This window comes from Mauremys reevesii, linkage group 25, assembly GCF_016161935.1.
Source record: "Mauremys reevesii isolate NIE-2019 linkage group 25, ASM1616193v1, whole genome shotgun sequence".
In the NCBI taxonomy this organism is placed as follows: Eukaryota; Metazoa; Chordata; order Testudines; family Geoemydidae; genus Mauremys; species Mauremys reevesii.
This window is the reverse complement of record NC_052647.1, coordinates 19,842,193-20,098,438: the sequence shown is the minus strand read 5'-3', so window position 1 is coordinate 20,098,438 and position 256,246 is coordinate 19,842,193. Positions and strand designations below refer to the sequence as shown.

General features: G+C 54.1%; 8 protein-coding genes across 39 annotated transcripts; 3 read left to right on the top strand and 5 right to left on the bottom strand.

Moving 5' to 3' along the window:
* The first annotated feature begins 6,924 nt into the window (after positions 1-6,924).
* On the top strand, positions 6,925-13,067 carry NPFF (neuropeptide FF-amide peptide precursor). The gene is made up of 4 exons (XM_039514743.1): positions 6,925-7,174; positions 8,086-8,216; positions 11,432-11,559; positions 12,894-13,067. The coding sequence occupies exons 1-4, from the start codon at positions 6,925-6,927 to the stop codon at positions 13,018-13,020; spliced, it is 636 nt and encodes a 211-aa protein (XP_039370677.1). The 3' UTR covers positions 13,021-13,067.
* A 436-nt stretch (positions 13,068-13,503) lies between these two features.
* TARBP2 (TARBP2 subunit of RISC loading complex) lies at positions 13,504-23,198 on the bottom strand. 3 transcript variants are annotated; one of them, XM_039513655.1, is made up of 9 exons: positions 23,091-23,198; positions 22,021-22,190; positions 21,171-21,276; positions 20,515-20,598; positions 19,142-19,214; positions 16,815-16,932; positions 16,212-16,339; positions 15,276-15,468; positions 13,504-14,806 (listed from the first exon to the last, which is right to left on the bottom strand). In XM_039513655.1, the coding sequence occupies exons 1-9, from the start codon at positions 23,141-23,143 to the stop codon at positions 14,649-14,651; spliced, it is 1,083 nt and encodes a 360-aa protein (XP_039369589.1). In that variant the 5' UTR covers positions 23,144-23,198; the 3' UTR covers positions 13,504-14,648. The 3 variants fall into 3 exon arrangements, with proteins under 3 accessions (XP_039369589.1, XP_039369591.1, XP_039369590.1); XM_039513657.1 differs by lacking the exon at positions 23,091-23,198 and adding an exon at positions 22,913-23,046; XM_039513656.1 differs by lacking the exon at positions 23,091-23,198 and adding an exon at positions 22,654-22,890 and having other exon boundaries at positions 13,514-14,806.
* A 111-nt stretch (positions 23,199-23,309) lies between these two features.
* LOC120390786 (pleckstrin homology domain-containing family A member 3-like) lies at positions 23,310-31,180 on the top strand. 4 transcript variants are annotated; one of them, XM_039513648.1, is made up of 8 exons: positions 23,310-23,402; positions 26,031-26,147; positions 27,091-27,246; positions 28,210-28,286; positions 28,978-29,145; positions 29,556-29,599; positions 29,954-30,111; positions 31,045-31,180. In XM_039513648.1, the coding sequence occupies exons 1-8, from the start codon at positions 23,363-23,365 to the stop codon at positions 31,104-31,106; spliced, it is 822 nt and encodes a 273-aa protein (XP_039369582.1). In that variant the 5' UTR covers positions 23,310-23,362; the 3' UTR covers positions 31,107-31,180. The 4 variants fall into 4 exon arrangements, with proteins under 4 accessions (XP_039369582.1, XP_039369581.1, XP_039369580.1 ...); XM_039513647.1 differs by having other exon boundaries at positions 28,975-29,145; XM_039513646.1 differs by having other exon boundaries at positions 28,210-28,346; positions 28,975-29,145.
* Positions 31,181-105,820: 74,640 nt separating this feature from the next.
* On the top strand, positions 105,821-129,223 carry MAP3K12 (mitogen-activated protein kinase kinase kinase 12). The gene is made up of 14 exons (XM_039514387.1): positions 105,821-105,938; positions 113,582-114,111; positions 117,544-117,727; positions 118,150-118,341; positions 119,260-119,418; positions 120,072-120,230; positions 121,430-121,538; positions 122,650-122,759; positions 122,997-123,113; positions 124,350-124,487; positions 125,394-126,009; positions 127,001-127,071; positions 127,454-127,730; positions 128,242-129,223. Exons 2-14 carry the CDS (start codon positions 113,667-113,669, stop codon positions 128,338-128,340), a joined length of 2,676 nt encoding a protein of 891 aa, XP_039370321.1. The 5' UTR covers positions 105,821-105,938; positions 113,582-113,666; the 3' UTR covers positions 128,341-129,223.
* Positions 129,224-133,388: 4,165 nt separating this feature from the next.
* On the bottom strand, positions 133,389-158,888 carry PCBP2 (poly(rC) binding protein 2). Of its 22 annotated transcripts, none has more exons than XM_039513819.1 (15): positions 158,729-158,887; positions 155,681-155,816; positions 154,714-154,737; positions 154,587-154,619; positions 154,003-154,119; positions 150,788-150,919; positions 149,825-149,953; positions 148,926-149,000; positions 147,010-147,096; positions 146,079-146,120; positions 144,816-144,888; positions 144,349-144,387; positions 143,225-143,280; positions 142,176-142,345; positions 133,389-133,776 (listed from the first exon to the last, which is right to left on the bottom strand). In XM_039513819.1, the coding sequence occupies exons 2-15, from the start codon at positions 155,747-155,749 to the stop codon at positions 133,740-133,742; spliced, it is 1,083 nt and encodes a 360-aa protein (XP_039369753.1). In that variant the 5' UTR covers positions 155,750-155,816; positions 158,729-158,887; the 3' UTR covers positions 133,389-133,739. The 22 variants fall into 22 exon arrangements, with proteins under 22 accessions (XP_039369753.1, XP_039369754.1, XP_039369756.1 ...); XM_039513820.1 differs by having other exon boundaries at positions 143,225-143,277; XM_039513803.1 differs by lacking the exon at positions 133,389-133,776 and adding an exon at positions 138,629-139,271 and having other exon boundaries at positions 158,729-158,888.
* Positions 158,889-168,230: 9,342 nt separating this feature from the next.
* On the bottom strand, positions 168,231-176,752 carry PRR13 (proline rich 13). 2 transcript variants are annotated; one of them, XM_039515127.1, is made up of 5 exons: positions 175,196-175,288; positions 174,280-174,405; positions 173,190-173,235; positions 170,324-170,727; positions 168,231-169,659 (listed from the first exon to the last, which is right to left on the bottom strand). In XM_039515127.1, exons 1-5 carry the CDS (start codon positions 175,271-175,273, stop codon positions 169,615-169,617), a joined length of 699 nt encoding a protein of 232 aa, XP_039371061.1. In that variant the 5' UTR covers positions 175,274-175,288; the 3' UTR covers positions 168,231-169,614. The 2 variants fall into 2 exon arrangements, with proteins under 2 accessions (XP_039371061.1, XP_039371062.1); XM_039515128.1 differs by lacking the exons at positions 174,280-174,405; positions 175,196-175,288 and adding an exon at positions 176,597-176,752.
* Positions 176,753-181,230: 4,478 nt separating this feature from the next.
* AMHR2 (anti-Mullerian hormone receptor type 2) lies at positions 181,231-195,074 on the bottom strand. Of its 2 annotated transcripts, none has more exons than XM_039513714.1 (11): positions 194,938-195,074; positions 194,272-194,454; positions 193,462-193,614; positions 190,684-190,770; positions 188,884-189,020; positions 187,087-187,314; positions 186,540-186,654; positions 185,916-186,076; positions 185,287-185,434; positions 184,010-184,146; positions 181,231-183,701 (listed from the first exon to the last, which is right to left on the bottom strand). In XM_039513714.1, the coding sequence occupies exons 2-11, from the start codon at positions 194,390-194,392 to the stop codon at positions 183,573-183,575; spliced, it is 1,416 nt and encodes a 471-aa protein (XP_039369648.1). In that variant the 5' UTR covers positions 194,393-194,454; positions 194,938-195,074; the 3' UTR covers positions 181,231-183,572. The 2 variants fall into 2 exon arrangements, with proteins under 2 accessions (XP_039369648.1, XP_039369647.1); XM_039513713.1 differs by lacking the exon at positions 194,938-195,074 and adding an exon at positions 194,623-194,719.
* A 7,559-nt stretch (positions 195,075-202,633) lies between these two features.
* SP1 (Sp1 transcription factor) lies at positions 202,634-236,776 on the bottom strand. 4 transcript variants are annotated; one of them, XM_039514356.1, is made up of 6 exons: positions 236,641-236,776; positions 233,921-234,021; positions 231,332-232,820; positions 211,826-211,991; positions 209,467-209,666; positions 202,634-208,343 (listed from the first exon to the last, which is right to left on the bottom strand). In XM_039514356.1, exons 1-6 carry the CDS (start codon positions 236,645-236,647, stop codon positions 208,027-208,029), a joined length of 2,280 nt encoding a protein of 759 aa, XP_039370290.1. In that variant the 5' UTR covers positions 236,648-236,776; the 3' UTR covers positions 202,634-208,026. The 4 variants fall into 4 exon arrangements, with proteins under 4 accessions (XP_039370290.1, XP_039370288.1, XP_039370289.1 ...); XM_039514354.1 differs by lacking the exon at positions 236,641-236,776 and adding an exon at positions 236,123-236,253; XM_039514355.1 differs by lacking the exon at positions 236,641-236,776 and adding an exon at positions 235,772-235,922.
* Between the last annotated feature and the right edge of the window lie 19,470 nt (positions 236,777-256,246).

Here is a 256,246-nt window from a genome sequence, read left to right as displayed (position 1 = left end):
GAAATATTTTCCCATAGAATGGGATGTAGACTCTGGAACTCCCTGCCACATGACACTGCTGAGCCCAAGAGCTATGCAGCACCCAGAAAGGCCCTGGCCATTTCTCTGGCTAACCGGAGTATGCTGATATTGGAAGGATTGTGAAACCTCAGCCAATCTCTGCCAGGGGGTTTGAAGATACAGCCCTGGGGGTAGATTATCCCCCAACAGCAGCCTATTGCGGCTCTAGCACCTTCCTGGTGGCCACTGTCCAAGACAGGACACTAGCCTCGGGGGACTTCAGTCCGGCAATTCCTCCGTTCCCAAGGAGCTGTGCCCCAGTGGACCTAGCGGGTGAGTCACATACGCATCTCTCACACGCTTCCTCAGCAGCTGGCTTCAGGCCCCGGCTCTCACTGCGCCTGGACCCAGAGCTCTCAAGGGGTGGAGTGTTCTTAGCCCTGCAGCCCTCCCCTGGGGCTATCCTGGATGAAGGAGCGATGTGATAGGGGTGAGGGGAAGAGGTCACAGTGATTACTCAAGCTGCATGGGCACTACCTGGCCCCGGCACGCAAGTTTCCCTTCTCCTTGGGGATGGGGTGCAGAGGAATCGCTGCTGCCCGGACACGTGGGCCAGAGGCTTGTGGGAAGCAGGGTTCTCTCCCCCAGACTCCGCGGGCAAGCCCCAGCTGGGGCAGTGATTGTTTTGCCCCACGCGTGGCGGGTGCTGGACAGACTAACCTGTCTTCCATTTTGACTCAGTCGTACCCCAGGTCTCCTGGCTTCCAGTCCCCTGATATCACCCCTCAACCAGCTCCTGGCTTTGGCCTTGGCGCCCAAAAGGCAGCGACAGGACACTGGCAAGGGCCAGAACAAGCCCCCCCGCCGCCTTCCTCTAGGGGGGCTGTGGGTTCCGATCATGCACTGGTGGGCCTGAGGGGGAGAGACCCAGTTGAAGTCTAAGGGGAGATGGGTTGGTGCAAAGGCAGCAGCCTCTGATGTACTGCTGCAGAGCAGTGACAACTCCCCCGCCATCTCCTCGGTGGGATCCCCGAGGGTCCCGGGCTTGGCCCCTGTCCAATCATTTGAGGGTTTGGAGATGGTTCAAGGTTTCAGTTCCCACCCACCCTCCCATTGGAGCTACACCCCGAGGAAACCTCCCTATGTCCTTTATCCCCCTCCTCTACCCTGTGCCTGTCTTGGCAATTGCTCGGGGGCAAGGAATGGGTGCTAACATAATGGGGCCCTGATCGTGAGTGGGCTCTAGCCTGCCACTGTAATAAACACCATTAACATAAGAACAGCCCTACTGGGTCAGACCAATAGTCCATCCAGCCCAGTGTCCCATCTTCCGACAGTGGCCAGTGCCAGGTGCCCCAGAGGGAATGAACAGAACAGGGAATCATCAAGTGATCCATCCCCTGGTGCCAGTTCCTAGCCTAATAACAACAAACAGGTGGTAAAATTCTTTTCCCCTCCACCCACACCTTAGGGCCGTCTTCCCCAAACTGCCAAAACCCAAGTCCCCGCTTCAGGAAAATGAGACCAAGGTAACCGGCCCATGCGTGTGTTACAGGTTCCCCCGCGGTACCAATCTGCACAGCATAGCAGGTGTTACAGCCCCCAGCTCTGCTCTTCAGCTCCAGCTGAAGCAGCTCATGCTTTTAGTTCTGGAGGGGTCTGGTTTAACCTCCAGGGTGCTGGCCAAGAGGCCACTTCTCAGGTATTCACCTTTCTGCAATCTGGCCATATGCTGATCTTAGCTGAGCCATCTTCCACCCACTTCCCCAGCCTCAGCCTTCATACACCACATACTTTGAAAGGCACCAGCGGAAGTCTCCGACACGATCTTTCCTCTCCTTTGTGCCGTGCTCTGATGAGCGGCGAAATACTTCACAACGTTGCATTTAAAAAACTAACTCAGATGTGAATGACGACACCCACTGAAATGTGACCTACATAGAGCTGTCCTCTGAGACTCTCCGCAAACTCTGGTAGGTGGTGGTGTGTTAGTTACACTGCTCAGGACAATTCCCCCATCTCAGAGCCATTGGCTCAGGCTCTCTGCAAACTCAGACCAACATCGTGGCCTCAGCCACACTGGGATCACATCCTCAAAGATTTCTTTGCAACTCTAACACCTAGAGAATGATTTAAAGAAAAAAAAAAGATAAAAGCTGGGATGCTAGAGGGATGATTGGGAAGTTGATCTGCTCTCAAGGGTTAGTCCTCGGCACACACTCACCCCGTCAGCGCCCATCCCACCTCTGAGAAACACTGCCCTATGGGAATGCATGGGGAAACAGGCTTTGTAGGTTGTCCTAAAAAGTCCCAGGATCCTGGGGTTGAGGAATTAAGTTCTGAAGTCTGTGCCCTAAGCTGTTAAGCATTTGGAAAGCAATTGCACCCAGCATCCACATTTGGGCTTGGACACAACAGCTCCCACCGTGCAAACCCAGTCTGCTCTGAATTTCAAGGCCGACCATGATCATTTTAAGACTGGGGGTTGCGATTGAGCACAGTGTCCACTAGATGGCAGCTGTGCTCCACCACCCCAACCCAGAGTGGCTGCATTTTATTTAACCTGTTTTTTAATTTTTCAAGGGGGCGGGAGGTAGGAGGAGAAGAAACACAACCCACAATGCACCTGGGCAATTCACTTAAGCCCCAACGCCCTGATCCCTGCAAATCATTGCATGCACACGCGTAACTTAACCCAGACGTCACTGAAACCACTCACGGGCTGCGTTAATTGTCCTGCTCTACCGGGCGCTGGAGCCCGGTGTCCAGTTCTGGCGCTTTAGGAAAGACGTGGACAAACTGGAGAGAGCTCAGAGGAGAGCGACAAAAATGACCAGAGATTTAGGAAACCTGATCTAGGAGGAAAGGTTAAAAAAACTGGGCGTGTTTAGTCTTGAGAAAAGATTGGGGGAGGGGAGGGGGGCTGATAAAAACCTTGATAGACTTTAAACCCAGTAGGAACCATCATGATCACCTAGTCTGACCTCCTGCACATCGCAGGCCACAGAACCTCACCCAGCCACCACAGAAGAAACTTCTAAAAGCTGCGATAGAGCTAAGACAGGCCCTTGATTTTTAGGATAGCAAACGGAATTTGGTACGAGTGGCTTATCAGAGGTTTCCTCATACCCAGATTAGAGCCACTTCAGCAGTAAATTCTGTCGGTGGGTATCCCTGCATTGTATGTTACAGGCTGTTATAGAGAGGGCCGTGTTCGATTGTGCTCCGTGGCCACTGGAGGTAGGACAAGCCGTGATGGGCTTAATCTGCAGCAAGGGAGATTGAGGTTAGATATTGGGAAAAGCTCTATCTCCATGGGGAGTTCAGCTCGGGAGCAGGCTTCCGAGGGAGGTTGTGGAATCCCCATCAGGGGAGGGTTTTAAGAACAGGGTGGACCAACCCATCGGGGACGGTCTGGGTTTGCTTGGCCCTGCTGCGGTGCAGGGGTTGGACGGGGTGATGCCTCGAGCTCCTGTCCAGCCCTGCATTGCTAGGATTCGCTTCTCGCACATATGAGCGGAAGAGTTTGCAGGATCCAGGGCCTTGCTGAACTTTGAACAGTAAGAGTCTGCAGGACGGGAGCCTTCGAATCATAGAATATCTCGGCTGGAAGGGACCTCAGGAGATCATCTAGTCCAACCCCCTGCTCAAAGCAGGACCAATTCCCAACTAAATCATCCCAGCCAGGGCTTTGTCAAGCCTGACCTTAAAAACCTCAGCAACCCTGTGCTCCTGCTAACTAACCTCCGCCCCCAGCAAGGCCAGGATTTGCGTCTGCCTCTGTGACGCTTCCAATGATACAATAATCAATGCCCAGCTCTTACCATCATCTGTCCCACACCATCGGCTGCATAAGGCAGGAGTTCAAAGGTGACAGTTGTCCCTAGCCTGGGCTTGTTTTCCCAGGCCTTCTATATTCAGCTGTAATAATGACGCTTTAGCCATTGTTGTGCTAGGGTGCGTAACTCTCCGGCTTCTCTGTCCCATGCCCTGCCTGGGGCCAACAGAGAACTGCTTGCTTAGGCAGCCTGCTGTCAGGCAGTCATAAAAGATTCCCCCAAACAGATCCATCTCTTCCTCCCGATCCTCGTATTATGTCTACTCATGGAATCATAGAAGATTTAGGGTTGGAGAAGACCTCAGGAGGTCACCCAGTCCAACCCTCTGCTCAAAGCAGGACCAACACCAACTAAATCATCCCAGCCAGGGCTTTGTCAAGCCGGGTCTTAAAAACCTCTAAGGAAGGAGATTCCACCACCTCCCTAGGTAACCCATTCCCGTGCTTCACCACCCTCCTAGTGAAATAGTGTTTCCTAAGATCCAACCTAGACCTCCGCAACTGCATTGAGACCATTGCTCCTTGTTCTGTCATCTGCCACCACTGAGAACAGCCAAGCTCCATCCTCTTTGGAACCCCCCTTCAGGTAGCTGAAGGCTGCTATCAAATCCCCCCTCATTCTTCTCTTCTGCAGACTAAATAAGCCCAGTTCCCTCAGCCTCTCCTCGTAATTTATGTGCCACTTAATCATTTTCGTTGCTCTCCGCTGGATTTTCTCCAATTTGTCCACATCCTTTCTATTCTATCCCTTCTATCCATCTATTCTAGCACCTCTTCATTACTCATCCTATCAGTCCAGTTTACGTTGAATATTCCATGCAGACGCCTGCCCTGAAAAATGTTCAGTTGGCGTTGGATGGACTTATTGTTGGTTTTCCAGGAGTCTGCTCCACTTACGGCTTGTTGTCTACGTGTGGAACGCTACAGCAGCACAGCGCCGCACTGTGGTGCCTGAGGGGTTCTCCCATCGACGCAGGCAATCCACCTCCCTGAGAGGCGGCGGCTAGGCCGGCGAAAGAACCCAGCACTGCCTACGTGGCGATTTAGGTCGGCTTGGGTTTTCCACACCCTTGGGCGATGGAGCTGGGTTGACCTAGTGTAGCCCAGCCCTTACACCATCGCTTCTAGAGATCTGAGGTGTGGAGGTTTTACTGATCCAGTGGGACTGCCGTACGGGACTGAATGTTTGGAATAAAGCCCTTGGTTCCCTGTTCTGGGTTTGACGGCCAACGTACCACCGCCAGGATCACGGATGATGCTACCCAGATAAGTACGTTGATGAATGTTTTCTAGATAAAATCAGCAGGAGCTAAGCTAAGTTTCATGACTTCCGCCTTTGATTAATTGGTCATAGGACCTACTTGCGTGGCAGAAGTTGCAAGATCACCTACCTTCCGCTGCACCTCTTCAGGGGATTTATTCATAGGACAGACGTCATGGGCAGCGTCCCAAAGGGTAGAAGGAGCAGCAGATTTTAAAATGAGGTCATTTTGGGGGGAGGGGCTCTCTCTCCTCGCTAGCCCTCCTCCAGGCCCTCGCCTGGCTTGTCCGTTTTCAGGCCAGTCAAGGCAGGTGCACAGATTGGAGTGAACTTTGAAAAATCCACCCTTGTCTGGAAGCTCAGCTCAAGCTTCACGAGGGGGCTGTGGGGCCAGCTGCCTCTTCGGCGTTAGGTGGATGATGGCAGCGCCTGGAGGGCCGTGGATGATGCTGGGGGCCCACTGGGCTGGACTGATGGCGGCGCTGAGACTCCAGAGGGGTAGCCCAGGGGCGGAGGGACAAGGGTGGCTTTCTAATGGGCTGCCCAGGAGCCAAATCCCCCGCTCCCCCCCGCCCTCCCGGATAAATGAGAGCTCCTCTAACTTCCAGCAGGTTCCTGAGGGCTCTGAGTCACCCCAGGCTCCCCTGGCACCATGTGCTACGGAGCCAGTCCTGATCCTCTCCCTTCCTGTCTCAGCTGCACCCTCAGCCTGGGCGTGCCCAGCAGGCTGGGCAGTTCTGGGCCGCTCGGGGTCACTTGTGGCTCGGGTAGGCCACCAGCGTAGGGAACGGACTCTCTGTCCCATGGGTTCCATTTCTGCCTCTGGCTGGGGAGTGGTGGCTAGGGGCTAGCGCAGGGGACACGGAGTCAGGACTCCTGGGTTCTATCTCCGGTCTGGGAAGGGAGTGGGGCCTAGTGGTGAGAGCAGGAGATGGGGAGTCGAGACTCCTGGGTTCTGGTCCCATCTTGGATGCATCTGCTAACTGCAGCTGGCTTAAGAGGAAGCTGCAAAGAGCTTTTCTTAGGCTATTTTGTCAGCTCCATTTCCAGCTCGGACTCTGGGCAATGAACTGCCCAAAGGCTAACACCAAACAAAGGGTTCACAGAGCTGCTCGATGCCCCTTCCAGCCCTCTTGGATCCCAAGGGCCCAAAACTCTACTGAGCCATCCTGGCCAGGAGCTGGCCCGAAGCCGAGGTGGTTTAGCTGCCCAGGCTGCGGTGCTGTGCCTCAGTTTCCCAGTTAGTGTAATGGGGATAGGGATACTCAATGTGGGGGATGATTCTTGTAATGTGCTTTGACATCCTCAGCTGGGCAGTGCTGCTGTTCCCCTCACCCCAGTGACTCCCTTCCTTCCCCATTTTACAGAGGGGGAAACTGAGGCACAGGGAAGGCCCAAACCCTTTGCTTTCAATGGGAGTTAGACACCTCTGAGCAGAAGTGACTTGCCCAAGGTCTCCCAGCATCCCCAGGGCACCGCTGGGACTAGAACCAGGGGGTCCTGTGCACCTGTCCTGTGCTCGTGCCACTAGGCCACGCTCCCTCCCTGCAGGTGCTGCCCCTCGCGCTCCACTGAAACCGCCCTCGACAACCACTCTGAGCTCAGCACCGGTGGCTCCAGCCTCGGCCTGCTGGCTGCCTTCCCCAGCTGGCCACGCTCCTCTCTGGGGTGAGCCTGTCCCCGTCCCAGAAGCCCGGGGCCACCCCGACACAGGGGCTACAGGGGGATCCCGAGGCCCACAGTTAGGGGCCCGTCGAGTCACGGAGCTCCAGGCTAATTCACTGGCAGGCCGTCGAGGGGTGGGCAGGGCGTTGCTCTGGGGCTGATGGATGGCACCTGCCTCCCGCTGGTTGCTGGCGAAAGCAGCCTGGCGCCGCGGCCGGCCGAGCACAGGCCGGTTATTGGGAGCATCCATCAGGTGCTGAACGTGACTGTCCCAGTGGGGCCCTGCCGCCCCCTCAGCCTCTGGCGAGCGCAGCTGAGTGGCAGCGAGATCCATCACGGGGCTGCGCGGCCTCCGCTGCTGGCGTCGGGCGCTCAAGGGGTGGGGGCAGGGGCCGAGCTGCAGGAGGAGGGTAGGGGCTGGAGCTTGGCTCCTCTGGGACATGGGGAGGGCACCCAGCGGACAGCGCTTGGAGGGGTGAGCCCGGCTGGTCCCACCCCAAGGCAGGGTGAGGCCAGGGCCCAGGCGTGAGGAATTGTCCGGGGCTCCCGTTGCCTGAATCCATCCCGGCAGAGGTTGTTGGCGTCATCCCCTGTGACCGTGCAGAGGCTTTTGCCGGCAAGTGAGGTTGGCCTGGGCACGGCCCATGTGTGAGTGCTAGTGAGGTGCCCGGCGGCAGGCGTGCAAGGCTTCTGGCTTCCAGTGCCCGTCGGTGTCGGCGTGTGCAAGCGAACGTGCCCGCGTGTTTGCCTGTGGGCGTGGAGCTGGGTGTCCGTGTCACCGCTTTGGGCCGGCCCCGGCGGGCAGCGCGCCCAGGCTGCCCTGAGATCTTTGCACTGGGGGCCTGTCCCAGATGCTTCCACGCTGCAGCCGGCTCGCCCATCACAGCCATGCCTGGCCCTAGCTGCTGGGTCTAGGCAGGATCAGACCCAGCGGCCCATGTCCCTGGCGCCCCCCTCCCTTCCCCTGGCTCTGACAGGCTCCACCCAGCACGTTGCTCCTCTGGCGAGGGGTGTGAGCTGCAGCTGGGGCAGGGCCCAGGAGCGATGGGGCCCACTGGGATCCTGGCTCCCTGTCGGGGGGCGAGGGGGTGTCAGAGCTGTCCTGGGCCTAAGGGTATCTGGACCCCCCTCCGGCCATGCCCTGTGCCCTCAGCACCACCTTTCACTAGCCCCCGGGGGGAGCTGGTCTGTCCAGAGGGCTGAGCAAGCCCGATGCCCTTGGGCACTTTGAAAATCTCCTCCCCCTGCCCAGTGGGGTCTTGATCCTGCACTGGGGGGGCCCTGACTGCGGTGGCGCTGCCCTCACCCCCGGCCCTGGCAGGGGGAGCGGGAGGTTCTCCAGCGCCCGTGTTCCTGTCTCAGCCCGTCACTGTCACCAGGCCCCAACCGCTTGGTAAATGGGTTTCATTAAGCGGGGAAGTGGCGCCGAGGGAGACAGGCGGAAGCGACAAGGTGGGGACCGTTAACCAGACAGATGACGCCGTGACAAATGGGTGGACTGGAGCCGGGGGGGATGGGGAAACCGAGTCAGTCTGACAAGGCGGCCGCGGGGCAGGGCAGAGGCCGCAGGTGGGGGATCAGTGGCTGAGGGGCCCTGGTGTAAGCCCCCCGTGGGCCGGCACTGGCAAGCTGCTGTGATAAACCAGCATCAATTAGCTGTCGCTTTTAGAGGGGCTTAACGGGCCATTTGAGTGGATTTATCCCTGTAATAACGTACAAACAGCCCGGCCCGCGGGCTCAGGCCGGTGCTGGCGCTGGCTCTCCTGGGGCCGCCGGCTCCTCCCTGGGCCCAGCGTGGCAATCAGTTCTGCAGCTCCGGTCCCCAAGCCCCCGCCTTACAAATGACTGGTGAGGCTCCCCCATCAATCCCGCGCGCAGAGCCCAGCCCGTGCGGTGAGCTGGGCTCCGGGTTCGGGGGGATATAAGAGCCGCAGCCGGGGAAGGCGTTTGCACAGCGCAAGGCGGGAGAGGGAGCGGGGGCGCAGCCATGGACGGGCGCCTGGCGCTGCTGCTGGCTCTGCTCTCGGGCACCGTGACGACGGGCCAGTGCCTGGAAGGAGGGAGCGTGTCCAAGGAGACCCTGGCGGACGAGCCCGACAGCTACCTACAGAGACTCTCCGACTTGCTGGTGAGCGGGCGCCGCCCGGGGAGGTGGCAGCGGGCTGGGTAGGCAGGGGCCACAGCTTTTGGGTGCGCACAGCTGATGGTCGCTCCCCCACTGGGTCCAGGCCAGTGGCCAGAACAGGGACCCAGGACTCCTGGGTTCCCTTTCCAATGCCGGGAGGGAGCGTTGGTCAGTGGTTAGAGCAACGAGCTGGGTTGTCTGGGGTCTATTATTGGCTTGCTGTAACCTGGAGAAGAGCCACACCCCTGGCCCCCTCTGTGCCTCAGTTTCCCCATCTTTCACAAGCCCCACCTGCCTCATGAGGCTGAATTAATGAAAGGGCTCTGAGTTGCTGGTGGGAACGATGCAGCAGATGGGCAGTGGCTCCCTGTTCCCCAACGTGAGTCATGGAGCACCCCCTCCCCCCGGCATTGCAAACCAGGGGAGTGGCTGAGTGCTGGGCTCTCATTCCAGGCCAGCCCTGGTGCTGTCTTGCTCGGTCTCAGCTCTGATCCACTAGTGTCAAGGGGCCACGCGTGTGCGACAGGCAGCTCGCACCAGCCCAGCCCCTCCTGGCCAGCAGCATTGGCGGCAGATCACTGAGCCCAGCACGTTTAACACCAGGGCTTCGCACGGGGACAGTTACGATGCTGTCACACGTACGCCCCCACCGCCCTGCCCCGGTGTCAATCACCCTCTGCCCTCACCTGCACAGAAAAGACCCTGACCCATCCACAGTAACCCCCATCCCCAGCTGCTGGGCTCTGGGGGACCCACCCCCGAGATCATCTCCCCCAGTGGGGCTGGAGCTGCACCCAATGCTGTGGGAACACAATGAAATCCTGTCTGTCCCAAGGCAGATCTGAGACACTGGGGGTGGGGGGATAACCCCATCCTTAGCCAAGCAATGCCCTGGCAGAGCCACGGGGATCCATTAGGCTCTGGACCCCTCCTGGGGTGCCCTATGCTGATGGGGTGGGGCCGACCCTTTCCCCTGGGAAGCAGGAAGGTTGCAGCAGACGGGGAGGAGAGACACAAGCATCTCTCCATCTGCTGGCTCCTTGCGGTTCAGGTGGGGTGCCTAAGGATTTGGGCACTTGGACCCTTCTAGAATGCTATGGGAATTGGGGGACGGGATCCCCTGGGATTTGGCGGCAAAGCCCAGCCTCCAGCCTTGAGGCCATTGATGTCAAAAGAGGCCACCGACCTGGGGGTGGGACGTGAAAGAATCTCAGGCTGTTCCTTCCCCCGAACGGAGCTAGAGGCGCCCACAAGGGGGCACTGCTGAGAATCTGGGGCCCCAAGGAATTAGCCTTCCACCCCGCCCTGGTCAGTATCATCATCCCCTTTGTACAGAAGGGGAAACTGAGGCACATCAAGGGGCTGTAACTTCTAGGGTCACCCAGCAGGCCCTTGGCCGTGCTGGGAATGGAACCCTGGTTTCCTGGCTCCATGTGCTAACCACAACTGAGCTTAGAGAGCGGCTGAGTAGCTGGAGCGTCCCCTGGGAGGCCATGCTGGACCCCGGTTAGCGCTGGGGGGACGGGGCAGGAGGCAGCATCCCTGTGATGCTCATTAAAGCACGTCTGTTGTGCCGCAGGGGTTTGAGGTGCCCATTAAAAGGTACCTGGTGTTGCATCCAGGGGAGCCGGGGCGTGAGCCCTGACGTCCAGGCCCACGTCCACCCAGGCAAGTCCCCGCTGCCTCCCCAACAGGAGATGGGATCCGCCTTCCTGTCTGCCTGGAGCGTGGTGGTTAAACACGGCTGCTGCGCCCTGCGCTCCACCCCAGAGGCAGCTGCCTCCCGGCAGCAGCCTGAGCTGTACACACGAAGGAACAGTTTGGGTTCCTGCTGGTTAAAAGGCTGAGGTGGAATGAACAAAATTCCAACCCCGCTTCGTCCCTGGGGTGTGTGTGTGTGTGTGTGTGTGACTATTGCCCTTCTGGCATGGCCCAGGTTGACAAGGAATGTCCTCGTTTGTGGGTGGGGGCTCGGTGAGCCTTCATCTCCCTCCAGTTAACCCCCCACCCAGATCTCTGGGGTGGTTTGGCTCTGGGGCCGCAGTTTGCAGCGTGGGGCTCTCTGCTGGCAGGCTGGACTCAGAGACCCTCGCAGGGTGAAGAGTTTGGCCTAATGGCTTGAGGGGGCGGGGCTTGATCCCTTGATGGGAGAGTCTCACCAAGGGGAGGGGGGGGGGTACCCTGCCTGGCTGCCTCTTGGAGGGGTTGAGCGCCAGGCCGTGCTGCCCGAGTGCGCAGGGTTGGGGGCTAATGGGCAGGGTCACTTGGCTGTTGGCCCCACTATGCCGCAGCGGGGAGGACTGGATATATGGGGGGGGTAGCCAAGAGCAACCCCCAAGCTCCTGCCTGCCCCCGGTCTGTGCTGGCACAATCACTGCTCACCTGCAGCCGTTGAATAGGGTGGCACTGCCCGCGGGGGGGGGCCTAAGCACCATCCCTGGGCCAAATACCTCCCCCCGCCCCTCCCCACTCCCTTCCTGCACGGGGACCCCTCTGCAGGCAGGGGGCTGTGTAACCACGTCCTGCCCCCCGCCCCTTGCAGCAGGAGCGTGAGGATCGCGCCCTTTGGCCCCTCTCCGACGAGCGCCCGCCGGGCACCCTGCTTCGCTCGCTGCTCGATGCCCTGCAGCGACCCGGCCGCAGCCCCTCCTTCCTGTTCCAGCCCCAAAGGTAAGGAGGGGGGGCACTGGGCCCCGCTCAGCCTCTGCAGCAGCCCGGCATTAGTAGCCCTTGGCTCTCCAACACGAAGCAGCGTCAGCCTTGCTCGCTGCCTGGCTAGGAGTCCCCCCTCCCCGTTTTCAAGGGGGTGAGGGCTCATTTTACCAGTATACCTGCCCCAGCCCCCCCATAGCCCCTCACACACGGGACTGGATCCCGGTTAGCTCAAGCCCCTTCCCCAGGGCCACACATTCTGGAGAAAGCCCTTTGCTACTGGAAGAAGCGTCCACACCAGGGGTTAGACTAGGGGTGGGCAAACTACAGCCCGTGGGCCATATCCGGCCCGCGGGACTGTCCTGCCAGCCCCTGAGCTCTGGGCCTGGGAGGTTCGCCCCCTCCCCGGCAGCCTCAGCTTGCTCGCTCGGCCGCCGGTGCGATGCTCCGGGCAGCAGGGCTGCAAGCTCCTGGGGTGCTCTGAGCTGGGCGGTGGCCTGGCTCCAGCCTGGCGGGGTGACTGCAGCGCCGCCAGCCACCGGTGCTCCAGGCAGCGCAGTAAGGGGGCACGGAGCAGGGGGGGTTGGATAGAGGGCAGGGGAGGTCAGGGGTGTGGACAGGGGTTGGGGCAGGAAGAGAGGGTTTAATGGGTCCAGGGGCGGTCAGGGAGAAGGGAGAAGGTGGGGTTGGATGGGGCAAGCCTTCGGTTAGACCAAAGCAGCCAGGCTCAAGGCGCCGACGCTGCTGTGAGCCCAGGCAGAGAGCAGGAGCTGAGGTGCCAGAGGCCCCGGCCATGGCAGGGGACTGAGTAGCTGAGATGAGCCCACATGATCCCAGCAGGCGACCTGTGCCCCACGCTGCAGGGGAGGCAGACCCCCCCCCCCAAAGGACCCTGCCAATTTGACCTGGGGGAAAATGCCTCCCAGCCCCCAATCTGGCCCCGGTTCACCCCAGAGCAGGTGAGTAAGACCCACCAGCCAGGCCCCAAGAGAGGAGCCTCTGAACTGCCTCAGATCACGGGTTCCACCCCAACGGCTGCTGGCCTAGCTCCAGCCACGCCTGCCTCAGGTGACAAAGCCCAGAATCCAGCTGGCAGGACCAGCTCGGGCGGCGGTGGCACCTGGCAGCCCAGTCTAACCATGGCTGTAGCTCCAGCAGCCTGGGGAAGGAGCTACGTGGGTGGAGACGTGGCTGTCAGGCTGGTCCTGGCACAGGGGGGTGCAGCCCGCTGGCCCTTTGATGGCTCTGGGGGTGAATGAACAGGGGGGACGAAGGGGGCACCAGCCAAGCTTGGGCGATGGGTTGGGTCAAAGGTGCTTCCGCAGCTGAGGGCTTCGTCTGTCTCCCTGCAGGTTTGGCCGAGAGACCCGGGGGAGCTGGGGCGGCGAGGGCCGGCTCAGCCAGCGGGGCTGGGACTCCATGGCCTCCCAGTTCTGGAGCATGGCCGTGCCCCAGCGCTTCGGGAAGAAGAAGAAGTGACTCCGAGGGGCTGCTCGGCCCCAGCACCCCCGGCCCGGATCGCAGCTCCCCCCACCCGTGAGCAGATTGAGCGGTGACGACCGGCGCAGCCCAGCGGCCGGGTCACATGGCTCCAGCAACGATAATAAAATGTGAGCGTCACAGCTGGGGGTGATGTGGTCAATGCTCCCATGGCACACGACTGCTCTGGGGGCAGCACCCCCCAGTGGGGGGGGGAGGGGTAGCACCCTCACCATGACACCATCTGAAGCAGGGGGAGGGAGCAGTTCTGAGCTCTCCTCTGGCTCCAGCCAAATGGGCTGAGCTGGAAAGGGAGAGGCCAGAGGCCACTGGTCTCTGCCTCATGGGCGCTAGATCCCACTGCCTCCACCACAGTCGGGGGGCGAGGGGGGGATCCTGCCAGCCAGGGAGCAAAGGGCCCAGGTTGGCTCATCCCAGTGCCAGGATAGGTCAAGCTGCCCCTGCCTGACGATGGGCAGCCGGGTGCCTTGGCTCCACTCGGCTGCCCACGCTCCACTACTGGCCCTCAGATTGGCCCCCATCGCCCAGTTGCACCCACCCAGCCCAAGACTCAGCTGGCCCCTTCCCGTCACCCCAAAAGGAAACACGCCAACATCGGAGAACCCCTCCATCCAGTTTATTTCCCATCTCCCCCAGCGCGGGTTTCGGGACAGCCCCCCCACAATCCACCCATGGGCTCCAGCGCTGGGGCCCTGCGACTCCCCTGGCACGGCCCAGACGCTGATCAGGACAGGAGATGCAAAGGCAGCTGCCCCTCCCAGAGGGGATCTGATCCTGCAGCAAGGTCCTTGTGCCCGCGGCAGGGGCTGGCTGCACCTGAATTTTGGTCTTAAAAAACGTCGTGTCTCGCCTTTAAATAACAATAAAAATCTGCCCCGCCCTCGCCATGCCCCCGCTCCAGTCCCATGGGGGTGGCTCCAGCACAGACCCCTGGGGCGGGCAGCTCCATGCTCCAAATCTGCTCGGGACTCCGTTCCTAGCATGGTGCTTTGGCTGCTGACAGCGAGGGTGTAGGGGAGCAACTCCCAGAGGGGGCCAGCCCCACCTGGGTCAGGGGGCAGTCAGAGGCTGCTGACCAGTCTGGGGATGTGGGGACAGGGATAGGAGAGAGGGGAGCCCTGACCCTCCCTATGGCCAATAAGAACTTTTGCTCTGTGTGGCTGGAGCTGGGGGGCAGCATTACCCCCACCCCCAACAGTGCAGTGGAGGAGAGCGCTGGACTCAGCTGGGGGAGGGGGACTCAGTGGATGAGCCCACGGCTCCCTGGAGCGATCTCCTGCTAGGGTGGGCTACTGCACTGCCCCCACGTGTGGTGGGGGTGTCGGAGCGAATGGGCCCCACCCCTGAGAGCCCAGTTCGTCCCTGCGCCCAGAGCCCATTCAGGCCCAGCGGAGGCTGCAGGGGCAGGGCTGGCATCTCTCCTGGGGGCTCCAGATCCTGCCCGTCGGGGACAGCAGGACGCCCCGCCCTGGCCATGGGGCTGCGTGTGGGTCCAACCTACGTCTGCCCCAGCCCCGGCCTGGGGAGGCGTGTGCCGGCGTGGCTCCAGGCACCCACCTGGCTGAGTGTCCACGGCCCCAGGGGCTCTGCTGGGCCCAGGCGCCTCCTCATTTGCCTCCCGCCATGATCTTGAGGTACTGCAGGGCGTTGCGGGCGGCGGCGGAGCGGGCGGCGGCGCGGGAGGCGGCGGAGCCGTGGCACACCGTGGTCGGCTGCGTGGACAGCTCCACCAGGCACTGGTACAGGCCGCTCAGGCTCATCTCGTCTGCGGGGAGAGATGGGGCGTCAGGGCTGGGGGCGCTGCAGGCTGAGCTCCGGGGGGACGTGGATCTGAGCACTGCAAGGTGTGCCTGGGGGGCTGCTGAGCCCCGAGGGGTGGGGCGGCAGGGTGCTCAGGCCTGGGGGGAGGGGAAGGGGCACAGGGTGACAGGCAGAGCCCCTGGGGGCGGGGGGGCAGGGTGTTCAGTCCCTGTTGGGGGGGCAGGGCGCTTTTCCCACCAAGGCTGGCGTCAGCAGTAAGACTCTGGAGGTCGCTGCCCCGCTCCCCACGACCAGCCCGAGGAGCCCCCAAGCATGCAGCAGAGCTCTAAGGGGGCTGGCACAGGGCTGGGGGACCCTCGCCCCACAGAAGGGGCAGTGCTGGCCCATGGGTGGAGTGGAGCCCTCGCCCCACGGCGGGACAGTGCCAGCCCTCAACGGCCCGGCAGAGCATTCCTGGGGGCCCGGCCCCTTACCGATGTCCAGGTAGCTGATGTCGAAGCTCTGCTCCTCGGAGAGCTCCTGCAGGAGGCTGCAGAAGCCGGCGTTGAGTGCCCCCAGCGGGTGGCTCTTGAGATGCAGGATCTTCTCGCCGGCCGAGTTGCGCAGCGAGTCCCAGGTGCAGCCCGAGAGCCGGCCCTTCAGGCTGTCCAGCTTGTTCCCCGCGGTCTGGGGTGGGGGAGAGAGCATCAGCTGGGGGCCCAGCTCAGCAGTGGCCGAGGGGCAAGGTGTGGGGAGAGCACGTCTAGGCCTGGCCTACGCTTACAATGCAGATCTGCTGCGCTGCCCGGGGGGGGAAAGGGACGTGCCCTGACGTGGGCACAGCCCTGCCCACCGTGCCCTGACGCAGGCACAGCCCTGCCCACCGTGCCCATGCAGGAACCCCCACTTCTACACTCCAGGGCCCGCCGGCACAGCTATGCCGTAGGGTGGACAAGCCACTACTTTGAGCCCAGCTGCTCAGCACGAAGGGGCATATTGCAGGCCGGGCCTGGTAGCCCCCACAGGTTGCCACCCCACCTCACCAGGCCCCTTTGTCTCTAAGCACCATGGTGCACTGCATGCTGGGAGGTGTAGTCTCCATGGGCTGTCCCCTCCATTAGAGAGGGCAAGGCCCCATTGCCTCCATCTCCCAGCATGCAATCTGTTGCGCAGCTTATAGTCTCCATGGGCCACCCACTCCCCTGCTGGAAGCCCAGACCCCACCCCCCCGGCGCCTCCAAGCAACATGGAGCACTGCATGCTGGGAGTTGTAGTTTCTACGGACACACCTCCCCAATCAAAGGGTGAGACCCCACTGTCTCTTAGTAGCACAGAGCACTGCATGCTGGGAGGTGTAGTCTCTACGGACACACCTCCTCTATCAGAAGGTGAGGCCTTCCTCTCCAAGCAGCCTGCCCTCCCGCACTCACAATGGAGAACTGGTCCTCCTCCACCTCGGCCTCGCTGCCCTCCCGCTGGTCCATGGGCACATTGTGGATCCGCACCAGCATCTTGGCCGCCGCATTGCGCTTGGCCAGCTTCTTGGAGGTGCCGCTCCCTGCAGGGGGAGGCAGAGGGAGCGCTGTCATTGCTGATGCCCACAGCCTGCCCTGGGCACCGCCTGCCCTCTGGGGAACAGGGGGTTAACTCCTGCACAGCACAGGGAAGGGCTAGAAGAGGATCCCTTTGGCTGCACCAAGGAGTCCCCTGGGGCCTTGTCTGGGAAAAACTCACCAATGGGCCTTCAAGAGAGGCCTGGGCTAGCAGGGGGCTGCGGGTCGGGATTGAGGGGCACCAGCAGAGCTAGGGGGAGCCCAGGGCTGGAGTAGCAGGGGACTGTGGGTCAGGACCCTGCCCGGCCCCTCCCTGGCTCCACCTTTGAACACCAGATTCACTCACCCACTTTAGGGGCACCATGTGTCTCTGGAATGAATCTGAACACCCACCCACCCCACCCCAGGACCCTCTTCTCCCCATGGGAGGTAGAGACGCTCCCATCACCCATGTCGCCTCAGTACACGGCCGGCAGTTACCTATTTCGATGAACCTCTCGACCCGGCAGGTCATGGTGAATTCCTTGCGGTGGGCAGGCCCCGACTCCTGGGTGACGGTGTATTCCGGCAGCCTCCAGCCCTTCTGAACCACCAGCTCCTTGGGGAGGGAGACAACGAGGTATCATCAGAGCCTTGGCAGGATCCTCCTCAGGTAGGGGAGTGGGGGACCGCCTCACCCCACTGATCCCAGAGGCAGGCTGGCCCCAGGCACAGCTGGGACACATGGTGTGAGCACCAGCAAGGCCAGTGCCAGGGACCTGGGTGTAGAGGCCCTAAGACTGGCACCGAACACCCAGGACAGGGCAGTCCCCGATACCCCTTGCAGGCAGATTCCTATCCAGACAGCCTGGGCAAGCAACTACCATTAAACACCAGGGACTGGAGGAAGTGGGTAACTGGCTGGGGCAAGTCTGAATCCAGCCATGGTCAGTGCAGACCAACCCCCCTCCGCCCCCCTGCAGCCTGACACTTAGTGGCCCATGTGAAATTTGGGTCCCATTTAGGGCTGTCAAACTATTAAAGTATTAATCACGATTAATTGCAAGATTAAAAAAACAGTGATTAATCATGAGAAAAAATTGAGATTAATTGCAGTTTTAATCGCACTGTTAAACAATAACAGAATACCCATTTAACGTCATTATAAATATTTTTGGGTGTTATTTTTTCCTCTATTTTCAAACATATTGATTTCAATTACAACACAAAATACAAAGTACACAGTGTTCACTTTATATTATTTTTTTATTACAAATACTTGCACTGTAAAAAAAAAAAATTGTGCAAATCTACAAGTCGAAGCATGAAGGAGCATATGAATGTTTAGCGCATCTGGCACACAAATACCTTGCATTGCCAGCTACAACAATGCCATGCAAATGCCAGTTCTCGCTTTCAGATGACACTGTGAACAAGCAGCGGGCAGCATTATCTCCTGCAAATGTAACCAAACTTGTTTGTCTGAGCAATTGGCTGAACAAGAAGTAGGACTGAATGGACTTATAGATGCTAAAGTTTCACATTGTTTTGGTTTTGTGTGCAATGATGTAAAAAAACCAAATAATTCTACATTTGTAACTTGCACTTTCATGATAAAGAGATTGCATTAAAGTACTTGTATGAGGTGAAATGAAAAATATGATTTCTTTTGCCTATCTCTTCGGCAATGCAAATATTTGTAATAAAAAATAGTAATAGAAAGTCAGCACTGGACACTCTGTATTCTGTCTTGTAACTGAAATCAAGATTTTTTAAAATGTAGAAAAATATCTCCAAATAGCTATAATAAATTTAACGGGGGTGATTAATCACAATTAATTGTTTTAATAGAGTTAATTTGTTTTGAGCTAATCACTTGAGCTAACTGCAGTTAATTGACAGCCCTAGTTTCACTGTTTTTATCATGGTCGTGCCTAGAGATCTCAGTTGAGATCAGAGTCTCATTGTGCTGCACAGACACCAGGTGAGACAGCCCCTGCCCCGAACAGAGAAAGGAGGGGAAACTGAGGCATGGAGTGGGGAATCGATTTGGCTGAGATCGGTAGCAGAGCCAGGAAGAGAATCCAGGTCTCCAGAGTCCCAGTCCAGTGCTCTAGCCATCAACATATGCATCCCTAAGTCACCATGGCAACCTACCTGCTTTGCAGACTGGCTCAGCAGAAGCCATGGAAACCGAGAGCCCAACCAAGGTAAACTCAAGGGGAGGGTGGGGAGTTTGCCCAACAGCACCTGGGCTGCCCAGTGTCTGTGGTTGGGGACAGCCCATCTGGGCAGAGGTCCCAAGGGGGTTAGGAACCCAAATGCTATTGGAAGGGGTCCTCTCATGGCACAGCCAGTGCTAAGAGACTCACCCCTCAACACCCCCACACTTGAGGGGCTGAGGGAACCTGACTGCCACAGGTGAGACACATGGGACTGGGCACACCTGCTGTGGTTTGGTTCTTCCAGTAACAATCCCGGGATCTGAGAACTGCTGAAAGGGGCCAGCTAGATAGCACTGGAGTTCTGTAGCCACAGGGTGGGGGGCAGCCCAAGTCCTGCCCCGAACCACCTGCTAGAGGGACCCCTGTCTGCTGAAGCTGTTAACAGAGATGGCAAAGCCTCAGATCCACCCATGAGCCATCAAACCGCTGTCAGGATTTGGGCCCAATCAACCCGTTCCAGCCACTCTGCTCCATCTGGCCACTCGGGGTCTCTGGTACTCGAGGGTGATGAAGCCTTTTGCTTCACTAGCTTCATCCCCTACCCAACCAGCCTTATCTGGGGCACTCCCACCCCACAATGCGAAGTGCCACGACCGCACCTACCTGCAGCGCCCCCACGGGGTTACACTCCGACTGCTGGGGCGAGACGGGCGACTTCACCTCCATCTGTGAGCTTCTGAGTGAGACACAATGGCACTCAGTGACGGGGGCTGAGCTGACCGCCTGGGTTGCTCCCTACAGCCCTTGGCCAAGGAGTCGGCTGGAGTGCCAGGGGTTTGCGGGAGGGGGTGGGGAGCCACTGGCAGGAGACGCCCAGTGGAACTGGGATGGGTGATTTAGTGGAAGGCACAGGCTGCAATGCCCCAGCAGGATGCTAGGGGGGCGCTGTGCTGCAGGGAGTACAATGGGGGGTCAGCAGGGTGCCCTCTCCCCTCTGAGTCAACGCTGACTCCAGGCCCCGAGCCTGGCACTAGCAGGCAGTGCCAGAGGTGGTGCTGTTTAGCTGAGCCGTGACAGCGAGGTCCTAAGCACTGGGGGTCACACGAGTCCCCCTGGCTCTTTTCACAAGAGTTGGGGAACAAATCCCAAATACCCCCTGCACTTTCAATTACCAACAGGCTCCTTCTTCACTCCCTGCCCTAAACTACAGTGGTATCACTGTAAGACACCTGCCATGCTCTGCCCCAGAGACAGCTGCATCGCAGAAATGGGTGACACAACCCAACACTCAAAGACATTTTGGGATGAAAGGTGCGGGCGAGATGTACGTGCCTCTGAGCCCACCAGGCCAGAGAGTTTCCCAAGCATGGTCCCCAGCGTGGATTTGAGTGATTTTTGGGTGCCTAACCTGGGACCCTGAATATACTCTGGCCACCCTGGAGGGCTCAGAAAACAGGAAACTGGCTTAAGAATCGGGTGATTTTTAAACAATAATCACTGTTGGGTTCTTACAGTTGCCTAGTGGTTACTAAACCTTTTGCAGCTTTTCTAGGCAACCTCTAGGGCGAGACACTTATCCAGTTTTTTAATGGAAGCTGAGATTCCCTGTGAAATAACATGACTCCAGGAGCTGGGACTTTAAGAACAAATACCAAATAGCACGCAGATTGGCAGTACTGCTGATAGGGCCCTTATACCCGAGTTCCCATTAGGCACCAGCCTATGGGCCAGGCAGGCAGGGGGACTACATTGCCCACAACCCCTTGCGAAGCACTCTGCTGCCCCAATGAATCCTGTGATACAGAGTCCTCACCAGGCTTCTACCTACAGGCCAGATCAGCCAGAGGACTACATTACCCACAACCCCATCCTGCCCCAATGCATGCTGGGATATGGCATCCCCACCCGCTCCTATAACCAAACCTCTATGAGGTGTCTTTAAGTTGAGCCTCCACACCCTAATAAAAAAGGAGGCGTCCCAAGATCATGCTGGGTAACCTTGGCCCAGAGCCCCTCCCTATGACTTGCCCTTTTACCTGGGAGAGGCGGCAGGCAAGATGGGCGCTGCGGGGGCCGCCGCGGTGCTGAGCTGAGAAAGGGGCTCTAGGGAGAAAGGAGAGCTTTGAAAATAAAAGGTGACAAACATTAAAGCAGGCTTCGCGCCTCCGAGCACAACAAGAACCAGCTCTTCCTACCGCTAAAGGTTTAGGTGTGGCACCACTTGGGGGCAGGAGAGGGATCGCGGGGACTAGGGATGTTTTAGTAACGAATAATACCACCACCCAGCTCTAATGTAGTGCTTTCCACCCACTGATCTCAAGGCACTTTAATGAGATCAGTACCATTATCCTCATTTTACAGCTGGGGAAACTGAGGCACAGAAAAGGGAAGTGACTTGCCTAAGGTCACCCAGCAGGCCAGTGGCAATGCCAGGAGTAGAACGCAAATCTCCTGAATCCCAGTTCAGTGCTCTAGCCCATAAGCTGCACCAGCTGGGGGGACTGTTTCCTCAGCTGAGCTTCTCCATCCTCAACTCTTCCCCCTCCCCCTGCCAAATCCTCTCTACTCTGACGGGATTGGAGTGGGGAGTAGAGGACAGGTTTGGGTCTGGATGCGAGTTTGCAGGTAAGGGATCGAAGAAGTTGAGAAGCAAATTAAGCAAAGCCCCAGGTCCCTGCTCTGCCCCCCTCACCTGGATTCCTCCGATGCTGCTGGCTCCAGCATATTTCCCCCTTTCAGGAGCTTTAGGGCCACCTCTGCTGCCTTGTGCTTGGCTGCCTTCTTGCTTGGGCCTTGACCTGGAAAGCAGGGTGTCTAGCAGTTAGAGCAGTGGGGGGCTGGGAGTCAGGAGTCCTGGGTTCTATTCCCAGCTGTGTCACTCAGTTGCTCTCTGTGCTAGTGATAGGTCAGCAGCTCCCAAAAGCCGACAGCCTCTAGCCCCCAGGCAGGGACAGCAGCAGGGCAAGGAACTCATTCTGCCCTGAAGAGTGGCCCACGGGGGGCTGGCGAGTGCCAAGAATCAGGGAGGTTGTTTCTATGATGGAGGCACGTGTGCCACTAGGAGCTGGGCTGAGACCCAGCCAACTTTCTCCGCTCGGAGGCTACCAAACAAGACCTTAAGTGCTAACAGCTGAATCTAAGACCTTGAGGCCCTGGGATCCTCCAGCCAAGGATGCCCCAGGCACGGTCCAGATCAGGAGGCAAGAAGCTCCGAGTTCCACCTGCAGCCTGAATGGGACCCATGCACCAGGATGACGACTCTCATCCCCCTCAGAAAATCTTAGTCACCACCCCCTCAGCTCACTATAGCACCAGCACCTTACATAGCACGTCCACCCACAGGGCTAAAAGCACTTTATAAAAAGAGCCCAGACTAGAGGCCAAGAGTCCTGATCCACAGCCCCCCTAGTGGTACCTTTAATGCAGAGACACGACCTGTCAGCAGGAGGCAGCTCAGGATCAGGCCCCTCAAGTGGGTGGCAGTGTCAAGGTTGCCCCTGTTTGGGAGCAGTATTTACCCGCCTCCCCCATGGGTAACTGACCAGTGCAGCTGATGTCCCCGACAGTCACTCGGAAGGTGAAGTTGGGCTGATGCGCTTGTCCCTCGGCTTTGAGTAGATCATACACGGGCGTCTTGCCTATTCTTGTGCCATACTCCTGGAGAAGGCTGATCGGGGTCTTTCCGGGATTGGAGGCAAGCATTTGCTCTATACTGGGGCGGGGGACACGACACAGGGACACGGGCTCAGAAACGACCACGGATCAGGGCTGGCCCTGGGACATGAAACACCCAGAGCCCCCCGTGATGCCCCCAGTGAATATCCCCTGGGGTGGTGGGGCTCAGTGTGGGAAGCCATCCTGCCCCTGTCTGAGGATACCCCAGTACCCAGTGGGAGCAGCTGTCTCCACCCCATGATCTCCCACCCCCATACCCAGTGGGGTGGGGGGGCCAATGGGAGCACGTGTCCCCCCCACAGCTCCCATTGGGGTGGTGGGAGGAGCTGCCCCCCAAGACCCGCACCCAGTGGTGCAGTGGGCGGGGCTGACCCCCTAGAAGACTCCCAGTGGTGGGGGGCAGTGGGAGGGGCTGCCCCCCAAGATCCCCCTCCCCCTCCCAGTGGGAGGGGCTGACCCCCCTCGGGTACCCCCAGTGGGGGGAGGGGCCGTCCCGTTACCTGGGGAACCCGCCACTCTTCTTGGTCCCACAGGCCTCCTCCTCCTCACTCATTCCCTCCTCCTGCCCCACCGGAGCCACCTCGCCTGCAGCCCTGGGTGGGAGCCCCGCTCCGGCCAGCGCGCGCCGCCACCGACAATGGCTGGGGAGGCCGCCCGCGCCGCCCAGGGATCCCTGGAAAATGGAGTCCTTCCCGGGGACCCCCGTCCCTGGCCTCGCGGGCAGGGGGACTACATTACCCACAAACCCGTGAGACGCACCCGGGTAGCCCCGCTGCATCCTGGGACATTGAGCTCCAGTCTCTGAGCCTGGCAGGCAGGAGGCCTGTATCACCCACAATCCACCGCCGCGCGCTCCGCTGCCCTAAGGCCCGCTGGGATTTGTATTTTCTGCTTGCCTTGCCGCCGAGGAAAAGAATGGGCTGGAGAACTACATTACCCACAGGCCCTTGCGCGCAATAAGTCGGGGAAATGGCGGCCCTCGTTAGCCATAGGACGGGGTCTGCTGATGTCATTGGTGAGACGCCGGCTGTTTCCGCCCACCCGTGCACTATCTGCCATGGTGATTGGCTGGCGTTTTTCATGTCCCGCCCCAATGTCCATCCCGCCCTTTTTATTGGGCAAAAGCGCTATTGCCCCGCCTTCCTCGGCCCGTGATTGGCTGGTCGCTTCGGTGTTGTCAATGGGTGGCTCACATTTACTACCCTGGCGATGGAGGGAGCGTTATTGAAATGGACCAACTACCTCTCGGGTAACGGCCGGGGGGCGGGTCTGGGATTCCCCTGGCCTGGGGGGGCCGGACCGTCCCCGCTCCGTGTGACCCTCCCCCCCCTTCCTCCGACCCGGGCCAGGTCCGTGCGACCCTCCCCCCCCCCTCCGACCCGGGCCAGGTCCGTGCGACCCTCCCCCCCCTCCTCCGACACGGGCCAGGTTCCTGTGACCCTCCCCTCCTCCGACCCGGGCCAGGTCCGTGCGACCCTCCCCCTCCTCCGACCCGGGCCAGGTCCTGTGACCCTCCCCCTCCTCCGACCCGGGCCAGGTCCCTGTGACCCTCCCCCTCCTCCGACCCGGGCCAGGTCCGTGCGACCCTCCCCCGCTCCTCCGACCGGGCCAGGTCCGTGCGACCCTCCCCGCTCCTCCGACCCGGGCCAGGTCCGTGCGACCCTCCCCGCTCCTCCGACCCGGGCCAGGTCCGTGCGACCCTCCCCGCTCCTCCGACCGGGCCAGGTCCGTGCCACCTCCCGCCAGGTTCCTGTGACCCTCCCCCTCCTCCGACCCAGGCCAGGTCCGTGTGACCCTCCCTCCGCGCTCCCGACCCGGGCCAGGTCCGTGCGACCCTCCCCAGCTCCCGACCCGGCCAGGTCCCTGTGACCCTCCCCACACACTTCCCGAACCAGGCCAGGTCCGTGCGACCCTCCCCCTCCCCGCACTCCCGAACCGGGCCAGGTCCCTGTGACCGTCCCTCGCCCCTCGAACGGGGCCAGGTCCTTGTGACCCTTCCCCTCTTCTGAACTGGGCCAGGTCCATGGGACCCCTCCCGCTCCAACCCCAAACTGGGCCAGGTCTGTGTGACACCCCCGGCCCCCAACTGAACCGGGCCAGGATGGCGGGACCTGCCCCAACTGAACCAGACCAGGTCCTTGTGACCCGCCCCAACTGTACCGGGCGCAGGTCCGTGTGACCCCAGAACCAGGCCAGGTCCGTGTGACACCCCCTCCCCAAACTGGGCCAGGTCTATGTGACACACACACCCCCAGAACTGGGCTAGGTCTATGTAAGCTGCCCCCAACTGAACCAGACCAGGTCTGTGTGACCCTCCTCCCTTGAATTAGGCCTGGTCTGTGTGACCCTCCCTCCACAGAACTGGACTAGGTCTCTGTGACTCTCCCCCCACCCCCCTCCACGAACTGGACCAGGTCTGTGTGACCCTCCCCACGTTCCCAAACCAGGCCTGGTCTCTGTGTCCCTCCCCTCCCCCCGCCAACTGGGCTGAATCTCTGTGCCCTCCTCCCCTGACCTGGGCCTGCTCCCCTCGAACCGGGCAGGTCCATGTCCTTCTCCCCAAACCAGACCAGGTCTGTGACCCCTCCGTCCTGAAGTGGGTTCACTGCCCCTGAACCAGGTTCACAGGACTGTGACCTGGACCCCCCCACCCCCCATGCCAGGCTTATGACTTCCGTCAAAGAGGGGCAGGCTGCCTCCCTCCCTTTGAACGGGGCCAGCTCTATGACCCGCTCCGCACGTTTCCGCATGGGATGGGAGGACCCCACCATCCCTTCCCCCAGCAGGCTCCAGGGTGGCACCCGCCTCTCCCAGTCCCGAGCTCTCAGTTGGCACAAAGGCTAGCAGGCCCATGGGCCGCTCCCTGTTCCGTTCTGAGAGCCAGGTGCCAACTGGGGGCAGGGGCCACCCTGTGCCTGGGGGGTCGTGAGGATGCAGAGTTTGCTTGTAACTCTCCCCCTTACAGGGCAAGCGACACGGGCGGACCCCAAAGGGGGAGGGGTAGCAAATAACCTGCTGTCCTCTCCAGCACCCCTGGGTCCCCTAGAACCCAGCCATGGGGAGACATCCTGGGATCCCACTGCCAGACTCTCCAGCACTGGGCAGCTGTCGTGGGGCCAGCAATGGGAGAGGCCCGGGTGCTGTGTGTCGGCTGGACTAGGTGGCTGATCTGCTCTGGCTAGGCCTGTGTCCCCGTGGGCATTGCTGGGCAGTGGTGGTGGCAGGATAGGACCCGCCGGCTGCTGAGAAACGTCCTCGGTCCTGTCCTGCTGGCCCTCGGATGCTTTGCCTAACCCACACGCCTCCTGGGTGCGGGGTTCTGTCCAATCTAGTGGCACGGAGAGGGAGAGCGAGAGCGAGATAGCCTCTACTGCATGAGCTAAAAGCCAAGTGGCTGTTAGCCAAGGCTGTAGAGCGATATCGGTAGGGATATCTCAGAGGTCTCAGGTTCGATCCTGCGCCCCGATGATCCTGTCAGCGTTACATTTGCACATCGCTAGCCCCTTGCACTGGAGCACGTCGCCCCCGTAATACCCCACATACAGACACCGCTGGGGAAGCGCCGTGTCGGGGGCACAGACAGGGATAGGACCCAGGAGTCCTGACTCTGAACCGTCTCCTCTCCCACAGCCGGGAATAGAATCCAGGAGTCCTGCTTCCCGGCCCATTGCTCGAAGCACGAGACCCCACGCCCTCCCAGGGCTGGAAATAGAACCCAGGAGTCCTGGCTCCATGCTGTAGTCACCAGACTGCCCTGTGCCTTGTGTGGGCAGAGCTCTTGTGCGCCAGGCGGCAGCTGAGGGAGCCGGGCTCCCTGGAGGAGAGAAGCACCGTGGCAGGCGTTGCGGGGGTGACTGGCTTTTCCTTTCCCCTGTAGGTTGGCAGCCACGGTACTTTGTCCTGGACAGCGGCATCCTGTCCTACTACGACTCTCAGGACGACGTGGGCAAAGGCAGCAAGGGCAGCATCAAGATGGCCGTCTGTGAGATCAAAGGTTGGTGCCCTGCTGGGTGAGACGCTCGTGCGGGTAGTGGGAGGCGATTGGACCAGGAGGGGCTGGCACGCTGCGCTGCTGACCGGGATCCTGGCAGGGCAACGGTCCAGAGTTTAACGAACACTTGGGGGCCAGATTCTGCAATGGGCCCTTCCCATCCCTTGCTGCTCTCTCCTGCCCCTCCCTGACAGACAGACACCCACCCACAAATGTAAATCTGGGCTATTTCTGTCCTCCCCAGTCTCTGCCCCCTTAAGATTTACCCGTCGGTCCTACCTCTGAGCGCAGTTGTGGTGCCACTGAAGATGCACCTCACACCCCAAGGGAGCCGATCAGTCGGGTGGGAGGTTTCCCTTGGATTCAGTGGGTCCTGAAACCCCTCAGAGCCCTGGCTTGGTCTGCAGCCAGCTGAGGGTTTTACTGGGGGGGACAGGACAGCTCCCCAGTTTAAGAATCACCACCCTGGAGACTATTCCAGGGCTTTGTCCAATCTAGTACTCAAATTCCACAAAAGAGTGTGCGGCTGTTGGAATCAGGCAGAGAACCCAGGTGTCCTAGTGCGCAGTCCCCTGCTCTAACTGCTAGACCTCACTCTCCTCCCAGAACTGGGCATAGAACCCAGGTGTCCTAGTAGTCAGACCCCTGCTCTAACCACTAGACCTCACTCTCCTCCCAGAGCTCGGAATAGAACCCAGGAGTCCTAGTGGTCAGTCCCCTGCTCTAACCACTAGATCTCACTCTCCTCCCAGAGCTGGCATAGAACCCAGGAGTCCTAGTGGTCAGTCCCCCGCTCTAACCACTGGACCCCACTCCCACTCTCCTCCTGGAGAAACCCTGGGTCCCTAGATTCTGGCTGCAGAGCTGGATCCTGTCATGCAAGGTGAGAACAGACTCTGCTACCGGAGCACCGGGAACTCGCCCAGCGACTGTCTTGTCCCTGCAGTGCACCCCACCGACCCCACGCGCATGGAGCTGGTGATTCCAGGGGAGCAGTATTTCTACCTGAAGGCAGCGGGGGCTGCAGAGAGGCAGAAGTGGCTGGTGGCCCTGGGCAGCTCTAAAGCCTGTTTGGGCGACAGCAGGAGCCAGAAGGACAAAGGTGGGTCCTCCCTGAAGGGAGGGGGTGGGCACCGTGCCAGGGAACCGGTGATCTCCGTTGGGGTGTGGCAGATCTGGGCCTGGAATAGCGGGCGGGGGGGGGGGGGAGCTGTACGTCAGGAGTCAGGGACAGATCGGGGGCTTGGGGGAGCCCAGGGGTTGGGACTGAGGGACATCGGCAGAGCTATGCCTGCGGGCTCATGACTGCAGCCGCAGAGGGGTGTGGAAGGCCTGGCTGCACCCTTCAGTTTTGCAGGGGAGCGGGCGGCAGAGAAGGGCTCAGGTGCGGGCGTTCCCTCCTCCTTAGTAAACAGTTACTCGTCTGTGCCTGCAGAGAACCGGAATTTCATCCTTCTGACCTGCCGGTGATGGGGTGGGGCCCAGTAGTGGACTGCCTGACCCCTAGAGGGGGCTGTGCTGCAGGGAGTGATGTGGTGGGGGCTCAGTGAGGGGGCGCACTCTCCCCCTTGCAATAAGCAAACAGACCCCAGAGTGCAGTGCTAGTAGGCACTAGGCTGCAGAGAGTGAGGCTCAGTAGGAGGCGCTCTCCCCTACGGGGTGTTGTGCTGGAGGGTGGGTGACTCCAGCAGGGGGCGCTGTTCCTCTCTGGGTCAGTGCTGAGCCCAGTGCCACCACACAGGACAGGTCCACTTATTAACAAGCCCAATGCACGCTGTAAGAACTGGGGCATCAACCCCTGTGTCCTGGCTAAATCCCAACGCGGGTCATTCCATTCTGGCTCCCCGGACAGTTTCTGCTGGATCCTCTGTTTTTTCTTCACTTCCTGTCTTAGACTAGTGCAGCGTTACTTCAGGTTGTTAAACAGATGCTATGTTCCACCCCAGAGGTGGCTGCACTTCAGTGGCAGGGGCAAAGCAGTCCCTGCATATACCATACAGGGCCTGGGGCTTCCAGAGGAGCAGGATAGGAATGAGGCAATGTTGATCTTCCCGTCTCTCTCCAGACATGCACCTGAGCAGCGAGTCCCTGGGCCGGAAGCTGTCGGAGCTGCGGCTGTACTGCGACGTGCTGACTCAGCAGGTCTTGGACGTCCAGGAGTCCACGCGGCCCCAGGACAATGGCTCCCCCCTCGATATCGAGGTTCAAAGGGAGTGGGGAGAGGTTAAAGGGGAGCTGTTGGGTTTTAGGAGGATCTGGAGGACACGGGTCCTGGCTACCCTCTCCCTCCTGCCGGGGCACAAAGGCTGCCTGATTCCAGCAGCTCAGAGAGGGCTGCAGTGTGGAGTCAACCAGCGGAACTCCCCGCTGCAGGGCTGTGCTGTGATACCACCACCTCAAGTGGCCGGGATCCTCATGGGGTATGAGGCTTCGCAGCATAAGCGGATGGGGCGGGGTCCAGGAGGGAAGGTGTGCATGGATGTGAGCCCCCGAGCTAACCACTAGACCCCACTCTGCGCCCAGAGGCAGGGAAAGAACCCAAGAATCCTGATTCCCACTCCCCTGCTCTATCCGCTAGGCATGGCTCTCTCCCCAAAGCTGCTTCTCTTCTGAGCAGTGCCTTGGCACGCATGTCTGCGATGCAACTGAGCCAGCTAAAAAGGGGCGAGGAGGCCACTGACTCACTGGGTGGCCAGGCCAAGTCACTGCCCCTCTCTTTGCCTCGGTTTCCCCACCTGTACAGCAGGCTTGGAGAGGCTGGTGCTACAGAAGCGCAAAGGATTGTGGGTGGCCGTTCCTCTCGGTAACCCTCTGTCCTCCCTCTTCCCAGAAGATGAACGAAGCCTCCTCCCTGCTCAGAGCCACCTGCAGCCAGTTCATCTCCACGCTGGAGGAGTGCATGAAATTCGCCAACGCCCGCCTGGCACCCGAGCTCTACCAGCCCTCGCCGTCCCCCCTGCCCCAGGACTTCGTAGGCACCAAACTCCCACACTCCCATAGAGTAAGAGCCTTCCTGGGGCAGGGGGGCAGCATTTGGATGAGCAATGGCATCTGCCTAGGACAGATCAGAAATCCAGCATGCTTTGCCAGCCCCAAGTGCGGGGACGGGGCTGTGTGGGTCGGCTGGGAGCTAGCTGGCCTCTGGGCATGGCCCCAGAGAGGGCAGAGCCCGGGCAGCGCCAGGGCAAGCTTCTGAGCAGAGTGTCTGGGGTCAGTTTATCCTCGGCCTCTTTGCTAAGGACGTTGCTATGATCCCAGCATGGCTCATGGCTGCCCCCCCCCCCCTCCGGCAGTCATCAGATGTGTGCCCGCGCTGCCAGTCTGAGCTGGATCTGAACTAGCTCCAGAGCCGCCCGGCGCCCCCAGCTCGCTCGGTTCCATCTGACCCTCTCCCGCTTTCTGGCCTCGCAGGTGAGACGCTCCCTCAGCCACACGGGCATCGTGTCCCCCGACAGGTGAGCAGGCTGGCCGTGGGGGAAGAGAGGGAGGCTCCCGGGTGGCGTAGCTCTGTGCTGGGTGAGGATCCTGCGGGCCCTGTGCTTGGCTGGGGGCTGAGACCGAACGGGATGCGGGCGCAGGCAGGCAGCTGGCTTCTGGGTGCCCACGACATGGGTCCTGGCTCCCTCCAAGCCAGGCCCTCGCCCTGCATGGTGCCGCCCCGGCTCCCCTAGCTGGATGGGGAAGGTTCCCAGCCCCCTGGGTGGGTAGACTGGTTGGGAGGGGGGAGCGATCAGCCTGGGCTCTCCCTCGGATGCCACGCTAAGTGCCCATCTCCAAGCCAAGGCTCTCACCCTGCCCCCCTCTCGCAGAGGGGCAGAGCCGCCCCGGCCCCCAGTGCCGCCACAGAGGGGCGCCATGACGGTGGTGCGCAACCTGGAGGAGATGGTGATGTTCCGCTCGCAGCACTGGAGCCAGCAGGGCCCCGCGCCCGACAGCCCTGTCGGCACCATCGTGGAGGAGAGGGAAGGTAGGAGCCATGGGGCAGCCTCCCTGCCACCGGGGGGTGGGGCCAGCACAGTGCAGCATGGTCACATGGCCAGCTCTGGCGACTGGCTGCTTGTCCCATTGCAGATGATTACAGGGCTGCTGCGCTTCTGCGCGCGCGCGCAGCGCGCGGCGCGGCAGCGCTAGCCAGAGCGTAGCGCTCAAAACTCAAGAAAACTCTCTCCCTCCACCTCCTCCTCCCACCTCTGGGAGGCAGCGGAGGGCGCTGAGCAGCGCTGGGGCACTGGCGGGCTTTGCACTGGCGCGCGCCCCAGCAGCGCTGCAGAGAGTGTGTGTTGTGTTTTCCCTGCCTGCTGCTGCAAATTTGTAAGTGTAGCCAAGCCCAGGGATTGAAGGACAGCATCAGCCCCTGACCCGCCCCAGCTCCACCCTGGAGAGCCCTGCCCCCCCCCCCCCCTCCGCGGGCAGGCTCTGCCTTTCCTGCTGGCCCTGCCCCACACTAGCCAGGCCCCAGTGGGCCCTTTGGGGCTGAGGTTCATGGCTTCCATGTGTCACACTCCCAAGCTGTGTCTCCTGTGGGCAGGTGTCAGTCTCCATGCTGACGGGCAGCCAGAGCCCCACTGGGGAGAGGGGAGCAGGGGAAGCAGATTCGAGTGGACCGAGCACAGGCCTGTGAGCCAGGACTCCTGGGTTCCATTCCCAGCTCTGCAAGACAAGGGGCGAGTCCCTCCCTGTGCCCCAGGCTGGCGACGCTGCCAGAGCCTCTGGAGGTGGCAGGGGTGGGTTAGGTGAGGCTGTCCTGCGCAGGAAGTAACAGGAGCCGAGTGACTCTCTCTGAGGGTCCCTTGCCCATGTCCCCTGCCTGATCCAGGCCGGGGACTGGAGCTCTGAGCTAGAGCCCCCCAGAGGCCAGAAGCTGCCGCTCTCCCTAATTCCTCCTCCCCTCCCTCGCCAGAGGCACCGCTGCCCACGCAAGAGTCCCCGGCGGAATTGGCTGGCAGTGACAAGCGGAAGTGAGCGGCACCAGGATCCGGGCGCTGCATCCGCCTCACACTGGGGGCTCGGGAAAATCTCCGGCCCAGCCCTGCGGGAGCACGGCACTTCTCTGTGCTTGGGAGCTGCCAAGGACCAGCAGAGAACAATGGGGCCGTGTTCTCCCCACAACTCCTCAGGCTGGCCCCCACCTGCTCCCCCCCTCGCCCTGCGCTGGTCCCAGCTCCGCAGGGGCGGAGCGGTGCCCTTCTGGGAAGGGAGTAGTGTCTAGCAGGTAGAGCAGGGGACTGGGCATCAGGATGCTTGAGTCCTGTGACCCGGGACGGGTCACCTCCATGCTCTGCGTCCATTTCCCCGTCTGCAGGGGGGAGGGTCTGGAAATGGCTTGGATGTGCAGGCGGAAGAGGCCAGAGGGGCACTGCGGGGTGGTATTGATCAGCGGGTGCCATGGGCGGTGGGAACGCAGGCTCTCCGGGACGAGGGGACCGAGCTCCCATCTTGGGGTGGGGCAAAGGGGGCTTCGTCCCAGGAGCAGAAGAGCTACATTCTCCTCGGTGCTGATCTCCCCTGGCGCCTGTGCTGGCCTTATGCCCTGTCCCTGGGTCTGGGGGAGAGGGAGAGAATCTGCTGAGCATGGAACCGGAAAACTGCCCCCTCTTTGCTCCCCAGCCCACGGAGCCCAAACGCCTCCTGCCCCGGCCTCTTGTCCCCTCCCCCTCGCTCTGATGCTGTGCGTGATGCCATCAGTGCAGGAGAGGGGGGATCCGGGGTGTCTGCCATCACCAGCCAACACAGTATTAGAGCCTCAGAGAGCCAGCCAGCATGCGGGGGCTAATGGCCAAACACGATCCAGCAGGATCCCCTTTAATCCGTGGGAGCAGAGCTGGTGTCCCCGCTATGTGGTGTGTCAGGGGAGAGCTCTCCAAAATGGAGCTCTGAGGGGATCTTGCTCTTCTACCCTCGTCCCATCCAGTTGGTGCCCAGTTCGGTGCCATGGTGCATCAAAGCACCTCTTACAGCCAGGCTTCACCCAGCAGGGGGCGCCCTCTTCACTTTCTCGCCACAGCCTCTGGATCCAGCAGGCGGGTGAGAGGCGGCTGGTTCCTTCGATCTGGCAGGGCGCCTCCCTCTGGCCAGTTCCCGTCTGCGCCCCGCTGACGGTTCAAGCCAAGGCCGGAAGCGAGAGCCCCGCTGGCTCTCCTGCCGCAGGGGCTGCTGGGAGCAAAGCCTACGTCTTGGGGACAGTAGAAGCAAAGATGAAAAGAAAGATGGTGCCAAGGGAGGGTTGGCTCCTCCCACCCGGACTTCACCCAAATCAGGTGACTGCACCCAACGCTAAACTCTTCGAACACTACAGCAAGGGCCTGGCCGATTCTAATGGAGCTGCAGAACGGTCCCTGCTCTCGTCCTCTGGCTCTTTGTGCTTTGACACAGGATTTTGTGTCACCAGGTTGGGGCTGTTTTTTTGCCGAGGGAAAGCAGCCGTTTCTGCGGAGAGCTCTGCCAAAGATCAGGCCTTGCAATAAAGACTCTAATTTTGAAACAAGTGGCTCGTCTCCATGTGTCTCTCTCCCCCTTGGGCGCTTTTCCCCAGGGCCTGTGGAAGGAGCAGCTGCACAGTGTGGGAAGGCGGCTCTGGAGTCGCTAAAGCCTGAAATTGCCGCAGAACGAAACTGCTTCATCGGAATCAGCAAGCGAAAGGAAGTGCCCGAATCTTCGTGGCTCTGACCCGAACCGCTGGGTCGTTCGGGGCGGCTACTGTTTGTCCTTCCCGTCTTGATCCAGGCATCGTTCCGAGATCTCCCAGACTTTGGGAGCGGCAGGAGGTTCCTGCAGCTCCCCGGGTGTTTAAGCAAAATACAGAACTAGCCTCAAAGCCGCTGTGAAATTCTCCTGCTGCAGCTCGGTTCTTGGTGTCTTGATCCAACACGGCCTATTTCTCGTTCTTTAGCTCCCGGGTGATCTTGTTTTTGCAGAGACGGTATTTTAAAGAAAGAGCACAATGAGTTTGCTGTGTATTTTACCCAAATGCGCAGAGAGGGTTTATTCCCTGGTGGTTTAGAGAAAGACCAGGACAGAGTGGTAGAGTCATCCCAACTATTCATAATACAGCCGAAAAAATCAAGAGCCGTTTGTGACCGAAGTTCTTCCAATCAATTGATCAGGCCTGAAATGCCCTTAGACCAGTGAATTTCTTGCAAATTATCGGTAACAGACACTAGCTTCTTGCTGATGCTAATGCCCCCTTTGCACTGGCGGGCCAGTGCCGAGGGGTTGTTCCCCTGCTCAGGAGCAGTGCTGCCTTGTGGCCTTTCACGGCAGATTCTCAGTGGGAGGGGAAATTGGGGAAAGGGAGTATGTCCCAGGGCTGCCCAGAGCCAGCGGAAAGTGGGGCAATTTGCCCCGGGCCCCACAGGGGTCCCCATGAGAGTTTTTCGGGGCCCCTGGAGCAGGGTCCTTCACTTGCTCCGGGGGTCCCGGAAAACTCTCATGGGGCCCGGGCCCCTGGAGCTTCTTCCGCTCCGGGTCTTCGGCAGCAATTCCCGCCGCCAAAGACCCCAGGCCCCCTGAATCCTCTGAGCGGCCCTGGTATGTCCACCTGACCTGGGGCAGAGGCCGGGTGCTTTGCTGGTACAGGAATACCTGTGTACTATAGTTTGTCATGTCGAGCTGGCCAAAGAGAGCACCTGCAATCCCCTGGCGGAAATCTCAGCCCAAACCCCAGGGCCTGGCTCTGGGAATCAGCTGGGCCCCAGCCCCAGTTCGAGGGATTCGGGCTCAGAGCGATCTCTCCTGCTCCTTGCACCAGCGAGGCATGACCTCACACAAGGAACGACAACGCAGCATTGCTTCCAAGGCCAAACGCTGCCCACACGCTCCCAAAAAGTCCTCGCGTGGCTGTGCAGCGACACTGCCTGCTGGTGTCGGTAACAGTGGCATGCAGGGCTGTGGGTGCAAAGCGGAATCGTGCCCAACTTGGTTTCCTTCCGTTCCCAATCTCGATTGAGGTGTTAACTAAAATCACTGGTTAAAATTTTATTTGAACCCTTAACAGCAATCGGAGGAAACTGTCTCCTGTTTCCTCCCAAAACCAACATTGAGTATCAGTATTTCCCCTTGCAAAGCATCATTCAGTTGCTCCTAATCTGGTCTTTCCCGCTCCCTATCTAGACAGGTGATTCATAGATCCTAAGGTCAGGAGGGGCTACTGTGGACACCTTTCTAACAGCCCCTGGGACTTGCCTGGGTTACTTCTTGTTCACACTAGAGCAGATTTTTTTAGAAAAACATCCAATCTTGATTGAAAAGTCTCCATTGATGGAGAATGCACGAGGGCCCCTAGTAAATTGTCCCAGTGGTTAATTCCTCCCGGCGGTAAACATTCGCGCCTCTTTTCCAGCCTGAATTTGAGATTTTTTCTTTGGTAAAAAATCCGGGGAGTCGGTTGATGTCCAGAAACAAACTTCTCTTGCTCAGCACTTTTGTAAACCTTTAATTTTCACAACATCCAGCCTGTGATTGACGGGCATCTCCGCCACAGTAAGCAGTCATGGACAGTTCATGGCTCAAAGGGTGGAGGAGTCCCTCTGATGATAGTCTGCGCAGCTGAGCCAGGAAGGCAGATTGAGGGTACAGGGGACCCCCCACACACACACACCGTAGATGGGGGGGTAAATTCTGAGAGCCCTGTTGCTAAGTCAGTTAGAGGCAGCTACAGCCCCCTGCAGCCCAGACCCCAGCCGCCCCTCAAATGACAAGTCCCCGTTCACTTCAGGACTAGTCTGACTGCCGGTCCTCCCAAGGGCACCTGGCTGCACCACACCAGCCCCTCCGGCCCCCTTCAATATCAAGCCTGCGCTCCTCTAGCCAAGGTGGTCTGGGGTGTTAATTGCCAATGGGCACATTTCTGCCCCAGGCAGAGTTCTAGTCCGGGGACCCAGCTCTCTGCGATGGCCATAACAATCTACCCATTTCCTTGGTGTACAGCGGGAGACAGGATGTTTGATACTCCCAGAGCAAGGAAAGATGTGTTACTTGTATTGTGGTAGCACTTAGCCTCAGCTACGATGGGGCCCTGGGGTTCTGGGTGCTGCATGTCCACATTCACTCGTTAAGGACATGCCGCATTGGGGTTAGTTTTGTGATGCAGTTTCTTTGGCAGAGAAGCTGGTTCAGGCAACAGGAGCATTTGTTCCCTGCCTCGCGCTCTCTAATCGGAGTCAGTTCTTAGGGAAGAACTGGGCACTGGTGGTTGGGCTGCAGTTTCTGAAAGGGGATTGGCTGCCTGTGGTTTGTGACCACCTCTGTTCCAGGACAGGTGCGTATAGTGTGACCAAATGAGCTCCGTGTCTGGCTCTGTCTCACTGATTTCTCCTCCTGGGCAGGGAAACCAACCCAGAAGGCCCTGACGTCTGCTCCCACTTGGCAGAAGGGTGCGAGTCATTGGCCAAGTGAAGCATTACCTACACCTCAGGGGCACGTCTCCCTCTGGTTGTCTCTGGAATGTGATACCCTTCGAACGCCATGGCCGAGCGGTTCCGGGCGTGTTCCGGGCAGCAGTGGGCAGAATGCTGGAGATGTTGGTGAAAAACCAAAAGGGGAAAATGGGGGCCGCATGGAGACTCAGACATCTGGTTAACGGAGCTAAGGGCTCCACCCACCTTTGTCATTGTCTAGAGCAGGGGTTCCCACAGGTGGGCCGCCACCATGGGCGGAGTTTGGGGGTGGGAAGTGGTGGTACCAGGCTCTCTGTGCATCCAGGTCAGTTTTCATCGGTAGGCTGGGTAATGGCTACCGCCCTTCAGGCTCAGCTGGGCGCAGTCCTTGGTGCCCGCGAACCACTGGGTGCTGGGGACCACGGTTTCCATGTAGGACAGCGTGTCCCAGCCTGGCCTGGTGTGCACCAGGCCACAAGGAGCGGCGCTGCCCACACTGCCAGCTAGGGACTGGGTGCAGGGCCGGGCCCCGCAGCATCAATCTGCTACCCCCAGCCTGCACCCTGAGCTACCCCCTGCCTGCACCCAGCCCCTAGCTACCCCCAGCCTGCACCCTGAGCTACCCCCTGCCTGCACCCAGCCCCTAGCTACCCCCAGCCTGCACCCTGAGCTACCCCCTGCCTGCACCCAGCCCCTAGCTACCCCCTGCCTGCACCCTGAGCTACCCCCTGCCTGCACCCAGCCCCTAGCTACCCCCTGCCTGCACCCAGCCCCTAGCTACCCCTGCCTGCACCCTGAGCTACCCCCCGCCTGCACCCAGCCCCTAGCTACCCCCTGCCTGCACCCAGCCCCTAGCTACCCCCTGCCTGCACCCTGGGCTGGCTGACAGGCTGAAAATTGAAGATGAGTTCAGGTTGAGCTTCACTAACGTATGGTCCCAGCTGGAGAAACTGTGCGAGGAGGAGCAGGCGCGTCCATCCCAGTCAGAAGACTCCTGGTTTGTAAGTATTTTATATGTTTATTTACAATATTTGATTCTGTTCTAATCCGTAGAGAACAGGGCTGGGTCTTTGCTTACACAGCACAGGCATTCACGTCCCACCTCCACCCCCCCCAAAAAATGGAACACATAAAATAGTGCGCAAAGTTTGGGCAACAATTTTATTTTAAGAGAAAATCCCGCAGCGTTTTTTAAACAATGTTGTGAACGTTGTTGTGTTGCTCCTGGTTCCGGTTTATTCACAATTGTGTTTTCCCTGTCTGAACGCCACATTTTGCTCTCACCCTGCCTATTGCAGCTGCCCAGGTGGCCTCGGGTTGGGAGCCCCTGGGGTTCGGGGCTCGAGATCAAAGAACGGGTTGGTGGCAGCTGTTAACACCTTCCAGCATAGGAATCCCCCCATCTCAGCTCAGCCCCTTGCCCTCATGGAGTTTTCAAGTGCTGGCACCCGGAGTGATTTCTCTCCCAGAAAGAAAAACAATAATGGGTGGGGAAGAGTCTCACCGAGTCCCTGTCAGGGTGCGGAAGGGGGACATGGGGTCACCCCCCCGGCATGCGGGGAATGAGGTGCAAACAGAGGCCCTGCCACGGTGAAGTGGCGAATAGGGGGCACACGGAGCCTTGGCAGTGAGGGGTATGTGTATCCATTGAATCCCTGGCACACCCGGCCCCAACCTGGGTCTTCTTAGGGCTAATTCACGTGCCCAACGGCCTTTGAGATCCCAGGATGGGGACAGCGCCGAGAACGGCAATTTAGTATCGGTACTTACTGGTCCATCCGGTACAATGATGATTCTTCATACGGCGCCCATCCACCATAGCATCTGGTCACCTCAAAATCTTTTATGTCTTTATCCTCGCACGCCCTCTGTGAGGCAGGGCACCACTATGATCCCCAGTGTGGAAATGGGAACAGGGCCCGTGCAAGGATATTTTGCGCCCTAGGCGAAACTTCCACCTTGCACCCCCCACCCCCATAACATCGGTTCATTGAGTGGCAAATCCCAACGAGCCTTTATAGACCCCAGGGGCCAGCCTGCCCAGGGGCCAGTCGTGCCCAGGGGCTGCTCCCCAGACCAGGTTCCCCCTCTCCCCACCCCCTGAATTCCCCTGGAGGGTGCACAACCCCCATGAGCCCTCCCCACCCCACCCCAGTGGCCCCCGCTGGTTTTGCCAGGCTTGGGCCATTGCAGCAGCTCGGCAGGGAGGAGCTGCCTTCTGGGGGCTCCTGCAGCAGATGCATGTGGGCAGAGGCCCCTGTGCACCCCCCGGCTCCCTCCTCACCACGCTCAGGCTCTGAGGCTCCCGGGAGTGTGAGCTGCGCCCCGGCGGCAGCTCACATGCCTGGGAGCTGCAGAACCCAAGCGTGACGAGGGAGGAGCTGCGGGGCGCATAGGGGCTTCTGGCCGCATGCGTCTGCTGCAACCTGCAGGATCCCCCCAGGGGGGCACCAGGCCGCAGCCCGGGCACAAGGGGCAGGGGTGCGGCTGCTCCCCACTAGCGGCGGCACAGCCTTTGCAGGGCTCCTGCCCCCCTGCGCCGCGCCAGCTCCTCCATGGCTGGGGCTCACTGCCCCCGCAAGCCGACACTCTGGCTCTACGGTGCCTCTGGAAGGCGACTCCTCTCTGCCGAGCCAGGACACCTCTTTTTGGGGCCCCCAGGGCCATCCTTAGGATTTATGGGGCCCTATGCAGTATTATTAAACTGGTGCCCCTGTGCCCGACGGCAGCCTGAGCTTGCACCCCGGCTGGGGGCGGAGGGACAAGGCAGAAAGAATAACAAGACACCCAGCCCGCCTCACGGTGGCAGAGTCACAGTTCCCCGCAGAGACCCCTGTACCCTCTCCCTCATGCAGAATGGACATCCAGAAGGTACCTAATTAAAAGCACTAAACTTGCGAATAAAAAGTGTCAGTCCCAGGCTTTTTGATATGCCCTGAAGTTTGTCAGACATTTATTTGCAAAAACTTTGTAGCAAGGGCGAGTCAGCTGGCCTGCTGAATACAACGTTAAATATTATGGAATACGTGATGCAGCTCTTCTCTGTTTTACATTTTCTTAATCAGTATTTCTAAGCTGATTTTATATTTTAAATGGACACTTAAATGTCCTCATTCCAGATTACTACATATTTAACTCACTGAAACAGACAGTATTTTAAATTAATCAGTCACAGAGGTTTAGTGTGTTCATAACAATGTTCGTTGCTTTCAGAAAAAGGGAACACTAATTTACTGTGTGTGATCTCCATAACAATACACATATTTATGAAATTTCACCAACTTTAAAAAATATGTTCCCAAAGATTTTAGGCATAACAAAGGATTTTATATCTTACTGATTTTGCTTAAACCTAGTTCATCAGATAGTCAGACGTAAAGAAAGGGAAACTCTTTGTCCAGCTATCTGGAAGCAAAGGGCTGTTGCTTTCTTCAGTGGGGGGCGGGGAGGGGAGAGGGGGTGAAGGGAGAAATGGATGGACAGAAAGGACAGGAAGACTTTGGAAGTGAGGTTTTTTTTTTACTATAGTAATTAAAATGTGTATTTTAGATAAGGGTGATCTTTTGAAGAATTTATTTTAAAAACCACATGCCTGAAGATCAAAGCTTTTTTTAAGGCTGAAGATGATTGTGCAGCTAAAAATCTATGCAAGGATTTTTTTTGAGATGTGATTTTTATATTCTTCACCAAGGAAATATTTTTAAAGCAAATTTTAAACTAAGGCCCTGTAGACTGACATGTTCTGAGTAAATATTACAGCCATGCACAACTATTTGTCAGTACATTCAGAGCTACCTGGGGGTTGGCAAATGCCTGTTTAAGAGCCATTCAAAGGGTAATGAAGACATTTAACAGTTTCAGTGTTGTGCTAATAGGTCTGGCAGGCTGGAGACGTTTTCTCTTTTAACTACTAGATCCCCTTCCCAGAACAGGGACAAGAAAACCAGGAGGGTTCAGGTGCCCTACGCAGCTGCCTATGCCTGAGGACAGTCCTGGGTGCCCCCAAACACTTGCCGCCCTAGGCGACTGCCTAGTTCGCCTAGTGGTTGCACCGGCCCTGAATGGGAAACTGAGGTACAGAGGCTCGGATCCTCAAAGGATCTCTCCTAAGTGACTTGTCTAAGCTCCCGCAGGAAAGCTGCAGCCCAGCAGGGAATTGAAGGCAGGTCTCTGGTATCCCAAGCTAGTGTGCGAACCCCTGGGCCATCCACCCTCTCCATGGTTTGGTATTAAGGCCTCCTTGCCCCCTGCTATCTCCAAAACCAGCAGGACCAGATTCCCAGTTGGTGTAAGCCAGTGTGACTCCAGTTTTGCACCAGTTGAGGAGCTGGCCTGCTAGTGAACTGCCAGTGCCTTACTGGGATTGGGGAGTGAAGTGGGGGGTGGAGGGGACAATGTACTCTGAGCCTCCCCCAACAATGTTATGGGGTGATAGGATGGGGCTTGCCCCCCCCCCCCAAGCCATGCATTGGGTTTTGGGTTGAAGATGGGGTAGTGTCCAAAGCATAGACCAGAGGGAGGGCTACACCATAGGATTCCTAAGGGCCCTTCATAGGGAGCAAGGCATTGTTCTCCTGGAGGGGGAACGCAAAAAGCCCCATTCGAGGCTGCCGTAGTGGGTAGAGGGTGGGAGTCAGGAGACCTGGGTCTTATTCTCAGCTATGCCACTGACCAGCCGGCTGACCTTGGACAAGTCGCTTCCCCGCTCTGTGCCTCAGTTTCCCCTCCTGCCAGTTGTCGATTCAGGCTGTGAGCTGTTGAGGGCAGGGCCTGTCTCTCACCCTGTTTCTGTGAAGTGCCCAGTATAATAACGTCTAGCTCTTTTCATCAGTAGATCTCAAAGCGCTTTACGAAGGAGGTCATCATCCCTATCCCTGGGGAAACTGAGGCACAGAGACAGGGAAATGACATACCCACAGTCACCCAGCAGGCAGGGGTAGGAATAACCCCGGCACTCCTGAGTCCCAGTCCCGTGATCTATTCACTAGGCCCTACTGCAACCTTGGGGCCTGATCTCAGCTGGAGCCTGTAGGTGCCACTGTGATATACAAATATTTGTCAGTGATCACCAGGAGCCCCATATGCACTTGGGGGGACAGAAAACTGGCCCAGTGCAAGAGCCCCATGGCCCCACCCAGCCATCCCATGCGCCCACTGGAATTGCATCCCCAGATACAGAGTAGGTTTAAGCCCTGCAGGTCTGGCAAAAACTCTTATCTAGATCTGTACAGCACCAAGCCTGATGTGGCCCTGATCCTGAGCGAGGGCTGGGCAGATTCATAGATTTTAAGGCCAGAAGGGACCATTGTGTTAGGAAAATATAGGACTTGCCAGACTGGATCAGATCTGAGGGCTGTTCAATCCAGTGTCCTGTCTATGACAGTGGCCAGTGCCAGATGCTGTGGAGGAAGGTGTGGGACAATCGGCCCCCTGTCAGGGTTCCCTCTCCACTCTGAACTCTGGGGTACAGATGTGGGGACCCGCAATAAAGACCCCCTTAAGTTTATTTCTACCAGCTTAGATTAAAAACTTACCCCAGGCACAAATTCTTCCTTGTCCTTGGACAATATTGCTGCCACCACCAAGTGAGTTAGACAAAGGTTCAGGAAAAGGACCACTTGGAGTTCCTGTTTCCCCAAAATATCCCCCCAAACCCCTTCACTCCCTTTCCTGGGGAGGCTTGAGAATAATCTACCAACCAAATAGGTAAACAAGGTGAGCACAGACCAGACCCTTGGGGTTTTAGGACACTAAAAAACAATCAGAATGATCAGAACAATCTCTTAAAAGCCGAACTTTTGTATAAAGAAAAAAGTAAAAGAAGCGCCTGTGTAAAATCAGGATGGTAAGTAAATTTCCAGGGTAATAAGATTTAAAACACAGAGGATTCCCCTCTAGGCAAAACTTCAAAGTCACAAAAAACAGGAATAAACCTCCCTCTTAGCATAGGGAAAATTCACAAGCTAAAATAAAAGATAAGCTAATGCATTTCCTTGCTATTACTTACCATTTTTGTAATCTTGGATGCTTATTTCAGGTAGGGTTTTAGGAGATGGTTTTTCCTGCCCTGGTCCCTCTCTATCCGAGAGAGAATACAAGGAGAGCACAAACAAAACCTCCCCCCACAGATTTGAAAGGATCTTCTTCCCTTATCAGTCCTTTTGGTCAGGTGCCAAGCAGTTTATTTGAGCTTCTTAACCCCGTACAGGTAAAGGAGGGATTTTATGCTACCCATAGCTGTATGTTTATGACAACCTCCCCCCGGGCTAGGTCCAATCCTGGTCTCTAGAGATGGCTTTAAGCCCTGAATCAGGAGGTTTAATATCCCTGCTCACATCAGCATTCACTCATCTAAGTCTGTCTATTCCTGCTATCTATAAATCTATCCAACCTCTCTGGGAAACTCACGAGCCTCTTGGCCTCAATGATTTCCGATGGCAGCGAGTTTCTCCAGCCAATTGCCTTTGACCTTGATCACCTAGGCTGAGCAAGAGCATAACACAGGCCACCTAACCTCAAACAGAGGGTCCTGCCTCTACCCCATATCTGGAGGGTGAGCTAGAGTGCAGTTTTTAGATCAAGCTGTGCAGTCATGGTGTAAATACCCCAAGTGATGGTGAATCACCATGTTGGTCCACTGGTTAATTGCCCTCTCTATGGGGGGTGGGGTGGCACAAGGGAGGAGTTTACTATTACTACCAACAGATTAGATAGAAAATGATTGATTGCTCATGTGCATGGAGCTGGATGGATGATAGACAGATGTTTGGGGGAATGGATGTGTGTGGGGATGGATGGATGGATGTTTGGGGGGAATGGATGTGTGTGGGGATGGATGGATGGATGTTTGGGGGAATGGATGTGTGTGGGGATGGATGGATGGATGTTTGGGGGAATGGATGTGTGTGGGGATGCATGGATGGATGTTTGGGGAATGGATGTTTGGGGGAATGGATGGATGGATGTTTGGGGGAATGGATGCGTGTGGGGATGGAAGGATGGATGTTTGGGGAATGGATGTGTGTGAGATGGATGGATGGATGTTTGGGGAATGGATGTGTGTGAGATGGATGGATGGATGTTTGGGAATGGATGTGTGTGAGATGGATGATAGACAGATGTTTGGGGGAATGGATGTGTGGGGGGAATGGATGTGTGTGGGGATGGATGGATCTTTGGGGGAATGGATGTGTGTGGGGATGGATGGATGTTTGGGGGGAATGGATGCGGGTGGTGATGGATGGATGGTTGGGGGAATGGATGTGTGTGAGGATGGATGGATGTTTGGGGGAATGGATGTGTGTGAGGATGGATGGATGTTTGGGGGAATGGATGTGTGTGGGGATGGATGGATGGATGTTTGGGGGAAGGGATGTGTGTGGGGATGGATGGATGTGTGGGGGGAATGGATGTGTGTGGGGATGGATGATAGACAGATGTTTGGGGGAATGGATGCGTGTGGGGATGGAAGAATGGATGGATGTTTGGGGGAATGGATGCGTGTGGGGATGGAAGGATGGATGGATGTTTGGGGGAATGGATGTGTGTGGGGATGGAAGGATGGATGGATGTTTGGGGGAATGGATGTGTGTGGGGATGCATGGATGGATGTTTGGGGGAATGGATGCGTGTGGGGATGCATGGATGGATGTTAGGGGGAATGGATGCGTGTGGGGATGCATGTATTGATGTTTGGGGGGAATGGATGCGTGTGGGGATGGATGGAGGGATGTTTGGGGGAATGGATGTGTGTGGGGATGGATGGATGTTTGGGGGAATGGATGTGTGTGGGGATGGATGATAGACAGATGTTTGGGGGAATGGATGTGTGTGGGGATGGATGATAGACAGATGTTTGGGGGAATGGATGTGGGTGGGGATGCATGGATGGATGTTTGGGGGAATGGATGTGTGTGGGGATGGAAGGATGGATGGATGTTTGGGGGAATGGATGCATGGGGGGATGGATGGATGGATGTTTGGGGGAATGGATGTGTGTGGGGATGGATGATAGATGTTTGGGGGAATGGATATGTGTGGGGATGGATGGATGTTTGGGGGAATGGATGTGTGTGAGGATGGATGGATGATTGGGGGAATGGATGTGTGTGGGGATAGATGGATACGGGGATGGATAACTAGCTAGCTGTGTATACGGATGGCTAGCTGTGTCTGCAGATGGATGGAAGGATGGCTAGCCAGCTAGCCGTGTAGGGGGATGACTAGCTGGTGATGGCTAGTCGTGTTGATAAATGGAAAGTAATGCACACTGGGAAACGTCCTCCCAACTACACATTTAAAATGATGGGGTTGAAGCCAGCTGTTCCCACTCAAGAGATCTTGGAGTCCTTGTGGATTGTTCTCTGAAAACATCTGTTCAAGGAGCATCAGCAGTCAAAAAAGCCAACAATGTTAAGAACCAGTAGGAAAGGGATAGATAGAAAATATCATCATGCTTCTATTTAGCCCATAATACGCTCACACCTTGAAGACCGTGTGAAGTCCTGGTCACCCCACCTCACAACATATACATTAGAATTGGGAAACGTACACAAAAGGGCAACCACCAGGATTAGGGGTATGGTACAGCCTCCAAATGAGGCGAGATGAAAAAGACAGAGAATGTTCTGCTTAGAAAAGGGATGAGGGGGTGGACATGGCGGAGGTCTATACAATCATGACTGGTGTGGAAAAAGTGACAAGGGAAGTGTTATTCACTCCTTCACGTGACACAAGAACCGAGGGTCGCCCAGTTAAATGAATAGGCAGCAGGTTTCAAACAAACAAAAAGTCCTGCTCCACACAAGACACAGCCTGTGGAACTCATTGCCAAGGGATGTCGGGAAGGCTAAAAGTATAACTGGGTTCAAAAAGAATTAGATAAGTTGGTGGAGGATAGGTCCATCGATGGCTATTAACCAAGATGGCCAGGGACGCAGCCCCATGCTCTGGGTGACCCTGAACCTCTGACGGCCAGAAGCAGGGGGGGGACGACAGGGGATGGATCATTTGATAATTGCCCTGTTCTGTTCACTCCCTATGAAGCACCTGGAATCAGTCACTGTTTGAAGGCCAGATACTGGGCTAGATGGACCATTGGTTTGACCCAGTCTGGCCGTTCTTATGTTCGGGGATGGATGGAAGGATGGATAAATGAATGCACATGGGGATGGCTAACTGTTCATGGAGATGGCTAGCTAGTTGTATACAGGGATGGATGGATGGACGGATAGCTATCTGGCTGTGTATAGGGATGGATGGAGAGACAGATGTGCATGGGGATAGCTAGCTAGCTTTGTATGGGAATGGCTAGCTGGCTGGGTGCAGGATGGATGGATGGAAGGCTGGCTGGCTAGCTAGCTGTGTAGGTGGATGGCTAGATAGATGTACATGGGGCTGGCTGGCTGGCTGGCTTTTCAGGGGTGGCTGGCTCTGCATAGGGGTGGCTGGCTAGCTGGTGGGGTGGCTGGCTAGGTGGCAGGGTGGCTAGCTGTCGGGGGGGGGTGTGACTGGCTGTCTGGCAGGGCAGGACAGGCTGGCTAGCTGGCGGGGTGGCTGGCTGGTGTGGGAGGGAGGGGGTGGCTGGCTAGTCAGCAGGGTGGGATGGCTAGCTGGCTGGCTGGGGTAGTGGTGGCTGTCTAGCTTTGCATGGGGGTGGCTAGCACAGTACCCATGGTACAACAGGTGGGTGGAGGGTGGCTAGCTGGTGGGGGTGGTTAGCGGGCTGGCTGGGAGGGTGGCTAGCTGGGGGTGTGGTTGGCTGGCTGGAGGGCGGCTAGCTGGCTGGATGGGAGGGTGGCTAGCTGGGGGTGGTGGTTGGCTAGTTGGCTGCAGGGTGCCTGGGAGTGGCTAGCTCTGCATGGGGGTGGCTAGTTGGGGGAGGTGATTGGCTGGCTGGAGGGTGGTTGGCTGGCTAGCTGGGGGTGGCTAGCTGGCTAGTGGTCTGCGGGGTGCCCGGGAGTGACTAGCTCTGCATGGGGGTGACTAGTTGAGGGGGTGGCTGGCTGGCCAGGGGCAGTGGCTAGCTGGTGGGGCAGCTGGCTGGGAGTGGGGTGGCTAGCTGGGGAGGGTGGCTGTCTGAGGAGGGTGGCTGGCTAGCTGGCCGGAGGGGGGTGGCTAGCTGGGAGGTGGCTGGTTGGCCGCGGGGGGGTGGCTAGCTGGCTGGGGGGGGGTGGCTAGCTGGGGGGCTGGCTGGCCGGGTGGGGGGGCAGGCTAGACGGGGGGCGCGGTGACTAGCTGGGGAGGTGGCTGGTTGGCTGGGGATTTGGCTGGCTGGCCGGCCGGGGGTGGGTGGCTGGTCGGGGGGCGGGGTGGCTGGTCGGGGGGCGGAGAGGCTGGCCGGGGGGGTGGGGTGGCTCGCTAGCCGGGGGGCGCGGTGACTAGCTGGGGAGGTGGCTAGCTGGCCGGGGGAGCGGCGGCAGACTGCACAATAAGCGGGGAGGGCAGAGCCAGCCCGTCCCTTGGCGAGAGGCTCCGTTCGCCTTTAAGAGGCCGGCGCTCGCTCGCTCTCGCTGCCCCGCGGCTCCCCGGCCCCCGCTCAGGGCGTGTCTGTCCCCGGGGTGCCGGCGGGGCGGGGCCGGGCCGGAGGCAGAGCCCAGCCGGGGCTGGCACGGAGCGCGCTGGGGATGCTGCTGCCGCTGGCCGCGGCGCGCTGCAATTAGCCAGCTGGGCACCGGCCTGGCCAGGAGCCGGCTCGGGGGGCCCGGCCCAGCCCGGCCGCTTTGTTGCTGCTGCTGCTGCCGGATTTTCGGGGTGGAAGGAAAAATCCAGGAGGGACCCTCCCCGCATCAGGACTGAGAGAGGTGAGGAGGCTGGGCCGGCAGCGGGGGCAGGGGATGGAGGGGGGGACCCAGTGCTGGGGAGGGAGGAGGATGGGGGGCAGGGATGGAATAGGGGACCCGGTGCTGGGGATGGAGGAGGATGGGGGGCAGGGATGGAATAGGGGACCCGGTGCTGGGGATGGAGGAGGGGAGGAGGGGACCCAGTGCTGGAGATGGAGGAGGGGACCCTTTGCTGGGGATGGAGGAGGAGGGGAGCAGGGATGGAAGAGGGGACCCAGTGCTGGAGGATGGAGGAGGAGGAGGGGGCAGGGATGGATTGGGGGATCCAGTGCTGGGGATGGAGGAGGAGGCGGGGCAGGGATGGATTGGGGATCCAGTGCTGGGGATGGAGGAGGAGGCGGGGTAGGGATGGAGGAGGACCCAGTGCTGGGGATGGAGGAGGGGAGGCAGGGATGGAGGAGGACCCAGTGCTGGAGATGGAGTGGGGGCAGGGATGGAGGAGGGGACCCAGTGCTGGAGATGGAGGAGGAGGGGGCAGGGATGGAGGAGGGACCCAGTGCTGGGGATGGAGGAGGGATGGAGGAGGACCCAGTGCTGGAGATGGAGGAGGAGGAGGTGGGTAGGGATGGAGGTGGGGACCCTTTGCTGGGGATGGAGGAGGAGGGGAGCAGGGATGGAATAGGGGACCCAATGCTGGGGATGGAGGGGGCAGGGACCCAGTGCTGGGGATGGAGGAGGAGGAGGGGACCCAGTGCTGGGGATGGAGGAGGGGGTAGGGATGGAGTAGAGGATCCAGTGCTGGGTATGGAGGAGGTGGGGGCAGGGATGGAGGAGGGGACCCAGTGCTGGGGATGGAGGGGGCGACCCAGTGCTGGAGGTGGAGGAGGAGGAGGAGGGGGCAGGAATGGAGGGCGGGATCCAGTGCTGGGGATGGAGGGGACCCAGTGCTGGAGGTGGAGGAGGAGGAGGAGGGGCAGGAATGGAGGGCGGGATCCAGTGCTGGGGATGGAGGGGGGGGTAGGGATGGAGTACAGGATCCAGTGCTGGGGAGGGAGGAGGAGGGGGGGGTAGGGATGGTGTAGGGGATCCAGTGCTGGGAATGGAGGAGGGGGTAGGAGGAGGAGGAGGGGGGACCCAATGCTGGGGATGGAGGAGGGGGGAGTAGGGATGCAGGAGGGGACCCAGTGCGGGGGATGGAGGGGGGGACCCAGTGCGGGGGATGGAGGAGGTGGGGGCGGGGATGGAGGGGGGGACCCAGGGCTGGGGATGGAGGGGGCTGGGATGGAGGCGGGGACCCTGTGCTGGGGATGGAGGGGGCAGGGATGGAGGAGGGACCCAGTGCTGGGGAGGGAGGAGGTGGGGGCAGGGATGGAGGAGGGGACCCAGTGCTGTCCCAGAGGGACCCAGTCCCTCGGGGGCCCAGAGCAGGATGCCAGCATCCACAGCGATATTGGCCTTTCAATGTCTCTCCCCCACATCCTGGAGTCTCCATGTTGCTAACAGAGTATTGGCACCTGGGGGAAGGGGAACATCTCAGTGCTGGAGGGGGGGACCCAGTGCTGGAGGTGGAGGAGGAGGAGGAGGGGGGCAGGGATGGAGGGCGGGATCCAGTGCTGGGGATGTGTGTGTGGGGGGGGAGGTGTCCTGTGCATGCTCCAGTTGCTGCTGGGCTGAGCTACCGCCTGAGGTTCCCCCTCCCCCCCCCCCCAGGGAAGGGATGCAGGGAGCAGAGCTGACTCCCCCCAGTCCCAGGCCTGGCCCCTGGTACCAGGGCTGGTTTGTGTGTGCGAGCAGCAGAGCCGTTGCATTTCCCCCTCTGTGTGCTCCGATCACTGCTGGGGGAGGGTTCACCCCCACCACCCTGGGCAGGTTGTTTTGGGGGGGTGGGAGAGGACTCTGGACATGGCAGCTGGTGGGAGGGGATGGGGATGCAGTCTGAGTGATTTCCCCTGATTTCCCGGGGGGGGGGAGGCAGAGATGAGTTGTGTTGCAAGCTGCTGGTGCAGATCCTTGGGGGGGGGTTCTCCATTCCCCCCTCCCCGGCTGGATCCTTTGGTGAGATGTTCCCCTTCCCCCAGGTGCCAATACTCTGTTAGCAACATGGAGACTCCAGGATGTGGGGGAGAGAGATTGAAAGGCCAATATGGCTGTGGATGCTGGCATCCTGCTCTGGTCCCCGCCGCAGGCCCATCTGTGCTGGGTACCCAGTCCCTGTAGGAGCTGCTGCGCTGGCCGCCTCTGCGGACCCAGGTCTCCCTCCTTGCCCTGGGGCAGTGCTGGTCGGGTGGATGTCCTAGAGGATGCCGCATGCAGAGAGCCAGGTGGCACCAGGGGTGGGAGCTGGGAGCTGAAAGAGAGGGAAGCCTGGTGCGGGAGTGGGCAGGAGTCTGCTCCGTCCATCTGACCCCCGTGGGGCGAAGCAGCCATGTCCAGAAATGACTCTATCCAGCATGAGACAGCAGGGGGCACTCTCAGTGCAGCTGCCGAGGAGAAGGGGGAGCTGCCCCCCCAAGCTGGGGAGGAAGAGCTGTGGACTCCCCCTTATTTTAATCCCGGCCCCTCTCTATCCATCCCTCTCTGGATCTGCCCGTCGCTCATCCATCTGAGCCCCTCCCCTGAGATTCCCCCCCACCTTCTCTGCTGCTGCCTGGCATCTAGGGGTGAAGAAATGATGTCAGGGTGGCAGTATCCCCACTGGGGGGATACCTACCTTCCCTACCTGTAGCTGTCACCTGGGGGGATGGTCCTTCAGACAGAACCACTGCTGCCCTTGGCTCCCTCCTCCAGCCTCTGGGGATGCTGGGAACCAGAGCTGGGGGGAGAGAAGGGGAGGTGATGTGTCCTAGTCCCCTCCTTCCCCCGGCTTCTGTCCCCTTTTGCTGGAGAGGACTCCCCGACCTGCTGAGAACATCCTCCTCATTACATGGGTGGCTGCGGCAGCTCCCCGTCGCTTTCTGTGTTGGCTTGACAGGCCCAGGTAGGAGGGTGGGGAGCAGTAGGGAGGGACAAGTGACCCCCCACATACACCTCAGCCCTGAGCTGAAGGCAAGGGGGGTGGTCTCTGAAGCCTCTGTGAAGCTTGGCTTGTTGGATGAGGCTGCCAACAGGAGGGGTTCGGTCCATGCCAGGAGGGCTGCGTGCTTTGGGATGGGACGGTGCCGGGAGCTGGTCTGAGAACCCACCAGCTCACTTCATGAAGGGAGCTGCCAGCCCTCCAAGCAGAGCTAGATTTGAACCGGCGGGCTGGAGGTGAAGCCTGTCGGGTCCAGCTGGGAGGGCGTGGGGAAGGCTCCGGATCCCTTTCCCAGAGCCTTTGCCAGCATTCGGGTTTGCTGCTCGGTTCTGACATGTGGAGTCCAGTTCACTCCAGGCGAAAGCCGCTGTAGCTGCACCAGGAGGGGTCCAGGCCAGGGGTTGTCCCTGAGAACATTCTCCAGGAGTGGAGTGGGGCAGAGCTGTCTCTTGGGAAGGGGGGAATGAGCCATCCCAGTGGGATCATTAACCTTGGTGTCCCTTTGCAAGCTGGGGGAAAAAGGCTGCAGCCCCTGACAGAGCCCAGCAGGGGGCACTGCACGCCACCATTCCAGCCTCCTGCTCTGGAGGGGGGGGGCAGCGGACACCAGGACCTGGCCACGTCCCAGCTGACGTAGAAGGCGGTGCTGGAGGTGGCGATCTGACGCCTCAGCTCCAGGACTGTGTCCCAGACGGGTGGGTCGTGAGCAGGGAGAACAGGCCCCCTGGCTCAGGCGCATCCCTGCTTGGAGAGACAAGGAATCCCTGTGAGCAATGACAGGTGGGAGCCCGTCCCGTCTTGGCCCAGGTGGAGGAGATAGTGGAACCAAGGCCGTACCACCATGGATCAGCCCCCCGGGCCCAACTAGGCCAGGATCCCTGCCTCCCCGGATCAGCCCAGTGACCATCCAACTTCATATCCCAGGTCCTGCCACGCTGGGCCAGTTCAGTTCCCTCTCGGTTCTGGTTTCCTGCCTCTGGCAGTTGCCAATCGCAGCGCTTTAGAGGGTGGAGAAAAACCTTCGTAAAAGGCTGTGGCCCGTCGGAGAGGAGAGTGGGGGAGGTCCCTTTCTGAGCCCCAGGGGACCGTTTCCACACGGTTGGATCCATTTCTTCCCCTCCCATCCATTCAGTGTCCAGGGCTACCACTGGCACGGGGTGGGGTCCATGGCAGCTGAGGGGGTCACGGTGCCATGTGCCATATTGCCTGGATGTTGCAGGCTCCCAAACCTGATTGCACTTCTGGAGGGAATTTCTCCCCAAGAGGTCCCCCTAGCACTGGGGGAGTCCAGGGTGCGCGTTGCACTGATGGGCAGACAAGTGACCTTTTTTTTGGGAGCGGGTGTGCAGGTCTGTCTCCCTGACTTGCCAGGAGGTGGATGCTAATCTGCCTCAGAAAGTATCAGTGTCCCCATTTCATGGGGGAAGGGGCAGTGGGGGCCAGGAAGGGGGAAGAGGCGTGTTGAGGTCACGTGCTGAACGGGAGCAGAGATGGCAATGGAACCCAGGAGTCCTGATTGCAAGTCCCCTGCTCCAAGCACTAGGAGAGGTTTGGGGGTAAGATGTCATTAAAATAGATCTGCCACCCAGACCTTTGCTGTGATTTCCCTGCACCCACCATGGGGCAGGGGGATTAACTATGTCGCTTGGTCTTTTCCCAGATTGCAAGGACTCCAGCACAGGCCCAGGGCTGCAGCTTGCAGCAGATCTTTGCTCTGGGGTTCTTGCCTTCAGGAGGGAAGTCCAGGTTCCCTGTGCCATCAGGCTTTATATTGCATTCTCTGAAGCCAGACATGCTCACTCCATCCTGGTAGGAATTCTGGGTAGCGTAGTCCCAAAGGCACTTCCTGTTGCACTAAGAGCTGCTATAATTAGAACTGCCACTAGAGGGCAACAGAAACAGGGCAGGCACATCGATCTTCCCCCATTCAGTGGATTGCGGGCTGCATGGGTAAGGGTTAGGGTTGCAGGGCATTGGCATTGCTTTGTGTGTGCGTGGATGGGAATGGTAGGACTGGAATAGCTGAGGATCGGGGTGAAATGTGTTGGCTGAGCTGTGGGGGTCCCAGGGCTGGGGTAGCAGAGGGGGCTGGAGGCCAGGGACGAGGTGCATTGGCAGAGTGGGGTGGAGGTGACGGGGCTGGACAAACCTGGGCTGCTGTAATTCTTGCCTTCCAAGGGGGTTGCTCTGCTGGATGGAAGTTTGTTTGCAAAACGCTTTGAGATCCTGGATGGCGCTGGAGTGGGGCAGCGTATCTCAGTCCCCAGCTTCTCGACACGGGGGGCAGAGTGTGTGCTGACGTCTCTCTGTCCCTGCTGTGCTCTCGGGGGCCCTGCAGCTGTAGGCTGGCGCATGGGCCTGGGAGCTGGAGTCCATCCCCTTGTGTATTTCAAACATCACCCCATGGAATGAGCAGGGCCGGTGCGGCTCCGTGGTAGTTACAGTCGTGCGAGGTCAGGAGGGGATTAGTTTCTACGGGCATCGGAGGGACGTGAGCCCGAAGGCAGGAGAGGGCTCGCTGGGGATGCTTCGTGGTGTTGGCACTGAGTGAAGTAGTATCACAGTTGCGCCTAGTGGCCCTCGCTCAGATGGGGGCCCCATCGTGCCTGGCATTGCACAGACACAGTCCCTGCCCCAGAGAGGGCTGTCTAAATAGGCAGAGTAGGCCTCAGTTTCCCCTCCCAGAGAGGGGCAGTGCCTTGTCTAAGAGCCAGGAATAGAGCCCAGGAGTCCTGAATCCCAGGCCAGTGCTCTATCCATTAGGCCACGCTGCCCATGGGGATTACACAGCAAGCTCTAGGCAGCTGTGGGATTGTCTCTCTGTCGCAGGACATGGGCTTGCGCCATTTACAACCCCTACCTGTGGAGGGTGGGTAAGTTTTATTATCCCCATTTTACAGAAGGGGAAACTGAGGCACAGAGCAGGACGTGACTTGCCCAAAGCTGAACAGTGAGTCAGTGGCAGAGCAGGGAACAGAACCCAGGTGTCCTGACTTCCTTTGCCCTTCTGTATCCCCTGGGCCGCACTGCCTTCGTAGAGCCAGGAATCCTGGCTTCCCAGACCCCTGATCTAACCACTAGATGACTCTCCCTCCCCAAAGCCAGGAATAGAATCCAGGAGTCCTGGCTTCCCAACTTCTGAGCTAACCCCTAGACCACACTCCCTTCCCTCGGGAAAGCTTTTGAAAACATTGACCATGCCTGTGCCTGTAAAGTGCCCACACAAATTGCCTTTCAATCTGGGCCGGTTTGATGCTGTTCTGATACACTATGATTGGGACACCCCCCTCAGGCTGGGGGTGGGTGGGGAGGTGCTGTGCCGGGGGAGGGGGCAGACTAGTGAGGGAGCAAGCTCTGGGAGAGGAAGGATGACCCAGTGGCAGGGCCGCCCAGAGGATTCTTGGGGGGGCCTGGGGCAAAGCAATTTCAGGGGCCCCTGCAGGGCCCGGGGCAAATTGCCCCACTTCCCCCCCCCCCCCCGGGTGGCCCTGCTCAGTGGTTAGGGCTCTGGCCTGGGATGTGGGAAAGCTCGGTTCTTCTGTAGACCTTCCTGTGTGATCCTGGGCAGATAGGTGGCTGTCGGTTCTGCAGCCTGGGGCGTGGGCTGACCACATTTTGGCCTGCCACAGCCCAGCCTGGGACAGGCAATCCGGGAGCACCGGGGCCAGGGAGGGGGCGGAGCGTCACTGGGCATCAGGAAGGGAGGGAGTGGCCCGCCTGCATGCTGTGGTGAGAGCCAGTGGGGCCGGAGCATGGAGCCAGGCCAGCCGCAGGGGACAGGCGGGTTCATTCTACAACCCCCCCCCCACCCCGGCTCTATCACCTGCTGGGGACAGAAGCCGATAGCCCCCTTCTCTCCTCTCCCCTCCCCCCGGGGCCTCCCACTGTAAATGGCATCCCACATCCCCTGTTTGTGCAAGTCACCTGAACGGCATTAAGAAGACCATGGCAGTTAGGTGCCAAAATGCCCTTGAGGACCTGAGCCGCTCCGTGCCTCAGTTTCCCCTCTTTACAGTGGGGATAACAGCCCTGCCTCTCAGGGGTTGTGGGAATAAATACGTTAAAGGGTGTAAGATGCTCAAACACTGTGCTAACGGGGGCAGAGAAGTACCTCAGATAGGTTAAGCGGGAGTGAAAGGTGTTACAGGAGGGCAGACTAGATGTTTGTACCGGTCTCTTCTTGTCTTAAAAATCGATTGAGTCCCAATCGTGTTCCCCTCACGCCCCGCTGGATGGAGCCAGTGGTTGGGGCACTCATCTGGGATGCAAAAGGCCTGGGTTCAAATCCCCGTATTGCCTGATCTGGAGCTCGGGGCCTTGACCCCATGTCTTCCGTATCCTGTGGTAGTGCCCGACTAGCAGGCTGTGGGATATAGTCCAGCCATGTGCATTCCCTGGGCCTGAGGAACCTTCCCAAGGCAAGTCGAAACCCCCCACATTGCTGCAAAAAGTTGCACTTTGGATGAATTGGTGTTTTCTGACCGGGCGGGGTCTGCCCAGTTCTCATCTTTGTCCCCCTCTAGTGGCCGCTCTGCATAAGAGGCCGAGGAAGCTGTAACAGCAGTTGCTCTTTAGCTCAAGCGGCAGCTGCTTTCGCGGCTAAGATGCCTGGGTTCAAACCTCGCTGGGGGCCTGAGCAGACAGACCCTTTCCTTCCAGAGATCGCACTGTTCCAACCGAAGGGGTAAATCTGGGGTGAGGAGAGGACCCCCCCCTGCCATCCCACCCCACTGCAGATCTAACCCCGCCTCTGAGCTCAGGAGAGAGCAGTTGAGGCCAGGAACTGGTGCATGCAAGGACTGGTTCTTGGCATGGACATGGGAGCAGATCTCTGCAGGGAGGCTGGCAGCAGAGGGGGGGTGGGGGGGGTGTTGGCGGGGAATCTTGTGATGCTCACAGGACGCGGGGAGGTACAGTTGAGGGAGGGGAGGAGCGGGAGCAGGGTTTGTTGTGGGGACACTGAGGCTCAGCACCCTGGGGGCTTGGGGTCAGCATTGCCCCTGGTTTGTGGAAGCTGGGGTGGGTGGGGGCTCTGCTGCAGCCTGCTCATCCCAGCCTGCCCCCCCCCCAAGAATCTGCATGGCCAGGGTCCCTTTAAGGGTGCTCTCAGGACAAAGGCGGGAGTGGTTGGGATGCTGCTCCACCCTCCCCCTAGCTGAGAGGCAGGCCTGGCAGCTGCCAGCTGGTGGGGGTCCCTGCTGCCCATCTGTGCAATCTGGGCCCAGCTAACGAGGCCTGAGGCAGAGGTGGGGGAGGGGGAACAGGCTGCATCTCAACCTGCTTTCTCTGTCCCCCTCCCTCCGTTGACTGATGGCTGGGTGGGGGGCAGAGGAATGGCCGGGCTGGGTCGGGGGCAGAGCTGCACGCGCCGCCAGAGACTCGACAGGGCTGCGCAGTCTAATGCGAATCCATTAGCGTCCATTACGGCGGGGGAGGGGAGCTCCCAGGGGCCTGTGGGGGGAGGGGGGATGCTTATGAAACCCTGGCTTCTCTGCACGGCTGGTCCCTTCTGCTGCTCTTCGCTCTCCCCGCTGGCGGGCTCCGCCGTGCTTAGGGTGACCAGCCAGCAAGTGTGAAAAATCGGGACAGCGGGTGGGGGACGGTTAGAGGAGCCTATATAAGAAAAAGACCCAAAAATCGGGACTGTCCCTATAAAATCGGGACATCTGGTCACCCTAGCAGTGCTGCAGGAGGAGTGACTTTGAGGCTGTCGGGAGCCAGGACACCTGGGTTCTCATCCCAGCTGTGGGAGATGGGGGGAGGGGTGGGGGTCTAGCAGTTACAGCAAGGACTTGGGGGTTCTAATCTTGGCACGGTGAGGGGGAGGGTTGGAGCATGAGGGCCCGAAGTCAGGACTCCCGGATTCTCTCCCTGGTTCTGGGATGGCAGTGGGGTGGAGTGGTTAGAGCAAGGCCTGCGAGTCAGGACTCCTGGGTTCTAGCCCAGCTCTGCAACAGACTCACTGTGTGACAGTGGCTCAGTCGCTGTCCCTTGGTTTCTACGATCTGCAGCGCCTCGGAGCGCCAGTCACAGACGGTGACCACATTGTGCTAGGTGCTGCACAAACCCAGCACAAAAGATAGGCTCTGCCCCAAGGAGCTGTTAAATAGGCCGGGACTTTGCCTGGAGTAAATTCTGACACACCCTCGCCGGGCTGCTGAAAACCTTCCCTGATTGCCTCAGAGTCACCATTTCCTACCCCCAGCTCTTCTGCTATCAAAGCTGCTCCCTGACCCATTGGACCTGCATTGTCCATTTAAACCACCTCCCTTTGCCAGGATCCCTGCTTGAGTCCCCCCAACGCACTCTCCTCCTCGCTGCTAGGATTATGGCAACAATCTCTAGCTCTGATTTAGCCCTTTCCATCAGCAGATCTCAAAGCGCTTCACAATTGGTATCATGATCCCCATTTTACAGATGGGGAAACTGAGGTACAGAGGGGGGCAGTGACTTGCCCACGGTCACCCAGAGGCAGAGCCGGGAATACCGCCTAGGTCTCAGTCCCACTCCAGTGCTGTACCCACTAGCTGATACTGCCTAGAAGAGCCCCCCTGCTCATGTGTGCTTCCTGTACGCTCCCGCTTCAATCGCCAACCTATGCTACTCGCCTTCCTGCTGTTGTTTCCAGCTGATCTGTTTCCAGCTGCTTTGTGGCGGGGGTTGCCCAGCTGGGGGCGGGAGGCACTTGCTGGTCCCTGGAGGGCTGCTTTTTGGGTCTGTTCATTCCCAGCTGCTCAATCCCAGTTTTCAGCAATAGCTGAAAACACAGCGAGACTTCCCTGGTGTTAGTTTGCCGGGGAAGAAATTGGCTGTAGGTGCCACGGGGATGTCATGTGATCATGATCAGGGAGGGGAGCTTTCGATAGGGTCAGCCCCCCCCCACCATCCTGACACTCTCACGGCAGGGTCAGTTCCCAGAGAGCTGTAAAACAGGACCTTAGTTTTACAAGCCCTGAGATGGAAAAATATGCATGAGACCATCCTCCCCTATTGAAATGTTTTTGAGCCTAGGGGGAAGGTGCCCCTTTCTGGGAGTCGGGAATTCAAATCTCAGCTCGTTAAGGCGGCCATGGGTGGTCTCAGCCACGTTGCCTTTCAGAGTGGACGTGCCAGAATTACGGCCCTGGCTGTGCTATCTGTCACCACCACCATAATGGTCCTGACCTCCCTTGTAAAGTGCTTGGAGATCTGTGGATGGAAAGTGCTACAGAAGAGCAAGTTGGGGGTATTATGACTCTAATCCCTAGACCATGTGCCCCAAGCCAGGAGCAGAACCCCAAGTCCCAGCAGCCTATGCTTGAGGGGGAGGGATAGCTCAGTGATTTGAGTATTGGCCTGTTAAATCCAGGGTTGTGAGTTCAAATCCTTGAGGGGGCCATTTAGGGAACTGGGGTAAAAATTTGTCTGGGGATTGGTCCTGCTTTGAGCAGAGGGTTGGACTAGATGACCTCCTGAGGTCCCTTCCAACAATTCTATGAAATAGTTGGATGCACACTAGCAAGTAACAGGATGTCCATGCTAGCAGTTGTTCCCATGGGGTAGCTTCCAAGGTCACAGGGCCTGACCTGGCCAATGACCTACATGGATGGGTCTCATGGGTGCACACAGTAAAGTTTCCATTTTGTTTTTTCACCCATTTTCTTGTTCTTTGTTTTAACGCGACATCAGTGGTCATATGTGCAAATATTGGCCTGACGCTCTGCTTCCACCTCCCATCTCTAAAACGAAGGGTAACGGGCCCACTTCTCAAAAATCACCCGGATTGATGCCCCCAAGTCACTTGCGTGCTTCGCGCAGTCCCTCGCTAGTTCACAGGGCTGTTGGGAGGACAAAGCCAGGGATGAACCCCGGTGAGAGCCCCATAGGGCCGCCCCATAACTGGAGCTCCTAACCGCTACAGCTAATAATAAAAACCAAGGGACAGAGAGGGGAAGTGACTGAGTTACTGTCTCACAGGGGGTCGGTGGCCAAGCTGAGGTAGAACCCCAGAGTCCTGACTCCCAGTCCTTGCTCTAACCCAGTGGTTCCCAAACTGGGGTTCACAATGTTACAGGGGGGTTTTGGGGAAAAAATTCCCTAATGGCAGACAGAGCTGTCCCTAGAGACCCTGGGCAGCATGGGGCCAACGGCCCAGAGGCCCTGGACTTCCAAGAGCTAAGCAGATCAAAGCAAGCCTCTCTATCACACTGAGGAGATATAAAGGAGTCTTGACGTTTCTAACAAATGGAAAGGGAGGTGGATATTTTTTTTGCTGTTTTTAAAATTAAATAGGCCGCTAGTATTTTTAAAATTATGAAGAACAAGTTTAAGCTTTGTTGTAACGTGCGTTGTTTGCCTGGGCTGCTCGAGACCTGAATGCTTGTGTAGGAGGAACTCTTCGAGTTGGCTTCTTAAATACCTTCCTGCTGTTTCACATCTGATCCTCCTTGATGAAACATAGGAGCCTTGTCTTATAAACAGGGTTATTCAAAGTGATACAAGCTACAACACTGAGATCTTGGAAGAGTGTTGCCATTTTCATAATGTAATAAAAATACTGTAATGATAAATAATAATTAATAGTGTGTGATAAGCATGACATAAAAACAAATTTGAGATTCCCAAGATCACTGCTTTTATAATTGATACTCAGGTAATGGAGAAAATCCCTGGAAATATTCATTTTTAGGAGGGGGTTCACGAGACTTGACATTTTAGCAAAAGGGGTTCACAGGTTGTTAAAGCTTGGGAGCCACTGCTCTAACCACTTGGCCTTACTGCCATTCCAGAGCCAGGGATCGAACCCAGGAGTCCTGACTTGCAGGGCTTGGATGGTGTGTGTGAGGTCACATGCTGAATGAACGGGATGAAAAGAAATATCGCAGAGCTGCTCAGTCAGGGCACAGGACGGCTGGCGCTCACATAATGAGGCACAGAGTCCTGTGGGAAAAATAGCAGGTGATCATGCGATTGAGTGCACAGGGCAGAGGCAGAGGGGAGCTGAATTAAGGTGGCGTTTGCACCCTTAGGATCTTACCCAGTGGTGCTTGCGGGTTGCATCAAGCACTCAAATAAGCGTTGTGGCCACCAACCAGGGATCGAATCAGGGACTTGCAGAGCCAAGAACTGTAAGATGCCCTGGTTTGAGCTGAAGAGGGGGTGTGTGTGTGTGTGTGTGTGTGTGTGTGTAGTAAGGCAATTTGCCCTGCTGACCCTGGCCCGGCGGCGGTCCGGGTCTTCGGCAGCATGTCGGCAGTGGGGGGCCCTTCAGTGCTGCCGAAGACACAGAGTGACTGAAGGGCCCCCTGCCGCCGAAGACCCGGACCACCGCCGGGTGAGTACAAGCGCTGCAGCTCCCACGCTTTGCCCCAGGCCCCCTGAATCCTCTGGGCAGCCCTGCCGTGAGCAGGGCTGTACCACCTCATGACCACTGTGGGGCGGGCACAGAGGGGGCTTGCTAACACTCACCGGGGGGGTTATGTCCACACTTACTAGGAAACTGAATCTGGCGTGAGCTCCAGGCTGTCACTGGTGGGTCACTTAGCTTGAGTCCCGCTGAGGTCGGCAGCCCTGGAGGACCTTCCCTTCTAAGGTGGCTCCATCCGTGAGACGAGTTCGGTGGATCTCAGTTTCCGCTGGCTGGCAGACGAAGCGGAGGGCCCTAGACGCTGGTCTGTCCCTAGAGGGAGTCTTTGCTGCTGCCCTGAAATGCCAAGCAGCATCTTAGCCGAGTTGGACCCTGGAACAAGATGCGCCGCACCAGGCTACAGTGTACGTATGCCAGTGCCTAGGCGACCGGTTTGCTCTTCGGGCTAACAGCCCGGTGCAGATAAGGTGTGTGAGAGGCTAGGTCCTCCACAGAGCTCAGCACCTGGGTGCTGTCACTGAGAATCACCCCCCCGAAACACACACACACTCTCTTTCTCTCTCTCTCTGTTTCTGGAATTGTCCGTCCACCGCAGGAGTGCAGCATTGGCAGGCACAAGGGCTCAGAAATCGTGGCTCAGGTCTCTCCGAAACCACAGGCTTGGCTTAAAAATCCTGAGATCAAAATAATAACGATCAACGTTGGGTTCTTTTTATTGGGCTTCTGAGCCCCAAGGAGTTACGTCTGCAGGAAACCTCAGATTCTTTTCCTCTGAAGCAGCTGGCACTGGCGGAAGACAGGATACTGGGCTAGACGGACCTTTGGTCTGACCCACTATGGCCGTTCCTATGTTCTGCCACCATGCCATGACTCCAGGGGCTGGGACTTGAGGGACAAGGACTGAATATCGTGAGACTCATGATAAAATCGTGAGAGCGGGCGATGGTGCCACCATCTCAGCTTGGCACCTTTAAGCACAGTGCCCTCCTGACAGTGGTGTTTCTGAATTACACATTTAATTATCCCTCACAGGGCTGGTAGACATTAGAGAGGAAGTGGTCAGGGTGCTAATTTGGGACTTGAAAGACAGGAGTTCAATTCCCCGCCTCTGTCACTGATCTCCGATGTGACCTTCATCGATTCAAAGGCCAGATGGGACCCACTGATCATCTGGTCTGACCTCCTGTGTAACACAGGCCGTGGGACTTCCCTGAATGAACTCCAGTTTGTACCAGAGCAGATATTCCAGAAAAAAACAGCCAATCTTGATTTAAAAATTGCCTGTGATGGCGACTCCACCACAACCCTGGGGAAGTTGTTCCAATAATTAATTACCCTCACTGTTAAAAACATGCACCTTATTTCTAGTCTGAGTTTGTCTAGCTTCAACCTCCAGCCATTAGGTCCTGTTAGACCTTTCTCTGCTAGACTGAGGAGTCCTCTAGTATCAGATTTCTGTGCCTCATGTATGTTATCAACTGGGATCACTTAACTTTCTCTTTGTTAAGTTAAATAGGTTGAGCTCCTTGGGTCTATCACTATAAAGCAGGTTTTCTAAAGGAGTGCTCAAGGAAGACAAGGCCATTATGGAGAAGCTAAATGAATTCTTTGTGTTGGTCTTCACTGCAGAGGATGTGAGGGAGATTCCCACACCTGAGCCATTCTTTTTAGGTGACAGGCCTGAGGAACTGTCCCAGACTGAGGTGTCAGTAGAGGTGGTTTTGGAACAAATTGCTAAATTAAACAGTAATAAGTCACCAGGACCAGATGCGATTCACCCAAGAGTTCTGAAGGAACTCAAATGTGAAATTGCAGAACTGCTAACTGTGGTATGTAACATATCACCTAAAACAGCCCCTGTACCAGCCAGCTGATGGACAGAGGATGTGATGCCCATTTTAAAAAAAGGCTCCAGAGGCAATCCTGGTAATTACAGGCCAGTAAGCGTGGGCGGCAGGTATCATAGGCTGGGGGAGGCTGAGCCTCCCTAGACAGCCAAGTGTAGCCCTGCTCACACTCTGCCCCCAGTCCCCCTCCTGCTTGGCAGGCGGCTCTTCTCCTGTGCCATTATGGCCCCAGCTGGTGCTCGGGGGCTGAGGAGACTGGAGCCGCACTGCCCAGACACCTGGCACTCTGGGGATGGGGAGGCGGGAGACTGGGGCAGGGGCCAGCAGCCACAGAGTGTGTGTGTGTGTGTGTGGAGGAGAAGATCTGGGCACGGAAGGGGCAGGGCCTTGGGCAAAAGGGGTGGTGGGGGGCTAGCCTCCCTGAGCCAGCGGTTCACCCACTGCCATGCTGGTAAGCTTAACTTCAGTAGCAGGCAGATTGGTAAACAAAGGCCAGAATTATCGGAGGCCTCGATGAACATGATTTGCTGGAGAAAAGTCAACACAGCTTTTGTGAAGGGAAAAATCATGCCTCACCAATATACTAGACTTCTTTGAGGGGGGTCAACAAACATGTGGACAAGGGTGATCTAGTGGCTATAGTGTCCTTGGACTTTCCGAAAGCTTTTGACAAGGTCAGGGATGCAACCTGACTCTGATTGCCACATTCTGGAACTGGACAATGGGATGGATCACTTGATGATTGCCCTGTTCTGTTCATTCCCTTTGAAGCACCGGGTATTTGCCACTGTCAGAAGACAGGATACTGCGCTAGATGGATCATTGATCCGACCGAGTATGGCCGTTCTTATGTAATGTTCATCATTCTCTTGGCTCTTCTCTGAACCCTCTCCAATTTATCAACATCCTTCTCTGAACCCTCTCCCATTTATCAACATCTTGGACACCAGAACTGGATGCAGGAATCCAGCAGCGACCACACCAGTGCCAAATACAGATGTAAAATAACCTCTCTGCTCCCACTTGAAATTCCCCAGTCACCCCCAGATTGCATTAGCTCTTTTGGCCACAGCATTGCTCTGGGAGCTCATGTTCAGCCGATTATCCATCGTGACCTTCAAGAATTTTTCAGTTGCTGCTTCCCAGGCTAACGTCTCCCCTTATGTAAGTAATAGGGCCGACATTCTTTGTTCCTAGATGTATAAATGAACATTTCACCATATTTCAATGCATATTGTTTGCTTGCACCCCGTTTACCGAGTGATCCAGCTTGCTCTGTATTATTTTCCAGCCTCCCAATCTTTGTATTATCTGCAAACTTTATCAGTGATGACTTTGTTTTCTTCCCGGACTTCCTTGGGCAAATCACTTATGTTCCTAAATACCTTTGAGTATCTGGACCTAACTCTCATTGGCCTAAATACCTTTGGGGATCTGGGGCTTAGCTTCTCTGTGATCCTCATGTTGATGAGAGAGACTCCACATGTCTCATTCACATTCTGTGCTCCACTCACTTGGTCAATTTCATAATCCGTCTCGGAGTCAGTTTCCTGGTTCTGATCTCCAGCCCTTGTTAGCCACCCTACAACTCAGCCCTCCAGCTGCTCACCAATCTCCCTCCCTTTGAACTTCCCGCAGTCGCCTCGTGTTTTCCCGTTGCTGCTGAAATCACCAGCTTTTATTGTCCAAGAGCTTTTTATTGTGATGATTCCAGTAGGTAGTTACCAGGGACGCTTGTGTTCAATAAATCCTGACTGCGTGCGTGAGCCTGGATCATTGCCGGAGGGTGAGAGCAGTGCACCTTCTCCTGGCTTTGATGCTACTTCAGCCGCTAGGGGGAGGCCAAGTTGTAGTGCTCAAGGGAGCCAGCATTCCCATAATGCGGCCCTGGCTTCCCAGAAGTGTCTGAGTTTCACTCTGCAGCATTTGCATGAGCATAAAGGGACCCTATCAACATAATAAGAAAGCAATTAATTTCACGGGCCAACCCTTCTTCAAAGGCGTTTAAAAACGCTCTGCGGATTTAATCACACGGTGGGAGAATTATATAGCAGAACAGGTGATAAATAATAGATTGTAACAATGGGGGTGAGACATACCGGGGCCGGTTCTGCTCTCGGTTTCACCTGAGTGGCTCCACCGAGGGCAGGATCTGGCCCCACAGATGTGCAGAAGGGTCTAGGGAGGATGTGCCCTTCTGCAGCAACTTTCTAATGCACTGCCAGGAGTTAAGCAGGGGCAGGGCTCCCCGGGGCAGTGTCTTTTGTAGGACAGTCTACAGCAGCAGTTCTCAACCAGGGGTCCGAGGCCCCCTGGGGGGCCGTGAGGAGGTTTCAGGGGGTCCACCAAGCAGGATCGGCATTAGACTCCCTGGGGCCCAGGGCAGAAAACCAAAGCCCCACTGCCCAGAGCCCCACCACCCAGGCCTCAAGCTGAAGCCTGAGCAGCTTAGCTTTGCGGGGGCCCCCTGTGGCATGGGGCCCCAGGCAATTGCCCTGGCTTTTATATGCACAAAGACAGTTGTGGTGTGGTTGGGCCGTGGCGTTTTTAAAGCGTGTTAGGGGGCCTCAAAAAGAAAAAGGTTGAGAATCCCTGGTCCACAGGCCAGCTGAAGCAGGTCTGCTGCTCGGCTGTGCCACCAACTCAGGTGCCATTTCCCCAGAAGCCATCTAAATACCCTCTGACCTAAGGGGTGAGGAGCCTGTGAATTCAAGCCGTACCTCTCCTGTGGACTGCGGTTGGTGTCTCTGAGCACCCTGCAGCCCTCATTGCAGTGCAAAGCGCCAGACTCCTCCTCCAGGGGGCAGGCAGCTCCCCTTCTCCGCCCCCCCACCCCAAAATCAGCTGAGGGGCTGCAGAGGGTCACTTCTAGTAGAGAGACAATAGAGGCCTGGTCAAGAGCCTGCTGTTTACCGGCACTGCCTTTCAGCGGCCGTGTGAAATCCATGCACACCTGGGTCATTAATTAGGGTTGTTGTTTTTTTTTAATTAGGCAACCCCTAGAGAGGAAAGATTATGCCAGATCAGCTTGCAGGAGAGCTGGCTTCAATTCTTGGCTCTCCCCGGCCTTTGGGCAAGTCACAGCTCTGTGCCTCAGTTTCCTTCATCTGTAGAAAGCATTCTCTCTGCTGTCTAGAGGGTATGTTCATTGGGACCAGGACTGTTTTCAGCACATGTACGTACAGCGCCTAGCACAGCGGCAGAGGCAATGCGCAGGGGGACAGGTGGGGTCAGGTGTCATCCCCTGCAGATTTGCTGCTTGGCTTGTACTGAGCATGCTCACATGATTGAGCATGCTCAGTAACACTGCTGAAGCCAGGAGCCCTCACTCTGCCCCCTCGCCCCTCACTATCTGCAGGGGTTCTGATCTTGGTTGCTTACTGTGAATAATAACATAACTGACTTTAAGCCCAGAAGGGACCACAGTGACCATCATTTGTATCTGCTTTGTAAAACCCTTGCTAGTGTTTCATACTACTTTAAGTACCATCATTGGCATCGGAGGAAGCCAGGACACCTGGGTTCTGTTCCCAGCTACAAGGTCGAGTGATTATAGCAGAGGAATGTGAGCCCAGGTTCCTGGATCTGGGAGGGGAGCATGGGCCAGTGGCCACAGCACGGACTCAGGAGTCCCGGGGATGTGCTGTGCAACCATAGGCAAGAGATCAGAGTCCTTGGCTGCTTGGAGCTGGGGAGGGTCTGTGGGTGAACCCTCCAGAGGGGTTCTGTGAGTTCTGAAGGGAAGGGTTGTGGCTTTCTCCTGAAAATTGGTACCACTGCGCTCGGCGCTGTATGCAACAGCACTAGGGACCTGGCCATCTCATCTGCCTGCTTCTTTTCTGGGCTACAGAGAACCTGCAATGCACTAGGTGTTGCAGAAAGCTGTGTCTCCTCCCCGTGGAGTTCCTGAGCTAATCTTAATCTGCCTCTGTCCCGGCATTTATGCCACACTTGTCACTGGGCTCCTGGAGCCCCAACCTGGCTGGAAACCCTCCGCGGCAGAGAGGGGACGAAGTTTATTTGCTTTAAAGAAAAAGAGAGACCACTTCCCATTGGAATTTCTCTCTCTCTTTCATTTCACACCCACGGTTCCTGCTGCTCTGAGGTTTGCAGGAGCCCCATCCACCCTCCCCACCCAGGGTATAGGTTGGAGACCGCATTTGCTCTGCCGGGGTTTCTTTCAATCCCCTGATGTCGAGCGGAACAGATTGAGAGGTTGGTGGGGGAGGAGGCAGCATGGGAGACCCAGTTTCACACCAGCCCCAGTGTGGGGTGGGGAGGGGTGTTCCAGTAACCCCGTTAACCCCGAGGGCCCCACTGATTGGCGAGTGGGCGGGGCTGAGACTGGCACAGCTGTTTAGACATCAGGGGTTGGGGATGGGGTGCAATTCCTCTGAAAGCTTTAAATTACCCCCCCATTTCCTATCCGACTGCAGCTCATTTGAGCTCCAGCCCTGCCCTAGATCTTGGGCACAGACACCAATGTGAACTCCTGCAGCATCTGGGACACTTTTCTCATGATCCCCCAGTCCCACCCCCCATCTTCAGCTCTTCTCTGACTCCGTCCCTATCCCAGCCACCCACCCTCCTCCCTGACAGCTTTGCATCTTACCCTCCATTATCTTCCTTCCCTCCCCGGGCCAGCAGGGGTCGCTGTGGCGGCCACAAGAGGTTCCCCCATCCCACTCACCTGAGCGTGAAGCACTGCTTCAGCAGTGGCAGAGGGGTGCCTGGAGCCGCCCCTGACCATGGTGTGTGTGGGGGGTGTCTCCTCAGGATCACGTGTAACTCTGGGTGTTTTCAGGAAGCCAGAACAATATGCTGCCCCCATGGGTGGTTTGGTGGCAGCAGGCATTGAACCTGGGACCTGTGGCTCTAAGAGCCTGAGCTATAAAACCCACAGCTGTAGCAGGCTCCTCTGCCTAGCCACCACTAGAGGGGGACAGAGCGCCACCGGCTTACGGGGGTGCTCGCAAGGGCTGGGAAAGCCTGATGCTGGCATGGAAGAGTCTTCGCAAAGCCCCCCTCAAGGATCCTCGTGAGGGACGGGCCAACCCTGGCTCTTGGCTTGCACCCATCACAGCAGCGTCGCCAACTAATTGTTCGTAGAGCCCAGCACCTGGAGGCCAGTGATTGATGAGATGGGCTCAAGAGGTGACTCGATCCTGGTGTAGGAGTACCTCCCCAGAGAGGAAATACCGGGTACTAACAGGTCTGTGATGGAGCATCAGGCACCAGGGCCAGGGCAGTCAGGTTCAGTGGTTAGAGTCCTAGGTGGTCAGGCCTGGAAGGGTCAAGCCAGAGGCAGTAGCTGGGGTGCGGAGCCCAGGGTCGGAGTCAAGAGGCAGGAACTGGGAGCGAACACGAGCGGCTAACCGGGGAGTTCTCCAGGTGAAGGAAGAGTGATTACATGCCCCTGGGGGTAAATTTGTTGCCTGTAGTGCAGGTAGGCAACCTATGGCACGCTTGCCGAAGGCGGCACGTGAGCTGATTTTCAGTGGCACTCACACTGCCCGGATCCTGGCCTGGGTCCGGGGGGGCTCTGCATTTTAATTTAATTTTAAACGAAGCTTCTTAAACATTTTAAAAACCTTATTTACTTTACGTACAACAATAGTTTAGTTTATATATTATAGACTTCTAGAAAGAGCCCTTCTAAAAATGTTAACATGTATGACCGGCACGCGAAACCTTAAATTAGAGTGAATAAATGAAGACTCGGCACACCGCTTCTGAAAGGTTGGTGACCTCTGCTGTAGTGTGTGTGTTTGTGGTGTGCTTGCTGCTTGACTGAACTATACCATGTGCTCTGTTTGTTTGGGGGACCGTGTGCCGAGCCTAGCGGCCTGCTCGGCAAGGCTGACAGCTTCCTAATGAGGCTTTGACCCTCGCTGCCCTTAGCACCCATCAATCCTTAACCAGGGGATGGGGCTACTCGGGAAGATCAGGGCTTTAAAAAGCTAGCTCCTAAGCAACCAGAGGAGTGGCTAACAGGGGAGTTTTCTGAGGGAGTTCACAGGGGGAGTGTCGGGGGGGATGGCTAGATACATTGAAGCAAGTCGGTAGTCGCCGGGACTGGGGAGGGCGCTATAGAGCGGGATGGAAGCAAGGATGGAAGCCAGAGTTCACAACAAAAGGGCTCTGTCCTGTGGAGGCATGGTTGGCGTTGTTGTATACAGATTTGACAGAGGGTTGGAGGATGGCCCAGTTACCTTGGTGGTAATTAAGAAAACACCGTAAGTGTTGCTCCAGTGCTTTATTCATCCTCTGCGTCTGTGGTATGCGAGGAGGCACGGGCGTGGACCTGTAGGAGCTGGAGGGTTTCGTGCCAGAAATGCGAGATGAACTGGGGCCCTCGGTCTGAGGTGATGCAGCCGGGACGACATTTATTACTAGGAGCTGAGCTGTCGTCTCAGCGGAAGGCACATGGGCAGAGGGGATGAAGTGTGCCATCTTGGTCAGTTGATCTGTGACAGTCTGCAGTAGCATGTGGCCATTTGAGTCAGCAAGTTCTACAATGAAATCCACAGCAATGACTGCCCATAGCCACGGCAGGACCTCCCGAGGCAGGAAGGTGCTGAGGGGTTTGGTGCGCAAGCACCTTGGTGGGAGTGCATAAATCGACATGAACCTGAATTTCAGCCCACATCTGGGGCCACCAAAAGAAGCAGGAAGCTAAGGCGGTAGCTTTTGAGGTGCCCGAAGTGCCCTTCTGGGGGTTGTCATGGATCAGACGTAGAACCCACCAACCAGGGACGTCCTGGAGGAGCAGATATGTGGCCATTAAAATATTGCATCCTGTGTGGACCGTTGTTTCTCATTCTTGGCTCTCGATTGCTCTGGGGGGGGTGTTCCCCCATCCCCTGGGTCAGGGGGGTCATCCTGAGAGGCCGATCAGATTAGTATAGTGTGGTGGTAAAGACGTTGTTGGGCTTGGGGAGATAGGGTTGGTCCCAGTAGCTTTCTCCCCTTTCTTGTAATATTCTCCCCTCTAGAACATGGCGTCGGCCTTGCCGTTCTTGGTCCCCAGTCGGTAAGTCATCTCAAAATGGAAGCAGGAGAAGAATAAGGCCCACCTGAGTTGTCTTGTGAGTCAGTGACGTGGCACAGACAGTGGAGGACTTTGTGATCAGTAGACACTTGTACTGGGTGTTGAGTGCCCTCCCAGGTAGGGACGCCGCTCTTCAAATGGAGATGTCATCATAAGATCTCGTCATCTTGTTCTGCAGGGGTGAGCTTCCACAAGTAGCGGGTGTGGGGGCCTGTATCTCAGAGAGCACTGCCCCCATGGCCAGATTAGCTGCGCCTGCTTTCACGATGAACGCTTGCGTTGGTTTGGGGTGGGAGTGAAGGCAATCGTGAGCTGTTCAAAGGCTTGTTGGCCTTAGGCAATCAAATGACTTTGGGGGTCGTGCTGAGGAAGGCTGTAATGGGGGCTGTTCGCGCTGAGAACCCCAAGAAGAAGTGACGATTAATCGGCGAAGCCTAGGAGGGCGCTCCACTTCCTGAGTGTGCCAAGGTACTTCCCCGTTGCAAATAGCTTCCACCTTGTTTGGATCCATTTTAACGCCATCTGGATGTACCCCAAAAACTCTGCAGCGGGTTGGTGGAAAGAACACATTTCCAGTTTTGCTCACAGAATGTGCTGCTCCCATCTCTCCAGGATGGTCCCGATGTGGTGTTTGCTCTGGTTCAGGTTCTCCAAAAAGGCAAGTACGTCATCTAACTAGGCGAGAAGGTATTGATCCAGAATGTCCCCAAATACATCACCGGCGACGTGTTGGAGGGCCGCAGGGGTGCTAGTCAGTCCGAGTGATGAGTGCAACGAGTTCGGAAAGCGGTCTTCCATTTGTCCCCTGCCTGGCTGCAGACTGGATTATAAGCCCCCCTCAGACGGCTACTTTGGTGAATATCCATGTGGATCTCATGTGATGCAACAGTACTGGGAGTACCGGTTCCGAATTGTCACTTGGCTAAGTGCCTGCTCATCTACACAGAGGAGCAGAGTCCTCTCTTTCGTTTTTATGACCAGGGCAGGGGCCCATGTGGGAGACGTTGAGCGGCGAATAAACCCTTTGGCCAGGTTTTCGTGAATGGAGAGCCGTCAGTTCTGGTTCAAACATTTATATGATAAATATGGCCATAGGGAACTTTTCCCTTAGGTTGTAGGTCAATAGGCCACTCATAGTCTCGGTGCAGAGGCAATGCGGTCCTTTGCATGTTTCTTTTTTCGGAGACATCTGCATAATCCTGGCAATTTCGCCATCCCCGGCTCACGCAGGGGTGGACTCACCACTGCCCAGGAATGGGTCCCTGGGCCCAGTGACTCGCTCCTGTTGCTACAGAGGCTGGCCTGCCAACGTTGCTCAGAGGAGAAGCTGGTTTTCTGCGCTCACCAGATAATGGTGGGGTCAAGCCGTGCCAGCCAGGTGACCCCAAGGATCAGGGGGAAAAGCAGGGAATGGATCACACTGAACTGCAGCACATTCTGGGGTTCATGGATTACCTCTTCCAGGGGCACCATCTCCTGCATCACCTGCCCCAAGGACAAGAGGGTCGCACTATGGCTTCCACAGTCTTCAGTGTAGACATCTGTTGAACGGGGATTTGCAGAGCTCGGGCTGTCTCAGCCTTTGTGTATCTGTCAGTGGCCCTGGCGTCATTGAGTACCCACTGCAATGCCAGCTGTTGCGTTTCACTGGGGATGCGCAACTGAATTGGAGCCTGAAGCTGCGTCAAGGCCTATCAAGACCTAGGAGGTTGGAACCGGGTGTAGTCTAGTGGCTGCACCCAGGCCGGCCCCCTTACAAGACCTGGGCTTGCTCATTTCCCCATCCTTTCCTGGCCAGGGTCCGTGATGGGCATGAAGGGAGCATGTGTCCTGGCTTGCCAGAGTAGACGCATGGGTTATTGAACCGACATCTTTCCTTCTCCTCCGTGGTCATGTTGACCTGCATGGCTTCGGGGGATGAGCTCGGAGGTATTATCACAGGGCTGTGTGACACCCTCTTTTCCTCCCTCCACTCATGTAGCTGGTTGTCAAAGAGGACAGCTAGATCAGTGCAAGCATCCAGACCTGAGGGGGCTTCCAACCGGACTAACTCATCCTGGACCTCCACCAGAACTCGTACCCCGGACCACCTCGTTCCACTGGGTGTCTGCCACAAGCCGTCGGAAGTGCGGGGTGTAGGACATGGCTGGCCCCTGTCCCTGCCGGGCAGCTTCAGCCGATCACATGTGATGAGGATGACGAAAGATCACGGGAAAGGCTCGGAGGAAGGTGCTCCAGTCTGTCAGTGCTGGACTATTCTGCTCGAGCAGGATGGGCCTCACCCATCAGTACACTAATTACCTATCCCACCTAGGCCTGCTGGGTGGGGTAGGTCCAAGGGTGGCTCAGAAACAGTAGTTGGGACTGGGCGAGGAACCCCCTGTATTTTCGGTGGTCTCCATCAAACCGCTCCAGGAAGGGCACCACGAGGCCCAGCTCAGGTGGCAAGTCCATCGCTCACTTGTGGGTGGGACACTTGCTCGCGGAGAGACTAGTTTTCTGCAAAAAGTTGCACCACCAGGGCCCACAGAGCTGAACCCTGGGCTTGTCGGCAGGCAACCTGTTCCTGCAGATCCAGTGCCCCTTGCGGCTGGCTGGGCTCCCTCCATGTCCTCGCTGGGCCGCTGGCCACAGAAGGTCAGGCTGGTCTGTGCACACTGTCAAGAACAGGGGCACGGGTGGTCAGGTTTAGTGGTTAGAGCCATAGGTGGTTAGGCCTGAGGGGGGGTCAAGTTGGAATCATCAGCCAGGAACCGTATCCAAGGGACAAGCCAGGAACTGGAGGGCAGGTTGGGGAGGCAGGAACCAGGCAAAGTCCATCTCAGCAGCAGCCTTGTTGCACAAGCAACTTCCTTGTTTTCACTCCGGGCATAAATAGTAGGTCTGGGCCAATCAGAGGTCATGGGAGGGCTGCCAGTCATCAGGGCCGGTGCAAGGATGTTTTGCGCCCTAGGCAAAACTTCCATCTTGCGCCCTCCCCCATCCTCGAGCCCTGCGGCTGCTCCCTGCCCCCCACTCCACCCTGAGGCGCCCCCCCCCGTGGCAGCTCCCCCCCTCCGCCCTGATGGTAGTGCTGCTGGGTGGAAGCGCTGACTGCCCGTGGACCCGGGTTCGAGTCCCAAGAATCCTCCCATCTAGCAAAGAAAGGCAGGCCCAGGACCAAGGGCTGGAAATTAAAGCCAGCCAAGCTCAAATTAGAAATAAGACACGTGTCTTTTCAAAGTGGGAGCGATTAGCCATTGGAACCGTCTGTCACAGGAAGTGGTGGGTTCTCCATCCCTTAATGCCTTCAGACAAAGGCTGGCTGCCTTTCCATAAGATGCTTTAGCCAAACACAAGTTTTGGGTTCAACACGAGGGTAACTGGGAAAAATCCTCTGTCCTGTGATTATACAGCAGGTCAGACTGGTGGATCTAATGGTCTCTTCTGGTCTTAAAAAACATGAATCTCAGCTTTCATGAACAAAAATAAGTTTCTAGCCTCATGGTGGTAAAGAAAAGATGACAAACATAACCCTTAAAGGCTCAGAAGGCAAGTACAAAGAACCCACATTTGTCATGTTTTTAATCTCATGAGTTCTAAGATGATCTCATGATTTTTTGGGGCCTCATTCATGACTCGGGGATTGGCAGAATGGTCAAAGGCACTTCCCACTGAAGCTTGGTGAAGGGGCGGGGCAGAGCTATCAACAGCTGGTGGGAAAACGGCAACGATTATCTGTCGGAACTGTAGGAAAAGTTGTAATAGTTTTTGTCCCAGTTCTGGGGCGTTGCCGGGGGGACACTAAACATTAAGAAGGTTGTAGAGCAGTTTTTAAACTAGGAGATGGGGGAAAGCCGACTGCTGCAGAGGAGCGTGTGGATCGGACACAGACTTCTCTTAGGGGAGAGTCTGATGATAGAGAATCTCCAGGTTATAGTCAGGAGCAGAGGAATGAGAAGTATAATGTAAGGGCCGGATCAGATGATAAAGAGTCACATAAAAAAGAATCTGGCACATCAGAAAAAGGCAGGCTAATAAACAGGGACAAGTTTTTAAAGTGCTTGTACACAAATGCCAGAAGTCTAAATAATAAGATGGGTGAACTAGAGTGCCTTGTGATAAAGGAGGATATAGATATAATAGGCATCACAGAAACCTGGTGGACTGAGACCAATCAATGGGACACAATCATTCCGGGGTACAAAATATATCGGAAGGACAGAACAGGCCGTGCAGGGGGAGGAGTGGCACTATATGTTAAAGAAAGTGTAGATTCAAATGAAGTAAAAATCTTAAGCGAATCCACAGGTTCCATAGAGTCTCTATGGATAGAAATTTCATGCTCTAGTAAAAATATAACAGTAGGGATCTATTATCGACCACCTGACCAGGACAGTAATAGTGATGATGAAATGCTAAGGGAAATTAGAGAGGCTATCAAAATTAAGAACCCAATAATAGTGGGGGATTTCAATTATCCCCATATTGACTGGGAACATTTCACTTCAGGACGAAATGCAGAGATAAAATTTCTCGATACTTTAAATGACTGCTTCATGGAGCAGCTGGTACGGGAACCCACAAGGGGAGAGGCGTGGGCCCTTTTTAAAGACACCATAATAGAGGCCCAACTTCAATGTATACCCCAAATTAAGAAAAACAGTAAAAGAACTAAAAAAGAGCCACCATGGCTTAACAACCATGTAAAAGAAGCAGTGAGAGTTAAAAAGACTTGCTTTAAAAAGTGGAAGTCAAATCCCAGTGAGGCAAATAGAAAGGAGCACAAACACTGCCAACTTAAGTGCAAGAGTGTAATAAGAAAAGCCAAAGAGGAGTTTGAAGAACGGCTAGCCAAAAACTCCAAAGGTAATAACAAAATGTTTTTTAAGTACATCAGAAGCAGGAAGCCTGCTAAACAACCAGTGGGGCCCCTTGACGATGAAAATACAAAAGGAGCGCTTAAAGATGATAAAGTCATTGCGGAGAAACTAAATGGATTCTTTGCTTCAGTCTTCACGGCTGAGGATGTTAGGGAGATTCCCAAACCTGAGCTGGCTTTTGTAGGTGACAAATCTGAGGAACTGTCACAGATTGAAGTGTCACTAGAAGAGGTTTTGGAATTAATTGATAAACTCAACATTAACAAGTCACCGGGACCAGATGGCATTCACCCAAGAGTTCTGAAAGAACTCAAATGTGAAGTTGCGGAACTATTAACCAAGGTTTGTAACCTGTCCTTTAAATTGGCTTCGGTACCCAATGACTGGAAGTTAGCTAATGTAACGCCAATATTTAAAAAGGGCTCTAGGGGTGATCCTGGCAATTACAGACCGGTAAGTCTAATGTCGGTACCGAGCAAATTAGTTGAAACAATAGTAAAGAATAAAATTGTCAGACACATTGAAAAACATAAACTCTTGAGCAATAGTCAACATGGTTTCTGTAAAGGGAAATCGTGTCTTACTAATCTATTAGAGTTCTTTGAAGGGGTCAACAAACATGTGGACAAGGGGGATCCAGTGGACATAGTGTACTTAGATTTCCAGAAAGCCTTTGACAAGGTCCCTCACCAAAGGCTCTTATGTAAATTAAACTGTCATGGGATAAAAGGAAAGGTCCTTTCATGGATTGAGAACTGGTTAAAGGACAGGGAACAAAGGGTAGGAATTAATGGTAAATTCTCAGAATGGAGAGGGGTAACTAGTGGTGTTCCCCAAGGGTCAGTCCTAGGACCAATCCTATTCAATTTATTCATAAACGATCTGGAGAAAGGGGTAAACAGTGAGGTGGCAAAGTTTGCAGATGATACTAAACTACTCAAGATAGTTAAGACCAAAGCAGATTGTGAAAAACTTCAAAAAGATCTCACAAAACTAAGTGATTGGGCAACAAAATGGCAAATGAAATTTAATGTGGATAAATGTAAAGTAATGCACGTTGGAAAAAATAACCCCAACTATACATACAACATGATGGGGGCTAATTTAGCTACAACGAGTCAGGAAAAAGATCTTGGCGTCATCGTGGATAGTTCTCTGAAGATGTCCACGCAGTGTGCAGAGGCGGCCATATTTGCAATCAGGATTTTAGGATTCATTAAAATGGGGATAGAGAATAAGACTGAGAATATATTATTGCCCTTATATAAATCCATGGTACGCCCACATCTCAAATACTGTGCACAGATGTGGTCTCCTCACCTCAAAAAAGATATTCTAGCACTAGAAAAGGTTCAGAAAAGGGCAACTAAAATGATTAGGGGTTTAGAGAGGGTCCCATACGAGGAAAGATTAAAGAGGCTAGGACTCTTCAGTTTGGAAAAGAGAAGACTAAGGGGGGATATGATAGAGGTATATAAAATCATGAGTGATGTTGAGAAAGTGGATAAGGAAAAGTTATTTACTTATTCCCATAATACAAGAACTAGGGGTCACCAAATGAAATTAATAGGCAGCAGGTTTAAAACAAATAAAAGGAAGTTCTTCTTCACACAGCGCACAGTCAACTTGTGGAACTCCTTACCTGAGGAGGTTGTGAAGGCCAGGACTATAACAATGTTTAAAAGGGGACTGGATAAATTCATGGTGGCTAAGTCCATAAATGGCTATTAGCCAGGATGGGTAAGAATGGTGTCCCTAGCCTCTGTTCGTCAGAGGATGGAGATGGATGGCAGGAGAGAGATCACTTGATCATTGCCTGTTAGGTTCACTCCCTCTGGGGCACCTGGCATTGGCCACTGTCGGTAGACAGATACTGGGCTAGATGGACCTTTGGTCTGACCCGGTACGGCCTTTCTTATGTTCTTATGTTATGTTCTTATGATTCAGAAAGGGCTTCAGGTGTGGGGGCAGATGGGTGCCCTTTCCCAAGCTGGTGCTGCTGGGAGTTCGGGGAGAGGATGCCAGGCTCTGGAGAAGCAAGATTGTCTGTTAAGGGACCCTTTTCCAAAGGTTTCCGTGAGGCCCTTTTTGGAGGAACCATTTTGGTTTCCCATCTGGCTGGGCAGCATCCTCTGGCGGCCTTGTTTTCTGTCCCTGCCCCCTGTAGGGGTAACAGAAGGGGCAGCGCTACACCCCTTTGCACTTCCTGGATTCTGGGCCCCCTGCAGGAGCCTTCAGGGTCAGTTGGAGCAGCCTCAGGGCTGCTCTAAATTACACTCTGCCGGCCCATGGAAGCAGAGAATAGACCTAGTGCAATGTGCTCTGGCCACACCCCCAATCCGCCTCCCAAGCCAGGGACTGAGAGCAGGGCAGGTCCAGAGCCCTCATGCCAGGTTCACATGGCTGGAGCACTCCCCTCTGCTGGGGGAGGGGGGATTGTCAAGGGGTGTGTGCCGATCACCTAAAGTAACCGTGTGCGTGAGTGTCTCCCCCAGCTCCGCCATTGACAGATAGCTCCACTGGGTTGTTTAAAGCAGTCTGATTGCAATGCTGCACTTTCCACTTTAAACAGCTGATGAATAAATAATGCCTGGCACTTACCTTAATAAAATACTGGCCATCCTTTGAGGGCAGCTCTCCTGCTGCGGGCATCATGCCAGGGTTGCCACAGCACGTTGGGGGCTGAGCTCGAGTGGAAAATCTGGGCCCAGAGCTCTTTTGTCAACCTGGCTGCGGGGCCAAGATTCTGGATTACGCCGACAGCGATGAACATTCCTGCTGCGTGTTTCACCCCAAAGCTTTTGAACCAGTCTAGGTCTTGCTCCTGCAACGGGCTGAGCGCCTTGAACATTCAGTGAGAATTGGGAAGCGCTCAGCATTCTGCCGGATTGCGCCTCTTCCGAGTTCGGACACGTGCTGCAGAATCTCAGCGTTCATTAAAAAAGGCTTCTAGCCTTTCTGGTTGGGAAGAAAACATCGAGACCAGAACCTGACTGTAACTGACCCAGCGACGGCTGCCTGAATTTGCAGAAAGCCTGAGACAATGGCTCTGAGATGGGGCGAACAGCCCTGAGCGTCAGTGATGCGTAGAAGTGATGCGTAGCACAATGGTTTTCAGCCTGTGGTCCGCGGACCCCTGGGGGCCTGCAGACTATGGTTAAGATTTCCAAAGGGGTCCACACCTCCATTCGAAATTTTATAGGAGTCTGCAAATGAGAAAAGGTCGAACATCCCTGCCCCGGCAGACAAAAATCTAACGAGAACGAATGGCTGGAAGTTGAAGTTAGACAAATTGAGACTGGAAATAAGGCGTCAGTTGTTACCGGTGAGGGTAATTAACAATGTAGCTGGGGTCGTGACGGATTCTCCATGAATGACAATGACGTGATGGGCAGGTGTTGTCATGACAACCTTGCCCCAGTGGCGGGGGGCCGTGGTACTGAGCGATGCCAGCTGGCACTGGGTGCGACATGTTGGCATGGCGTTGCGGCGCGTCCGGGATGACCTGGCCACGGTGCCGTGTGGGGATGCTGTGCATTGCTGCGGCGGGATGTTGCGTCGGCTGCCTGGTGGTGCCGCGGGGAGGCTTGCTGGAGTGCGGAGGCCATGTGGGGCCATGTTGGCCCAGTGCCTAGACACTCAGCTGTCCCATCGGCCTGCACGCAGCAGAGGGATCAGGCCTTGGGGTTTTCCCTTTTACAAACCTCCCATTGGCGTCTAGCGCAGGCGAAAGGTGACGGCCTGGACGTGAACCCTTTAGGTCGCCGCTAAGGATGACAGGCTGGACATCCCTGACACCTGCCTGCTTCGATGCCCTGGGGAGGGGCAAGAGGGGACCCCATTCCTCTGCTGAGCCTGCCACTTGTGGGAGTGGTTTGGGAGATACATGTCTTCCTGTGCCCCTGGGGAGTCGAGACCCCCCCAGTTTGTCACCTGGGGCCATGAAGCAGCAAGGACTCTCTAGCCCCTGGGTAACGCCCACTGAGTCACTGTGGCTGCATATCTCTTTAGGGAACTCCTGTGCAAAGTGGGTCTGGGCCGTGGTGTGTCTGGGGCAGGTGCGGCTTGTAAGACGAAGGTTCGCTCCTGAGGCCCTGCAGCTGCCAGACACTCGGGCTGACGCCGGAGCCTCTCGGCCGTGAGTCAAAGCTCTGATCCACCGGTGAGAGAGCCGGGCATCTGGAGAAGGGAGGCTTCCGCCTGAGAGAGGGAAGTGCAGGTAACCAATGCAGAGCAACACAGGCAGCTCCCGGTGCCCTGGCAAAGGGGGAAGACATTGGCTGTGGGGCGATCAGACCAGCCATATCATCCGGCTCCCAGCTGGGCATGGGGAGAAATTCTACCCGTGGGGTGCGGTGCTGCCCAGGGAGGTGACTTAGAGCATCCCCCAAAGCATCCAGTGCTAGCTGGTGCCCTAGAGAGGACACCAGACTCAGGGAGAGATTGTTCTGCTGCTGGCAATTCCCACATGCCACATTTTCAGGGCTGGAGTTTGGGCTAGTGTCTAAAACACAGGCACGGGTGTCAGGACAGCAGGGCTCAGTTCCCAGCCGGTCACTTCCCTGCTCTGTGCCTCAGTTTCCAGGAATTGCCAGAGGTTGGCTCAGACCCCCGATCCATCTAGCCTATTAACCTGGCTGTGGCGGCGGCCAGCACCAGATGCGGCAGAGGAAGGCGTAAGAACAGTGCAGTAGCGGATGTGGAATGACCTTGCCCCCAGGTTAGATCGGGTTCTGCTCTGGAATTGTTAAATCGACTTAAGCCCAGAAGCAGAAAGTTTAACATCCCGGGCCCATGTCCGTGTTCACTCTAACTCGGCTATTCCTGTTCCCTACAGAAATGTCCAGCCCCTTTGGGAATCTTGCTAAGAGCTTGATCTCCATGACTTCATGTGGCGGGGAGTTCCACAGTCCAATTATGCATTGTGTGCAAAAGCATAGACTTTGAGCCACTTTGAATTTCCCACCTATTTAATTTCATCGAAGGCCCCCTTTTTTCTTGTGCTCCGGGAGCAAATTCTTGAGGCAGGGGGGATAATTCTTCCATGTGGGTCACCGAGGGCATCATTTGTAAAGCACTCAGATCCTCGAAGGGGAGGGTGAGATATCATTGACGTTTCACCAGCACTCTGTCCATGTCCTGAACCGTGTTAGTGATTTGATTACACTGTGTCTCTCCAAACATAGATCCTTTGCTTTCCTCTCCTGAATTTTATGTGGCCTTTCTGAGTCTGGCTGCTGATCTGAAGTTTCTTGGGCTGCGTCTCTTGCAAGGGTTCACGTCCCAGTTCCCTGCCTCAGCGTCCCCATCTATAAAGTGGGGATAATGATGCCATCCTTCTTTGCACAGAGCTTTTGGGATCTGCTGATGGAATGTGCTTTGTAGGAGCTGGGCGTTTGTTCTGAGCAGCCCCGTGCCGGGAATACCCCACAAACTGCCCTTTGCCCATCCCAAAGCAAATCCTGAAAGGTGCTGAACACCCCCAGCTCCCACTGGCTTCAGAGAGAGTTGCAGGTGGTCAGTGCTACTTCAGATTTGGCCATTATTTAGTGGGGCTCTTCAAACCCTCCCCGTTTCCAAAACAGGGGGATTTGGGAGGCAGCGTGGTGTAGGGGATAGGCCATGAGCTCAGGACTTGAGAAACTCTGTATTCATTTTCATGGCCCCAGACCCTGTCCAACATTAAACAGCATCAAACACAGGCCACAGAGGCCTCCGCCTGCTTAGTCCCATGGCAAACTTAACCTTTGATTAAAGCAGGGCCTCCTGGGGGGGGCAAGTGGGGCAATTTGCCCCAGGTCTCACAGGGGCCCTGCGAGCCCTGGCTCGGCGGCAGTTGGGTCTTCGGTGGCGGGGGGCCCTTCAGTTCTGCTGAAGACGCGGAGCGACTGAAGGGCCCCTCGCCACTGAAATGCCACCGAAGACCCGGACCGCCGCCGGGTGAGTACAAGCACTGCAGCTCCCCCGGCTTTGCCCCAGGCCCCCTGAATCCTCTGGGTGGCCCTGGATTAAAGACAGAAGAGAAGGAGAAACAGGTAAAGCCCTTGACACGTAAAGGATTAAATAGGTTTTTTGTCTTAAAAACATCCTTTGTTTCCTTGCCCTTTAGCTGGAGAGAGACCATAGGAGGAAAACCCCCTCTCTTAGATGGTCTTAGCGCAGGCAGTAACTGGCCTTTTGCGGGACAGGGAAGGAGTTTGTTGAAATAGGAGCCGTCCCGATCCTGTTTCCTAAGACGACAAGACAAACCCACGGAAAGGGGGGTGTGGGGAAGGGGAGTAAAGCCAAGATACAAAACACAGCTTCTGCTCTGGTGTGGGCTTTCCAGCTGCCGGCAAAAACACAGCCCCAGCGGGCGGGTTTCCCAGCCCCGCTGAGCCCCGGCAAACTCGTCCCAGCTTTTGAAGGCCTTGCTTTTCAGTTCCTGACAGGCATTGAGCAGCGTTGCAAAGCGCTTGGCTGGCGCAGCCGGACGCTTATGAGACAGAAGGGGAAAGGGAGAGAGACGGGAAAGAGAAGAAAGGAGGTAGGGAAGAAATGATACAATTTGCGGGTGGGGGAGACACAGCGTTCAGGATTCAGCGGGTGGAGGTTACAACGGCAGCCGGCTCAGGCCAGCTTTCAGGATTAGGGTGAAGAAGGTTCAGGGTCCCAGGGGGACGGTGGGCATGGCAACCACGGTGATGGTGCTCTCTCAGTTCCCTTCTTTCAGTCAGCCAGTGTCGCGGTCGCCGCCGACTGTCCATCTGCCACCCCACACCCCTAAACGTCTTGTTTGTAGAGCCCCAGACGGAGGGATGGGTGGAAGAGCCCATCCCCTCTCATTGTTTTGTCCACTAATGAGGCCTAATTTCTGACACACCGATTTTGGCCCATTGATTTTCCGTCTCACGCTGTGCTTGTTTATCGGGCATGACCCTTACACAGCCCTTGAGTTATGGCCGGAGGCCTTTTGAACTCCCTCCGCCTGTGTCTCGCGTTTGCAGCTTTTCCCCATCGACACTCGTTATCGGTTATTGTGACACCTTATGGACGGGCCCTGGCTTTTCACGGTCGAGCTCACAATTAGGGTAAATGTGCAGGCCCAATTAAAGTTCCCTGCTGTGCCCCAGCCCCACTGGGTGACCGCAGGCCTCGCTCTGTGACTCAGTTTCCCCATCTGGACAATGGGGATAAGAGCACTGGCCTGTCTCAGAGGGGCACTGTGAGGATAAACACATTAAAGTCTGTGTGGTGCTCAGATGGGGGCCAGATAAGTACCTTAAACAGGTAGAGATTTGACTTTTATAGATAGATTCGCTAGCCTGTGTCCTAGTGCTGAATCGAAGACCTTGTTTCTAGAGATAATGTTCTCAGCTCTTCTCATCAGCAGCTCTCACAGTGCTTTACAAAGCAGGTTGGTGTTATGACACACAGGGAAACTGAGGCACAGAGCAGGGAAGTATCTTGCCCAAGATCACCCAGCAGGCCAATGGCAGAGATGGGACTAGAGCTCTCCTGACTCCCTCACTCGGGATCTGTCCACTGGCCCCACCTTAAACTGCAACCATATTTGGATCCACCCGTCTTAGCCAGGTCTTTTTAAAAAAAAACAAAATCCCACTTTTTTTCCTGGCTGTCTCTCTGTTGCGGGCTCATGGCATACAGTGGAAGGACTGGAGCACCTGGCATCAGAACACTGCCAGCCCGACTGGGAGCCAGGAGCCTTGGGTGGAGGACCTGCTTTTGGTGAGAGCTCTGGGTGCTTCCTCTGACCCAAAGCAGCTTCAAGAGGCAGCATTGTGTAGTGGCTGGGGCACTGGATTGGGATTCAGGAGACCTATTCCCAGCTCTGTTGGTGACCTTGGGCAAGTCTCTGTTCCTCAGTTTCCCCCTCTGTAAAATGGAGATAATGATATTGATCTCCTTGGTAACGTGCTTTGAGACCAACAGATGAAAACCACTCGATAGGAACTTGGGATTTATCAGTCTGACCAGTCACAAAATTCAGTTCCTGATCTGTCTCCTCCCAAATTTGCAAATGTGGTATTTGGATAGCACCACTGTACAGATAGTGGGGAAGTTCAGACCCCCTTATCCAGATCCAAAGCTTGGATCTCATTGATCCCGGCTGCTGCTGTGGAAATTAACCAATGTAAGTCAGGTGCCGATGGGGGTGGGGAGAGAACAAATTAGCCCGGCTCTTTCACACACCTACTGTGTGTTGGATGGATCAAGAGAGGGGCATTCCCCCTCTCAATCACGATCTGCTTCTGGGGTTTGGTGCCTCTCTCATTTGTAATTTTAGAGCAATGATTCTCAACCAGGGGTACACATACCCCTGGGGGTATGCAGAGGTCTTCTGGGGGTACATCAACTCCTCTAGATATTTGCCTAGTTTTACAACAGGCTACATCAAAAGCACTAGCAACGTCAGTACGAACTAAAATTCCGTACAGACAACGACTTCTTTATATTGCTCTGTATACAATACACTGGCATGTAAGTGCAATATTTATGTTCTAATTGGTTTATTTTATAATTATATGGTAAAAACGAGAAAGGAAGCAATTTGTCAGTACTAGTGTGGCTGGGACACTTGTGTATTTTTATGTCCGATTTTGTAACCAAGTCGTTTTTAAGGGAGGTGAAACTTGGGGTATGCAAGACAAATCAGCCTCCTGAAAGGGGTACAGTAATCTGGAAACGTTGAGCGCCACTGCTTTAGAGCAAGTCTCGCGCCTCCGTTGCAAACAAAGAAAAATCCAGAGGCAGCAGAAAGTTTGAAGGAGAGAAAAGAAAAAAAGAGCGAGAGAGAGAAAGGTGTAGCACCAAAACAACCCATTTAGGAAGCTAATTTCAGACCCTCCAGTCCCCTCTCCCCATCAATCTCTCTGCTCTCCAGGGACAGGTGATGAATTTTTCATATCAACAACACGTTTGTGAAAGCTGGGGGGATGTTTGGGCGGTTGGTGGGTTGTTGTTTTGGTTTTTTTCCCCCTCCTTTCTCTCAACCACCGAATCCAATGCCCTCCGAGGAGACCCCCGTCCGCTTTGCTGATTGGCGATGCGGAGAAGTTGTTGGGGAAGGTTTGCAAGGGGGACGCGGCTTGTTGCGAGGGAAATCAGCAGAGGGAAGGAGACACGGCTGGATGATGCCCCTGTTGTGAGGCAAGAAAGGGAAAGATCCGTGGACTGAGGCTGCAGGGAAAGCGGACCAGACTTTCTATAACTGCCAAGTTGAAGAGAAGTTTTGTCGTACCCAGGAGATGCCCTGATGAGGTTTCATATGGGGCTGAGATTGGAGTGGGGGACTCAGATCTCACTGGGAACTTTCCTTGGTGCGGGGACATAAAGCAGCAATAAAACTAGCTTGAAATGTTTCCCCAAGAGTGAGGGCAGCCCAGCAAAGGGGGATTTTGTCAACGTTCGAAATCTTCGTCAGTTTCCCTCGGGGTGACACTGGCGGGGAAGCTCACAGGTGCATGTGATTTCCTGGCAGGTGCGGCTTCTTCCCGTTAGTTTCTTTGTTTGCTTGGGTTTTTTTTTTCTTCTCCCTCTTGCTCTCTCCTGATCCCCGTATCCTTTGCGCCCACCCTGCCCTCCCCAGTTGTCTTGGCCAACTCATGAGCCCACCACCTGTGTATGGTTTTTGGCATCATTCCTGTGAAATTCGCCTAGTCCCACAGGCTCTTTGGTTTCCACCCAAGATGGGCTGGTTGTGAGGTTGGGAAGTGAGTTCCGGCTACACGGTTACGTTTTAGCCCCATAGCACGAGCCCCGCAAGCTCATCTCGGTTGACCTGGGTTCTGAGACTTGCTTCCCCAGGTTTTGTTTGCCATGTAGACGTACCCACGGAGACGTTATTCAACACAGAAGCCTAGAAACCTAGAGCCAGATGGGATCTCGAGAGGTCGTCAAATCCAGAGCCCTGTGCTGAGGCAGGACCAAGCAAACCTACATCCATCCTTGTCTAACTGGTTCTTTAAAACCCTCCAGAGCCGGGGATTCCACAGCCTCCCTTGATCACCTGTTCCAGAGCTTAACTCCCCTTAGAGTTAGAAAGTTTTTCCTACTGTCTAATCCAAATGTCCCTATACATGAATGTAGAGCCAGCCGGCTCCTCCGGAGAGATGGGGCTAATTCCCTCCCAGCCTGTTCTATTCCCGGGAAGTGAGTCCTGAAGGGGAGCGGCAAACCTAGACAGACAGCGGCCCCCCAAGACCCTCCCAATATCTGCCAGACAGGGACACTTGGCTCTGGAGCTAACCCTCCGCTTCCAGTGTTGCAGTCGTTCTGGTCGGGTCTGTAAAATCCAGATTTGGATCAGAACTTCCCTAAGGTGCAGGGTGTTGGGCTCAGGCCTGCCTCTGAAGAAGGGTCTTGATTTCTGGTGCCGGTCACCATTAGCAATAAACATGATCTTCAGCAAAGACACTCAGGCGTGGAAGGAAGTGGATCTGGGCTGTCTTCTTGGAAATACCCAGCTGGCTGGATGTTGGTTGCCCAGCTGCCCGTGTCCATGCTGGTACATGGGCATGGGCCAGGATCTGCCAGGTTCCTGCATCATCTGCCCAGACTCCAGCTGAGAGTCTAGGTTCCTAGTAGGGTCCCTAGTGGTGGTGTGCTGGCTGTCGGGAGGCTCCCTCTCCAGCTGAGATGGGAGCCTGCGCCTTGCGTACTTCGCGCCCTCCCACTAGCTGCTCAAGCTCCCTGTCCCAGTGAGTCAGTGCCCGTGTTCCAGTTGTGTCTCACGGGGGGCGGCCCCTCTGGCTCCCTGCCTCCTGCTGCAACTGAGAGGGGTCTGAAGACACAAGGGGGGGCAGCTCACAGGCATGGGCGGGGCTCTGGCCTCCAGCCCTGCACAGCCCCCCCTTGTGGCAGCAGCACTCAGGGCAGGATTTCAGGAGGCAGCCGGTTTCATTAACACCGTAGTCGCTGTGATGGGCTCAGCCTGGAGGCCTGCTGGCCCCTCCCTGTCAGTGATGGGTGCAGTTTGGGGGCCCTACTGGCCCCTTCCCGTTGGCAGGGGTTCGGCCTGGCGGCCTGCTGGCCCCTTGCTGTCCATGATGGGTGTAACCTGCCACCCCAACCTCTCTGAGGCATTCACTGTCCTGCTGTCCCTGCCCACACATGCAGGAAGTTCCAGCATGGAAGGAAGTGGGTGCACGGAGCTCTCCGGCTGTGGCATGGGCCAGCTGCCCCATTGTATGTTCCAGAGCTCAGGTGCTCCAGCAGCCAGGACTTTGACCCCATGTTTCTGGCTGTTTCCTGCCCCTGACAGGTTTGGTTGTCCTCCTCCAGCTGCCCAAGCGTGCCAAGGCATTGCCTGGACGGTCGTGATTCAATCCTCCCACCCCGTGCTGAGGCACAGAGATGGGAACTGACTTGCCCAACTTCATACTGGCAGGGATGGGAAGAGAACCCAGGTGTCCCAGATACCCCCAGCTCTAACCACTAGACTCCACTCCCTCACAGGGCTGGGAACAGAACCCAGGTGTCCCAGATCCCCCAGCTCTAACCACTAGACTCCACTCCCTCACAGGGCTGGGAACAGAACCCAGGTGTCCCAGATCCCCCAGCTCTAACCACTAGACTCCACTAGTCACGGGGCTGGGAACAGAACCCAGGTGTCCCAGATCCCCCCAGCTCTAACCACTAGACTCCACTCCCTCACAGGGCTGGGAACAGAACCCAGGTGTCCCAGATCCCCCAGCTCTAACCACTAGACTCCACTCCCAGCCCAGGAGTCTGGACTCCCAGCCCCCCCTTCTCTAACCAGTGGATCCCACTCCCTATTGCTGAGCCAGGATTAGAACCCAGGAGTCCTGGCTCGCAGCCACAGCTATCCCCTGGAACAACAGTGCCACAAAAGAGCAGCCTCCGGCTGAGTTGGGCATTGCATGGATCCGGCTTCTTGGCAGCTAAGGAAGGTTCCCGAGGCCTCGGGTGGGGCCCACTGGTGTCTTGGCTGCAGGAAGGTGGGGGAGACACAGCGCCGTCAGGAGTGAAGTAGGGGGAAAGGCCTGAGCGGGAACCTGCCCAGGACATCGGGGCAAACCCCCCAGCTCTTGCAGGACCTTGAGTCGGCATTCGGGGCCAGGACCTTGGTTTCATGGGACACCCCAAGAAACAGCAACCACCTGGTGCCATGCCTGGGTATTACACGTTCATAGGGTCAGAGCCTCAGCAGGGGTGTAAATTGACAATGCTCTGTTGACTTCAGCTGGAGCTGAGGCCCCGGCCCATTGACTCCAGCAGAACTGTGGCTGATTTACACCAGCTGGGGATCTGGCCCATAGCTCTTCAGGCCAGACTCCTCACGCAGGCCAGAGACCCTTCCCCAGCCCCCCGGCAGCAGAAGGAATCCTTCCCTTCTACATCAGTGACACTAGTACCAAGGGCAGAAACGTGATCTCGAGCATACTGGTTAGGGAGACGCCTGGTCTCGGGCAGAGTCTCCCCTGGAGGCTGGGTTTACTGTTCCCATGGCGAGCCGCTGCGGGGGGCGAGTCCGCACCCTCTTTCTCCGTTAAGTTGTGCTGGTTTATTTCCGGTTCACACCTTTCTAGACGCAGCTCCCAGCTTTAGCAAGGAGCGTCCCCCGCCCCAGAGACTGTGACTTGGGGAGGTTGAACTCCTTAAGTCTGTCACTCAGGGTTTTCCCAGAGATCAAATCGTCCGGTGAGCTCTTCTCGCCAACGTCCCGTATAAAACACCAGCCCTGCTGGTTCTGAGAGCTCGTCTGAGTTGCCAACAGCCCCCCTGATACCGATTGGGCCAGAAGCCGCATAGTTTCAGCAGGTGTCTTGTTCCTCAGGAACAAGGTGTGTGGTTTCATAGAATCTCAGGGTTGGAAGGGACCTCAGGAGGTCATCTAGTCCAACCCCCCTGCTCAAAGTAGGACCAATCCCCAGACAGATTTTTACCCCAGTTCCCTAAATGGCCCCCTCAAGGATGGAACTCACAACCCTGGGTTTAGCAGGCTAATGCTCAAACCACTGAGCTATCCCTCCTCAGGTGGAGCGTGGCAGAAAGCTGTAAAATCCTGGAGGCAGGGAACAGGGTAGCGCCACCTTCACGCAGCAGGTGGGCCCCAGCTCTTGCCCCGGCCACCTCCAGGGAGGTAGAGCTGCCACCCCACTGAGCTTGCCCCGTCTGCACTAGGATTTGCTAAGACTCATTTTGCTAGGGAAGATGAGCCCCGTGCCCAGCGGCATGGAGCTGAGCTGTCCCAGTATTCGATCCCTTGTGGGCTAGTGGATGTGCAGCTTGACTCTAACGATGGAGCTGGCGGGGTGGGGGGGGGTCCAATCAAAACTCGGGGCTCCGTAGCCTCTGGAGCACGTGCAAAGTAACCTGGTGCCGAGGCCGAGTCTCAGCTGGGGGCGTTGGGTGAGTGACTTGCGCTGAGCAGGAACAGGACGAGGCTGTAACTTGCATCCACACGGCAGACGGGGTGAGTTACCAACCTGGGGAAAAGCAGAACCCAGGCTCAAGCCCCTGCCCCCAGCTAGCCTGCTTTGAGGCACCACCGAACCGGGGTCGGAGGGTTTTGTGTGTGGATGGTAGCTGGGTTAGGGGTGAGCCTGGGCTGCTTCTGCAGCGGACACAGCCAAAGAGGACGTGTTTGGCTGTGCTGGAGAGGTCGGGGCTGGCTGCGGGCCATATCCGTGAGTTCCCCCCTGCCCTGGTGAAATGGTGTCTTGTCGAGGGGCTGGTCTGTGCCGAGGGGGGGTACTGAGAGACCAGGCCGTGGAGTAAACACCCCCCAGCACACAGGGGTGTTGTGGGGCCAAGGGAGGAGGCAGGAATGAATTGCCCCTTTCACTAGCCCGGCATTGGGAGGCCTTCGGGGGGTGGCTCCATCCAAGCTAAGGCAGCTCTGCTCCCGGCTGCATGCGGCCAAGGTGCGGCACCCCCCGCCCAGGTGCAGGGAGTGGCTACGTTGGCTTGGAGACAGCTGGGAGCTCCCCCAGATGGGCCGGCAGCTGGCTGCTCCCTCTGTTTCCCCCCCATGATGTCCTGGCTCCCTCCACCCCCACTTCTAGGCCTGCTGCCCCATCATGTCAGTTACCGTCTCCCTAGGATCCTGCCCCCAATCCCACGACGACCCCCCGGGGTGTGCAGTGGATGTGAGGCGGGGACAGCCACTGCTGTAGACTTTGGCTCAAGCTGGTGCAGCGTGAACCGGGGAGAGCCCTGGTTCAATCCCTGTTGTCAGACATCACCCCAGCTTCCCCGGAGATGACCTGCCCTCCTTCCCTGGTTTGTTTCGCACCACAGCTCAGCTCCCGTTAATATTTTATAACGTTACTGATGAAAAATTCAGATTGACTCCAGGATCCTTTTGCTCCATTTAACAAGGTGACGGCATGTCTGGCTCCCCGCCCGCAGCCCGCGGAGAGGGGCCCGTGCCGTCGCAGCCGCTCCCCCTCCCCCTGCACGTGAGGCCCCCGCCCGGCGCTGATTGGCACGGCGGCTGGGTTGTCGGGGCAGATTTGCGGGGAGTTGTTGCGAGGCAAAGCGGCGCTGCCACGAGCCGGGACGCAGGTGGCTCGTCGTTGGGGCGAAGCCGGGCGCTGAGGCTGAAGGCGGAACAATGGAGGGGATGGGAGCGGAGCAGAGGCTGCTCGGCAACAGGGGTCCCCGGGGGTGCAGACGACCACGCGGCTACGTCGGGGAGGCGGCTCTCGGAGCGGCAGCGCTGGCTTCTTGGGGAGCGGAGCGGCCACTCGAGGCAAGAGGGGTTAGAGCCGGGCTGGCAGTCAGCTGACCGGGGATCCCAGCCATGGATGGGCCGGTGCCCCTCAATCCTGACCCACAGCCCCTCTGCCATCCCAGCCCTGGGCTCCCCCCATGCCCATCTCTGTCCCTGCCCCTCCATCCCAACTCGCATCCTCCTGCTGGTCCAGCTGTGAGCTCTCCCCCACAGCTCTGCCAGTGCCCCTCAATCCCAACCCCTGACCCCCCTGCTATTCCAGGCCCCTGGACTCCCCTCATGCCCAGCTCTGTCCCTGCCTCTCCATCCCAACTTGCACCCCACCTGCTGGTCCAGCCGTGAGCTCCCCCCATCCCACCCAGCTCTGCCAGTGCCCCTCAATCCCAACCCCCAACCCCCCTGCTATTCCAGCCCCCTGGGCTCCCCCTAACACACACACACACAAAGCCCACTCCTAACCCAGCCCTGGACCAGTCCTATAGCCAGGTGGCCATTGCGATGCAGCTCTGAGTCTCTTGGGGACGAAGCTGAGAGCACCTAACTCATCCCCTTGTGAATCCAGGGCTGCAGCAGCGTCCGGCCGGCCCCCTGACCCAGGCCATGCTCACACCCTCTAGCGCAGCTTCTGCTCCCGTGGGAAGGGGGCAAACTCCTGCCCTCCCCAGTTGGCCTGGACTCTATAAACCCAGAAGGCAGCTGGAGCTGCTGCAGGATGGGGATTCCTTAGTGGGGGTGAAGTTTCCATGCGGTGGCCAGGGAGCAAACGGGATCTGGGATCACCAACTCTCTGTGCTACTGCTGGGATGAGCCTCCGCTGCTTTGGTACCTGGGTTGGCTTTTTCGTGTCTGGCCCATTGGTGCATAATAACCCCTTCCCCATTTACCGTCTCTCTATCTAGGCATGTTTCTTCTGTTTTGAGTTTATTTGTACACCTGTTGCCCCCAGGAGCCCCAGTCAGGCCTCAGGACCCCGTCGTGCTAGGTGCTGCACAAACACCGAAGAAAAAATTGCTGCCCCAATGAGTTTACAATCGAATGCAGCCACCTCTGGGGTGGGACGTGGCAGCTGTGTATACAGAGCTGGCTTCACCAACTGTTGCACTGCCGCCACCTCTGGGGTGGGATGCAGCTGCTGTTTGGTAGCCGCACACCAACACTTTCTGTCGTGTTCGGGACCGTGATACCAGGGTGACGGGCACAGGATAAGAACATAGACATGGATGGGTGTGGTGATCTGGCAGCCTCTCCAGTCATTCAACGTGCCGTTCTCCTTGTTTCTGTTCCGCTCCCGGGGCTGTGCCGGTCGGGTGCAGCGGGTGACTCCCTGCGCCGTGGTGCGTCCCTGGGACGGTTCTGCCTCTGGGATTTGAAGCCCTTTGCTTTGCAATCTCCAATGCCCTTGACATAAGCGTCCTGGAGCCTGCACGGTTTCCCACAGGGGAGGCTGGCTCAAGTAACCATAGGTTTGCTGTTAACGCGTCATCGCCGTTGGGTTTTTCCTTTGGTGCCAGCGGCGTGAGAGGCCTCATGCAGCTCACAGGTGTCACCACTGGCCAGTTCTCAACACTGGGCATCATTGCCTGCTTCTTGGGCCCAGATCTTGATTGCTGGCACCTAGAGCCATATCCGAAGCGATTCAGAGACACACCCTCCCCCTCCCTCTCCCCAGTTCCAGTCCAGGATCCAGCTCCGAATCAAACCTTCAGGCCGGTTTTGGTTGGGGGGAGTAGAACCCGCCGCTTCCCAGTCTCCAAAATGAATAAGCTAATTAACTCATTTAAAGACATAAACGAGGCCCCAGTAGCCCAGCAACAAGCCCGCCCCCCTTGCCATCTCCCCCACCCCGGGCGCTGCTGAAGGGGGCAGCTGGAGGTTTCCAAACAGGGCTGGCTTGGATCCGGGTTCCAGGTCTCGGAGCCTTCCAGGGATGTAGGTGGTGAGAGCAGGGTGGGGCGGGTTCTGGTTCTGAGCCGTCTCTCGAAAGGGGCCAAGGTTCAGGATGGCTGGGAGGGTTTGATTTTACCAGGGGCTCGCGCTCCTTCTGTTGCAGTCAGCGCAGGAAATGGACTCAGCCCCACTGGCCCACCCCCAGGGTCCTCTCCCCAACCCTGCCCCCCGGTCCCCTCACATGGACTCTTCCACACAGTCCCCACTGCCGCAAGATGCACCTTTCCCCCTCCCCCATACTGCTGTGCTTCTTCCCAAAGACTTCTCATGCTGCATCTGGTCCTGGTTGCAGGAAGGGGTTGTCCTGTAGTTCAGAGCATGGGGGCCTGGACTCCTGGGTTCTGTTTTTAGCTCTGGGAGGGAAACATAGTGCAGGAGGAGACTGAAAGCCAGGACTCCTGGGTTCTGTCCCCAGCTCTGGGAGGGAAGTGGGGTCTAGTGGTTAGAACAGGTGGGTCTGGGAGTCAGGACTCCTGGCTTCTGTCCCCAGCTCTGGGAATAGGCGTGTTGGGGTATTTATCAGACAGAGCAGGGGTTAGGGGGCCAGGACTCCTGGGCTTTACCCCAGCACTGGGAGAGGAGTGTAGTGAAGTGATTGTGGTGGGGTGGGGCCACAGCGAGTCCAGACTCCTGACCTGGGTTCTTATCCAATTGAATCACCTGGAGCAAGTCCCTTTAATTTCTCCATGCCTCGGTTTCCCCATGTGAGGTGCCCCTAAAGTGCTCTGAGATTGGGGGAGGTGAGGAAGGAGGGTAAGTGCTCATCGTCTCTCTCCCTCACTCTCGCTCTGAATTTGCCCCTTGCAGCAACCTTGAACCTATCGAATAATAAAAACCCAGAGGCTCCGGCAGGACAGACTCTCCGGGGGCAAAGCCAACTCCAGACGGGAGAGGCGGGTCCTGCCGCCGCCTACCAGCCCCCAGCTGTTACCACGAGGCTGGGCGAGTGTGAGCCTCGGTGGTGCTGATCCACTTAGATCGATCTCCCGCCCTACATCCTGCCTAAGAAACTTACAACAAGCCGGGCCTCATTCCATTGGTCCGTCTGGGCCCTAGATACAGTGAGTCAGCCTGTGTGTGGACATGTGTGCGTGCACGCAGACACACAACACACACACACAGCCTCCCATTGGCTCAAAGTCGTCCTGCTGCTGGCAAGCACAACAGAACCTGACCCAGCCCAACCCCTTTCCCCTCCCCTGTGATCCCGTATATTATAGGGTCAGGGATTAGTGTCCTTGATCCTCCCTCTTTGGGCTAATTGGACTATCCCGGTGCTGCCCCTGCTCTGGGGTTTGGATGCTCCCCCAGACCACCCCACAGCAGCGAGATAGTTGGTTAGTTTACTGCAGTCTCAGTAGGAGGCGGGGCAGGAGCGTTGGCTCTGGGAGGAGCTCCTGGCTGCCCAGTCCTGGCTTCTCCCAGCAGGGGGCGCTGTAGGGAGTGGGGCAGGAGCACTGGCAGAGGGGGCAGCTCCTGGCTATTCCAGCCCCAGCCATTCCCTCCAGGGGGTGCTGTAAGGAGCGGGGCGGGAGTGATGGTTGTGAGAGGAGCTCCCGGCCTCTCCCACTAGGGGGTGCTGTGGGGAGTGGGGCAGCAGCACTGGCAGTGGGGGGAGCTCCCGGCTACTCCAGTTCTGGCCTCTCCCAACAAGGGGTGCTGTAGGAAGAGCCCCTTGCTACCCTGCTATGTCGGGGGAAGGGGAGGGAGCAGGGAGGCTCCTCAGGTGCCCCCCTCCCAACCCCTAATCTGTTTAGCCGCCACTTTTCTGCTCCCTCTCCTAATGCGCCCTAAGGAATTAATGTGGAGCCACTAATCGGCTCGGAGGTGATGACCTCCCTTCATGCCAGGCCATGGGATGCGGGGAGGCTGTCAGTGTGGGTGTGGGGAGCATTTGAGAGCCCCACTGAGCAGGGGTTGAGCCCCTTTGATCATTGAAATCTTTCGGTCTTGAATGAAAGCCTCCCCCAGCTCCCACTCCCCCACAGGGAAAGATCACCCCTCATTCACACATGGGGAAACTGAGGCACTGAGGGAGGGGAGTGACTTCTTGGGATGAGAACCCAGGAATCCTGGCACTCTGCTGCCGCTTTAATCTCCCGCCCAGTCCTGGTGTTGGTGTGCAGCATGGAAAAGTGTGGCGTCAGAAAGGGCACCCCAATCCCACCCTGCCCCACCGAGCCTGGCTGGTGTCGCTAGTGGAAGCCCCAGATGCGGGGGCGGGGAATTCCCTACCTCCCTTTGTGATGGGGTTGGGTGGAGGGGGAGTCTCCCATCTCTAGCTGCTGACCAGCTGGGACCCTGCTTAACTTGGGCCCTGCTGTAAGGAGTTCTGGGGCACCCCCTTATTATGCCTCTGCTGCCCACCTCCACCGTGCCCTACAGCACCCCCTGCTGGGAGAGACCAGTGCTGGAATAGTGGGGGGGGGCTCCCGCCACAACCAGTGCCCCTGCCTGGGTAAGGAGTTGGGAGGGCGAGTGGCAGCAGAGGGAGTATGGGAGGGCAGCGTGGGGGACAATTTGGGGAGGGGGGAGCTTGTGAGGCAGTTTGGGGGAGCATGGGGGTATTTGGGGGGGAGCGCAGGATGCAGTTTGGAGGGGCGTGAGGGCAATTTGGGGGATCGTAGGGGCAGTTTGGTGGCAGGAAGTGCAGGGAATAGCTTGCGGGAAGCGCAGGGGAGCAGTTTGGGGGGAGGGACAGTGCATGGGCAGTTGGGGTAGTTTGAGAGGGAGTTCAGGGGGCATTTTTGTGGGGGGAGCGCATAGGGGGTAGTTTGGGGGAAGCCTGGAAACAGTTTTGGGGGGTGCATGGGGGCAGTTTGGTGGGGGAGGGAGCCCAAGGAGCACTTTGGAGGTGGGGAGTGTGTGGGGCAGTTGGGCATTGGAGGGAGCCTGGGGGCAGTTTGCGGGGGAGGGTGCGCAGGGGGCAGTTTGCTAGGGAGCAGTTTCAGAGGATCATGGGGGCAGTTTGGGGAATGTGTGGGGGCAGTTTGGTGGGATCATTGGGGGCAGTTGGGTGGTGGAGGGAGCCCAGGGGGCAATATGGGAGAGCCCAGGGGAAGTATGGGAGAGCCTGAGGGGCAGTTGGGGATCATGGGGCAGTTGGGTGGCAGAGGAGCCCGGGGGCAGTATAGGGGACAGTTGGGGATCATGGGGCAGTTGGGTGGCAGAGGAGCCTAGGGGGCAGTTGGGGTCATGGGGCAGTTGGGTGGCGGAGGAGCCCAGGGGCAGTTGGGGATCATAGGGCAGTTAGGTGGTGGAGGAAGCTCAGAGGCCAGTATGGGGAGCAGTTGGGGATCATGGGGCAGTTGGGTGGTGGAGGAGCCCAGGGGAAGTTGTGGGGATCATGGGGCAGTTGGGTGGTGGAGGGAGCCCAGGGGGGTAGTTGGGGGGTTCATGGGACAGTTGGGTGGCAGAGGGAGCCCAGGGGACAGTTGGGGGGCTCATGGGGCAGTTGGGTGGCGGAGGGAGCCCAGGGGCGTAGTTGGGGATCATGGGGCAGTTGGGTGGCAGAGGGAGCCCAGGGGGGTAGTTGGGGGGGTCATGGGGCAGTTGGGTGGCGGAGGGAGCCCAGGGGGGCAGTTGGGGGGTTCATGGGGCAGTTGGGTGGCGGAGGGAGCCCAGGGGGGTAGTTGGGGGGTCATGGGGCAGTTGGGTGGCGGAGGGAGCCCAGGGCGGTAGTTGGGGGGATCATATGGGGGGGCAATTGGGGGGGGACATGGGAAAGGCCTTGAGGTCAGTATCAAGATGCTCCTGGGCCCCACGTGGTTCTCCTCACTCTGCGAGCCCCCCCCCTCGTCTGTCCAGTTCCCCTCCCTCCACTGCGCCACGTGACCCCCGCCCCTCCATGGTGTCAGCGATAATATTAGTGCTGACTTCATGCTCCGAGCGCTGGGATCTGTTGCCATGGCAATGCCGCAGCGCCCCCCCCCCCGCCCCCCCGTAGTCGGTATTCACGTGATGTTCAGGAAGCAATGACATGGGGATCGGCCCGGCCTGGGATTTCGGGCTGCAGATTCTGCCTCCGTCCCCCTCGCGCTGGGCTGTAGCAAACCCTGGGGGATTGGGCCGGGCCTCAGAGCTGGGGGCAGTCGGGGGCAAGAGCAGGGTGGACATTCGGGCTCCCCCCCAAAAAACGCTGCAGCGATTGGGGCTGTGTTAAGAGGGGGTGATGGAGACCCTGTGGCTGCCAGGGGTGGGGCAATGGGGCGAGGCGACACGGGCTAGTGGACCAAGCGCTGTACTGGGAGCCTGGGTGCTGTATGCTGCGTGACCTGGGGCAAGTCACTGCCCTGCTCTGTGCCTCAGTTTCCCCTCCTGCCCTCTATACAGACGGAGCGCTTTCAGGCAAGGGCTGTCTCTCACTCTGTGTCCATGCAGAGCCTGGCACCGGTGTGCATGTGTGTGTGGGGGGGGGTGGTCCTGAGCGCAGCACTGCTCTCATAGAGATAATTATGAGGGAGCAAAATGATTATAATGGGGAGCCGGTGCCGATGGCAGAACCCCACTGAAGTCTATCCACTAGGCCACACTGCCTGCCCCCTGAGGAAGACAGACACATATGCACATACTTGTCTTAACCCGTGCGTACACCTGTGTGCCGATACATGTGCACACATGTTGATGTATGTTGCTGTGCACACACATTATCACCTACATGTTCATGCCCATATATGTAATGTATGTTGACATGTTGACACATGTTCGCACTTCTGTGTTGATATGTGCGCCCATATATGTCTGTGCATGTTGACACATGTTCACACCTACATGGGTGCACAAGCACATGGCCACATGCACACGTGTTCACACCAATCTGTTGAAATGCGAGCACACATAGATATCAGTGCGTGTACACACACTTTACTGCATGCGTGCTGAGACCAGCACCTTTGTATGTTGAGCCAGGTGTACACATGTTCACACCTCTATGGTGACACCTGCACCAGGTGCACAGTGATGTGCAGGCAGGCATGTGTGTAGATGCATGGGGGGGGTGCACATGTATGTTACCACACACATTGGGGAGAAAGGGCATTATGCCAGGTGGCTTCGTTCAGTGAACGCAGGGTAGCGTCAGTGTCACCGGGACACTGCTGGGTCCCCAGGGATAATGCAGGCTGTGGCCATGCCGAGTTTGACCCTCCCACTGGCTAGCTGGGTGGGTGGGTGGACAGACAATGGATGGATGGACAGACAGACAGAGAGAGATTTCAGGGACTGGCTAGGAAGGATGTGCTCAATGGTGAGGGCACTCACTGATTTCTTGGGACACCTGAGTTCAAAACCCTGTTCTGCCACAGGCTGCCTCTGTGACCTTGGTAAGTCACTTAGCCTCACTCTGCCTCAGTTTCCCCCTTTGTCCAGTGATACTTGTACTACTGTCCTCCCTCCCAGGGGGACTGGGAGTGCTTTGAACTCCCTGACAAAAACCAGGAGGTCATTTGTTGCCAACTGTGGAGTCAGTAACCCCTGGAGGAAATGGAGTTGAGGCTGGAGTGATGTTTATCTTGCTGGTGGCCTTTGGCATCTGGTCCCCTGCTCTTCATGGGCGGGGGGTCCCACTCAGCCTTTCTCTAGGGTTTCCTCCTGGGGCAGCAGCATGAGGTTAGAGAGGGACGGGGACTCTGATCAGGGCTAGCTGCTTACATGGATGGGAGTTTTCTCTGCAGCACATACTTGGCATGAGGAGCCCGACTCACTGCTGCCCTGCACCCTGTGCAGCCATTTACACCAGTGCAGAGCAGGCGTGAAATGCTACCTGAGCAGAATGGGGAAGGTTTTTCACTCACGTTGCACTGGTGTAAATAACTTAACCTGGCAGAGAGCAGCCATGAAACAGTCTCAGTGTGAATGGTCCTAGGGTCCTGGTGGCACTGCCAGCCAGAAGCTCACAGCTCCAGAGTCCCAGCTGGCAGTGGCAGGGCACTGCTGTAACAGAAGCTGGCATTACTGTGCTTCAAGCATCTTCTGATGCTAAGTCCTTCGATGCCGACTGAGGTCACCGATCCCCGGATGTATGTGTATACCAGGGGGGTGGGGGGAGCAGCACAGGGGAAATGACCACATTGGCTCATTAAGGAAACGGTTTGGGCAGGAAAGGCCGACAGTCTGATGATTGCATCACTGAGCGACTCTGCTGAGAGCCAGATTCCACCCTCCCACCCCCCACTATGTCCTGGGGGCGCACAGGCCTCAATGTATGATTGAGAAAATCATATCCGGTAGTTTAAGAGACAAACCCCCCAACAGCCCCCTCCCCCACTGCTCCTTCCCCCTGATCCACCCCACCAGTGGGAAAATAAAGCTCCTTCACTAAGGGATGAAGTCATCTCCCAGGCTGGCTCTCAGAAATGCCCTTTGAACTCAGGGCTCCGGTTGGGCAGGTTGGGCAGGGAGGATCGTGTTTCCTGATGCTCCCTCCCCTGGGGAGGCAGGTTGCCAGGGAACAAACCTCCCCCTCCTCCTCCCCATTTTGTCCCATCCTCAGCTAGGGGATGGATTCTGGAGCTGGCTCCCGCTCTCTGAACCAGATTCTGGTTCTAGCCCAGCGATGGAAGCCCGTTGGCAAGTCTGGATACAGATCGGATCCAAACTGCACCCCACCCCCCAACAAAAAAAACGGGTTCTGGATCCATCTGTGAAGTTCTGGTTCAGCCCACACTGAGAGATGCCTGAATTGCCAAGGCATCCTTGGGTCCGGCTTTGCCCCCTGTTCTGGGGGGGTTCAGCCCCATGGTCCCGCTGTAATGATACAAGTTGGAGGGTTGGCTCGAGAAATGCAGCAGGAGTTCGGCCCAGGATCCAAATTATTGTGAACGGGGGCAGGGAGGGGGGGCATTTAGGTTTGAGTTGTCAGTGTCACGTCCTGTGTGTGTGATGGGAGGCGTAGGCCTGCTGGCAAGCATATATATATATATAAGCTTGGTGTGCCTGTGTGTGAATCGCCTGGTGGTTGTTTTTTTACCTTGCTGACCATGTGATGACATTGGCGGCTGGGCACTATGGTTGAGGGCACCCTAGCAACACCTGAAAATCATTGTGCCCACAGCCGAAATGCAGCCAGCTCTGGGGTGGGGCTTCCTTATTGAGGGGGAGGAGCCACTGAGCCTTGTGGGCAAATGATCATGTGGGACAGGAAATGAAAAACAGGGATGGGAGTGAGGGCTGTGGGGCCAAAACTAGGGAATCCAGAGGGGGGCGCCAAGCAGAGAACCCCAGACAGCGCCTTAAGGGAGTTCAAGAAGTCAGTGGTTGCAGCCCAGAGGAACTCTGCCTAGAGATGTGGTGCAACAAGGAAATGGAAATAGGCCCTGAAGTCAAAGAGCGCCCTCCTGTAGCGCTTGCTCCACCTCGTCTGGCGGAGGCCATCTTCGCTGGTGTCAGGAGGAGGCTGACAAGCAGGTCTTGCGGCCCCATGGGGCCATGGATAAGGTGTATGAGAAGATGCAAGTGAGAGGGAAAGTGCAGCCAGAACCTCAGCTGGAGGTCCTGGAGGAGGCGAAGAGGAGCTGCCGCCTGGCACGCTCTACACAGATGTGCACCAGGGTCTCATTCTTGCCGCAGAAGGACCAGGTGTCAGGAGAGTCTGTAACGACAGCCAGACCCTCAGGTGCTGAGGACAGGGAGCAAAGAGCCACAGGTCCCCCTGCAGGGGGAGTGCTGGGCATAGACACACAATGGTGGAAGCTGTTGCAGATGCACCAGGGGATCGTTAATAACCGCAGAGCGTTGGCCATCTTGGGTTGACCTCTTCCAAAATTCGACACTTCCAGCAGCCAAGCACCACACAAGGCGCAGCGCTCACCGCACAGGAAGAACATCCTCTTCTGAATCACCCTCACCACAGCCGACAGCCCTCTGGGGTTTCACTGGGGATGTCCCAGCCAAACAGTACCCAAGCAGAATGTTGCATAGCTCCTAGAGTCAGACCAGGTGAGGCAAGGGAAGGAGACACAGCAAGTATGGCTGTGGAAAATTTTGAGATTTTGGCAAAAAAATCAAAATTGGCAATATTTTGATTCAGAAAAGCACCACAGGACCTCATGAGAATTGTAATCCAGGTGCCTTGTGCCCCTGTTCTCCTCTATTGGCTAGACTTCCTATTTGGACTACATCTCCCATGATGCACCATGCTCACTCACCAAGAGGGAAGGAGGCTGTGTATTATGGTAGACACAAGGCTGCAGAGCCTCACGGATGTTGTAGTTTGGAAGTGCCATGCCTCCATTCTCCTCTGTATGCCAGTTCCCCTGGTTGGACTACATCTCCCATGATGCACCATGGTCTCCCCTCTTGCTGAGGGAAGGCTGTGCATCATGGGAGATGAAGCCCAGCTGGGGAATGTGGCCCATGGAGGAGAATGGGAGCGCCCACACTACGACTCCCATGAGGCACTGCGGTGGCATGGCAGAATGGGAATATTTCCAGTGTGAGGTATTACATTTAAAAAAGAGTTGGAATTTTTTAGTGGGAAGAAAAATGCTTTTTGTAAAAACCTGCAATTACTCAAAAACCTGTGCCACAGCCAGCTTAGGCCCAGAATTTAGGTGGTAAAAACACCCGAGGCACCAGATTCTGATCTCAACCGCACGGTTACAGTAGACGGGATCAAAATATGTATGAGAAGGGCTATAAATCCTCATTCTTCAGAGCATGAACCAGCTTCTGAGAGGGCTTGAGAAGGAAGCCGTTCTATTACTGGCCATATTAAGTTTCTTTCATCCTGTGACACGTGTAGTATTGTCTACTGTAGAAGACCAGAGACTGGATTAGGCGGATTGGACAGTGCCTATGTTCCTCATGAAACAAGAGCATCATCCGGCCCCCGTAATTTGTTACTTTTCAGAGAAAACGGGTGAGAGAAGAAGAAAAGGAGACTGAAACTGTCTCCCCTGTTGCACTGGTGACCATGTGGCAATACACTCTGGTAGAACCCACGTGCAACATGTGCTTGTGTAACCCATTTGGCACCAAGGACCTGCAAAATGAGGAGCCTGAGCATGTACCTAGAAACAGAAAGGGAAGATGACCAAGCATCATATCATGACCATGTCCCTTTTAATATTAATGCTTCAGATCAGAAGATTTGCCATCAGACCATTTGTCTATCAAATCCACTGTCTGGCTTCCAACAGTGGCCAGTGCTAGATATTTAAGATGCAAAGTAAGATGGAAAAGAAAACCCTTCTTAAGCCAAATAAACCTAGTCTCTCATATGGCAGCATATGGCCTTTGGATTCCTTCCTGACCCCGCCGTGATCAGTTCATTCCCTGGAGCATGGTGGTTGCTAACCCTTGTATCATCATCATCTTTCTTTGTACAGCTTCAGCTGTCATCTTTGGTCATTAAATTATGTATCCCTTTATAAACCCAGCCCCTGTGGGTCACTCTTTGTTATCCCTCTGACACTGCCTTATTTCTGTACGGGCGACCCCATTTAAAAATCCCACGTCAGGCCCTGGAAATCATGAGATTTTAAAAAATGATACATTTCAGCTGTTTTTTTCTGTGCCTTCTGGGCTTTGAGCCATTAGGGATCATAGTTCCCAGCTTCCACAAGGGCCAGAAACTTACTTTTTCTTTTAAATGAAAGCTGAGACGCTCTTGTCATAGACTAATAGAAATATAGGGCTAGAGGGGACCTCAAGAAGCCACCTAGTCCATCCCCCAATGCTGAGGCAGTGTTAAGTGTATCATCAGTCATCACGTCACTCCAGCAGCTGGGACTTTAAAGAAAAAAACCGGTATCACAAGACTTGCAATCAAGTCACAAGAGGTGGCAACGCTGCATTTGCATTACAATGGCATGGAGGGCCCCCACATGAGATCCGGGCACTGCTGTGTGCTGTGTAGGACAATTCCTGCCACTGAGAGCTCACGGTCCAAATAAAGCAGAACAAGGGGGGAAACTGAGGCACCGCACGATTAAGTGACTTGCCCCCAGTGGGATTCTGTGGCAGAACAGGGATTGAAACCAGCTCTCCTGAGTGTCCCTTAAACGCCGGGCCAGCCCTCTGCGCAGGGCTGGTGCAACCACTAGGCGAACTAGGCAGTGGCCTAGGGCAGCAAGTGTTGGGGGAGCCCAGGGCCGTCCTTAGGAATAGGCAGCTGGGTAGGGCACCTGAAAATTTGGGGCACCACTGGGTCTTAGTGTCCACCCGACTGGTTCTCCTATCCTTGTTCTGACCCTTCCTGCAGGCTGGGAAGGGGATCTAGTAGTTAAAAGAGAAAAAGTCTCCAGTCTGCCAGACCTATTAGCACAACACTGAAACTGTTAAAGAGCCATTGAAGGGGTAATGAAGACATTTAACAGGCATTTGCCAACCCCCAGGTATCGAATCAGTTTCTGAATGTACTGACAAAAGCAGTTGTGCATGACTGTAGGGCTGGATGAGGGGTGAAAACATTATCTAAAGTTTACTCAGAACCTGTCAGTCTACAGGGCCTTAGTTTAAAATTTGCTTTAAACATATTTCGTTGGTGAAGATTATAAAATCACATCTCTAAAAAATCCTTGCATAGATTTTTAGCTGCACAATCATCTTTAACCTTGAAAGCTTCGATCTTCAGACATATGGTTTTTTTAAATAAATTCTTCAAAAGACCACCCTTATCTAAAATACACATTTTAATTACTATAGTAAAAAAACTTACTTCCGAAGTCTTCCTGTCCTTTCTGTCCATCCATTTCTCCCTTCACCCCCTCTCCTCCCCCCTCCCCGCCCCCCACTGAAGGAAGCAACAGCCTTTTGCTTCCAGATAGCTGGACAAAGAGCTTCCCTTTCTTTACTTCTGACTATCTGATGAACTAGTTTTAAGCAAAATCAGTAAGATATAAAATCCTTTGTTATGCCTAAAATCTTTGGAAACATCTTTTTTAAAGTTGCTGAAATTTCATAAACATGTGCATTGTTATGGAGATCACACACAGTAAATTAGTGTTCCCTTTTTCTGAAAGCAACGAACATTGTTATGGCCACACTAAACCTCTGTGACTGATTAATTTAAAATAATGTCGGCTGCAGGAGCCCCCGGCAAAGCCAGTGAGGACTCAGGGCGGAGGCCGCCGGGGTGGGGTGGGGAGGGCTCACGGGGGAGCTGTGCACCCTCCAGGGGAGTTCAGGGGGCAGGGAAAACCTGGTCTGGGGAGCAGCCCCTGGGGCTTATAAAGGCTCGTTGGGATTTTCCCCTCAATGAACTGATGTTACGGGCGGGGGGGCGCAAGGTGGAAGGTTCGCCTAGGGCACAAAATATCCTTGCACCGGCCCTGGCTCTGCGTCAGGAAGAATTTCACCACCCTCAGTGTGAAAGTGCATTTTCCCTCCTAGGAGCTCAGCCTCCAGTTTCATCAGGAGAGGCTCTCTCCCCATGTCGGGGGGACAGCGTTAGAGGAAAGGCCAGAGCTAGTCTCACTCTGACCTTCCTGCTTTGAAATCCCTTCACAGCCCTCCCCACTTTGCGGGCTCCATAATCCTAGTCTCTGCGGGCTCCATAATCCTAGTCTCTGCTCGCCATCTGCCAGCGTCTGTAGATAGCTGTGTGTGTGTCGGAGAAGCTACGGACACTCAGGGCTTGCACGGGTGCCATGTGCCCATAGGACAGTGGGAGTGTGTTTTCCAGGGCAGGAGGGAAGCAGGGTGAAGATTGCCCCAGCAATGGGGTTAAACAGAGGGTGACAGTCTCCAGGGCTGTTGTCCCCACCCCTTTCCCTAGGGTTAAAGTTCATTTGCCACCAGTTTGTCTCAGGCAGCAGGTGGAGCTGGCATTGATCCTGGCTTGGAATGAAGGATGCATCCTCCAGTGAGGCTGTGGGTGGGATCTGGCCATGGAACAAGCCTCCAGGGGAGATTAGACCAGAGGTTTAATTGTAATGGGGTCGCCAGGTCTGGTTTAGACTTGCTGGGGCGGTGGGGCTCGGGCAGGCTCGGGCTTCGTTCCCCACTCCGGGGGTCATGTAGTAATTTTTGTTGTCAGAAGGGGGTGGCGGTGCAATGACGTTTGAGAAGTCCAGGACCCAAAAAGGGAGCAGAGACAGAGATGACATGAAGCCCACTAGGGACGTTGCTATTGCTGATCTGTTTCATGGAAGAGGTTCCCGATGTCATGGTGACAGGCAGCAGCACAGACCACTAAGAATCCCTCGCTCCTGTCTAGCACATTTGATCTGAAGATCTCACAGCACTTTACAAAGGAAGTCAGTATCATTCTCCCCATTGAACAGCTGGGCAAACTGAGATGCAGAGAGACGTGACTTGCTCCAGGCCAGTAGTAGAGCTGAGAACAGAACCCAGGTCCCCTGAGTCCCACTCCAGCACTCTATCCCCTGGGACACACCAGAGATAGAGCTCTGTGTGGGGGTGGTCAGATAGCTCTGTATAGCTTTGTATTGTGTATACTTCAATATCGGGATAGATCTGCATGGCGATAGCTAGATACAGCTCTGTATCGGGATAGATCGGTGTGGAGATGGGTAGCTAGATACAGCTCTGTATAGGGACAGATCTGTGTGGAGATGGGTAGATAATACAGCTCTGTATCGGGATGCATCTGTGTGGAGATGGGTAGTTAGATACAGCTCTGTATCAGGATAGATCGGTGTGGAGATGGGTAGATAATACAGCTCTGTATCGGGATAGATCTGTGTGGAGATGGATAGCTAGATACAGCTCTGTATCGGGATAGATCGGTGTGGAGATGGGTAGATAATACAGCTCTGTATTGGGATAGATCTGTGTGGAGATGGGTAGTTAGATACAGCTCTGTATCGGGATGCAGCTGTGTGGAGATGGGTAGCTAGATACAGCTCTGTATCGGGACAGATCTGTGTGGAGATGGGTAGATAATACAGCTCTGTATCGGGATAGATCTGTGTGGAGATGGGTAGATAATATAGCTCTGTATTGGGACGGATAGATCTGTATGGAGATGGATAGCCAGATACAGCTCAGTATCGGGATAGATCGGTGTGGAGATGGGTAGATAATATAGCTCTGTATTGGGTCGGATAGATCTGTATGGAGATGCGTAACTAGATACAGCTCTGTATCGGGATAGATCGGTGTGGAGATGGGTAGATAATATAGCTCTGTCTTGGGATAGATCGGTTTGGAGATGGGTAGATAATATAGCTCTGTCTTGGGATGGATAGATCTGCGAGGAGATGGATAGCCAGATACAGCTCTGTTCTGAGAATAAGAGACAGAGAGCACCTCACTTTTCATTCCTAGATCTCAAAGTACATTGTAGCAGCCCCTGCTAGAACCCGTCCTTCAGACACCTGTTTTGCTCCTTGAGCAGGTGTTTTCCCAGGGGCATCCCCCTATCCTTCATTCTTTCCCACTGGGCATGTTTGCAAGAAATTGACACATTCGTTTCTTTCTCCCTTTTATTTTTCTTCGGTGACCTTGTTACCAGCCCTGGAGGCTGGCACGCTCTAAATGCACCAAGCGGGCACCGTGCCACAATACGCTTCCCTGCCGCCTCCAGCCCTATGCTTCTATTGGTGTTGGCACCACACAGTGGCTCCCCAGTTGGCATTGGAAACGGCTGGAGGTGGGTGGGATGGGATGGAATGAGGCCGGAGCTGCTAAGAATCCAGGATGGGATTTTCTAAGGGAGCCAGGCACCTAACTCCTGTCGAATTTCAATAGCATTTAAACCCCTAATTTCCTTAGGCTTTTTTCACCATCCCAAGTTAGTGACATTATGGTAGCTCCTAAAAGGCTGTAACCAAGACCGAGACCTTGTTGTGCTGGATGCTGTGTAAACAACAAGGGAAGAGCAGCCCCTGCCCCATGGATCTCACAGTCTAAAGAGCGAGAGGGGAAACTGAGGCACAGAGTGGTGAAGTGGGCATAGAATCCAGGACTCTTGAGACCCTAGTCCAGTGCCCTAGCCACTGGGCTATGCTGCCTCCCACAAAGTAATTTAAACCTCACAACCCCCTGTAATGTAGATAAGGATTATTATCCCCATGTTCCAGATGGGGAAACTGAGGCACCGAGCTGGGATGTGACTCCCCCAAAATCACTCAGCAGGTCAGTGGCAGAGCTGGTGTCTCAAGCACACTGTGTCCCCTCCCCAGACTCACAGCACATCATCTGCGGGCACCGGCTGAATTTGGGGAAGATTTTCAACAAAATCAGTTATTAGTTTGAGTTAAACCCATCATGACAACCTCAGGCTTCCCCCACAAGGCCACAGCAGGCTGCAGATCAAACTGTGCCAATGCATCAATCCAGACCGGTTGCTGAGGTTGCTTTTATTATATATATCAATAGCACCTTGAGGCCCCAATGGAGATCAGAACCATATTGTGCTAGGGACTGATGGTGAGAAAGTCTCTGCCCCAAACAGCTGACAATCAAAAGAGACAAATGGTGTCAGAGGAAACTAAGGAACACAGTGGGGCATTTGCCCAAGATCACCCAGCAGAGCCAGGAAGAGAACCCAGCTGTCCTGTGTCCCAGTCCAGCATGCAGTGGCAAGAGCACTGAACTTGGGGTGAAGGTATTGCATTCTGCATGTGTTTCTCACCTTGGAGGCAGAAGGAGGTTCTTAGCGATGTTGTCGTTCGCATCAAGCATGTCTGGGCTTCGCTAAGAGGTGTCCCGTAACTTAGCATTCCCTTCCTATTTAAGGCTTGACTGGGGGAATGTCGTGCTTACCTAACCGACAGCCCTTTTACAGGCTGGTTTTGTTTGTGGAATAAGAAGGAAATGAGGAAGAGGGGGCAGGGATAGCTCAGTGGTTTGAGCATTGGCCTGCTAAACCCAGGGTTATAAATTCAATCCTTTAGGGGTTCATTTAGGGATCTGGGGCAAAAATCTGGGGATGGGTCCTGCTTTGAGCAGGGGGTTGGACTAGATACCTCCTGAGGTCCCTTCCAACCCTGACATTCTATGAAGAAACAGCCCAGAAGAGGTACTGATAGGTTATAATGTGGTCTAGGGGTTAGGGCAGCAGTCTGGGGCTCAGGACACCCAGCTCCTATTCCTGGCTCTGTCACCAACCTGGGGCAAGTCACTTTTCCTCTCTGGGCCTCTGTTTTCCCTGCCATCCTTTGTCCCTTTTGATGGTCAGCACAGCAGGGCCACCATCTCAGCTGGACATAGCTGGAATAGAAACAAGAATTTATACCAAGGTAAAGATGGGTAAACTGAGGCACAGAGGGGGATATGACTTGTCCAAGAAGATGCAGCAAGTTAGTGTCGCAGCCAGGAACAGAGTCCAAGAGTTCTGACTCCTAATGCCCTACTCTAAGCACCATAGCCCCTGGAAGAGCTGCTAACAGAACCCAGGAGTCCTGCTGCCCAGTCCCCTGCTCTAACCACTGAAAAACACTGCCACCCTTATCATAAAGAGGTGGGCTATCATAAGAGAGAGATGGGCTACTACCCTGCAGGTCCCTCGGGTTAGCCCTCACCAGGGCTGGCTCCAGGCCCCAGCATGCCAAGCGCGTGCTTGGGGCGGCATGCCACGGGGGGCGCGTCGCCGGGAGGGTGACAGGCGGCTCTGGTGGACTTCCCGCAGGCGTGCCTGCGGAGCGTCCGCTGGTCCCGCAGCTCTGGTGGACCTCCCGCAGGCGTGCCTGCGGATGCTCCACCGGAGCCGCGGGACCAGTGGACCCTCCGCAGGCACGTCTGCAGGAGGTCCACCGGAGCCGCGGGACCGGGGACCGCCAGAGCGCCCCCCGTGGCGTGCCGCCGTGCTTGGGGCGGCGAAATTGCTAGAGCCGCCCCTGGCCCTCACCCCACAACCACTCCCTCAGAGTGGCCCCCCAAGTCCATTCCACTTTCCTGGGATAATTATCTCTTTATTAGAAACACAGATCTTCCAGCCTCAGTTGCCAAGTTTTGTTCTATGCCTGAGGGACTTGTAATGCCACTAGCCAGGTGGGCTGCAGACATAACCATGAGACCCTGGGTGAATCTAGATACGCACAAAACTCATAGCTGGCTGGTTCTCCTGCTCCTCCGGCTCAAGAGGGGTCTGATGATCTCCTAAGGATTGGCATGGGCATGGGGTGAAGTGGGCACTGGGAGAGGGGTAAAGGGAGGGTGTCTGGGTACTGAGTCTATGGGTCACCAGGGTGTTGAATCTCAGGGCTCCTTATGTGTGTCACTGCCATGTGCCCGGCGCCACTCTTGTTGCCATGTGCTCGGTGTACTAGCCCCTGTGCCACATTGGTGCAGGATGGGCAAACAGGGCCCTTCCCCCCTCGCGATCCTCCCTTCTCCCTGCATGCCTGTGCCATCCTGTTTGGCCAGCCTCAGCCCACCTCCCAGAGGGCAGGGGCTATGGAGAGGAGGGGGTCCCTGCGATTCCGGGGGGAGGCGCAGGGCAGAGTGCGCGTGCTGCCCAGTGCCCTGTGGATGCAGAGGGGGCTCGTCTCCAGGGGCACCAAGCGAGATGCCATGGCCGGGGGTGGGGGGGTGCTGGTAATTCCCCATCTCACAGCACCCAACGGGTTAAACTCACCTAAGAGCGGAGTCTCCCCTCCCCCCGTCCGGACGGGAGGGGCGGATGCCCCGGCCCAGGGATGAGCTCAGCGCCCCACTCTACTCACCTTGGCTCCCGCCTTCCCAGGGATGACATCAGCACCGGGGGCTACCTGCGGCAGAGGCGGGCGCCGGCGCAGCCCATTGGCTGCATCCCCGGCGGGGGCGGGGCTGGGCAGAGGTTGCTTCATTGGCAAAAAAGAAAAGTGTGGGGGGGGGGGGGGGTTGTGGAGGCGGTGCCGGGCCGGCGCAGAATCAGCGCGAGGGATCAGCCAGTAGCACATGGAGGGGAGGGAGAGCAAGGGGCAGCGTGCCAGAGAGAGGAGAGAGGTGCATGGGGACGGCCGGATAGACAGACACACAGACAAGGTGGGTGAGGTAATAGCTTCTATTGGACCAACTTCTGCTGGGGAGAGAGACCAGCTGGGAGCTGCCCGGAGCTGCGGGTCCTCAGAGTCCACAGCTCCATACAGGGGAGATCGGGAGATGTGCCTGGGGAGAGAGAGATGGGGGGGGGCGGTGTATGGAGATAGATAGGCAGGCATGGGGATAGATAAACAGATTAGATAGATAGAGGGGGGTGTATGGAAATAGACAGGCATGAGAATAGATAGATAGAGGGGGTATATGGGGATAGATAGATAGAGGTGGCATATGGGGATAGACAGGCAGGGGGATGGGTAGATAGATAGAGGGGGTATATGGGGGTGGATAGATAGATCGAGGGGGTATATGGGGATAGACAGACAGACAGGCAAGGGGGATGGGCAGGCAGGCAGGGAGATGGGGTGATAGATTATGGGGATAGATAGAGGGGATGTATGGAGATAGATAGATAGGCAGGCAGGCAAGGGGGATGGACAGGCAGGCAGGGGGGTGGGTTGATAGATAGAGGGGTATATGGGGATAGGAAGGCAGGCAGGGGGGATGGGCAGGCAGGCAGGGGATGGGTAGGAGGGGTGGGGGGGGGATATCCATCCATCCCCATATACCCCCTCTATCCCACCCACCCCGTGCCTGACTGTCAGGCAGGGGGGGGGTAGATAGATAGAGGGGGTATATGGGGATGGATGGATAGATAGATAGGCAGGAAGGCAGGCAGGGGATGGGCAGGCAGGCAGGGGATGGGTAGATAGAGGGGTATATGGGGATAGATAGATAGGCCGGCAGGCAGGCAGGGGGGATGGGTAGATAGAGGGGGTATATGGGGATAGATAGATAGATAGATAGGCAGGAAGACAGGCAGGGGATGGGCGGGCAGGCAGGGGATGGGTAGATAGAGGGGTCTATGGGGATAGATAGATAGGCAGGAAGGCAGGCAGGGGATGGGTAGATAGAGGGGTATATGGGGATAGATAGATGGGCAGGAGGGGATAGGAAGATAGAGGGGGTATATGGGGATAGATAGATAGGCAGGCAGGGGATGGGCAGGCAGGCAGGGGGATGGGTAGATAGAGGGGGTATATGGGGATAGATAGATAGATAGGCAGGAAGGCAGGCAGGGGGGATGGGCGGGCAGGCAGGGGGATGGGTAGATAGAGGGGGTATATGGGGAGAGATAGATAGGCAGGAAGGGAGGCAGGGGGGATGGGCGGGCAGGCAGGGGATAGGTAGATAGAGGGGTATATGGGGATGGATGGATAGATGGGCAGGAGGGGATGGGTAGATAGAGGGTATATGGGGATAGATAGGCAGGAAGGCAGGCAGGGGATGGGCAGGCAGGCAGGGGATGGGTAGATAGAGGGGTATATGGGGATAGATAGATAGATAGGCAGGAGGGGGATGGGTAGATAGAGGGGGTATATGGGGATAGATAGATAGGCAGGAAGGCAGGCAGGGGGGGATGGGCGGGCAGGCAGGGGGATAGATAGATAGGCAGGAAGGCAGGCAGGGAGGATGGGCGGGCAGGCAGGGGGATAGGTAGATAGAGGGGGTATATGGGGATGGATGGATAGATAGATAGGCAGGAGGGGGATGGGTAGATAGAGGGGGTATATGGGGATGGATGGATAGATAGATAGGCAGGAGGGGATGGGTAGATAGAGGGGGGATAGATAGATAGGCAGGAAGGCAGGCAGGGGATGGGCGGGCAGGCAGGGGATAGGTAGATAGGGGGTATGGGGATGGATGGATAGATAGATAGGCAGGAGGGGATGGGTAGATAGAGGGGGTATATGGGGATAGATAGGCAGGCAGGCAGGCAGGGGGGATGGGCAGACAGCGTACGGAGAGAGAGAGGAGCAGAGCTTTAGAGTAGCCCCAAGGAGAAATCCCAGCGCTGGGGACACGCGGGGAAGGAAATAAACAAAGCCAAGGCAAAGGTGCCACGTGAGGGCGCCGGGACGGCAGCGCAGCACCCAGCTGGCGAGGGCGGGATCGGGCGGGGAGAAGAGAATTGGGCCGGTCGGTGGGGAGGGACCGGGCGCCCCGGGGCTGGCTCGCTGTTCCCTCCGCGGCTGGTGACAGGTGAGTGGAGCGAGTCGTTTCCATCCAGCCTGGGCTCCTGGCTGGGGGGAGGAGGCAGCAGGCGGGGCCGGGGGGCGATGCTTGGGGGGGGCAGCCCCCCAGTTTGGAGTAGCTCCCCGGGAGAGGAGCGGGAACCCCAGGATGGTTGATCTGTTTGCCCGCGCACGGGGGCTCAGTGGCTGGGAAGTGCCAGGGGGGGCACAGGGCATTCGCACCTGTTGGTTTGATGTGTGCGGTGCTGGGAGGGCACCAGTCCCACCTGGCCTGGCACAGGGCTCTGCCAGCCCGAGGTCATCGCTCATAAAGGGGCTGCGTTGCGGGGAGAGTGTAGTGGGAGCAGGCAGGAGTCTGGGCACTGGGGTGAGGGTATGAAGGGATCTGGCACTGGGGTGAGGGGTGCAGGAGGGGCAGTGTGGTGAGGGGTTTGAAGGGGTCTGGATATCGGGATGAGGAGTGTGGGGGTATCAGGGTGAGGGATGCAGGGGGTATTGGGGTGAGGGGTGCAGGAGGAGTCTTGCATTGGGTGAGGGGTTTGGGGGGTGTTCAGCACTGGGGTGAGGGGTATGAAGGGGTCTGGGTATTATGTTGGGTATCAAAGAGATCTGATATTGGGGTGAGGAGTAAGAAGGGGTCTGGGTATTGTGTTGAGAGGTACCAGAGGGTCTGGCATTGGGGTGAGGGTACAAGGGATATTGGGATGAGAGGTACCAGAGGGTCTGGCATTGGGGTGAGGGTACAAGGGATATTGGGGTGAGGGGTACCAGAGGGTCTGGCATTGGGGTAAGGAGTACAGGGGGTGTTGGAGTGGGGGTGCAGGAGGGGGATTGGGTGAGGGGTGCAGAAGTTCTGCAATCCCCTCACTGAATCATCTCTCACCCAGTATTGCAGTGACCCAAACAGGTGCAGACAGACAGACTGACCATGGGCTCAGATGGGTCCATGTCCCTCTCTGCACATCCCCAGCAGAACTCCCATATCCTGCCCCCACCCCAACCCCCCCAGACCCATGTTAGCCAGGCGCCAGTGCTGGACGTTTCATGCCGGGCTGGTTCCCATGCGTGACTGAGCCCAGGACCTACTGACCCACTGAGGGGGGCTGCTCTGCTCCCTGCTGGCACGGCCTGCCGTGCTGGCGTGGGGCCCTGCTCAGCTGTCACTCCAGAATGGCGAGGGCAGACAGACATGGGGCCAGAGTTACCCCGAGGGGGGGGGGGGTGCTTCAGCCAGCGCTCGTGCACTGGGGCAGAGTGGGGGAATGGATCAGCCCATCGCAATCCGCACTGGACACCTGCTTACTAGATAGAGATGGACACATTGGACGGGGTTAGAATCACAGAAAGGGGAGAAGGAATGGGGGAGGGGGGCTGTTTCGGGATGTGCAGGAGACAGAGCAAAATAGTGTCACCTGGACAGCCCAGCCAAATGATGGTTAAGGGGGACGAGAGTGAGATTATCTATCTATCTATCTCCAGCTCTCCTCTCTAAACTTCCTCAGTATATCTATATCCCCATGCCCCCAGTGGTCATTATTTGCAGGCTGTGAGCATCCCGAGAGAGAGAGAGAGGAGACCTGCCACTCAGTATAAGGGGGTGATAAGGAGCGGGGTGTGGGGGAGTAATGTTTACAAAGGGGGAAATGAAGCATTGGTTGTGGAGAAGTGGGATCGGCCTGGCTGGGGAAGTTCCTTCGCTTGGGGCATTTGAAGCCAGGCTGGGAGGGAAGTTAATACAAGTTCAGTAGGAAAGGGCCCTGCTTGGCTGGGGGTGAGGAGCCTGTCAGGATTTCTGGCCTCCGGGTTCCCTCCCAGGCTCTAGTTGTGACCCCCTTCCAGGCCCCGATGCGCCGCTCACACTAAGCCGCACGTGCTGCCCCAAATGTCAGTCAGCAGCCTCAGGGAGAGACAGACCCACATGGAGTCTTGCCTGGGTGGCCCAAAGCCTAGCCGAATTTGCATACACAGGGCTTGCCAGCCAATCACAAGCCTGGCTGGCAGCCATTGGCTCACCCGATGTGGAAAGGGCGTGGCAGGCGCATTGCCTGGGAGCTGGGGCATGGAGGGGGAGACTGGGAGGATCTGGCCCAGAGGTGCCTGAAGGCTCTGATCTCCTTGGGCTCTGAGTCCCATGTGCTGCTCCGAGCCAACGTCCCCTCCTGTCAGCCCCAAGGGAGCCCAGGGGCAAGCGAGCCAGCTTCCAAACTGATTCGCGCATCGTCCGTAGAGTCATGGCTGGATCGTCCCCGCAGGTGACGGGTATCACAGACAGGATGATCCCGAGCTGGGCCTAGGAGCTGCTGGGAGGGGCACGAATGGGGCAGGATCCCACTGCATCCACTCTGCTGTCTTGTAGCCCTGGGGAGTCAGGAAGCTGCCGCTGCTCCGCTGGGAGATCGAGTGCCTTGATGTGTCATTGCTGGAGGATTTTGCAGCCAGGCTGTAGTGGCAGATCAGGGTATGGGCAGCATGTGCCGTGCGACTCCACCACCTGTGGCGCAAGCTGGTGTAAGACCTCTCCCCTGCCCCCGTTTCACCCCGTCATTACTCATCGTCTGATGGGTCTATTTTTAGACCCTAAGCACCTGATAGCAGGGAACCATGTCTATAAAGTGCCCTGTGCCTTTTGAGACCTCTTTAAATTATAGCAATCCCCCCCCACCCACACCAGCTGTGGTGTGGGTGGGATGAGTCCAGGAAGCACCGCACTCAGCCAGCACCTTCCATCTGAGGATCTCAGCACTTTGCAAAGAGTAATTAATTTAGCCCCACCAGCTCAGAGCATTATCCCCACATAACAGATGGGGAAACTGAGGCACAAAGAGTTCCCCCCCGAGAGACTAGGACTCAGGAATCCTGATGCCTAGCCCTGTGCTTTAGGCTCATGCTCTATCCTTCCAGGACTGAGACTAGAAACCAGATATCCTGAGTCCCAGAATCTGGGTCTAACCACTGCTCTGTCACCCCCTCCCAGAAGCAGGAATTGAACCCAGGAGGGCTGATTCCTGGGCCTATGCTTTAAACCCAAGACTGGCTTCCCTGTCCTCCAGCAGGCTGGGGGAGTTAGCAAGCCCCTAAGTTACCCCTGGAGCCCAGCATGGAGAATTAACCCTGTGCGGGCCAAGCAGCTTTCGGTTTTGATGTCATTTGCAGAGAGAAGCTTGTCAGCAGGCTCAGCGAGGGAGAGCAAACGCGGGAAACAATCCCCTTTGACCCGGCCTTTTGGTGACCCGTTGGCTAACGCGCCGCCCGCCTTCCCTGAATGAGCCGGACCCGCCTGAGACAGGGTCAAGGCTTGCAATGTGCTTGTAAGGGTCTGTAATGATGGCAGGGTGAGACGGGTGTCTTGAGGTGTAAAGAAAGAAATAAACCATCCATCCATCCATCCCCATGTCTGTCTATCTAGCTATCTAGCTATCTATCAATCATCTATCTATCCTCATAACCCCCCCCCCTTGTTCCCCCACTCCCTCTGCCTCCACTGGATCTATCTAGGGATCGATATGGGATTTCAGTGCACAGCTGCCATTGAAATTCACTGGGATTTGTGTACCTAACTCCCCTAGCCTCTGTGGACAACCCCAGCCTCCCTGTGGATTGTCTCAGCAACAGGATCCCTGATATTGCTCATCGGATTTATACTGAGAGTTACCATCGTGGGTCCCTCCTCCCGGCTCTTGGTGGTCCTGAGCAGCTGCCCCCGCCTGCGCCGGCCCTTGTGGGGCAGGGGGGGCAGTGGTGGCCTTACTGTTCTGGTCAATGGCTGGGTTGGGAGGGTGTGTGGGGGTGTCAGCTCCAGCCTGGGCGATGCTGGTCCCACCCGGTGACGTGGCATGGCCTGTGGTGAGGGCTTCCCCTGCTACCTCAGGGAGGGGAGCAGCCAGACGGGGCCGGCTCTTGGTTCCCGCACAGCCGCCTGATTTCCCGGGAAGCCTGCTGCGCTGCATGCTCAATGAGCTGAACTCCAGCACCTGTGTGGGAGAGAGCCTGGCACAGCGCTGCCATCTCCCACTGCAACCTCGGCCGTCCACAGGGCACGGGGGTGCGCACACACACTGAGACACAGCTACACACACACAGAGCTATGCCCCGACACACAGCCACACAGAGAGCTATGTACACACAGCTGTACACATAGCTACACACTAATACACAGCTACACACACATAGCTACACCCTGACAGAGCTACACACACAGAGCTACACCCTGACACACAGCCACATACACCCTGACACACAGCCACACAGAGAGCTATGTACACACTGCTGTACACATAGCTACACACTAATACACAGCTACACACACATAGCTACACCCTGACAGAGCTACACACACTCTGACACACAGCCACACACGCAGAGAGCTATGTACACACAGCTGCACACATAGCTATACATTAATACACAGCTATGCATACACATAGCTACACCCTGAGATACAGCTATGCACACATGGACACAGACAGCTACTCACACACAGCTATGCTGACACACAGCTACAGACACATAGCTACACACAGACACACAGCTACATACACACAGACACAGTTACACACAGAGCCACAACACACACAGCCACACCCTGACACACAGCTACACACACACACACAATTACACACAGAGCCACACCCTGACACACAGCTACACAGATACACTGCTACACACAGAGACACACATTTACACACAGCCACACACACACACTGACACACAGCTACACAACACACAGAGGTACACACACAGCTAGGCACATACACAGTTACACACTGGCACACAACTACACACACAGAGCTCCACAGCTACTAACACACACAGCTACACCCACCTCAGCACACCCACAGCTACAGGAACACAGCTACCCGCACACACGTACTCCCACGAACACATGCTCGGGGGCGCTGCGCCGGAGGGCCCGCTGCAGGGAAAGATCCCGAGATGCACAGGCTCCAGTCGCTTGGGCTAAGGACACACGTTCCCTCCTCCCCCCCGCAGTTCTGGTGCCAGCACGATGGTGCTCCAAGGGTGCATCTCACACCTGGGCCCTAGTGCCCGGAATCACTGCCAGCCCTGAGCCAAGCCCCTGACGCCCCAACCACTAGGCCACACTGCCAGGACTCTTCCAACATGGCCTCCCCCCCCCCAATGCAATGGGTCTGTAGTATTAACTGTCGGTGGGACCTGCCCACCTGCCCAGCTAGAGGCAGGGACACCCGAGGGACCAGCCAAGGGGCAGGTCGGGGACTTCAGCACCTTGGAGAGAGACCGGCAGGGACTCAGGCAGGAGCAGAGGCGCTCCTGGGCTGTCTCCCCCCGCCACTGCCACCGCCTCTCCCATGGGTACAGTCAGTGGGAGGCGAGGTGCCTTCTCCCTGGGCACGCCTGGCACGTTCAGTAGCATGGTGGGTGCCGTCCACTTGGGGATGCTGGCAAATCCAGTCCTATGGCAGGTGCCCAGAAGCGGAGCGGGCAGGCGGGCGTTGAATACACCTGGTTGCCCCCAAGGGGGCTACGATTTCCAGTGGGATCCTATTCACAAGGATTTTTCTTCCCCGCCAGGCCCTGTCTCCCCCAGGCCCTGCCGGGGACGCCCATCGACCGCCAGCCCAACGGGTGCGGGGGCGGCTGATGCCCAGAGCCCGCCATGGCCTGCCTCCATGATACCCGGACCCCCTCCCCGTCCTTCGCCAGCTTCAACACCATCCTGACGGAGAGCTCCCTCCGTAAGCTGGACCCCGATGCCTCGGACTGCACCCCCGAGAAGGACCTGACGCCCACGCAGTGCGTGCTGCGGGACGTGGTGCCCATCGACGGGGGCGGCCGCAGCCCCACGCCCAGCGAGGAGACGCGCGAGCAGTTTGCCAACAGCGTCCTGCAGCTGCACGAGAATGAGGCCGGCGGCGGGGGCGGGGGAGCCGGGGCAGGGGCCGGGAACCCCGAGATGCGGCACACTCGTTACCACGCCGACCAGGTCCGGATCCACTGCCAGACGGGCAGCGGCTTCCTGGAAGGGCTCTTCGGCTGCCTCAGGCCCGTCTGGAGCATGATTGGCAAAGCCTACTCCACCGAGCACAAGCACCCGCAGGAAGGTGCATGGCCCTGGGTGTGGCGGGGAGGGGCCTTAATGGGACCCGGGGCAACGGGCTGTAGGAGCCAGCCTGGCCTGGCCTGGTGACCAGCTGGGGGCGCTGATGGGCTGCTCCAGCTCTAGGCTGGATTCTGATCTGACCTGCACCGGGGCTCAATCAGGAGCAGCTCCATGAAGTCACTGGGCCCGATCCCCAGTTGGTGTAAATCAGCAGAGCTCCATGGGAGTCAATGGGCCTGATCCCTAGCTGGTGTAAATCAGGAGCAGCTCCATGGGAGTCACTGGGCCCAATCACCAGCTGGTGTAAATCAGGAGCAGCTCCATGGAGTCATTGGGCCCGATCCTCCAGTTGGTGTAAATCAGCAGAGCCCCGTGGGAGTCACTGGGCCCGATCCCGAGTTGGTGTAAATCAGCAGAGCTCCATGGGAGTCACTGGGCCCAGTCCCCAGCTGGTGTAAATCAGGAGCAGCTCCATGGAGTCACTGGGCCCGATCCTCCAGCTGGTGTAAAGCAGCAGAGCTCCATGGGAGTCACTGGGCCCGATCCCCAGTTGGTGTAAATCAGCAGAGCTCCATGGGAGTCACTGGGCCCGATCCTCCAGCTGGTGTAAATCAGCAGAGCCCCGTGGGAGTCACTGGGCCCGATCCTCCAGCTGGTGTAAATCAGCAGAGCCCCATGGGAGTCCCTGGGCCCGCCGGTGTAAGTTGTCTGTCCTGTAGTGCCATTAGAGTCACAGCATGGCTCTGTCTCCCTCTAGTGGCTGGATCATGTAAGGCGGTTTCTGAGGCTGCTCTTGCAGCCAGCTGAGCCACGCTGGCTCCTGCCCGTGGAATCCAGGGGGGTCCGTGTTTGATCCCAGCTGCCCCCTGGGACATCGCTGCAGGCCGTGCTAGGACAGTGCTGCTCTCAGTGTCGATTCAGAGTGTCCTACGGAGCCCCCCAGGGAACACAGGGAAGAATCTTGCCCCATTGGAATAGTTACAGGCTGGGCCCTGGCCCCTACCATCCCCATGTGCTCGGCTTTGTCTCTGGCTGAAATGCAGCCACCTCTGGGGGGGAGACACAGCAGCTGTTTAACCTGCCAATGACCTGCAGCAGTCCAGGGTGGGAAGAGAAGATGCAGGACGTCCTGTTCCCGCGAATCTGCCAGGGAGAGGGGATGAGATGTAGGGGGCACAGAATGGAATTCTCCAAGCCAGGGCTCTGGGGTGAATTCCCCAGCTCTCGAGGCGAGTACCGAGGTCTGTGGTCAGCGTCTCCCCGGCAGGTGGAGGAGGAGGAAAGATTAGATGGGGAAATATCAGCTCCCATGAAGTCTCTCTTCCAGAGTCTAGCCCTACCCAGTCCATGTCCCCCCACAGCTCTGGCCTTCCCTGCCCAACCGGCCCTGCTCCCATCCCTCGCTCCAGTTCTGCCCGGCTGGGCTCCTCGCCAGGCCTCTTGCGTCTGTGGCTGGGGTCAGACGAGGGGGTAGGAGGACAGGGATGGAGGCCGGGCTGGCCCCGAGCCCAGGCTGGAGCGGGAGCTGCTGGCAGCATTCTCCCAGCATGGCCCTGCCAGTGGCTTCCCTGCAGCAGTGAGCACGTTGGCAAGCGTGAGTGGGTGTGAGTGAGCATGACGAGTGTGTGAGCCTGGGAGTGTGTGTGTGTGTGTCTGGGAGCATATGCATGTGAGCCTGGGAGAGTGTGTGTGTGTGTGTGTGTGTGAGCGGGGGAGTGTGTGCGTGCAAGCCTGGGAGTGTGTGTGTATCTGTGAGTGTGTGCCTGGGAGTGTGTGTAAGTGTGATTGTGTGTGCTTGTGAGCCTTGGAGTGTGTGTGTGTGTACGTGTGTGTGTGTGCCTGAGTGTGTGTGTGTGTGAATATGTGAGCATGTGCATGGGAGCATGTGTGTGTGAGTGTGTGTGTGTGTGCATGTGTCTGGGAGCGCGTGCATGGGAGCCTTGGAGAGTGTGTGTGAATGTGTGCGTGTGCCTGGGAATGTGTGTGTGAGTGTGCATGAGTGTGTACATGTGAACGTGTGCGTGTGCCTGGGAGTGGCTGGGTGCCTTTCTGAAGGTGGCAGGGTGTGTTAGTGTGCATGGAGGATGTGATCATTTTAGTGTGCGTGCACCTGTGTATCTGTGTGTGCAGCTGTGAGTGCCTGCATGTGTGTTAGTGAGTGAGCGTGCAAGGGGCATGCACCTGGCACACCGTGGGCAGCTCCCCCGGCCAGGCAGCCAGCTGCCCCTGTTTGGTGGCAGAACCAGCTCCGACGCTGTCACGTCTGATCCATGACAGTGAACCCCCACTCCCACGAATGCACCTGAAGGCCCCGATCCTGCGCAGACAGGGAGATCCTGGGGCGGGGGGCGCTCTGTGTTTCAGTGGGGGAGGGTGTCACGGCTTGTGTCTCCAGGTGGGGCTGTGCCCATGGCTGTGTGCAGCTCCCTGGCCCACTGGGCCTTGCGCTGAGCCCCATGTGGGGAGCAGCCTGGGCCCCACAGCACGAGGGATTCCGCTGGGACACGTGTTTGCAGCAGGCCACTCTAGCGGGGTCTGGGGCCTGCGAGATACCAAAGCCCTGGCTGGAGCCTGCCCCACACCCTCCCAGGTTCTGGCCTGTCAGGGGCCGCAGCTCAGAATGGGGAGGGGCTGGGTCACGCTGGCCCTGTCAGCTCTGCTGGGGGAGGGGTCACAGCTGCCACAGGGAGGGAAGCAGGAGAGAGCAAAAGTGCACTGCCGGAGTTGACAGGTGTGCAGGAATTGTGCATGCACACTCACATGTGCACACACACATGCACACATGTGTACACATGCACACGTGTGTACACATGCACCCCCACACGCATGAACTCACACGTGCTTGCACACACACACTAACCACAACCCAGGGACTTGCCTGCAGGTTTTAATCACCCAGATGTTCCTCTTTCTCTTTCTGGCGGCTGGCGGTCTCACCCGAACTGGAACGCGTGGACGCGAGGCTGTGCCCAGAGTAGTGATGGGGACATGCCCACGGGGAGAGAATCTGGATTCTCCTGCTCCACAAGCACCTGCCATTGGAGCAGGAGACTCTCCATGAGCTCTTAGCAGGGTAGGGCCTATGGCACACAGCAGGACAGTGCTGATTCCATCCAGCAGAGGGCGGCAGTGCCCCCTCCCCCGACACAGAGTTGCAGGTTCACTGCGGTCACACTTTATGACCCAAGAAGGCTGGGAGCCGCTCTGCCTCAGCTTGGCAGGTGCCTGGGTGGGGGTGGGGAGGGGCTCCGGGTCCTGCGATCCCCTCACCCGTGGCTGTTTGGTCCTGATTCCTGGGAACTGATTCCGCAGAGAGTCACTAGGGAGTGGTGCCCAGGGCAGGTGGCGCTGGCTCTGGGACTCCCCCAGCCCATCTCTGTGCCCAGGGCAGGTGGCACCGGCTCTGGGACTCACCCCTGCCCCATCCCTCCAGACACGTGGGAGGTGCCGTTCGAGGAGATCCTGGACCTGCAGTGGGTGGGCAGCGGGGCGCAGGGCGCTGTCTTCCTGGGGCGCTTTCACGGGGAGGAGGTGGCGGTGAAGAAGGTGCGAGACCTCAAGGAGACGGACATCAAACACCTGCGCAAGCTCAAACACCCCAACATCATCACCTTCAAGTGAGTATGGGGGAGGGGGCTCCTCAAACAGGGGGAGAGACCCCTCAGCGCCCCCCATGGTGCAGCACTCACCTGGGGTGCACAAAACCCAGGGCACGCCTCCCGGGTAACCACAGTAATGCACACGCATGGGATGCAGGGTCCGTGGCCCTGCCAGGCTGTGCCCACCCCCACCCCCCATTTGCATCCCATTGTATCTGGGCATGCAGTGGTGCCCGCTCTCTAGGAGGGGCACTCACCTTACAGCTGAGGCCAGGATGGGTGAGGGGCGCAGGGTCCCCTGGGAGGGGCAAGGCCAGGATGTCCCCACTGGGCCCAACTAGACAGGCATCTCTGCCCAGCTGGCACCATCTCTTCCTGGCCTTGAGGTGCCACCTCCTGCCCGGCTGGTTCCTACCCAGCCCTGCTCTCCTTCCCCTCAGGGGCGTCTGCACCCAGGCTCCTTGCTACTGCATCATCATGGAGTTCTGCGCCCAGGGGCAGCTGTATGAGGTGCTGCGAGCCGGGCGCAAGGTCACCCCCTCCCTGCTGGTCGACTGGTCCATGGGCATCGCGGGCGGCATGAACTACCTGCACCTGCACAAGATCATCCACCGCGACCTCAAGTCACCCAAGTAAGTGGCAGCAACGGGAGCTGGCGGGGGGTGGGGATGGGCATGGGGCCTGCAGAGGAACGAGGGGCACAGATGGACATGGGGCCTGCAGGGGAGGGGGCACAGATGGGCATGGGGTCTGCAGAGGAATGGGGGGCAGGGTGGGGCATGGGGCCTAGAGGGAAGCTGGGATGCACATGGGATCCGCAGGGGAGGCGGCACCCCCTAGGCAAGGGCAGAGGCCCATCACCCCCAGCCTGCGCGAACCCGCCCATCTCTTCCCCCTGCTGGTGAGTGCAGGGGATGCAGCCTGATCTATCTCCAGCATGAGCCATTCCCAGCCCTGCCACCCCCACTTTGCTCCCTGGGGGGCCTCCAAGGACCCAGCACCTGGGGTAACAAGAGGCCTCAGGGACTGCCCCCTGCTGGTGGAGGGGATAGCACCCACCACCCTGCAATGCCTCCTGCTGGTGGAGGGGATAGCACCCAGCACTGCCCCCTGCTGGTGGAGGGGATAGCACCCACCACTGCCCCCTGCTGGTGTGGGGGGGATAGCACCCACCACTGCCCCCTGCTGGTGGAGGGGATAGCACCCACCACCCTGCAATGCCCCCTGCTGGTGGAGGGGATAGCACCCACCACCCTGCAATGCCCCCTGCTGGTGGAGGGGATAGCACCCAGCACTGCCCCCTGCTGGTGGAGGGGATAGCACCCACCACCCTGCAATGCCCCCTGCTGGTGGAGGGGATAGCACCCAACACTGCCCCCTGCTGGTGGAGGGGATAGCACCCAGCACTGCCCCCTGCTGGTGGAGGGGATAGCACCCCGCACTGCCCCCTGCTGGTGGAGGAGATTGAATCCCTCACCCAGCACTGCCCCCTGCTGGTGGAGGGGATAGCACCCCCCTACCCATGCTGACCCCCTCTGCCCCCCACCCAGCATGCTGATCACCTACGATGACGTGGTGAAGATCTCGGACTTCGGCACCTCCAAGGAGCTGAGTGATAAGAGCACCAAGATGTCCTTCGCCGGCACCGTGGCCTGGATGGCTCCTGAGGTCATTCGCAATGAGCCCGTCTCTGAGAAGGTTGACATCTGGTGAGCATGGGAGGCTGGGTGGGGAGGGATGGGGGGGAAGGTGTGTGGGGGTCTCCGAGCCCATGGCAGGGACTGGGGAGGGTCGGAGTTGAGAGGGCTCCTGGCCTAGGGCAGGAACAGGGGGCAGGGGTGGGGGTGGAGGAAGAGATGGGGGTAGGACTTGGGTTGGGGGTTCCATCCCCTGCAATGGGGGGAGGGGGCAGGTGGATCCTGGGAAGAAGATGGGTCAGGAGAGGGAGCTGGACTCCAAAGGGTTACAATACCTCAGTTTCCCTCCCCGCAGCCTCTCCTCCTGCCCTGCAGCACCTTGAGGTGGGATTTGAAGGGGGATTTGGGGAGGGCCCACAGAAGTACTAGATCTGGGGCAGCTGGAGGGGTCAGTGCGGGGCAGGAGTGTTTGGAGCTGGGGGAAGCTTGTCCATGGATTGTAGAGTTCTCCCTGGCCTGGCCTGGCCAACAGTGGGTGTGCGGGGACGGGGGACACCCTGCTGGGTCCAGATGATCTTCCCAGGCTGGCAGCAGCTGCCTCCTCTGCCCATTCACCTGGTGCCTTGGGGGCCATGAGGGAAGACGGAGGGGCTGGGAGGGAGAAGCTGATTCTGGTGCCCCCACTACTGGAGAGCTCCCCACATCTGCTGACACTTCCCCCCCAGGTCCTTCGGGGTGGTGCTGTGGGAGCTGCTGACAGGCGAGATCCCCTACAAGGACGTGGATTCCTCGGCCATCATCTGGGGCGTGGGCAGCAACAGCCTGCACCTGCCCGTGCCCTCCGGCTGCCCCGACGGCTTCAAGATCCTACTGCGCCAATGCTGGTGAGTGCCCCCAGTGACCCCCCAATGACCTTCCAGTGCTGGTGAGTGCCCCCAGTGACCTCCCAATGACCTTCCAATGCTGGTGAGTGACCCCCAATGACCTTCCAGTGCTGGTGAGTGCCCCCAGTGACCCCCCAATGACCTTCCAGTGCTGGTGAGTGCCCCCAGTGACCCCCCAATGACCTTCCAGTGCTGGTGAGTGCCCCCAGTGACCCCCCAATGACCTTCCAGTGCTGGTGAGTGTCCCCAGTTACCCCCAAAGACCTTCCAGTGCTGGTGAGTGCCCCCAGTGACCCCCCAATGACCTTCCAATGCTGGTGAGTGCCCCCAGTGACCCCCCAATGACCTTCCAATGCTGGTGAGTGTCCCCAGTGACCCCCCAATGACCTTCCAATGCTGGTGAGTGCTCCCAGTCACCCCCCAATGACCTCCCAGTGCTGGTGAGTGACCCCCCCCAGTGCTCCTCCAGTGTTGGTGAGTGCCCCCAATCCCCAGTGCCGTGAGTGCCCCCAGTGACCCCCCAATGACCTCCCAGTGCTGGTAAGTGCCCCCAGTGACCCCTCAATGACCTTCCAGTGCTGCTGAGTGTCCCCAGTGACCCCACTAATGACCTTCCAGTGCTGGTGAGTGACCCCCCAGTGCCCCTCCAGTGTTGGTGAGTGCTCCCAATCCCCCAGTGACCCCACCATTGCTAGTGAGTGCCACAGTGCCCCCCCAGTACTGGTGAGTGCCCCCCAGTGACTCCCCAGTGCTGGTGATTCCCCATGACCCCGTGTACTGGTGATTACCCCCCAGTGGACCCCCCCAATGCTGGTGAATGCCCCCCAGTACTGGTAAGTCTCCCCCCAGCATCCTTCACAACAGCCCCCCTGGTGCTGGTGAGCCTGGCCCCAGTCCCCAAGCTGGCAGGAGGCAGGACCCCCGTGGTTCACCCTCCCAGGCTGAGCCCCCCATGCTGCCCCCACCCCATTACCATGTGGGCCAGGTGCAGATTCAGCCCAGAGTGGAGCAGTTGATGCCCCCCCTCCACTCCTTCATTCAGCTGTCCACTCCTCCCCCAGCCAGCGCCACATGCTGGGACTCGACCCCATCGCCTGTAAGCCAGGTGCCCTATCACCCCATACAAGCCAGAGGGGCCCAGGCTCCCTGCTGGGGGTCCCGCGCCTGCCCCAGGACCCAACCCTGCCTCTGCCCCCCAGGAACAGCAAACCCCGCAACCGGCCGTCCTTCCGCCAGATCCTGCTGCACCTGGACATCGCCTCGGCGGACGTGCTCTCCACGCCCCAGGAGACCTACTTCAAATCCCAGGTGGGTCCCCCACTGCAGCCCCCATGCATCACCCAGCCCCCCACCGCTCTCCCTTCCAGCCCCCTGCTCCTCCTTCCAGCCCCCATGCACCCGCCCAGTCTCCCACCGCTCCTCCTTCCATCCCCCATGCACCCGCCCAGCCCCCCCACTGCTCCTCCTTCCATCCCCCATGCACCCGCCCAGCCCCCCACTGCTCCTCCTTCCAGTCCCCATGCACCCACCCAGCCCCCCACTGCTCCTCCTTCCAGCCCCCATGCACCCGCCCAGCCCCCCCACCGCTCCTCCTTCCAGTCCCCATGCACCCGCCCAGTCCCCCACCGCTCCCCATTCCAGCTCCCTGCTCCTCCTTCCAGCCCCCCATGCACCACCCAGTCCTCCACTCCTCCCCCTTCCATCCCCTGGCTCCCTCTTCCAGCCCCCATGCACCCGCCCAGCCCCCACTGCTCCTCCTTCCAGCCCCCATGCACCCGCCCAGCCCCCTCCGCTCCTCCTTCCAGCCCCATGCACCCGCCCAGTCCCCACTGCTCCTCCTTCCAGTCCCCATGCACCCACCCAGCCCCCACCGCTCTCCCTTCCAGCTCCCTGCTCCTCCTTCCAGCCCCGTGCACCTGCCCAGTCCCCACCACTCCCCTTCCAGCCCCTGGCTCCCTCTTCCAGCCCCCATTGCACCTGCCCAGTCCCCGCTCCTCCTTCCAGCCCTCATGCAACCGCCCAGCCCCACACTGCTCCTCCTTCCAGCTCCCATGCACCCACCCAGTCCCCACCGCTCCCCATTCCAGCCCCCATGCACCGCCCAGTCCTCCATTCTCCCCTTCCATCCCCTGGCTCCTCTTCCAGCCCCCATGCACCCACCCAGCCCCCTCCCAGCCTCCCTACTCTGCATTCCAGCCCCCCATGCACCTGCCCAGCCCCCCACCGCTAATCCTTCCAGCCGTCGTCCTTCCAGCCGCACTCTCCCCTCGCAGTCAGTGCTGTCCCCAGTACCCCAGCAGGGGGTGCTGTTTGGAGGTTTAGCCGTAGACTCACACTCCCCTCCTCCCCCCTGGTGCTTATTGAAGCCCCCAGGGTCCTGTCCTGGGGCCGGTGCTGAGGCCCGTGTCGCCCCCTGCAGGCCGAGTGGCGCGAGGAGGTGAAGCTGCACTTTGAGAAGATCAAGTCGGAGGGGACGTGTCTGCACCGGCTGGAGGAGGAGCTGATTAACCGGCGCCGTGATGAGCTCCGGTCAGGGGGGGCCCGGAGCAGGGGGGCATCCCACTGGGATGGTGGGTGGGGATGGGGCAGGGATCTCCATGGCAGGGGGATGTCCCGTTCAGATCAGGGGGCAGGGCAGGGCTTGGGAAGGCACAGGGCAGGGGTCCTCGGAGGGGAGGGGGTGACGTCCCATTCTGACGGGGGAGGGGGACCTTTGGCCCCACCTCCAGCTGTGTGATTGACAGCTCCCCTGCCGCCCCCCGCCAGGCACGCGCTGGACATCCGGGAGCACTACGAGCGCAAGCTGGAGCGGGCCAACAACCTGTACATGGAGCTCAACTCCCTCATGCTGCAGCTGGAGCTGAAGGAGAAGGAGCTGCTCAGGTGAGGGCAGCCCCCAGCCTGGGGGGTCCAGCCCCCTATTACTGCCCCCCAGGAGAGGCCAACCTGCCCATCACCACCTCCTGCAAGGATCCAGCCCCCCACAATCACTGCCCCCTCAGGGATCCAGCTCTGCATTACTGCCAATCTAGGGGGCCCAGCCTGCCCATCACTGACCCCTGGGAGATCCAGCCCACCCACCCCCATCACTACCCCCTGCAGGAATCCAGGCCCCTATCACTGCCCACCTGGGAGATCCAGCTTCCCCCCATCATTGCTTCCTGGGGGCCCAGCCCCCCATCACCACCTCCTGTGGGAATTGACCCTCTTATCACTGTCCCTCTGGGGAAATCCAGCCCCCCATCACCACCCACTCTGGGATCCAGTCCGCCATCAGCACCCCCTGCGGGGATCCAGCCCCTCCTATCGCTGCCTCCCCGTGGAGCCCAGCTTGCCAATAACTGTCCCCCAGGGGCTCCAAGCCCCCCATATCCAACCACCAGGGGGATCCAGAGCCCGATTCCCATCCCAAACGGGGGGTTCAGCTGTCCGATCTCTGCCCCCCAGGGGATAGCCTAATCCCCCAACACACACGCATGGTCCCCGAAGGGCTGGCTCTTGGGGATTCCCCTGCCATGATCTCCCACCTGCTGAGTCCAATGAACTCAGTGGAGCTCCCACTGATTTACACCAGCTGAGGGTCTGGCCCCTGCCCCTGCAGGTGTCGGAGGAAGGAGTAAATGTTCTCCTCCCACCCCCACCTCCACAACCATCCTCGGGCCAATTCCTTCCTGACCTTGGAGAGGGACAACTTTATGCCTTGGAGCATGAGGGTGAAAGAGCATTAGTCTGATCTGGGCAATGGTGGGGAGGGTGCAGTGCCTGGACTGGGGCTGAGTATGACGGGGACAGTGCCCAGGCCAGGGCTGAGTCTGACAGTGGCAGTGCCCGGGCCAGGGCTGAATCTGACGGGGGCCAGGCCTGGGCCAGGGCTGAGGTGTCATGCCTGGGCAGAGCTGAGTTTGGCGGGGGCAGTGCCCGGGCAGGGCTGACTCTGACGGGGGCAGTACCCGGGCAGGGCTGACTCTGATGGGGCCAGGGCTGAGTCTGACGGGGGCAGTGCCCGGGCAGGGCTGACTCTGACGGGGCCAGGGCTGAGTCTGACGGGGGCAGTGCCCGGGCAGGCCTGACTCCGATGGGGGCAGTGCCCGGGCAGGGCTGACTCTCTCTCCCTGGCAGGCGGGAGCAGGCGCTGGAGAAGAAGTACCCGGGGCTGTTCAAGCCGCATGCATCGCGCAGTCTCCTGCACGGCAACACGGTGGAGAAGCTCATCAAGAAGAGGAACGTGCCCCAGAAGCTGTCGCCACACAGCAAGCGGTGAGGGGCCCGGCCTGGGGCCGCAGCCACACCCCTCACCTTGGGGTGGAGGCGGGGTCAGGACTCCTGGGTTCTGGCCCTTGCTCACTGTGTTATGAGGAAGGACAAGCCCCTTTCCCTCTATAATGACCTGGGGGGTGGGGGCTGTGAGGTGGAATCACCACTAGGCACCTGGGGGGAGACTGAGGCTCAGGGAGGTGTGGGAGGGAGATGGGGCAGGGCTGAGGCACAGGGAGGTGGGGGAGGGAGGGGCTGAGGTAGAGGGAGGTGGGGGAGGGTAGATGGGGGCTGAGGCTCAGGGAAGTGGGGGGAAGGAGCTGAGGCTCAGGGAGGTGGGGAGGGAGATGGGGGCTGAAGGTAGAGGGAGGTGGGGAGGAGCTGAGGCACAGGAAGGTAGGGGAGGGAGCTGAGGTAGAGGGAGGTGGGGGAGGGAGATGGGGGCTGAGGCTCAGGGAAGTGGGGAAGGAGCTGAGGCTCAGGGAGGTGGGGTAGGGAGATGGGGGCTGAGGTAGAGGGAGGTGGGGGAAGGATATGGGGGGGCTGAAGTACAGGGAGGTGGGGGGAGACAGCTGGAGGGGGGGAGCTGAAGCACTGGAGGTTGGGGGGGTCTGCGGCTCAGGAGGGTCGGGGGATGGGAAGTGAGGCACAGGAACATGGGGGAGGGAAGCTGAGGGGGGAAAGGCGTGGGGGGGGAGCTGAGTTGGGGGAAGCTGGGGGGGGGGCTGAGGGATTGGATGGGGGAGGGGCACTTGGCTTGGGGAGAGTGAGGAGATGCAGGAATGGGGACAGGGAAGGCACCTGGGATCAAAGAGGGGGGGCACAGGAAGTGGGGCGGGGAAGGGTGCAGGGCTTGGGGAGGGGGAGGGGCGCAGGGACTGGCCCCCCCTGACCCACGCCGTCCCCCAGGCCGGACATCCTGAAGACGGAGGTGATCCTGCCCAAACTGGACTCGGCCATTGCCCAGGTGTCGATACCCGCGTGCCAGAAGGTCCCCACCTCCCCAGGCCGGAGCCGCCGGGCCAAGCCGCGCTACCGCAAAGCCAGCGCCAAGGGCAGCTGTGGGGAGCTGGCAGGGCCCCGGGCCCCGGAGCCGGCGGAGGTGGGGCAGCAGCCGGAGACCCCTGCCTTCCTGCGCGGGCTGCAGCACGACCTGCTGCGCCGGATGTCCTCGTCCAGCCCGGACCTCATCAACACCACCCTGGAGGCTGAGGCCAAGAAAGAGGGGGCCCCTGCCGGGCCCGAGTCGCCCCCAGCCGAGCAGCCCCGCAGCGAGACCCCCAGCGAGGACACGGCCTCGGTGCCCTTCTCCAGCAGCCCCGACTCGCCCTCCTCCAAGCAGGGGGCCGTGGGGCCAGCGGACAAGAGCCACCGGCTGCTGGGCCTAGCCCAGAGGCTGCAGCCGGGCGAGGAGCCCGACAAGGAGGCAGGCGTGGCGGGCAAGGTGGGCAAGGCCTGTGGGGTGCCGCCGCAGCACCTGACGCCCGCAGAGCTGCTGTACCGAGCGGCCGTGACCCGGAGCCAGGTGAGCGCGGCTCAGCGGGGGCGGGGCGCCTGTGTTGATTTCAATGGGTTGACTGTAGGGGGCAGTAGGGGACGGTTGGTTGTGAAGCTGCTCGCCTGTCGGGGGTGCATGCAGCATTGGTGGGACCGGACCACTGCACCCAGCTCTGGGGTGTGCGTTGGGTGGGGGAGATCGGAGGAGCCGCAAAACTGGCCGCAGGCTGGCGAAGATGCTGGCAGCGAGGGGCTCAGCGAAATGTGGCTGGAGACATGCCTCCACCAGGGCTCCTGGGCCCTTCGCAGGGGGGACCAGGCACTGAGGGGCTCCTCAGACGAGTGGGGACCAGGCAGGACGGGAACCAACAGCTGGAGTTTAAAGCCACCAGCGTCAAAGGAAGTATTCAGCCCCAGTTTGTCCCGGGGCGGGGCGGGGCGATGAACCATGGGGACACGCTCCCGGGGTAAGGAGGGGGGACGGTGTTCTCCAGCGTTCGGAGGCTGCAGGCCCAGCCGGACTGCCTGTGGGGAAAGTGAGTCAGAGCCAAGTTACTGGGCTCCTGAGGGGGCTGACGAGGGGGAATTCGCTGGCCTGGGCTACCTGGTTTGGCTTGTTCCCCCCCATCCCTCAGCATCCCCACCCCTGTGCCCTGCCCCAATCCATCAGCTCCCCATTGCTGTGGATCCCCAGTCCCTCAGCCCCTCCTTTCCACAAGCCCCATGCCCCTCCCCAGTCCCTGTGCTATCCCAGGCCTGGGCTGGCCCCACAGCTCTGCCGGTGTGCCACAACCCTGACACGCCGCCTCCTGCTAGCCCAGCCCTGGGAGTCGCTTTCGTTACCGTCCGAGGTCTGGGCAGAGTCAGTAGGTTGCTGGCTCTCACGTGGCCGTTCTGGCTGGAGACAGGCCCTGGGCGGGTGGCGCTGGCTCAGCCTCCTGTGCCCACGGGGTTCACAGCAGCCCGGGCGGGGGGGCGGGTCCGGCTAATGTGGCTCTTCTCTGCCGTCTGCTCGCCAGAAGCGAGGGGTCTCGTCCGAGGAGGAGGAGGGAGAAGTGGACAGCGAGGTGGAGCTGCCGCTGAGGCAGAGGTGAGTACGGGCCTGGGCTCCTGAGCCTTCAGCACCATTGCTCGGCCATGTGGCCTTTCTCCCCTGCCACTGGCCTGCCGTGCCTGGTGGGCCCCGGTGCAGGGCAGGGGTCGTTGTGGCACGTGGGTGTTTGTCACCCTCTGTGGGGCACTGTAATAGTGCCGGCACCTGCTCGTTGTGCTTAAGACCATGGCTAATGGTCCTAGTCGTTAGAGCAGGGCGGGGTTGGAAGCCAGGATGCCTGGGTTCTTTTCTCAGTTCCGGGTGGCTAGAATGGAGGGAGCGGGGGCTACACACCCCGAACGCCTGGGTTCTATCCCTGGCTCTGTCACTGACAACGCCCCCCCCGCTGGTGGGTGATGGGGGGCTGCTCTGCTGACAGGTGGCCCCAGGGGCTGAGCCAGCGCCAGTCGCTCTCCACCTTCAGCTCAGAGAACTTCTCGGACGGGGACGGCGAGGAGGGGAACACGAGCGACGCGTCGCCCAGCGGCACGCCCGACGTGGCCAGCACCCACACGGGCGAGCGCTCCGACGACATGCTCTCGCAGAGCTGCGAGATCCCGCTCGACGCCCTGGCCCACTCCGACGGCCTGTCCGAGAAGGAGGCTGCTGTGCGGCAAGTCAAGAGACAGCTCAGCGCTGAGCAGAATGCCGCGGAGGTGAGTGAGTGCCCCCCCGGCTGGGGGCTGCGGGGTGCAAGGGCTCAAGGAGGGTGGGGGTCCCTATACCCCTCAGCTGGGGGCTGCGGGGTGCAGGGGCTCGAGGGGCGGTGGGGTCCCATGTGCCCCCCCTGCTGGGGGATGTGCGGAATGCCAGGGGGCTGAAGCGGGTGGGGGTCATAAGAGCGCCCCTCTTGGGGACTGTAGGGGGATACAGTGTGTTCAGGGGAGGGGAGTCCCAAGTGCCCCCCCTGCTGGGGGATGTGGGGACTGCCAGGGGTTCCAGGGGACAGATTCCCGGGGGCTCCAAGAACCACTGGGTTGGTGATGCCCATAAGGGTGAGCCCCGGGTTCATCAGGACTTGCAGTGGGGCCCGTCTGCGCAGGAGATCACATTGGGTGGAGGTGGAGCAGCGGTTTGGTTTGGTTTGGCATTGGAGGTGGGGGTGCCAGCTCCCCCCCTTCCCCCCATCTGTGCTCTGATCTCGCCTCTCCCCCGGCTCCGGACCAGACCCCCTCCGTGTACGAGGACTCGGACTGCGACAGCGCCGAACTGGACCACTCGGGCAGCGGAGACACGCACAGACTGCCGGCCGCCCCCAGCTCGTGATGCCCCCTCCCCGCCCCAACGAGGTTGTACAGACCCCCAGATATTTATATAAATAATCTATAAATCTCTATATAAAGCTATATAATGTATAATCTACCCAGAGGCAGCGCTGGAGCCAGCCGGAGCGGCCCATGCACTGAACTCACCTCGGTCCTGATGGACAGACTGAGAGGGCCGGGGGCCTGGGGGTTCGCCTTGTACAGCTGGAGACCAAGAAATGCCCCATGGCGTCGGACTCCTGGCCAGAAGGGCCCAGTGGCACTGGCGCCAGCTCAGCGCAGGACCGGCCCGTGATGGGCAGTGTCTGGGAACAGGCCCAGGATGCACCGGGGCAGCGGCTGGGATGCGGAGGAGCATAATCCCCCCTATCTGCAAAGGTGAACCCAAGAGAGGCGAGACGTGGTGTTTTCCCGGCGCTTCGCCCGAGCGGCCCCGTTGGCAGGCTGGGTGCGGCCGTGAGCTCGGCAGGAGCCGGAGAGGGCGGGCAGGCAGCGTGGGACCCTGTGGGCAGAGGTGTGCAGGTTGCTACGTCGCGGAGATCGTGTGGAAGCTCCTGCGAGACCAAAGCCCAGCAGAGCAACCACCCACCCCCAAAATCTGCCCAGCGCAGCAACGCACCCTCGAGCCGACCTGCCCCCAGGGGCAGAACTGCGATCCCAGGCTCCTGCTCCCAGGCAGACCCTAGATCCAAACCTCCTGCTCCGCAGCAGCCGCCCCCGCAGCTCAGCACCAAGCAATGCTGCCCCCGCCCCAGGCCGCTGCAGCGCTGCCGGCTTTCGGGCCAAGGGAGGGCGGGGGTGGCCGCGCTGCCTCCTGCTGGTACCCACATGCACTGCACTTTTTGTTGGTGTTAGTTTATTTTAAACGAATGTTTACATTTGCACTTGTGTCCTGGTTGGAACAGGGAGGGGTGGCGCTTGGGGGGGGTGGGACTTAAAGGGTGGACTCTGGGGCTGCTGACTCCTCGGAGCCCCTGTTGTGTGGGGGGAGGCAGTCCCCCCTTCCCCTGTTTATGTAGCTGGGTCCCTCCCGCAGGGCTGTTTCTCAGGTGAAAGTCCCGTCCCCCCCAGCCCCCCTTTCCTTCCGGAATGGTTTGTCCTCGCTGCTGCGTGTTTGGCTCCGTGGACACGCCCCCCCCCCCCCCATAGTGCAGGTGTGGGGAGCAATGAACCCGGCATGGGATCAGTGTGGGCTGCCCCCCACACCCCAAACCCCAGGTGACCAGACAGCAAATGTGAAAAATCAGGCTGGGGGGTGGGGGTTAATAGGATCCTATATAAGAAAAAGACCCCAAAATCGGGACATCTGGTCACCCTATTGGGCTGGCTGCTGTCATGCTGGCAGAGCCCCATGGGCCGGTTGGCCCCCGTCAGAACCCCCCTGCAGAGCCAAAGGCCCTGTGCCGCCCCTGCCCTGAAGGGGGGGTGGCTCAGGCCCTAGGGGGAGGGGCAGAGCGCTGGCTAGCTGGGGGTGGGGTTTGGCGTAGCTCCTGCCTGGTTTTTAGCCTTGCTTGATGGGGCATGTTTCAGCTGGCACCTCCTGGGGTTTCTGTAGGTCCTACATAATCGCATTACAGAGGGAAATGCAGTGGGCATTGGCGGGAAACCCCTCAAGGCCACCGGGGCTAGCCCCACACCCCATCAGTCAAAGCTCCTAGTTTCCCTGGGTAGCTCCTGGCTGGCCTAGGGTCCCGGCAAGGGGGCAGGCAGTGGGGTGCGGGGCTGACAGCTAAATGCCCCCAATCCCATGTAGCACATTCACCAGCACTGGACTAACCTGCCCCACCCATGCCTGCTGCCTGGCCAGCACAGCTGTGGGTTGGGCTCCCCTGATGCCCAGGCTCTGGGGAGGGGAGGGGGGGTTTCTGGCAGGGTGCTGCAGGGCCAAGTTTAGGGTCACCGGATGTCCTGATTTTATAGGGACAGTCCTGATTTTTGGTTCTTTTTCTTGTATAGGCTCCTATTACCCCCCCAGCCCGATTTTTCACACTTGCTGTCTGGTCACCCTAGCCACGTTTCCCACCCTGTCAGGTTTGTGGCTAAGGCGGTGGCGGCCTGTGGGCCAGCAGCCGTGGCGTCTCCCCACAGGCAGGCCCAGCCGGCTGGCGCATGGAGCTTTGCAGCTGCATGTTGCTTTCTGGCCACAGAGACGCTCCCCCCCCCCAAAAAAAAATCCACACTGGGCCCCGCCCAGCCCCCAAAACAGGGGAGGCCACTTGCCTCTCGCCTGCCCCTTGTGGGGGAAAGGAGCACGTTTTGTCCGCTCAGAGAGAGTCCCTGTGGCTAGATCCCTTGCCTGGGGCCCTGCTCTAGCTCTGCCATTGGCCTGCTGGGAGACCTCAAGCAAATTGTTTCCCCTTCCCCTTGCCTCAGTTTCCCCATCTGTACAGTGAGGCTCATGCTAGGACCCTGCTGTACAAAGACAATAGCTGGGTATTAAATCAACAAAGGGGCAGGAAGGGAAACAGAGGCCCAGCGAGGAGCCTTGTCCGGAAAGGGTCACCCAACACGGCAGGAGCAGGCCCCACAGCCCAGGCCAGTGCTCTAGCCACTAGCCTATGCTGCCTCCCATTTGTTTGTAGCAATTCCTTCGGGGACCGGCAGAGCCAGCTGCAGCCCTTGTGCGCCAGCAACCAAGGCCCCCAGCCGCCTGAGGGACCAGGGGAGAAAGAGACCGTGGCCAAGGGGTAGCACTGAGTGACATGTTTTGACCCAAACTTTTTGGGGGGCACAGGGCTGAAAAATGCAACTTTGGGGTCATCCAAGCGGTTTGCCAAGTTCTGTTGGAGTCACCAAATTTGCGCCCCCACCCCAAGAAAAAAATCCAGGAAAAAGGGACATGAAACATTGACTTTTTGGTCCCACATCCCACCCCCCTCTGGCCCAGCCCTAGGGTGGCACTTGACCCTTTGGTTCTCCTCAGTGGCCTGCTCCCGCCCCCCCCGCAAACATCTGCTTCTGTCTCCTGGCCATGCACTGTGCTTCAGGGCAGCAGCTAGGGGGCAGGGCTGAGAGCACCCCTTGGACCCAGCCTAAAGGTGGTCACTTGTGCAATGGCTCTGCCCTGCCAGCAGAGGGAGTTGGGAAGGAAAAGGCTGGAGACAGATTTGCTGATCTGCCATCCTCACCTGCCTCCACCCCAGCAGGCACCTGCCTGTTCACCATGTGCAGAGGATGGAGCACTACATGGCCCAGGGGGTGGGTGGGAGAGAGGAAGCCCCCTTCCTTCCAGCAGTGGGAAAGGATTGAACAGCAGGTGCACAGCCCTGCCCTAGGCTCTCCAGGTAGGCTGGCTGCTAAGAAAGCTCCATCAGGGTAGAGCTAAGCTGTGCCAGGTGACAGCAGCAGCTGACTGTGCTCTTGGACAGGGCAGGTGGCAAGAACTGCACCCAGGCTGTTCCGGTCATGGCTGCAACAGTTGCAGGCAGGAGGAATTGCTGTCGGCCCCTGGGGGACAGGCAGCCAGACCTGTAAGCCAGTTGCCATGTAGGCTGCTAGCTGTGCACTAAGCTCTCTGTACAAGGGCAGTTTTCTAGCACTTTGGGGTGGGGTTTCAGAGCAGCTCCAGCAGAGACAGCACTTGGTGGATTTTGAGAGAACTCCGCTCCATTTGAGGTGGTGTTTAAAGCCACACCCAGCTAGTCCTGCTGCATTACAACACTGAGCACTGCATGGGGAAGATCTGATGAGCAGGAAGCCACCTGGACCTTTTAGTCTTTAGCCTGCAGCTTGCAGCTGCAGCCCTCACCCAGACTTGCTCCACAAATCCCCATTCACAGGTGCTTTCCAGAGAGCTAAGTTCTTCCCTCCAGCCCACTGTCCTTAACACAAATCTCCCCACCCCCCACCCCTTTCCTGGAGGATGGGAGAGAAGATAGAGTCAGGGGGAGCTCCCATCCTACCCCACTGCTGTCATTCTTCCTGTGGAAGGCACGTTCTCACTCCCAGGCGAAGCCATACCTCGATACCTGTTCTCTACACCTCTGACATACATCAGTGTAAGATAGCTGCTGGATGTAGTCTGTCTGTACCGTTCTACCACTGCTAGATGAGTAATGACACCGCCGATTTCAATTAAAGACCATTTTGTATGGAAAGTGCGGGCAGGTGTGTTATTGATGCAGCAGGGCTGGGAAGGATGGTACCCCACTGGCCATGAATCTCCTTGTGCCACAGTCTGCAGCTCAAGTCGGGGCTAAGCCTGGGCATCAGGCTCCCACGCTATTTTCAGTAAGGCTGAAGACAGAAGGCCCAGAGCTTTGGCATTTTAGCCCTGTGCTTTGCTGGGGCAGGCAAGTCTAGCACTGTTCTTGGGGTGACGGTGAGTGTAGTAAGGCCTGTGCCCTTGGCCCCAAAAGGACAGATGAGGGGAGGGGGAAGGAAGATAGCTCAGTGGTTTGAGCCCTGGCCTGCTAAACCCAGGGTTGTGAGTTCAATCCTTGAGGGGGCCACTTAGGGATCTGTGGCAAAATCAGACTCGATCCTGCTAGTGAAGGCAGGGGGGCTGGACTATGACCCTTTGAAGTCCCTTCCAGTTCTATGGAATAAGGAATATATATATGGAGAGATACCTCCCAGAAACTGCCAGCACAAGGCTGTTTGAGCTGGGCCCAGGCCACACCCCACCCTTTAAAACCAATGTTGTCTGGGAGAGGAAGCCTTGCCCTCACCCCCCCGCAAGGGGAAGGGAGTGAGTCTGCAGTGTGTAGTCTAGCCCTGATTCTTTAGCAATTGCCAAGCTGGGACTTGCCTTTGGGTCTCACCCCCAGCCATCTAGCTCTGGAGTAAATGAGCTGAATGTGGAGTTCACTCCTACCTCTGAGACTGGTGCTATCAGATCCAATCCTCCTACCCCTTGAGGCAGAGATCTGCCAGGTAAGCTGAAAGGAGCTAGTGTCAGTGGGAGTGCACTTCCCTTCTGGCTTCTGACATGACAGCACAGGACTCCGCTGTGGGAATGAATCATTTACAGTCAAGTGGCCCCACAAAAGACAGTCAGACAAGGAAGATCAATTAACAAAAAACATCCAGTTTCTATTCACAAGGAAAAAAGCTCCAGTCCATCTTTTTATTTTTTTTGAAAAATTTCCTGACATTACAGAACTAAACTGAAATGTATTAATATTCCACTCTTACATTTCATGACAAACAGAAAACTTCATGAGCCAAAAAAGGGAAAGCTTATAAAACTAAGATATGAATCTCAGCATTTTAACAGCTGAACAGAGAAAGGAATTAAAATGCTGTAATTAAAAAAAAATCATGAGTGGATGGGTAAAGCGTGTAGAAACTGAAATTTACAAACTAGTTAAAACCTGGAATCTGACTGCTTAGAAACTACACAGATGGATCATGGGGATGAACAGCAGAAGGGGTAATGAGTGAGGCATTTGCATTGTCCTAGCTGCTTCCCATTCCACCAGTCTCCGAAGAAAGCCTGGAAAAAAGCAGAGGCGGGACATTTAATACACAGACGTTGCCCAGGATACTGCATGAGCTTCAAGGAGGATGCGACAACAGCCCCAACCTACCCCAGGTCAACTCTAGAGGTTTCAAGCTGGGCTCTACTCGGGCACCTTCAAGAGAACACGTTGGGACCTGCTAGCGCTGTTGGGAGTCTAGCCCAAGCTGTGGGCGCTGGGTGTTGGTGTCAGGCTCCCAAAAGAGCCTGTTACTTGAGCACTCTCAGCCCCCAGAAGCTGAAGGTCCTGTTGTGCTAGGTGCTGCAGGACCAGGCACGTTGAGGTTCGTTTTGCAGCACTGCCTGGAGATGCACGGAGACCTGGTGGTTGAGGCAGTTTTGGTGCTTTGTCAAGCTGTCACAAGAATAACTGTATCGAGTGGCCAGATACAGAATGACAAGAGACTGGGCCATGCTCCAGCAGCAGCTCCTGCCTCTGAAAGAGCAGAGATGGCACTGGATTCCAGACTCCCTGGTGACAGCAGGGTCCCTGACAGCCTGCTCTTGGGGAAGGCTATCTTGCAGGATTGAACCCTGGGCACCTGCTAGGGTCACCAGGGAGTCAAAGTAGCCCCTGGTCCCCATCAGACTTGAACCTGCATGTGGATTTGATTTGCATTAGAGGATCAAGAACACCACATCTGGAGGGTGATTAACACTGCTGGATTAAGCCCCTCCCCTCATAGACGTGCTTGAGGGGGGAAGCATTAGCCAACTGCATCCCTGGGCCACTGGTGAGCACTTTCCAGCTAGGCTGATTAGCAGGAACAGGGTGACTGTGGGCTCCCTAGAAGTGGGTCCTTGAAGTCTAACAAGGAATTAACAGCACAGGAGAGTAGTCTTCCAGGACCCAACATGGGACAAGAGTGGGGAAACTCTTCCACCAGCCAGAAGTCCAATCTAGAGGTGATCTTGGATGTAGGTCTCTGCTAGACACCACCTCTGTACCTAGAGCATCTGCCTGCCTCTATCCCTACAGCAAGTCTACAATGACACCTCTATTCCCCACCCTGCAAAGACAGATCCACCATCCCCCACTGCAGATTCTAGCACCAGGTCTGAGAAGGGAGATGCACATTTTCCAGCCTGGCAGCTGGAGGAGCTGAGCAGTTGGCATTTAGACACTAGCTAGAAAGGGCTGTTTACAGAGGCCTTTGATGTCAGTAGGCATTTGTCAAAGTGACAGGGGCTCAGCATCTCTGAACCATCAGGATACTTTAATTTAGGTGCCAGCCTTGAGGCACCAGGGCTTAATATTTTGGCCTTGGTCTATCACAGTCATTGCAGCAGCAGCTTATTCCTACCAAGTCTGAGCCAAGCTCCACGGGGAAAAGGGGCAGACCCTCAGTTTGTCACAAGCCAGCAAAACTCCCTGCCAGGTACAAGTTCCTCCCCCAGTGTGCAGGGCAAAGCTCTCCTACCACCTTTGGTCAGGGCAGGGCTTTAGTCACTGGTTTGCCATCTTTCAAGTCAAGTCCATGGCGGCACAAGATGTGGCCATGGAGTAAAAACCGCCACCAGGAATTACCACTTGGAGCTAGGCTGGAGTGGAACCGGTTAACACCTCACATCTCCACCCCATCCTGTGAGGGGCTGGGTTGTGAAGGGCCAGAGAGGGAGGCAGTATTGCAGCATAGTTTTAGCCAGTCAAGTTATAACCCAAGTCAGGCAACTTACCTTGGTCTGACATGTGCCAGTCTCCAATGCTAGTATTAGTTAGTGGAGTGGCCTGGCCAAAGGATGCAGATGGCTCCATGCAAAGAGAAGATTGGACAGCCACTGCTTAGTCCCACCTCAGGGGGGTAGGATTAGCTTCCCTTTCAATCAAGGGGCAGCCAGGATATTCTGTGCTTCAGCCCAGGCCTTGCATGCTACCGTGACAGACCTTTGTACTTCACGGGCTGTGCAAGAGAGGTGGTATTTTCCACATCTGCCGAAGAGAAATCTAACTCTGAAGCAGGCAAAGCGGAGCTGCCCTGTCCAGTCACATCGGCATTGGGTCTTGAGGGAAGGGAAGTTCCCAGGTGTTGTTCCAAATGCTCAATACAAGGATTTCATGGACAGGCCCTTAATGTAGGGGGAGAGGACCCAGACCCTGAACAGTGGCAGGGCCTTGCTAGGCTGCTGGCGGAGACCCACCCAGGTTTTGGCAGGCAATTGGCACCTACAGGCCAAGGCATTTCCTTGGGGCCCTTTGGACAAGCTACTCTTCTCCCTATGCTACATGACACCTGGAATGGAAACAAAGGGATCCCCCATGAGATTCTGGCCTCCAACTCTGATCCGATCAGCAGGGTCTCCACAAACATGTGAAGGAGCCTTGTAGTCTGACTGCTAGAAACATAACTGGAGGCTGCCTCCAAGCCAGCAGGACAGGGGAACCTGGTCTCTGCTGACAGGAGAATTCAAGGCAGTTCATGTACCTGGAAAGGGCAGCTGGGGCTTGCCAGCTTCCTGGGAAAGCTGTGTTAAGAGGAAGCAGCTCCCTGCACCACCACAGCAGGCTCAGACAGAAGCCAAGACTGAAGGCTCCAACTCCGGCCCTCTTTCACCCCAGGTGTATGACACCCCCTGCCCAGAAGGGACCCCTTAAGGGCCAAATTTCAGAGCCCAGCACATCTGGCTGACAACCCCTCAGTCAGACCCCAAGCTCTTGCTCATGTGGGACAGAACCTCCCAGAGTTCAGTCTGATCAGAGCAGGTCTGCTCGTCACCAGCCCTCCCACCGCCCACACGGCTGCTGAGCCTCTCGCACTTACTCAGAGCTTCTCACCTGCAACTCAAAGGCAGCATTAGCAGCTTTACAGAGGGGGGAGGTGAGGGCAAGGAGAATAAGTAACTTGCCCAAGGTCAGAGCAATTCAACAGCAGACAACAGAAGTCACCTCCACACCCCTAGTCTGCTCCCCTGCCTCGGTTTTGGTGCCTAACCTGCATTGCAGAAGCTGGACACCCAGCCTGGGACAGGGCAGCAGAAGGGAGGCAGGAGCAGCCAGATTCACAACTAAGATTCTTTCCAGCACACCATATAAAACAGACTCTACAGGCCTGAAGCTGGGTAAAGAGTGGATAATCTTTACTTAACGTGGTTACACTACATCACAGAACAGTGTCAATTACAGCTCAGAGTTAAACTACTGCAGAAATGAAAACCGCCAGAGGATCTGCGCTAGTCAAGAATGAAGGGCTCAGCAGGCCAGCTTGGAGATCCAGGGAGCCCATTAACTGTTCCCACCAATGGGATCAAGCCAATCCCACCTGTCTCATAGGCAGATGCACCCTGGACTCCAGACTGTGCCCTAATCCTTCCCCCACCCACCCCAGTCCTATGCTAACAGTTCCCTTTTTAGTCACATGACAATCTAGCAAGTTCCAAGCAGCACTGGTCAGAGTCACATGGCTGCCTCAGGTTTTAGTTTCAAAGGTGCCAGAGAACCCACCGAAAGCCCAGCCTCTGAAGGGTTAAGTGTGGCAGCCCCAGGCTAACGAGCAGGTGTCCTGAGCCCAGCAGAGGGGGGGAGGAATTCTGCACTTTTCACTTGACAGGAGCAAGACTCACTGAACTACTGTAACAGAAGGCCAGGGGCCACTGGCTAGTAGCCCCCCAAGAAGGAGCATAAAAAGAGCCCCTTTAGTCCCTCCCTGCCCGGGATAACCAATAACCTACAGAGCGGGAGGAATGCTAATGGGTCATTTCCAATGCCAGGGAAGGCAGGTGGTGTGCACCTGCGGGGAAGGAGTGTCCCAAGTCAGATCTCTATTTCAAAGACACCAGAAGTGTGCAACAGCTGTTTCCAGACTGGATTGCCCAGTGCGCACAGGTATGAAATGACTCTGGGACAGCTGGTGCCTTTAGGGGCTCAAGGCCTTTAACCCACAGCTGGTTGTGGTACTGTAGTATCTGGTATTTGACTAGAAAGGCAGGTAACCGGCCCTGAGAAGTGACTACTTGCTTTAGGCCATCGTAGTCCCTCTACAGCGTGAGGAATGAAGCAGCCATGTTTTGCTTAACTTCTAGAACCCAGTACTGGTGGTGGCCCTGCCCGAGCAGCAGTTCGAATGGCTCCAGCTGTACATTTCTTTTTAGCACTTGTTTGGTTTCTGTTCTGTCTGGGGTGGGGGGGAATCCTGTGGCTTGAACCTCCAGGACCCCCAGAGCCATTCTCTGCTCTATGGGGGGGTGTGTGAGCAGAGCTGCTGGAATTTAGGGTAGGATTCCTCTAGAACAGTGGTTTTCAATCTCAATCTGGGGTCTGCAGACAGGGTCTACTATTCCCAAAGATGTCTGCCCTGCCATGCCATTCAAAATTTTAGGGGTCTGAAAATGAAATGGTTCAAGATCACTGCTCTAGAACAAATTGTTTCAATGACCAATGGCAATTCAAACTATGCTGGGGTGCTTAACTGCTGACCTCACAAAGAGGTGCAGAGGATTTGGGCGTTTTAGCTCCATGCCCTTGAATATGAGCATATCTTCCTCATGATTAGGAGAAGTGTGGGCTCCCAACACCCATCTCTAAAGGCAGTCTAGGAATCCCTCTGTGGCCATGTTAATCCAGCACAGGGGCAGGGATTCACATTTGATCTCATTGCTCAACTCTGAACATTGTTAGAGTCTGGCCAGAGGTCAAGGGGCACGCTGACAATTGTCAGGTGCACAGCTGATTTGTCCCTATCACATGGGGAGGTGTAATTCCTGGTCCCCCTCTCCATTCCAGCACACATCAGCTAGCCAAGCAGATACTCTGTGGCAACTTTATTACAAGTACAGACATCAAAAGAGACAGGTTTGGCTGATCAGCCTCTTTAGCAACTTAACCAAAATGCAGTTAATTGAGAATCTTTTATTCATTAAACAGACCCTCCTATCACATGTTCATGTAGCAATGCAAACAAGCTACTAAAAGCAACAGCTACAACTACATAAAAATCAAGGAATTAAACAGATCACTAGACTCCAGGACTTGTTAGGATACTTGTTAAATTGTCTCTCGACCTACTGAAGGTCACCAACAAAAAAAACTCCATTCTAAGAAATCACAAGCTCACTTTTTTTGAAGTAAAAAATTCTTCCAAGGCTCCTCTACGGGATCCCCAGGCTGACACCAATCTGCTGTTCCTTTACGGTCACAAGCAGACACTCAATAAGGAGAGAATCTCTGTTTTTCCGTTTTCAGTTTGTTAGTAACACATGGCATAGCTGAGGTGGTGGAGGCACCCTTAGCAGCAGACACAACATTTAGAGCCAGGAGAGGGACGGGTTTCATGCCAAGCAGACTGGAGACACAAGGGGCGGTCGGAAGAGGGTTGGGGAGGCTGGAGGGTGCGTCGGAGACCCCTGCTGTCGCAAGCGAGGGGGTGGTGGTGGAGGAGGAAGAAGAAGAAGGGGTGGAGGGTTGAGAGAGGTTGATGCTGAGGTGATCGGGGATCGTGACGGAGGCTGTCTGGGAGGAGGGTTTAGCGCTTTCTAAACTGTAACAGAGGAAAAAGGAACAAAAAAAGGGTGGGTGGATGGGAACACCACAAAAAAAAGCACAGGAGACAAACAGCTTAAATAGCATGAGCCTAGCCTGGAAACGCGAGACACCCACTCAGGGTTCTAGCTAAAGCAGCTCAGTCTCCTCTACAGCCTTGGAGCATCCAGCACAGCTAGTGCCCGGCTAAAAGTTAAATCTAAAACGCAAGTGCAAGTCTAAGTGACTTGTACTGTACTCAAAGGCAGGAGAAAAGTCAACTGGTTTAAAACTGAAAGATGCAGAGCAAGCCACTTCCCATGATAACTGGAAATATTCTCCGGTTCAGCCAGTTATTGGCTTGATGCAGGTATCATTGGGCAAAACCCTATGGCCCAGTCTATGCAGGCAATTAGATTAGCTGATCCCAGTGGTCTCTTTTGGCCTTAAGAGCTAGTAAGATTCTAGTATTTCAATTGCTTTAACATCTGGACAGATGTAGCTTCTAGGAGCTGGGATCATGTTGAATCCTTTTCTAGTAAGGCCTCCTCAAAAGTATTTTGAAAACCTCAATTAAGTCTAGAATCAAGGATTTACAGCTTAGGTTCAAAATACAATGCACTCTTCAGAAGGCACCATCGTTTTAAGAAAATTGGGAATCTCAACAGAAGCAGCCTAAAGGCATTTTTTGATTGACTGAGCAACAGAAAAAGCTAGCAAGAAAATCAAGTCAGGTTTTTTCCTTTCACAGAAAACCAGTGGAAATCAATCCCACCTCTAAATGGTCTGGCATCAACATTAAGCACAGCACTCTGTACTGACCACCTTTAAAACCCAATGGTCAATTTAAAACTGACCTACAGAAACGGCTGTGGGAAGGGAATTATGTCTGCATTTGCCAGTATGCTCCAGTAAAGGCCAGTTTTGCTGTATTGGATTCATGTTTGGTTTTGGATCTGGCGAGTTCTCATCTGAGGCAGCTGACACCCTGCAAGGTTTTCTGAAGCACTGCAACAGAGCAGGCTTCCCAACCACTTTCTTTCCTAGATAACCAGAGTATGCCTGAAAAGGAAAGACCTTATAGGCCACTCATTAGCTACACACTAACTAGCTAAAGATTCGAGTCCTGACAACCGAAGTCTAACCACCATTAAAGACTCAGCCTTAGAACCGCTTGCTTTAATAAGCTTTAAGATCTGTAATCCTGTTTTGTCAATTGACTAACTTGAGCCCTCCATTACCAAAGAGTGGGTTTTACTGATGCCCAGACCTTAGGTCAAATCCACCCCTGGCCCAACCCGAGTGGCATCAATTAAACACATTACTGTTCACTGGGGCATCTGCAACTGTTTCACAGCTCACGGCAACAAGTGCTGCTTCCCTAAGGAACCTGAATGTCCCTAGCGCTTGTGCAGCCTGGCAATCTAAGTCAGCCTGGACACAGAGCAAAATATTGTCCCTGCTGAAGTCAGTGGCAAGACTCCCACTGACTTCAATAGAGCTGCGAGGTCACACTATAGGTAGGGGTTGGTACTGGGGTATTTAAGTCCCGGACCTTTGTTCTCAAGCAAAAAAGCCACACAAGCCACCAATCAATGTAAAGAAGCAGCTGCTAAATCTCCTCCAAAAGGAAAGGTTTGGTGGGGCAGGGAACCATTTCAAACAAGCAGGGTCTGAACGCCTAGTTCCTATAGGAGGGGATCCTATTCCATGCCAGAGTTCTAGCAAGTACAAGCTGGGGCCAGAGATAAAGCTGTGCCATGTGTTACTGTGGTTGACTCAAAGAAGAGTGCCCAAAAGACAGTCTATGGAAGCCTGGCAGGGGCTAGTGGCTGAATTTAGCCTTGCCAGAGCTCACCGTTTCACCCTGTAAATCAGAGCTAGGCCCTAGACCTATGTAGCTACAGATCCTAGGCTTGAGGTTGGCTCTTAGTTTGCAGCATAATACAGCTGTAGGAGGCTGCATGGGAGGGAATCTAGGACATGTGCCCAGCTGCTCTGCCCTAGGTTTTTAATTAGGGAAGACTGAGTTCTCCATTAAGCTAATGCTTTAGAGAACTGCAGAGGGCCAACTGCCAGCTCAGCTCTTTGACGAAGCCTGTGGAAACCTGCAGCAGTCGTATGCTGCAGTGAGTGCTGCCACCTGACAACCGCAGACCTCAGCAGCAGCTTGCAGCTAGTGTGGTTACAGATGGCAGCTCAGGGAGGGAAGCGCTGACAGGAAAGTTCCTAATGCACAGGCCTCTCCCAGTAGCCATCAGCACAATAAGGAGCTGCGCAGTGATCTCAAACTGAAGCAAAAACCACAGCAGCAGCACTGGTTCCTTCGTTCTTCCTTTTTAAAGCCGCTAGCCAAGAACTGCGGCTAACAAGTGTACACAGCTCCCCATAACAGATTTCCTTGACCAGCTCATTACCAAGCTGACTCAGTACATTGGCACAATAAAATGTATGATCAGACTAATCAGTTCTATGCTTGCCACAAGACACAGGAGGAATCTTCCTGTATCTCCAGCTACCTGATCCTCCCCTAAGTATATCCCAGCCTGGCTTATGGGAAGGAATAACTGGGCCTGTTAGGGTTCCAACAGCTTCAGGAAAATATCAGATTAACCCAGCTTGGCTAATGTTGTCCTAAGCCTTCCACATTCTAGAAGGCAATTTCATCATGGGAAGCAGGAGAGCTGGATTCTCCAGCAGTTACGGGGGAGGAAGGAATGGTGCACCAGAAAAGTCAGTGATGTAAGTGCTTGCATCACTTACACCCTCGGCAATACAAGGAGGGGTACTGCTCCCGAGAGCTACAATCCAGGCAGGTCAGTATCTCGTCTGCTCACATCGCCCTAGTTCAGAATGCAGAATACTTTAGTCATGCTGCTCCACCCCCACATGCACTTAGACAACCTGCCATTCAGAGACTTACCTGACATTAATTAGATACTGGGCCAGGCTAATGCTGGCTGCAGATCCAGTTATGGTAACCTGCCTGTCAGTAGATCCTTCCACTGGATTGGCAATTTTGATCTGCGCCCCAGACATCTGGCGGATCTCATTGATTTTGGCGCCTTGACGCCCGATGATGCAGCCAATCAACTAAGAGAGAAAGTGTTTCTAGTTACAAATTAGGTCAGCTGAGAATAAGGTTTAACATCCTTATATCTTCAGTACTAAGCCTGAGGACACCCTCCTTCCCCCTCCTCCACTCTCCAGGGGGCATAACTCTCACCATCTTACAGGTGAGAAAACAGGCAGTGAGGTGAAGTCCCCACAAACCACAAGTCCCAATTCCCAGGCTCTCATGATGTGAGAGTTTGACATTTCTGTTTTGCCAACTGCTCCTGTCCTTGGTGTGTTAATTGTGAAGCTGTCCAAAGTGCTATTTTTTAGTCTTGCAGCCACAAAAGCCATTTAATAGCACCCCTGCTTTGGGGCTAGAATAAGGAATAAACACTCTGGAGAGAAGATTATACTCTGCAAGAGCAGGGTGTAATGGATTCCAATTAGTAGCAGTCTCAACTAGCTTGTTCCCTGCATACACAGCAGTTACACTGTATGCATCCCCCTGCAGAGATCACCCAGTCTTGTGTTACCTTAGCGAATGGGTGCTAGACACCTCAAGGGAATAGGTTAGACACCAGGGGACCCCTGGGATGCAGGGGCAGCTGGAGCAGAAGCATCATCTGTGTCTTTAGACATGATACCTCCCTCCTACTAACCTGAGGGCTGTGGAACCTGTATCAAAAGAATGTTAGAAGCACTGATGTCAGAGGCCTGTTCATTTTGTTTGTGGTTTTGTACAGCTGGCCAGGATAACTGCTAGGAAATGCACAGCCATGCACACTCCACTTCTAAAGGAAGATTCTGCAAGACAGCTCTGGGGGAATGGAAGCCATTTGCTTTCAGAACCCAGCATGGATCCCGACCTGCTCTGCCAACTGGAGATCCCCAAGATGCTGCCTGTGGGATACTTACATCATTTGGAATGGTGAGTTCGTGAGAAGTAGTTTGAGCAGATGCATCCAAACCTGCTAAAAGACAGGAAGAGACCAGGACGCGGTTAAGACAAGGCAGTGAGGTGTCCTGGTGCAGAACAGACACCCGACCAGTCAAGCCAGCATTTGCTGCTGGTATCATTGCTACCTTGAAGCCGGTTTAACAGGAAGGGAAGAGCAAGCTGTAAGAAGTTACTCCAACCCTACCCCCCCACACCCCAAACACAGTCTCCAAGATGTCCCACCACAGATCTTCCTTCCGATCAGGACAGTCACAGAGCAGCACGGGCTCCAGTCAGTCATGTGGCTCCCATGCCTGCTGGAACCAGAGCCCCCGGAAGTGCAATGCAACCCCTCCCCAGGACAGCACAGCAGGGTGACGCTACTCCAGCTAGCTGGGTGCCGGATGTGGAGTCAGTCTGGTGACAGATGGGGCAAAGCACACTCTTGCCAAATCTCACCCTCAGGCCCCTCCCTACATGCCCCCATTTCCAATAAGGCTAAAGGAAGAGTCCGTCCAAACCAGTTGGCTGCCAGCTGTGGCCATCACTAACCCCCTTCAAGCTCTTCATTAGGGTCTTGCTTTTATATCCTGTCTTGAAGTAAGGGCTTGAGGCCTCCAGACATAAGGGATCACGGTGACTGCCAGAAAAGCAAACCCTGCCCCCCCAAGGCCACTACAGCATGAAGTGGAGGTGCACCACCAGGAGCGGTTTGAAGCATCAGGATCTGCCACCAGAGATAGGGGGTGAAAACTAGTGACCTGATCCAGGCTAGCAACAAATTACAGAAATTCTCCTCCCCAGGAGGAGGAAAAGGTTAGGAGGTGTCACAAGCCCACAGCTTTCTAGGGGGTGGGTTAGCCAGGCACTGATCATTCCAGGAAGTTCTGCTCTCTGTTGGAGAGATTCCAGCTGGCCTTCTGCTGGGTGGGGAGGGGAAGAACAAAGTGCTATCAGGCCAGTCAGTACCCACATCCCTTCCCAAACTCCTTTAGCCCCCTGTGTACGTTGCTGGCAACATTTTTTTCCCCCCAAAGGTAAACGAGACTGACCAGTATTAATACACAATAGAATACTACAGATTTTGTTTTTTAATCATTACCCCAATAGCCTTTCACCTCTGGAGAGCTGGATTCAATGCCTGTTAAGATACAAGTGACAATGAGTTTGGTGGTCTCAGCCTAAAGCCTTAATGGACATCTTAGCCATATTACAAACGACACGTTCGGTACAATCAGCAGTTGACTGCTCCAGACTGGAATAGCCAGAGGGGAGAGGGTGTTGCAGCAGGTCAGAAGTGAGGTGCACTGGCAGAGCTGCAGAGGATGGGGTGAAGGAAGCAGCATGAAGGCCCTGCCTGTTTTACGCCCATCTAGCACTCAAGCTGCCCCACTCAATCATAGGGTCAACCTGAGACGTTTGGCAGAATGGTTACCTGGTTTGGACCCACACTAAGACACACTAGTGAAGATTAAACCATGAGGTTGCATTGCAGCGAGGCCAAGCGGTGACTCGTGGGCTGTGCTTAGGCCTGTGCTAGCGTACGGAAGAAATAGGGAATTTCCATACCACTGAATCCAGTGTTGCCATGAGACATTGGAAAGTGAGACTGTTGCATTGCCAACTGGTGCAGCTTGGTCAGCTAGAGGGAGAGAAAGAAAAGGCAGGTGTCAGGCATTTCACAGGTTCAACCTGTCCAGGAGTCAGTACACATGAAACAGAAAACAGCCATGGAGTCGCCCAGGAGGCCCACCCCCTTGGGGGCAGAGGAGAGAGCTGGGTAAGCAATGCTTGCCCTGTGCAGAGATGGGTGCGGAAGGGAGGAGGAAAGCACTGCAGGTGCAAAAGCCAACACCCAGTCCCAAGTGCCCTGGTTAATTGAGGACAGCTGCAGTAATTACAACAGGAACGCTCCAGAGACAAGCACAAACAGGTGAGATAAACAGACAGGATTGCAGTGGTGCTTAACACACCATGCAGGGGTCTGTCAAGCATTTGGAAGGTAGAGGTATGTTATGAAGGGAGACCAGGATAGAGTCAGTGTTTAGCCTCCATATCCTCCCCATCCCCTGATCACTAATTCCAAGTAGTCCAGCTGTTTCTAGCCACCTCTTCCCTACCCTAGCCCCTCCCTGCTCTAAAATATGCCATGAGCAGAGATCAGCCTCTCATTAACCCTGCCTCTAGAAAGTCAGGAGCACATCCACCTAACTCTGCACCTAAGCAATAAGGAAGGGTGACAGGTAGAAGGGAGATGCGCACACAGCAAGCCAGGACAGCTAGAGTATAACAGCTTCATTGCTCTGCTAAAAAGGGGTGCGTTGTACTTCAGGCCCAGCATTAGCCAGTCTTCCACCTGGAGAGTCATCGGCCCTGCCCTGCAGCCACCCCAGCAGAAAGGATCGATAACTTGATGCATTTAGCATCATGTGGAGGCAGAGTTGCCACTCCCCCTCACCAGCTTGCTACGCCAGGTGTCCCATGCCCTGCCCTGAGAACCACAATGACAGTATACCATGCTGTTTGTTTTGTTTCGCTTTCTCTTTACGGGCTTTGCTCTGTGCCAAATTGGAGAAGGGGAGAGCTGGAGCTTGTGTGACGCGCCAAGCTCAGGGTGTCTGTGTGTATGTGTCACACGCCGGGAGGAAAGGGGGACAGATCTTAGATTAGTTTGAAACGGACTGAAGGACGTGCAAATAATTTGAGGGTCTTTTGGTTTAAAGATCAGATTTGATTTCAGACCGAGCTGACTGCTAGCATTGAGAAAGCACGGAAAAATTTTGGAAGGGAGAAGGGGTGGATTTGAAGACAAGAAGTGTAAACAAAACTTACATCTGGCTGTGGAATGGCATACTGTCCTTGAATGGTATAGGCCTACAAAAGGAGGAAAACAGTCCTATTAAAAACCATCGGACAGCCACCCAGTGACAGACAGATTTCAACTAGCCAGGAAGCCAGAGAGCCAAAGTGGAGAATTCTTGAAGGGGGGGGGAGGACGACAAAGGGGACATAATGCTGCAACAGGCAGGGGCTGTTACTTGAATTGGCCATATGTGGAATAAGGAGGGGGAGATGATCTGGTGTGTTGCCCCCCCCTCCCCAAGAAGAGACACGAGAATAAGGTTTGGTTTCTTGGTGAAGATGTAGCGTGTGTAGTGGAGAGACAGACAGTGCTTCTAATCCTCCTGCCCTGCACATACACCCCCACCCACCCCCAAAAGACGGGAAAGAGCTTTATTCCCATCAATAGCCATGACTTTGAAGGGATTTTTTTTGGAAAAAACTCCATTCACCCCGCTTTAAATTCTCACTACTCCACACACCTAAAAACAGCACTGGATACACTACAGCTGAAGGTAATGCTAATGCTAACTGATGCAAAAGGCATTCAGGAGAATGAGGCAAGAGGCTGACCTGCTGGTTCCATGTATTTTTAGATTAGGGGGAAGAAAACCAGAGTTCAGATTCCTACTGAAGCTACCCACAGAGGGTCAGTCACTGAGCAGGGACCAGTTGGCTAAAGGGAGGACTTCTCGCTTCCATGTCACTGCAAAAAATGCAGCCCAGGCTGGAACTGACCAAGCTGTTACCATGCACTGGCTGCTGGGTGGCCTGTGTGGAGAGGCCGGTGGCCTTAATCCAGGTCCCAGTGGACAGGAGTCCACAGCACAAAAAAGAGCCACTGCAATTTTTGCCACCCTTGTTGGCAGTCTCAGAGAGGCCAAGGATTGCATGGGCCATGGAGACTGAACTCCCCTCTCACCTCTTGAGGTGGTCCCTCCAGGTCAGAGTTGAGGCACATTGATGGGGCGGTGTGGGGGTAGCTTGCACTGCCGCTGCTGTACCTGTCCTGTGGATAAATTAGAGGACTTCAGTCTCCAGGGCTGTCAATCCAAAACCTTCCGCTAATACGAAATTCACACAGAAATTACTCTGGTTTAGAGGGCTGACCTTGTGCTAGACAAACTCACAGTTCACTCTGAGCTGCAAGTGAAGCATCACTGCCACCGAAAAGCACGACCACCACCACGAGCTTGCCAGGGAGCCAGTCCGAATGATAGTCTGGCGCTGGGTGCGCATGGTGGAGCCAGGGGAAGAATGCAGCCACAAACAAGCCTGCTCCTCCCTGCTCTGGTGGCAGGGCACTCGCATGCCGCAAGGCTAACCGCAAGTACAGTCTTCTGTTTGCAAGAGCCAAAGAACTGGGCCACAATACCTTCCAATCACCTCCCATGGGCTATTCCACTGGCAGATAGCTGCCTAACCAGCTGCGAAAGCCTTGGAGAGTAGGGAACTGAATGGGGGATGGAGAGGAAAGGGAAGGGACCAAGAACATGACAGAACTGCTCCCAAACTCAGCCTGTTGGGGGAACAGCAGGCTATCCCAACACATGGCATATTCTCATGTAGCTCTGGTTCTAGGGAAGAGCTCCTGTCTTACTATGCAGCTGCTACCTGTTACTTCGCTGTATTTACCTACAGGCACCACTACTCCTATCTGTATAAGCCTCATGCAAGAAAGCCCCAGGCATTATGGAAGGTTTTTTTTATTTAAACTATGTAACTGCTACAGGCTCTGGTATTGTATTTGCTTTATGCAACCCTTTCCAGGGTGGAGGTGCTGACTGTATTGAAGTGCAATCCTCCAAGTATTACAGTCCCAGAAACCTCAGGTGTATTCTCAGAAAGTGGGATTCTGGGGCTTCCCAAAGCCACATCCACCCTGACCACTCACACAATTGTCTGCCTGAACTGGTGGCCAAGTACTCATGTCTAATTATCTGCAGGACAAGTTTGAAACAGCAAAATGACTGAAATCACAGAATCTGCCTGAACGGGATTCTTCCAAGCATGGTTTTGAAATGTCTGATGTTAGAGATAAGAGGCTTCACACCGTCCTGTCTTGTTAGAAGGCCTGTGCTACTGGTACAGCCACAACGATGCCTTGCTTCATAGCCACAGTGAGCACTCAACTAGACGGTCACATGCCATGGCACAGTATGCCCAATATGTGCCATGTTTTAACTACCATCCACATGAGTCCCTGGAGGCATGGTGCTAAAGTTGGTGATGTGCCCTCCTGAGTCAACTTGTTACAGAAATGGCTAAGACCCCAGTGGTCTTGCTTGTTTCAGAATTGGACACCTGCATAATCTGGTGGAGCTGGGAAGATCCTTCCTGGTTCTATTACGGAGTCTGACTTATCCCTCATTCCCCAATGGGCGGTCAGAAATATTAATGCTTCATTCTGCTGGATATCAAGGCTTGCCACCCAGCTAACACCAAATTTCAAACAGTGCCCCAACAGAATTGGTAAATCTTGTATTTACAGGTTCAAGCTGTGGCTGTTTGTCTGAATGCCACATACAGGATTTGGACTGGCTACTCAGACACTAAGCTTAAAAACTGTTTCCCCTGAACCTCGTTGCCCCTTCTACAATAACCCCCTTCTGCTCCTCAGTGTCCAACTCCTATTGGAAGCTAAGAGGCTGCTGAATGTTCAGAGCAGCCTCCAGAAGAATCCAACCAAAGCAGCAGAAGTAGCTCTATACTGGCCAGGTAGGCAGCGTGGCTGACAAGCATGCACAGAGTGGGCTGATGTGTGCTGGCAATGTTGCAACTTGGTAGGTCACCTTCTCTCCCGCACCCTATGCCCAGCAAGTAGAGGAAGGGCCTTACCTGACCGCCTGCAAAGATGACCGGAGAGCTGGATGGCTTGGGTCGGTATGGGATGGTAACACCCTTCGGGGGAGACTGGGTTACAGGAGAGTCGAAGAGGAAATAGATTAGACCCCAGAGAGATTCTCACAGTGAAGGACTTTCCCAAATGCTTAAACATGAAGCCTCTACTTTATACTTCTACACTTAAAGAAAGCAAATGCTGCAATCAGGAGTTTTAGAGACCAGCCTGCTAGGAGATGGAAGAGTCTAAAAGTCCTGTCAGTGGCTCACGGTGGTTCAGTTTGAGTAAGAGCTACTAGTTACAAACGGCAATTCACTTCTCCCTCCTTACTGCCCTGGTGCCTATGTCACGACACCCGGCCAGCGTAGAGGAGAAGCTGCAATAGGAATATCCCAGTGTCAGAACCAGCCATGGTATTAGGCACTAGCCTGGTGAGTAAAAAGTTCTGGTTGATGCGGTGAAGCCATGATGATTGCTACGTGGTGCCACCTGTCTGACTGGCAGAGTCAGGCAAAGCCAAGGACTCCTGAACCACCAGCTTCTTGACAAGCTCATCTTAACCTTGGTATGGGCAAGTCTGTCCTAACCGAATGCTTCTGTGTTTCACTTTGAAAGCCACAGACCAACCCTAAACCAATATGCGATTCCTCTCCTGCCCCTACAAGGCCCCAGATGCCATTTCAAGTGGGACCAGTTTCTCTGCAGTCACAGGGGAGAGTCCAAGTCAGTTTCCATTTAATAAGGTTGTCGGCCACAGAGGCTAATGGCATCTAGCTTGCCCTTTGCCCCTCATGCTTCTAGGGAGAGACATGGAATAGGCATTTCAGGTTCCCCTTTGCCAACGTGTCTGCCTCCGCCCCCCCAAGGAAGCTAGCAGCTCATCCCTGCAGCTCACCTCCAGCATGACCACACAGATCTGTTTGACGCACTCGATGATGGACTGTGGTATCCCAGCAATGGTGATAGCTCTCTCAGTCGAGTTGGGCAGCATGTCTCCTGCCACCTGGACCTGCGCCCCTGTGCTCTTAAAGTTTAAGATTAAAAATAGAAAGTCAGGCACGCCACTCTGAGCTCATGGTATCCAGTAGCAGCAATGAACCCCGTGCTTTCAGTTCTACCCTCCCCGTGCACAGCCTCAATAAAGTGGTTTAGTCCTGGCTGGAATTATTCTGCCATCAGAACCCCAGGGCCAAGAGAAACTAAAGCTAAACTTTGCCTTGATGTGCAAGTTGACGCTGTGTCTATGAGCAGTGAAGCTGAACTGAATTAACTCTTTGGTGTCTGTGACCTGGCAGGTCACAGCGTTAGGTGGCACATGAATGCTTGACAACCTTAATCCTCACATTCCCTTGGTCCGTTTTGCAGGTGGGGAAGTGGAAGTGGAAGCACAGAGAGGTTAAATTAGTTAGAGTCATTCATCAAGCAAGTGGCAGATCTCAGAACTGAAACCCAGGAGTTCTGCATCCCATTCTCCTGCACCACCTAGGCCAACTCCCCCTCCCACTGCTTTAGAAAGGAGGGTTCAAGTAATCAGGCTGGGACTGGGGTGCACAAGCAGAGCTGGGGGTGGAGGGGGATCTTCAACAGCACCTGACTCCACTATGCCTGGCTCCAGCCACTGTATTGGTCTCAGTTTCACAAGCACTAAAAATAAGGTGCTTTTTCAAGGCAGGATGATGCCAAGTCTCTACTATGTAGTATTCAACCCGGCACTTATGGCATGGGGAGGGTGGAGCGAAAAGATGCCTCTACAGAGAACACTCCTGCTGTTGAACTGCAGCTACTACTGGAGCTGAAAACTCCTCTTCAAAGCAACATCCAACACACAAAAGACTAGTCAGAGTCAGAAGGTGCAAACCTCTCTTATCTCCTTGATCTTGCAGCCTCCTTTTCCAATGAGGGAGCCACACTGGCTGGCAGGTACCACAAGCCTCAGGGTGACAGGAGGCCTGCTGGCAGCTGTGCTGTTGGTCATCGAGCTGCTGATGTCCTGGAAGGATAAGGAGTTACTCAGCGGGATGCTTTGGGACAGCAGCGTTTAGCAAGTTTGCTAGTCTACCCAGTCTCAGTCCACCATCAGATTACACAGTACAGTGCCCTGTACTCGGAGGAGCAGGATCCCTGTACTAAAAACTGGGATCACCCACACCTGAGGGGCAGCAGGGGAGCCATTTCACAGCAATGGTACAGTTCAAGAAACCGACACCCTATTGAAACCGCTGGGAGATGTGCAGGGAGACAGTGTAATTTAGGCTAAACTCCAGTTAGGATGGACACCTGCCCTTGCAAGGAGCACCATGGGATCTTTCAGTTACCCATGTGAGGCCCCAGCAATCTCCAAACACTCCAGACAACATCCCAGGCTTTCCTTGGAGGTCTCCCATCCAATACTGACCAGAGTAGACCTGGAGACTAAGGAACTTGAATTGTTTAGCCTAACAAAACACAGGCTGAGGGAGACTGGATCATTCTATTAACATATCAGAGGGATAAACACCAGGGAGGGAGAGCCAATGTTGGCACAAGAACAAATAGGTATAAACTGGCCATCAGTAAATTTAGGCTTGAAATTAAACAAAGGTTTTTAGCCATCGGAGGAGTGAAGTTCTGGAAAGAGTAGTTGGGGCAAAAGAAAACTAACTTGCTTTTAAGACAGAAGCTGATGTGTTCATGGAGAGGATGGTATGATGAGATGCCTACAGCAGCTGGAGATGGGACATTAGGTGAGGAGGCTTCTGAGCTACTAGAGAATTCTTGACCAGGTGTCCAGCTAGTGAGGCTGGCCCACATGCTCAGGGCATAACTGATTGCCACATTTGGGGAATTCCCCCCCACCTCAGATTGGCAGAGATCTGGGGGTTTCCCCTCTGCAGCATGGGTCACTTGCTGGTTTCAACTACAGTAAATGGTGGTCTCTAACTTGAAGTTTTTACATCAAAAGATGAGGACTTCAGTAACTCAGCAAGAAGTTACGGGCCTACTACACGACTGGGTGGGTGACCTAGGTCAGACTAGTGAGCATGATGGTCGCTTCTGGCCTTGAAGTCCATGACACCCTGCCTAGTCTAACAGTATAGCCACCAAGTAGTGGCTAAAACCCATTACGTCACATACTCCACCTAACTGGGAATCCCATTCTCCTGCTCATGTGCCTTCATATCAGCTGCCAGGAAGGTTCCAAGTCAGCCCTAAAGCACTCTCCTATATCAGCTGCTCCCACAGACCCCAATGTTCCTTAGAGGAACATCAAGAGGACTCCATACATGTATACAGAGGCACCTAGTTATTCAGATGGTTACAATCAAGAAGTTTACAGCTTAAAAGCTACAGGGGATAGAAGAGCTTGGCTGCTATTGTGTTGTGAACCCTGCAGATAAGGATTCTAGTTCAGGATGAAGCTACACGAGTATGATAGGGGGATCTGATCACTGGCTTGTCCCAAAACAGCCTCTGAATAGCTAACCCACCAGCTATTATATACAATAGCTGCTGCTTGTGGATAGGAGGCAAAGAGGAGCCAGCAAGGAAAGCACAGTAAGGAGGCAACAGCTTTACCCAGAGCTCACCAATCTCAGGGGTCTGAAATTAAAAAGCTATGAAGCTCCCTTCTCAGTTTGCATTACCAGAAACTCAGCAGTGGAGTTCTAGCCCTGCAATCCAGTCATCTGCTCCCTTCTCTATTAATCTGATCACTGCAGCTGCACACAACTGGCTCCTAGGATTGTCAAATTATGCTTAATAGCAGCCACCATGTTAGAGCTGCATGTTCCCATCCTGGTGACAGTGGGACATTTCCACTGCTCAAGGGCAGCAGCTCAGGCTTTGCAAAGCGAGCCTTATCCCAGGCATGGGGCCAGTGTTCTCAGGTTACTGACACGCAGCTACTGGCTGCAGGCTCATGGTTTGGCTTGGGCACTAGATCTCAAAAGTGAAAGTCACATCAATTGCAGAGCCCAGGCAAGGACACTACTCCACAAGCAGAGAAGGGCCTATCTGGCTGTGGAGAAACCGCTAAGCATTGACATTTGGCTTTTTTAAAAAGCAGCCTCCAAGCTGGCAGCCTCCCATCCTGCTGAAGGACATTTGTTCCACCGACTAGGCTAAAGTCACATGAGCCATCAAAGCCTTTTGCTTCAGGGCATAGCTGTCACTAGGTGTCAGGAAGAGACCTTGCCGCCTTGTGGGACAGTACTTCAGTCTACAGGAAGGGAGAAAAGTGTTACACCCTCTGAAATAGCTGATTGACCAGGCAGCCCACCAGACTTGGTCATCACAATACCAAATTCCAAACGTGCTCAGCGTTCCCAGGACAAAGCTGGATACTTGGATGTAAAACTGTTGGCTTAACAGCCGTTCATCTCCCCCACAATGAATGTTAGCTAGCCAGATTCTGATATAGTTCTTGGGCTCAGCCCTGGTACAGAAGGGGAGTGACAGAGGTTCAGGCCAGCATGGCAAGTTATACACAGGGCTGAAGATAGCACTGCTGAAGTCTATAACCCACACCTAAACCTGTGGGCTCAATTCATGTTGCTCATGGCTAGTGTTTCAGACACACTGGGGCTCACCATTTCCTCCCCGGTACAACACAGACCCATACTAGGTGCAGTGGAAACGGTGCCTCACCACCACAGCAAGCTTCTGCAACTGCATCAGCTCACATATACAGGTGATTCTGAAGCAGATGGGGCTTTTTTTTTTTTTACCCCCCCCTTGTAATTCTGCACACCCATAAAAGTGACCCAATACATCAAGGCTGCCGGTTAGGGTAGCCTGTGCCAGGGGCCGAACAGGTATCACAGCAGGGATACATCATTCCCTGTGTTGACAGTCCCTTCACCCAAACCTTAGCTACACTGCATTTGATTCAAGCAGAGTTTGCTCAAGTGTTCTAGATTCGAAATATGTTGAGCGACTGCAGCAATTTTAGCTGGCTACAACAGTGCATCTGTACCTAAAAAGGGTTTAGTCAAAGTCTTGACTCTAGCTGGCATAAAAGCAATTAGGTATTTTTCTGATCATTCTCAGGACCCACTCTAGGGCTAGAGACCAGTAAGTAGAAGAAACACACACCTCTTCCAGTTTGTCAATGATCATAGCAAATGCTTTGAAGATGGCATTGGTCGGTCCAGCAAGAGTGATGATCCGTTCTGGGCAGTTCCCTTCCGAGATGTTAATGCGGGCACCACTCTGGAGGAACAAAGTGAATGTAAAGAGCAGAGATGCTACGCTAATGGGACTGACACCATGCAGCAGTCCAACTTGGACTGGCAAGGCAGTGGATAATGTTACAATAGTGAATAACTCCATTACCTGTGTGCAGTGCCTAGCACAATGAGATCCCTAAGTGCTACTACAACACAAATAATTTCTATTTCATACCATGAAATCCACCCCTCACTTTGCTCTGCTCTTTTGGGCAGCCATCTTAGTTTCTGTCTGCTAGATCAGTGCTGAGATTGGTCAGAAGAACTACATTTCCCAGAAGCCTTTCAGCCCACAATGAGTTTATTTGCTGCCAATACAACTGCAACTGTTGAATCCCTGCATAAGACTTTGTACAAGGGCCCCCCCCCCAAGATCTGGTACTATTCCACCCAAGTTTCTCTCAACTGATTTAAAGACCAGTTTGCGGCCACCTGCTCCCCAGAACCTACCTCTTCGCGCATCTTCTTTACAGATTCTCCTTTCTGTACGAGAAGAGAAAAGGAAGAGACACTGTTAGTGTTACTGAACTGCATGGCTAAGAATAAAGTAAAATAAGGACTAAATTTAGTAATTTACCTTCCCAATGATGCTCCCAACCTCCTGCAGAGGGGACAAAGGCACTAGTTAGTTCTTAAGATTACAGGACATGGGTTCAGAGACAACATGGGTGCAAGCTAATGGCATAAGTTTTCCCTTACTGATCAAGACCAGTGTGAAGCGTAGCAATTTCTTTCAACAGGAGATTTACCAGGCTTACTAAAACAGTCTCACTGTTCTCCTAGCCAACTCACTTGTGTGTCTATAGCGACTTGTGTCTCTGCAGTGATTAAAAATGCTCCCTGGTTGAAAACAGAAGCTAAATTCAAACTGGACATAAAAAAATTATGCCTTAACAGTTAGGGTAATAGTCATTAGAACAGTTTGCCAAGGGTCATGAGAGATTCTCATCACCAGCAAGTTTTAAGTGGAGATTGATCTGTTCTGGGAATTATTTTGGGGAAGCTCTATGGGCTATGTTATACAAGAGGTCAGACTAAATGAACACAATGGTCCCTTATATGGTTTTGGAATCTATGAATCTCAGTATAAAGTGGAAATAAAATTGACAAACATTCTATAGAGTGCTCGAAGTTCATCCCTCCCCAATACAAAGTGTTAATATCTTGTACCTTGTGAGTTTAATAGAACAGATACCCCCCCACCCCCGCACTCTGAAGTTCTGCTAGTTTCTTTACTGATATATTGAGATTTAAAAAAAAAAAAACTGCTCCAACTGTCACAAAATATCCTTTTACCAGGAACAGACCACATGCCAAGAAGTTCCCAGCATCAAGAAGCTAATGGCTCTAATGATGAGCCATTTCAAAGAAACATTAGGCTGGGTTTATTTAGCATTATTTAAATTACTAGACTCCCATTGGGTTACAACAAAAAGACCCATTCCTATACAGAACTGATCTTCTGATCAGACAAAAAGGTTTTCCAAGATATTTGCTTACGACTCAGTTTCACCAGAGGTATAAAGAGATGATATGGCAGGTACCTTTCCATGCATAAGTAGTCGAATGGTAAGTGTGACATTTAAACCACCTTCAATAACACCGGTGTCCATCTTGAGCTGTGTTCTGACGAGTCAGGCTGTGTCAGTGGTCAAATCTTTGGTCACTGGGGGATAGAAACTATAACAGAAGAGAGGATGTCTCATGATATGCTTTGAGAACACCCAGTTCATCTTTGTTTTTTATTATTTACAAGGAACACAAACATTTTAAGGACACACCCTTTTCTACATGGCTCACAATCCCTCAAGTATAGTGAGGCCACTCTGCACAATTATTCCTCTAGAGGGTTAGCTCAATCTGACAAGAGGAGTGGATAGTCTCTTAACTGAGCAGCATTGACAAGCTGTCAGAACAGATTTGAGTGTATTTACAATTGTTAATCATTTGGCACTCCACTTGCACGCATTTATTTGCATGCTAGAGACTAGTGTGTAGTAAGCTTAGCTGTTTCCCAGTGTGTTAATTCTTACAGGAGACATTTGCTTGAGCAGATCTGCTGAATCAAGTGTATTGAGCAACTAACCTAAACTCCCCACCCCCTGGATGCCAGAACCAAAGGTTGTAAAGAGATCAGTTGTCACTTTCCATTCTCCATCTCCCTCCCACAGTGCAGGCAGCAGCGTCAGTGGATGAGGTCTGTGTCCATTCTCCTCCCTGCTTCCCCGCCCTTCAGCCTGCAGGAGTCTTTGTATACGGTTTGACCCAGTTTAAGGGCTTCTCTACACTTTGAAAAGAATTTGGATGAGGGTAGGGTATGAATTTAAAAGTGCAACAGCTACTCTTGTCCATGTGTGGACATTTAAGTTCCAGAATAAGAACATTTTATTCTGGTTTAGTTTAATGGATTAAGCTAGGCAGGAGCAAAACCAAACACTCCAATTCTTATAAATAGCTATTCCAGAATAATTTCATGGGCAAACAAGCCCTGAGGTTAACATTGATAAGCTAGTTTACATACTAGTGAGATATAACCCAGTTGAAAGCCAATTTAAGCAGGCCCACACAGGGCTTCGCACCAGTTAATTTAGTTGTTGGCTTAACTTTAGAACTAATTTTAGTTAACTGATGCAAGCTGCATGCAGATGAGCCTTTAGTGTGGCAAAGCAGTGAGGTGCTAAAGTTTAACTTCCACCGTGAGAAGAGCTAACCCGAGCTCAACTGGCAGAGTTGTGACCTACAGTCCCAAATGAGGACTTGCCAACTGGGCTCTACAGCAGCACAGCCTTGTTTCCAGGCTAAAGCTATATGAAGAAAACCGACAACTATGAAAAGGAGGTTGTGTTCTCTCTCTCTTATGACCCCAATAGAAGTGTTTCTTGGCCCATATTTTCAAGTCACCATCTATATATATATAAATCCCCATTACATCCTTCTAAAGTTAGGAATGTTTCCCATGTTCTACTTTGGGGAAAAATTCCAAAGAACAGGATGGTCTTCAAGTCCATGGCAGAGACAAGAACAGAACCCATGAGTTCCTATTCTCAATTCCTTGCTGAGTGCAGATGATTACACTTCCTCCCAGTTTATTGGGGGTAGTACAAGACTCATCTGGCCTTATTACTACCATTAGGAATTTGAGTCATTTTTCTACCAACTAAATTAGTACATTTCTACCAAATTCACACAAATTAACATTAACATGCTTTTCACCAAGTGGTTTTTGCAATTTGTTAACCTTTTCTCCCCACCACAGTGGTTTCTAAACAAAAAAGTTATTTTTTTTGTTCATGAAATTTAGATTATCCAGCACTAAACAGCTGATCAAAACAGATTTTTTTTTAAAAAGACACTTCTGAGTTCTCATGTTATGACTCTAGGTTTGCTAGCTACTAGGAGCTGCGATTGAGACTGCAGTCAGTCAGTAGTGATATCTCCAACCATTACTAGGTGCACAGAGGAGCAAGATTCAGTGTGTAAAACTGGATTTTAGTCATTGGGGGGGGGGGGCGGCATTTCCTCAGACCCAGAAGCCTTGAGACTTCCCCCAAAAGATTTCATTACCATTAGCCCCACCACCCCCACACAAACTATAATGTAAACATCCCCCCCCCCAGAGAAGTTATCTAAAACGGTATTTTAGGCCTGCTCCTTGGGGGAGGGCATTACAAGTTGGCTTATCTTTCCCCGCACAATATATCTGAGATATGCAAGGGATCCTTTTAATTAGTAAACACTCGAAATAAATCCTTAGCCTGAACAGCCAGCTGAGCTCGTCCGATTTCAGGCGCTTTTAAGCTCTTTATTGCTTCGTCTGAGTCTCCCTAGTTTAGGATTGGGCGGGGGGCAGTAAAGGGGCAAAAAGCTACTTTCGACTCCCTCTCGATATTGCGCCTCAATCTTTCTACGCCGCCCTATGGAGGATTCCCCCTTCCCCGCACGGCAATATTGGCCCCAAATGGCGATCGGCGGGTATTTACTCGATTGCTGCTCACACACCCGCCAGTTCCATTACTCGCCCCCCCGCCAGAGACGGGGGTGTTTACGCCGCTCCCTCTCCCGACTCCCGCCCCCCCCCCATAACACGCCATACCCACATCGGCTCATAGCGCAGCAGGGGGTTCAGATCCGGAGCCGCCGCCGCCTCGAGGACGCGGGGCCCCGTGGCCTGCGGCGCGAACACAGGGCGAGGGGGAGGCCGCCCGCCCTGTCCGCCAACCAGGCAGACTCGATCCCCCCCCAAAGCCCTGCCCCCTCCGGGCGCCTCCCGCCCCCCCCGCCCCGCGGCCCAGCTCTCAGGCGTCCGCCATGTGACGCAGAGTCCCCGCCGCCTCCCTTCCTCCCCGTGGCCGCGGCCTCCTCCCCTGTCCCCCGCCCCGCGGCCTGCTCCTCTCGCCGCCGCCTTCGTGCGCAACAGCAGCGCCGCCCCTCCCCCCCGCCGCACGCACACACACACTCGGAGTAGGCCGCACTAGGCCGCGGGCGCCTCCCCGGCCTCACGTGACAGCGGAGCCCGGCTAGGCGAGGGGGTGGGCGGGGAGCGGGGCTACGCGAGGCCGGGGATCCGGGCGGAGAAGCGCCGGCTGCCTTACCTGGCGGCGGGGGGGCCGAGCGCCCGGCCGATCGGCCGCTCCGTAGGCGGAGGGACGGGGAAGGGGGGAGCGGGAGGAGGGAGGGCGGGTGACGGGGTCTCCGGGGCGGGCGGAGGGAGGAGGGGCCCCCTCGGAGGGGGAGGGAGGAGGCGGGGGAAGGGAGAGAGCCGGGACGGGCGGGCGGGATGGCGGCGGCGGGAGGAGGGCGGAGGGGCTGCGGCTGCTGCTCCTGCTGCGGCGGCCTCGGCGGGTCTGGGAGGGGGAGGCGAAGAGCGGGGCGATTTCAACCCCGCCCTGACCCGGAAACGGACCCCGCCACGCCATAGAGACGCGTAGGGCAGAGCGTCCGCCGCCAGCGGACCATAGAGCGGGCATAGGCAGCGAACGGGTCCCGGGGAGATAGAGCGTCCCTCGTGCCACAGGGAAGGCGGCGGGCTGCGGCGCCACCTGCAGGCTGAGCGCTCACAGACCTCCCAGCTGCTGCTGCGTGGGGATGTGGGGACAATGGGCGAAAGTGGGAAGGGGGTGGGGACAGAGCGAGCTAATGGAGGGACAGGAGGGAATGGGCGGAGGGGGCAGGGGCAGAAGGAAGGGGAGAGGGCTGGGGGCAGAAGACAGGAGCGGGTCGGTGGAGAGGGCAGAAGAAAGGGGCAGAAAACAGAGGGGAGGGGCAGTGGAGGGAGGATGAATGAAGAGGCTCAGCTGGTGCTGACATCTTTGCCAGGCCCGTGCCACGGCAGCCCCCTCCAGGGGCCCTGTTCAGAAGCAAATCCAACTTGATGCACTGGGCTAGGCCCAGATCCTCCGAAGTATTTAGGCTCCTAAATTCCTAGAGGATACAGCTGCTAGCACGATCACTCTGTGCTGCTGGAGTGTTATTTTGCACCACGGCTGCTCTCAAGCTAGACTAAAGCCATGTGTACAGTCAAAAGTTAAGTAGACCCAGCTATGTCGCTGTGGGGTGTGAAAAATCTACTCCCCTGAGCGATGCAGCTAAGCCAACTTAACCCTTAGTGTAGACAGCACTAGGTCGACAAAAGAACTGGTCCCCCAACCTAGCTACTGCCTCTCGAGAAAGTGGATTAACTATGGTGATGAGAGAACCCTTCCTGTGTCTGTAGTGAGTGTCTACACTGAAGCACTACACACCGCTGTAGCGTTTCAAGTGTAGACAAGCTAACTCAAGTTAACTGTGGAGGAAAGACACAACCGAAGGAAGTATTGTGCCCCATCTGGTGCCCTGTCCCCTAGAGTACAGTGTCTCTGTAAGGATATGTTTACACTGCAATTGGGGTGTGACTACAGTATGTGTAGACATAACCGAGGTAGCTGTGGTGTAGGTAGTGCAGGTATCAAAAGCCGTGAAGTCACCATAGATATGCCTGCAAAAACCCCGTAGTGTAGATGCAGCCTACAGTGACGGAAGGCTTTTTTCTGTAGGCGTCGGAACGCCATGTCCCTGAACAACAGTGGCTTCATTGACGGAAACATTCTTCTGTTGACTTAGCCTCCTCCATGCTGGGAGTTAGGTCTGCATATCTACGGTGCTAGGGGTGTTGATTTTTCACACCCCTAACCAATGTAGTTATGTCAGTCCAACTTTTAAGTGTAGACCAGGCCTACATGTGGAATTTGCTGCTTTAACTGAATCAGTCTAGTTGAAACACAGTTTTTCCTGGTGGGAGAAGTGGAGTCGGACTCATTTATGGAGGGTTAGAGTTTGTCAGTGAAAGCAGCCAATGTGATGTGTGGGAATTAAGCTTTGTTAAAAACTACCTGAACTGTTCTCACTGCTGATTATTTGATTAGGCCGCAGATCCCAATTGAGACTAGGGCCCTATTACGCTAGGCACTGCACAGACACATAAGCCTTGTCCACAAAGATTCTAAACTGGGACGTTAATACATTTTAAATAACCCCTGGTTTGGGCACAAGTTTTGTACCAGTATGACTATGTTGGTTCAGGGTGTGATTTTGTTACCGATATAGTTATACCAGTACAACCCTTAGTGGGGCCACATTTATACCACTATAAAGGGGCCTTATACTGGGGTAGCTTATTTTGCTTCCCACACTGGAATGAGCTACACCGGTATGTGCATCTTATACCAATATAGTTAAAGCGGCTAACTTTCTAGTGTCAATGAGCCCTTTGAAATCACCTGTCTCTTAACTGGATCTTTCCCTGATTTTAGGGAGTGTGTGGGCAGGTGATGCCTTTAAGCAAGCTGAACTGGTTTTTAACTGGTTTTCTGCAGGGGGAATTTCCTTGGGTTTTGAAGCTGTATGTAGGCGTTAGGTGGAAAACAAGACACCTAACCCCTTCCTTGCCTTCCACTGTTATAGAATCCAGAAATGTAGGTCTGCTCTTAAAAGCCTCCAATGTTGGGGATTCCACAACCTCCCTTGGACGTCTATTCCAGAGCTTAATTAGCCTCATAGATAGAAAGTGTTTCCTAGTATCTAACCTAAATCTCCCTCAATGCAGATTAAGCTGATTCCTTGGAGAACATGGACATGGAGAACGATTGAGCGCCATCCTACAACAGCCCTAACGCATGTGAAAACTGTTCTCAGGTCCCCCTGTCAGTCTTCTCCTCTCAAGACAAAACACCTCCACTGGTTTTAATCTGTCCCAATACATTTTCTAAACCTTTGAGCATTTTTGTTGCTTTCCTCTGTCCAGATCTTTTTTTTAAGGTGTGTCACTCACAATTGGACACAGTTCTCCAGCTGAGGCCTCACCAGTGCTAAGCAGATTGGCACAATTACCTCCCAGGTCTTAGGCATGACACTCCTGTTAATACACCCCAGAATATTAGCCTTGCTCGCAACTGCATCATAATGTTGACTCATATTCAATTTGTGATCCCCTATAACTCCTAGATCCTTTTCAGCAGTACAGCCAGTCATTCCCCATTTTGTACCTATGCATTTGATTTTTCTTTTCTAAGTGTTGTACTTCGCCCTTGTCTTAAATAAATTTCATTTTGTTGATTTCAGACCAATTCTCCAATTTATTAAAGCCATTTTGAATTCTAATCTTGCCCTCCGAAGTGTTGGTAACCTCTCCTGCTTGGTGTCATCTGCAAATTTTGTAAGCATACTCTCCACTCCATTAGCCAAGGCATTAATGAAAATATTGAATAGTGCTGGATCCAGGACAGACCCCTACATGATGACCCCATTAAATATGTCCCCCAATTTGACAGTGAACCATTGATAACAATTCTCTGAGGACAGTCTTTCAACCAGTTTTGCACCTACCCTATAGTAATTTAATCTAGACCACACTTCTCTAGTTTGCTTATGAGACTATAATGTGAGACTGTGTCAAAAGCCTTCCTAAAATCAAGCTATATCATATCTACAGCTTCCCCCCTACCCATTAGCCAGTAGCTATGTCAAGAAAGGAAATTAGGTTGGTTTCACGTGATTTTTTCTTGCCAAATCCATGTTGGTTATTATATCACTATAATCTCCTCTAAATGTTTAAAATAGATTTTTAATAATTTGTCCTAGTATCTTTCCAGATATCAAAGTTAGGCTGACTGGCCTGTAATTCCCCAGGTTCTCTTCGTTCTAATTTTTAAAGATAGGTACTATGTTTACTTTTCTCCAGTTCTCTGGGACATCACCTGTTCTCCATGGGTTCTCAAAGACAATGGCTAAGGGTTCTGAGGTTGTTTCAGCTGGTACTTTAAGTGTTCTAGGATGAATTTCATCAGGCCCTACTCAATTAAATAAATTTAATTTATCTAAATATTCTTAGCTAACGTACACGTTCCTGCAGGTGCATTACCTTTGAAGACACAGAGATGTGGATAGAAGGTCGGATCAACAGTATTTTGTAATCTAAAGAGTAGAAAGTATCAGAGGGGTAGCCGCGTTAGTCTGGATCTGTAAAAGCGGCAAAGAGTCCTGTGGCACCTTATAGACTAACAAACATATTGGAGCATGAGCTTTCGTGGGTGAATACCCACTTCGTTGGATGCATGTCAGAGTAGAAACTGTTTCATTATATTATCTTGGGAGAATGGAAAAATGCCGTGCAAAAGAAGAAAAAAAAACAGCCTCAGAAAAATTAAAAGTGTAGCAGGAGACTTCTAAAATGTGGTAAGAAAGAACAGAAAGGCCGTTCTGTGTCATCATGCATTATTACAGCATAATTGTCAACATGCTAATTATTGTGTATGTTGTTTTATTTTTCTACTTATTTATTTCAGTTTAAGATTTGTTTGTAACATTCTAATCATTGTAAAATAATGCTGTGCAGGAAGGTATTCACACTAACTCCTCACCATTAGACCATCAGTGGGGAGCCCTGGAATGTGTTCACAGCTGCCATCACGGGCATCTTTGATCCACAGACAATCATAGATCTCATTAAAACAACAAGGAGTCCGGTGGCACCTTAAAGACTAACAGATTTATTTGGGCATAAGCTTTTGTGGGTAAAAAAACCTCACTTCTTCAGATACATGGAGTGAAAGTTCTGTATTTATGCCCAAATAAATCTGCCACCGGACTCCTTGTTATTTTTGTGGATACAGACTAACACGGCTACCCCCTGATACCTATAGATCTCATTAAAGCTAATGGGTGCTCTGACCGCCCTTCTTTCTGGATAAATCAAAGGAGCACTTAAGCCCCTTTATGGAGCAAGGTAGCTGGAGATGATTGAAGCTACTGCCCAAGGCAATCAGTCTCAAGGCAAAGTCTGAGCAGGACTAAGCTGTGATTCCATCAGTTGCCCAACTGGCAGTAAATAAGCAATTTTGAGTGTGTGCTTTTTAAGATGGGTGGCAGTTTACATACAGCTGGAGCCTGTGATTCTCTTCCTCTTGCCTCTGACCACTTATTTTTTCTTGGACTATAACCTGTGGCCAATGCAATGCCAATGCTCAAACTCTGTCCAGCGCAATGACATTCTGGTTCAAACCCCACCCAGCATCATGACGCACAGATGCAAATTCTCACCCCTCCACTATTTTGAGGTGGTCCAGGTAGGTTTTTTGACCAATCACGCTGCTTTGGGGCAGTTTCCTGGCAACAAACTGTGCCACTCAGAATTGCAAAGCCTAAGGGACATATTTTTAAAACTATTTAGGCACCTAGTGGGATTTTTAAAGGCACCCATAGGGTGTTGGGGGCCTGGGTGCTTTTGAAAATCCCAGTACACACCTGAATACCTTTAAAAATCTGGCCTTACGTGACTTAGATGGCCAAGTCCCATTTTCAGAAGTGTCTGAGAAGACTAAATCTCACTGAAAGATGAGGTATTTAGGTACCTAATTCCCCTGCCTTAACACCTTTAAGAACCTGGGCCAAAGTTCCTGTGGCACTTTGAAAAATGGGATTTAGCCACCCACGCCACGTAGGCCTTGGAACACTGAGCGAAGCAATTCCTAAATCCAGAGCCCCTTGGGGCACAGGCCTAGCTGGAGCAGCAGGCTTGGAAGGAACTGTGAGCAAGTAAACTGCCTGCTGCTGTTTGTTTCTATGGAGTCCAGGGAAAGAGAACTCCGGGCGCATTCTTTGTAAACAAGCAGGATTGCATTACAGAACGGATCTGACTCGGACCATTTTGCCTCAAAATAGAAAGAACCCAGCAAGAGCCCCACCTAGTAGCTAACTGCTCAGGCCAAAGGGACATATCAACTCACCCATTCCCTACTGTGGGTCCATCACGGTTTCCCAGGGCAGCTGGATTTATACCAAGCATCCAACTCCCCCACCATTACAGCTCGCTCTAGTTTTTACAGGCCCGGCCTTGGGCTGTCCCCCAAGCTGTTAGCTGTTTTGTACTGTATTAACTCCTAGAAGCTGCAGCAGCAATCAGAGCCCCATCATGCTAAGTACTGCCCAGACACGGGGGCTTGATACCATGGGGCAATCGACCAGCGTAGCTATAGCAGAATAATAATCGGGCTGATATAACTTCCCCCTGGTTGACACCACTCCAGAATATGAGAGAAGGTCCATGGAAGCTGACGCACAGTCCCTGCCTCAAAAGGCTTCCAATCTAAATAGACAAGGGCAACCCAGAAGGGAACAAGACGTATTATCTCTAGTTTATACATAGGGATGCTGAGACATCCAGCAATTTGCACAGAGGAAGAACTGGGAACTGAAGCCAGATGTCCTCTGTTGCAGGCCAGTGTCGCAGCCACACGACCATCTCTCTTCTCTTCCCCCACCCGCTCCCCTCCGTGGTTACTGGGCTCCTGCAAGCAGCCCTCGTCCATCATGTTCCATTAGTCAGCACTACATTTTTAATTGCAGTGCACTACAGGCAGTGAGAAAGCCTGGCCCTTGCTTCTGCAGCTGGGCGGAAGGGCTGGCACCACCCCAACTCCCAGAATAGCCAGATGTACCTGCTAAAATAAATTAGCGGGGAAAGAGCAACTGTTGAGGGTGAAACTGGCACAGTTGTTCATCAGTGTTAGCAGCCCAGTAAAATTACAGGGGGCTGTTCACACCTGGCTTGGAGCTCTGGTTTGACGCCAGAATCACTCCCTTGACTTCAATGCAATCACTCCCAATTTACACCAGTGGGAACTGAGCTCAGAAACAAGCCTGATGTCATAGCACTCGAGGCTTGTCTCCCACTCTAGGTTTCTCCCCTCTGGCCAAGCCCACTGTGGCTAGCTGCCCAGGTTTCACAGGAGAAGCCAGGTTACTCAGCCGCTCAGAGAAGAGCCCAGCCGTCGCAAAAATCTGTATCAGCAGCACAATAACAGTGTCTGTAACCTTAAACAAATCCTGCATCAACTGGTCCTCAGGCCTGGTCTACACTTAGAAGTTAGATCTGAACCCCGCTTTAGACAGGGGTAGGTGGGCAGAGGAATGTTTTTGTTGACCTAGCAACCGCCCCATAGGGAGGTGAGTTACCTGCATCAATGGGAAACCCCCTTCCATCCACGTAGGAAGCATCTACACTATGGCGCTGCAGCAGTGTAGTGTTGATATGGCCTCAGGAGGGCCCATTCGCCACATGCGCAGGCATCTACCCCGCTGGAGTTTGCACCGCTCAAGTGACTGCGTGACGTGCCAGGATAAAACCCAGGTCTGCCGGGATCCAGTCCGGGGCCGAGCCGGAGAGGTGATGAGATGGACACAGGCGGTAAGATAGAGAAAATGTCTATACTGGGGTGCCACAGGGGCACTGTGATGTGCTGTAGCGTAGATGCTTCTTAGATCCACCGAAAGGGTTTTCCAGGCAATCCACTTCCCGGAGCAGCAGTAGCTTGCTTGACAGAAGAATTCTTCTGTCACCCTAGCTGCATCTAGCCTGGGGGTTAGGTTGGCTTGACTACGGTGCTTGGGGTGTGATTTTCCCCATGGCCTGGAGCGACACAGCTAGGCTGATCTATCAGAGGGGTAGCCCTGTTAGTCTGGATCTGTAAAAGCAGCAAAAGAGTCCTGTGGCACTTTATAGACTAACAGATGTATTGGAGCAGGAGCTTTCGTGGGTGAAAAGGATTCACCCACGAAAGCTCATGCTCCAATACGTCTGTTAGTCTATAGGGTGCCACAGGACTCTTTACTAGGCTGATCTAAATCTTAAGCATAGACCAGAGCACAGACAGAGGCAGCCAGAGACCAGTTTTGTTGTTTGTTTTTTATCTGGAGCAGGATTTAATATTTAGAGCCCTGCGCAGATACAAATTTATATCCAAGGATACAGCTATCCATGGATAGAAATTGGTATCCGCTAAACCGCAGGGCTGTCACGGGAACTGTGGGGCTGCTGCTCCCAGGAGCCAGCACCCCACGCCGGCAGCTCCTCCCTGTGTATTGCCCCCAGACCTGGGGTCTGTCCGGCGTGGCTGTACAGACCCCACACAGGAGACACAGTCATGCAGACAGCTGCGTGGAAGGGACAGGGGTGGTACAGTTACATCGGAGGAGCTGCTGGCGTGGGGTGCTGGCTCCTGGGAGCAGCAGCCCCACAGTTTGCTCCTTTTGCCGCCGCGGTTCCCGGCAGGGCCCTGCGGTTCAGCGGATAACAATTTCTATCCACCGATATAAATTTGTATCTGTGCAGGGATCATAGAATATCAGGGTTGGAAGGGACCTCAGGAGGTCATCTAGTCCAACCCCCTGCTCAAAGCAGGACCAATCCCCAGACAGATTTTTGCCCCAGATCCCTAAATAGCCCCTTCAAGGACTGAGCTCACAACCCTGGGTTTAGCAGGCCAATGCTCAAACCACTGAGCTATCCCTCCCCCCATTAATCTATTAATACTCAGCAACATGTTGGGATCAATGATGAGCATTCACTGTAGCAGGACTTGAAGTACAGCATAGCTAATCACTGCTAAAAGTCATGAGATTTGCTTAACCCATGAGACTGCCAAAAGATTTTATTTTTGGTGTGTGTCTGGGGGGGGAGGGTTATCTGCCATCTAAATTTCTAAGTCTAAGCCAGTGGCTCTCAACCTTTCCAGACTACTGTACCCCTTTCAGGAGTTGGATTTGTCTTGCATACCCCTAACTTTCACCTCACTTAAGAACAACTTGCTTACAAAACCCAGGCCTAAAAATAAAAGTGCCCCAGTAGACTAGCACTGAAAAATTGCTTCCTTTCTCATTTTTCCCATATCATTATAAAATAAATCAATTGGAATATAAATATTGCACTTACATTTCAGTAGAAAAGCCATTGTCTGTATGAAATGTGAATTTGTACTGACTTCGCTCGTGTTTGTGATGTAGCCTGTTGTAAAACTAGGCAACTATCTAGATGAGTTGATGCACCCTCTGGAAGACCTCTGAGTACCCCCAGAGGTATGTGGACCCCTGGGTTGAGAACCATTAGTCTAAGCCACTAGGACAGGGACCATCTTTTTGTTCACAACACAAAGAAAAGGAGCAACAAGGAGTCATATTTTTAAACTTTTAGTTTTCTCTGAAGGCTAGAAACTTTTTTAAAATGGAAGTTGAAATTCTCAGGCAATCATGACTTCAGGAGATGGGGCTTTAAGAAAAAAACCACACCAAACATTGGGAGATTTACCGACACAGGGAGGAGGCAGCACATCCCAAATCAGAAGCTGCAGCCCATGGGCACATAGCACAAGCCTGTAGAAGGGTGCGCAAGCCCTGAGGGCAGGCTGGGGTCTCATTCACTTACAGCTCAGCCCAGAATAGCAGCTTCAGCCTGGCACACTGACCGAGACTCGGGAAGCAACCAGAGACGTGGTGGGAGGTGGCAGGAAGTTTAATCTGAGGCTCAGGCGACGGTTGCCATTTTGGCTGATGGTGGGGATTGAACTGGGACTCTCCAGAGCTGAAAGCACAAGCAGCTTCGGGTTGAACTAAAGAGTCAAGGCTCTTTAGGTAGGGCTGCAATGGTCCTCTGCAAATGGGGAACCCGGGAATGCCAGCTGCCCAGCCGGTTAAATCTGCAATTAAAAGCAGATGCCCCCCTGTGGGGGAGGGTGCAGCAGATTCTGGGAAGCCACCAGCACCTTTGATACACTGACTGCAGTTCGGTATGAAAACCAAAAAACTTTATTGGAGAAGCGATGAACAGATACAAGTAGAGCAGGTGGAGGACAAAACTTCCACAGCCAGAGGGATTAAAATAAAGTCTGCACAGGAGCACCATGCAACAAGCAGTCATGGCTAGTCCAGATCCATCCCGCTCCCCTCTGTGCCCATGTGCAGAGCTCGGGCTCCAAAACCATCCCAAAGATAGCCCTGAGCCATGTCACACAGCTCCACGTTGCAGCGCTGAGTCACCTCCTTCAGCACGAAGAGACAGCCGGCAGATACTACAGATCCCAGCAGGCCATGCTCCAGCCCAGCAATTGGGAACACAGGGGAGCATAGCATGCTGGGACTTGTAGTCTTCTAAGGCCATACATTCAGGTTAGTGATGAGCTATGGCTGCATTCTGTTGTTTTATACAGTGTCAGCCAGACTGTATCTGGGTAGCCCCTACACCTCCCACCAAAGGGACCTCTTGGAATACCGGCCCCTGCCTCCAACCCTTTCCCTCCAAGATCCTTGTTGGGGGGGGGGGGGAGGGGAGGTGGGAAAAACAAACTTGATTGTAGTGTTAAGATTTAAAACTCTTAAAGTTATCCCTGATCATGTACATTCATTTACGACATGAGACATTCAGAATTTTAATTCAGAGCTATTATTCCAGCACTTCTGTGATTAGTTTATAATACATGCTATATAGACTTTTTGTGATTAGTTTCTATCTAGACTACCTCCTCCCTCAGCCCCAAAAGGAACATCCCACCAGAAAATGGACAAGTGGGGGCAGATTTATCCAAAGTCATTTAGATACCCAACTTCCTTATGCCTTTGAAAACAAACCTGCCTCTCAGCCCGTCAGCAACATCCCCAGATTCCTGCAGGCCAGCCAGAACGAGCCACAATATCAAGGAATGAAGGGAGCTGCTGGTGCAGATGCCTTGATTTGCAAGGACTTATTCTGCAATTGCATCATGAACGGGGCATAGGCTTTGAGTTGGGAGGCTCCAATTTTTAAGTCCAGAAGGGACTTGTCATGAAAGGTAAAAAAGCTCAGAGTCCCAACTGCAATATTGCTACAGGGCTCCTGCATTTTAACACCCGACCCCTAGTGCACCTGCTTTTAATGATAAGGTTGCACGTCTGATCGCACCAGTGCCCTTCATCACTCGGTCAGTGACATCCAGATTAGCATATGGCTCACCAGGGCTCCCTGTTCTGTGCCACGGTCTTTCCTGGGGATTTTAACCTCTGTCCCTAGCCCTGTTATAGGCTGTTAGGGAGGTGGCTGGCATCAGTCCAGTCAGCCAGTGGCTTGGTTGGAGCAGGGGAAGATCACGGTCTGGTCTGCGGGAAGCATGCGTGGCTGCAAGGCGGAGGGAAGCCTCAGTCAGTCGCTGCTGCTGGAGGAGGAGGAGGAGGAGGAAGACGAATGCTGCAGGGAGGGGGAGAGAAACCATGAGGCTTGGACCTCAGCCCAGGGAGTTGATATGCTGTTGGCAGGTGGATGGATGGGAATGGAAAGGAAGGGGGCACCCTGCTAACAGGGCCCTGAGCTGCTGCCCATGGAAGCAGGGCTAGCTCCCACAGGGGACCCCCTCCCCATCCCACCCTCCCCAATGTTACAGGGTTTGTGTAGTTGGCAAGGGGGTCTTGGGTCTACTGCTAACCCCCATGCACCAATCCCCACCCCGGCCACACATCCACGTACAGGGGCTCCCCTGCCATGCCCACAGGAGTCCCCCCACTTGCATTGCCCCCACCCCACCCTGTAAAGGGGGGGTGCCTTAACCACGGAGACTAGGACCCCTCCAGACTCATGTAATGAGGAGCCAGAAGCACTGGCTGGACTCAAACCAGCATCCAGGATGTGGAAGGGTCCCCACCCCAAGCCCTGAGCGAACCAGCCGCCCTCCCTGTCAAGGTTCAGTGATGGCACTAAATTGCTGAACAGACTGGGAGGGGGGGGGGGGACACAACCCACACACAGGTGCTGAGAAAAAACCCAACACACAAGCTTTCTCCTTCCCCTCCCCCAACCCAGCACGTAGCTCTGACCACTATGCCAGAATGCACCCCCATTCCCCACCCCCACTGACCTTTCCATGCTTGTGCAGCTTGTGTGGCTTGTGCACCTTGTGAGCCTTCTTCATCTTCTTCTTCATCTTCTTCGCCGCCTTCTTGTCCAGCACTTGGGCCCCGACCACGACGGTCCCAGGCATCAGGGGATTAATACCCATCCCCCCGGGCATGCCAGGAGCAGGTGGCGGGTAGGGACCCAGAGGGTAGCAAGGCTGCTGGCCGGGGAAAGGGGGTTGAATGGGGTGGCCGGGGGGGTAGGCAGGCTGCCCTGGAACCCCCGCTGGAGGGGGGGGATAGGAGCCAGGGGGCACTGTGCCCGGGGGGAAGGCAGGGTTCCCAGGGGGAGGGAAGGCAGGATTGGAGCCAGGTGGGTACATGGGGTTGGGAGGGTAGGCCGCTCCGGGGTAGGCACAAGGCTGTCCTGAAAGGAGAATAAACCAGTGTCACAGCCAGCAGGAGAAGAGACACACCCCTGGAGCAATATCTCCCCCATAGCCCTGCCCTGCTCTCAGCCCCACCCTGCAGCATCACTGGGGCTTCCCCACCTCACTGCCCCCTCTCCCCCGGGCAGTGACACCAAGTGTTCCAGGCTTGGCTGCTGCTCCCTAGCTTTGCCTCCCGCCTTCGCTGCTTGGGGAGTGGGGGGGTCCCCTGGTTCCTGCAGGGGCAGTGCCCCCTTTGGACGGCAATGATGCCCCCAGTGGGTTGCCAGAAGGGGTAACTGACCGGGTGCTGGGGTTCGAAGAGCATCAGCTGCAATTGCCTGAGCTAGAGGAACAGCTCCACTGGCGTAGCTGACGCCACCCTCCGTACATATTTCTGCTACTGGTGGGGCACGGCCATGCTGGCTCAGACCACTGGTCCAGCTAGCCCAGTATCCTGTCTTCCAACAGCAGCAATCCCAGGTGCTCCAGAGGAAACGAACAGAACAGGGCAATTTATCTAGTGATCCATCCCGTCATCCAGTCCTAGCATCTGGCAGTCAGAGGCCTCTAGGGACACGCACAGCATGGAGTGCGGCCCTGACCATCTTGGCTAATAGCCATTGATGGACCTATCCTCCTGGAACATTTCATTCTTTTTTGAACCCACTTATACTTTTGGCCTTCACCACATCCCCCGGCAACCAATTCCACAGGCTGACTGTGCGTTGTGAAATACTTTCTTGTGTTTGTTTTAAACCTGCTGCCCATTAATTTCACTGGGTGACCCCTGGTCTGGGTGTTATGGGAAGGGATAAATAACACTTCCGTATTCACTTTCTCCACACCAGTCATGACTCTACAGTCCTCTATCATATCCCTCCTTAGTCATCTCTTTTCTAAGACGAACCGTCCCAGTTTTTTAAATCTCTTCTCATATGGAAGCTGGTCCATCCCCGTAAACATTTTTGTTGCCCTTCTCTGCACTTTACCAACTTCTCTGTATCGGGTTTGAGATGGGGCAACCAGAATTGCACACAGTATTCAAGGGGTGGGTGTATCATGGGTTTATCATAATGCCACTATGATATTTTCGGTCTCATTATTAGGAACCATTAGGAAAGGGATAGATATTCAATTGGCCTTTTTTTGGCTGCCGCTGCACATTGAGCAGAGGTTTGCAGAGAACTATCCGCAATGACGTCCAGATCTCTTTCTTGAGTGGTAGCAGCTACTTTAAACCCCATCATTTTGCACGTACTGTATCGTTGGGATTTTTTGTTTTCCAACGTACATTGCTTTGCCTTTACCACCACTGAATTTCCTCTGCCCAGTCACCCAGTTTAGGGAGATCCCTTTGTAACTCTTTGGAGTCAGTTTTGACCTTACCTATCTTGAGTAATTTTGGATCATCTGCAAACTTTCCCACTTCACTATTTACTCCTTTTTTCGGATCATTTATGAATATGTTGAACAGCACTGATCCCAGTACAGATCTTTGGGGACCCTGCTATTTACCTCTCCCCACAGTAAACACTGACCATTTATTCCTACCATTTCTTTCCTATCTTTTAACCAGTTACTGATCTAGGAGAGGATCTGTCCCTTTATCCCATGACTGCCTACTTTGCTTAAGAGCCTTTGGTGAAGGACCTTGTCAAAGGCGTTCTGAAAGTCCAAGTACACTACAGCCACTGGCTCACCCTTGGCCACGTATTTGTTGACTCCCCTCAAAGAATTCTAATAGATTGGTGAGGCATGATTTTTCTTGACAAAAGCCACGTTGACTCTTCCCCGACATATCATGTTTATCTATGTGTCTGACAATTCTGTTCTTTTCTATAGTTCCAACCAATCTGCCTACTATGAAGTTGGGCTTACCAGCCTGTAATTGCCAGGATTGCTTCTGGAGCCTTTTAAAAAAGGATAGTTACATTGGTTACCCTCTAGTCATCTGGTACGGAGGCTGATTTAAGCAATAAGTTACATAGTACAACTAATAGTTCTGCAATTTCATATTTGAGTTCCTTCAGAACTCTTGGGTGAATCCCATCTGGTCCTGTTGATTTATTACTGTTTAATTCCACAACTTCCTCTGTTGACACCTCAATCTGGGACAGTTCCTCAGATTTGTCACAAAAAACAAAAACAAAAAAAACCAAAACACTAGCTCAGGCATGGGAATCTCCCTCTCGTGTGCTGCAGTGGAAGACCGATGCAGAGTTAGCATGAGGCACATGCTGCATCTGCGTCCCACAGAACCTGCCACCAAAACCTCCAGCTCATTTCACGTGGACCACCCAAGCTGGGCTAGATTTGAACCTGCCGCTTTAGAGGCAAGAGGGAGCCCCGTATCCCTTCTTTCCCCTGCTGAGGCAAAGAACGGGGGAGCATCAGAGGGGAAGCCAGAGGAGCAGTTGAGAAACCTGCCAGACTTGCCATCAGTCCTGTTGCCACTCACCTGCGTAGGGATCCGACATGGTTAGAGAGGAGAAGTGTCCTGTCACCTGGAGGGAAAGACACACTGTCAGGCAAATAGCACAGGGCACGCATGGGTCACCCAGGACCAAGTCTCTGGTGCAGCAGCGGATTAGCCCAGCCAACCCTAGAGCTCGGAGAAGAGAACACCAGATGGGGACAGCCTGCTGTTTGCATCCCTAACAGAGATCAGGCCCTGCCCTAGAGAGCCTACCATCTAACTAGACAAAGGACGGAAGAGGAGACCGGAGAGGGGCAGTGCTTTGCCCTAGGTCACCTTGGCAGAGCCAGGAGCAAAACCCAGCCCTCCTGGCTGCCAGCCCAATGCACCACCCGGCCCCGTGTCCTCAGGCTGATGACTGATTTTCCATCCCTCCGGGGAGGAGAAGTCCACAGCCCCCACTCTCACCGTCTCCTCCCCTGCTGGCCCTGCAGTGTGTGTACCCAAGCAAATGAGCAGAGGAACAAACAGGATCACAGGATAAAGCAGCTGCTGTACCTATCTAGCCAAGCAGGTGTGGCTTGGGGCATGAATGCAGCCCAAGCTTGGCCGACTCTGGTTCCGGGGACTCGGAGCTGGCGTAACCGTCCCCCCCCAGACAGAGACACTGAGACACCTACACGGGAGAGGCTGCTGGGTTATTTCAGAGCACCCCCACACCTTCCCGCTTCCACTGCTCCAGCCCCATCACCTCCCTGGTTTCCTCTGCAATCCCCCAACGCTGCACCCCACATGCCCCCCAAGCTCCTCCACAGCCCTCTTCAAACTCCACTTAATCTCTGCTTCAAGCCATCAGCTCCCCTCCCCACCCCAGGGCGCTAGGTCCTGTCCACCCCCAGACAGCCCCCTGCCCCAAAGACCTTATAATCAAGGCCACGGCTCCATTAGTGTTAAACCAGCTCTAGGTAAGGACCCCACCCGCAGTATCTGAAACCCAAACCTCTCGTGTTCTTTTCCTCTCTCCCCAGATGCTGCTCGATAACAGTCACCAGTGAAACAAGAATTTACAGCTGGATTGGGATGGGGGAAGGGGTCCCTATGCAGGCTCCCCCAACCTCAGGGTCAGACTAACCCCAGACGTCCTTTGGCACCACCGCCATTCCCTGGAGGAGCATGGGCAAGCAGGCACTCCAGCCACCCTTAGCCCTCCTACAGGAGAGGGGCAATGACAGGTCAGCCCCCAGCTCTGTATCTGCAGCTGTGGGAGGAAGTGGGGGGGTTAGGATAGAAGGTACATTCAGGGGACAACGCTTTGCTACAAGAAATGAGCCTAATCCGGCCCCAACTCTCATTCCAACACCATCCCTCCCGCCCCCGCAACACACAAACACACACAGAGATCTGCACAGAAAGAACAACAACTCAGCTAGTCAAATCGATTCAGAGCAAAGTGAAACCGACCCAACCCGTCCCAGTCCACCCTCCTAAGCAGAGCTGGGTCCAAGGCCAGCCAGCACAAAGTGACTCAGCTACATTGCCCCACCCTTGAGATCTCATCAGCTTTTAAAGTTCAGGAGCAGGGAGCAGCTCAGGGATACCCCACCCCATGCCCTGCAGCCCAGGACAGCCAGCCAGGGCTTAAATTTGTGCTGGAAGAGGTGCCGGGGCTCAAGGAATTAGGTGCTGGGCTCAAAGCAATTTTTTTTTACATTCATAACTGATGCAGCAAATTCAGAGGTGCCCAGGCGATGAACTGCCAAGCCTAGAGGTGCCACGGCTCAGCCCTGGCACAAGTTAAGCACTGGACACCACTGCGTTGCCGCACAGAGGTGACCAGCTCTCTCTCTCAGGAAGGTTGGCAGCTCAGCAAAAGAACTAATGGGGGAGGCAGAGGGTTGGTGACCACTGCAGACTGCAATTCACTGAGGACCCACAGAGTTACAATGCCCCACGCCAAGTCTCACATGCCCACCCCTCTGAAAATTCAGGGGGGAGTGGGAAAGCAGCCCCCAAGAGGTCTATAGTGAAAGCAGAACTAGTTTAGCTACCGACAACAGAGGAGAATCAGATTTGGGACGTGCAAATGAAGAGGGGTGTGCATGGGGGTCAGACAGAGGAGCATGCATAGGGGTTGTGCAGGGGAGCCTGCACCAGAGGTGGATAGACAGACAGATGGGTGTGCAGGGTGGATGCAGAGAGGGACGGACAGACAGCTGTGTGTGGGGAGGATACGCAAACAGAGGGACAGCTAGACGGAGGGGTGTGCAGGAGGATGCACAGAGGGACGGATGTGCAGGGGGGATATACAGAGGGGAACGCATGGGGGAGGGACAGACTGGGGGTGTCCAGGGGGATGCACAGAGGGACTGAGAGACTAACAGCTGTGCGGGGGAGGACACACGGAGGGGAACACATGGGGCAGGGACAGACAGAGGGACGTGTGGTGGGATACACAGAGGGGTATTCATGGGGGAGGGAGGGACAGACAGACAGACAAAGAGGTGCGCAGGGGGATGCGCAGAGGAACAGACAGACTGACAGCTGTAGGGGGGATGCACAGGAAGAGGGACAGACAGAGGGATGTTCAAGGTGGGGGGGACAGACAGGTGGGGGGGACAGACAGACACAGCTGTGAGGGGGATCCATGGGGGGAGGGAGGGACAGACAGAGGAGTGTACAGGGGGAAGGACGGACAGACAGATGGATGTGCAGGGGAGATGCATGGGGTGGGGGAGGAGGGACAGACTGATGGGTGTGCAGGGGGATACATGGGGGGAAGGTAGGGACAGACAGAGGGGTGTATGGGGAGGGACAGACATACAGACTGACTGATGGGTGTGCAGGGCAATACATGGGGGGTGGACAGACGGAGGGATGTATGGGGGGAATACACCGGGGGACAGACAGACAGACTGACGGGTGTGCAGGGGGATACACAGGAGGGAGGATGGACAGAGGGACGTAGGAGGGAAGGCGGGAGGGAGGGACGGACAGACGGCTGTGCAGGGGATACACGGGGAGATGGACAGACAGAGGGACGGGGGAGCGGGGCAGGGACAGACTGACGGGTGTGCAGGGGATACACGGGGATGGACAGACGGAGGGACGTATGGGGAATACACAGGGGACAGACAGACAGACTGACGGCTGGGCAGGGGATACACGGGGGCGGGGAATAGACAGACAGGGACGGGGGCAGGGGACAGACGGGAGTGGGGGAGGACAGAGGGACGGGGAGAGGGAGGGACGCAGGGGACACACGGGGGAGACGGACAGACAGAGGGACGGTGGGGGAGAGGGAGGGACTGACAGGTGTGCAGGGGATACACGGCGGGGAGAGGGACGGGGAGAGGGACAGACAGACTGACGGCTGGGCAGGGGATACACGGGGGGGAGACGGACAGACAGAGGGAGGGACGCAGGGGGACACACAGACAGGCCCCCGTCACCTTGGCACCAGGCGGCTCCGCTCCCGAGCTCCCCGCTGTGCCCCGCCGGCTTCCTGGAAGCGCTGGTGTCCCCGGCCCGCCCGGCCCCCATTGGCTGGCGCCGGCCCGGGGCGGCCCGCACTGGCTGGCCCCGCTGTCCGTCACCCCCGGGCCGCGCCTGCGGGAAGTAGCCGCTGGCCCCGCTTACGGCCTCCCGCTGCACCTGGAGAGGGGGAGGGGACTCCGGACTCCTGGTTCTCTCCCCTGCTCTGGGGGGGCGGGTCTAGTGGGTTAAAGCCGGGGGAGCTGGGACTCCGGACTCCTGGGTTCTCTCCCCTGCTCGGGGGGGGTGTCTAGTGGGTTAAAGCAGGGGGACTCCGGACTCCTGGGTTCTCTCCCCTGCTCTGGGAGGGGGTAGGGTCTAGTGGGTTAAAGCAGGGGGACTCCGGACTCCCGGGTTCTCCGGACTCCTGCTCTGGGGGCAGCGGGAGGGCTGGGACTCCGGACTCTTGGGTTCTCTCCCCTGCTCTGGGAGGGGGGACTCTGACTCCGGGGTTCTCTCCCCTGCTCTGGCGGGGGGGAGTCTAGTGGGTTAAAGCGGGGGGACTCCGGACTCCTGGGTTCTCTCCCCTGCTCTGGGAGGGGGGTGGGGTCTAGTGGGTTAAAGCAGGGGGACTCCGGACTCCTGGGTTCTCCGGACTCCTGCTCTGGGGGCAGCGGGAGGGCTGGGACTCCGGACTCTTGGGTTCTCTCCCCTGCTCTGGGAGGGGGGTAGGACTCCGGACTCCTGGGTTCTCTCCCCTGCTCTGGGGGGGGTCTAGTGGGTTAAAGCGGGGGGAGCTGGGACTCCGGACTCCTGGGTTCTCTCCCCTGCTCTGGGAGGGGTGGGGTCTAGTGGGTTAAAGTGGGGGGACTCCGGACTCCTGGGTTCTCTCCCCTGCTCTGGGAGGGGGGTGGGGTCTAGTGGGTTAAAGCGGGGGGGCTGGGACTCTGGACTCCTGGGTTCTCTCCTCTGCTCTGGGAGGGGAGTGGGGTCTAGTGGATTAAAGCGGGGGGGCTGGGAATCTGGACTCCGAGGGAAGTGTGGTGTAGTGGTTAGGGAGGGGGATTGGGCATCAGGACTGCTGGGTTTTCTTCCTGGCTCTAGGAGGAGCATGGTCTGGTATTTGGAGGAGAGTGGGGAGTGCTAGACTCCTCTGTTCGATTCTGAGCTTTGTACAGGAGTATGGTTCACTGGTCAGACTCAGGGAGCAACATCCAGAACTGATTGGCTGTGTCTCGTACGCTATCTGTGTCTCAGTTTCCCCACCTGGAAAACAGGTATAACAACTCCAACCCATATTGGGGGGGGGGGGAAGGAGGTGGCTTGTGAGGCTTAATTCACTAATGCTTGGGAAATGCATCCTCAGATGAGAGGTGGCAAAGAAACATTCTGGCTGTTCAGTCTCTCACCATTGAAATCCATGGCACTGAGGGCTCTTTTGAGAGGCCGAGAAAGCACTAGGAAGGATGGTCCAGTGGGTAGGGCACCAGCCTGGAGACCTGGTATAGATTATTGTATCATCCACATTTGTCCTGAGTGACCTGGGGCAAGTCATATAGTTGACCCTGTGCCTCAGTTTCCCCACCTGTAAATGGGGCTCATACCCCATGGGTATGTGAGGATTAAAATCTGCTAATAAGTGTAAAGCACCCAGGTATTATGGTGATGGCTATATAACCACTGGATAGAGAAACAGCAAGGCAGTGACCTTTCCTAGGTAGATCCTCAACTTTGTGTTCATCAGATCTGAAGTGCCCAAAGGCTGCCTGGTGGCTCTCTAAGATGCAGGAGCGAATTCAGAGGGGATCAAGCAGAGCTTCAAGTGCTCTGAAAAAAGTGGGAGTCTATCATCATCTGGGAGCAAGAGCTTTTGTAAGACAGACCTTAGGGTGCACCCCTCAGAGATGACAGCCCCTCGCCCCCAAACACACATGCTTTAAGATGTGGGGATCAGGGCCTGTTCCCGAGAGATTAGTCAGTGCCAAGCTGGCGAGTGGGGTGTGGGTGTCTCAAGGGCACAGGCCCTGTCCTGGAGCCCGGCCAAGTTAGAGCACTGCGTGTTTACACACAGCTCTGATGACACTGCATGAAAGCAAAGCTCACCTGACAGCAGCGCCAAGGTCACTCAAAGGATAGTGCCCCTAGGGAGCGCTGCCCAGTGTTTTAGGCAATGGAACTACATGTGGGGGAAAGGGATTTGGGGCTGGGGAATCTCTTGGGAAAACTGGCAACGTTTTATTGGGTTGTTTTCTAGTCGGTCTAGTGGTTACAGCAGAAGATTGGAGCCAGGACTCCTGGGTTCTAGCCCTGGCTCCGGGAAGGGAGTGGGATATAATGGTTAGAGCTGGTGGGGCTAGGAGCCAGGCCTCCTGGGTTCTGTTCCCTCTTCTGGGAGGGGAGTGGGCTCGAGCAGGAAGGGATGGAAGGCAGGACACAGCTGTAATGAATAGAATGGATCTTTTATTGAGGCTGCCGGACATAGACTGACCCTGCGTTCCCACTGCTTAGTGCCATGATATGGGGCCATCCTAAATCCTGGCCTGGGTTGGGCTGCCGTGAAGGGAATGCTGCGCACACGACAGGCTCTGTTTGTAGCTCCGGCACGACTGGTGACACTTGGGCATATACCTCGCTTACCCTGTGACTTCCCTGCGAAAATCGGGACAACACCCCTGACCGGGGACGCCTGAGATGTGCAAATATTAGTGACAGTAAAAAGTCCTGCCCCAGAGTCCTCCCAAGTGAGGAGCATGTTCAGAAACCCAAGGCCTGGAGAAATCACTGGCTGGATTCCTCCTGGGATGAGATCTAGGAAGCTGCTTCAGCCCCAGGGTTAATGAATCCCTCTGCAGGTTAGAATGAGTCTGGGGCAGCCTCGCCCAGCAATAAGAACTATGCCCCCCACCACCACCCCGACATTTTAGATGCAAATCTCTGGAGTCCTTTGTGCTGAAGGGACGTGTTGTTAAGTGTTGTTATTCTGGGCTGCTCCTAAGGGCAAGAATCTGAGGCCCTACTGCACCAGATCACAGACCAATGGTTAGAGGAGGAGACTGGGCACCAGGACTCTGGGGGTCTCTTCCCTGCTCTGGGAGGCACTAGGGTCTCCCGGATAAAGCACCAGACTGGGCCTCGGGAGACCTGAGTGCTAGTCCTGGCTCTGCTGAGCAACAAACTTCGCCACTCTGTGCCTCGGTTTCCCTGTATGTGAAATGGGGCTAATGAGCCCGACCTTTGTAAAACGCTTGGTGATCTCTGGGAGAAAAGCATGAGTTGGTGTGATTAGCAAGTGCCGGATCCTCTCCACCCTGTTTAACCCCGATTCCCAGGGTCCCATCCAGCGCAGAGTCCTCCATCAGACCATTGGCTCATCATCTCGCCCAGAATCCTCAGCTCCCTGCAGGCTCTGCCCCGGGGACCCACTGACTATAAACCCAGTGTACATTTAAACCAAGACCCTACCAAAACAAAACCCTCCGTTGCCCATCCAGTTCTCCCCCTGGGGGATGGGGGGAATGTGACAGGTGGGAGTTGGACTGGAAGGCACTCAGATGCTCCTGGGAGGAAAGCAGGATAAGAATCTGAGTGTTGCACAGGGAGAGGTGCCCGGGTGTTTTTCTCCAGCCACACTGGGTCTGTCCAGCCCCACGCCTCTTGCTGTAGCGGCACCTTGGTCTCGGAGAGGGTGCAGAGAAGAGCCACAAGAACGCCGACAGGGTTGGGAGATCTGCCTTATAGTGAGAGACTCCAGGAGCTGGGTCTATTTAGCTCAGCAAAGAGAAGGCTAAGGGGTGACTTGATTGCAGTCTCTAAGTACCTGCACGTGCTCGCGGGCTGTTCGGGCAAGCAGACAAAGGTCTACCAAGGTCCAAGGGTCATGTGGGATTCTCCACCACGGCAAGTTTTAAATCGAGAGCGGAGGTTTTTCTAACATCTTCAAACAGGATGTAATTCAGGGCCGTTCTCTGGCCTTGTTATGCAGGTCAGATGAGACAATCACAGGCATCCTTCTGGGCCTTATAATCTACGCAAGAGGTCCCCAAACTGTGGGGCATGCCCCACCAGGGGGCACGGAGGAACCTACGGGTGGAGGAGCTTGGGAGGGCCCGGGTCAGCCCCCATGGGGGCTGGGGAGGGAGTGCCACCCAGCCCCTCTCCGCCCCCAGCTCTGCTCCAGTCCTGCCCAAAGCCGCGTCCCCAGCTCCTGGCCCCCCCGTCTGGCCCTGGCAGCTTCTGGCCCTGCCCTCCTAGCAGCTCCGTTCTCGGCCCCGTGGCTCTGTCCCCGGCCCCGCTCCTGGCCCCAGACCCACCCTCAGCTGTGGCCCCAGCATCAGCCCCCTTTGCCCTGTCCACGTCGTCCCCCACTGCAGCTGCAGCCCTGCTCCTGGACCCAGCTCTGGGGAGGCGGGGAGGAGGGGGCAGACAAGAGTAAGGGGGGGTGACCCTCAAAAGTTTGGGGACCACGGATCTTTGCACATCCTGCTGCAACAAATCAAACTAGCTCTGTACCCCTCCTCCTTCGACACTCGGTGAGCTCACTGGCCCATCCTTAGCTCCCTCGCCAATGGCCCATCTACCCCCCTCCGGATGGATCACTCAGACCAGTCTGTGCTGATGTATTACTCAGGCTTTATTTCCAGCCAGCCCCCGCGTACAAACATTCAATGTCAAACTACCCCAGCAAGCAGCTCGTCTGCCCCGTCTGGGGCTCAGAGACGGCCTGGGCAGGGCTGCGTGGTTCTTACTGCAGGCCGAGCGCCCGACGGGATTCCCGCTTCCCCTCGCACCGCGGAGCAGAACAAATTAAGACTCTTTCACCCACCTTGTGTGCGTGTCAATATTGTTATCCCAGATGGGGGAGCTGGGGAACAGGGAAGCGACGGGAGATTCTCACGGGGAGTCAGGGGCAGCTCTGGGAATGGGACCCAGGTGTCCTGGGCACGAGCCACAAGACCATTGTTTCCCCCTTTGTCCCAACCTTTCTCTCATCCCCTGATTCCCCCTTCCCCAAGAGCCAGACTCCCCCTCTCTCCTGCCTCTGGACCCGTCACCTCCAGCGGCCCTCTCCTGTCACATCATGGGCGCCCCCTGGGGGTGGAATGGGCTGGCCCCCTCTACACTACGTCCTCACTAGTAGCCAGGAGGAGGAGCTCAGTGGGCCTGCAGCCCAGCTCCCAGAGTCACTGCAGCTGGCGCAGGGGCTAACATGGGACTGTCACTCCATCTGAGCGACACCTGGCAGGTGCCTGTGTCCCCCGGCCCCTCCCTGCCGAGAGGCGGCTGGCACAGAGCCCCGAGGATCAGCAAAACCTGGCATTGCACCATGGGCCTGCAGACAGAGGCAGCGCTGCCCTGTGCTTAGCACAGAGGCCTGGGAGCTGGGTTTTAGTCCTGGGTGAGTCCCTTCCCCCGCCCCCTCCATGCCTCAGTTTCCCCTGCGGTGAAATGAGGGAGATGGGGGATTTGTGAGTGCAGAGTATTATCGTAAACTCCAGGCTCCTGCTGAGCAAGATCGTTCCATAGCCCACTCCCAGATGTAAGGAGAAAAGGCCAACCCTTCAGTGCCTGGGGCCAGCTGGGCAGGGGGTGCACATGGTGCCCCACGGGTTCCTAGAGGAGTCACCTGACAGGTGGTACCATCGCAAGCCAGCTGGTGTTCCCAGGCCGTAGCCCGGTCTTGACCCACTCTAAGGTCTGCGGGGAATAGAAGAGTCTGAACCTGATCCCCAATGCCACTATTTGTTCCCCCGTCCAGCTCCCCATGGCCCAGATCTGCACCCCCCATTAAAAGCTTGGAGGGACAGTGTAGGCTAGTGGATAGTGCACCGGACTGGGACTCAGGAGACCCAGGTTCTATTCCTGGCTCTGCTGGGCAACCTTTGGCAAGTCACGTTGCTGCTCAGTGCCTCAGTTTCCACTCCCAAATATTGACTGTTACTGTGAGCTCTTTGGGGCAGGGGACATTTGGTCCTGCTATCCAGCATGTAAACAACATAGCCCAGGGCCAGGACCGTGTGCATGGAAGGTGTATACCTGTGTATGCCCATCAGTGGGTGAGGGCATATGCCCTGTGTGTGTATGTGTCTTGGGGGAGGGTGTGTGTCTAGTCTGTATGCCTATGGGGGGGAGAATAGAGGTGCATGACTATCCGTGGGGGGGGGGGGGGTTAAAGGGATGCATGTCCATGAAGGGGATGGGGGTAAATTAAGGGCTGCACACCCACCCATCCGTGTGGGGCTGGCATATCTGTGTGGGACTGGCATGACCACATGAGGGCTGTACTCCCAACCTGGGGGCAGATGGGGGGGGAGGGGCATGGCCAAAGCACAGTGCATTATGGGTATTCCCTGCCTCCCAGAGCCCTTGGGAGCAGAGTGTAAGTTAGAGCAGCCCTGAGGCTGCTCCGACATGAAGGGGTTGGGACTGATCCCAGAATACAGGGCAAACAATTTATTGATCACAAGCTGCCAACCAAACAGAAATGGGGCTCGATTCCTTGATCTGGGGAACAAACCCATGGCCGCAACCATGCAGATATGGCTTCTGGCCAAGCCGCCTGCACCCCACTCACCCGCCGGATGCCGCGTGGCGTACATCCCTCCTACCTGCTGGGGGTATGGACAAGACCTGTGTCAACTCCATAAGGGGACAATTGGCTGACGCGTGCACTCCGGCACCTCTCATCCCATCCAGCAGGGGCCAGCGGCAGGTTCGAATCGGGCCCAGGTGGGGGGGTTCGGCTGGGCAGCTTGAGGCCATGCAGCAGCAGGGCACAGGCCAGCCAGCCGTGTTTATATACAGCGCCGGCAAAAGCTGGGGTGACACGGGCGTGGCACCATCCCTGCCCCCAGAGTTCCTCTCTCTCCGTCAGCGCCAACCAGAGGCCCAAGGAGCATTCCCAGGCACCATGGGCCAGTGGCGGGTGAGGACAGGGGGGCAGCACCCCTTGCCAGCTCAGCACACCCCTGCCGGCAACTCAGCTCCCAGGGACTGGAGCCGCTGGCGGGCGCACTCGGCTGTCAGCCGGGCCTCGGGGTCGGGGTCCCAGCAGTCCTCCAGCAGCTCCCGCAGGCAGATGGAGACCTAGGGGAGAGGGGTCTCTCAGGGTGCAGGTGGTGCCGGACCCTAGGCTGGCTGAGGGGTCGCCCTGAGAGAGAACCTGCTGCAGCAGAGATAAGACTCTCACCCCGACCCTGCTCACCTGTGGGGCTCAGGCCAGGGCTGTAAAGCCACCAGGGAATACAATAAAATCTGGGGGGTCGCCAAAGGGTCTCACTACATAGGTGTATTTACTGCTGGCCCTTTAAACCAACAGCTGAGCCAGCTGCGTCCTTCCTCCCCTCCACTGCTCCTTTATCCCTTCCCCCTAGTGTCCCCCCCAACCCCTTTACCTGGCCTGTCCCCCTCCAGGAGTCGGGGATGGCTGGCCTCCTCCTCTCCTCCACGGCCAGTCTCCTCAGCTCCCCATACGTGGGACTGCTGCCCAGCTCCGCCTCGTAGGCCAGCTGGAAGGGAGGGACCCCGCAGTCTAGGGGAGGAGAGAGTGGGACAGGTGGGGGGGGTCAAACAGCCGTGGCTTCCATCCAGCCCAGCCCCTAAGATGACCTGGGTACCAGCGACTGGCTCAGTGCATGGGCATGTGTCGCCCTCAAGTGGCCAGCAGTGTGGATAAAAGCCCAACTACTGCTGCTGGCTGATGGGGATTCCCCTTGGATCCAAGAGACCTGATTCTCGGCACACTCAGGCTGCACTGGCAGCACAGAGGGGCCTTCCAGTGCGGATATGTGGCCCCCTGGGGAGTCTCCCCCCCATGCAGCAGGCTCCCCAGTTGGTGTGGGGCTGGTGTGACCATGTGAGGGCCCCAGTGCAGGGGGCAGAGCAGGGCATCACCAAAGCACACTGCATTATGGGTATTCCCTGCCTCCTGGGGCCCACAGGAGCAGAGGGTAAGTTAGAACAGCCCTGAGGCTGTGAGACTGGGCCCAGAATACGGGGAGCACAAACTTGTCCCTGCCCCCCCCCAGCCCAGGAAGGGGGTAAATGGGACTCAGCCCCCCTGGATCTGGAGTGTATGGAGCTGCAACTCTGGCCCCAGGGCCCCCTCCCTCCTGGGCAGCTTGGCTCACTGCTCCCAGCAATCAACCCATCCCCTTTCCACGCCAGCCGGGGGCAGGCATCCTCCCCAGGGGCTGAGCTCCCAGACACCTCCCCAGGGCAGGGACCACTGTGCAGTGCAAAAGGCCCAGTGCCATGCGGGGTGTGTGTGTGTGTGTGAGAATTTCTCCAAACCTCCACCAGGTGGCAGCGTTTCCAGCACTTTATTTCTCTGTGCCGCCACCGGGGGGAGGGAGGGAGGCTCTTGATTTGATAGTGCATTGGGTGGGGGGGGGGGGGGTGTACAGAAGGGGGGAGAGAAATTATTAGGGGGGGTGTTGAGGCTTTCTAGGGACGGGGGCTGCATGCAGCAGCACGGCCACGGTTGGGGGAGGTGGGCTGAGCAATGGTTAAGCTGGGGGGCACACGGGGTGGCATGAGGAGCCATGGGGTGCAGGAAGGGATGTTTAAAGCCAGGCAGGTCAGAGGCCTGGGGGATGGGCTCCAGGCCTGGATCCTGCCTGGCACGGGGCCCAGGGGGTCACGCCCAGCGCCGAGCCCGACAGCCGCTCACCTGGGGAGAGCCCCGAGCATCTCGACAGGATCTCCCAGAGCACCAGGGCCAGGGAGTAGACGTCGGCCTGCTTCAGCGCGCGGCCCCAGACCTGCAGGTCCAGGCTGTCGTCCAGGATCTCCGGGGCCATGTACCGCTGGGTCCCTGCCTGGGATCAGGCAGGCAGGTCAGCACCGGCTGCCGACCACCAGCCGTTCACATGCCACGCGGGGGTGAGCTCGCTGGTGCCAGTGCAACCGTCTGCACATGCCAGGGCTGAGGTTCCCATGCGTGTCCCCGTGAACAGGGCTGATTCATACCAAATGGGGCTCCCAGCCTCCCCCCCAACAGCCTCCTTTCCAGGGGCTCCCCTTCCTTGCCCCCCCCCGATGCTCAATCACGTTCTGACACGCTCACGTGTGGTCACACACATCCCCCCGTGCGCTCATATCCGGGGAGCTCAGACTCCCCCAGCCTCCACCCTCACCCCCCCCCATTAAAACTTCCCCTCTCTGCCCTAGATGTGTGGGGGGGGGATCACAGACACACACACACACACCCAGTTCTCCAGCTGGACCCACCGCTCAGTTCTCTGAGCCTTGAGCACAAGTGCTGCCACACTCACTCACTCACTCACTCACTCTTCCTACCTTCCTGACAGCAGCTTCCATGCGGCCGCCGCCCCATTGCTCCATGCGCGCGGGCAGCGCCGTGGCCAGGCCGAAGTCCCCGATGGCGCAGCTCCGGTCCTCCCGCACCAGCACGTTCTGGCTGCTCAGGTCCCGGTGAGCCACGCTGGGTTTGTGCAGGCCTGGCGCCAAGGAGACACGGGTTAGGAAGGGTCCAGCTGTATGTGTGTGTGTGGGGGGGGGGGATGTGCCTCTCAATGCCACCAGAGAGCAAGAAGGGCCGAATCCTGCCCCCCCCCCGACCCCGCAGATAGGCACAGAGAACGGGACATTGCAGAGACACCACCAGCTCGGCTCATGGGCCTGATGAACTGGACAAGGTGGTGGGGGCACGGTGGACCCTTGGCTGTGATTGGCTAGTGGAGAGGATGGCTGCTGGGCCATGTGTCCTATCCCCACCTCCCAGCTCCTGGGCTCCCCCTTGAGGACAGGCGAACTCGCCGCGCCGAGGCGGTGGGCGGTGCTAACTTGGCACATTGAGGCCGGAGTGGGGGAAAGGGGGCTCGCAGCTGTGTCCGCAGCCATGGGGCTCGGACAGGGCCAGGCGTTGCCCTGCAGGGCTCCGGGAGCCAGGGAGGCTCTCACCGTTGTGCCAGAGCTCCTCGTGCAGAAAGGCCAGTCCCCGGGCCAGCGACAGGGCCAGTCTGACGGTGCCGTCCCAGGGGCTGACGTGCTGGCTCAGGAAGTGTCTCAGGGAACCCTGCGGGCAGACAGAGCCTGGCTCAGTTGGACCCCAGGCCAGAATCACAGTTGCAGCCCTGACCCTGTGCAGTCTGCTCACCAGGACCTCGTTCAGTCTGGCTGTGCAACCCCAAGTGGGGAGGGGGCCCCCCCCCGGTCCTTCCCCTGGCTGGATCCATTCCCCTGATGGGGAGCGATGGGGTCCCCAGCCCTTTCCCCGGGGATGATTCCCCGGCTGGACGCATCCCCCATCAGGAAGAGTTTTCTGAATACACTAAATTCTCTCTCTCCATATCTGAGAACAAGCAGAATCCCCGAGCAAAATCCCCTCCCTGCCCGTGCACAGGCACTCAATCCCCATGCAGTTCTGCACATGCCCAGCAGAGGGCAGTGCCACCCCCTACCCCCCACCTCCCCCATGCCCAGGGCTGGCTGCAGGGTGAGCTCTCACCGCCGGGTAAAGCTGCAGCACCAACAGGCTCCCTTGTTCCCCGTGCACCCCTCCTCGCCCAGCCGCCAGGAGCCGGGCCACATTGTCGTGGTTCATCAGGGGCAGGCTGTGCACGGACCACTCGGCTGCAAAGTGTTGGGAGCAGGTGTCGGGGAAGGCCTTGATCGCGACGGGCGTCTGGTGCAGGGTGCCCTGCCACACCACGGAGAAGCGCCCATCCTGGAGCACCTGCAGGGGACAAAGACATTGAGGGTGACACGCTGACCTGCCTCTGGGCTGCCCTGGCACCGGGGGTGGGCAAGGGCACCCTCTCAGCTCCCTGGGATGGAGAGGGGAGCACAGAACCTAGCCTTATCCTAGGTAGGGCACTGCTGCAGGGAAGCTCGCAGCTCTGTGGAGTCTATGGCTGGGTACTGCTGCGGGGAAGCTTGCAGCGCTGGTGTCCCAGCTGGGCACTGCTGCGGGGAAGCTCGCAGCTCTGTGGAGTCTATGGCTGGGCACTGCTGCGGGGAAGCTCGCAGCGCTGGTGTCCCAGCTGGGCACTGCTGCAGGGAAGCTCACAGCGCTGGTGTCCCAGCTGGGCACTGCTGCGGGGAAGCTCGCAGTGCTGGTGTCCCAGCTGGGCACTGCTGCGGGGAAGTTCGCAGCGCTGGTGTCCCAGCTGGGCACTGCTGCGGGGAAGCTTGCAGCGCTGGTGTCCCAGCTGGGCACTGCTGCGGGGAAGCTTGCAGCGCTGGTGTCCCAGCTGGGCACTGCTGCGGGGAAGCTCGCAGCGCTGTGGAGTCCATGGCTGGGCACTGGTGCAGGGATGCTTAGCAGAGCGGATAAAATTTATTTTATTTCGTTTAACTCTCATGGGAGTTAGGTTCCTAATCTTTGAAAATACCTGTAGGCACCTATTAGCATCTTTAGGTGCCTAAATAGCTTTGAAAGTCTCCAGAGTGACCAGAAACAATCCCTCAATTCACTAATGACAGATCATTCTCCCACTGTTGAATAATAATTAGTTTTGAAACAAAATGTGTCTGGATAAACTTACGGTTTGGGCCCCTTACGTAGCCAGGGCATTTAAAGAGTTTTATTTCACTAATCAAAACGTTTTAAAATGCTAGTTTTGTGCATTTTTACTGGCATCCCAATTTCCATCCAGATGCAGCTTGAGACAAATCACAAGTAAACAATCATCTGTTAGCAAATACGAAACGTGTCCTTGGCCGTTTCCGAACATAATCAAAAATGTCAAAATTAAGATTCTCACTAAATAAATGCTAAGCTACATAACTGCTTCAATAAATGTGTATCGATATAATGCGTCCTCCGGTTAGCAAAGAGAAGGACCAAATTTAGAGAACAGGCTATATTTAGTAGTGAATCAACACGTTTGAATGGTTACCCACCACCGAGAACGAACCGTTAGGAAAAGAACTAAAAAACACAAATGCAAAACGCAATTAAAGTCAGTGATTTAAGTCAAGGTTTCCTGCTTGTTGGTTTAAATCAAGATTAAAATCAGTGCTTTAAATCAGTCCACTCTGAAGCTTGCAGCAGTGGAGACCCTGCCTGTTACTGCTGCGAGGAAGTTTGCAGTGCTGGAGCCCCCGCCTGGCACTGCCAGCACAAACACCTGCTTGCATGGGCCAAGACTGATCTGCCTCCTCCAGCAGCTCAACGGCGCCATGCCAGGTGACGCTTGCTGTCCCCCCTGCAGAACCAGGCTGCGAGCCACACCGACAGAGGCGAGACTGAGGCAAAGGCCAGTCCGCGCTGTCAGCCCCCAACACAGCCACCAAGCGAGACCTGGAGGAACTGGAGCGCTGGCAGCTCCTGGCTGGGGGGTTCCCTCTCACGGCTGGAATGGGGGTCCATGGTGACTTTGGTCAGCTCCCCGCTCCCGTCCTGGCGCAGCAGCACTGCACAGACCTTCATCCTTCGCACTGCGGAGAGAAAGCGAGAGAGATTCCCCCTGCAGTAACACAGGGGACTGGGCCAAACTGAGAGAGAATGTGTGTGGGTTTGTCACCAATCAACCCACGGCATGTGTGTGTGTGTATAGTCAGACAGACAGACAGGGTGAGTCAGACACTAACCCAGTATGTGTGTGTGCAGAGAGAGAGAGAGACTGTGTGTGTACAGACAGAGTATACACAGATAGTGTGGGTGTGTGTGGAGAGAGAGAGAGACAGATGGTTTGTGCATAGACAGACAGTGTGGGTGTGTATGTTTGTGTGTCATACACCAACTCGGTTTGTATGTGTGTTTAGAGAGAGACAAACAAACTGTGTGTTTAGAGAGAGACAGACTGTGTATACAGACATCCAGACTCTGAATGTGTGTGCATGTGTGTGTGTATAGAGAGAGAGCTGGACAGACGATGTGGTGTGTAGAGACAGACTGTGTAAACGGATAGACAGACGAACTGTGTGGGTGTGTGCATGGGTGTGTGAATCGTACACCAACCCAGTTTGTGTGCATATAGAGAGACAAACAGACCGTGTGTGTGTAGGGAGAGACAGACTGTGTGTGTCGACAGACCCTCTGTGTGTATGTGTGTGTGTGTGTGTAGGGAGACAGCCTGTGTATATGGACAGACCACGTGTGTGTGTGTGTAGAGAGAGACAGACTGTGTGTGTCGACAGAGTCTCTGTGTGTGTGTGTGTGTGTGTGTGGAGACAGACTGTGTGTGTCGACATACCGTGTGTGTGTGTGTGTGTGTGTGTGTAGGGAGACAGCCTGTGTATATGGACAGACCACGTGTGTGTGTGTAGAGAGACAGACTGTGTGTGTCGACAGAGCCTCTGTGTGTGTGTGTGTGTGTGTGTGTGGAGACAGCCTGTGTATATGGACAGACCACGTGTGTGTGTGTAGAGAGACAGACTGTGTGTGTCGACAGAGCCTCTGTGTGTGTGTGTGTGTGTGTGTGTGTGTGTGTGTGTGTGTGTGTGGAGAGACAGCCTGTGTATATGGACAGACCACGTGTGTGTGTGTAGAGAGACAGACTGTGTGTGTCGACAGACCCTGTGTGTGTGTGTGTGTAGAGACAGACTGTGTGTGTCGACAGACCCTGTGTGTGTATGTATGTGTGAATCGTACACCAACCCAGTGCGTGTGTGTCAGGCTGTGCGTGTACCTACGTGTGAGGCAGAGGCAGGGACTGAGGGGAGAGGGACAGGGAGTCTAATAAATACCAAGAACCCCCCCAGCACCCCAAACCCTGTGATCTTAACAGGCCACTTGAGCTGAAGGGGGCTCCCCGCTGGGGCTATCGGCGTTGGGCCTTGGACAGAATTCCGGCTGCGCCCACTAGAGGGCAACCTGGGTCCAGACTGGCAGAGCAGCCCTGATGCTGCCTCCAGCAGAGGGCAGCGGTGTCCGTGGGCAATTAACTGGCCAGGGCGCCCCCTGCTGGCTGGGACCAGGGACCACGGCCGCATTACAGAGCCACTCCTTCCCTCACACAACTGGGGCTTGTGCTAATGCGGTCCAGCTTCCACGGCTGGGACGACCAGGAGACCCGTGACGGGGGGCAGGGGGTGACATCTCAAACCCCATATTCCCCGCTGGGCCGAGGGCCTGCAGGAGCTGGGGGGGAGGCCATACCTAGGAAGGCCAGAAAGCCGAGGAGGAGCAGCAGCAGGCAGGCCACGGCGATCCAGATGGTGTCCGTCAGAGCAGACCCAGCTGAGGCTGCGGAAAAGGCAGAGAGAGGGGGAGGCCAAACTGAGGACTCAGCCCCAGACACGGCCCAGGGTCATATGAGCCGGGATACGGCTCCCGCGGGGGCATTGGGATCCAGCCATCGCCTGGCTGCCCCCTCAGGTGCGCCCCCCTGCACCAGCCCCAGCCCTGCACTAAACGTCCTGAGCAACAGCGATCCTAGCCATTCCCTGGGGGCACCGTTCCCAGCCGGATCTGTCCCCCCTGTCAGGGAATGGGGTCCCCCCCAGCCTGTCCCTGGGGGGCGATTCCTCGCCCAAATGCGGCATGTCGGGGTGCCCAACACCCCTAAAGTTCAGCCTAAGTGACCTTTTTCTTAATCAGCTCCTATGACACCCCCCCCCCCGTCTCCTTGGGGCCCAGTGGCCACCTCTCCCAACTAGCCACTAGCCAGCCCGCTCCTGGAGCAGAGAGGCTGAGGAGTGCACATGGCACAGACCGGACGGGGGCTGCCGGAGCCCCTCACATCTGGCCCTCGCTCCCCGTCCCGCCCACGGGATGCTCCTCTGCTCGAGTTTTAATTAAACTCCAGGAGAAAGAACGGTCCCCCCCCCACCTCCCCACTTCTCTCAGCTGCCAACATTCCTGTATCCTCCCTCTGCTGCAGCCCATCAAAGCCGGTGGGGTGGGGAGTTGGGTCGCAGAACTACAAAGCTAGGTGGGGGGACCCGATCTAGCCCCAGGCATGCTGTTAAAGGAGCAGGGCAGTCAGATCCTGGCCTGGCCAATTCCAGCTAGGCATCCTTACTGGCAGATGCCAGGATAGTCCCCTTGCAGGGAGTGGGGTCTAGTGGTCAGAGCAGGGGGCTGGGAGTCAGGATTCCTGGGTTCTAGTCTTAGCTTGGGGAAGGGAGTTGGGTCTAGTGGTTAGTGCCAGGGAGCTGCATCTCGGGGCAAGGCACAGGGGCCTCGTCCCATCCCTTTCTCTCCTGCCCACAGAGCAGGTCTGCGGCCAAGTGCTTCCTCCTGCTGCAGGAATGAATGAACCGGAGATGAGAGGGAAGCAGCGGGATGGAGGGGTGCAGGGAGAGCAGAGGGAATTACCCCTCCTCTGCTGCACTGTGCCCCCACCCCACTGCCCCTTTGCCCCCACCCCGCCCTGCTGCCCTGTGTAGGGGGATGGGGCTCCCTCCCAGCCCCGCTGAGATCTAACATACTGGAATCAGACTGGCCCTGGCTACAGCATCAAAGGCCTCAGGGGCCAGAGCTCGCTCCCTGGTCTCTCCCCTGCACCGGGCGCTGTCACTGGGCAGACAGGCAGAGGGTCGGCCAGGGGCCCTCGTGCCTGATCAGGGCAAACCCAGGCCAGGGGCCCACACCAGGGGGTCAGGGTTCGGCGCCGTAGGAGCAGCCCATCGGGTGCCACTCAGGGCACAGCTCCCCTCCCTGTGCTGAGTCCTCTGGGTCAGCCCCCCCATCCACAGCCCCCCCATCCCGCAGCCCTGGCCCTGAGATAGAGTAAGAATCAGGATGTGAACCCCCCACTCCCCGGCTTTAACTACTATACACGACTCCCGCCCCCCGAGCTGGACATAGAACCCAGGAGTCCTGGCTCCCCATCCCCCAGCTCTAACCCACTAAACCACGCTCCTCCCCCAAGCTGGGTACAGAACCCAGGCATCCTGGTTCCCCCCACAAGACCCCACTCCCCACAGAAAGTCCAGCAGCCCCACGTGGCAGCTGCTCGGCGGCGGGATGTGTCGTGGGCAGCATCGCTGGGTCAGACCCGGTCCCACCGGACCAGCCCGGTCCCGTGTGAGCGCCGGGCTGCCCTGCCTCCCAGCTGCTTATCAGGGTGACTCAGAGCTCTGGCGCTCGCACTCCCCTGCCTGGCTGGCCTCCCCAAGGTCTGTGGGGCAGCGTCCAGGCCAGAGCATCCAGATAGCCGGGGTCTCCCCCCCGGGCTGCACCTGCTGGGGGGCGGGGAGAGAGGAGAGCCTGGCCTTCATGGGTCTGGGGGGGTGGTTACACAGTGACTGCCCCATGCTAAGCAGGGTCCTTCTCCCAGCCTGGGGTGGGGTGGGGGAAACACTGTGGGGAGGGGAGCAGAGCCAGACATGGGGGGGGGGCAAGAGGGGATGCATGGGACAGACATGACAGGAAGGGCCAGGGCAATTATTTATGCTTTATCTTGTGTCTGGCTCCATTTATTTTCGACACGTTCCCCCCCCCCCGACATCTCCCTCCCCCAGCTCTGCCAGTGCCCCACAATCCTGACCCATAGACCCCTGCTAACCCCACCTTGGCCCCTCCCAGCTCTGCCGAAGCCCCTCAATCCCGACACCCCCCCCCGCTCCCTCAGACATCTCCCTCCCCCAGCTCTGCCAGTGCCCCTCAGTCCTGACTCGCAGCCCCCTGCTAACCGCACCCTGCCCCCCCCCCAGCTTTGCTTGGCCCTCAATCTGAAAAACCCCCCCTTTTCAGACATCTCTCCCCCAGCTCTACCAGTGCTCCGCAATCATGACCCATAGCCCCTGCTAATCCCCTGGCCCTCCCCCCCAGCTCTGCCAGAGCCCCTCAATCTTGACAACCCCCCCAGTCCCTCAGACATCTTCCTCCCCCAGCTCTGCCAGTGCCCCTCAGTCCTGACTCGCAGCCCCCTGCTAACCGCACCCTGCCCCCCCCCCAGCTCTGGGGGCATGTTCCCCGGCGATACCTCACCTTGCGGCGCTGCAGGGGCCCCAAGCTGGCTGACGTTGGCATTGCAGAAGTCGGAGCGGCACAGGCAGCGCTGGAGGATGGCCCCGGTGGTGTGGACGGGGCTGGTTTTGCAGGCTGGGGAGTCGCAGCCATCTCGGTCGCTGCCCCAGCAACCTGGCCTCCCGTAGAGAGACAGACAGACAGAGCCGTCAGGGAACTGAGCCCCCCCCCAGCCTAATCTCTTCTACCCCACCCCAGCACAGCTCCCTCCCTCTGCAGTGCCCTCGGGCACAGTGTCCGCCATGTGGGTGCCCACGCCCCGACCCTGCAGCCACCTGGGGATGGGAAAGACCCTTCCCCCCCTCGCTGGCCTGAGCCAGCCACAGCCCAGTTGGACACGTGGGGGGGGGGCACCACACAGGCCTTCCCCTTCATGGGGAGTTGCAGGGGCAATAAACCCACCCGCTGCTTTTAGACTCACTTTTCACAGACCCCTGGGAAGTGACTCGCCCGAGGTTGGTGCCAGAGCCAGGGAGAGAACCCAGAAGCCCTGGCTCCCAGCCCACCCACCCCCCCCCCCGGCTCAAACCACTAGACCCTTCTCCCCTGAGGAAGCTGACATTGAACCCAGGAGTCCTGACTCCCAGCCCTGGGAGACAGAGCCAGACCCCACTCCCTTCCCAGAGCAGAAATAGAACCCAGGCATCCTGCTTCCTTGGGGTAACCAGATGTCCTAATATTAGGGGCTTTGTCTTACACAGGCAACTACCCCCCCCACCAAAATAAAAGTGTCACCCTATGCCCCACCCCATCCCTTCAGCAGCCCCTCACCTTGCATCACCGCTTGGAGCTGGCCGTGGCTTTGGTTCCAGATCCCAAAGCAGCAGTGGCTGGAGTGGCAGAGGATGGTGCCGCGCTCGGCGCCCCCCAGAAGACGCCCCTGGTGCCGCATGGAGCCCTGCAGGTTGTGGGGTGGCTCGAAGAAGACGCAGCTCCGGTTCCCGCTCAGGGCGCCTGGAGAGACACAGGAGGCTCAGCTGGGTGGGTGCAGGACTTACACCCGCTCTCTCCCTCCGTCCCCCCCCCGACCCCGGGGGCAGCAGCCTGGCCCTCCGCCCATCTCCCCCTGCCTGTGCATGGGGCACTAGGAGAGCACGGGGGGCCCCCCACCCTGCCCCATACCCGGCAGCCCCAGGCTCAGCCAGAGGCACAGCCCCCGAAGCAGGCGGAGGGCCCAGGGAGGCATGATCACCCTATCCCAGCCAGTGGTCCTTTTCCCAGCACCTGGAGCGCGCGTGTGAGCCCAGCTGGCCCTCCCCCACGGCCCAGCACAGGTGGGAAGGACTTGGCCGGCTCCATGCGTGGGATGGGGCCGAGACACTGTCAGCGGCCGGAGGATGCCAAAGGAGCGCGGGGAAGGAGGGTGGCGCTCCCCCGCGCCCCGCTCTGATCCTGCTCCCACCCTGAGACTCAGCCCCCGTGGGCCCTGCTCCCCACCTTAGCCCCTGGCCTGCGGGCTGGCGCTCAGCCCAGAGCACCGTGTATCCTGCTGGGTTCTGTCTCAGCGACTCTCGCCTGCTCAGAGCCTGCTGGGAGCCGGGCAGCAATTTCAGTGCCCGGGGCCCTCATCTGGAAGCAAAAAGCGCCAAGGCCCGTTCCCCGCCCAGAGCCTTCCTCATAAAGCCCAGTCTCCATTTATAATCAGAGTCCAGGGGTCAGGAACGTACCCTGGGCCCCACGCCCCGTGCCCCTAGCCCCAGCAGAAAGCCCTCAGATGCAGCACTAATGCCAACTGGCATAATTATCCTGCCTCCCTAAACACGCCCCTACCTCACTGAGCTGCAGCTGGATTGGGCTAAATACCTCTGTGGATCAGGGCCTGGACTTCCGTGTGGCTGTTAACAGCTGCCGTGCCCCACCCCAGAGGCAGCTGCAATTCAGCAAGTGTTGGCAAAAGCATTTCCCGGGGGGAAAGGGCTGCATCAAAGCTGCTCGAAAGAGCAATCCCCGGTTTTTGCCGGTGCCACCACCACTAGCCTCTGAGCTGCAGGGTAGCAGGGGCTCCTATGCCCCCTTACGGACAAGGAGGTGACGGTCTCGCTCTCCCCAAAGGTGTAAAACTCATGAGCCAGATCCTGTCACAGGCTGGCTGGCCCTGTAGGGGGCATCAAGGTCAGGTGACAGGTCAGCTACCCTCCCAGCTGATCACATGGCCCTGTTCAATTATTACACCCAGCTGGAAAGGGTCTAAAAACTAAAAGAACGGCCAGACTGGGTCAGACCAAAGGTCCATCCAGCCCAGTATCCTGTCTTCCAACAGTGGCCAATGCCAGGTGCCCCAGAGGGAATGAACAGAACAGGGAATCATCAAGTGATCCATCCCCTGTCGTCCATTCCCAGCTTCTGGCAAACAGAGGCCAGGGACACCATCCCTGCCCATCCGGACTAAGAGCCACTGATGGACCTGTCCTCCATGAACGTATCTAGTTCTTTTTTGAACCCTGTTATGGTCTTGGCCTTCAGAGCACCTTTTGGCAAGGAGTTCCACAGGTTGACTGTGTGTTGTGTGAAAAAATATTTCCTTTAGTTATGTTGTAAACCTGCTGCCTATTAATCTCATTTGGTGACCCCTAGTTCTTGTGTTGAGGAGTAACTAACACGTCCTTATTTACTCTCTCCACACCCATCATCATTTTATAGACCTCGATCATATCCCCGCTTAGTCGTCTCTTTTCCAAGCTGAAAAGTCCCAGTCTTATTAATCTCGCCTCATGTGGAAGCTGTTCCAAACTCCTAATCATTTGTGTTGCCCTTTTCTGAACCTTTTCCAATTCCAATAGATCTTTTTTGAGATGGGGCGACCGCACTTGCAGACAGTATTCAAGATGTGGGCGCCCCATGGATTCATATAGCGGCAACATGATATTTTCTGTCTCATTATCTATCCCTTTCTTAATGATTCCCAACATTCTGTTGGCTTTTTTGACGGCTGCTGCATGTTGAGCGGATGTTCTCAGAGAATTCTCCACAACGCCAAGATCTTTCTTGAGTGGCAACAGCTAATTTAGGGCCCATCATTTTAGATGTATAGTTGGGATGATGTTTTCCAATGTGCATCACGTTGCCGTTGATCAACATTGAATTTCATCCGTCATTTTGTTACCCTGTCACCCAGTTTTGGGAGATCCTTTTGTAGCTCTTCACAGTCTGCCTGGGACTTAACGATCCTGAGTAGTTTTGTGTCATCTGCAAAGGTTGCCACTTCACTGTTTACCCATTTAGAAATATGTTAAATTGGACTGGTCCCAGTACAGACCCCACTATTTGCCACTATCCATTCTGAAAACGGACCATTTATTCCTTCCCTGTCTTTTAACCAGCTACCGATCCATGAGACGACCTTCTCCCTTTATCCCATGGCAGCTTACTTTGCTTAAGAGCCTTTGGTGAAGGAACTTGTCAAAGGCTTTCCGAAAAATCGAAGCACACTGTATCCATTGGATCTCCCTTGTCCACATGCTTGTTGACCCCTCAAAGAATTCTAGTAGATTGGTGAGGCATGATTTCCCTTTACAAAAACCATGTTGGGTTTTCCCCAACAAATTATGTTCATCTATGTGTCCGACAATTCTGTTCTTTACTATTGTTTCAACCAATTTGCCCAGTATTGAAGTCAGGTTTGTAATTGCCGGGATCACCTCTGGAGCCCTTTTTAAAAATTGGCATCACATTAGCTATCCTCCCGTCATCTGGGGCAGAGGCTGATTTAAAGGATAGGTTACAGATCACAGTTAGTAGTTCTGCAATTTCATGGGATTCTTAGAAAGGGGGGATAGCTTAGCTGCCAGGGGAAGCTGGAGAAGGGTGGCTGGCTGGCTTCTCTGGGGGTATCTCTACACTGCAGCTGGTAGCGTGCCTCTCAATCCAGATGGACAGACATGTGCCAGCGCACTAAAAGTACCAGAGCGAACATGGCAGCTAGTCTGGTAGCTTTTCTGAGCTGCTGCAATGGCCGCACTGCTACTTTCAGTGCACCAGCTGGAGCGGAGCTAGCACCTGGCTGTCTACCTGGGCTGGGCGGCTCGCTTGCACCTGCAGTGTAGACGTACCCTGGTGGGCCCTGGAGCAGGGGGAGTCCCAGGCCAGCGGTCTGTGGAGTGGCAGGTGGGAGCTGGGCTCCAGCCCACGGCTCTGAAGCAGGAGCGGGGCAGGGGAAGTAGCCCAGGGTGGGCTAAGGAGCTGTTCTGTGGTTGAGGTTTTGCCAGAGTTTTCTGTCTGGGGACAAATTGTGCTGGATGCGACGGTCAGTCAGGGAGTCAGGCCAGGAGCCTACAGCCACCCTCCCTCCTTGTCCCTCACCCCCCAAATCATTACACTGGCTTTTGAGTTCTCAATCTCCTCCCCCGTGCGTCGTGGCAGCACCCCGGTGAGAATGTCTGCTCCTTGGCGGGGGACTCGGCCACCGTTCTGCAGTGTCCTGATCGGCTGCTCTTCCTAAGAGGCAGGCAAGTGTCCCATCCCACCCCCCTACACCCCACCAGGGCTGAAATTCACAAGGGTAGCAGTGACTTGTGGAACTGTCGTGAGATTTGGCAACCCTGCAGGAGAGCTGTGTTGTGGGGCTGGTATGTACAACCTGGCACCCATCACCATGGTGTTTGGGCACCTCCCAGTCTTTAATGTATTTAGCCGCAGCGTGCCCCGGGGAGGCAGGGCAGTGCTGTTATCCCCATTGTACAGGGGGGGAAACTGAGGCACAAAGAGGCTAAGTGACTGCACCAAGGTCACACTGGAAGTCTGTGGCAGAGCAGGGAATTGAATCTGGATCTCTCGGTACCTCAGAAGGGTTTTTACCTTCCTTCCTCTGCAGCAGGCAGTGTGGATCACCTGTGGGGATCATCTGGGCACCTGTCAGCTAATCAATTCCCTGCACTGCTCTGAGGGCCAGGCCCCCGATCAGGTCAAGTACATTTCCCCCACCCCACCCCAGAGGCAGGAGAGCCTGCCAGTAACCACTAGGCAGCCTTCCCTCGCTGTAGCCCTCCTCATCTACACTGGGGCCAACATCATTAACCCAGGGCCAGGCCTGTGCTGACCAGAGCTAGAGGCTGGAAACACCCAGGAGCCCTCAACACTGGGAACCGCAGTGGGGCAGCAGAACTAGGGGTTAGCTATTCATGGGGGCCAGGCCGTTAGTGCTCTCTAGTGGCCAGCACAAGCCCCATGAGAGAGTCCTACACGTGCCCGTGGGAAGGGGGTGAGGCTGGCTTGAGCAGGGAATACAGAGATCAGGACTCCTGGGTTCTGTTCCCAACTCTGCCCTTTCCTTGCTGGGTAAGCTCAAGGCAACCGCCTCTGGCTCCATTGCCACAGCTAGACAAACAAGGATATTAACTCAGCTCTCGTTCAGAGGTGTCCGGAGGGATAATCAACCTAAGCCCCCTGCTTTTCTGAGGGGGGAAAAAAACCCAAACTTGCTCTCGCTCGGAGTAGCAGCTAAGGAAGGTTGCAGGAAGGGGCGGTTTTTGTTTTCCCCGCGTTGTTTACTTCGCCCATCTCACGTTACTCGGTTCACCGTCCCTTTCCTCGGTGTGATTCCTTGGTAACAACACCAGGACGAGGTTTTTTCGGAAAGGAGCGACTTACGTGGTTGGCGCCCCTTTAAATAGTAGCAATGCCTTGTGCTTCCAGCTTGTAAATCGGTAGATCTCATGGAAGGAAGTTAATGAACGAATGTTTGTAAATGAGATCACGATCAATGAGCTTGGCGATCACGGCATGAAATTTTCCAAAGAACCCAAGGGTACACGTACCTAGGGATAAAGGCCCCACGGCACGGCCACGCTGGCCTGGGTCAGCTGACTCAGGCTCATGGGGGCTGTGGCCGCAAGGCTAAAAATTGCTGTGTAGGCGTCCGGGCTCAGGCTGGAGCCTGAGCTCTGGGATTCTCCCCCCTCAAGGGGTCCAAAAGCTGGGGCTCGAGGCTGGACGTCTTACACTGTAATTTTTCAACCCGAGTCCAAGCCCTGTGAGCCGGAGCCAGCTGACCTGGGCCAGTCCCAGCTTCTTCATCCCTGGGTAGACATAGCCTAAGTGACTTAGGTGCTTTTGGACACTGTATCCCATGACCCAGAGACATTGCAGAGGGTCAAACCATTGGGACATTGGAGGGAGAGGGGGTGGGCTAGTGGGTGGAGTCCTGGCCCGGGACTCAGGAGACCAGGCACAGGCCACCTGTGTGCCGCAGGCAGAGTGCGAGCTGGTTTTCGCTGGGGGGCTCTGCATTTTAATTTGAAATGAAGCTTCTTAAACATTTTAAAAAACCGTATCTACTTTAGGTACAACAGTTTCGTTATATATTATAGACTTCTAGAAAGAGACCTTCTAAAAATATGAATATTTCTGGCACACAAAACCTTAAATTAGAGTGAATAAATGAAGACTCGACCCACCACTTCTGAAAGGTTGCCGACCCCTGTGTTCCCAGCTCTGCCACTGGCCTGATGGGCAAGTCACTCTCTGTGTAGACTCCCCTTTGTCTAGTGACTTTTTTTTTTTTTTTGGACATTTTAAACACTTCACTTTAATTTGTTGAAGGGATCTGGGAAAGAATCAGTTAAATTTCACTGGTTGTTTCAACACAATTTTGCGACTATAATCTAAGGCAATTTTAAGCCACCACCAACTGCTTCCTTTGGAAACAAATAGAAACTTTGTTCAAAACAGCATCAGAAACAGGACACAGCAGTATCACTTTTCTGGTGTTTGGTTATGGCACGTAATCTGCCTTTAACAGGCTTTTCATTTAACTGGCAGCATGAAGATCTCTCAACAAGGAACATTCTGAAGTTCATAGTTGTAAGGCTTAAAACAGATACATTTTGTGTGGTGTTATATGGACATTTGGATAGGAGGCTTTATCCCAGAGACTGCAGAGAGTGGGCCACCAGTAGGCATGAATACTGTGTCCGGTTCTGGTCGCTCATCTCACCAAAGGAGATAGTGGAACTGGCAAAGGTTCAGAGAAGGGGAACGAAGGCCATCAAGGGTATGGAATGGCTTCTGTAGGAGGAGTCAAAAGATCAGGGCTATTCAGCTTAGACAAGAAATGAATAAGGGGCGATGTGATGGAGGTCTATAAAATCATGAATGGAGGGTTATTCACCCTTCCCCACAATACAAACATCAGGGGTCACCCAATGAAATTAATAGGCAGCGGGTTTTATCCAAAACCCGAGGACGTACTTTTTCACGCCACACACAATTAACTTGTGGAACTCATTGCCATGGGATGTTGTGATGGCCAAAAGTATAACAGGGTTCAGAAAAGAACTAGATAAGTTCATGGAAGACAGCCATTGGTGGACCTATTAGCCAAGATGGTCAGGGACTGGAACTTCATGCTCAGGGTGATGCTAAACTTCTTGACCGCCAGAAAACAGCAGTGGAAGAGGGGGGTGGATCACTCAAAAGTGTCCTGTTCTGTACTCGCTCCCTGAAGCTCTGGTATGGGCCAGTATCAGAAGACCGGATACAGGGCTAGACGGCCCACTGGCCTGACCCAGCATGGCTGTTCTTATGAACAATAAAGTTCAAGACAGATGGACACACGAGCTGGGTTCGTCTCTTCATCTGTGATGAAGATTCTCTCTGCCAGATCCCAACATCCGCAGCCCGATGAAGTCAATGGCAAGACAGCCCACTGCCCTCCAGCGACACTTGCTTTCTACCGTGCTGTAGGAACAAAAATACATTTACAACCCGCAGTCACCAAGAAGCCAGGCAACAGGTGTTGGGCAAAGGCGCTTGAGCTCAAGGTGAATGCCAAAGGGCACTGAAATATTCTTTATTCAAGCACAAACTTCACCATGCCATCCGGAGACGCTTGTTTATTTACCTTAAAAAAAAAAAGTTGTAATCGGTTTACAAAGGAGCCAAACTACATTTTAATCTAAATCTTTGTACAAAAAAAAAAAATAGCACTTTTAAAATGTGTTTCAGACATCGTTACATCGGCAATTGGATTAAAAAAAAAGCACAGAGACATTATTACAGGATAAAACAGTCTTTACACAGCGAGAGAATTATTGCCAGTGTTACAAGTTGCGCAAAGCGTGTGCTCTCAGCACCCAAAAAGGTGAATCGAATCGAGGCGCCTGTTTGGAATGATGGGGGAGGCGGTCGGAGGAGGGACCAGGGAACTACAGGAAGTGCTGGTGAAATGGTTTCACTAACCCTCAGGGGGGCATTGACGCAGGTTAACTCACAAAAGCAACAGGCATTGGCCTAAACTAGCCTCGCCCCATGCACACAACCCCACTGTAATGCATAGAATAGTGGACACGTTATTTCCCCGGCAGGCGGGGTGGGGGAAGTGAATTGCTAATCAAGTTTAAGGAAAAAACAGGGCTGGGTAGATTAAAGCTGGAAGAGACCATTTTGAGCCATCGTGGGGTAAAAAAAAATAACTGGTAAAAACAGCCCAGTGCAATCCTGCCTGCAAATGGTTTGGCCACTTGGAACCCCTGTATAGAAAGGCACAGTTAATTCCACAGGGAACTGCAGATCTAAAATGTATACAGGCGCTCCCTGTGCACCTGAGAGCCTGACACAGACGCAGCCAGTCATGTGCTTGGGTGAACAGTGCAATTAATTTAATGGAAGCAACAGACACGCCGACGTCAATGGGAGCTTGGCCTCGGTTGTAAACGAGGTCAAGATTTCCCCCACTGAGTCTGCAACATCAGCCCTCAGCATTGCTGCCCGAACAACCACGAAACAACCCAAACTTACCACCCTAGGATACAAAGCCCAGTATGGCACATGGAACTTGGCAACTTTGTGCAGCATGAGAAAGCCTGCTGTGAGGCAGACCCTCGAGAGCAGATGGGTGAACAGGGCAAGCCGGATTAGCAGAGGAGGGTGATGGATATTAACGAGCGACTGTCTAATGAGAACGGAGAGGTTAACACATGCCAAAGCGAGCAGAGCAATGGCAGTGAGGCTCCCGCGTGAGCTGTGGCTGGTCAGCAGCGATGGAGAAATCTCATTTCTAAGCCCCCGGGTGAAATTTTCTTTTGCAAATGGAGAGTAGCTTCAGATCCCCAGGAGCTGCAGCAGCCCGCGAGTACATTCTCCCTCTGCCCCCAAAGAGCTGGACTCATCTAAGACACAAAGGCCCAGATCCACAAAGGTATTTTGGGTTCTAACTTCCACTGAAATCAATGAAAGTTAGGAGCCAAAAACATTTGTGGATCTGGGCCAGAGAGGCTATGGGGTTGTACCGAGGTTCTCAGATACTTTACATTCTTTGTATTCGCTGGTCCATCGTGTATGTTAACAGGACCGGGGTGGAGTGGGGACACTGGGAATTAGCCTTTAGCAAACCTCTCTCCTACAGTTTGCCTGGATTTGAGCAAGAACTGCATCGCTCTTGCAGCTAGGACCAGCCACTTCACATAGGTTCAAGGAACGGTCCATACCCGCATTCTTCTGCTTGTTTTCCATCTCCAGTCTATAAACAGTTGCCCTGACGCCTACGTTGGTGCTGCTGCTGCTCTTGGATTTGACACGCGGTATAGCCACGTCTATACTACACCTGCAACGCTGCGGCTGTGCCGAAGCGTCCATACTTCCTACGTAGACAGAAAAACTCCTTCTGTCAATGGAGCTAATTCGCCTCTCAGAGGCGGTAGCTAGGTCAACAGAAGATCCCATTGACCTCGCCCCATCTACACCAGGAGTTAGGATGACCTATCTACAGCACTCAGGGCCCACCGTATTTCACAGCCCTGAGCGATGTCACTAGGTGTAATGGGTCTGATTTTTAAGTGCAGACCAGGCCTAAACCGCTGAGGAGCGGAGACACGTGCAGGGCAATTTGTTTCCACAGGAAACTACAGATTAATTCTGGTTCCCTAATGGGGGGAGGGGGGGAAGCACCATTCCTCTGTGGTGAATTTTCCATTGCTGGGACCTGTTCAGCGCCGTCACAATGACACCGGTAGAAACCTCAGTCCAAAGAATATTCCTCAAAGACAGCGCTTAGAAACAAGCCAATACCATCCAGGGTGACCACCACTTTCCCTTCTACTTAGGATACACAGCTCCACAAGGACAAGGAGATTACCATTAGGGATCCTTTCGAACCCTTCTCAGGTTACACTAGGCTTCTTAAGTGACAATCTGGATTAGTGGACAGCTATGTGGAGGGAAGATGAAAGTACATTATGTTCTCAATGGAGACAAGGACTCCCCGCAGCACTCTGCTGCATCTGACATACTGGATAACTACTTGACAATGTCGTCACCGAGTGATGTAACGGGCGTAGTTTCCAGAACTTCTCTAAATCTACCTTGGACCTCAGTACATTAAGTGACAAGGAGGAATTGGCAATGTTCTCCAGCAACCAAATAGCCCAACGAGGCAGAGTTACTGAAACGTGTTTTTTTTTTCCAAACACTGCTTTCTACTAACCATCCGTAGCTTCCAGTATTCACAAGCTGTGGAAGATATTGACATTTGACACAACTGGAATTCATAGTGCTTCACAGATTGTTAAAAAAATACAAATGTTTAAAGTTTCCTATATAAAAATATACAAATCCAAAAATAGAGCTAGAGAGATGAAAGAAATCAGCCTGAAGAATTTACAGTGATAGCTAAGATTCCTCCCTCCCTGTATTTATTTTTTTAAAAAGGTAAAAATGTGTTCACACTTCACAGTTTGGCAGGACGTTGCCTCCTGCCGGCATGCACCAATTCCTGCTTTGAAGACAAGGAGGCCTTTTGCAGGTGCAAAGGGGAGGTACTGCTGTTTGAAACTGACAAGGCATGCTGATGCTCCGACAACACAGACACAGAGTCTGGTGAGGAAAGGTCACCAACCAGTCTTGAACTGGTAAAGGTACAAAACTCTCACATCCCGCTGTGGAAGAAATCTCTCTCCAAACCCAAGTGGGCAAGCCACACCCAGAAGGAAGACAAGGGAGCTGGCTGACAGACAGACCTTGCCAAAAATTTAACTCAGATCTGAAAAAAAGAACCTGTAATATCCCGCAGCTGCAGGGAATTTGCATATATAGAGTTAAAAAAAACAACAGGATTTTCAAGCAAACAAGACAATTGCGGATCGGTGCCGAGGTCTGCATTACACTAAAAAAAAGTTACTTCTGAGTGATCGGCGCTTCAGAGCCCAGCTACCTTGGCAACCATGGTCAGCCTGTGTGTCTTATAGTGGCAGCTTGATTACAAATACCTGCTCCCGGTGTTCTGGGTTGCATCACATCCCATGAAGAGGGGAAAGATGTAAGAGAAAAGGGAATTCACAGAGAACTTGCCCGTCTGTGGGATTGTAAACTAGCAGCATAGAAGCCCCTGGTTATTTTAGACTGATCTTTTATGGCGATCCCCATGATATTAGTCTGACTAACACATCTGTTTCCCCGCCTAGCCCAGAATTCCGTTCTCTAGGACTCAGCTGGGTTGACACAGGGCAGATGCTTAGATCCCAGAACTGCAGTGTCCGAGCAATAATCTTCCGAGAGGCGCACAGTTCAAATTCTATTTGATTGGAACACCGTGGTCTCATTTGCTACTCCTGACCCAAAAGCCTTGATGCATTGTCTCCCTCACTTTCCAAGCAACACTGGAATAGGGAAGAAACCTGCTGTACTAGACTCAGCAAAAACCACCTCTCAGTGTTGGTGCCAATGAATGGCTCTCTTATCAAAATTGGCTCTGTGCTCTCAGCAACTGGTCTAGGAGAGTTTTTGAAATAATTAATGATGGATGTTCTTCCTGAACCTTCCTATAAAGCCCCGAAGCACGCAGCATTTGCCTCATTTCAAGTGTATTCTCCTTAGGCAGAACAGGTTAAAAGAAGTGTTTCTATGCAAGGTGTTAATAAAATATACAGCAGAATCACACTTGGTTTTAGTTAGAGAGAAAGTAAGCACCATTTACAGGTGTGATTCAGGTTCATATAAAGTTTTATTTCACTCCAACATAGTTTGGGGTTTCTCCCTACCAAACAGGTGGTCTTCCTGCAATTCCATGCACATGCATAAAAAACTCCCTAGAAGCCTCCCAGCAAAAAGCATGAAATGGGAATTGAAACGAGTCCAACACCCCCGGGTGTGCTGAAAATTAGCACGAACCATGGGACCAAAATGTGAAGAGAGACACTGATTCCACTGTAATATCTGCCCTCCCACCTGCTACTTACCTCTTTCCTTCCTCTTTTTGAGAGGAACAATTAACACTGGCCTAACACTATCCTCTGCACGCAACACCAGATTTTTGTTTTAAATGCTTTGATAGGAATTATATACAGTTACATAATCAACAGCAACCCATACGGAGGGGTTTTAATTTTTAACTTCCAAAGCTGCTGCACTTTCCAACAGAGTTCCAAATATAAAAACCTTTCCACACATTAGACACAGACCTTTCCCTCCCACTCTTCCAGACAAGGACTCTGTTGCAGTTTAGCCTTGATGCTGGTTAATGCAAACCCCAATGTTTCTACCTTCCCTAGCAAAGGGATCCAACAGAAGATCCAGTTTACAAATTAAAACCACCACCACCTGCCTGCACGAATAAGCTATCGAACACCAGGGTGTTGGAGTATATGGCAGTTTCCCGCATTTATTTTTCTATGAAAACACACCAGAACACTGCTTATTGTCATAATTAAATAAAATTCACCCTATTACTAGAGGATTCTTCAAGCCCTTGTCTTTCCATCAGGTGTCTCTGAACCAAAGATTTACTAAAGAAGTCACCAAGGGCTGAAATGCGCAAGTGCATGAACAACACGCAGCTTCGTTATCAAGGATGATTTGTGGGCCGAGGAAGGGTGGGTGACATACACGAAGGTGACTGAATTCTCAACTGGAGGGATTCTAAATCCTGAAGCCCCTCCACAGTCTACAGAGCACGATGTCCTCTTCCTGCAATTTTATGCTGTTGTAAGGACAGCTCGCTCCGTTTCAACTGGGCTTCACAGAAGGGCTAGGGGAAATGGAGGGGACATCAGGAACACCCACTTTGTTGTGGCTGCAGCAGGAAGAGAAGGGCGGGGGACGAAGAATGCGTTGGACAGAGGAGTCTAGCAGGGTTCAGTACTACCAGCCCACCATGGGCTTGAAAAAGAAAGAGGAAAAGATGGCCAGGAAATTCCTTTGTTTCCAATTACTGGTTTGGAAATCTCTGAAAGAACAGGGACGCCTTGGAGCCAGAAAAGCGATGTAGTGTTGGAAGAAAAAAAAATCCTGCAAGATGATGTGATGATTTAATCTGAATAAGAGACACGCCTCCCATTAACAAACAGCCCCAGCACGGGGCCATGTGACATGTCCACTAAGCACCCTATGCCTGAAGTCCCCGTCTGGCAGACAAACGCCCTGCCACTTACAAATGTACCAGCAGCCTGCCAGTCTGACCAACAGTCAATTTCAACTCACCCTCTGCATTAGCATCAGCTGCTCTGCAGGAACCCTCAGATTAGGGATGCCAACAGGCATCCCCTCACGCTACATTTTAACCAGACTAGGCAAATTACTCTGGATAGACACAGTGTTATCGGTGGTCTCTTCTCCACTGCATTTTCAGCAAGTTCCTTATTTTTTTGCCACTCGACACTCAAGGTGTCTTCATCTCACCAGCCCTGGTCGCACCGACGTTGGCATTTTGTTTTTAAGACCGACTGCAGAAAAATAAATTTGCCCAAGACTCCCCTTCCCTCTCCCCCCCCCCCCGCGCAAAAAATCTCAGAACGCATTATGGGGTCCCGGCCCCTCTTCTGGTAAATAGCTCGAGTGAACCCGCACAAAAACCTTTACAATCAATTTGACATGTACACTTATGCTCAGAATGAAAGAGCAAGGTTAAAATACGTTGGATAGGAGAATCTCTGCAGCAAATACAATTTAAAATAAAGCAACGAAGGGGTGACGGGAAGGAAGAGGGTGACTGTTTTATATGAAGAAAACCTCACCCAAATAATTAAAAAAATTAAGGAAAAAAAGAAACCTAAAAGCAGAGAATACAAAAGGCTAATTTTTTGTAAGGTTACAATGTAAAATATAATATAGCATCTGAACAACAGCTTGGGTGGTGTCTTATTAACTACCCACGGGGTCATCTGTTCAAAGATAAGGCATCCAAAATAGACCAAAACCACTTTGGTCGCAGCAATTTTCTTCCTTGCTCAAATGAACACATTTTATATTTTTATATATATAATAATATAGAATCTTTTTTTTTTTTTTTTGCACTAAAAAGTATTTCAATGATCATATACATTTACCAAGGCATGTTGGCATCAGGGGTAGCTACTGAGGGAAAGGGAGAAGTTATGAGGGAGGAGGGAAAGTCGAGTCAAAAAAAAAAGCTCTGGCATCCCCATGTAGTCACTGGGCCTCAGAGGTCTGAGCCGATCGCCGGGCCTTGTTTTCAGGTAGCATTCCTGGCAGAGAGGAACTGGGCTCTCGTGCTAGAAGGTGAAACTGACTCTACCCTCTCAGCACACTACCTTGAACCCCAGATTTGTACATCGTCCATGTCTTGTGGGTCTCTCAGTCTCAAAATCCATTGCCACTGATGTTGATGGACTGAAGATCTGCCACCTGCATGACGTTGATGCCGCTGCTGGCAAGGCGTGCGATGCCCTCGGGACAAATGGCTTCCATGGCCACCATGTTGGTTGCGATGAGGGCCGATGGGGTTGGCCCACTGTTTCCCTCCGAAGTCCCGGTGTCCATGGAGACCGCAGAGACGTTCATGGCCACATTGTTGGCTGTGCCTCCCTTCTTGTTTTGGTGGGTCTTGATGTGCTTGGACAGGTGGTCGCTCCTCATGAAGCGTTTTGGGCACTCCGGGCAGGCAAATTTCTTCTCGCCTGTGAAGAGCAATGGGAGAGGAGAACCGCTCAGCCATTTCAACAACGCGCTTGCTTTACGTCCTTATGGGAAGCCAAACCTTTCCACCACATTGTAACAAACAAACAAACAAACAAACAAACAAACAAGGGTTCAACATACAAACCAAACTCTGAATAAGAAGCAATTTTCAGCTATTGCCTGGATGAAGCTCACAGAGTAACCTTGACAGGTATTAAGGGAGAGGGCGGTGCAGCACTTTTCAACTGCCCTTCAGTGAGAGATAGAGGGTGCTGCCCCTCAGAAATAACTCTCACAAGACTTGTGGTCAGTGCCTTTTGCCATGCTAACATCCAAGGATCTTCATACTCTCCTCTCACCGGCTTTCTCTTTCACTTTATACAACTTCTGACCAAAGCAGATTTACTGGTGATGAAAACATACCAGGGGTCAGAAGCCATATTTAGTTACTGCACTAGAACCAAAGTCTCAGAACTACGTGGGAGGTAGCGAGGAAGAATTCATCCACCCACTTGCCAAACTGAATCTACTATGTGGAGTAAAACACACCCTCTCCCCCAAAATGTTGTGGGCCCTAACCCTGAGCTGTGAATCATGCACTCACACAGAGCCCCCCGGATTTCAACAGGGCTCTGCTCAGTGTGGACACTCTCTCTCAAGAGTGAGATCAGGCTCTGACGGGTTATTTCTTTGGCTCTGTCTCCATGATGGCCTCTCAGACCCTCTCACATTGATCTCCCCCGACTCTGAAAGTTACTTCCCCCTGTGGGTGGCTTTCTGAGAAGTTCTAGCTGCTCCTAAGGCGAGGAAAACATCTCAGCTGAAAGTACTGCAGAGGATTTGCTTGATGCAGCTGCCAACGAACAGAAGAGTCATGGTTTTGTACAGCTGGTGACAAAACCTGTAAATATACTTGTACTGCAGAAACTCAAAGCAATAGATGATGAACACTGGGCGAACACCAGGCCCATAGTGGAGAGTGCTGGCAATCACAAGGATCTTGGAAACCCTTGCAGCATACCTACAAGGCTAGAGAAAGAGCGGAAGCTCCCCCATGCCCCTGCTCTAAGTGCACCTGGCAGGTGCTCCCTTCGCAGAGCCAGGGCAGGTTCCCGGGCTTACCTGTGTGTGTGCGCTTGTGCCGCTGCAGCTCGTCACTGCGCGTGAAGCGCTTCCCACAGAACATCCAGCTGCAGACGAAAGGTCTCTCCCCAGTATGCCACCGGAGGTGAGCCCGCAGGTGGGATGTCTTGCCATACACCTTCCCGCAGCCCGGGATGTGGCAGATGTGCTGTTTCTTCTTACCGGGATCCCCAGAACCCCTGGAAGAACCCAAAGAAATCAAGGCATTAATTTACAGAGCCTCTCCACTCTCACTAACAAGGAGGTGAAACATCAGCTTCCTAAACGTGGCACCCGGCGTGGCTGCTGAACTCGCACAATGGAAACCCCAGGTTACCAGCTGCTGATCAGGGCACTGACTAGACCTGCCTACTCACTGCTCTGATGCTGGGCTGACATTAGAAACACAGAAGGGTGGGCAGGACGGTCTCCTGTCTAGAGGAATCAGGGCTCTCTAGTCTTGGCTCTGCTCAATGACCAAAAGCAAGTCAGCCCCCACTCAACGCTTCAGTCTAACCCTCTGTCAAACGAAGGTGACGTCTGTGTCCTTGGGGATTGGTGACTACAAGGTGCTGCAGAGATAAAAGGTGCTGAGGTTGGTAACTGTAGCCACACCTTTGGATGACAGGCTCTCATCAAGAGTGAAGTGTTATTGGGAGAGTCAAAACTGTACCATGTGCGCACGAAAACACTCCCCAATTAAAGTCAGATTGGGAACTGTTACGAGCAGGTAAATCACTAGTTTTAAGAAGTCTACGTCAGAGGAAAAGGGCGGGGGGAGAAGAGAGGGGATGTGAGGGCTTCAGAGGGGTCACAGAGGAGTCACTTAAATCCTCAGTGAAAAAACAGAAGAGGTTGCAACCAGGAGCCTCTTCAGGAGTAGTCAGAAGAAATGGCCTGACAGGCGGCTCCTCAGCAACTCTGTCCCTAATTTCCCTGTGTGCGGAAGAAACCTTTTTGTTCCATTGGGTCTCTCCTCAGAGTCCCCATTCCCTTTTCCGGTACGTTTTTAACTAAACATTCTCCAGCGTAACAAAGAGAGGGAGAGTGCGTGGGACAGGCCCAGCAATGACCAATATGGGGTATGAGATGAAGAGCAAGTCAACGGAAAAAGGAAGGAGAGGGAACCAGTGACTGAAGTGGGAAGAGGTGGTAGGAGGGAGGGGACAGAGGGAAGGGGAATGGCTGCGTTCACAGGTTTTAAATGGGAGCTCAAGCAGCTGTTCATTCTGAGTGACCCTGCTGGCCCGTCACATAGCTGATGACTGAAATTCTGTCCTTAATGTACACCAATGGCCCTGCCACTATTTGGAGATACCCCATAAAGCCCTAGCCATGATGAGCTGCCAAAAGGGAGGGAAATTACAGCCTCTGATTAACATTTCTGGCCTTGTGGGGTTTACGCTGACTCCTTCATGCTGCTCAGTGCAGCGTGTTTTGTTACCGCCCTGCGACAGCGCCTTCCGCGATACAGCTCTCGAAGCTTTAACGCGGGCCAAGGTCTCATCACCAGCGAGGCCGGGAGCTAGCTGCATTTCTCCAATGCAGGAACCGAAGCACAGAGTAGACACTAGGAGCCTAGACTCCACTCTCCCCCTTTTCAAACAAACCCTGCCACTCTGGAGCACTGTTCTCTGGCAGGAGAACCCAGGCCACAGGAACAGACAGGGCTCAGCCATCAGTTTCTCACAACAGGAGCGTGCTCATGTCAGCCATAAGGTTTAGCCCTTTTTCTGCACCCGATAATACTTTAGCGATGGAAGAGGAAGCCACTGAAGCAACCAGTTTATAACCTAATGCCCATAAACACAGAGACAGTAAAAATCTTTCCGTTACTCAGGGCAAAGTTTTAAGGGGGAAACCAAAACAAAAGACTCCCGACAGCTTTCACGGGTAAGTTTAGTTTCAGGAGGACCCAGGGACTATAACACTGACTGTAACCAAAACAGAGCGTTGGTGGATTTAGTGCAAGTTTCCTTCCTCCTCTCATGCAACTGAGCTGCTGCCCACCCATTCTGCCATCATCAGCCCCTGCTCTGCTATTCCCGTCTGACACGAACGGGGACTGGAAAGACTAAGCTTGCTCAGTTCTGACAACGGCAGTTGGAAATGAGGCACCCAGCATGCTGTGACCCACCCTTCACCAGCCCCGGCCTAGGGCTCCTGGGAGAGAGCACTACTGCAATCATCCGACCTGTCAGCCTATTTTATTAACAGTGCAACCTGGATTGACTTTAGTTCTCGAAGGCCAAGGCTGCTAAGTGACCTTCAGCCTCCATCTCTCTGGGTTTCTGAAACGCCCTGACATCATAGTGATGATTCCGACTACAGTTTGAGGTACCCAGTTAGCAAATCCTACCTTCCTTCGCTGTCTTTGCAGTATGGGCAGGTGCAGGCTTCCCGCCGCATCCTTCGGCCTTGGGGCTGTGGGTCGGGACTAGTCTCCCCTTCTTCCACAGTAGCGTTTTCGTCTCCCATTCCGTCACCCCCTCCACCATGCAGGCCCAGCTGAGCACCATGATCACCTAGAGGGAAATCTCTGCATTACTTTTGGATCAGCATCTTAACCAGCAAACCCTAAGCAACGAGGAAATTAAAAAGAAGGAAAAACAACTACAAATTGCTAGGCATTTTATACATGTGATGGAGGGTCACGCTGCACATCTGAAGGAGCACCTTGGAAGGGGGCGTCCCAGATGAAGAGTGGAAGTCCACAGCGATCTCTGTAAAGCAGCTCCACCCTGCCAAGGCACTTTAAATACAAGTAAATGGAGCAAAGAGCATCAATGCTCTGCTAAGTGTAGATGTAAAATCCTGACCAAATACTCTGTAATTACCTCGGGATGGGGTTCTTGATGGCATCAGTTGGATTCTATTATGGACTAATCTTGGCAAATTCTCCCGCTGTATTTGCTAGACAGCCGTGGAGCCAGGAATTAGCTGCCCCTCTACAGATCCTTTTGCGGTCTCAATTTAGATTTGGGAAGTAATTAATTTTGGGGCCCCCACTCTGTTTCCTGTAAAAAGCTTCCTTACTCAAACCACTGTCAGGGTCAAAACGAAACAACCTGGTCCAATCCTCCCCCGCCCCCCTCAGGGAACACTGAACAAGTTACTTTTTGCCTTTATCCTCCCCCAGAGAATCACTGGCATCCTTATCAAAAATGGACCCAGGAGTGGAGATCAAAACAAAACTCGCTTTCTTTTCTCCACAGATTTGCCGGAGTTATCGAGGTTTAAGCAGTTGTAGAGCATGTGTCTTTTTCAGGAAGACAGAATCAAGTCAGTCAATATTGTTATCTGCCAACTATTTAAACCATTTCGGTTAACCCACTCTGGAAAACAGAGACAAAACAAGCGTGCAAAACTCCCCCACTGAAGTCAGTAGCAAAACTGCAATTGACTCCACTGGGGCCAGGATTTCATTTCCAAAGACTGTGAGTCTCTTCTCTTACTTGTTTGTAAGTCTGAGACTTTATTATCTGGCCTGCATAATGACAGCCATGGAAATATGTACTTGGATAAAATGCACTCTGGATTACTGAGAGTGACTTTACTCTTCTCTCACCCCCAACTTCCAAAGAGTGTCTGCAGCCAAGTTATATTACCCAGCATTTCCCTAGGCCAAGCATGTACCACTTCCGGCAATAACTGAGCATAAAATCCAACCAGAACTTTAGTGCTCTAAATGCACAGACCCCAGAGACAATCTACACAATTCTCACGCTATGCAGACTTCAAGGCAACAAAACAGACCTTGGATTAATGGAAAGCTCAGTCTCAGAAGTTCTGACAAGTTCTACTTACAACAGAAGTGCTTGCAGTACGTTTGCGAATGTAAAAAGTTCAGACTATGTTAAATACATGTTACCAGAGCCGGCGTCAGAATAAACTAAAGAACTCCTTTATTGTTACTGAATGGAAAATGTAGTTTCCTCTGGCACAGCTCTGAAACGGCCAGATTCCTGAGTAATACACAGGGTATAACAGCAAAAACTATTACAGCCAACAGCCTAACATGCTGGTTACTTGTGTCTCATGGGCAGGAGAGAAAGTTAGGGCATAAGACAGCCTGTATTTTCGTCAAGGTCACTCATACTTAGCTAACATTATTCCCAACTCAAAGCAACAGTTGGAGGTTGTGTGTTTGATGTGCTTACGGGCAAAGATGAAGCAGGAGCCTAAGGGCAGTTCTCACCTTGCCTAGACAGAAATGGAGCAGTCTTTCCATTGCAAGCTGACATTTCTGAGCCCAGCGCTAGCCACACACCAAAAATGACATTATTTCAGACACTGCCAGCAAGCAGGAACCAGTCAGTTTTCACTTGCAACACAAAGCCCAGATGTGTGCAAATTTTAGAGGTTTTAATAACGTCTCACGGTTTATTCAAGGCAAAAAAGTTTCTCTCTTTGGTACTTTTAGACTGCGAGGCTGAACAGACCGAGGACCGTTTTCCTTTAAGTATCTGTTTAGTTTAAAATGATTAAAGCAACAATCCAGGAGCTAATCCACAAAACAGATGCAAAGCCTCCCAACAATAAAATGAGAAACAGCAATAAATAAAGCAGCCTGGGAGAGACTGTCGTTTTAGTAGCATCTATCAGGGAAGATATTGTTGGAGCACGCTAGCTGGCTAATGACTGCGAGCACCGAAAGAGATGTATAACGTTGAAAAATCATCTGGCGCGGTTCACGCGAGGCATTCTCCATCTCAAGGAGCGATACCTAATTACAAAAACCATGGGAACTAAAGCGTGTCACCAACAAGATTCCAAATACAGACGAACATATGAAACATTTGTAAAAGGGGGGGGGCGGTGAGAGGGATGGCAAGCGTTTAAGCCTATCAATTTTCATTTCCATTTTATTGCTCCACGCTTATGCTGTCATCTAATTGCTTCTTCAATAACCCTAGCTACACTTCTCAAGTGTTTTATTTCTCTTCAAGCGCCACTGCGTGATTATTTTAATGCTGAGAAAAAAAAAACCAGTAAGTGGTGCAAAAACAGCAGGCTGCGTAATCTGTTTTCGGCTGCAATTAACATATGCCAATAGGTCCAACAACAGATTTAAACTCATATGTTTTCATTGGACTGATGCATGAAGTGATTACGGCATTGTAATAGCTGGAGCATTGTTAAGGCTGCAATATAGTTGCTGTTTAAAGCCAAATCTTTGATCCTTTCCTGAAATCCATACTGTGATCAGCTTGAAATTTGGAATGTCGCTTCAGGGTCCTGGGTGTAGTTTGAGGTAGGTGTGTGTGAGAGTGAGAGTGAGTCATTTGGTTGATAAGATACAGGCCCTCCCCCAAAGAGTGACCTGACTTTAAAAACACAACCATCATCAGCCGCTGTTTGCACAGGTGCAGCTTACACTGCAGGAAACTGGAATAGGCCGAGCCTGTGCAAACTGTTTTATAGCTGCTTGGGGTTTGCACTGGTGCAGTACACCAACAGCTATCACAGATGGCTTGTATCAGAGCAAATAAATGAAGACAGTAAGGCTCCCGTCGGCTTGCAATTGGTGCCACTCCATTACAGTCTCTCTGTAGGCAAGTCTGAAGGAGATTAATGTGTTGCGAGTTTCCTTATCAGTTAGAGGCAGAAGGAAGCGTCTCGTGGCAATGTGAATTTGGACACTATGGTATGGTTAGGAAGCGTCTCGTAACCTGGCATTCATTTTCCTGTTAGAGTTTTCATGGAGCAAAGAATTACACTTTTTTTTTTTTCACATTCTTCCCACGCAAACGTTGGCGCACAGAGCAGAAACCCGTCTCGTCCACTCCTCTCTGCTATTTGCTCTGTAGTGTTGAGACTGACCCTTCTATTCTCCCTGATAAGAGTTCTTCCGAAGGTTTCTCTTGGGCACCCTCACATCAGCTGGTTTCCAGCTGACAGCTTCAAGCTGGAGTCCATGTATTGGCATCCAGCGATACATGCCTCAAATATGTCCAGCACTTTCTTCTGATGCTGTTGGAAACAAACTGCTGGTTGGTGATTTCTCAGCTCTCATAGTTGGTGTTTAAGTCTTTCCAACCAATGCCCAGAATTTTATTTTCAAAGGTGTCTAGATTTCTGTCTAACGTTTTAGTAGATCGCTCCTTCAGCCATATGTCACACTTACCCAACCCTAATCCCTTTTAAATAAAATTGTTATTCATGAAATTCTAATTTAAAAATAAGTTGTTCCAGGCACAATGCACCACATTGGCAGCCCAAATTTCCAACAATGCTCTCATATTCCTCTCTAACAGACAACACAGGTGTTCAGCACCTCAAGAACTGGCCCTAAATCTGGAATTCAAATATCAATTTGATAAAGGCCCATCTACACTTGAAAGTGGTTTCTGATTAAGGGAGGAGTGTGAATTTAAAGTGCAATAGCTATTCCTGAATAACTCCATGTATGGACATTCTTATTCTGGAGGAAGAGTCCACAGATGGAAGCAATCTGGAAAAAGTGCCCACATGCAATTCATTAGCAACAGCTCCATGTGTAGCTGAGCCCCAGTAAGGTGCATCTGAATGAAGCAGACACTGCAAGACAGTGGGAAAAGCATCTTCAAGGAATTCAGTGGAGTTGCCACAGTCTGCATTGATTCGAATTTAAATGACTGTTAATGCCCACGTACAAAAGTGAATCGATCCTCTGTTGTGCAGTGCTAATGAGCAAAAAGAGAGGCTAACCCTCTCATTAATAGCCATTTAAGCTACTACTCAGCTTGCTGATGAAGTATGGAATTATTTTAATGATCTGGAGAAGGGTTATGAAGAGAAGGACCTGGGGTACCACAAGTATAGCGCTTTCTGATTAATACAGATTGTAACCAAGTGAGATGAATAATTTGTCTTTATTAGAGTCCTAAGAGATTATCTATATCCTTGTAAATCAATAAACAATACCACGAGGTTAAGGAACTATGCATTAAAAACTATTCATCGACAGACAGGTCTACCAACTGGACACAGACAATTCACATTAATTAATTCTGCACAATACAGACCAGTCTAGAAAGCTTAGCAGATCCAAAGCTAGGCTCTCTCAGTTTAGCCAACGCAATTCAAGTGTATAAACAGACCTGTACAGGGCTCACAAACAACCCTTCCAGTATGGACTAGTTTAAACCCATTAGAGTATGTGGGATCATTTAAAATTCCTGATTTCAAGTCTTCTTCAAGACAGAGAAAGCCAAGGAAGAGAGGTGCAGCATGGTCCAGTGGAGAACGTACTAGTCCAGGTCTCAGAAGACCAGAATTCTGTTCCCAGTTCTAGTACTCATCTGCTGCGTGACATGGGGCAGTTCCACCTCTTGATGCCTCTGTTTCCCCTCCCATCCTTTGCTGGACTCCTCCACTTTGACTGAAAGCTTGCTGGACAGGGATCCTGTCACTTCCTGTTTGCGGCTCCCTCATGCTAAGCTGCTGTTTTAGCTGGAGCATCAAGGTACTAGTGTAATAAATGGTGTGTGAGCGAGCGAGCGAGGTGAGAGAGAGAGAGAGAGAGATGGAAAAAGGGATGTACTTGCAAAGGCTAGAGTTTGGAGAAACCTACCCGGAAGGGGTAACAGCCCAGCTATCCTGGAATTCCTGATCCCCATTTTCAAAAGCTGCTTCAAAACATGACCTTGCATGTGTCATTTAGATCCTTTGAAAATGCAATTCTTCCTCTGGGCTTACGAGGGGATTACGGAGAGAAGCAGAGCTACAGATTACAAGCCCTCTGCAAAGGCAGCACCCACGCAGATTCTTTGCCAAAGCGCTCTGCAGCCTCAACCCATCTGGTATTTCCCATAACTCTACACACAATGACGAGAAGCTTCACTCTCCATAGTTAGATCATGCTTGTTAAAGAACACCACACACACAAAAACAACAAGGACTAACAGATTTATTTGGGCGTAAGCTTTCGTGGGTAAAAAACCTCACTTCTTTAGATGCATGGAGTGAAAGTTACAGATGCAGGTATTATATAATAACTTTCACTCCATGCATCTGAAGAAGTGAGGTTTTTTTAACCCATGAAAGCTTATGCCCAAATACATGTGTTAGTCTTTAAGCCACCGGACTCCTTGTTGTTTTTGTGGATACAGACTAACATGGCTACCCACTGATATCACCCACCCACACGCAGTGCAAAGACTTTAAAAGAAAGAATGAGACTGTTAGAGGGATTAGGTGTGATGTGAAAAGGTCACATCTATCTTTGCAGAACAGGAAAGATTATTAGATTTAAACCCAGACCACTGTGAAATTTTCACTCTAAGATACTTCAAACATGAAAACATCTCCATTGAGATATGAGATGTTACAGTCACACAGAGTTTAAATACTGAGACTCTCCAGTCAGTGCACAGTACTTATCGATCAGTATCATACTCTATTAAACCCAGGGTTGTGAGTTCACTCCGTGAGGGGGCCATTTAGGGATCTGTCTGGGGATTGGTCCTGCTTTGAGCAGGGGGTTGGACTAGATGACCTCCTGAGGTCCCGTCCAACCCTGAGATTCTATTCTACTCTAGTCCTGCAGCTGAAGAACAGCGTCAGGTTTTGAGTAATACTGATTGGGTAAAAAGTTAACAAAAAGTTGCCTAACCAACTATTTCTAATTGATTAATAATTCTGCTTTCACCAGCAGGTGTCACTATAGTCCTAAACGTGTCAGAATAATGACATGTCAGGAGGCCCAATATATATCTATATGAATGAATGGCTAATTTCAGATGTTAGTGACCATCTAACATATTTTAAGGGCTACAGAGACCTGTGAAGTGCATGAAAAACTACATATCTGACTGTGGGCAAGAGAATACATATAATATTACTATATATACACTTTTAAACATGACAAGTTTCCTCCCCCACCTCCAAAATTAGGCCTCGTCCAAGCAAGGGATTTGCCCTGCTTACTGCCATCAGCATCAATACAACCCCTACCGTCTGCAGGCAAAGCCACTATTTGCACCAAGGCAGCTGACCACTGTTTGAAAGTAGGGAAAGTGCCACTAGTGCAACTGGTGGTTTTGCCTGCCGGCACTAAGCGCTTCCACTCATGGCTGTAATCAGAGTGAACCCCCCAGATGAGGCCTTAGGCTGTGAGAACCAGTATATGGCCAGGAGCACCAGTCAAAACAAATGGAGGGGTGGGGGGAAGAATCAGACTCTCTTGCAGGGAGAGTTAATGGACACTTTTCTTTGGATGTGGGAGCTCAGTGTGCACCTCAAAAGTGGGAACTTAAAATAAAAGAAGGGCAGCAGCTCAGCATGTCTGTCGGGAGTAAGATACAGAGGGGCGTATGAAGCAGGAAGGCAGGAGGCAGAAAGTGAATGCATGATGGGGCTGCCACTTTTAGGGGCCCAGGGGAAAACCATGGAGCCACCACAACCCCTCAGAAGGTTGGTCATCATCAGTGAATACTCTGAGAATACAGGTTAGAGGAGAGATTACGAGTTGCCCAGTCCCTGCCTGCTGGAATCAGCCCTTATGTCAGGGAATAAGTGAAAGCACAGAATAACAAGCTAGAAAGAACAGTGAAAGTCAAATCAACACTTCAGCCCAAATGTGGACGTAAGGTACAACTCCATGCAGCTATGTAAAGGTAACTGTACTCTTACAAGTTGGGAAAGCAAATTATCTTTCTGTTGTCCCACTGCCACAAGAGGAAATCCAGATGGTCCACAAGTCATGAATCCATGCAAGACCCTCTGCCTTCTTCAGCCAGTTGCTTGCATTCAAGTGGCCCCTACCGCTTTTGTTAACAGTTACACAAGCTAGCAGCAACTAACCCAACACAATCTCAGTCCTAGAACAAGAATCCCTCATGGGAGCTCTCCGAAGCAACCATACATTGCGCAACACTTCCCTCTGATATTTTTGAAGCGCAGTACAATTCGTTATCTGATCTGGTCACTTGGTATCCGAACACACACAATCGACTCCAAGTTCTTCAATGCTGCATACTTCCTTCTACGAACATACGTAAACAAACATGACACAAACGCCATTGAGAAGGATGAAGGGAAAGGAAACGACAAACACTGCTTAGGCTGACTGACAAGGTTAGAAGCAATTGAAAAAAAACTGCAAATAAAATCCATGTGACTTGCCCATTCACACAATTAAATTCAAGTTCCTAGGACAGTGAGGTCATCCTTTTCAGGCCATACTGGCATTGGCTTCTGTGGTTAAACACAATGTAACAATTTTTAGACACAAATGCAGTCTCTTGCCCCAGAAAACACTTGCTAGATTATTTAAAACAGCTATCGCCATGAACTGAGGTATGATTTTTTTAAGTGGCTAGTGATTCAGGACAGGTTTACACTAGAAATTTTTTGCTGGTACAGTAATGTCACTTAGAGAGTGTCATTTTTAATGGTATTTCTATACTGGCAAAAGCTCTGTGCCGTTATACCACTGTAAAAATGCTTTTGCTGCTACAGCTTGTTTCGTTTGGGAACCAGGTATAAGAGATATCAGCAAAAGCACATACACTAATTTGCCACTATAGGCAGCATAGCACTTTCTGTAACCCTTTAAAAAGGGCTGATGTCTCAAGATAAGCTCCACCCCCCCAAAAAAGAGCCCCAAAGAAACAAAAAAAACCCACACAAGCTTTCCAGTCACTTTTGAAAGTCTTGGCTTGGAGCTCCTGCACCTAGTCAGCAGCAGCATTCCAGGCTCCCGACAAAGTTTAGCAATTTTAGGACAGAACATTTTCATTACTCAAGTTCTTGCAACATGTTTACACTCTGACAACAGAGCGGAGGGAAACAAGGATTTTTTTTTTTTTAACTTCATAAATTAACAACAGGCTGTATAGCACTGCGTATGCACTCTAGCGTTTACGTGCTGTCTTTGAGGAACTGCTGTTACATGAGTAAAAATGTGCACAAAAGATATGTACAAACAACAATGGGCCTGAAAAAAAACAACACCCTACTTCCCGTCATTACTGGACTCCTAGCCTCATTCCAATCTTCAAACATGCAAAAAACTACATTCTACTCCATCTTCTGTTGGCATTTTATAAATGGGGGGATGTTTCATCCTGGCAAGCAATTATATGATTCTAACCAAGGTATAAACAAATTCTTGCAAGAGGGGAAAAAAAAAAGACCACTAAAAAAAGGGAAGACATGCATTCATCATTGCTCACATATCAGAATGTTGTGAAGTCACCAGAATACAGCAGTATTGTATGGAGAAGGAATAAAGCCAACAATTTACTTTTATTATCTTCATTAATACAGATCGCTTGTCAAATCATTCTGCCCAAAGCTGTCATGGTTACTGTCCAGATCACAGATCATTCCCAGGTTACAGAAGCATTGAATGTATATCAGTGGTTCTCAACCCACAGCGGGATCAGCATACAGCTGCGGCCCATGTGACATCCTCAGGGTCATACAAGTAGTATATAGATTGTGGGAATGCGGCCTACATAACACAGAGAGCTGCACATGTGGCCTACAACGATAAATATGTTATTAATATACATCAGTAGTTCTCAACTATGCAAGTATATGTTTCAATGCTCTGGGTTCCAAACAATAAGGAATATTTTTTCAGATAAGACTGATGAGAATTTCCATGGATGTACAGCTCCAGCATCTTCAAAATGAAGCTGACCCAATTCTAATACAGCCCCTTTAATTTTGCAGCAGTTTCACCCCTGTTTTGGCCATATGGATCTGTTGCTCCTTCACCTGACATGGCAAAAGCCGGGGTGAAACAGGATTGCCCATCATGGACATAATCCTGCGGTGTGGACCCAGTTTGAACATGCTTAGCAGTCTTCCTCCCTTCTGCATAGACATACCTGCAGACAAAGTCCACCCACCCCTTTCTGGTGCTGAAATACCAAGCAGGTGTCAGTACACCGACAGGCCTGGTCAAGAGGCACTGGAGCACCTTAACTCAGGCATTGTAAATGTCAAACGGGAATCCCGGTGCTTAAAAATAAATGGTGAAGCGGTAGCAAAGCAGGCATTAAAGTGTAACCAAACGTGCCACAGCACTGAGATAAAGGTCTCACAATGTAGGTGGCCATTACTAATCCAACTGGATGAAGTACAAATGAAAGATACAAGCAAGGAAGAAGAGCGAGGATGACACAAAATGATCAGAGTCAGGAAGAAACAGACAAACTACATCCCGTAGGTAACGGTGCGTGAAGATGGATGTGGAGCCTACCACCGCCTTTGGAGTGGAGTTCAAAATGCTGTAAGCATGATACTAATTCTGCATCCGTCTCATGTTAAAGACTGAAGACCCAAAAACGAGAGCGTCTTGGCAGAGAGTTTTATAGACAAAGTGGTTTCTTGTTTTTCAAGCCACTGGTCTGAGCAAAATGATAGGTTGGGATTTTTTTTTTTTTTAAATGTTCTAAAACTGAGTGAGGAATGCCCTCTGGATTCTAGACAGAATATTTTTAGATCCACCTCTGTTGAGCTTGAAAAAAATGCCCACAATATTCACCTTTATGTAGGATCCGAACACAACTGTGTCTTATGCAAACTCTGCAATGTTTGCGACAACAGTTAAACCCATCCTGGATAAAGAGGAAAGCAAAATAAATAAATAAATAAATAAATAATCACCAAATGAGAAAAAATTTAACTCTGAAATTTAAGGGATATTACAAAGAGACCAAAAAAGCCACAAGATTTTTTTTTTAATTAAAGGAACACTGCCAAGTACAAAGAAAGCAAAGAGGGACTAATGTGACCCATCCAAACGCACCCAAAATATTTCTTATACATGCAATAGTTCTGTGTATGAAAGTTTATTTTTGGTCTGTGGTAGTTGGTAGCTTCAGAAAAAAAACATTAAAAGAAGCTTTCTAGCTCACAAACTCAATCATTCTCCCAAGACCCCATTCCTTCCCGTTTCTCTGAAAATTTTATAGCCCAGAACGACAGCAAGATCCTACACTATCCAGTATTTGTAATTTCTCTAAAATATATTGCACTACAGATACCATAGAGGACCAAATAAAATTAAACTACACTAGCCACATAAAGAAGTACACTTTGCAATGCAATACCCTTGATTTTTATCTTGTTTGCTTAACTTGCTAATTTGCAAAATTCATTAATCTGCAATCGTAGTCATTTGTGTAAAGTGGCGAGGCTTTATGTTAATTCTTTTGAGTTATGGACAGCTGAGTGGGGAACACATGGTACTCCTTGGAGACGAGCATGCTGCTTCGAAGCTATACTAAAGCATATTGAGTAATTGTATTTTAGTTTGGTGTTTAATGACTTGAAGCTACTCAGCAAGTTCTATGATATCCTTTAATTGTTAGAGGTTTTTATGCTGCAAGTTAAATTAAATTGAATTCCTTCGGGGGGGGGGGGAGAAATGAAGTTATTTGGTCTAACACAAAACTTTAACCACTTTTTCCTACTGTAAGAGAACAAGTTTGGTTTCACAGTGGCAACTGAGTAATACATAAGAACGGCCATAATGGGTCAGAACAAAGGTCCATCTAGCCCAGCATCCTGTCTTCTGACAGTGGCCAATGCCAGGTGCCCCAGAGGGAATGAACAGAACAGGTAATCATCAAGTGATCCATCTCCTGTCCCCCATTCTAACCCTTGTTAATAGATGTTACTTACAGTCAGAACTGACGTAAACAATGCAGGACACTGACACAGAATACCAAACCTGTCAAACCAGTATAGCTGCCAATACTTTCCTGAATCATAAGCTGTACAAGGCAAAGTTCTAAAGCAAGGTGCAAGTTAAGGAACAGGTCTCGGAGCAGACTAGTTTGCAGCAGCCCTGTGGTATCTGTCTGCTAAATCAATTCAGTTACAGTTCTCAGAAACTTCACTCTGGCTCCAGAAGGGAGAGTGACTTTAAAATTGGCAAAACCTGAACAATGCAATGGATGGAATTAAACCGAATGAACATTTCCAGAACACTGTTATATGAAAGACATGAGCATTTTCACTAATTAATGGCTTTACTTTATACTTGCTTCTGACTTAAAGACAGTATAAAAGCCAGTGCAAATACCATGCTGTAATATGAGGCAAGATGTTCTGAGTATTTCCAGTATACACTTCCTATTATCAAGGGTTTGAAGCTGAACAGAGTTCAAACTTGGCTGAAGCCAGTAGCCCAGTACCAAGTTTTTGTTTCGACAGAGTTTCAGGGGAAAAACTCCCAAACAAACCAGTTTCCTCTTATTGAATCATACAAGGTGGTGACTTGACTTCTCAGACCACCAGTATTATGGATATTTCTTCAATTAAAATGAAACTATCTTTTGTGGGGAGAAGGGGAGAGAAAAGAACCATCTACAAGAAGCTGAGATACTGAACGTTAAGTCCTGCCCGAGCTGAGGTATGTGGAATAAAATTACACAACTGAATTATTTTCTCAAGTTGTGTAATTCGATGTGATCAATTAAACAATTACAGTAAGTTAAAAAGGGATCTTGTCAAGGCTTCTTGCCCTAAAGTGGAACCTAATCTACCCCTCTTCCCACCCCCAGGAGTATGTACCATGTGGAGGTCTCAGCTCCCCCAGATACAAGATCTCTTTAAAAAAAAAAAATTAAAAATCATGTATTTGTGCCCTCAGCCCACCAGCTATGGGAAACCTCACAAGAACAGAGTTATGACACAAAGTTGGGATGCATTTGGTAACCACAAGGAAACAGGTTTCAAAGGGTTATTTCTTTGACATGGGCCTTTAAAAAAAAAAATTTTTTTTGCTGTGTTCCCCTCTTACATTCAATAGCTTAACATGCAGCTGTTCAAATACTTTACTGAACCCTGAAGCCAAGTACCTTCTGCCAGCGTGCTTTCGCAGGTAGTGGGAGAAGGAAAGAGGAGAAGAAACTGGTTCAAATTCTCAAATGTGGCTGAAACATGAATGATGCACCATATTTTGATGAAGGCTACAGAGACAGTGTGACAGCACTATAGCTGCTAACTGCTTCACAGGAAGCCAAAACACTCACTATTTGAAGCCAGAGGAAACAAACTGCTGCAGAACTAATCACGAGGGATTGAGGTACAAATAGTTAGAGAATGGCAGAGAAAAATAGAAGTGGTGAAAATTTTACAGCATCCTTAGCAGAAACTCCCACTATAACTGATCTCATAGGCTCAATGCTAGTATCTACAAAATGCCTCAAGACTGCGATTGAGGGGAACATGAAAAGGAGAATATCCAGTGCAATTCATAATGCAATGGGACAGTGTGAGAGCGTAAGGGTCTGCCTGCACAGATCCCTCTACAGGATCGGGGCCCCAAGTTGCCCCTGTGGTCGAATGACAGCCAAACTGAGTGCAGAAGGAGAAATTGGTGATACAGAGTCAGGGTATTTCCTTGGTGCGGATTTTGTAAACAAACCCATGACAATAATTCTGTTTTCCTGCTCCCTTTTGCAGGACTCCCTGATTAGGAAACAAGTGCCCTGACCCAAGTAGTAGCCATTCTGAGCTTGTGCTCTCCAGATGTTCCCGCAGAAATCTTCCTTCCAGATCACAGAGGTAAACGATGCTTTGCAAATTTAAAAATGCAGCCTTGTTCCAGCCACGAGCCCGCTGTGTTTGGAAGGTGGAAAACCCTGTAAGCTCCACTCTCTACCCCCTGCCTGCATGGGCGTGCAGGTGGCATCCTCCTCTTTTGTACTCAGCTGTTTTGCACTACAAAAAAGAGCCTCGGTTGAGTACTTTAATCAGTTAAAGTCCTGAATGCCTTGCATCAACGACACCTAATGGGAACACATTACAGTTGTCTGTTTACCTAGCACATACTTTAACCAGGCAGTCGATGATCCCTATCTTGAAGGCAACCTGCACTTACAATACTATATAAAAGTACTTTACTATTAATTGGGGTGTCCAACATGCAAACTTGGTCCATTTCACCACATGTGCCATAGATTTTGCAGTTAATGGCCTAAAGCTAAAAGGTTGGTTTCTTAAAGTGAAGCAGAAAGGTGAAAAGAAACTACAGTGGAACAGGTTTCAGAGCGGTAGCCGTGTTAGTCTGTAAGTTGTCACATGTCCCAGAATTTCCACAAAGTCTTTGCTACATCACAAAAAAGGTATCAACATGCAAACTGGCTTTCTTGCGCTATGCAGGCTTACGCTTTTTGACACAGATGATATTTTAATGACATCTTTAGAAGATGCATAGCAGGAGTGATGTCTCTTTCACTGATCCTTAGATGAGTGGTATCTGAAGGTTGTAATCCCACTCCACAAACATGTAAAATTAAAACCAAATTCTGGAGTTGTCATGGAGCTAGATGCAGGACAAAGTTTGATCACAATCTCCACTTCATCAAGACAATCCTCATTCCTATTAAGAAATGGAAGCTACCACAGTTTGAGGGTGACTACTGAGATAATAATAATACCATCGAGCTCTTATATAGCCCTTCAGACCAGTAGATCTCAAAGCACTTTACAAAGGAGATAAACATCATTATCCCCATTTTTCAGGTGTGGAAACTGAGGAACAGAGAGGTTAAGTGGCTTGTTCAAAGTTACCAGCAGGCCAGTGGTCAAGCCAGAAACAGACCCCAGGTCTCCTGAATACCAGTCCAGTCTTCTATTCACCAAGCAACAGTGCCTGGCACTATTACATCCTCAACACAGTACTTAAGCCTAATTTCATGTATGTATTTATTACATGCAAAAAGTTATATTAAAAACACCATTAAGGCTGAAAATCATTAAGGGTACTTTGCGAATGTGATAGCCTCTGAGAATTATTGGGGGAGATTTCCAAGGCTTTCTAGAGGATTTAGCCATACAAGAGAGTTAGGGAATTCTAGAATTAAGGTAGTCTGTGAAAATTTAAACTCTGCCCACTCTGGCATACACGAAAGTCTTGCCCAAGATCACACAGGGAGTGTCTATAACAGAGACAATCAAGAACCCAGCTCTCCTGGGTTCCAATCCAATGCTTTTGCCACAAGAGAACATCCTTTCTCTTCTTACAACCCTCTGCCCCATTTACTATTCATCCACAACACTGAAAGAAGCAGAAGTTCTATAGAACAAGTACAATGTGAAATTGCATAACACACAGGAGCAGAATTAATATCGCACCGGCACCCTTATTTCTGGTACCTGCCAACTCTTTAGCATTTGACTTTGAACCTTAGTTCTTTTAATTCCCTTGGATTTTAAGAGAAAACTGAAAGACAGAAATTGTATCACGTGGAGCCATACTGACTCCCTGCCTGGATGATCAGCAGGGCTGCAATCCAGAACCATTAGATCCACAGTACAAACCATTATCACTTGAGCTAACGGAGTATAACTAATAGCAGTAGTAGAGTTCTCTCTTCTGCATGGACTGGCCATTAAAGGTACATACAACACACACCTCACCAATGGCTTACACAAGTATTTGCACAGAGCAGTGAAACACTGCAAGTCGGGATTCCACAGTTTTATTTCCTGGCTCTGGAGGGAATGAGATCTGGTTGTTAGAGACAAACACACACCCCCCCGCACCCCCACCCCAAACTTATTCAGAATGGCTGCGGAGAAGATCTGAATCTCTAATATTAAAGACCAGGGTTCTATCCCTCAGCTCTCTATAAGTGAGCTTGTGCAACCACTCAAGTTACTTCTGTTAAAGGAGGAAAACAATATTCTTACTCAATAATACAGCCAAAAGCCAGGAAGTACACAGAGTTAGTGGAAGAACCAAGCTGATAGCTCTGCTCTCCTAGCTCCCACCGCTTCCCTGAGGACAGGGGGGGCAGCTTCTGCTCCTCCCCATCTGATCTCCGTGGGGTCCAGGAGCAGGCACAGCAGACAGGATGGGTCAGTGAGGATTCTTAGTGCGGGTGAAATGTTCAGCAATTTTAGTAGCAAACCTCGAGCAATCTCTGCTGAGCATGTACAAATGATGATGTTCAGAGTCACATAATTCGGCAAGATCCGGTTAGGTTTTGATGAGGACAATAAGGGCTGGCACACTACTGATTATATACGGCTATCCCCTGACAAAAATTTCAATTTCACTTTTCCCTTCACCTCACTCTCTGAAGCACATTAACAGTTTGTGCCAAAACGTTTAAAAAAAAAATCAGCCCTTACACAGAGTGCAAACATGGAAAGTCCCAGCACAAATTGTTAAAGTTTGGCAGAGTGATAAGCAACAGGGGCTCAGAATAGAAAACGTCAGGCAACTTTAACAGTAGGCATCACTTCCAGCTCCGCCTATAATTTATTTATATCTCACCACATGAGAGCTTGGACAAAGTAGGTTCCGAAATATCCCTTGAAGCCTGCACCACAATATCTATCAAACACACCTAACTAAACTAAATCAAAGTGTCACCTAAACATCATATCCTCCAAGCTGAGGACAAAGGCCTCTGGCCATCTCTGCTGCAGAATTCATTATGTCAGACAATTAAAATGTAAGGCAGCAAACGTGTCATCACAAATGAGGGTTTTTCCACTAACAGCAGCCCTCTTTCTACTCTAACACATGGCTGTTACGGTTTAAAAAAAAAAAAAAGAACATGGCTGCTCAAAAATAAGCCATCTGATGCAGGGGTGGGCAAACTACGGCCCACCAGCCGTTTTAAGCCAGCCCTGGAGCTCCCACTGGGGAGCGGGGGCTGGGGCTCCAGTCAGGGAGCAGGCTTGGGGGTCACTCCACACGGCTCCTGGAACCCATGGCATGGCCCCCCTCCGGTGCTCCAGCTGGGGAGCAGGACCTGGGGCCGCTCTACAAGGCTCCCAGAAGCAGCAGCATGGCCCCCCTCCAGCTCCTACGCGCTCCAATGACCCCCTCCAGCATTCCAATGGGAGCTGCAGGGGCAGTGCCTGTGGATGGGGCAGCGCGCAGAACCGCCTGGTTAAGCTTCTGCACAGGAGCCAGAGGAGGGACATGCCGCTGCTTCTGGGAGCTGCTTGAGGTAAGCACTGCCCAGAGCCTGCGCCTCTGAGCCTCTCCCCATGCCCCAGCCCTGATCCCCTCCCACCCCCAGAGGCCCCCCCACCTCAAACTCCTCATCCCCAGCCCAGAACCCTCACCCCCCCACACTCCCACACCCAGCCCAGAGCCCCCTCCACATACCCAGCACTCCTCGTTTCTGGCCCCACCCCGGACCCAGCCCCTCATCCCCAACCCCAATTTTGTGAGCATTCATGGCCCTGCATACAATTTCCTTTCCCTCGGGCCAAAAAGTTTTCCCACCCCAAACCTGATGGGTAGTCTCCAAGATCGTTCCTCCCTGATCCACCCATCAAGGGCAAAGCCATCTCACAAATACAGGAACTAGGAGTTGCCTATATGCTTCAAGGCATGTTTTGTACCATAGCGTGAGCAAGCTGAAGAGGCTCGGAGCAGGCAGCACAGGATGTACCTGGGAGGATCACAATGTTAGAGCACTAGACAATACTAGTGAATCCACTGAACACAAATCAGACAAATGCAATGACAAAAACAGGCCCTATACTATGCACACAAACGACTTATGAGAAAGATTCACGTTCATGTTATTTCGTTGACTTTATACAGTGGAAAACCAACAATTACAGTTAATCAGATATGAAAACAGCTCGTAGACATACAAAACCCAATCAATTGAACAGCAGTTCAACAGGTCACAGAACACTGCAAAACAATTCCAAGGAAGTGGCTTTATTCTCTTTTGTGTAGGAAACAGAAGTTGAATTGCGCAACATTTAAATTGCTTCTAAATTACGTGACTCACTTGAGTGGCTGCATTTTTAAGTAAGATACAAAATGATGCGACACGCAGCATCCTAAGAAGCTATTAACCAAGCAAAGACGAGAGTTTAAAAATATTACTTTTCAGCATTAATTTCTTTCACTGAGTGAACTTAAGAAATGCTCTGTCTCAAAAGTAGGAACAAAATTTCTGAGTGTCAAGACTTCATCATCATCAATGCACATTGCGCTATGACACCATAAGGCTATACCAACTATCGACTGTTGAGAGGGACCATTTGTGAGAAGACAGTAGTGATTCAATGGAAACAATCAGGGTTCTTTGTGCCAGTCTCAACATTTGAACATCTCCAAGTAATGAGATCATAGCATCTTATTTACCCCCCCGCCCCCCCACACACTTTCTTCTGATCACACACTTCAAGTCACTGTATGGAAATTCCTAATTTAAAATGAGGAAGAAATATTATAATGTTCCCCCAATTAGACTCTTTTGCCTGGGTCAGGGGAGTCAATCTCATACTGATTTCCACTTTTAATTATGATCCGTATTCGCTTAGGCCCCCATAATGACCATATACTGCCTCCAACATACAATGGATCTCTTACTCATGTTAATAAGGGGTTTGGACAAAGATCAGGAGTAGAATATAGGCTTTATTTGGCAACTTCATTTTACTTGTCCCTAATTTGTTTAGCGCTACATTGTTGCACTCAGCATTGCTGCATAGTGGGAGAACATCTTCCCTTTTAGAATCATGGCTATTTCTGCCTTTTGGTTCTCTTCTTTCCTCATCCTCCTCTCTGTCTCTCTCCCTCTTCCCTATCTGGCTGAGATCTCTCCCAATTCCCTCCTTCCCTGGGCTTCACTCCCACACTTCACAGAGTCACAGAGTTTAAGGCCAGAAGATCATCTAGCCTGACCTCCTGAATATCACAGGCCACCAACACCACCCGCACACTAAACTCAACAACGGAAGTGAGACCAAAATATATGAGACCAACGGATTAAACCACCATGTGTTACAGGCAGAGGGACTGAGATGCACCAGTGCTTGCAGCTCCTGCGAGTCAGGGAAAGGATTAAATGAGGTATACCCAGATAATCCCAGCAAGTGACTCATAGGCTGCAGAGGAAGTTGAAAAACCTCCAAGGTCGCTGCCAGTTTGACCCGGGGAAAACTCCTTCCCGACCCCACATGTAGTAATCAGTTAGACACTGAGCATGTGAGCAAGAACCAGCCAGGGAACACCTGAGAGAGACAGGAGGCTTGGTGCCACCCAGCCCTGACCCACCCTGCCGTGGCCATACCTGAAGCTTCAGAAGGGGGAGATTAAAATAACACCTCCCAGAAATGCATTTGGGGAGGGGGGCAGGGGAAATCCCTTCCTATCCTAACCCCTGCTGGTGACTGGCTGAAACCCCAAAGCTGGAATACAAGACATGCCTGCCACAATCACTTCCCTCCACTTCATTTGTTAAAATGATCAGCAATGAAGGAGTTAATCTTCATAATTGGATTTTGGTGTCAACTCCACAATTAAGGGAGGGTGGGCAGTTAGTTCACACCTCTTCAGAGTTCATTTCAGGTTGTCTGATCATTCAGGGAGCCAACACTGCCTCTGTAATACTTTGTTCCTATGGCGGGACTTCATCTTCACAACTATGAAGGGTAGGAACTTTTTAAAATGGAAGCTTAGATTCTGCTGAATCTGAACTGGTCACATGGCCCACAAACAAAAAAGGTCAGATCTGGCTTGCAGACTGGGTGTTTGACACCTCTCCCCCAGCTGGCTGTGTTGTCTGGACACTTCAGGTCTTTGGGTTCCTCCCCTGATAGCAGTGTTTCTCAACCCGGAGGGGTCATGACCCCAGAGGGTCATAGGACAGGTTTGAGGGGGGGGTCACAGGCATTAGGGGGTAGGAACCATGGCAATTGCCAAGGGGCCTTGCAAAGCCAATTCACATGGTTCAGCCCCATGCCCCGAGCTTAAGATGGGGGGTTTGGATTTTTTTCTAGCCGGGGGGGCACGCGGGAATCACAATTTTTTTTTAAGTCCAAAGAGGGTGACCAGCACAGAATGGTTGAGACACGCTACCTTATAGGAAGCGAGAGCAGAAACAAAAAGAAAAATTCAGAAGCCATTTCAACAAACCATCCAACTTACCAGTGGCATTTGCTATAGCCAGCGGCAGCCCTTGTAGCTGATGTACCTGGATTCCAGACGCTCCCAAGGCACTGAGGTTAATGGTCTGAAGGCCTGGCATAGAAGACAGCTGAGCGGCATTGACAGTGACAGTGCCACTGGGGAGCGAGGCAGAGGCTATTGGCGTGAGCGTGTTGGTGTGCCCCGTCTGCCCCAGAGATACTCCCTGCATTGGGGCCAAGGTGATTGTCTGAGCTTGGGGGTTCTGCACCTGAAGATTCTGCAGCTGAATAGTCTGCCAGCTGACCTGCCCGTTTGGCCCCACAGTAGGTGTTCGAATAATGATTGGCCCAGAGTTGGGGAGTGCTTGAAGCTGAAGGTTCTGCAAAGCATCTTGGGAGATGGCTTGGGTGGTAAAGGTCTGGCCAGAGAGTGGAGCAGCTTGCAGGGCCTGAATGGTTTGCCCTCCCTGGACAAGCTGAGGCTGTACTAAGATCTGCTGCTGGGACTGTTGATTTTGATCGGCATCCTTCTGCTGACCTTGCTGAAGCGCCACGCCAGAAACCTGGTTCTGTAGAGAGTCTGAATTCTGAATGCCGCTAACTCTCTGGGGTGTCTGGACCTGAACGTTTGTTCCCATGGTCCCACTGCTGGAAAAATTCATGACGCCCATGTTACTGCTTGTGGTCGTGGTAGAGTAGCTGTTGGCATTGGTGAAAAAAGCACCAGAGCTGGCCAGGGACGTCACTATGTTGGAAGAGCTGATTGCAGCACCAGAAGTCACTATTTGAGAGCTGCTGTCTTGAGAGCCAGAGCTGCTTAAAGTGACGGTCTGAGAGGTGGGCGCCAAGCTGGCAGCAACACTGCTGACAGGCAGCAAGGTGATATTACCATTTAAAGCCACTGGGACATTTGCCACATATTGAGTTTGTCCTGAGAGGGTGTTATTGGCCAAGCCAACCCCCTGGATTGGGACAGCCTGCTGCAGCAGATTTGGCATGGCGGCTATGATATTGCCTGTCCCGCCTCGGTTTGTAATGATCTGTTGATTTGTCCCAGGGATGATCTGAAGTTGGCCAGAGGCATCCTGCTGGACATTGACTTGGGCTGGGGTGGTGGCAAACTGCAGCTGCTGCCCATCGACAGTCTGAAACTGTGGGATCACCTGGTACTGAATATTAGGTATAACACCAGGCAAACCGGTCAGCACCTGCTGATTCTGCAAATTGGGGGCAGCAGCGACCACATACTGCCCAGCCGTCACAGGTCGGTTTTTTGGTGACGACTCGCCGCCATTGCTCCCTTGCTCCTTGGAGGAGGTGGATGTCCCAGGGACAGTGGAAATGATTTGCCAACCATTTGTCGTCTGGGCAAGCTGAGCGGCAGCAGCTGTGAGGTCCAGCTCACCTGAGCCCCCCTGCTGGCTCTGGGAGCTGTTGGAGTTCTCATTGGGAGACTCGATCCTGCTGCATGTAGCTGCCAGCAGAGCCAGGGGTGAAGGCTGGGATTCCTAAAGACACACAAGGAGGAGGAGTTAAGTATCCATTAGCCAGCCCAGTTGGCAGTGCAAAATAAGCAAAAACAAGGAGGAGCGTTCAGCTAAAAACCAGGGAAACACCCCGTAGTGACACACACACACAGCTGGAAAATACAACTAGCAAACATAGGGCTATCAGGCACAAGCAAGTGGAGGAACATCACAGGAGGAAGGATTTCAATGAACACAAGGAGAGACATTAGAAATTGCTTTCATAGTTCAGCCCAAGACCAGGAAGTTTCCCTCTGCAGTGATATTTGGCACATCTCCAGAGGAGAGATCCTAAGAGGCAATACTATTGCTACTAGGCACCTATGGGCCTTGAGACCGTGCATCCCCTTGAAAGAAAAGGGGTTTAAAGAAGGGGCTACCACCACTATTTCTTGGAGGAGGTGCAGACATTTTAACATTGGCAGAGGTTTTGTACATGAACATCCACATTCCATTCTCTACAGGTTCTCGTACCGTGCTCATCAGCATAGCATCTGAGCACCTTCTAGGTGGGCATTAAGCATCATGACTAACATGTCACATGCTTGTTCTCTCCTCCTCCCCCTCAGGGGGAGACATGTGTGCAGTGGAGTGTTTTGTTTTGAAATTATACACACGCTATATGTTATGCAAGGTCAAAGAAGTGCCTCATATCCCCAGTCTTAAAACTCTCCTCTCTCTATCCCAAAGCTAGCCCCTACCCTTTACTATTGGTGCCACCACAAGGAGCCTCGCCACACAGAAGTCATTGGGTTTTGCAGTCTCACAGTGTGCACGAGGATTGCCAGGGTACCACCAACCTGCCTCCTTTCAACAGCAATAAGGTGGGTGGAGATAGATGGCAGGAGAGAGATCACTTGTTCATTACCTGTTATGTTCACTCCCTCTGGGGCACCTGACATTGGCCACTGTCGGTAGACAGGATACTGGGCTAGATGGACCTTTGGTCTGACCCAGTACAGCCATTTTTATGTTCTTAAGGTATAAGAGGCTGTCCCATTTAGCTATTCACTAGTATGCACGCGATCCCCCAAGATCTTGATCCCACTGACACCATACACACATGCTGGGACTCCACTCACCTGACCCTCACCGTTGCCTCCAATACTACTACTTCTACTACAAGCACTTTCTTCTTCCTTCTCAGACTTCACAACAGCCATTTCTTCTGGACTCTCTTGGTCTGCATGGGGAGGAAAATGATAAACCCTGTTACAATCAAACTGTAAAAGGTTTATGAGAAGCAGAGTACAGGGAAGGGCTGAGAAGGGTGATGAGAACAGTTTAAAAACAGGAAAGTTAAGGGAACAGAGAACACCCAGGAGGGTAAAAACAGAAAGAAGGGAGGTGGGACTAGAAAGGGGAAGGAGGGTCTTTCTAAGTACTTAAAGGGCACTAACCACCCCCCTAGTATCTAGGCACTCAACCAGACAGAGAGAGGTAAAGGGAAGGCTTGAGAAGATGGTGAAGGAGACAGAATGGGAAAGCAGAAGAGGGGAGGGAGACTGGCAAGCTGGAGAGAAAAGAGAATGGGGAAGAAATTGACAAATGTGGGGTTAGCACAGAAACTCAATGAGGAGGAAGTGGGAGGAACACACTCTCTTGCCTCTCTCAGGTTTGTCCCCATTCCACTCTTGCAAGTCCCTTCTTCTGCTCCCCTCTCCACCTCCTGGGTTCTTCCCTCTATCCCCACGTCCTCCCTTTCTCAGGTCCCCATTGCACCTGCTCCCTCCCCTGCCCTGAGGGTTCCCCCTCCCACAGACCTTCCCAACCTCCCTCCCCACAGATTCCACTCCTACAAAGGTTCCCCCTACACCTAAGGCCAGTGATTCTCAACCAGGGATACATGTACCCCTGGGGGTACTCAGAGGTCTTCCAGGGGATACATCAACTCACCTAGATATCTGCCTAGTTTTACAACGGGATACATAAAAAGCACTAGCAAAGTCAGTACAAACTAAAATTTCATACAGTCAATGACTTGTTTCTACTGCTCTCTATACTATACCAGGGGTAGGCAACCTATGGCACACGTGCCGAAGACGGCCCACAAGCTGATTTTCAGTGGCACTCACACTGCCCGGGTCCTGGCCACTGGTCTTGTAGGCTCTGCATTTTAATTTAATTTTAAATGAAGCTTCTTAAACATTTTAAAAACCTTATTTACTTTACATACAACAATAGTTTAGTTTATATATTATAGAGTTATAGAAAGAGACCTTCTAAAAACGTTTAAATGTATGACTGGCACGCGAAACCTTAAATTAGAGTGAATAAATGAAGACTTGGCACACCACTTCTGAAAGGTTGACGAACCCTGTACTATACACTGAAACTAAGTATAATATTTATATTCCAATTGATTTATTTTATAAATATGGTAAAAACTAAAACATAAGCAATTTTTCAGTAATAGTGGGCTGTGCCATTTTTTTATTTTTATGTCTGATTTTGTAAGCAAGTAGTTTTTAAATGAGGTGAACTTGTGGGTATGCAAGACAAATCAGACTCCTGAAAGGGGTACAGTAATCTGGAAAGGTTCAGAACCACTGCCCTAGGATCCTGCCCCACTAGGCCTCTCTCCTCCCCCAAGTTCCTGACCCCTCCCCCACCAGAATCCATCCCACAGTGGTTCTCCCCTCCCCCTAGATCCTCCACAAGGGCTACCCCTCCTGCCAGGACTACCCCATGAGGGTTCTCCAGTTCCCCTTTCCTCCCCCACCTGCCCCCAGGAACAGGATCCCAGCCCCTTTCTTCATAGGCTCCATCACACAAGGGATCCCCCCTCTCCCCTAGCATCCTGCCCCCCCGCCCCCCCCCAGGGTCCGTTCCACAAAGGCTCCATGTAAGATTCACCCTCACACAGGTTCCACTCCCTTCCCTGAGATCCTCCCTCCCCACTTCCAGGTGCCTTCCCCCAGGATTATTCCCACCAGGATTCCTGGCCATCTCCTCCTAGGCTCCCTCCCCATGAGGGCTCTTCCTCGGGATCCTGGTTCCTTTCCCTATGGGAGCCACCACAGACAAACTCCTCCTCTGTCTGGGACCTCCCCCACCAGGGTTCCCCAGAAGATCCACCCCCACCAAGATTCGTCCACCAGGGATCTTCACTCCCGCCCTCCTGGAGATCTGTCCCCTCTTGCACCCCTCCCCACAAGGGCTCCCCCTTCCCACTGGGATCCCACCCCTATGACAGCTTCCCCCCAGGGGACCCACCCCATGAGAGTCCCCTCCCCCTCAGGTCTTTCCTCAAAAGCCTCTTCCCGCCCCCCAGGGATCCTTACCTCCTCCCCCAGGGATACACCCCATAAGGATTCTGCTTCCCCTGAGGTCCTTCCTCCTTGAGGGTTCCCTGCGAGATCCACCCCCACGAGGGATTCCCCTCCCCCAGGAGGGCTCCCAGTCCCTGCGAGATCCACCCCCACGAGGGATTAACCCCCTCCCCCGGTGACCCACCCCACGAGGGTACAAAGGTCCCCCCTCCCCTGGGATCCTCCCCCATCTCGCGCCCCCTCCCCTCGTGACCTCCCGCACGAGGTTTCTCCCCTCCCCCGGGCTCAGGTACCAATCCCTCCCGGGACCGCCCCCACGGGAGTTCCCCTCCCTCCGGGGATCCTGGCCCTCCCCGGCCCTCCCCGGGATCCTCCCCCGTCTCGAGCCCCCTCCCCCCGGGTCCCACCCCCCGAGGGTTCTCCCCTCCCAGGTCCCCTCGGCCCGGGGGTGGGGGCTGGCCGGGGCGGGGCCGGCCCGTCGGAGTCGGCCGGACTCGCGTCCCCCGGGGCCGGGGTGGTGCCGCCCTTACCGCTCATGGTCGCTGCGGGGGGCGAGCCCAAGTCGCTCTCGGGGCGGGGGGAGGGGCGGGGGAGTCCGACTCGCTGACGAGGCAGCCTAACCCCGCCGGTGACCGCCAAAGGGCTGGCGAGGGAGGGACTGGGGGAGCTGTGCGACACGGCCCCGGCCCTGAGACACGCCTCCCGACTCGGCCCCGCCCAATCAGGAGGCAAGGAGGCACCCTGTGGGCGGGACTAATGGCGGATGACAGGTTGCATGGCTAATGGAAAACCAGGCGGATCCTAAGAGGGAGTGGTAGCAGTCCACGAAAAGCCCCGGCCCTAGGATACGCCCCCTTCGCGGCTCCGCCCAATGAGGGAGGGCAGCGGGAGGAACTGACGGAGGCTGTGGCCAATAGAAAACCAGAAGGCCCACAAGGCGAAGGGAGGGACGAAGGGATGAGGCAAAAGAACAACTGACGTGACAGATAGCCAATCAGCGATCATGCAGCCTCCTCAGGAAACCCCGTACGGGAGAGGCTTGGCGAGCATGGAACGAAGTCGTGATTGACGTGCAATATGACCAATCGTTCGTTAGGCGGGCTTCTAAGACGCTGGCTATGTAGCAAAGGCGGGACAAAAAATCAATTGACGCGAGACAACACCAATGAGCTATCAATAATATGAAAGACGGGAGAAGGCGGGCTTAGAGTCTGACATGTAGAGAGGCCAATCAGCGATCGGGCGGGATGCCAGGCAAGGGATCAGAGCCAATGAGGAAAGCGAGCAGACCGAAATCGACCTATGGGAAGTGCGCGCAGGCGGCTGTAAAGGGGTTCGGTTGAACCCCTGGAGGGCGGGTTGGGTTGGCCGGCGCTGGGGAATGTGGCTGAAAAGGCGCCATTTTATGTTGAGCTCCGAGCGCCTGTCCCCGCCCCCATTTAGTAGCGGAGCCGCCCTGCTCGTCCGCACGTTTGCGCAAGCGGCGTGTGGCGTGGCGCTGCCCGCACGGCCCGCCCCGCTCACAGCAGCACGTGCACCCCAGACGCTGTCCCCACAACACCCCGCCGAGCCCCGGAGACGTGTTAGCAGCGCGTCGCTCTGAGCCCGGCAGAACACGCACATGCCCTGTCAGCATCCCCTTCCCCTGAGCCTCCGACACGATGGCACGGCACGTCCCGCCCCTCCCTCTCGAGGCCCTGTCGTGACAGCACGTTCCTCCACAGGGACCCCCTCAGAGCAACACGTGTCACCCCGAGATCCCGTCATGGCAGCACCTCCCCCTCAACACCCTGTCACATGTCCCCACGAGTCCCTGTCATGGTAACAACCCTCTTGACCCTGTCGTGACAGCATGTTCCCCTAGTGGGACCCCCCATCAGAACAATGTGTCACCCCGAGATCTTGTCATGTCAGCACCTCCCCCATAACACTCAAAAACACGTCTCCCTGAGTTCGTCTCCTGACAGCTCGTGCCTCCATCGTGTCAGTATGTCCGTCCCCAGGATACAGACACATCACCCCAGAACACAGTCTCTCCCGCAGAAACACAGCCTTGTCACCCCCAAATATCACAGCATCCCATGAGTGTGTAGCCCTCCATATCTACACACTACTATACACGTCTCCTCAGGACTTACACATGTCATCCCAAGACATTATTACAGGACTTTGTAGTTAGGCCGGGTGACCAGATAGTAAGGGTGAAAAATCAGGACAGGCGGTGGGGGGGCAATAGGCACCTATATGAGAAAAAGCCCCAACTATCGGGACTGTCCCTATAAAATCGGGACATCTGGTCACCCTAATTGTAGTGTTCTTGAGAGCCCTTCCATGGCTCCCCAGGATGTAGACATGTTATTCTGAGATGTCACATTGCACACCTCCCATCAAGATACTGACACAACACGCTGAGACCCTGTCATGTCAGCATGAACGTCTGAGACACAGATGTCCCCCCAAGACATCCACTCCATGTTCTCCCAAGATGCTTATGTATTTCTCCTAGATGCCTGTGCACCTCCCTGAAATTCTCCCCGCACCACTCCCCGCTGCCCCGAAACACCATGGTGTTTCCTGAGTTGTCACCACATCTCCTGTGTCCCCTAAAACGCTGCCACCAAGAGTTCTCTGAGGGTCTGGGCCTACCTTAGTGTTGACAATGTTCTCCCTGCCAGCCCTCACTGGAAGGCCAGGCCCAGCGCTGTGTGAGAATGGAAGAGATGTTCTTTCCGACCAACCTGCTCATGAGCCATTCAAAAATCATGACTCAGGCTCTCAAAAATCATTAGATGGCTTCAAAATAATAAAAGTTGTCTTCTTTTTCTTTGCCTTTGTCGCTCATTCCCAGCTTCTGGTAAACAGGCTAGGGACACCATTCCTGCCCATCCTGGCTAATAGCCATTGATGCACCTATCCTCCATGAATTTATCTAGTTCTCCATACCCCCAATCATTTTTGTTGCCCTTTTCTGAACCTTTTCCAATTCCAATATATCTTTTTTGAGATGGGGCGACCACATCTGCAAACAGTATTCAAGATATGAGCATACCATGGATTTATATAGAGACAACATGATACTTTCTGTGCTATTACCTATCCCTTTCTTAATTATTCCCAGCATTCTGTTTTGACTGCCGCTGCACTAGGGTGACCAGATGTCCCGATTTTATAGGGACAGTCCCGATTTTTGGAGCTTTTTCTTACATAGGCTCCTATTACCCCCTACCCTGTCCCGATTTTTCACATTTGCTATCTGGTCATCCTACGCTGCACATTGAGTGGATGTTTTTAGAGAACTATCCATAATGACTCCAAGATCTCTTTCTTGAGTGGTAACAGCTAATTTAGACCCCATCATTTTATATGTATAGTGGGGATTATGCTTTCCAATGTGCATTACTTTGCATTTATCAACATTACATTTCATCTGCCATTTTGTTGCCCAGTCACCCAGTTTTGAGAGATCCTTTTGTAGCTCTTCGCTGTCTGCCTGAGTCTTAACTATCTTTAGTAATTTTGTGTCATCTGCAAATTTAGCCACCTCACTGTTTACCCCTTTTTCCAGACAAGTCATTAATATGTTGGATAGGACTGGACCCAAAACAGACCCCTGGGGAACATCACTATATACCTCTCTCCATTCTGAACTGATCATTTATACCCTTTGTTTCCTATTTTTTAACCAGTTACCAATCCATGAGAGCACCTTCCCTCTTATTCCATGACAGTTTAGGAGCCTTTGGTTAGGGACCTTGTCAAAGGCTTTCTGAAAATCTAAGTACACTATATCCACTGGATCCCCTTGGTCCATTTGCTTGTTGACCTCCTCAAATAATTCTAGTAGATTGGTGAGGCATGATTTCCCTTTACTAAAACCATGTGGACTCTTTCTCAACAAATTATGTTCATCTATATGTCTGACAATATTGTTCTTGATTATAGTTTCAACCAGTTTGCCCGGTACTGAAGTCAGGTTTACTGGCCTGTAATTGCCGGGATCATCTCTGGAGCCCTTTTTAAAAATTGGTGTCACATTAGCTATCCTCCAGTCATCTGGCACAGAAGCTGATTTAAATGATAGGTTACAGACAAGTTAGTAGTTCTGCAATTTCACATTTGAGTTCCTTCAAAACTCTTAGGTGAATACCATCTGGTCTGGTGACTTATTGCTGTTTAATTTATCAATTTGTTCCAAAATCTCCTCTAATGATAGCTCAATCTGGGACAGTTCCTCAGATTTGTCACCTAAAAAGAATGGCTCAGGTTTGGGAATCTCCCTCACATCCAACAATGAAGCTGGAGTTCCGCCAGGGGTGAATTACTGCACTGCCTTCCCAATACAACTAAAGTCAAAATGACACCTCTTTGAACGAATGAGGTGCTGAATGCAGGGGCGGCAGCAGCCCAAAGGGCGCAGGCACCGGCCCTTTTCCTTTCGGCGGGCGGGCAGGGCGCGCAGGACCTGCCTGCCGCCGCCGGCCCGTCGCCTCCAGCGGCGCCGGGGGGACGGACGACCTGCCAGCCGGCTGCTGCGACGCTGGTCCCGCCTCGGCCGCTGCTCCTCCCGCCTCCTGCAGACTCGCGCAGGCAAAACCGCCCGCCAGCACCGCCGCCCCCGCCGCCGCAGCCGCTGGAGGAGCAGCGAGCGAGCAGGACGAGCCGCTCCTCCGCAGTCATGCCCGCCGCGCTGCTTCTGCCGCTGCTGCGCGGGCGCCCCGGGATGATTTTGGGGGGCCAAATTTGTAGAGCCGCCCCTGGCTGAATGGGTAGAGTTCATACCAAGCTGAGATGAATGGGCCCAAGGTAGGGTCATAAAGACACTTTTGCTGTTGCTGTTGCTGTTGCTTGGCTGGCAGCAGTTTGCTGCAGTTGTCCTCAATGCTTTCACAATTCTTCTTACTGTGTACTGCCTACAGACACCAGTCATAAAGTAGACCGCTGCTGCACTTGTGTATAGTGGAAATGCAATACACCAACATAAAAAGTGGAGGTGGCTGAAAATGGCAAGGTTTGCAGACAATTTGATGTCTTTTATTGTTTGTGCCATGATGACAAATACTAATAAGTCTGGTGCACTCGGCCAGTGGCCACAGCATGAGTACAATCCCTTTAAATGAACGGAACAGTTCTGCAGCAGTTCATGGTAGGGTTTCCTGATGCTGATGAGATGAAGTGAAACATTCGCTTCTTGTTGATTTTGGAGGCTTCATTGAGACCAAAGGGTCAGAGGTCAAAATCCTGCTCTGATCCCTCTCAGTGTTCCTCGACTGACTCTCTTAAGAGCGACTGCTGTTTGCCTTTTTTTTCCTTTCTCTCAGCAGCTGGAAAATGCTGCCGTCACTAAATATGACCTCACTCTACCTCAGACAGAACTGTTTTTTGTTTTTTTCACTCCCGGAGATCAGAGAGCAGCAAAAGACCAATAACAGTGTGTCCCAGCCAAGAGATTGCAACAGCTTTAGTGATTAAAATACTGCCGACGGGTTTTTAAAGTACAAGGATCCAGTACAAGCAAAAAGTCAAACCAGTTCTTATTATTTGTATTACTGGGGTGGCAAGAGGCCCCAATCAGGGATCAGGCCTCTGTTGTGCTAGACACTGTACATACCCATAACAAAAACATGGTGCCTGCCCCGAAGAGCTTACAATATAAGAGGAGAGACAACAGGTGGATACAACAATCAGGTGGGAAGTGCTCAGTGCAACTGCAAGGACAATGGTAATTTTAATGAGCAGTGGTCAGAGCACACCAGACATCTAGCTGTTGTGTTCTGGAGGGTTCACAATAGAGGGAAGTTTTAAGGAGAGATTTGAACGTATTAAGGGAGACTATGCCAGGCTGGGGAAGACACTTAAGGAAATGGAGGCTCAGGTGATCTTCAGTGGGATTCCGCCTGTCCCTACAAGACGAGAACAAAGGGAAGACAAGATTATGATGATCAACAAATAGCCCAGGCAATGGTCTTCTAAGGAGGGCTTTGGTGGGATGTTTGACCACTGGGAGGCATTCATGGACAGAGGACTGTTCTCATGAGATGGACTCCACTTAAGGAAATAGGCTTCTGGGATGGAAGCCGGCACAACTTATTAAAAGAGCTTTAAGCTAGAAATTCTGGGAAGACGGTTGGGAGATGCTCAGGTACTCTCTACACTGGATTTTAACATTGAGAGGGAGGAAAATCCAGTAAGGAAGGAAACCGCAATGGAGAAAGGAACAGCAGTGGACAATGCGAATGGACATTAAGAGGAAGCATAGTGCTGATACCAGTCAGATAGGCAGTAGAATGACTGTACCCTATTAGGCGAGGAATGTGGGTGAAGCCAAGCAGCAACAATTAAGATGTTTGTACACCAATGCAAGGAGCCTGGGTAACAAAATGGAGGAACTAGAACTACTGGTGCAGGAAGTGAAACCAGATATTATAGGGATACCAGAAACCTGGTGGAATAGTAGTCATGACTGTAGTACAGGTTTTGAAGGGTCTGACCTGTTCAGGAAAGACAGAAATAAAGGCAAAGGTGATGGAGTAGCATTGTATATTAATGACGAGGTAGACTGTAACGAAATTAGAAGTGATGGAATGAAGAAGACAGAATCTGTTTGGTGGGAGAAAGCTACTCCCCTGGGGTAGTGCTTGGGGTGTGCTACAGACCACCAGCAGGATCCAATCTGGATCTGGATAGAAACCTCTTTAACATTTTTAATGAAGTAAATACTACTGGGAATTGTGTGATTATGGAAGACTTTAATTTCACAGCTATAGATTGGAGGACAAAGTGCTAGTGGCTACCATCTTCTTAGAGAATCTGGATTAGTATATTAGGAGAGGCTCTCCTGCCAACATAGTGCTGTGCCCATGACTGCTTATGTCGGTGTAATTCAGGGGTCGGCAACCTTTCAGAAGTGGTGGGCTGAGTCTTCATTTAGTCACTTTAATGGTTTCGCGTACCAGTAATACATTTTAACATTTTTAGAAGGTCTCTTTCTAGAAGTCTATAATATAATTAAACTATTGTTGTATGTAAAGTAAACAAGGTTTTTAAAATGTTTAAGAAGCTTCATTTAAAATTAAATTAAAATGCAGAGGCCCCTGGACTGGTGGCCAGGACCCGGGCAGTGTGAGTGCCACTGAAAATCAGCTTCTGTGCTGCCTTTGGCACTCGTGCCATAGGTTGCCTACATCTGACGTAATTTATGTTGCTTGGGGGTAGGGTGCCAGAACCAGGGGGTTCAGGGGGACCTAGCCTGTCCACTTTTTGCTGTGTTGGACCCTGCCCCCTTCCCTTCGCCCTCCCCCCGAGACTTTACCCCATGGCCAGGCCAGTGTGAAGCCAGTGGGGAAGCCAGCCCCCAGCTCCCCACTTTTGGGAAGGCCCCGATGCCCTTGTCAGGGGGGTTGGTTTTTTCTCATCCCTGAGTAACATAAATTATGCTGACGTAGGCTGTAGCGTAGACATAGCCTCAGTCCTTCTAACCACTAGACAATATTGCCTTCCAAACAAAAACCCAAGGCTCTGACATTGCTGCATGGTCTCAAACCACCAGGCTTTTATTTAATAGCCAAACACAACGGCCTATAGCATTAGAGAGGTCCAGATTTAGAGTCTGGATTTCCTACCTTAGATTGCCTCAAAGAAGTTTTATTTTCCCAGTCTGCAGCCCATGAGCCATTGGGATGCCTAGCTATTTATTACAACACAGCTTCGTTCTGCAGAGCATCTGTCATACCAACCATATCCCAAGAGGGTTTGCAGAGTTAAATAACCTCCCTCTCCTCACATTAAATCATTATCACAGAGGGAAGGAAGGATGGTTAAAGAACAGAACTGGGAGTCAGGAAACCCACATCCTCTCTGCAGCTCCACCACTGACTTGCTGGGTAAGTCATGGCCAGTCTATGCCTCAGTTTCCCCCCTCTACAGAACAGAGAGACAAGTTGCCTCCAGGCAGCAAGGGCTAGGTGGCTTTATTTATTAAGACTAAGATTTTCAAAGCTGCCTGAGGACATATGCTATAGCTATACCAGCAGACTCTCCTGATGGAGAGACAGTTTATACCAGCAAAAAGTGCTTTTGCCAGTATAGCTTATGGTTCAGTGAGCAAAATAAGCTATACCAGCAAAAGCACTTTTATGCAGGTATAACCATGTCTACACTAGTATTGCAATGTGGCAAAAAAACCCATACCCCTAACCAACATGGTTATGCTGGCAAAAGTTTCTAGTGTTGCCCTGGCCTAAGGGATTTGGGCACTCTTTTCACAAGGCCTCCCATTTTTAAAGTACATTTGAAAGTCTTGGTGAAAGTTGCTGATGTGTTCGTGGATGTGCGTATATCTTACATACAACCCCCCCATGAAAACTTGAAGAAGAACTCTATGAAGCATGTCTCTTTTAGCAACAGAAGTTGGACCAATAAAAGATATTACCTCACCTACCTTGTCTCATACAACAACAACAACAACAAAAAAAAAACTTGTTCAAAACCATTAAGTTTGCAAAGTTAAACACTCAATAATTAGCAAATGCCAAAATTAAGGTTGTCCCTCCAACCTTAACTCTGCCCCCTTTGTGCATATGAATTAGAATACAGCCTTTAGCAACCTGATCACATACTATTTTTTTTCCCCAGGGAGGTTTGGTAGATTATGTTGGTGTGGCTAAGTGGGTGAGTTTTGATTCACCATATTAGAGGCATAGGTTCTACTCCCAGCTCTTCTATGGTGGACAAATATGGCCACTTAAATTAAATGCCTAAACAGGAGCTGAGATCTTTTGAAAATATGGCCCCTACTCTCTCATTCCCCAATTATAAAATAGGGATAATAATACTTCTTTGAATAATGCCACCAAAAGAAGCTAATGGAGACTCAGGAGACCTGGGTTCTTTTCCTAGCTGTACCACTGACCTGCTGTATGACCCCTCTCTGTGCCTTAATTCCTCCCTTCCCTCGGCTCTTTGGCCTTGTACACATACAAAAGTTGTACCACTTGAACTAGATCAGCCTGCGGTTGAACAAGGAACTGAATGCAAATCTCCTGAATCCCAGCCCAGTCTCCCATCCTGCCACCCTTCTGCATCCACTAGAAGGCAGCCCTGCAGCCATGGTAGCCGACATAGTATGGGATGCAGTGTTTACTAATGGATAGCACACTTGACTGGGAAGCAGAAGACCTGGATTCTGCTACTGGCCTGCTGGCTCACTTTGCCTCTCTGTGCCTCAGTTTCCCCTCCTGTAAAATGAGGATAATGATACCACCCTCCTTTGTAAAGCACTTCGAGAACAGAAGAAAAACAGTAGACAAAAGCTAGGTGTTGTTATATTTGATATCACAGTTACATGAGTACGAGCCATGCTTTCAATCAAGATTGGATGTTTTTCTAAAAGATCTGACTTAGGAATTTTCTGGGGAGGTTCTACGGCCTGTGTTATACAGGTCAGACTAGATGACCACAATGGAACCTTCCGAACTTGGAATCTATGATGAATCTATGTTCCTAACATGGGAGGTGAACTGTAGCAATCCTTCACTGTGGTTTGAAAAGATGGCCTGTCTCTTTAAAACCCGGTTCAGTGGGTTGATCCTACTAAGCCACAAAAGAAAGACAACAAAGCCATGTGAAGCTGCCAGTTCTCATCCTCTTTCCCCTCCCTGTGGGGACTGGGCCAGCCCTTGGGGCTGGGCTGGCAAGCAGGGGGATGGCCCAGTGCTGGATTCAGCTTTATAAGCAAACCTCTGTGAGGCATGCCTGAAACCCCAGCCAGCCGGGGTGTGGCTTCGAGGCTGAGCTGCTCTGACTTGCCCTCAGAGACGCTGCACAGACAGACACCCAGCTGCTGGGTGGCCCCAGCTATTCTGAGCAGCTGCTAGTTAATAGTCTTTTTCTGCAAGAAGTGGTGGGTTTTTTTTGCAACCCCTCCTGCTGCTCCCACCGCCACCACCAAAATCCAGACAGGGAATGTTCTTGGGCAGCAAACCACAGCGGCTGGCCTTGTGTTTTGCTGAGTTGAGCCGCAGCCATTCGCAGGTCTGACCTCCCAGCCTCACAGAAAGCAGGCGCCATGATAATTCTGCTCTAGTGAATCTCATCCGTGGCTGTAGCCCACGAAAGCTCAAATAAATTTGTTAGTCTCTAAGGTGCCACAAGTACTCCTGTTCTTTCTCATCTGAGGGTCCCCTGAGCACATTACAGCCAAGATTTGGTCAAGCATCACACTCGCCTCTTATGTATTATTTGCCCTGTGGGGAAACTGAGGCACACGGCAGGGCCCCAATTTCCCACTCCAACCATTAGCCACCTCTTCCCTCCCACACATGGGCTCAGAATCCAGGAGTTTTGATTCCCAGCCCCCTCTTATAATCACTAGCCCAGCCCCCACTCCCTTCCCTGAGCCTCCTCACCACACCCACACACACTGTGCTGCAGTGGATGGTGACTCACCCAGCTAGTCATCTAGATTAGCAGACAGCAGGGAGGGGTTAGACAGAAGCACCAGCCTTCCACACAGCCTTATCTCCTCCCCACAGGGAGTGGGTGTGGGGGATGGTATCTCCCCAGCCTGTAGCTGAGCATTCCTCCCATTGCTTTAGACAGGGTGGGGGGCGGATCAGAGAGCAACCTCCCCCCACCCACCCAGGTCACCCTCTTTCCATGCCGGCTTTGCCACACGGGAAGCAGTGAACTTTGCTGAATCCGTTTGTCCCATTCTCCGCAGGCTTCCCCTTTCTCTGGTGACCAGATAGCCACTGTGAAAAAACGACACAGGGGGTGGGGGGTAATAGGTGCCTGTATAAGAAAAAGTCCCAAAACCCAGGACTGTCCCTTTAAAAACGGGGCATCTGGTCACCCTACACCTTTCTCCCCCACCACAACGGTCCCTCTCTCCCTTTGCCCACCTTGAAAGAAAGGCGCACCTCCCCCCGACAGCCTTTGTGCCCTGAGTCAGCAACCGGAGGGCAGATCCGGTGCCGTGTCTTGTAGGAGGCACAGCACAGGAGTGGGGCCAAAGGTAGCTTTGAGCAAGGCAGCGCCAGGAATCAAACCCAGGAGGCCTGAGGCCTTGTCCCAGCTGATGCTAGATCTCAGTCCCCATTCCAGAAGTGGGAATAGAATCCTGATGTCCATCCACCTTCCGCTAACCTGTCAGTGTAGCCTAGTGGAGGACAGAGCACTAACCCGGGGCTCGGGAACTGTGCGTTCTATTTGTTGTTCTGTGTGGTCACCACAAGCAAGTCACTTCTTAGCCTCAACAACGAGGAGTCCTCGTGGTGCCTTAGAGACGAACACATTTATTTGGGCATCAGCTTTCGTGGGCTAGAACCCACTTCATCAGATGCATGGAGTGGGACATACAGGCGCAGGTAGAAATACATGAAAAGATGGGAGTTGTCTTGCCAAGTGTGATGAGACAATTCAATTAACAGTAGGATACCAGGGAGGAAAAATAACTTTTGTAGTGGTAATGAGGGTTGACAAGAAGGTGTGAGTAACAGAGGGGGGAAATTAGTAGGGGGGAAATTAGGTTTTGTAATGACTCAACCACTCCCAGTCTTTATTCAGGCCTAATGTCGTGGTGCAAATTAATTCCAGTTCTGCAGTTTCACCTTGGAGTCTGTTTTTGAAGGGTTTTGTTGTTGTTGAAGAATTGCCACTCAGTTGGCCTCACCCGGTTTCTGTAAAATGGGGCAAATGTGGTAAAGTGCTTTTATTTTGTTAGATCTATGGATGAAAAGTGGTATATAAGCACTAGGTATTATTAAACATGAGACCCATTTTCCCTCCCACAACTGGGAATGGAACCCAAGAGACCTGATCTGCAGCCACCTCACCATACGCTAGAGCCCACTCTCCAGGAACAGAACCTAGGAGTCCTGATGCTTACAGCCCCTCCATTCTAGATGATAGACCCCATCTGAGAACTGGGACTAGAGCCAAGAAGTCTGCCCAGCCACTCCCCTGCTCTAAGCATCAGGCAATACGTTCACACTAACATCTATTTCTTTGCCTGTATTTTTAAGGGCATGTCACACTTGTGAAAAGTGCTGGATTGACATCATTGGAGTCATCCCTCCAGCCACACTGCAGGTTCAGTCTGGGCACTGCAAGTTCCCCTCCTCCAACAGCCCTCCCCCCACAACCACTGGTGATCCCATCTAGACACGGGGAGAGAGTCTTTCTGGGCCTCATACACTCCTTGGCTTCTCTGCTGACTGTGGTGCAGATACCCAGCCCAGGGAACTGGACCGAGCCCCGAGCCCCCAGACTCCTGTCAGCTGGTACAAGTCATTTTAAACCAGGGCTGGTTTCAAATGAGCAACTTAAGCATGAGGCACCTGTCAGGGTTCCTTCCCCACTCTGAACTCTAGGGTACAGATGTGGGGACCCGCATGAGATAACCCCTAAGCTTATTTCTACCAGCCTAGGTTAAAACCTGGTACTCTGCCACCACCAAGTGATTTAACAAGAAACAGGGAAAGGACCACTTGGAGTTCCTCTTCCCCCAAAATATCCCCCCAAGTCCTTACACCCCCTTTCCTAGGGAGGCTTGAGAATAATATCCTAACCAATTGGTTACAAGGTGATCAAAGACCCAAACCCCTGGATCTTTGGACAATGGAAAAATCAGTCAGGTTCTTAAAAGAAGGGTTTTATTAAAAAGAAAAGGTAAAAATCATCTCTGTAAAATCAGGATGGAAAATAACTTTACAGGGTAATCAGATTCAAAGAGCCAGAGGAACCGGCTCTAGCCTTAGCTTCAAAGTTACAGCAAAACGGGGATAAACTTCCCTCTAGCAAAGGAACATTCACAAGTTGAGAAAAACAAAGACAAACTAACACACCTTGCCTGGCTATTACTTAGAAATTTGAAATATGAGAGACTTGTTCAGAAAGATTTGGAGAACACGGATTGATGTCCGGTCCCTCTTAGTCCCAAGAGCAAACAACCCCCAAAACAAAAAGCACAAACAAAAGCCTCCAGGGCCGGCGCTTCCATTAGGTGACCCTAGGCGGTCGCCTAGGGCGCCAGGATTCGGGGGGCGGCATTTTGTGCGCTCCCCACGGGGCGCACGGGAGCTTCCGGTTCCGCTCCCGTTGCGCCGCCGAAGAAGGACCTTCTGCCGACGTGCCGCGGAAAACAGCGGCAGGCAATTGAGCAGCTCAATGATTGCCGCTGTCGCCTGCGGCATTTCGGCGGAGGGTCCTTCTTCAGCGGCGCGACGGGAGCGGAACCAGAAGCTTCCGCGCGCCCCGTGGGGAGCGCACAAAATACCGCCCCCCCGAATTCTGCCTAGGGCACCAGAAACCCTGGCGCCACTCCTGGGTGCCTCTGGCCAGGAGGGATTTTATAGTATTGTACACAGGAGGGCTGTTACCCTTCCCTTTATAGTTATGACAGCGCCCTAAACCAGCGTTTCTCAAATGCTGCCACCATGGCCGCATGCAGCCACCAGGGGCTTTTCGTGGGGCCAGAGCCTCCTGGGCTCTGATTTTGGGGGAGGGGGGCAGAGGAGCAAAGGAACAGCCCTCCCCCTCCCTTGTGCTCCTGGATGCACCCCCTTGGTGTTGGTTGCTGGGGCTGCCAGCCAGGGTTGCGTCCTGCCCACCTCTGGAGACACCAGGGGCACAACGCTGGAGGAGCAGGCAGCCACTGCGTTCCCACCTTCCCATAGGCAGTGGGGCTCAGGCTTTGGCCCCCTCACTGCCTCCCCTGGCCCCCCATCCAGGGCTTAATTTGTCCCCAGACTTGCTAGGGCTGAGTAATTCTGTTGCGAAAAAAAACGCTAGTTGTATGTTTGTTAATATCGCTTTTCACAAGAGACTTACTAATGCAAATAATAAATGCCAATGATTCGGACACGTGTACGTGCATCTTTATTTGTTTTCCCTAAAGCCACCTCAATATTTTCGGGGAAAGCGTGAGAGCGGCCGCCAGCGAGAGTGGGTGGCCGCACGCTGAGGCCACCAAATAATTTGCCTTGTGAACCCCTGGCCCTAGACCACGTTGCAGCCACCGAGCCATTCAGCACCTCAGAAAGGGGCTTCTATGAATGCTCCCTTTTAGTACCTTTAAAATGCAGGCACAGATCATTGCAGGCGCTTCTGCGCATCTAAGCACCTAGCTGCATCCAGACATTGAAATGGACTCAAGGGAGCCTGTGATGCTGTGAATTAAACAGCTGAGAGCAGTGTTCTCGGGAGGAGTGTGGCCCTTGGATGGGGAATCAGGAAATCTTGGTGCTCTTCCTTGCTTATTATTATAATAATAGGAGATATACCAATCTCCTAGAACTGGAAGGGACCTTGAAAGGTCATTGAGTCCAGCCCCCTGCCTTCACTAGCAGGACCAATTTTTTGCCCCAGATCCCTAAGTGGCCTCCATCAAGGATTGAACTCACAACCCTAGGTTTAGCAGGTTAATGCTCAAACCAGTGAGCTATCCCTCCTCCCACCCTTTATCTGTTTTGGTTGCCTCCAAGCTCTTTGGGGGCAGGGTGTATCACTGGGCAGCCCCCAGCCCAACGGGGCACCTATTGTGTTGGGGGATGCTCGACTGGACCATAATCAAAATCCTAACAGTAGCTTGCGGGGGCAGAAAAAGGAGGCCAATTTCTGGCGAGGGCATGAACGAGAAGCGCAATCTGCTCAGGGGAGTTTGGCTCTGAAGCTTTTCAGTTCCCCGCCTAAATCCCGTGTCTGTGCTGAGTGGGTTTGAACGTGGTTTTGCATCGGCCCTTTAAACCAGAGACGACATCCCCTTGGGCCTTCCTCGAGCCTCTCTCCGGATTTTAGGCTGCTATCTTGCCATCCTTTGATCTCTAGACTTGTCTATTTCATCTCCCTCCTGCCCCAGCTCCCTTTGGCCTTATCTTAGGATCAGACAGTGCACTTCAAAAGCTGGAGCATCCTGGAGCTCCCATCTGACACTCCCTAGAGGTGGAATCGATGGCGGCGCCTGGCCTCTGCTAGATAGAGACACTTGTGTGTCGCGGCCAAAACAGAGATTCTTAATTTATAGTTCACATGCTGAGAATACAATGGCGCCAAGGGCCGGATCCTCCTCCAGACCAGGACTTCATGCCAATATTTAACAAGGGGGGGACCCCAATCTGCCTTATGTTTTTAAAATGAATTTAGCACTGGTGCAACATGCCAGATTGGAGAGCAAAAGGCTTCTGATTCCGCCAGTGTGGGCAGATGTCCCACAAACTTCCGTCCCACCACCAGACACACGCCTCCTCCTGTCTGTAAACTTTGTCCCTGACCTAACGGAGTCCAGTCTCCATGATCCATTCAGTTCTTGGCCTGGCTGCTGAGATCATTCAACAGAGGGTTACGTAGTGATCACTGAGCTAACGGCTAATGCAATATGGATACCTGTGCCTCTAGCAAATGAGAATCCCCCTGCTACGCGCACACACACAAATTCCTTCCTCATAAGCTGTTAGTCTTCAGATGGCAACAACCTTCAGTCCTTCTAGACATCTGGGCTAGATGTCAATGAACAGCCTAGAGATGGAAGCCAGTGATTTTAGGGGCCCTACATGAGTCTCCTAAAAGGGGCCTGATTTTCAGAGGGTGGGTGTCCAGCACTTCCTGAGAATCATCCCCTTCAAGTTGGGCCTCGCTGAAAACCAGCCCCTCTCCCGCAATTACAAGTCACTGCTGGAAATCTTATCCCGAAGGTTTATCCCATTTCCACCCCCATAAACCATCCAATTCTCATCTGCATCCTTAAGTAACTCCTTGTGCTATCGTTGAACAGAATGGTCTTCAGTAATAACTTCTGTAGACCTTAGACCAGGCCAAGAGAGCTGGGGGCAGGGCGGGGCGGAGACAATCGATATATAATATGGGAACAGTCTGCACAGGTTGTAAGATTTTTGGAACAAGGTTCATAGATTCATAAATTCCAAGCCCAGAAGGGACCATTGCGATCACCTAGTCTGACCTCCTGTATAACAGGCCAGAGACCTGCCTCAAAATAATCCCTAGAGCAGACCTTTTAGAAAAACATCCAATCTTGATGTTAAAATTGCCAGTGCTGGAGGAGCTACAACCCTTGATAAATTATTCCATGGGTTAATTACCCTCATGGTTAAAAACGTGTGTCTTATTTCTATATGGATTTGTCTCGCTCCAACTTCCAGCCACTGGATCTTGTTAGACCTCTGTCTCATTGATTGCGGACTCCATTATCAAATATTTGTTACTCATGTAAGTACCTCTTAATCTTCTCTCTGTTAAACTAAATAAACTGAGTTCCTTGAGTCTATCACTATAAGGCAGGTTTTCTAATCCTTTAATCATTCCCGTGGCTATTCTCTGAACCCTCTCCAATATATCAACATCCGTCTTGAATAGTGGACACTAGCAGTGGACACAGGATTCCAGCAGTGGTTGCACAAGTCCCAAATACTGAGGTAAAATAACATTTCTACTCCTTCCCGTTCAAGATTCCCCTATTGATGCACCCCAGGATTGCATTAGCCCTTTTGGCCAACAGTGTCATGCTGCGAACTCATGCTCAGCTCCTTAGCTACCATGACCTCCAAATCTTTTTCAATCACCCAGGATAGAGTCACCATCCTCTAAGCAAGGGCTACATTCTTTGATCCAAGGTGGGTAATTTTACATTTAGCCGTATTAAAATGAATATTGTTTGCTTGTGCCCAGTTTACCAAGTGACCCAGCTGGCTCTGTATCAGTGACATGGCCTCTTCGTTATTATCCCTCCCCCAGTTTTTGTGTCAGCTGCGAACTTTATCAGCGATGATTTTATGTTTTCTTCCAGGTCCTTGTTAAAAATGTTTAATAGCGTAGGGCCCAAAAGCAATCCCCACGGGACCCCACTAGAAACGCAACCACTCAATGACAATTCTCTCTTTATGATCACATGTTGAGATCTGTCCGTTAGCAACTTTCAAATCCATTTAATGTGTGCCGTGTTAATTTTTGTGGTGATTTAGTTTTCAGATTCAAATGTCGTTTGGTACCCAGTCAAGTGCCTTACAGAAATCTAGGTGAGTATGGAAGTTATAGCATGAAGTGATCAAAGGTCTAACCTCCATAAGCCCAGCCCATGGGCCCGTCTACATGGGAAGTTAGAGCAGTGTAATTATATTGGTATACTGGTATAGTTAAACCACTATAGTTATACTGGTATAACTTCCCATGTGGACATCCTTATTCCAAAATAATGCAACATAAACTAATCCAGACAATGGCCCTCTTTGGCCTGGTGTATTCTACATGGCTAGGTTGACGTAAGCTGCCTTGCATCAACCTAGCTGTGGAAGTGTCTTCACTTAAATTTGGCTCCAGCCGACGTAAGTGCCTCTCTACGCTGATTTAGTAACACCACCTCCCTGATTGGTATAGAGTCACGGTCGATGTAATTAGGTTGACGCAATGTCAGTGTAGACACTGTATTGCTAAGTTGACTGTTCCTGGCTTTCAGGAGCTGTCCCACAATGCCCCGTACTGACAATACAATCGATACAAGCCCTCCTGGTGAGGATGCGCACAGCTGACACCAGGAGCCAAGTGTGCACACACACATGATTTAATAACTGCGGTGGCTGGATGCTGACATAAGTTAGGATGACATAATTTTGTAGTGTAGACATGGCCTTATACTGGAATAAGAGTGTCATAAGGGGAGTTATATCAGTATAACGATAGAACTTAAAATTCACACCCTACCTTATAGTTGGATAACTTTCTGTGTAGACAAGCCCTTTAAGGCCATGTCTTTACCAAGGGGAAAAAAGGTGTGATCTTAATGTCAACCACACAGTTCTGGGTGTGGTGTTCTGTCCCATCTAGTGGCACCAAGACCACTTAGAGAGTTAAAGTCTGCTCTGCAGCGTTAGCTAACAGCTAACAGGCTTTTAGCTCATGTGGCAGAGGCTCATGCACTAAGCTCCAGAGGTCCCACATTGGATCCTGCCCCTGTTACATTAACTCAAGGTAAAACCCTAGTGAAGACAAGGCAGTTTGTAGTTGTCACAAGTTAGCAGGCCAAGGTAAAGATTAGGCTCCCCCATAACCTTTAACTTGTGTGATAGATAGATAGATAGATAGATGAGGTGTATGGGGATAGATAGATAGTGAATCAAGACAAACCCAAGAAAGAAACCAACAGGACTCCACTGGCCATCACATACAGTCCCCAGCTAAAACCCCTCCAACGCATCATCAGGGATCTACAACCCATCCTGGACAATGATCCCACACTTTCACAGGCCTTGGGTGGCAGGCCAGTCCTCGCCCACAGACAACCTGCCAACCTGAAGCATATTCTCACCAGTAACTGCACACCGCACCATAGTAACTCTAGCTCAGGAACCAATCCATGCAACAAACCTCGATGCCAACTCTGCCCACATATCTACACCAGCAACACCATCACAGGACCTAACCAGATCAGCCACACCATCACCAGTTCATTCACCTGCACGTCCACCAATGTAATATACGCCATCATATGCCAGCAATGCCCCTCTGCTATGTACATCGGCCAAACTGGACAGTCTCTACGGAAAAGGATAAATGGACACAAATCAGATATTAGGAATGGCAATATACAAAAACCTGTAGGAGAACACTTCAACCTCCCTGGCCACACAATAGCAGATCTTAAGGTGGCCATCCTGCAGCAAAAAATCTTCAGGACCAGATTTCAAAGAGAAACTGCTGAGCTTCAGTTCATCTGCAAATTTGACACCATCAGCTCAGGATTAAACAAAGACTGTGAATGGCTTGCCAACTACAGAACCAGTTTCTCCTCCCTTGGTTTTCACATCTCAACTCGACCAAGCGACATTGCTCAGAGGTGTGAAAAATTCATGCCCCATAGGGTATGTCTATACTTAGAGATGCTTTTTCACCCCAGGTGGGACTTGAACCCAAAATAGCTCTGGCTTAGGAGGCCAATGCCTTATCCATTAGGAGAGAGATAGCTTAGTGGCTTGAGCATTGACCTGCTAAGCCCTGGGTTGTGAGTTCAATCCTTAAGGGAGTCATTTAGGGATCTGGGGCAAAAATCTGTCTGGGGATTGGTCCTGCTTTGAGCAGAGGGTTGGACTAGATGATCTCCTGAGGTCCCTTCCAACGCTGATATTCTATGATAGATGCTGTAGTGACATAGAGTATCGTAGACACTTGCTACAATGACAGAAAGTTTTCTTGCACACCCTAGGTAATATAGCTAAGTCAACCCAAGTTTTAGGTGTAGACCGGGCCAGACAAAAATAGTTAAAGCCCATATAAACCCCGGTACAGACACCATCATGTTGATGGAAGAATTCTGCCATCATGTTGATGGATGAATTCTTCCGTCAACCTAGTTACTGCCTCTTGAGGATGCAGCTTTTTTACAGCGATGAAAACATCCCTTCCATCGCTGTAGCAAGTGTCTGCATTTCAGTGGCATAGCTCCAGCGCTGCTGCTGTGTGCCTAGAGCATAGACACTGCCTAAGGTTGGTATAACTATGTCGCTCAGGGGCGTGAAAGAGCCACACCTCTGAGCAAAGCAGTTCAACCGACCTAAGCCCTGGTGTAGACAGCTCTAGGTTGACAGGAGAATCTCCCGTTGACCTAGCTACCGCCTCTCCGGGAGGTGGATTATCTACATAGACAGGAGAACCCCTCCTGTTGGCATAGGTAGTGTCTACATTGAAGCACTACAGTGGGGCAGCTGCACCGCGGCAGCATTTTCGGTGTAGACAAGCCCGAAGTGGTAAGTGGTGTTGCAGACAGAATTAGCTAACAGGGAGCAACTAACATGATTAGAACAAAAACAACGAGGAGTCCTTGTGGCACCTTAGGCCTGGTCTACACAGGGGGGTGGAGGGGTGTCGATCTAAGATACGTAACTTCAGCTATGAGAATCGCGTAGCTGAAGTCGACGTATCTTAGATCGCCTTAGAACAGGGTTTCTCAAACAGGGGTCAGAGTTTCTCAAACAAGGGTCGCAGCTTGTGTAGGGAAAGCCCCTGTCGGACCGGGCCGATGTGTTTACCTGCCCTGTCCGCAGGTCTGGCCGATCGCGGCTCCCACTGGCTCCGGCTTGCGATTGGCCGGACCTGCGGACAGGGCAGGTAAACACACCAGCCCGGCCTGCCAGGGGC

Excerpts from the sequence above, each read along its gene's own strand:
- SP1 (XM_039514354.1), bottom strand. The coding sequence starts at position 236,147 with ATGGGGTGTATCCCTGGGGGAGGAG. Across the intron at positions 232,821-233,920 it reads GAGGCAACGGTGAGGGTCAG|GAATCCCAGCCTTCACCCCT; the intron begins GTGAGTGGAGTC and ends GTGTGTCTTTAG. Across the intron at positions 211,992-231,331 it reads GGCTATAGCAAATGCCACTG|GTGATCATGGTGCTCAGCTG; the intron begins GTAAGTTGGATG and ends ATTTCCCTCTAG.
- AMHR2 (XM_039513713.1), bottom strand. The coding sequence starts at position 194,686 with ATGCCTCCCTGGGCCCTCCGCCTGCTTCGGGGGCTGTGCCTCTGGCTG. Across the intron at positions 193,615-194,271 it reads GCTCCAAGCGGTGATGCAAG|GTTGCTGGGGCAGCGACCGA; the intron begins GTGAGGGGCTGC and ends ACGGGAGGCCAG. Across the intron at positions 183,702-184,009 it reads CCTGGAGGGGGACAGGCCAG|GTCTCCATCTGCCTGCGGGA; the intron begins GTAAAGGGGTTG and ends CCTCTCCCCTAG.
- NPFF (XM_039514743.1), top strand. The coding sequence starts at position 6,925 with ATGGATGGCACCTGCCTCCCGCTGGTTGCTGGCGAAAGCAGCCTGGCG. Across the intron at positions 7,175-8,085 it reads GGCCGAGCTGCAGGAGGAGG|GGGGAGCGGGAGGTTCTCCA; the intron begins GTAGGGGCTGGA and ends CGGCCCTGGCAG. Across the intron at positions 11,560-12,893 it reads TTCCTGTTCCAGCCCCAAAG|GTTTGGCCGAGAGACCCGGG; the intron begins GTAAGGAGGGGG and ends GTCTCCCTGCAG.
- MAP3K12 (XM_039514387.1), top strand. The coding sequence starts at position 113,667 with ATGGCCTGCCTCCATGATACCCGGACCCCCTCCCCGTCCTTCGCCAGC. Across the intron at positions 114,112-117,543 it reads GCACAAGCACCCGCAGGAAG|ACACGTGGGAGGTGCCGTTC; the intron begins GTGCATGGCCCT and ends CCATCCCTCCAG. Across the intron at positions 122,760-122,996 it reads CGGCGCCGTGATGAGCTCCG|GCACGCGCTGGACATCCGGG; the intron begins GTCAGGGGGGGC and ends GCCCCCCGCCAG.
- TARBP2 (XM_039513655.1), bottom strand. The coding sequence starts at position 23,143 with ATGGCTAACGAGGGCCGCCATTTCCCCGACTTATTGCGCGCAAGGGCC. Across the intron at positions 15,469-16,211 it reads AGGAGGACCAGTTCTCCATT|ACCGCGGGGAACAAGCTGGA; the intron begins GTGAGTGCGGGA and ends CCCCCACCCCAG. Across the intron at positions 14,807-15,275 it reads CATCAGCTACCTGGACATCG|ACGAGATGAGCCTGAGCGGC; the intron begins GTAAGGGGCCGG and ends CTCTCCCCGCAG.
- LOC120390786 (XM_039513646.1), top strand. The coding sequence starts at position 23,363 with ATGGAGGGAGCGTTATTGAAATGGACCAACTACCTCTCGG. Across the intron at positions 26,148-27,090 it reads GGCCGTCTGTGAGATCAAAG|TGCACCCCACCGACCCCACG; the intron begins GTTGGTGCCCTG and ends TTGTCCCTGCAG. Across the intron at positions 29,600-29,953 it reads GGCATCGTGTCCCCCGACAG|AGGGGCAGAGCCGCCCCGGC; the intron begins GTGAGCAGGCTG and ends CCCCTCTCGCAG.
- PCBP2 (XM_039513803.1), bottom strand. The coding sequence starts at position 155,749 with ATGGACACCGGTGTTATTGAAGGTGGTTTAAATGTCACACTTACCATT. Across the intron at positions 154,120-154,586 it reads TAAAGAAGATGCGCGAAGAG|AGTGGTGCCCGCATTAACAT; the intron begins GTAGGTTCTGGG and ends TTGTTCCTCCAG. Across the intron at positions 142,346-143,224 it reads AACTCACCATTCCAAATGAT|TTGATTGGCTGCATCATCGG; the intron begins GTAAGTATCCCA and ends TTTCTCTCTTAG.
- PRR13 (XM_039515127.1), bottom strand. The coding sequence starts at position 175,273 with ATGCATGCTCCTCTGTCTGACCCCCATGCACACCCCTCTTCATTTGCA. Across the intron at positions 174,406-175,195 it reads CTGATTCTCCTCTGTTGTCG|CTGCAGATACAGAGCTGGGG; the intron begins GTAGCTAAACTA and ends TTCCTCCCACAG. Across the intron at positions 170,728-173,189 it reads CATGTCGGATCCCTACGCAG|GACAGCCTTGTGCCTACCCC; the intron begins GTGAGTGGCAAC and ends TTCTCCTTTCAG.